This window comes from Bos grunniens, chromosome 1, assembly GCF_055505025.1.
Source record: "Bos grunniens cultivar Pamir isolate PY7600 chromosome 1, Bosgru_T2T1.0, whole genome shotgun sequence".
NCBI lineage: Eukaryota > Metazoa > Chordata > Mammalia > Artiodactyla > Bovidae > Bos > Bos grunniens.
This window is the reverse complement of record NC_141165.1, coordinates 75,373,368-75,617,024: the sequence shown is the minus strand read 5'-3', so window position 1 is coordinate 75,617,024 and position 243,657 is coordinate 75,373,368. Positions and strand designations below refer to the sequence as shown.

At 39.9% G+C, this 243,657-nt stretch overlaps 3 protein-coding genes across 15 annotated transcripts; 2 read left to right on the top strand and 1 right to left on the bottom strand.

Annotated features, from left to right (window-relative positions):
- Window positions 1-445: 445 nt before the first annotated feature.
- Window positions 446-10,025, top strand: TMEM41A (transmembrane protein 41A). Its single transcript, XM_086397638.1, has 5 exons — window positions 446-634; window positions 3,412-3,565; window positions 5,578-5,739; window positions 6,302-6,440; window positions 8,163-10,025. Exons 1-5 carry the CDS (start codon window positions 516-518, stop codon window positions 8,381-8,383), a joined length of 795 nt encoding a protein of 264 aa, XP_086253764.1. The 5' UTR covers window positions 446-515; the 3' UTR covers window positions 8,384-10,025.
- Window positions 10,026-13,188: 3,163 nt separating this feature from the next.
- Window positions 13,189-172,668, bottom strand: MAP3K13 (mitogen-activated protein kinase kinase kinase 13). Of its 12 annotated transcripts, none has more exons than XM_086397522.1 (16): window positions 172,379-172,668; window positions 169,491-169,617; window positions 86,326-86,526; window positions 60,841-61,400; window positions 49,961-50,144; window positions 44,403-44,594; window positions 41,717-41,875; window positions 39,896-40,054; window positions 39,138-39,246; window positions 29,602-29,711; window positions 28,150-28,266; window positions 27,228-27,365; window positions 23,247-24,033; window positions 20,373-20,443; window positions 17,696-17,993; window positions 13,189-16,298 (listed from the first exon to the last, which is right to left on the bottom strand). In XM_086397522.1, exons 4-16 carry the CDS (start codon window positions 61,313-61,315, stop codon window positions 16,197-16,199), a joined length of 2,901 nt encoding a protein of 966 aa, XP_086253648.1. In that variant the 5' UTR covers window positions 61,316-61,400; window positions 86,326-86,526; window positions 169,491-169,617; window positions 172,379-172,668; the 3' UTR covers window positions 13,189-16,196. The 12 variants fall into 12 exon arrangements, with proteins under 12 accessions (XP_086253648.1, XP_086253629.1, XP_086253640.1 ...); XM_086397596.1 differs by lacking the exon at window positions 86,326-86,526 and having other exon boundaries at window positions 13,855-14,101; window positions 16,201-16,298; XM_086397503.1 differs by lacking the exon at window positions 86,326-86,526.
- A 9,479-nt stretch (window positions 172,669-182,147) lies between these two features.
- On the top strand, window positions 182,148-236,598 carry EHHADH (enoyl-CoA hydratase and 3-hydroxyacyl CoA dehydrogenase). 2 transcript variants are annotated; one of them, XM_086397495.1, is made up of 7 exons: window positions 182,148-182,244; window positions 189,940-190,043; window positions 198,150-198,322; window positions 202,718-202,829; window positions 211,937-212,041; window positions 224,032-224,373; window positions 233,656-236,598. In XM_086397495.1, exons 1-7 carry the CDS (start codon window positions 182,171-182,173, stop codon window positions 234,915-234,917), a joined length of 2,172 nt encoding a protein of 723 aa, XP_086253621.1. In that variant the 5' UTR covers window positions 182,148-182,170; the 3' UTR covers window positions 234,918-236,598. The 2 variants fall into 2 exon arrangements, with proteins under 2 accessions (XP_086253621.1, XP_086253625.1); XM_086397499.1 differs by lacking the exon at window positions 198,150-198,322.
- Window positions 236,599-243,657: the final 7,059 nt, after the last annotated feature.

Below are 243,657 nucleotides of genomic sequence, written 5' to 3'. Positions count from 1 at the left end.
TCTGTTAAATAAAGACAAAAAACCAATCTTGCAGAACTGTTGTGAGGATTAGGGATAATGGGCACATAGTAGGAGTTCAATAAAAGGAAATTTCGCTTTGATTATCCCACCGCACTGGACTGGAGCCTCTGGTTCAGCTGGTGGTCAACAAGTCTTATCTTGACCACTAGACTGCAAGCTTGCTGTGGTCAGGGTTCCTGATTCACCCCGGACGTACTAACGCCTGGCAGGGACCCAGCAAATAAGTGGAGAAAGAGACAAACTATAAAAAATATATACAGATGGAACGAGGACAAAAGCAAGAGTAGAAGGAAGGTTTCTGCCGGATTCTAGACCCAGGGGCCCGCGGAGTCCTGGCCGGGGGTGGGGCCTGGTAATGGAGGCGGGGCCTGGAGCAGACCCCGCCCTTGTCCGTCTGCTAACTCGCTCCCCTGGCGCAGCCGGCAGGCAGCGAGGTTCCTGGCGCTACTTCCAGGACGCTCCGTGGCCCCGCGAGTCCGAGTGCGGGGGCCGCGATGCACTCCCTACTCGGCCTCCTCCTGGTCTTCGCCGGCAGCACCTTCGCCCTGTACTTGCTGTCCACGCGACTGCCTCGGGCGTCGACACTGGTCTCAGCTGAGGAGTCTGGAGATAGGTGCGTGGCGGCGGTGACTGGGTCCTAGGTTCGGGTCAGAGAAAGGTAGCCAGGTCCGAGGATGAGGTCTGGGAACCGGAGATTCGGGTTCCCGGATCGGCGGCGTCGGAGGCCGGGATTTGGGGTTCAGTCCTGGGACTGGAGATCGGGCCGCGTCTACACGGTCTTGGGCAGGCCGGTTGAACTGGAACCGGGCCCTGGCCCTGGCTGGGATCTGCATGCTGCCGGCCGCGCGGGAGTGCTGTTTGGTGCCTTCTGGTTTTTTTTGTTTTTTTTTTAGTTGCGGAGGGAAACGCGGCGCCTTACTTTGGGCTGATCCTGCTGGAGCACCTCTGCTCCCCCCATTGGATCGCCATTGGGCGATGTTCCCGTCGCCTTCCCAGGCCCAGGCCTGACCCCTATTTGCATCCCACCTTCGCCCCGATGTGGACCCCGCAGCCGGTTCGTAAAGACTGCTCTCAGCCTCCCTCCTTCATCCTCCCCAGTTCACTTCTGGTCAGATCTGCCCTTGGGACTTGAAGGCCTATCGGGCTTGAGGAAAAACGTTGATGGACAACTTTAAATTATTCACTAGTTATCGACGATCTCTTCTTGGTTGTCTCAGCTTTTCCTTTTACTTACCCACAGTGTTAGGCAGGAGGTGGTACAAATACCTGGAGAAGGCAATGGCACCCCACTCCAGTACTCTTGCCTGCAGAATCCCATGGGCGGAGGAGCCTGGTGGGCTGCAGTCCATGGGGTCCATAGGAGTCAGACACGACTGAGCGACTTCACTTTCACTTTTCACTTTCATGCATTGGAGAAGGAAATGGCAACCCACTCCAGTGTTCTTACGTCTATGGGGTCGCACAGAGTCGGACACGACTGAAGTGACTTAGCAGCAGCAGCAGCAGGTACAAATACCTACCGGGCCGGTTTGTCGGGAAACTATTTGTAAAGATAATGAAGATGTATGTTACTTATGTTTGAATATTAGGACGGCTGTTTTCAGTGACTGTTGTTTTGCTCTAGCTGGGAAGGCTGTGCTGTGGGTGTCAGAGTAAGAGAAACATTCTAATGAGAACCAGGAGGGTTTGCATGTAATTGATCATTGATGGATTCCGGAGTTGTTCAGATGGCAGAGGCAAGGTAGCCTTTGTACAGGGTAACCCTTGTACAGGAATCAGAGTACACTGAGGACCATATAGACAGCAGGGTGAAAAGCAGGCTGGTTGAAAGGGTTGGTTTCAAGCCTGACATATTATCAAGAAGATTATGTTTATGCTGTGGGACAAATACACTTTCCTAGGGAACCTTTAATTGGCTTCTTTGTGATTGATAAAGCAGTTGTTTTACCTAGTAACTTAGAAGTGTGAAGTTTGAATTGTCCTTGGCCTAAAGCTTAGGGGGGAGGATTTACCCCTGGAAAGGAAGGCAATTCAGGGCGTTCAGTACTTGACTAGAAATTAATCCATTTGCCTCTTAGGAATAGTTCATAAGGACCACAACTTCTTTATCTATTTATCTGTCAATGGACTTCTAGGCTGCTTCCATATCCTAGCAAATGTAGATAGTGCTGCAATGAACATTGAGGGTACATGTGTCTTTTTCAGTTATGGTTTCCTCAGGGTATATGCGTAGTAGTGAGATCGCTGGGTCATATGGTAGTTTTATTTCTAGCTTTTTAAGGAATCTCCGTACTGTTCTTTATAGTGGCTGTATCAATTTACATTCCGACCAACAGTGTCAGAGGGTTTCTTTTTCTCCACATTCTCTCCAGCATTTATTGTTTGTAGATAAAGAAGCTGTGGATTCTGTAATAATACAGAATATTCTGTAATAATTACAGCTGTGGAAGCTGTAATAATACAATGGAATATTACTCAGCCATAAAAAGGAACACAATTGAGTCAGTTCTAGTGAGGTGGGTGAACCGGGAGCCTGTTATACTGAATGAAGGAAGTCAGAAAGAGTAAAACAACTATCATGTATTAATGCATATATATGGAATCTAGGAAAATGGTACAGATGAACCTATTTGCAGAGCAGGAATAGAGACGCAGACATAGAGAACAGATTTGTGGACACAGCGAGGGAAGGAGAGGGTAGACAAATTGAGAGAGTAGCATTGAAACATATACATTACTAGAAGGCCTGGCGTGCTGCGATTCATGGGGTCGCAAAGAGTCGGACACGACTGAGCGACTGATCTAATCTGATCTGATATGTAAAATAGATTGCTAATGGGAAGTTGTTGTATAACACAGGGAGTTCAACCCCGTACTCTGTGACAGCCTAGACAGGTGGGATAGGGTGGGGAGTGGGAGGGAAGTTCAAGGGGGGTGCATATGTATACTTATGGCTGATTCAAGTTGTTGTATGGCAGAAACCAACAGAATATTGTAAAGCAATTAGCCTCCAATTAAAAATTTTAAAAAAGACTAGTCCATAAAATCTGAGAGCTAAGAGGGAACTTAGTGATTATCCACCATTAACCTCTCATTTTTCCAATAAGGAAACTAAGGCTCAAGGACTAGCCTGAGATCATACCATTGGATAGTAGCAGAGTTCAGATGCTACGCCAGGTCCTTTGCTTCCCAACCGAGGCTCTTGCTTCTGCTGTGTTATAAATATTAGGTCATCCATCATCCTAGCCTCCCACATCTCTGCTGGTTCCCAGCAGACCAGATGATGGGCACATTTAAAGATCTGTTTTGGAAAGAAGACACAGCAAGTGACTTTATTAGGTATGAGGCTGTTTTCAACTCTTGTTTCCATCTGCTTTTCTAAATCTCCAGGTCACTATGGTTTCCCTCGGACCTGGCTGAGCTGCGGGAACTCTCCGAGGTCCTTCGAGAATACCGAAAGGAACACCAGGTCTATGTGTTCCTGCTCTTCTGCAGTGCCTACCTGTATAAACAGAGCTTTGCCATCCCTGGGTCCAGCTTCCTGGTCAGTATCCTGCCCCCCTCCTGTGCCTGCCTCCCAGGAAGCCACGTGCTTCTTTGCAGAGGGGCCATTAGGCTGCAGAGCCTACAGTCCAGAGGACAGGCCAAAGTGGCTATTGTTTGTTGACAGCTTTCCCTGTGTCAGGCACTGTCCTAGTGGCTCTACCCGCTCGACCTTATTTAATTCTCCCAAGAGCCAGTAACAGGCATTTTACAGACAAGGAAGTGAATGGTGAGAAGTTAAGTAACTGTCCCTGATGATGAGGGCTGGGGTCTGAACCCTCGCCCCACCCCCACCCCCAGCTCCAGAGCCTGCCTTTCCTCTCAAGTTTGCTGCTTTTGTTTCTAAGGATTTGACAGCTGTGGAGCACCGTCCTTGAGACCTCTCCCCTTCCACATGTTGGTTTTCTTTTAAAATCTGTTTTTTCCACTAGTTTGTGAGTTCCTTGAGGGCTGGGCCTGTTCCTTGTTCACAGCCTGTGTGTTTGCCTGGCACAGGGAAGTGCCTTTGTAAGTGTCTGATGAACAGATGCAGGTTGTTCCTGCTGCTGTTAGGCTGGAGAGGGTCGGGGAACCTCCCTGGTGTGGTGGGGATGAGTCACTCTGGTTTTCCAGGCGGCCCCCTGTCTCTCGGGAGCTGCAGTGTTAGATCCAGGCTTGCGCATGGGCTCTTGGATGCTTCTAACCAGCTTCCACCTCAGGTGATACAGGAGAATTTGTGCTGTCCTCCCAGCAGCATTGTAAGCTGGTTGGTATAAATGTATATGTATATTACGGCTTTGGGTAGGTTAGATCCCAACTGTGTAACAGTGAGCCAACCATTTAACCTTTCCAACCCTGCCTCCTCATCTGTAGAACAGAGACTCTCCTACATAACCCCCTGGGATTGTTACGTGGGAGGATTAAATGACCTAGTGGGTGCAGAAGGGCTGACACAGTGATGGTGGGCCTGGCACACAGCGGCTTCGGCAATGAGCAGGCAGCCTTGAAAGCTTCCTTCTATCCTGCTTCTCCCTCCTGCCCCAACATTCAGCTCAGGCCGGATCTGCCTCAGCAGTGTCTTTGTTAGCAACTGGAAGAAAAGCAAACATAGCCACGCCAAGAGAGATGGGAACATGTGTGGTGCCGGAGGTCAGAGGCCATCTGTCTCCTGGGGTTGCCCCCATATCTCTTTCTCTCTTGAGCTGATCCCTCTGCAGTGCAAAGAGCCAGCTGCTCCCTGGGGGTGCATCTTATCTCTTCTTCATGTGGCCTTGGGCACCATACTTAACCTCGCACTGGTAGAATAGGGTGAGGCTGGCATACCGCACAGGGTCATGTTGGGGATTAAATTGGATGTGTTGTCAAGTCCTTAACACACTGGAGGTGCTGAGGAGATCCCTGCCTTCTTGCTTCCAGGTCCTCCTTTTATTTTCTCTCTTGGATTCCATGTTTGGCAGGATGATGTCTACCAGCCAGACTGCATTTAGGAAGTATTGGTTCACCTCTCCCTTTTGGTTCATCGTAGGCTTTGTCGAGTGTCAGCTAGAAATCTGGTCAACACAAAACTGCCAGGGTTAGCATACCACAGAGATGTAATTCCTGCAGAAAGGAAAGAAACAAGACATCTGTAAAGCTCATGTGGTCTAACTAAGGGGAAATCCATGGTTTGTGTCCATTTAGAATAGCAAAAAATAACTTGTGAGCTTTCTTTCTGCCTCCCCAGAGCCTCAGGGTCTGCAGGACCTATCACAGCACATGTGGAAGGCTGGGTGTTAGACATAGATTTTCCCATTCAATTCTGTCTTGTCCTCTGAGGTTTTAATCCTCTTCCCAGTTTTAAGGGTGAGAAGACTGAAGCCAGGGTTGTAGTTCCCAGCTCTTTCATCACCTTTCATTCATCTCTTTACAATGGGAATAGGGTTTTTGTCCAGGAAAATCACTGAAGGAAGAGGGAACCTAGGCCTCCCAGGCTCCAAGACGAGATGGCTGGCAGTTGGCGGATGTCCTCATGCAGAGCGTTTGTTTCCTTTGCAGAACGTTTTAGCCGGCGCTTTGTTTGGGCCCTGGCTGGGGCTTCTGCTGTGCTGCGTGCTGACCTCAGTGGGTGCCACAGGCTGCTACCTGCTCTCCAGTGTTTTTGGCAAACAGCTGGTGGTCTTCTACTTTCCTGACAAAGTGGCCCTGCTGCAGAAGAAGGTAAGGCTAGAGGGTACCTCTGAGTGCTGGGTCCCTAGAAAGTCATGGCATGGCCCTGAGGGGAGTGTGGTGCAGGGGTTTCCCACGGTGCTCCCCTGCCCTGCTGCAGGAGGCTCCAGAGGGTCTATTGATGTCTCCTAGAGATGAAGACCTGAGCTCAGCCTCCAGCTCCATCACTGCCAGCTCTGCGTCTTAAGGCAGGTTCCTGACTTCTGAGCCTCAGGCACCTCCATTCTGGGGGAGGTGGGGGCTCCACTAGGTCTTCGTTGTGGTCCCTGGGCTCTCTAGTTGTGCAACTCTGGCTTAGTTGTTCCTCAGCACGTGAGATCTTAGTTCACCAGCCAGGGATCAAACCTGCATCCCCTGCATTGGAAAGGAGATTCTTAACCATTGGACCACCAGGGAAGTCCCAGGCACTTCCATTTTAAAAATGAGGAAAACAGTCTCTGCCCTGGAATTTACAGAATATGAGAAGTATCTAGAACAGTGCCTGGCACCAACAGATTTTTCACCAGCTGGAGACTCTTCTGCTTCTTAATGGCCTTGTCTTCTCTGGCTTCAGGTGGAGGAGAACAGAAACGGCCTGTTTTTCTTCTTACTGTTTCTGAGACTTTTCCCTATGACGCCAAACTGGTTCTTGAACCTCTCGGCCCCGATTCTGAACATCCCCATCGTGCAGTTCTTCTTCTCTGTTCTTATCGGTAAGACGCGGCGTGTAAGTCTGAGTCTCATAGTCGTCACCGGCACGTGCCTGCCTCTGTGAGCCAGGCTTACGGAGAGCATCATCCAGCCTTGTCTAATGTAATTGTTCCTGATAGCAGGTCTACTTGGGCTTGAACATGAGAACCCATAAAAATACTTCAGGAAAAAATAGGGATTGTTCATTCTATACCTGTATTTAATGCCTATTGTGTGTTTGCACTGTAGCTAGGCCCTGGGATTGGAAGAGTAATCTGTGTAACACACGACTTGGCCCATAGTAAGGGCTCAGTGAAAGCAGAGTTCAGGTTTGAGGGTGGAAGAGAAGGTGGAGGCAGGGGAAGGTCAGAGCAAGGGCTTCCTGTTTGATTTTGGCCCCTATTTCCATTAAAATCTGCCTTAGGAAGAGCTAGTTCCTTCTTGCTGTTTGACAATTGTATGACCTTCAGCAAGCTCCCTACCCTCAAAGAGCCACTTGGCCAAATGTGAGGCTAGGATGACAGCAGTGTTTCTCGAAGTATGAGCTTTGGACCACTTTCATCTGAATGGGAAAATGGCTAACATCCTGTGAAATCAGTGACTATTGTTTTCTCCACACTGGAAGTAAACCACCCCACCCTCTCCAAGCCTAAGGCAAGGATTGTCTCTCTTAAACCTTCTTTAGAAATGGAGGGAAAGACTACTCAGGGCTCTGGGTCAAACATGACAGATCTGTGGTTGAGCAGTTGCTATTAATAGGGAATTCCTGAGAGAAGCTGAGATCTTAAATCGAAGCAGAATCAACCACAGCTAATTCTGTCAGACCGGCTTTTAGATGAGAGTGCCTCCGTATCTCTATTAGCAGCCTGTAATTAACCAGGTGCACGGGGCTTGGAAGGACTCCAGAAACCAGGGTTCTAGTTCCGTCTCTGACAGGTTGTATGACCTTGATGAGTCTCATCTTGAGGCATCATCCACTAGAGAAGAGGAGTGGATCATCAGGGGGCCCCAAACCAATCAGTCTTGGGAGTGGGAGTCGGGAGAGGCTGTTAGAATGCAGGTTCCTGGGCTCTACCCCCAGACCCAGGGGACCAGAGTCCCTGGGGCACAGCCCGAGGGTGTGTTTTTAACAGCTTCACGGGGGATTGTGATACAGTCAGCCTCTTGGGCCACCAGTCACTTTTGGGATCCAGTGGATTCGATGACCTCTTACAGACGGTACAGAGTATGAAATAGTACTACTACTTCTAAGAAACTTGTTTTTATCTTGGGCATACTGCACAACTCATAATGCTGATGCTTCTCTTTGCTTGGGCTGTTGGGTACTCGGAACCAAATCTGGGGACACTCCTAGCAAATGAGTGAACTTTATGCATTTTTGCCTTAATTTTGTTTATTCTTCATTTTGTTTTATTGTTTTGTTTCCCCCTATTTAAAAAAAAATGTTTAAATCTTATGTGTGCTTGTGTGTGTGTGTGTGTATGTGTGTGTGTGAGTGTATATATATAGCAAACCATCTCAAGTCCTTTTGTTTAATGAGGCAAATGTATGTGGGAAACGAGGAAAGGAGAGGAAGGAATGGAAGAGAAGAAGGGAAAGAAGAAATATGTTTAGGGGTCAGAACTGCGCAAAAGTCACGCATGAAACTGGAGTCACTGTTGTGAATTACTGGTGACCTTTCTGAAGCACTACTGGTCTTCGTTGTCCTGTCCCAGAGTAACAGGATTTCCCTTTTCTTCCTCCAGGTTTGATCCCATATAATTTCATCTGTGTGCAGACGGGCTCCATCCTGTCCACCCTCACCTCTCTGGATGCTCTTTTCTCCTGGGAAACTGCCTTTAAGCTGCTGGCCATTGCCCTGGTGGCCTTAGTTCCTGGAACCCTCATTAAAAAATTTAGTCAGAAAGACCTACGTTTGAAAGAAACAAGCAACACTCACTCTCTGAATAGTAGGAAGGTCACGTGATCTGGGTCTCTTGGGTGCTATTTCCCTGGACTCTCTTGCTTAAGTATGTAATGGATGTGGTCCTCTGAAGCCCCTCATTGTTTTTAAATTATTCTCAATAGGTGATCTGGACACTGTTCTTCTGTGTGCTCTGTCCTGTCACGAAGGACACTGCTCTGGAAGGTGAATCCTATCAGATTCTCAAACCAACCGAGATTTAGCAAGACACTGCAAAATGGATGGCCTCTCAGGAAATCCTGTTTGTGTTTTATTGAATAACAAGGAACTCAGGGTAGTGTGTCAGACTTGCCTCTTGCCAAGCCCATCCCTCAGGAGAGGATGCTAACAGCCCTTGTTGGGCGTGCCTCTTCCATGCAGGGATCAGCTGTCGTGACAGGTTTTATCCTTTTAGGTCCCTTGTGGACATGCTAAGTGTAGATTAATGACGTGAACCTACATCACTGACACAGTTTCTGTTAGTCTCCTGAAGAGTGTTTCTTCAGTACATGTTTTGTTTTGTTTTGTTTTGCTGATGACCTACCTCTTGCATTAATCAAGGGAAACAAGCTGACAAACTCCATACAATTTCCATGTATAGCTCAAAAGCACAGTGATTGCTGCGAAGCTCTTTGTGTTCAGACGCACTGATGTTACCACATATGTCACATCTCCTCTTGGTTGCATGTCCAGACAATTCAGCTGATTGCAATCAGGCTATTAAATATCAGCAGAGCTCACTCTATGTTATGAATATGTTCTGGAGAAGTGCTTACCTATCTGTGCAGAGCCCTCGACTCACCTGAACCAAATGACCATCAGTATCTTTTTTCTAGCCTGTCCTTTCTGTGTGAGAATGCCTCCTCTGTCTTGCTGGGAGAATGGACTCAGCACACGGTACCAGCTGGTATGCAGGTACCAGCCTGTATACCCTCCAAATGCTTTTTTTCATTTCCTGAGAATAACTGAGGGATAATTCTGTTTTATCTTTCAATTCAGGGGAATTCAAGGAGAAAACTTGGCTTTGGATTACTTTGTTGTGTTTTAACAAATCTGTAGCTGTCTGCTTTCTATAGCTGTAGTGTTGTAACTGGCACAGATCAATTCAGTTCCAAGGACAAAAGGACCTTGGCACCTAAAATGACCAGCTGTGGGATCCTGTGCCCCACAGGAGTAACTCATCATTTCTTATCAGAACTCTTGCCCTTGGGCACCATCTGCTGGCTTTTGATTTGACTTGGCCAAGAATCTTGCCAAGGCTTAATGCAGATCAGTTGTTCTACACGAATTCTTGGGAATACTTGTTCCCTATAAAGAATGAATTCCCAAGCAGTGTTTTTTGGACACAGTATAATCCAAAAAAATATAACAAGGACTTCATTTTTTAAGCATGTGTTGCTTTAAAAGAAGCTTGAGAACAAGAATGGGCATGAGGAGGACACCAGCTGGACTTGGAAATCCATGGCTCTTTGTGAAGCTCTGTGGTAGAAGGGAGGGGAGACACTGGAAGCTCTCCGCACTGCTGGAAGCCTGTACCCTTTGCCCTTTACCTGGATCCTTGGGTTTGTCTCTCTCCTTCCTCCCCCTTGACTTCGCAACAATGTGCCTTAGCAGTTGTGACTTTACAGGCAAAGCAGTTTCCCAAATAAATGATGTATGTATTCTGTGTGCTGTGTGTGCGTCTTGCTAACTTTGCCAGTGGGATTCGGGATTGGCTGAAATCAGAGAGTCCAATGTGTTGTCTTAGCTTTCTACTCTTAGATTTCTCACTAGTCGTATGCATTGGAAGATTTTCATTTTTGCCTTTTCCCTCTTAATCACATTTGAGAGTTGGGTTCTCATACCAGAGAAGTAGCTGCAAGGTGGGCAGCAGGAAAGCTGAGGGGAAGGAGCAGAGCGCCTGTCTCAGATGTGACAGAATAATCATGAAGAGACAATCACACAATGATGGTCGTCTCTTCTTTCTGTGGATGTGTCTGATGAAAATGCCACAGAAACCAGCTTTTCTCACCACCTATTTTTCTGGACTGCAGGAAACCCAGTCATGTAAAGTTTTCCTTTCCCAGACAAATTCTAAAACTTGTGAAGGTATCTCTCAGGACACAAGCAGTCCCTAAGGAAAAGACAGGACAGAAAACAGTGAAGTACACTTTTTGTTTAATTCCATGCATTTGTTTGCTTTGATAGTCGCTCTTGTTCCCATCACTGTACAGTTGGTCGATAGAAAGGGAGAGCCGGCATGAGAACCTGCACAAGGAGCAGGAGAACTAAGACCACAGAGGACGCAGATAAGGGAGTTCATTTTGAGACTTGACTACAAAAAAGGAAGTTAATCTGCTTCAAATTGAACTCACATTTTATTGCAATCAAGAATCCAAGTGGGTTGTCACACTCCAGAGTCTGAGAATTGGGCACTGGAGGGAGCGAGCTCCTCAGGTGACATGGTCAATAAAGGGCACCTTCCTATTAGCCTGCACCTTTTGGTGGGGGTTCCCTCTGACCTGCAACCCCTGGAGGACCCCATCCGCCTGGTCCCAGGCAACAGCCTAGGGCCAGGAGCCAGCATTCCCCTGAGTGCTGTGAAGTGGCTCTGGAGAGCAGGCCTGGGACTTGGCTGGAAGTCTTACAGGACCTTTTCTGGTGGCTCAGACGGTAAAGAATTTGCCTGCAATGCAGGAGACTTGGGTTCAATCCCTGGGTCGGGAAGATCCCCTGGAGAAGGAGATGACAACCCCCTCCAGTACTCTTGCCTGGAGAATTTCACGGACAGTCCATGAGGTCACACAGAGTTGGGCATGACTGAACAACCAGTACTAGCACTTCCCTTGCAGTGGCCTTGCTGTCTGCCAGGGGACCTGGCTCTGTGTGAAATTCCACCAGTGTGCTCTAGTCACGTGACAGGGAAGCCACCACCCAACTCCTTTTGGGTAACCCGATTTCTCAGAACAGTGAGCTCCCCTCTTCTGCCACCTGTCCCTAAGAAGTGTTCCAGTTTCTACAAAGGTCCTCCACTTGGCAGTCTAGTCCGTTCCAGTTTGAACAGGTGCTGCAGTACTGGCTGTAACGTGCAAACAGGCAGACCAATGTGATTTCTTCTGTGCTAGTCTGTGTATGTTGGTAACACTGGTGGTGCGAGTATATTAGGGCATTTTTTCTATGAAATCAGCAATGAAGAAGATTCTTGCTGCCTAGAAAGGTACTAAATTCATACTGACAGTACAAGTCAAAAGTCTTAAAAAGGATGTCACATCATTTTGGTACCTCAGTCTCACAGAATCTAAGGAAGAAGCAAGTAACTGGGACTTCTTAATTAACCCTCTGTTTATAGAAGGTGGTGAGGAACAGGTTCATTTAACACAATGAAATGATGTAATGAAGAGACATGTTGGAATTCAATTGCAATCATACACCAAAGGGGCAGTGGGTGGAGGCACGGAGCCTTTTTCCTGCCTTTCATGCTGCCCCTTGGCCACAGGGTGGGACCTGGGAGCAGCATACTGGTACATCCCATCATTCTCCCATGTGGGCTAACTCAAGATCTCAGACCACCTTAGGAAATTATGAGGTTAAGGTTGGGACAGCAGATAGATCTCCCCTTGCACACCAATTCCAATCAAGTGGTAATTATTGCTCCAAGTGCTGTATTGTGAGAGGTTCGGAGGGTGTGTCCAGGCTCAGCAGGAAAGGATATGGTGATTAATAAATAACACAGTTTGGGATAGCGTGAAGACGGTAGATGGTGGTATGTGGTGGTATTCTGGTTTCTGGCTTGGTAGAAAAATGAAACACAATAGAGCAAACTCTACTAGGAGCAGAGCAGGGCAGGAATTCCTTGGAATTTATAGAATTCAGCTGCAAGAAGTTCAAGTAGAAACATTTTAAGAAAAGGGGTGGAGAGAGAGACATAAGGGCATGGAAGAAAAAGGTAAATCTTTTGATCAATAAGGATACATTCACATTGAAAAAAACATCAGTGCTCCACAGTGGGAGAGGGCTTTTAAAATTAGGTTGTACTAAGAAAACCCCAAACCATCAAGTCTATTATTACTTGGATAAGAGGCAAATTCAGTACAATGAGGCCCTGAAATGGAACTCCAGTGTACTAATTAAATACAACTAAAAATACCTTCAATTCTAGAAGGATAGATTTGTTGACACCAAAGTTTTTAAATATCTGAACTTCAAGTAGGTCACACCAAACCATCTTACAGCACAGCTAGCTCTTCAGCTCCCTGGGAAGGTGCTCCCCACAATCCAGCCAACAGGTCTAAACTTTAGCAGTGGTAAAGTCTATTTTAACTTCAAAGGAGATGCAGGCTTTAGCAGTAGTAAGGTCTATTATAACTTCAAAGGGGATGCAGGCTTCTGAGTCCCTCTGCTAAGCAATTTTAAGAGGAATTGTTGTTCAGAGGACAGGATCTAGAAATAGATGCGAATCAGAATCAAATGCTCATCTGCAACACAAATTAAAACTCATTATCTTCCAGTCAGTTAAAACCAGATGCTAAAGGAATGTGGAATTCATCCCAAGGGGATTAAACTTTTGATCGACAATGAAGCTTGAAATCATAGTCCCGGGAGTTTCCTTAAAGTGCTGTCGCCCAGTTGTCAGACTGAAGAATTAGCTCTTAAATTCCCTGAGCTCTTCATTCCACACTCTTCAGATGACTGTGGAGTTGTTCTCAAAGAAACACACACCAATTCAAAATTGTCCTGGTTACTTCAAAGCAGGCAGTGAAGGGTAGCCTGGGATAGAGAAGGCATTTCTCTAAAGACACTGTTCTTCTCTGAAGCCTCTAGTCACTTCTACTAAAGAAAATAAGCAAATGTTCAATGTAGAACTTTATTCAGCTCTTGACCATACAGTGAATGACTTGAAGATTCAACACTGTCTGCAGCCCTAACATGCTCTTAACAGTCAATCCAGTTAGATATATGGCATTATCATGACAGTCCAGATGGGAATTCAAAAGGTATCAAAATGATGAGGTATTGGAGTGGATTTTCCAGAAAGATCATCACTGAAAGGGATAAGACACGTTCACCTTCATGTTTCTCTTTGGCCACTATAGGTGGGCAAGGCCTGGATAAGCTAAAGGGTCAGTGTTTTATGTTGGACAGAAAGAGGATACAGAATTATAGCCTCTCTGTTCTCAGAAGTAATGAGCCAGAGAGATTCATAGTACAGTGTGGTCTGAAGTCAGAGGATAAAACATGGGCTTTAAAAGGTGCTTTTCCAGCTCTGTGACTGACAGATTAGGCCTCAGGCTAGAACTTTCCTAATCATCACCACAGCTAGGCATTTTTTTTTTTTTGTCATGCCATCTATTTCCTCTTTTTAGTCTCCTAACTAGGAGGAAAGAAGGTTGGTTTTAAGGGATTTAGCAGGAAGGAGCTTACAAACCATGTTGCCAGTTCTTGAAACTATCCCACAGGCCCCAGGTAGGTTCCCTGTAGGCCTGTTTCTCTCTGGGCATTAAATAATTCTCTTGTGCTTCTAACGGATCGCATGATTTTATTTCTTAAGAAACTTGAGAAAGTGTACAGCTTTGGAACTTTGTCCATCACTCAGTCATCTGCCCACCTAGGAGCTTTTGTGATCAAGTCAAAATCACAGCGTTAACCACTGGGCCTCAGGGCAGTACCCGCATCCTCAGATGATTGTTGTTGTACACAGAAAATGAGGGAATACAGCTAAGACGAATACCAGGGAGCTCCCACATGGCAGTTCCATTTTCATTCCTTCATAAAAATCCATAATAACTCATGGTTAGCAATCAACACAATCACTGTGCTACACCATAAACCACACATTCTGATCGACAGAAAATGAGAAGGATAATAATTATTATAAAATAAAATAACAATGATAATAATGCCATAACTTAAGATCTTTCATGTAGTCCAGCTACAGAATTCATACAAAATGGAATAATTTAATGAAACAATACTGCTCTCTGTATAAGTTAAACATTTTCCTTCATCCTACCTAAGAGCTATAAATTATAGACACTAAATTTTAAATCAATGTCTCAACATAAAGTGTAAACAAATGGAGGGATCAAGCAAGCAAAAGGAACTGCTCTAAATTCCCTCCTGCTTTTGCTTTTTGGCTGATGCAGTCAGTGACACTTGGAGGAGGGCGATGCTTTCACCTCTACTGGAAATGGTTTAATACCTGGTGTATAAGTCTTGCCTGATGTCCAATCTGATGCAGCGTCAAAGAGTTCAAACCATCCTCTCTAGGTCTTGAGCCGAGAAAGGGTGTTTGGCAGTGACTAATCCTGGAGACAGAAACTAGGCCAACATCTGTTTTTATATCAAATTCTAGATTAAAATTTCCTTAAAGCTGAGGCACCATGAGATACCTTGGTTTGTTTCTCAGAGCCCATGATCCTGGAGACAGAAAGGACTCAGGTCTTGGACAATATAAAATCTTTCCAATCTCTGCTTGGCATCAGTTGTTCTTTCTATGAATTTCCAAATCCAATTATTCAAATTTGCATGGAGCCAAATACATTTTACAAGTAGCATTTAACAGAAAAGCTATTATGGTGGGGGAGGGGCTGCCTTTTGCAAATTGCCTGTTTTGCCTTTTTTCTGACCGTGGCAGCCACTCACGAAAGCTTCTGGGGTTAGAATGAGTTAATACAAACATAGGGTATGGTCTGACATAGGGTATGGTCTGGGACTGGACATTGGGCAGACTCATACACCTCCTAGCTGCCTTCAAAGACTTCCATTTAAGTCAATAAAACTCTAGAAGACAAACAACCTGGTCCCAGGGAGCGGTGCTTCCCATCTTCTCCACGTAGTTAAACTGAGACATTCTGTGAATGTCCTTTCACAAATTGCACATTTGCTTTTCCAACACTGTTGTCTTATCCTCCTCTCTTCCTCAGGCTCTCCCTCCCCTGCCCCGTTTTTCCCTAAAAGACATAGTCAACAGGTGGGAAGGAAGTAGGATACAGGGAAATGACACTCAAGTCTGAAAAATCAACACACTGGTCAAGGTAACACACTTGCCAAGGTCATGACACTGACAGCATTAAAAAGTGGAATATTTGTCAAGGACAAGGTTGGACACTACCTGTAAGTCTCACTACCAAATGCTGTTTAAAACTTTAAAAATGACATCAGCTTCCACAAACACAGTTTTGAATACATGCCCTCAAAGACCTTGGATACAAGTAGCTGGTCACCAAACTTTTCTAGGTCTTTGCATCACCCATCTGGACAAGCTGGCTGAATTTAGTGTGGTCTGTTTACAAGTTACCTGGAATTGCTTTTCTTCTGCTGCTCTTTGTTTTCTAAAATGCTCAGTATGTCTTGCTTTGGCTCTTCTTCAGTCACTTACAGCCAAAAGAACTGGTCCCCTGTTCAAGTAGCAATAATACCTCCTGGTCCCACAAACTCCCAAGGATGTTGCTCCCAAATTTCACTTTTTTCCTTTCCTCCTTTTGCTGTCTTTTTTTTTTTTTTTGCAAGAAATTATTGTCTTTTTCTCTATCATATATAGTTCACTCTTTACAGTACAAAGTGTTAAAATGTCAAACAAAAATAAATATCAATGTTACAGTAGCTAGAATATTCAATAAAATAGATCCCTGCCATTCTTGATTGAAATGTTCAGTGAGACTTAATTTCATTTGGATATTTTTCTCCAGAGATTTGCGAAGTCTCATGTTCCTGTTATTGCAGCTCATTTCTAGGGGTAAGAAAGATGGGGCAGCTCTCCTCCCAGACACAAAAGCAGGAGGAGAGTGGGAAGAGTCTGGGGGTGGTGAATTTGAAATGCCAGTATAGTCATGAGATCTTCAGGGTGGGTGTTCTTTCATTACCAGGTAGCAGAGCTGTAGTGTTTATTGGTCCTGACTGTGGCATCAGAACACTCCCCATCTGAAGAGTCACAGTCCGATTCTTCAAACTGCATAGGATTCTGCAAAGTCAAGACAACATAAGACCTTAATTCCTTTCTCCAATTACTCAGTAAATGTATTTTGAACACCTCAGTAAATGTATTTTGAACAGGTCCTGTGCTGGGTTACTGGCTAACATAGATGAGACCAGACCCTGTCCTTGTGGGACGTATGGAGAAAGAAGACTTAGAAAGATGATGATGACAATGAAGAAGACGACAGTGAAAATAGTGTCCCACAGTCCCACATATATTGTTCACTATGTTCCAGACACTGCTGTGACTGCTTTAACATCTATTAATCCATTTCATCCTCTGTGAAATAGAGGCTGTTATCATGCCTGTATATGGGATACGGGAGCTGACCTACAGAGAGGTTAAGTGGCTCGCCCCCCATCACACAGTGAGTGAGTGGAAAGGCTAAGGTCGACATCTGGGCAGTCAGACTCCAGGGTCTACGCTTCCAACCATGATGTGACCCATCCTCTGAGAAGGCAGTACTGTATGTTAACTGAAGTGGTACATGTGCTCTGACAGCACGTAGGGGCTGGTGTGGACCTTGGGGAGGGAGGCAGATACCCTCAACTAGGTTGGGAGACAGGGTCAGAAGTGATGCTTGAGTTGAATCTCGGGGTGAAGGGTTCCTGAGCAGTTTTATGTTTGTGCTTCATTTGGGAGAACTACCCCATTTCGGGAAGCTCTATTATCTCTGTAGTAAGTCTCCTACATACGAATGAGTTCTGTTCTCAGAGCACATTTGTAAGTCCAATTTGTTCATTAAGCCCAACTAAAACAATCAGCTATACAGTACTGTACTGTAATAGGTTTATAATACTTTTCACACAGATAATATATAAAAAACACACAAGTAAACCTTTTTAATCTTATAGTACCGTACCCTGCAAAATACAGTAATACCAGCTACATCACTGCTGTTTTTATGCTTGCTTCCAGATATCCTGGGCTTGACATATCGATACTGTCCTACTGTACACTATATAGTGCTGTATAGTAAAATTACACAAAAGCACAACCACGAGGAGAAGGATGCACACACGTGACAATGTACGCCAGACACACGAGGTAACTTGAGTGATGGACATGCAAACGTGAAAGCTGGCAACTTAAAGGTCCGTATATAGGAGACTTATTATACTTCTACTTCCTTCATAGAGGAAGTTATTCTATCCTATATGTGTGTGTGTTAGTCACTCAGTTGTGTCTGACTCTTTGCGACCCCATGGACTGTAGCCTGCCAGGCTCCTCTGTCCATGGGATTCTCCAGGCAAGAATACTGGAGTGGGTTGCCATGCCCTTCTCCATAATTGTAAAGGCCCTAGGGACTTGAGCATGTTCTAACACAAAGACCTCCAGGAAAGGGGACAGTGATGAGAGGAGAAGAGAGGAGAAGACCCCACCTCATAGCCACGTTCCTCCGCACATAGCTTGCCCAGAGACATCTGTGTTTTCACGCGACGCACAGCACACTCCTTGTCAGAGAGCCCGTCTGAATGTGAGGATATCTCAATGGGGATCTCCGGCGTCTGGGACAGCAGGTCATCAAGCTTCTCTGCCAGGCGATCTTCGAGTTTATCTGCTAACTCATCAGGGCTGTTTGAGTGGTCACTGGTATTTCCTTCCTCGCCATCAGACACAGAGAAATTCTCAGAGCTAAAGGTGGAATATGACTGGCAGCTGCTGATACAGCGATGGGGCCTAGAACCACAAAGAACCAGAGGAACTTAGTCCTGGGAACGGCTGTTTTTCTTGTCTGTTGGTCGCAGTCTTGGTGGGAGGTGATCTAGTTTTCTGCTTGCCCCGGAGGGAGAGCCAAATCCAGAAAGGAAGAAACTATTTAAAGCAACAGAGAGGGAAATCTGCGTTCCCCCTTTCGTTTGGTTTTCTATGCTTATGTGGCTCTACACAACGCTGCAAAGCTGATGGCTACCGCTGGTCTTTGGCAGGGACTGCACTTCTCACTGGGTACAGGGGCCTCGGAAGGCTGAGTGCTGTTAGGATCGACCCCTAACAGAAAGGAGCTTGGCAGGAACATTGACTCTGTAGCTGTGGGTACTGTCCAGCAGTAGGTGCTCACTCCAGGTAAAGTTGGGGTTTAGCTCTCATGAGACAAAGCAGGGAGGGGATTTATAAACCTTCCTCATTTCTCTCCCATTGTTTACAAAGGAGCCTAGTAAATAAGAATGCTGTTAGCTTACACTGTCTTCAAATAACAAAACAAATAATAAAAATGAAGACTGCCTCTCCCTCTGTCATTGCCTGACCTTCCTGTATTTCTTAGTACAAAGCGATTCCGATGGCCTGTGATCTGAGGTTGGCTAATGACCAGGCCAGGTGATGGGCCGAAGTGATGGCATCAAGAGTCCAGATGCAGGAAGCCCAGGTTGGAAAGGGAAGTTAAGGTAGGACTCACACAACTTCTCAAGGCTGGTAACCCAGAAGGGAGACAAGGGGAAGAATGTTATAATGGAAAAAGTAAAATCATGAGGTTTAAAACAAAATTTGTATCATAATAAGAAAGAAAGGTGGGGAGGCATCAGGTGGGCTGAGTTAATGGTGACCATAGGAACAAATGCTGGAAGTAATTGTGATGCCCATAAAATGGGGTCAGAGGATGAAAAGACAGTTATCCAGGGTCAATCTCACTGCAGAGGAGAAAACATAGTGCCCAAGGAAACAAGGTAGCAACGGCAGTGTGGTAGAATAACTCAGGGGTGAGAACAGACTTCAATTTTGTGCATGGCATATGGGCCCAGAATACAATCTGCCAAAGTATGGGGAGTCCCTTGGTCTCAGGAAATTCCTGGTTCTGGGCAGGTACATAAACCTTCTTGGGGTATTCTTACAGTCTTCCTCTTCAGGAACAGAATGCCTATCAGCAGAAAAGGCCTCCTGGGAGGAAAACTCCTTTCAATACTTCTACATGAGAGCAGCTGTTAATTCTAGGGGTAGGGTTGTATGGTCCTTCTTTGGTCCTACAAGCAAAGTTCTTATTGCTGGCTAGGCAGGAAGCTGTTTCTAAGGATGGGCTGAAGGAGGACCAACTTATTTAACTATACTTAACCTGCTGCTGCTAAGTCACTTCAGTCATGTGCGACTCTGTGCAACCCCATAGACGGCAGCCCACCAGGCTCTGCCATCCCTGGGATTCTCCAGGCAAGAGTACTGGAGTGGGGTGCCATTGCCTTCTCCAATGCATGAAAGTGAAAAGTGAAAGTGAAGTTGCTCAGTTGTGCCTGACTCTTGGCGACCCCATGGACTGCAGCCCCCCAGGCTCCTCCGTCCATGGGATTTTACAGGCAAGAGTACTGGAGTGGGGTGCCATTGCCTTCTCCATACTTAACCTGGTAAGGTATAAAATCCAACGCATGGGAAGTGCTATGGATTGAATTCTATCCTCTCCAAATTTATATGTTGAAGCCTTATCTACAGTGTGACGAAATTTGGAGATGGGGTCTTTAGGAGGTGTGTGTATGTGCTCAGTCACTTCATTAAGGTTAAATGAGGTCATATAGGTGGGGCCCTAATCTGATAGGACTGTGGCCTTATAAGAAGATGAAGATCTCTTATGCTCTTTCTCTCTCCCCTACCATGTGAGGACATAGCAGGAAGGCTGCTGTCTGCAAGCCAGGAAGAGAGTTTTCACCAGGAATCTTGGACTTCCCGGCTCCAGAACTGGGAGAAATAAATTTCTTCTGTTTAAGCCACCTAGTCTGTGGTATTTTGTTACAGCAGCCTGAGCAGACTAATACAAGGAGGTACACTAGAAACCAATAAAACTACCCATAAAACAGCACAGCCATCTCTCATAAACTGCCCACTATATTCTCCATTATAACCTTGAGTCATATTTATTTTCCCCATCTTTCAGTTATTGTTTAGTGAATTTGGATAAACTAGGATCTGCAGTGCATAGCCAGCTACCAAAATGGCCAACAGGAAAGCATGAACACAGTGGGTCCAAACTTCCCTATAAGGGGCTGTTAGAAAGTGGCCTGCGATGGAACTGAAGGTGTGGCAAACTCGGGGTTCTCCCTGCTTACACTGAAAGCAATCACATAGGTTTATTGGTTTTACCTCTGTCTTCGTGGAAATTCAACTTCACTATCTACTTCCCCTTCTTCCTCTTCAGAGGAGTCATCTCCACTCTGAGAAGAACAAGGAGAAAAGAGTCTCATTTCTCTTTCTTACATTCACACACACACACATGCACACACACATATGTACACAGAGACCCTGTAAAAGATTTAATTATCATCAGAGGCACTGAGAGGTAGCTTGCTGAGTGTAATTTTGAAAAGCATACCTCTTCACTCATTCATATAGCAACTTTCCCTGGGTGTCCATCCAGGCCTGCACGATGCTGGAGGACGCATAGAACTGGGTAAGGCTGGGTTATCTTTGCCCTCAGGGAGGTGAAGCTTCCATGAGAATGTCCACAGGTGAGTACTCAGGAGGGGAAACCAGAGACGAGGCCTTAGATTTGGGGGTGGTCTCTTGTAACCACTGTCACCAGTGGTTCTAGGCTCTGACACACAGACTTCAACAAGAGGTGGTCTTTCGGTTCTTCAAAGCCCAACAACTACTTCCCCTCTTTATGTACCAGTCACTTTTTCTCTAGTATTACAGCTGTTATGCTTACATCATCTCTACTGCTAAGACATACATCATTTAAGGTCAGATCCCATCTTGTTCTGTTTTATTCCTCCTCCACCATTAACACAACACTGCATACAATGTAGATGCTTAACATACGACTGAGTCAGCACGTAGGCATGGGTAAGAGAGTTCTGGCTGGGATATCTGAGGCCCCGTCACTGCTTGGGCTCTGTGGTTGATCTGGAAGGGTGTGTAAGTGTCTCATCTGAGAACACAATCTTCCCTTGAGGGAAGATTCCATTTCCCTTCAAGGGCACAGGAACAGCCCCACTTATGATTAACCATCATTAACCAGAGCACCATGATGCACAGGATTACAACAATCCCTTGGGAGGTGAGTAAAGTGGGTCCAAATAACTGTACCAAAAATTGAGCATAATTTGCTACACAATTGCTTCTGTTGTTTATGTTTCGGTTTTTTGGCCACGAGGCATGTGGGATCATAACTCCCTGACCAGAGATAAAACCTGCACCGCCTGTGCTGGAAGGCTGAGTTTTAACCACTGGAATGTCAGGGAAGTTGGAAGGATAATTTATTTTTAAAGTCAGTTCTAATAATCTATCGCTTTTACCCATTTGTCTTCTGATACGCGTTTTGAATAGGAAAGACAGGGATGGAGCTATTCTGCCTGTGGAGACAAGCACGTCCCCCTAAAGCACTCCTGGGAGTGGATGTCAGTAGAGAGATGTTGAGCCGCCCTGTGGGAGCGTAGTTCTAGGGAGGCCAAGTGTGTGAGGAGTGTGTTGCGTGGCCTGCAGACCCACAGATGCCTCAAAATGGCACCAGGATAGTTCAAAGATACATGTTACTTGGGAGTGGACTGGGGAGTGGGCTGATGGGTTTCTTCTGGGGGTGATGAAAAGATTCTAAAATCAGTTGTGCTGATAGCTGCACAACTCTGAATAGAAAAAACTGAGTTGTACACTTTAAACGAGAGAACTGTATGGTAAGTGAATTATATCTCAATAAAGATGCGACCAAAATATCTGACCCCATGGGGGTCAGAGCCGCAGAGAATGAACTAGCCCAAATCCACTGCACTACCAGAAACACGATGTATCCCCGGGAATGCTCAGTAAGTAGCAGCACTGTATGTGGAGGAGCAAGCACAGCTCTGAGACAGCGGCCCTCAGCTTCAGCTTCTTTCCTAGGAAATGTCTAGTTGACCAAAACATGCTCGTTTGCATTTCAGACACTTTCCTTTCTTCAGTGGAACTCCCGATGAACGAAGATGACGTGAAACAATGGTTAGAACTGAGTGGGTGTTTTCTGTGTGCTAAACACTTTTCATATATAGTGTTATTTTTCATTAGCAAGATGAGCTCATATTTTTGGAATGCTGCTGTATGCCAGGTTCTATTCTAAATTCTTTACATATTAACTCATTTAATCTTCACATCAATCAGTGAGGCAGGGTCCACTATTAGCCCCATTTTATAGATTAGAAACCGATACTCACAAAGGTACTAAGTGGAAGAGCCTGGTTTTGAACTCAGGTCTGTCTGACTACCAAGCTTGTGCTCTGACATAAGGTAGGAGACTTAGCCGGACTTCCAGCTAATAAACCACAGGCAGCCAGTGGGTGAGGAGGAGAGGAATAGGTTTTGGTGACTGAGAACTGGCTGGGTCTTGATGGTTAATGGTGGTGTTTTTCTAAAATATACTGGGAAGAAAGTGAGTTCCATGGGGGATTAATAAGTGTTATTTTTAAAAGGCAGTATGTCAAATAGGTGAGGCAAAAGATGGCTTAAAGGAGGTTACTGCATGCTTTCTCAAAGCCTGCTACTGCTGCTGCTAAGTCACTTCAGTCGTGTCCAACTCTGTGCGACCCATAGACGACAGCCCACCAGGCTTCCCCATCCCTGGGATTCTCCAGGCAAGAACACTGCAAAGCCTAGGATTTGTTAAACGTGTACTTAGGAATCTCCGAGAGGGAATGTTTCCAAAATCTGTTTTATAATGGGATTCTTCCTTCTTGTAACATCCTTAGGACCAGGCTAGGATAGTGGATTCCAACCTATTTTGATAACATAGCCCTAAGATACAGCTGTTTTTCTACTTATAAATTATATATACTTGAATCAGTGCCCTGATTCAGGAGTTGTATTCTTTAGTCTATCACCTAAGCAGTGTGGAAAGTATTAAAAGCAAAAATACTGCTATTTGTGCTTTTGTTATCTCATCCTTCTACAAAATGCATATTTCTATATATATTCTACAATGCATAGCATATGATAGGCTTCGACATTCCTCAAAGGCAGTGACGCACTGCTGTTGTCGTTACACCTTACCTTCTGAAGTGGCCTTGTTTTGCGAGGTAGCACTGGGGGAGTGATGTGATGAGAGACGCCAAGGGATGATGCAGACCGATAACCGCTGAATTCATTTTCTTCCATTTTCTCAGAACCCTGGGCATTTTCCAAGAGGGGATTGTGTGCTGGTGGCTTGAAAAGGCTGGGGCTCCTCCCTACCGGCTTGGCCGAGGGGACGTCTAGGGACCCATGCTGTTCTGGCCTGCACTGGAGGCAGGGGTCATAGGGGTCAGCCTGACAACAGCCCCAGGGGCCAGCCTGGCCCTTGTCAGGCTCAGAACTTCTCCAACAATCTGCCGCCATGGCCGTGGAGATGAGGTCAGGGCTAGAGCCAGGCATCTGTCTTTGAGAGTGGTTGCTGAGTGGGCTCCGCAGGGCTGCTGCAGGACCAAAGTACCTCAGGTTGTTGGCGCAGGTGGCAATGTCCTGTCCGTGCATATTGAGTCTGGGATGGTGACTCTGCGACATGGCAGGTGGGGGTTGCTGGTATTGCTGCTGCAGAAGATTATGGTGCTGGGGAGATGGGTACTGGGGCTCAGCTTGGTGGAGGGAAGTGGGATGGGGCGAATCCTCCTGGGCTGGCTGGTTTTTCAAGATGGCCGCAAAGTCACCGTGGCTGCCTCGGCTGTTCCCGCGTCGGTGGCGTGGTTTGCTCCGATATCGGCTCTTGCTGCTGGAGGAGGACAGTTTGGGACTTCCGGATAAAGGGGATGCTGTGGGAGCCACTTCCACACTGGGGATACCTTCAGATCTCAACAGATCTGGCCTGCAAGGAAAGAACAGGTTTGGTTTTAAACATATGAAAACTCTTTCAAGTTTGAGGAAAACTTGGTCTGGTGGTTGCCAGAGGTGGGGTGATGGGACTAGGGGTGGGTGATATGGGTGAAGGGGATCAAAAAGTACCAACTTCCAATTATGATACAAGTAAGTCATGGGATTAACGGCGTTGTAACTGGGGTTGACAATACTCTATTATGTATTTGAAAGTTGCTAGGAGAGTAAATGGGGCTTCCCAGGTGGTGCTGGTGGTAAAGAACCTGCCTGCCATGCAGGAGATGTGGGTTTGATTCCTGGGTAGGGAAAATGCCCTGGAGGAAGGCATGGCAACCCACTGCAGTATTCTTGCCTGAAGAATCCCATGGACAGAGGATCTACTGGTGGGCTACAGTCCACAGGGTCACAAAGAGTTGGATACAACTGAAGCAATTTAGCATGCACGCATGCATGCACAGGAGAGTAAATCTTAAAAGTTCTCATCACAAGAAAAAAAAGTGTAACTATGTATGGTGATGGATGTTAACTTATTGTGGGGATCATTTTGCAGTATACACATATGTTGAATCATTATACCATACACCTGAAATTAATAAAATGGTATATGTCAATTTTCATTATTTAACCCAAATTTCAAATTTGGGTTAAAAAACCCAAACCCAGAACAGCTGAAGAGAGGTAGGAAAGCAGAAGCTCCTGCCACCCCCAACAAGGCTCTGGCTCCTCATCCTCTCTCCCCTCATAGTGGTCTCAAAGACACCTCTATTCAGGCCCCAGGGGGTTCCAGACCTTGCAGGGAAACTGCAGGTGCAGTCCTGCCTTCATCCTATGTGATAAGGAACCCAAAACCCCAACCATATTGGCTTCTGGTCTCACAGCTCATTACTGGTAGAATCTAGATGAACAGTCTCTCCTAATTGCCAGTCTGGCTTGTTGGACAGTCAGAGTACAGCCTGAAGGTATGTACAGATCACCTGGGAGCTTGTTAAAATGACTGCATAGGTGTGGGATGGGACCTCAGAGCCTGCCTTTCTAACATGCTTTCAGATGATCTCAACTGAGGACCACATTCTGAAAAGCCAGGCCTCACAGCAAATCAGTAGGCATCAGGCAGCAGGAGATGGTTTTTTTCTTCTCTTCCAGGAGAATTTCAGTTAAAGACTTGTCTTAGTACAGAAGTTCCAGCTATCACCAGTATATGATGAGGTGGATAGGGTACTGTGGGATTATCAGCATCTTCCTGTCTCAGATTCACAGCACTGTGGTCAGTTGGCCAACCTGTGCCACAGACAGCATCTGGGGAGGTCCTGGGGCTCTCTACTGAGGAAAGAGAGCCCTCCAAGGCCCAGTGAGGGCATCTATCAATATTTACGCAGTAACTGGCTATGGCAGGATCTAAAAGAGAACTTAGGTGAAAGTGTCCTAAGATAGGTGAAGGCTGCTCAACCTGGCAGTGCCAAATCACAGAATAACACTGATACAGCACACCCAAGTTTACACAGCACTTCACAATACACAAAATACCACCTTCCTACTATTACAATACCCATTTTACAGATGAGAGCACTGAGGGATCAGAGAGGTTAGTTGGCTTGTGTCCATCACAAAGCTAGGAAATGGCAGAACTCACAGCTTGAAGCCAAGTCTTTGGACACCAAGGAATAGTTCTCCCCATTCCAAGCTTCTCCATGTTATAAGGCATTTAAACTATCTTATTAGACTATACTCAATTTGTGATGGGCTTGGTGGATCCATCATGGTTCATCTTTTTCTGTCCCTAACTAAACACAAACTGAGGCTAAAAGATAGTGGATGGTTTCTCCTCTCTGATCACCTGAGGCCACTGGCCTGCTGACTTGATAATCACTGGACTGTCCAAATAATCTGAAACATAAATCCTTCAAAAGGCGATCAACAGAACTCTCTGCAGCTCTAGTACCCACTCTGAGTTGCCTTTCTAGACAAGTTCAGCTCATCGACTAAGCATCTACTGGTGCTATCAAACTTTCAAACACGTTTCTCACAGCTGAAATAAAAGTAAACACGAGCTCATACTGTGAACAATGAAACAGTACTATTTTCTCCCAAAGTGCTTGGTGTTTTAGCTGTTGGCAGACTGCAGAGAGGAGCCAGCAGGTGAAAGCTGTGCCCAGTTCACATACCAAAAGAAGGGAGTGGTGGGATTCCTGGAAGGGTTTGCCAGGTGCCAACTAAAAACAATTTCTCTAGAGCTTGACCAGAAGATGGTGAGGTGTGGTAAGTAAAAGCAAACCTGGGATTAATCCATGTAGTTATCCCTCAGTGGTTTAGATTTACATTAGTCAGGCTGTGCTGGGATGGTCACTGTTCTGAAAGTCTTAAAATACATGCTTGGTTTGCATTTTCTCACTACCTTTATTCTTACTGCATTTAAGGCACAGTCTTTCTTTTGCATTAATTTAGGATTGGGTCAACACTCCATTGATTGGGAGGAATTCCTCTAGCAGAGAGTTTGATTTAAAAAAACTGACTGGAAGAGCATTCTAACATTAAACTAGCAAGGGAAATGTGTTGTAATTAGGGGAAAGGGCATCTTTAAAAATTTTTTTTAACTTTTTTTTTTTTGAGCAACTGTGATTTCCTAGGTGATTTCACATGCCGTCTTATTTAAACCTCACAAAAGTTCCACACAGGAGTGGGATGAGGGGAACCAGATGATTAGATATAGGTAATTATCAAAGTGCCTGCTTTTGTTTTGGTGGTGGATTTACAGGCACTTATTACATTATTAAAAAGAACTAAATGAATAAATAAAAGTGAGACATACATAGACCCATGATGCATATTATACAGAACTCAATTCTGTTCACTAGGGGGTCAAGAAAAGAAAAAGAAAGTACACCATTTTACCGATGGCATTGAGAGAGATCAACCGACATATTCCAAATCACACAGCTTCTAATAGGATTTGAATCCAGGCCTGTCCGGCCCCCACTTCATTTCTCTTCACTGTTCCATGCTAAGATAATAAATATTGATGCCTTAGACAGTGATAACTGTATTCCCAGAGTCTAGGACACACTCTCTCCCACTTCCCTACTCTGTATCCAGAAGCAGTACCATGTGGCCACACTCACCATCATCTGATAATGTATTTTAGGGGCATATTTCCCCACTTATCTGAATAGTGTCAGTATAGATGCTCACCGCTTGGCCTGCATCCCAGGTCTGTGTGGCATGCCTTTCCTCTTCATGAGCTTCTCCATGGCATTGGGGTGGATTATTGGACGGACAGGATGTCGTTTGTAGGTCCCAGGATACTTCTTCTCCACAGCCTGCTCACGCCTGAAGAATGAAAGAAAAGGCCATGTGTCAGTCTTGCCTGGAGAATCCTATGGACAGAGAAGCCTGGCAGGCTACAGTCCATGGGGTCACAAGAGTTGGACACGACTTGGTGACTAAACCACCAGTTACCCCAGAGAGAAAAGGTGGGCAGAATGTTTTCACAGGTTTACTCCACCCACAGAGTCTGGCCACACTTAACAGATATAGGCTATCTGAATAACAAGGCTACTCTTCAGGTTAAAAAGGAAGAAAAAACAAAACTAAATTCAAACTAACCTGACTTCATTTTTTTTTTTTCTTCAGCTTGCAGATGGGACTCAGAGGCCAACCTTCCCTTCCCCTGACACGACTCATGAGATACCAAGCAAAGGTTGAAGTCCTACTTATTTTCAGGAGCTGCTATTAGTCAGGACCCCAGAGTTTCTTGCCATTCTCAGGAGAACACTGAACCACTTGCAGCAGTTGCTTTTCTTCCCTAGGGGGCGGCAAGCTCCCACTCATCCACACCAAGCTCCTCCTGAAATGAAGACCCCCCCTTCCCTGAGCCACTAGGCAGGTTGAAACTGCAAAGTGCACGGTCCCCTAGAACCAGCTCTGTGGCGAGTCCACTCAAATGTGAGCCCCACCGGGGCAGGGACCTGTGCCTGGAACAACCCCCAAGCAGTGTTGGGTGGATGAGTAAAACAGCCACCAGTTTTGAGTAGCAGTAACCTGGACGAGTGTTACATCTTGGCCAACTGACAGACCCAAATCAATCAGGACAAACAGTGGTCCGGGCACGTACTTGATGAGCTCCTTCTCCCGCATCTCTAGCTGCAGCATGATGGCACTCAGTTCCATGTACAAATTATTAGCCCGCTCAAGTTTCCGCTCATAGTGCTCACGAATATCCAAAGCATGCCTATCAAAGAAAACACAGGAGCAGCGAAGCTGATGAATGTGGGGGAGAGCCAGGGGTCAGCTCTAATGAAGTAAGAACAGGATGGTTTATCTCAAAAGCACTTGCCCAAGGGCCCTCTAAATTTAAGGCTCGCTTGTCTGATGTAGTGACTCAGACAAGGTGGAGTGGGAGATGAGAAGTCCAAGTTTTCCACTTATTTGATTGTTAAGGGCCATATCCACTCATACAGAATAGGTAAAATCTGAGTGCAATTTATGTATAATTTGTAGCCTTTGTCCGTACACTATTTGGCAATATCTTAATAAGAATATGCTACCTGTTAAGGGAAATATGCAGTTAAAGCTAACACGATAATCCCTCATTTATACTTATCCATAGTATAGAGCTTGTTTGGGCTCCAAAATCACTGCAGATGATGATTGCAGCCATGAAATTAAAAGACGCTTACTCCTTGGAAGGAAAGTTATGACCAACCTAGATAGCATATTCAAAAGCAGAGACATTACTTGGCCAACAAAGGTCCGTCTAGTCAAGGCTATGGTTTTTCCAGTGGTCATGTATGGATGTGAAAGTTGGACTGTGAAGAAAGCTGAGTGCCAAAGAATTGATGCTTTTGAACTGTGGTGTTGGAGAAGACTCTTGAGAGTCCCTTGGACTGCAAGGAGATCCAACCAGTCCATCCTAAAGGAGATCAGTCCTGGGTGTTCATTGGAAAGAATGATGCTGAAGCTGAAACTCCAGTACTTTGGCCACCTCATATGAAGAGTTGACTCATTGGAAAAGACCCTGATGCTGGGAGGGATTGGGGGCAGGAGGAGAAGGAGACGACAGAGGATGAGATGGCTGGATGGCATCACCGACTCGATGGACATGAGTTTGAGTGAACTCCAGGAGTTGGTAATGGACAGGGAGGCCTGGCGTGCTGCGATTCATGGGGTTGCAAAGAGTCAGACACGACTGAGCAACTGAACTGAACTGAGTCTAGTGGTTATCTGTGTTCTACCCCTTAATAGATTATAAGCATCTTGGGGTCATGGGCTACCTCTTATAAATTTCTGATCTTTCATGTTACCTACGGCAGCAACTGAATAAACAAATAGCATTGCTCCAGGGATCTTTGTTGCAGAGATACGATAAAGGAAGATAACAAAGGTGCAGGGAGACAGTAAGAAAGTGATACAAAGGAGGACCGACTTTCAGGGCAACTTTTAAAGAAAATAACAATAACCAGCAGAGGTGACAGGTGTGTAGAAGATGAAATGATTCACAGAAAGGGTTCCTATTAAATATCTGAAGACTTGGGAATAAGAAGGGAAGTAGGAGAGGTCGGCTGACCTGAGCTCTTCTCTGCGCCTTCGAATAAGTTCTTCATCTAATCGGTGGATACAGGTTCCTTCACTCTTGATCTTCTCAAAGTGCTTTTTCACTTCTTCTCTCCATTCAGCCTAGGTGAGGACAAATTAAGTTTTGTTAACTCCAGGAGTTTTAATCCTTGATATAACCATAGGACCCTGTACGAGACTTCCCCCCACCCACCCCATATGATTATACTGAAGAGCCTTATAGAATAGATGTTCAATAGTAAAATATCTCACATTAACGTATCTGCACGCCCTACCCAACTCTTCACCCCATTTTCTGTGTTTAGTCTAATACTCGATGCTGTCTTGGCCCCAAGAAACATTACAGCTGGCATGCTAGCCATCATCTCTGGAATAAAGCAGTTCAGTTTTAAGTCAAGATTGTGGTGGAGAGAGCCTGGCTAGAAAGAACAGCTCTGATAACCATATGGTACAAGCATGTGTCAGTCAGAATATGACCATTTTTACATTCGACTCTCTCCTGGGCTTTGTTTACAAAAATATCTCGAGAAAATATTTAGTATAGAAGATCCAAGAGGCATGAACAACAGGAGAAGAGGATAAAAATACGGGAACTTATACAGGAATCTGTGGGCTTCTCAGGTGGCGCTAGTGGTAAAGAACCCGCCTGCTAATGTAGGAGGTGTTAAGAGATGTGGGTTTGATCCCTGGGTTGGGAAAATCTCCTGGAGGAGGGCATTGCAACTCACTCCAGTATTCTTGCCTGGAGAATCCCACAGACAGAACAGTCTGGAGGGCTACAGTCCATGGGGCTGCAAAGAATTGGACATGACTTAAGTGACTGAGCATGCATGCATGCATGCATATAGAAATTTGGGAGTGAGAAAGAAAAGAGGGAAGGAGAAGGAGAAAGAGCATGGTCAAAGAATTTAGTTGTCTGGAAAAAAATTTAGGAGAGGGATGGGTATCTAATATGTGATTTAAGTTTTTCAAAACGTAAGCCTCTTCCAATTTCCTAAATCTTTAGTAAAGCCCCTGACATTCACCTTGACTTTGGATGAGTGTATTTATTTAGTTTTGCTTTTTAAAAAAAAAAATAAAATAAAGACAGGTACTGAACTGCATCTTTGGGTCAATGACAGGACAAAGATAAAGGAACAACCAAAAGACGGCAGGGATGGGGGTCTAAAAAGCAGAGCCAAAGTGTCCATGTAATTCTAAATCTCCCGGAAGTTCACAAAAGTATTAAAAAGGACACTGGACTTTTCCATAAGGCGTGGTGTTTCAGACTAATTTCATCTAAATTTCAGGAGGCAGGAAAATCTCTGCAGGAATATAGTCTATAGACCATTTCTAGAAAAACAGCTAAAGGAGAACCTTCCTCAAATTATGTATGCACTAGTATCCCAAGAAGCTAATGAGATAATCTAAAATAATTTCCAGTGAAGGCTAAATATGTAACTAAATGTTTCTAACTGTATTGTCTTCCACAGCTCTTCTATCCTTTTAAGATTCATAAAAATGATCTCTCTAGACCCTGGAAGAAGTTATAGTTAAGTAATTGTGAAATTAGAGAAGCTTTCTCCCCAGATTTGCTGTTTCTCATTTATTTTTATAGAAGAAATTATATTACAATTATTTAGAAAGTGTTCATTCTGCCTATCTGTTTATAATATGTTAGATCTTCATATATATATATATATATATATATATATATATATATATATATATATATACATGTTGACTGACCATTGGGAAGAGATTTCTGTCAGTTGATTTTCTGGCATCAAATCTGCCAAGCAATGTCATCAAAAAGCCAAGATCTAGAATGTGAAGCCCATTGTTTGGCAACAGTCTTTGACAATGGTGATGGCGGTGGTTTGGTTGCTAAGTCGTGGTGGCATCTAAGCAGTGAACACAGGTTTGGTTGAGCCCAGGTAATTCTGTTCTCTTAGCCACCAGATTAAAGTCACAGTAAGAGTATTTGAGTTTTAAGACTGACAATCAGGGTGGTTGGACCTAAAACGGATAAGGGAGGGGGCCAAGGGTGGGTCTTAAAGCATCCTCTATTCTGAAAATCATGTCAGTGGATCCTGACACTTTAACAGGGAACAAGAATATCTCCCTCTAGTGGTGAGGGATCAGATATTGCAGATCCGATTTTTTAAATTCTAGAGGAAATAAACCTCCTGACACCTGGCTCATGGAATGTGAAACTTAAAAGACAACCCTCTCAAGATTGAAACTTATTAAAGTAGATTTCCTCAAAAGAAATTCCCTTTGTGTGAAAACACCAAGTACTAATTAATAATAATGTGTTTTCCTCAAAGGTACTACTGTGTTACAGGTAGATGTTAATTTTGGAGTTCCATCACATATACTTAGAATCTTTATGTAATAGGAGTTCCAATTTGCACTTAATCTGCAATTTAGAGATGTCTGGGCATATCTAAGAAATGGAGGTGGGCAGGCTGAAGTCAGTTTGTACAGAGATTAAGGACTCTCTGAGAGAAAACACAAGGGAGGGAGGAGTCCTGGTGATTCTGACCTATAACAGTCATTAACATAGGAGTGGAGAGGCACTTCCTACTGTTCCACTAAAATACCAAGAAAACCTTGGGCCATAACTAGCACTATTATGTGATCTGTAACAAAATGTAACTTAACAGGGAAAGGACCATTTCATTGCATAAGCACAAGAATGTGCAAATTTGGAATCTGGAGAAGCCCACAGCTTTAGTTACTGCAAAAAAATAGCAGATCTTGGAGGGCGATGGCAGTTCCTTAAGGATAAGGCGGCATCCCATAGATGCCAGCTGGGGACTACAGTCTCTCAGCAGAAAACAGTACTAACCAATAAAGTAACACTCAGCAGATGCTAGGTGGAAGATTGCTGTTCTAGCCAGAGTCAGAGGAAAGGACGTGTGTGTTAGTTGCTCAGTCGTGTCTGACTCTTTGTGATCCCATGGACTGTAGCCCACCAGGCTCCTTTGTCGATGGGATTCTCCAGGTAAGAACACTGGAGTGGGTTTCCATTTCCTCCTCCAGAGAATCTTCCCGACCCAGGGGTTGAACCCAGGTCTCCTGCATAGCAGGCGGATTCTTTACAGTCTGAGCCTCCAGGAAAGCCACAAGGAAAGGAGGGCAGACATTAATACGAGGTTATCTGAGATCACTACTCTTTACTGGGGATTTCCCCAAATCACATGTAGAGTGGAGGAAAGGAGTAGGGAGTGTTTCACAAGGTACCTAAGTCCAGTAAGCAGGTAAGGGAAAAATACAGTGAAATCTGGGTTATTATTGTGAATGGAATCCTCTTCATAGCACAGGTAAGGCCTGGGAAAGGCTGTAACATTTAGCACGTTTTTGTCTTCTGAGATATGTAACTAGTTTACTGAAGCTCTTGCACCCATACCTTGCTCCTCCTATCTCTCATAACAGAGGTGTCAAAATGAAGCTGAATTAATATATGAATGGATGAATAAGACAGATAATATTCATACAATAGAATACTATTCAGTCATAAAAGGAATGATTTGTGACATGCTACATCATTAAAGCTCAACATTCAGAAAACGAAGATCATGGCATCTGGTCCCATCATTTCATGGGAAATAGATGGGGAAACAGTGTCAGACTTTATTTTCTGGGCTCCAAAATCACTGCAGATGGTGATTCCAGCCATGAAATTAAAAGATGCTTACTCCTTGGAAGGAAAGTTATGACCAACCTAGATAGCATATTCAAAAGTAGAGACATTACTTGGCCAACAAAGGTCTGTCTAGTTAAGGCTATGGTTTTCCCAGTGGTCATGTATGGATGTGAGAGTTGGACTGTGAAGAAGGCTGAGCGCCGAAGAATTGATGCTTTTGAACTCTGGTGTTGGAGAAGACTCTTGAGAGTCCCTTGGACTGCAAGGAGATCCAACCAGTCCATCCTAAAGGAGACCATTCCTGGGTGTTCATTGGAAGGACTGATGCTGAGGCTGAAACTCCAATACTTTGGCCGCCTCATGTGAAGAGTTGACTCATTGGAAAAGACTCTGATGCTGGGAGGGATTGGGGGCAGGAGGAGAAGGGGACGACAGAGGATGAGATGGCTGGATGGCATCACTGACTCAATGGACGTGAGTCTGGCTGAACTCTGGGAGTTGGTGATGGACAGGGAGGCCTGGCATGTTGCAATTCACGGGGTCGCAAAGAGTCGGACACTGACTGAGCGACTGAACTGAACTGAACAACATAGATGAGCCTTGAAGACACGCTAAATGAAACAAACCAGACAAAGAAAGACAACTATTGTATGATTCTACTTCAGTGAAATATCTAGAGTAGGCAAATTCATAGAGATAGAAAGCAGAACAGAGTTTTCTGTGGGGAATAGAGAATGAGAAGTTAGTGCTTAATGAAGTAATGAGAAATTTTGAAAATTGATAATGGTGATAGTTTTATAACACTGGAATGTGATTTCTGCCACTGAATTGTACATTTAAAAATTTTTAAATAGCAAATTTTATAATATCTTTTACCATGATTTTTATAAAGTAAAGAAAAAAAGAAGCTTAGCTATGAGAAATGAAGAAGCAGGATGTTGAGGGGCTATGCTGCTGCTGCTACTAAGTTGCTTCAGTCGTGTCCGACTCTGTGCGACCCCATAGACGGCAGTCCACCAGGCTCCCCCATCCCTGGGATTCTCCAGGCAAGAACACTGGAGTGGATTGCCATTTCCTTCTCCAATGCATGAAAGTGAAAAGTGAAAGTGAAGTTGCTCAGTCGTGTCCGACTCTTGGCGACCCCATGGACTGCAGCCCACCAGGCTCCTCTGTCCATGGGATCTTCCAGGCAAGAGTACTGGAGTGGGGTGCCATTGCCTTCTCCGTTGAGGGGCTATAAGTAGTAGGAAATCTTAGATTCTGAGTCAGAAAGGTCTTAACTCTTGATTAGTGCATGAGTCCTCCTTACTGCCTCCCCCAGTGAGCACCAGCCTGTTTGTAGGACCTACTTGCTCATGATTAAATTACTCTTAAGGCAAAACAGTCTATCCCTCTAATGAGCTATCTGTCTCTGCAACTCCCAGCCCCGGAGTTTCTGGGTGGTCACAGTGGCACTGGGTAGTCAAGAAATTACACTTGCTCCTTGGAAGAAAAACTATGACAAACCTAGGCAGCGTATTAAAAAGCAGAGACATCACTTTGGCAACAAAGGTCCATATAGTCAAAGCTATGGTTTTTTCAGTAGTCATGTATGGATGTGAGAGTTAGATCATAAAGGAGGCTGAGCGCTGAAGAACTGATGCCTTCGAATTGTGGAGCTGGGAAGACTCTTGAGAGTCCCTTGGGTAGCAAGGAGATCAAACCACTCAAGCCTAAAGAAAATCAACCCTGAATATTCATTGGAAGGACTGATGTTGAAGCTCCAATACTCTGGCCACCTGATGTGAAAAGTCAACCTATTAGAAAAGACCCTGCTGGGAAAGAAGGCAAAGAAGGTGGCAGAGGATGAAATGGTTAGATAGCATCACTGGACATAAATTTGAGCAAACTCTGGGAGACAGTGAAGGACAGAGAAGCCTGGTGCGCTGCAGTCCATAGGGTCACAAAGAGTCGGACACGACTTAGTGACTGAACAACGACAACGGTGGCACTCAAAATGGTGCGAAGACGAGGGTTGTAGAAGAGCTCAGAAGCAGGGCACAAGAGGCACCTAGCAGCTGGGACCTGGGGCCAGGCTAAAATGTTTCTAAAGACTTCTATCAAATGTAATTGAACACCAGGAGCAATAATTGTCTACTTGGAGAGATGGTTTATTGTCCAGGAATGAAGCAATAGCTTTGGCAGAATCTAATATTGTCCTGAAATTGGTTGCTTTGTTCATCTGTTCTATATATGCTGCTTCTTTATACAAGTGCTGTTGATGAGAAACAGATGAAGCATGTTCTCTCAGGAAGACATCAGCTGGGTTCTTGGCAGCACCCTTGACTGACATTTTGGGGGGAAGGTGGTGACCGGCAGCTAAACAACTACTGGTTGATGACTGATGCGGGGAGAATTCTGGCAGCAGGCAGGAGGGAAGGCCTCAGGTACAAGAGGGCTATCAGTAAGCAAAACTATGCGCTAAAAAACTAGTTCTTGCCCATCATGGGAGGATAATTTGTCAAAACACAATTAATAAGAGCTCCCTAGCTGCCATTCTTATCCATCTCAGGAGTTCATCAGAAAAAGCACCCAGAACATACAACCTCAAAGAAGGCTTAATCTTTATAGCTTTGTGGGAGATGAATAATAACATCTTGCAATCAAACAGCTCTCTACAGTTTCCAGGGCACTTGCATGTTTATTATCTTATCTGATCCTCATCAAAACTCCACAAGGAAGGGAAAACATGGTTATCTTCAGTGTTTAGATGAGTTAGCTGAGGTTTATGGAAGTGTAATGATAATCCAAGGTCACAGGACAGGGATTTATGCTCAAAATCTGTTACTTTTCTCAGTACCTCCCTCATTAGTTCACAAATACTTCATTATCATTAGCCAGAGATGGTCTGAATTTCAGACCCAAACAAATCAGCTTGTAAATAACTGAAGAATTCTAGGAACTAGCAAGGGTATTTTGGACTATTTAAGGAGAGGTAAAATTTTACACTGGGAGAAAAAGGTGGTAGAATTTATGAATATTAACACATGTCCTATGCACTGTTTTTCCTTTCCATTCCATCTCCCCTTCCTCTCTTTTCAAATTCTTGCTCTAACAGAACCTTCTCTAAGTTCAATTTTATGCTGCATAGATTAATAAAAGTGAGTTTATACAAGTAAGGATACTGACTGTAGGTACTAAGTGTTATACATACGTTGGGCACTCAGAGTGTGGCCCTGGCTTCAGAAGTGATATTCTGGGAGCACACAAGTAAAGTTTGTTTAGAATTTGATGTTTTCCCAGTATGTACAGTCATACTGTCAATGACTTGTGAGTTAGTACTCTCATGAAAATTGCTTTTCAAAATTATGGTGCATAGAGTTTTTTTGTAAAGGAAGCAAAGCTATGATTGATACTGTATCCTAAAGTCTGAAAAATTTTCTAGAGACTACTCATTATTATGGGCTTCCCTGGTGGCTCAGATGGTAAAGAATCATTCTGCCATGTGGGAGACCTGGGTTCAATCCCTGGGTTGGGAAGATACCCTGGAGAAGGGAATGGCTACCCACTCCAGTATTCTTGCTTGGAGAATTCGATGGACAGAGGAGCCTGTTGGGCTACAGTCCACGGGGTCACAAAGAGTCAGACACAACTGAGCGACTAACATAACTCACACTCATTATTACTCTCTTTCATTTCACAAAGGGCTTAAATCTTTTTCTTAATATAAGGAAATATTTGAACGATATCTAATCCAGTAACCAATACATACATGTATTTATATAGGTAGGTAATGGTTTTAATAGTTCTAAGGGAATTTACCTGAATGAGCATCAAAGAACATAGGAAATGTCATGAAGTTATCCTCTCATTTTCTGTAAAATCAAATACTTTACTTACATAATAATTCCTCAGAAACACTAAAAAACTATAGGGACAAGCCAGACTATTCAAAGACATGGTGTGGGGAGAGCTAAGTTTGTGGTCACAGAGAATATGTTAGAACTTTGGGAAACAGAGGAAAAGTCTCTGATTTATTATTCCTTAGAAAACCTTGAGCCTTAAGTAAGATATTCCCAATATCTGATGGGTGGACTATCTCTCTGCTTCTCAGACACCAGAGAAGCACATGCCCCAAGCCTCTGGTTAAGCCAGTTAATAAAGCATATTTGGGGCCTTTTTTAACCTCCAGTGATGATGCCCCTCCCAATCCAGTTTGCTTTCAAAGCACACTTTCCTGGTAGGTAAATGCATCACCCAGTGGAGTTGGGGGCTATCAGGAGTAGACAGAGACACTAATTGGTAACAAAATGTCTTCCCTGAGAATGAATCTTTTGAAATGATACTGGAAGTCAATGTAGAGATGGAATTCATTTAGCAAAAATTCATTTTAGAAAGTGAGACAAAGCTATTTGAGAAAAAATTGGACAATACTATAGTTAAATTCTATAAGCATAAAGCTATAATTTAAGATCATCACATTTATTTCAGAAGCCATAGTTTCCTCCTGTTTTCATCCTATTTTATTCCTATTGCCATAGCCTGGGTCTGGGAGGGGTAAGTAAGGACCTCACATTTAAAGATGCCCCCACAACTCCCTATCCAAATGGATAGTGGTAGACCACTGGCCCTTATGCCATTTATAGTATTTTTATTTAATGGTCACACACTTATCACTAATACAACTATCAGGAGGCGAAGTCTATTTCTCAATCTGGGTTAGCCTGTGATTTGCATTGGCCAATGAGACACTGGCAACTACAATGCACCCAGGCTAGAAAATCACCTGTGCACTGGGGCTTGCTCTCCTGCTGCATTTTTTACCTTGAGAAGACCATGTGAACAAGCCCAAGTTTGCCTGTTGAAGGATGAAGGGCCACGTGGAGGAAAACTGAGGTGCTTGAGCTAACAGCCAGCCAAGGTGGGACTAGTGAATGAGGCCATTTGGAACCAGCCAGCCTCCCAGCAGACCTGGCAACTGACGGTAGACACGTGAGTGAGCCTAGGCAAGGCCACGTGAGGGACCACCCAGCACAAATAACCAACCCATGGAACCATGAGCTCAACAACAGTGTACTGTGTTAAGCCATATGTTTTGTAGTAAAGGCTAACAGATACATTAAATTACATTTTATTTGGTGCTGCTGCTGCTACTGCTAAGTTGCTTCAGTCATGTCCGACTCTGTGCGACCCCAGAGACAGCAGCCCACCAGGCTCCCCTGTCCCTGGGACTCTCCAGGCAAGAACACTGGAGTGGGTTGCCATTTCCTTCTCCAATGCATGAAAGTGAAAAGTGAAAGTGAAGTCGCTCAGTTGTGTCCGACTCTTAGCGACCCCATGGACTGCAGCCCACCAGGCTCCTCAGTCCATGGGATTCTCCACGCAAGAGTACTGGAGTGGGGTGCCATTACCTTCTCTGTATTTGGTGCTACTAGGTGAAAAGGTTAGAGAAAAGGTTCTCCTGGGCCTAATTCTGTCACAGGCTCTCTCTGGCCTTTAACTTTCCTCCACTTTACTTCAGCTTTTCTAAGTTTAAGGAAAGCAATACTATCATGAAGGTTAGCAATAATTTTAATTCAAATGTATGTACACTACAGTTTTCATATCTTCTTTTCCTCTTTTTTCTCCAACAATTTTACCAGAACCCACTATGAAGATGATATTTTACTACAAGGTATTTTCAAATAAGATTTCATATATGTTAAGTGCTTAAAAAACCCTCCAAAACTCCAAAGTGTTAAAAAAAAAAGCCAAAGTTGTACGTGTGGCGTTTATAATAATCATCATTATTGTTTCACAATGAGTCGAGTTATGTAATTGTTCTAAGAATCAGAATGCCCTCTTCTAGGAGCTGCTACTCCTCCTCATTGAGAGTTCCCTGTCTGTTTAGCAGGACCTGGAAGAGTTTCCAGACTTACCTGAGACTTGAAATAGGTTTCTTGTGGGGTGGCAAGTACATCTGCAGATGCGATGTCCAAATGCATGAGCGTCTGCCGAAAAGAAGGTCGGTTGCGAGGTTTACTCTGCCTAAAAGTTAAAAAAAAAAAAAAAATAGCTTGTGCATTTCAGAAGTTGTATCTAGGAGGATAAAGATTTTATTCTACTTAACCAAAAAAAAAAAAAAAAATCAAAAAACAACATTTCTGACTCCATGTGTGGCTATATCTCAGGTAGTTTTGATGTATTGAAGAACAAAAGGAAAATGCAACTATGAGATGCCTCTAATGATGAACTAGAAATCTCTAGAATCTGCTTGATAATATTGATCCCTGAGAACTGGCAAAGTGGTGATAGCTATCATTTACTAAGGCCTACTGCTTCAAGATATCAGACCAAATTCTTTATTTATAATTTTTAATTTATCATACTATCCCCATTTCACAAATGAGAAAACTGCTACTTAGATGACATGCCCCAAATTACACAGATAGAAAAGGGTAGAACTAGTATGTGAATCCAAAGTTCTCAAATTCCGAGGCTCCTAGACTTTACACAAAGTAAGGTTATTCATTCCAAATACACGTTAGAGACGTCCCTCCTGTTTTAAATATGGTTTAGAGAAGTTTTAAATATGGGGTTTTTTTTTTTTTTGGCTTTATTTATTTATTTATTTTTACTTAAATATGGTTTTGAGGAAGAAGGTAGAAGAGAATATTGGGAGAAACAAATTTCTTACCATGTCTGCTTCATAAGGATTTTGAATCCATCAGGGCAAGTGGAAGGAACTGGAAGGTGTAGGCTATTGCTTCCAACCCCCCAAATAATGGCTGAAGAGTCCACATCTTTGTACGGAATCTCCCCTGTGAGCAGCTCCCAAAGCACCACTCCAAAAGACCTATAGTAGCCCCGGGAACAAGCACAGAAGATATTTCAGAAAGACTGATTTGTATTTTAGTCATTTAGTAATTTTCAGTCAAACACATGCAACTCTAATATTTCTATAGAAAAAATAGAAACAGCCAGGAAAACTCTGAAAAAGAAAATTAATGAGGGGTAACAAATATTATCAGATATTAAAATATACTACAAAGCTTCAGAAATTAACAGTGGTGATGAATAATCAGCTAGGCTAATGGAAAGGAACAGAAATCTAGAAATAGACCAAATACATATAGGAATTGAGTATATGATGGAAGTTACATCTTAAACCAGTACGGAAAAATTGGTTATTCAATAAATACTGTTGGGACAACTGGGGAAAAAATTAAATCTATACTTTATCTTACACTAAGATAAATTCCAAATGCATCAAAGATTTAAATGTGAGAAATGAAATCCTAAAGATTCTCAAAGAACATATGGAAAAAAAAAAATCTTAAGAGTAGTGAAAGCTTTTCTAATTAAGAAATCCAGAAGTCATAACAGGAGAGACTGACCAACTGCTTAAAAGAAAATCTTGACATGGAAAAACCCTCTAACATAAGCAAAACAACAAAAGTGAAAAGTATCTGTAATTCATATACACAGAAGGATAATTTCCTTAATATATAAAATACTCTTATAAGTTGATAAGAATAAAATATCAGAAAACTTAGTAAAGGATTAGCGTGTAAATAAGAAATTACAAATGGGTGTGTAAATATATGAAAAAAGTACAACCTTATTTATGAGAAGAGATATGCAAATTAAAACTGCACCTAAGACACCATTTTTTTTAACCTATATGGTTGGCAGAAGATCCCAAAGTGGAACACATTTTGTTGGTGAGCCTGAAAAAACTATTATACATTTATGTTGGGAACATAAATTGATGTAATCCCTAATGAGGACACTTTGGTAATAATTACCCAAATTACAAATGAGCTCAAATTTCTACTTTATCTTATTTACTTTAAAATTATAGCCAGTTTTAATATAGGCTATTATTTTGGTTTAAGTCTAAAAGTTACTAGTTGCCAATTTTAAGAATGGAAGAAAAGCAACTACAGGAAAATATACTGTTAATAGCAGAGATTTGGAACCTCAGAAGAAAAGAAAAGAAAGATGAACACCTCTCCCTGCCCCCGCCAAAAAGCATAGTCTATCAGGACTGTTTAACAAAAGGGCAAATAGCCCTGTATACCTCAAAGCATATAACTGTATCACAGCAAAGTACATCACTAATACACCTGATGATGGTCTGAGAATAAGTAAACTTCGTTTACCATGTTTTATTCAAGAAGGAAAGAATTATGTAATATATTCCAGAAAGACTTTTATACTAAATGGCTATTGGAAGTAAACTTTTAGTTTTCCAGAAAGTTCAGCATATTCTTTTGATGGACCCCCAAAACTGATGATTTACTGAGTGGATACTCACCCCAATTCCTCCTCTCCCAATCCTTCTTACCAAGTGTCATCACACTGGGTAGTACCTCGGGTTACATGAGACTGAAATCAACTAAAACTGAGTTATACTAAAGAGTATTTTGGGTGAGTAGAAGTGTTGAAATAGGAAGCGCTAATAGGGTGAAAGTGGGATCAGGCTTTTTTGGTCGGGACAGATGGCACCACTCACCATATATCAACTTTTTCAGAGACAGGTTCATTCCGTATCACTTCTGGTGCCATCCAGGCGACGGTGCCAGCGAAGGACATCTTGGTACTCTTATCACTGAGTTCCTTAGATGTACCAAAATCTGAAATTTTTACTGCATCTGTGTGAGTCACTAAAACACTTTAAAAAGAAATAAAGAAAGCATTCAGATTGTTAGTACTAATGAAAATCATGACTAACTGGCAACTGAAGATTTTGTTTGCTGACTCCTACGTTGCAGAACTCAGCTCTCTAGTTCCAGTACTACTGGGGCCTTAGCTACCCACCAGGAGCAGCCTTATTTATACTCGTGAGCAGCACAGCATACTGGGCTTGCTACACCTGGTTTTATCCTGCCTCCACCACTTGCTAACTGTGTGACCTTTGCCAATTACTTAATTCTTCTAAGCCAGTTTTCTCATCTGTAAGATGGAGACAATTCAGGTTACAGTATCTTATTCACAATTCAAACATCTCTGAAAATGGTTTATAAATATTTTCTCATATGTATAAAACAAACTCAATTTACTTATCCCACTTTGTGCGACTATCAAAGGCTTTGCCATGGATTAATGAATGTGTATGATTATAGGGTGTTGCCCTAGACTTTGCTGGGGGTGTAATGTAATGCCCTATGCTACCTTCTGAAATCATCTGACTTCAGGAGTTTTAGATAAGGCATTATGAGTCTGTAATTAATGGTCTCATAAAATTTTCACTTGAATTAAATGAGAGAAGCTATGTAAAGCACCCATCTCCATAAACACTGATTCTCATCCTTGCCAGTCTCAGACAATCCAATGGGAAAATCACTTCTTTTAAAGCACTGTTTAAATAATGGCCAATTAAAATCATGCATGGAACCATGACACACAGGATTCATTAATATAAAAGGCAAGTAAGTATGCTGGGACTCTGTTAATGTTGCTAAGGAAAAGCAGGAATAAATTTAAGAATTTAAGCTCAGATTCTACATAAGTCATGTGTAAAATATTTTACTTGTTATAATTTGTTATTTATATAATTTGTTACATATTTTACTTGTTATAATAGTGATCTGGGATGTGACCTGGGGCAAGCTGCTTTTGCTAGCCTCAGAGTATAACCTAGTACCAGGCAAATCCAGAGTCCTAGCACCCTCACACACTGCCTGAATTCACTTGAAATAACCTGTTTAGAACATTAGAATGTTAAGGAGTTAGGGGTTCAGAGGCTTAATGATATACAGAAATAATTTGAACAGTAAGTCTTTTTTTGGGAGGTGGGCAGCAATCCACACAGCTTGAACCTGGGCCACAGCAGTGAAAGTGCTGAGTCCTAACCACTGAAGAGCCAGAGAATTCCCTAAAATAATTCTTAAGGAGAACAAGCTGATTATGAAAGAGGTCTTCGGCAAGGTATCTTGTGTGCTTTATATGTATGCAGTGGATGACAGAAACAACAGATTGTGTTAAAAATGTGAACAGAAGGAATGAACACTATAATAAAATTTTTGTGTAAGGAAAGCAAAGAGAAGGTTTTTAGTGAGCTAAGGACGGTAATAAACATTGTTGAGAATAACAGTGATAAATTAGAGCTGCTTTGCAGTTGATAATCAAGGACAGATTTGTATCTCTCACGGAAGAGGGGCAGGACTCACTGTGGATCCCTCATCTTATCAGGACGAGGAAGGATCTCAGTTCTGGGTTCAAGCACTACCTCCATGACTTTGGGCTCTGAGCTCTAGATTATCTTACATAAAATAAGAATAATGATACTTATTACATCTCTTCCACACATTTTTTTTTTTGCCAAAATTAAAGCAGATATGATTAAGTATTTTTAAATGTTGTAAATCATGAAAGCACTATGCAAAAATGTTTGGGGAAAAGATTCTTTTCTGCTTATCTAAACAAAAATGTGATGGACAATAATGAAAATAATGTATAAAAATAGGAGCCACATTGAAATGTACTTAATCAATTTCTTTCTTCATGCACTTTGGGAAACTTGAATAAGCATTCCTCTTAAAGTGGGTTATTGGGAACCAAAGAATCATTCTGAAAACAAAGATTACTAGAAACAGCTCTGCTTCTCTTAAATAACAAATTTATGTTGTTTAATGGACACTGTGGAACTTTACCTGTTTACTTCTTTGCTTAGATTCTAGGAAGCTCAAAGCCAAATTCGTAGTCCACTTGTAGTGACGGTACAGAAACTTACGGCATACATTTTGTGGACAAGCTTTAGTTAATGTTTTCACTTTCTCTTTGCCTCTGGTTTATTTTTTAATCCATTTTTATTCTCTTGTATATATTTCTGAAACTCAGTTTTGGAAAATTGGTTTTCTAGGGGAAGCACACTAGGAAAACAAGTCTTCCAGTGGGAAAGTCTGGCATTCATTATCTGAGATGATGGAAAGTGAATTCTTTGGTTAATAATGTATTTTGTTTCATAGTTGTACAATTACAAAGCAACAAAAAGGGAAAACCATGCAGGTGCCTGGACATATCTGCCATATAGGTAAGTAAGGAGGTTAATAACTATCTCCAAAATATGCAAATAGAGATATCCACTCTGCTTATTTAAACTGAACTGCAAATAGTCTAAAAGCTTCATTATGATTGACAAAATTCCATATTTCAAAACAATAAAATAAAATGACTGAAAAGTTAGCTCTAGAACTCACTTAGGTGATTTGAGATCACGATGAATAATTTTATGAAGGTGCAAATAATTCATTCCACTTGCAATTCCCGTGGACCAGTCTACTAGCAATCGAGGTGTGATTTTCCTGCCAGCTCGCAAAACCTCATAGAGTTGTCCATGGGCACAGTATTCCATGATGATACAGTAACATGGGGCCTGAGTACAAACACCCCTTTCAAGAAAACACAGACATATACATGAACACACAGATCACATAAACGTACATGTATACATATTCATACTTTAAAAATATTTAATAGATTTAATAAAGACAGGTTTTCTATCCAAATTATTTATAAAATGCATATATATCCCGATTCTTAAATTACCATTTAAGTCCCCGTTGTCTACATGTTTCTTTGTTAGCACATAGATAATTTTAGTTTGTTTTGTTCACTTCAGATATCTATTGTTGTTTAGTTGCTAAGTTGTGTCCAACTCTTTTGCAACCCCATGGGCTGAAGCCTGCCAGGCTCCTCTGTCCATGGGATTTCCCAGGCAAGGACACTGGAGTGGGTTGCCATTTCCTTCTCCAGGGGATATTCCCGATTCAGGGACTGAACCTGTGTCTCCTGCTTTGCAGGTGGATTCTTTACTGCCGTGCCACCTGGGAAGCCCTCAGGTATCTATATGCTATGCTGTATTGGTGCTTTTTCTGTGGGACCTTGTCATTCTAAAACAAAGAGCATCTTTCTCTGAGACTTGTGTAGCCTGGACGCTGTTCTTTTAGATTAAGAATAATTTAAGTATCTTCTCTTAAATGGAAGTTTTATATATAATGTACAGAGAGAATTCAAGTAAAATATTTCTATTTTTACCACTAAATTTGTTGAATTTTAAATTACTCAAATTTAAGATAATTAGACTGAATATCAAAAGAATCAATTTTCTGTATTATAAATATCTGAAAAACATTTCTGTTTAGAATAAAAATAATGTCACACATTCTATTATACACCTATGCAGCCTCTATTTTCATTAATTCCTACATCTTCTATGAAGACTTCCCTGATTATTCCAGTCTAAAAAAATCTTTCTCTTCTCTAATTTCCTATGCTGCAATTATTTTTTTATATACTATTTTTCTCTCCCTCTACAGATTATCAGCTCCTCGAAGGAAAAAGTCTTCATGTTCTTTTCTTCCTATCGCATGGCTTAGAAGTTCACAGCAAGTTCTTGACAAAAATTTCTTAACTTCACCTGAACGTTCTTTGCTGATAAAGCCTTTGCACAAACAGATGCAGAAGCAAGGGGTAGGAGGAGGCATAACAACACAAAAGAACACCTTCTATGAGTCAGGTATGCCTACGTGTTAGTTAACTGCCTTATTTAATCTGCCCCAAATCACTGTACGATAGATACTATCTTTTCCACTTCTACAGGCTAAGGCTTAGAGAGGAAAACCGACTAGATCATACAGCTAAACACGACAGAGCTCGGGTTTGAATCCAGGCTGTCTAACTTCAAAGGCCATGTGCTTTCCACGCACTACACTACACGGCCTCCTTTCTTAAAGTTTGTTAAAATCTGTATAGACAAGCATACTGGGGATTCTTGTATTAATACTGTTATCTTATAAAAGTGGGAAAATCATATTAACTTTACTTCACAGTTTTGCTCTGAAAATAAGAAAATATAAAAAAAATTACCATGAGCAATTCTCTGTTGTCTTATCTCTTAATGATACGTATGCCCTCCTCCAAAAGAATATCATTATTCTACCTACAAGACTCCCAGCTAAAGTCCTCAACCAGCTACCAATTCATGTCCTATCTCTTAGGCTGCCATAAGTGGTAAAAGAATTTAGAAGCAGTGGCTTGTGAAAGTCTTAAAACAATGGCAGGTTATGAAGAAGTATAATTAGTTTTCATTTTCCCTGCCTTGATGTGCCTGTCAAATGCCACAAAGCTATTTCTATTACTTTCCTATCATTTTCTAAGCCCCCCCCGAATTCTTATCTTGATTAAAAAAATTATTATTTTTGGCTGCACTGGATCTTCGTTGCTGCATTTGGGCTTTCTCTAGCTGCTGTGAGCGGGTGCGTCCTTGCAGTGCGGCTTCTCATTGCAGAGAGCGCAGGCGCAGTAGTTGTGGTACACAGGCTTAGCTGCCCCATGACATGTGGGATCTTCCCTGACCAGAGACTGAACCCGTGTTCCCTGCATTGGCAGTCGGATTCTTAACCACTGGCCCACCAAAGAAGACGCTCATCTTGATTTTTGAAGAAAAAATTTTTTTCAAGTTTCTGTTACTTGACTTTCAGGAAACCTCAGTGGAGCACAAGTATACAGCAACTACCAATAGACAATTGAGTTTTTACTACAGAGAAATGATGAGTAAGGGCAGACGTAATGTAATGCACTTAAGAACAACAAAGCAAATATTTGTTTGAAACTACTCAGCGTCCTATTCAACTATGTTTAGCTTGTCAGACAAACATTGTCTAACAGTGGTATTCTATATACTTTTCATCTCTCTTGACTGACAAATGAGAAGTAATCATTCCATCAGCCCTGTACTATGACAAGGCTTCTTAGTAGCTATAAATAACAGCTTTATAATCACTTCTAATTGCTACCTTTTCTTCCCTTTGGCACCCAATTCCATTAGGAACAGGCAGGTTGGGTTTTCTTAAAAGATTCCTTAAAAAATTAGAAGAAAAAGAGAATATCGTATTCTTTTCTTGCACTTCCCTTCTGTGCATGGTTTCTACTAACTTCAAAAGAAGCTGAAAGTACAGAAATCAGTATCCAGAGAGATGTACTAACATCTAATCATGCTTTAACATCTTCCAGACGCTCCTGAGTGATTCGCTGGCCAGGCAACACAAGGGCACAGATGGCTGCAAACATAACACTGCACCATGCCTCAGGAGCCTGGTGTAATGGGCCAGGGACACAGTCTCACTATTGTTTCCCATGTAGAGGTAAAGACCTTTCAAGCATCTTCAGCCTAAAGAGTTGGACACCAATAAAGCAATCCTTATCCACAATGCTGAAAACTGTACATGCAGGTAGGAGGGTCAGAGGGTAAGGTGGGGAAAAGACTCTGAGTAAAAAGGAAGAAACAAAAGAAAAGAGGAAAAAATCTGGCTTCTCACACTCACCTTCTGAGGACACATTTCTACCTTCAGTTATCCACGACATCGTGCTAGAAAGCCCTCAGGCCTGAGACTCACAGCCTAGTTTACTTCGGGAGGCCAAAAAGCCATGCTCATCCATAGAATATTCTATGTCTCAAACCCAGTGATTTAAGCTTAAAATTTAGTTAAGTAAAAGGCTCTTCCTTCCACTTATGAGGGTATATCATGATATAATGACGATCCTCTCAGTGAAGTAAAATGAAGGAAAGGAGGGAGTTTCTCCACCCATTGTCTTGTCAAACTTATCATCTCGGGAAGGATTATGATTGGTCTCTATAGTATTTTGTTTTAGTCTCACATCCTCCTGGCCCTCCTAGGGCAACCAATAATAGAATCACTACAGCAACTGAAGTCTCTCCATGTCCTCTGCAGGGATGTTCCTTCTATAAGGAAATGAATCCAAAGACTCCATTTAGTATCCCAGTAGATAAAGCTTCTTTTCTTTTCACACTTCTTTCCCTTTCCATAAGGGGTGTTGTTTGGGAATCAAAATTCAACCTTCAGTTCAGTTCAGTTCAGTCGCTCAGTCATGTCCGACTCCTTGCGACCCCATGAATCGCAGCACGCCAGGCCTCCCTGTCCATCACCAACTCCTGGAGTTCACCCAGACTCACGTCCGTCAAGTCAGTGATGCCATCCAGCCATCTCATCCTCTGTCGTCCCCTTCTCCTCCTGCCCCCAATCCCTCCCAGCATCAGAGTCTTTTCCAATGAGTCAACTCTTTGCATGAGGTGGCCAAAGTACTGGAGTTTCAGCTTTAGCATCATTCCTTCCAAAGAAATCCCAGGGCTGATCTCCTTCAGAATGGACTGGTTGGATCTCCTTGCAGTCCAAGGGACTCTCAAGAGTCTTCTCCAACACCACAGTTCAAAAGCATCAATTCTTCGGCACTCAGCCTTCTTCACAGTCCAACTCTCACATCCATACATGACCACAGGAAAAACCATAGCCTTGACTAGACGAACCTTTGTTGGCAAAGTAATATCTCTGCTTTTGAATATGCTATCTAGGTTGGTCATAACAACCTGTACCCAAGATTTTTATTCCTTGCTTTGGGGATACGATTCCAATTAGAAATTGTTGCATGACATGTTTAACTTTATAAGGAGAGTTTTCTTAAGGAAAGGATCCTTCTAGGGGGCTGGAAGAAGTCCCTCCTAGGTTAGGGAAGGGGAATTTGTAAATTAGCCCGCTTTTTAGCTATAGCCTCATTGGTCATATTATTTTCCTATATATGAACTCAATATATATTATATAAAAATATACCAAGAGGCTCCAATTTCTAATCTTTCATCCTTCCTAAAGATTTTCTTTCCCGTTCTTCACCTTTCTTCCTCTTAAGCCACACATCATTCATTTGTTCAAGCCTAGGACAAAATTTTCAACGCTGGTAAGAGAAGGAGCTCAAAGGAAAGGTACAGGCAGAAGAGAGTACACATATCCTCTTGAAAGGGAAGGGAAGTGAAGTGAAAGTCGCTCAAGCGTGTCCGACTCTTTGCGACCCCATGGATTATACAGTCCATGGAATTCTTCAGGCCAGAATATGGAGTGGGTAGCCTTTCCCTTCTCCAGGGGATCTTCCCAACCCAGGGATCGAACCCAGGTCTCCTGCATTGCAGGCGAATTCTTTATCAGCTGAGCCACAGGGGAAGCCGATAAAGCACATATTCTCTTGGCACTACCAAATCTGGTGCCTTCCACAAATTTACCTCTGAGGATCCCTGTCAACATTACGAAAATGAGGGTCTAAACTAGAAAGATATGTTCACACTCTCTTTGAAAACAACCACTTTGTGAAATAAATGTTATCATTTGACTTACTATAATCACGAATTCTATTATTAGATTTAGAAAGCCAGTTTTGGACTTCCTTGAAAAGGATCTGGCAAAACCTGAGGCAGGGAGAAATATTCTGAAGGTGCCTGTTACTACAAGCTAATATTTCAGAAGAGACACTTATAGAAACTAATAAGAAAATACACCTCTATTTACAAGGAACTAATTGTTCTCTGATCACTTCAGATGCTAGCTTTGTTTTCTTAATTGAACTTGAAGGTGTTCAGGTTATCTTGAAGAGGCCTCTGTTATGCTATTGATAAATTACATTGATTCAGCAGATCTGACTGCATGGAAGGAGTTCACCTTCTCCCTCTCTGTCCCATGTATCTCCCTCCCTTCCAAGCACTGTGTGCTCTGGCAAAAAGAGCTATTAGATTATCAAATTCTCAAAAACGTGATTCTAATATAATAGTTCCTTGGTATCCTCCCAAAGCACCTACCACATTGCTAAGTCTGTAGAGTATTCTTAACATGTCTTATAAGTCAGGAACTTACATGTATGTACTGAGGGAAAGAAAATCTATTTCTTAAAAAAAAAAAAAAAAGCCTTGACCTACTTGAAAGCGATGATGTTAGGGTGCTTCAACTTCCTCAAATGCTTGATATCCGTCTCATTCTGTTCTCTCACTTTCTTGATGGCCACCTCCTCCGCTCGGAACTTGCCCAAGAAGACAGCTCCCTGGGCTCCACTACCCAGCCACTGCAGCTCTGAGATCTCCTCAAATGGCACTTCCCAAGTATCTAGGCACACAAGTGAGAAACAAGCATAAAGAGAGCCTGGAATCTGCTCAGGGGCCATTCTACAAGGCCACTCTGCAGGGACCAATTTCACCATCACCCAGAATGACCTCAACTTTTGTCTCTCACCTGGTAACTTGCTAAAAGATGGAACTTTTCTATGGGTCTTGATATCATAGAGATATTCACATGTATTAGTTTGTATAGATTTTAACCAGTGAAATCCTGCAGATGGGAAATCTCCAATATAATTGCCTCCAAACAAAACATATCCTGACACTCCCACAGCCCCACCTCCTCACTTGAAGCTTGCATGTTCAGTCAGTTCACCTATCTGTCTCTACATCATTATTCCTACCTTATCACCCATTACAAGTGTTGCTTTATTCCTTTCTGAATTTCTAGTGCAGGTGCTCAATTAATCCTTGTTGAATGCATTTTCAGTGATACTCTCCTGAGGACCTAATGATGTATAACAATTAAATTAGTATTTACCTTTTGTTTAGTACTTACTATATGCCAGATACTAGCAGAGTGTTTTAGGTCTGTCGTATGTTTAATTCTTAGAACAATCATACAAGTCTGGCCATATTATGGTTACTTAAATATGAGAAAACTAAGGCAAAGGGTAACCAGGCCTTAAACAACTGAAAGTCAAAATTGGTAAGTGGAAGAACAGGGCCAAGGACCTTGCAACTGGCTTGAGTCCAGGGACAGTGTTTTTTTTGCTATACCACGTTCCTTCCCATGAAGTAATTGAAAGAGAGGGTCATTTATTAGTCTTGATAAATTTACACATATAGATGCACTATTTGCCAGTTTCTCTTAAAGTTTAATTTCTGTTTGCACCAAAAATGTAACAGGGGTCATTTCTAAGTGGTGGCACTATTGATTCATGTTATGTCATTTACCCTTTTCTGTATTAAAAAATTTAAACTATAAGCCTATATTACTTTTATTTTATCGAAGTATAGTGGATTTACAATACTGTAACTTTCAGCATATATTACTTTTATAGTGAATAAAATACTATTTAAAATAGATCAAAAATTCAATCAATATGTGCTTTAATTTCATGAAACTTGAAAAGAAGACTATAATCCATTGATTATCCTTTCTGCCAGTGCATTATCGCTGCACTGGACAGAAATGAACATCAAAGAGCTAGGAGCCCCGTGAAGTGAGGAGAAGATGATGACAATGCTAAAGGTTATGAGAGATTCTTGTCAGATCACCAATCACTTAAAGGCTACAGTTTGCAGAACACTGAATTTAGTAGTGTTGAATCAGCTTTAAAGATATTCTGGTCTTGAAAGCAAATCAACTCACTACCTATGTTGATGAAGCAAAAGGAGAAAGAGTGGAAGGGAACTACATTTCTCTCTTTTCTAGTTTTCTCTACTTCGAGAGAAAAGAGATTCCATAGATTCTTAATAAAATGTGTTTTCTTGTTACAATGGTTAAAACATGACCTTCCAAATATAATAATACATAGTGCATAAAAAACTACAGTGAGGGAGATTAATAGCATGGGCATTTGTCCCATTCTTCTGGTATGACCAGCATTAAAGGTTTCTGCTCTACTGAAACTGAATAGATGCTCTACAAAAACAAACCTCTCTAAAACACAAATAGCTCACAAATATGAAATCACCAAAGGAACAAACAATACCAAGTAAAATTTGGGTGGGAACAGTAAGTTACAGTCTTGACTGCTTTGAGTTACCTCTATGGCATCTAAGAGTTTTCATCCTCATAGGCTTACTTGTGTGGCACACATGGGACCCAGGTATACTGAAAAGAGCTACTCATTAGTGGTCCAGCGAAGAACTGAACACAGAGCCATTCTGACCATCCTGGGGGCTCAGTACTAGCACTGGATTTTGAGCAAGAGCATAACTGGGCAATATTTTTCCAAATAACTCCATACAAATTCAGGTTACTCTAATTTTTAATACATAATTACTAAAATTAGACAATCTTTAGCTGTTTTTCTCTATTTACTCAATCTTTATTTACTGTTGAGTACTAGAAAACATTAGAAAATTCTAGAAAGAAACAGAAAAGCATATATTTTATCTGAAATTCCAACCCATATTCTGTTTTCATCTTATTTTAGTCTTTGTTTATATGCATATTAGAGAAGGAAATGGCAACCCACTCCAGTACTCTTGCCTGGAAAATCCAATGGACAGAGGAGCCCTGTAGGCTACAGTCCATGGGGTCGCAGAGAGTCAGACACGTCTGAGTGACTTCCATTCCGTTCTGTATATGCATATAGCTATGAAAGAGTGTATGTGATGTACAGTTTTTTCTGTTTTTTCATGTATTATGTATTCCCCATATATTTACAGTTTTTATTTATAAGATTAACAGCTGTTTACTGTATCCTCTTATCTTTGATAGTACTTAAGTATCTCTATTTTTTTGTTTGCTAATTTAAATTTGATACTTCTCTTTCTTTATTATTATTCCTCAAATTCAGTCCTTAAAGAGTATAATTTCCTGGTTCTTGGTGTACATTCCAAATTGCTATCCAAAAGGTTTTTGCTGACATTAGTAAAGCATGAGTCTCTTTTACTACAACTTTGCCAGCAATGACTGTTGCCAATTATTTTTTGGTGCTAATTTAATTAGGTATAAAATAGTGTTTTATAAGTGTGCATTATTTTAATTGCCAGTGAGAATGTTTTTTCCACATTTAATACATCTTCTTTGTATGAATTATCAAATTTACCCCTTGCCCATTTATTTACTTGGGTTTGCAGTTCTCATAAACTTGAAGGAGCTTTCTATTTGATACATATGAAGAGACTTCTTACAAAAGCATTTTTCTTTTAATTTCATGTTTTAAACAAAATACTTTTATAGTTGTCTGTAATTTGCTTTGTGATTTCTTCCACTGTCTAATCTATCTTCTAAGAGTGATCTATAGTTGATTTTTTAAGCTTAACCTTTGCATCTGAAGCTTAATTTGTTGCAGGATGTGAGAACTAATGCAAACTAATTTTTTAATATTGTTATTTAGTGATTTAAAAAATTTGTTAAATAATCCTTTCTTTTCACATCATTTTATAATGTTTATATTGTAACTTACTATATATTTTTATAAATAATTCCTATTTGATATTTTTATAAAATAAGAAATAAATGAATTATTAAAATACAAATGATAAGAGGGAGGAGCAGGATATGGGTAGGGGATTAAGTGGCACAAACTACTATGTATAAAGTAAATAAGCTACAAGGATATATTGTACAGCACAAGGAATATAGCCAATATTTTATAACAACTTTAAATAGAATAAATATATAAAATATTGAATCACTATGTTGTACACCTGAAACTAATATAATATTGTAAACTAACTATACTTCAATTATAAAATAAAAGAAATATAAATGATAAAAATATCTGGCACTCAAATATCAAAGGTTGAATTTATAATAAATACTAAAAATTTTCTTGACCAACAGTAGCTCATACCTGTGTTAATTCATCTATGCTCAACCAAATCTTAATTATCCATGGAAAAATAAAGGGGACAGCACTGGTAATTCAGGAACACAGAGTGTAAAGTAATACTTCAACCACCTTTCTGTCAATTGTTTCTACTAGAGCTGACTCCCAGAAGGAAAACTGATTCATGGCATTTTGTTCTCTCTGTCCAATTCCAATGTCCTGATCAATACCTAGTAGGGAGCCAAGGAATAGGAAAATGGCGGCAAAAAGAATGTCAGCAACAAGATTGTACAAACTGGGGGTCTGCATCACCAAGAAGCAAGATAGCTAACCTCATTATGCTGGAAACTGGCTGGGCTCCCTCCAGGGCCAGTCCCAGACTTTCCACTGCTTTTATATCTGTCCCATTGGTACTCTTCCCCAGCTTTTATCTTCTCTCTGATTCATCACTATGACTACAATCTTAATTCCAATACCCATCATGATCCCCAGGGCTGAGAAAAAGCCACGAGCCCACTCACTTTAACATATAAGTTCTCCTTTGTTTATCTAGACAAGTCTATAACAATACTTGTTCTGAGACTGGGAACTATTTGGCATTAAAAGATTTCAATTCTACATACTACCTTACTTGCACTTAACCACCAATCTACTAAATGGGAGACGAAGATATCATTAAAACTTTTTTAATCGAGTGAAATTTCCTCATAATACCAAATGCAGGGACACATCTGTTATATGTACTACTAGCCTTTGGTTGACTGTAATCCAGGATTAAAGATTAGCTCCCTGATCCTGGAGCTGATAAGAAAAAAAATACACTTAGGCTGGTGAATCTTTGTACAACCCACAGCAACACCTGCTCACAGTAGGATATCCTGTCATCTGCTGAAGAACTGGGCAGCTGCTGCAACCTTATAAGTTTAAACTGACCAAGCATGTTTCTTATTTGTTCCTGAAATAAGCCTTTCTGAAGGTCACACAATCAATTAGAAGAAAAATTAAATACTAGGTTATATGCTGCTGCTGCTGCTAAGTCGCTTCAGTCATGTCCGAGTCTGTGCAACCCCATAGACGGCAGCCGACCAGGCTCCTCCGTCCCTGGGATTCTCCAGGCAAGAACACTGGAGTGGGTTGCCATTTCCTTCTCCAATGCATGACGTGTTGGAACTCTTTGTGACCCCATGGACTGTAGCTTACCAGGCTCCTCCATCTATGGGATTTTCCAGGAAAGAACACTGGAGTGGGTTGCCATTTCCTTCTCCCTACAAGGTTATATAACAATAAAAAAATTTTAAAGGCTTCTTTAAAAGACATAGGATGTGTCTGTTAGCCTTCTTTATGAGTCTGAACTTCAATGTTGCGTTTGGATCCTGAGATCTCCACATTTCCACCAAAATAATTATTAGACTGGACAAATTATGACCTTAAAAATCAAATGAGTTTATCATATAAACAGATATCAGTAGGTTTTGTGTCTAAGCAGAGAAGAAGGAACTTCTGAAAAATAATAAATTAAGGGTGGTTATGTCTGGGCTGTGGGATGATAAGTGACTTTTATTTTCCTCTTTGGGTTTGTCTTTATTCCCAATTTTGGCAACACACTCCAGTATTCTTGCCTGGAGAATTCCATGGATAGAAGAGCCTGGTGGGCTACTGTCCATAGGGTCACAGAGAGTCGGATACAACTGAGCAACTAATACTTGTATGTATTTGTATTATTCCCAATTTTTAAAACAATAATACTGTTTTACATAGGAATCCCCAATCTCCATGTGACAAGGAACAGCTTTCTAATTTCCTTGAAACCTTAAGATCATAGAGGTAACAAGAGGGTAGAATGCATAAGGCAAGGAGCATGTATGAAAGACAGAGAAAGACAGACACCATCTATGGACTGAGAAAGAATGCTATGGTTGACAAATCCTGGAATGCATATCAGGAATTGACAGATTTACAGGTAAACCCCAATCTACCTATGGAGAAGGGGTATAGATGAGGAGGCTGGTATCAATTTAAGAGAAAGCATTTCAGAGTCAATTTTTTAAAAATGTAGAGTTGATTTATAATGTTAATTCCTGCTGTATAGCAAAATGATTCAGTTTTATATGTGTGTGTGTGTATATATATATGGGACCCTAACCCTATATATATATACACACAATCTTTTTCATATTCTTTCCCATTATAGTTTATCCCAGGAAATTGAATACAGTTCCCTGTGCTATACAGTAGAACCTTGTTGCCATCCATTCTATTGATATATGTCATAGTTTACATCTACTAACCCCACATTTCCAGTTCATCCCTTCCTACAACCCCCTCCTTGGCAACCACAGTCTGTTCTCTGTGTCTGTGAGTCTGTTTCTGTTTTGCAGATACGTTCATTTATGCCATATTTTAGATTCCACATAAAGGTGATATCGTATGGTATTTGTCTTTCTCTTTCTGACTTACTTCACTTAGCATGATAATCTCTACTTGCATCCATGCTGCTGCAAATGGCGTTTTGTTCTTTTTTATGACTGAGGAATACTGCATTGGCATTATTTCATTTTTGTAATGAGTGAGTAGTATTCCACGGTATATATGTGCCACAGCTTTACCCATTATTCTGTTGATGGACACTTAGGTTGTTTCCGTGTCTTGGCTATTGTGAAAAGTGCTGCTATGAACACAGGGGTGCCTGTATGTTTTTGAATTATAGTTTTGCCCAGGAGTAGAACTGCTGGGTTATACGGTAATTCTGTTTTTAGTTTCTTGAGGAATCTCCATACTGTTTTCCATAGTGGCTGTACCAATTTATATTCCCACCAACTGTGTAGGAGAGTTCCCTTTTCTCCACACCCTCTCTAGCATTTGTTATTTGTAGACTTAATTTTTTTTTCATTTTTAATTGGAGGATAATTGCTTTATAATACTGTGTTGGTTTCTGCCATATATCAGCATGAATCAGCCACAAGTATACATATGTCCCCTCCCTCTTGGATCTCCCTCCCATCTCCCACCTCCCACCTCATCTCACCCATTTACGTTGTCACAGAGCACCAGATTTGAACTCCCTGTATCATACGGTAAATTTCAACTGGTTATCTAATTTTACATATGGTGATGTTTATGTTTCAATGCTATATTCATTGCAGCCTGGCTTATAACCACTGAAAATAGTAAACAAACTGTCAAATGAGAAGATTGCAGTGGAATTTACCAATGAATTTGGAAAAGTTTCAGGATACAAAATTAATATACAGAAATATGTTACATTTCTATACACTAACAATCAACAATCAGAGAAGGAAATAAAGAAAACAATTTGATGCAATTACAACTGCATCAAAACAAATAAAATATTAAGAATACATCTGAGGAGGTAAAAGACGTGTACTCTGAAAACAATAAGACATTGATGAAAGAAATTGAAGACAACACACACAGAGGGAAAGATATACCATGCTCACGAATTGGAAGAATTAATAATGTTAAAATGACCATACTACCCAAGGAAGTCTAGAGATTCAGTGCAATTCCTGTCAAAATATCCATGGATTCTTCATAGAACTAGAACAAATAATCCTAAAATTTGTAAGGAAACACAAAATATACCCAATATCCAAAACAATTTTGAGAAAGAAGAGCAAAGCTGGAGGTATCATGCTCCCTGATTTCTAACTGTAAGACAAAGCTATAGTAATCAAAGCAGTATAGTACTGGCACAGATATCAATGGGACAGCACAGAGAGCCCAGAAATGAAACGATACTTGTATGAGCAATTAGTCTACAAGAAAGGAGGCAAGAATATACAATGGAGGAAGAGACAGCCTCTTCAATAAACGGTGTTGGGAAAATTGGACAGCTACATGGATGAAAGACCTAAATGTAAGATCTATGAAACCATAAAAGTTCTGGAAGAAAACATTGGCAGTACATTCTTTCACATCAATCTTAGCAATATTTTTTTGAATATGTCTTCTCAGGCAAGAGCAACAAAAGCAAAAATAAGCAAATGGGACTGTATCAGACTAAAAAGCTTTTACACAGTGAAGGAAACAATAAAATGAAATGGCAGCCTGCTGAATGGGAGATCATATTTGTAAACACTATTCTGATAAGGGGTTAATATCCAAAATGTATAAAGAACTCAAAACAACATAAAAAAGAAAACCTGATTAAAAAATGGACAGAGGATAAATAGATAGCTGAATAGATATTTATCCAAAGAAGACATATAAATGGCCAACAGGCACATGAAAAGATGCTCAACATCACTAATCATCAAGGGTTGGCCAGGAGTAGAGAAAAGGGAGCCTTTGTGTACTGTCGATGGGAATGCAAATTGGTGCAGCCATTATGGAAAACAGTATGGAGATACCTCAAAAAACTAAAAATAGAACTATATATAGAATTACCATATGACCCAACAACTCTACTCCTGGATATTTATCTAAAGAAAACAAAAACACTCTTTAGAGACCTAAATGTAAGGCCAGAGACTATAAAATTCCTAGAGGAATGCAATCCCATGCAGAACACTCTTTGGCATAAACTGCAGCAATATTTTTTTTTTTGGACCCTAAAGGAAATAAAAGCAAAAATAAACAAGTGGGACCTAATTAAACCTAAAAGCTTTCACAGAGCAAAGCCAAACCATTGACAAAACAAAAAGACAACCTACTGAATGGGAGAAAATATTTGCAAATATGCCTGTTAAAGGATTAACATCCATCATATACAAATAGTCCATACAACTTGACATATATATACATACGCACACACACATACATATACGACACAATGGAATACTACTCAGCCATAAAAAGAACAGAATTATGCCATATGCAGCAACATGGATGGACATGGAGGATGTTATGCTAAAGTGAAATATGTCAGATAGAGTAAGACAAATACTATATGATACACATATATTTTGGATTTTAAAAAATACAAAAAACAAATGAATATAACTAAAAAGAGGCAGACTCACAGATATAGTGAACAAACCAGGGGCTACCGATGGAGAGAGAGGGAGGGGCGCTATAGGGGTGCAAGAGTAGGAGGTACGAACTTCTGGGTGTAAGACAGGCTCAAGGATGTAATGTACAATATGGTGAATATGACCAACATTCTGTAATAACTGTAAATGGAAAGCATCCTTTAAAAATTGTATAAAAAATTAAAAAACAAACCCCTCAAATACCCCACTCTTTAGAAAAGATACATGCACCCTTACATTAACTGCAACATTATTTACAATATCCAAGATTTGGAAGCAATCAAAGTGTCCATGAGTAGATGAACCGATAAAAAAAGATGTGGTGTATATATATAAACACACACACACACACACACAACAGCATATTACTCAGCCATAAAAAAGAATGAAATCTTGCCATCTGTGACAACATGGATAGACCTAGAAGGCCCCATGCCAAGTGAAATAAGTCAGATGGAGAAAGACAAATACTCTATGATTTCACTTAAATGTGTGATCTAAAAAGCCAAACAAATGAACAAACAGCAAAATAGAAACAGAGCCATGGATACACAGAACAAACAGGTGGTTGTCACAGGGAAGGAAGAAGGGGGAGGGGAGTAATAGGTGAGGGAGATTAAGAGCTACAAACTTTTAGGGCAAAATAAATGAGTCATAGGCGTGAAATGTACAGTGTGGGGAATACAGTCAACAATCATGCAATCTCTCTGTGTGGTGACAGACAGTAGCTGGACCTGTCACGGTGATCATTCTGAAGCACACGGTGCACGTGTGCTCAGCTATGTCTGACTCTTCGAGCCTGACTCTTCGACTCTGGACTGTAGCCAGCCAGATGCCTCTGTACATGGAATTTTCCAGGCAAGAACACTGAAGTGGGTTGCCATGTGTCAAATCACTATGATGTGTAGCAGGAACTAATATAGTGCTCTAGGTCAGTTATACTTCAAAAAGAAACAAACTCACAGAAAGAGAGATCAGTTCTGTGGTTACCAGAGGTGGAGAGTGGGAGAGGGGGAATTGGATGAAGGCAGTCAAAAGGTTCAAACTTCCAGTTATAAGATCAAGGGGATGTAATGTACAACTTGATAAATATAATTAACAATGCTTATGTTACATTTGAACGTTGTTAAAAGAGTAAACCCTGAGTTCTCATCCAAAGGGAAAAACACAGAGGATAACTTAATTACAAGTACTAAATTGTACATGTTCACACAATTTAATATTAGGCAGACATTAAAAATGATGCTGAAAAGTATATTTCATGGTATGGGAAGGATTCACAATATGAAATGAAAAGGAGTTACAGAACAGTATGACTTTTTAAAAGCATACTTACACACAGATATATAGGCTAACATAATATATGTGCCAAAACACTTAGATTGGTTACTTCAGATTGGGGAATCATCGATTATTTTAACTTTTTTGGGTGAACTTACTTGCAGGTTCAAAATTTTCTATATATATCTTACTTTTATTCTCAGGAAAAACTGTTTCAAGAATATAAATAAAGTTACAAGAATATAAATAAAGAACACTAGGGCCATGTGTTCTCTTTACTTCAAAAAGAGTAAGGCTTGAATTGGAATATATGAATATACATGTTATACAATGATGGGAGTTAAAATTTTACTTTTTAAAAAGCTGTGGGACCTAGAAATAATAATGTTTCTCAAGGATGGTTAGATATTTTGTTCTTTTCTCAAAACGTGAGTTTTCTGAGCTTGACTATAAAATTTAAAATATTCATTTTTGCTATTAATTAAGGCAGTCCTGCAATCTTTGGAGGCAATACCATGCCATTTCTGTCTGGTTTTGAATTAGTCCAGTGACCATCAAATTTTTGACTGTAAAAAACTGTTAATAAAAAATTTGGAATATGTGCCTACTATGTGATTTATTTACAAATTATATATCTGTGCAACTTTATTAAAATACTAAATATACATGTGAAAACATACATGAGAATAGAAATTTAAAATGCTGAGTTAAAAGGAACAGGAGCTCTAACATTTTCTTCCTCACAATGTCATGGATTGTCTTATATGTACTCTACTCCGGACATCACTGGATAACCACAAAAGATGGGCTTCAACCAAAAAAGACCAACTGTATGTCACTCTGCTCCATTCAGAAGGTCTACAGGAGACTGACCTAGTGTATTCTTCTGGCTCTAGGTCTTTAGTTTATCAAAGTTACTCAGTTAATGGTGGTGGGGTGTTTACACAGGAAGTATCTTTCTTACCTTGCTGCTGCAATTTGTAATCAGTGGAATATGCCTTTCCAATGATATTCCATACAGGCCTTAAGCATCCAAATAGTCCTTCAAGAAACCCACCACTGCCGCTGCCCGACCTGCTGAACTGAATCTTGATGTCTTCAGTTCCACTTGTGCCCTCTCCATCCACAGTGTTGCTGTTCCCATGAGACATGGCCATCTCTGATTCATCTTGTTCCCTTAGCTGAAGAACGCTGTTCTCAAACTGGTCCCTGGAATCCTCACTTATGCTTGTCAACACTGTTGTGGTGATGGGGCTGTTCGTGCCTTCAGCTAGCTCAGTTTGCACCATGCCCTTTTCCTGCTGGTCCTTAAGAAGCTTGGGGGAAGCGTGGCTCCCCATAGGTGCGAGGTCATCTTGTAGTCCACTGAAGGTTTTGTTTTCACTCAAAGGCAAACGTGGAGAAGAGGAGCAGCTCAGGTGCTCCTGAGGGTTGGCCATCGTGCCATGAGTGTGCCCGAGGTCCTGAGATGACACTCAGAGGATCATTACAGTAGAGTTCTGATGTAAGAGGGGGCTTCAGAACCTGGGGAGAACAGGAGGAGGACGTGAGATCACCCTGTCTTTAGTCAGTCACACTACTACACTTCTGATTATAACAGTAAAAACGCTGAAGCAAAGGGGATTGGTTAAACAGTGGTGTTGATCCACGTAATGGAATACTGTGCAGCAGTTAAAAATCATGTTGTAGAAGAGTACTTACTAACATGAGAAAATGTTCATGACATAGTAATATAAAAAATAGGTTAGAACAATATATACAACATAAGCCATTTAAAATTTTTATTATTTAAAAAGATACACAAACACATGTATAAGAAAAAAAGACTGGAAGGATACATCCAAAGAATTAATAGCTGTTAATTCTAGGTGGTTAGATTTGGGAGGGATTTATGTTGTGTTTTTCAAGATATTCTAAGCATTCTGTATCAATACACTTCTATAGGGTGAATGTCTTCCCCTCACTCCACTTACACGGTAAAACTCATTTGTGATGCTGCTTGGCTGGGGGGCCTTTGGGAGGTGATTAGGTCCTGACAGTGGAGCCTTTGTGAATGGGGTTACTGCCCTGTGAAAAAGACCCTAGAGAACTCCCTTGCTTCTGCTGCCACGAGAGAACATAGTGAGAAGACGGCTGTTTATGAAGCAGGAAGTGGGCCCTCACCAGACTATGGAACATGCAAGTGCCTCAGTCTTGGTTGTCTCAGCCCCCAAAACTGTCAGAAGTAAATGTCTGTTGTCTGAGCCATCTACTCTCCAGAATAAAAAACCAGTAATCCGATAAGTAGTATTTGCTAATTTCCCTGGTATAAATACTCCCACCAAGTCAGGTTTCAGGCTCGTAACAATAGCTTAACAACCTGCCTGCAGTTACTAAATATTTGACAACTGGCTCTTACAAACTGGTATACAAGCCAGCACCAGCAACATTATCTTTGTGATGGTGTCATTTTCATTTTAGAGAAGTAAGAAACTTCTAAGGCTACATACTAAGTAAGTGGTAGAGCAAGAATTACAATCTAAGAATTCAGATTCTCAGATTTCCTTCAATTCTTTATAACAAGGCACCTGTTATGATAACCCTTCATTCTGTTAGAGTACTTTACAGGTTAAAAAATGCTATTTCCTGTGACCTTGACCTAAACATCTGATTGCCTGTGTAAGGAAGCCAGAGCATGGAATCGTTACTCCTGTCTTTCCCAGAAGAACACTGAGGCTTAGAGAGAGGTATATGCTAAAGGTCATAGAGCCAGGACCTAATCCCAAACTCTCTACTGTACCATGTGGTCTCTGTAAGACATAGTTTCTTTCTTTCAAAGCTTATACACTACTTAAATTCAAAAGTTCAAAGTGTTAGTCACTCAGTCATGTCTGACTCTTTGTGACCCCATGGACTGTAGCCCGCCAGGCTCTTCTGTCCAGGCAAGAATACTGAAGTGGGTTGCCATTCCCTTTTCCAGGGGATCTTCCCAACCCAAGGATTGAATCTGGGTGTCCTGCATTGCAGGCAAATATTTTACCATCTGAACCACCAGGGAAGCCCCAACACAGTTAACTTAAATCCTACTGAGTCATGCATGTGTGCTAAGTTGCTTCAGTTGTATCTGACTCTTTGCAAACCCATGGACTGTAGACTCCAAGGTTCCTCAGTCCATGGGAGTCTCCAGGCAAGAACACTGGAGTGGGTTGCCATGCTCTCCTCCAAGGGATCTTCTGACCCAGGGATCAAACCCACATCTCTTAAGCCCCCTGCATTGGCAGGCAGGTTCTTTACCACTAGCACCACCTGGTAAGATGGCTTTCCTGGTGGCTCAGATGGTAAAGAATCTGCTTGCAATGCAGGAGACCTGGGTTTGATCCCTGTGTTGGGAAGATCCCCTGGAGAAGGGAATGGCTACCGACTCTAGTATTCTTGCCTGGAGAATTCCACGGATAGAGGAGCCTGGTGGGCTGTATATAGCTCATGGAATAACAAAGAGTTGGACTCAGCTAAGCGACTAATGCTACTTAAGGAGTTAATAATTACACCGAGGGAATTACCTCCTGCCCACTCTCACCCCCACGACATTCATGCCACATTCTGGTCTACAGGGAGTAAGAATGGGGACATGAGAAGGTAAGGAAGATGTGTTTGACACTGACAGAGGAAAGGAAGTTAAGAAAGAATAAGAGTGTGAGCAAAGGCAGAGAAAAAGCGACCAGGGCATGTGTGGGAGAGCTGGTCAGCCAGAAATAATGAAAAAGTCAGCTGATGTTGGACAGCGGTGTGCAATAAAAGCAACTCCTTCACATACGGCTCTGAAAGCTCATGAAATAATACAGACAATTCTTCCCTTTAAAGAAATCAGAGAGAGAACTTTAACAGGACAAAGTTAGGTTAAGTGAGACAACTTCCAGGGCGTGGAGAAATTTAAGGGCTGGGAAGCTACCTGGGAATATAAGGTTGGGGAAAAGAAAGAAAGAAAAAGAAAAGCTGGAGCCCTTCATTATAGAAACAGCTGTTTGCTGAGTTGACCCCCAGCCCCATGCTCCCCATTTCCTTCCTTTTGTGTTCCTCTCTAGGCTCTGACATTACTGATCCCTTCATTTTGCATTCTTGCTGATCTTCTGCCATGACCTTCAGCTGTCTTTTGCCTTTGGCCTCTCTGACCTTGCTCTGCTTGATATCTTTCAGGATCTCTGACTTCATGCTATCTGACCTGGCCACTGTCTGAGCAGTTGCTTCCAATCTGTCTTTGCCATTGGGATTCATGGTTATCCTTTACAGCATAGGGCATACATTATGCTGTTGGCTCACATCAGTTGATAACGCAAATACCCAAATGTATATGTGAATTTCAGCCAAACACCTATTTGTGCAAAGTGTTCTTTGAACTCAACTGCAGAATTTTATATTAACTCCTGGTAAATTTCCATTTTGTCCACTTCTATTCTGAGTTTCTTCTCCTTGATGACATCACACTGAAATTAGCTCATACACAAAAAGTTAGAAAGACATGAGTTTGTTTTGAATTGTAACCTCTTCTCAGTTCTTCTTTTTTTTTTTTTGGCCACAACTTGCACCTTGTGGGATCTCAATTCTCCAACCAGGACTGAACCTGGGCCACAGCACTGGAAGTGCCAAATCCCAACCACTAGACCACCAGAGAACTCCCATCTCTTCTGATTTCTAAGAGGTTAGTAGTGCACGTGAAGTGGACCTGCTCACACAGGCACTAGGAATGAGTCTAAAGAAGAGAACTTTAGCATGGTCATCACATACAGTATGATATTTAGGAGGTCAAGAATAACAGGACCCTTAAGGAATATAGTCCAATCTACCTGTCTCACATACAAAATAAAATCCCAGAGAGACTGTTGACTTGCTCAATACAACTAATTAGTGGCAGAGCTGGAATGAATCCTCTTTCCTTATCCTATGGTCTTCCCCTAGTCTGGTTATTTATTCAGACAAATAGAAACAAATAGTCATGATAGCATGATCACTGATGACAAAAGATGATAATGCAATGCTATTCTAGATGCACTAAAGCTACATCCGAAAAAGTACAAACATCCATTTAGAGGGGTGACCCTGCATGTGTCAACAGAGCAGTGAAGGGCACCCAGCTTTTGGTGATCCAGCTGCTCTGGGAGCAGGCAGAGACGATGGAAACCTCAAAATGTGTATAAAGACGTGCAGTCAGACAGGCTTTCCTCTGTTCACCAAGAAATCACATCCAATCGCAAGCAACAAAGGCAGAGAAACTGAGGAGCACAGAACAAAAGGAAAGAAATCATCACCATGACTATATTCAAATACGATCAGAGTTGACTCTACATGTAAGAGTGTAGGAGGATGAAAATATCTAAATTTTACCTGTGTTTGTATGTACACCCACACACTGCCACTGCACAGTGAAGGAGCTGGTGAGTGGAACCTAAGGGAGCAGAAGCAGCTCCACCATCTCTGCCTCTCTCTTTGTCCTCTCAGTTCCTCTCTCTCTGTCCAGACTGGGCTCGTGTACTCTCTTGGGAACTGACTGGATCTTTCAGTTCATGAGAAGTCAAAGCTAGAATTTATTAGAAGGGGATAGACACGAAACGAGGCAAGAATTTTAAACACTGAGAGTCAAGTGGAAAAAGATAAGGAAGAGCAGAGGTGCAAGACGGCAAGGTCAGCCTGTGCCCTTATCAGGACAAAGATCTACGGGCAAGGCTGCAGGGGGAGGTGGTGCTGCCTCTGCCCTTATACAAGGGCTCCTGAATCTGCAGGAGTACAAGGCAGCGCCTCCCTCTCTGCCCTTCAGGCACACTTCCTTGCCCTGTGAGCTTCTCAGCCTCAAAAGGAGGAAGTGGTTTGTGTAAAAATTAGTAGGCAAGGGTTGGCGACAGGGGCAGCTGTGCATTTGCCAGGGCACTGCCAGTTTCTGGAAATTACCTTGACTTCATGCCAAGATGAATTTGGCACCGAGAAAAAGAGGAAAGGAAGAGGTCAGGTGGCCAAATGGTCCTTGAGTTCTTGTGTTTTTATTATATGATACAATTGTCTCCATGTTGCTAAAGAGGATAATTTTATAATAGATCCGATTTTGAGCTTTATAGCATAAATATGAGCAAATCAAAGATTTTGGAAAATTTTGCCCCACAAATGAATAAAATTCAACTGAATTCAACGAACTGACTAAAATTGAATAAAATTTGAAAGTAGGCATGATTGCTAAGATTTTTTGATTGAGCTTTTCCCAAGCTGTCTTCTCTTCAGTTGGCATTGTTTTGCCTTAAAATGAACACAATACTGCTATCCCAACTTTCTGGTTACTTTTCAAAAATGATTACTTCACACAGCAGTATTTAGAGCATAAGTGAAGTTTATGCTATTAAGGCAATCATTCCCATTTAAAAACTGGGATTAAGTTACTTGCTCATCAGATCAGATCAGTCATTCAGTTGTGTCCGACTCTTTGCGACCTCATGAATCGCAGCACGCCAGGCCTCCCTGTCCATTACCAACTCCCGGAGTTCACTCAGACTCACGTCCATCGAGTCAGTGACGCCATCCAGCCATCTCATCCTCTGTCGTCCCCTTCTCCTCTTGCCCCCAATCCCTCCCAGCATCAGAGTCTTTTCCAATGAGTCAATTCTTCGCATGAGGTGGCCAAAGTACTGGAGTTTCAGCTTTAGCATCATTCCCTCCAAAGAAATCCCAGGGCTGATCTCCTTCAGAATGGACTGGCTGGATCTCCTTGAAGTCCAAGGGACTCTCAAAAGTCTTCTCCAACACCACAGTTCAAAAGCATCAATTCTTCGGCGCTCAGCCTTCTTCACAGTCCAACTCTCACATCCATACATGACCACAGGAAAAACCATAGCCTTGACTAGACGAACCTTTGTTGGCAAAGTAATGTCTCTGCTTTTGAATATGCTATCTAGGTTGGTCACAACTTTCCTTCCAAGGAGTAAGCGTCTTTTAATTTCATGGCTGCAGTCACCATCTGTAGTGATTTTGGAGCCCAGAAAAATAAAGGCTGACACTGTTTCCACTGTTTCCCCATCTATTTCTCATGAAGTGATGGGACCGGATGCCATGATCCTAGTTTTCTGAATGTTGAGCTTTAAGCCAACTTTTTCACTCTCCACTTTCACTTTCATCCAGAGGCTTTTTAGTTCCTCTTCACTTTCTGCCATAAGGGTGATGTCATCTGCATATCTGAGGTTATTGATATTTCTCCCGGCAATCTTGATTCCAGCTTGTGTTCTTCCAGTCCATCGTTTCTCGTGATGTACTCTGCATATAAGTTAAATAAACAGGGTACAATATACAGCCTTGACAAACTCCTTTTCCTATTTGGAACCAGTCTATTGTTCCATGTCCAGTTCTAACTGTTGCTTCCTGATCTGCATACAAATTTCTCAAGAGGCAGATCAGGTGATCTGGTATTCCCATGATGGAGAAGCTCTATACAGTCAGCAAAAACAAGACCAGGAGCTGACTGTGGCTCATACCATGAACTCCTTATTGCCAAATTCAGACTTAAATTGAAGAAAGTAGGGAAAACCACTAGACCATTCAGGTATGACCTAAATCAAATCCCTTATGATTATACAGTGGAAGTGAGAAATAGATTTAAGGGCCTAGATCTGATAGATAGAGTGCCTGATGAACTATGGAATGAGGCTTGTGACATTGTACAGGAGACAGGGATCAAGACCATCCCCATGGAAAAGAAATGCACAAAAGCAAAATGGCTGTCTGGGGAGGCCTTACAAATAGCTGTGAAAAGAAAAGCGAAAAGCAAAGGAGAAAAGGAAAGATATAAACATCTGAATGCAGAGTTCCAAAGAATAGCAAGAAGAGATAAGCAAGAAGATCGCTACATTTTTCAGCGATCAATGCAAAGAAATAGAGGAAAACAACAGAATGGGAAAGACTAGGGATCTCTTCAAGAAAATCGGAGATACCAAAGGAACATTTCATGCAAAGATGGGCTCGATAAAGGACAGAAATGGTATGGGCCTAACAGAAGCAGAAGATATTAAGAAGAGATGGCAGGAATACACAGAAGAACTGTACAAAAAAGATCTTCACGACACAGATAATCACGATGGTGTGATCACTGACCTAGAGCCAGACATCCTGGAATGTGAAGTCAAGTGGGCCTTAGAAAGCATCACTACGAACAAAGCTAGTGGAGGTGATGGAATTCCAGTTGAGCTATTCCAAATCCTGAAAGATGATGCTGTGAAAGTGCTGCACTCAATATGCCAGCAAATTTGGAAAACTCAGCAGTGGCCACAGGACTGGAAAAGGTCAGTTTTCATTCCAATCCCAAAGAAAGGCAATGCCAAAGAATGCTCAAACTACCACACAATTGCACTCATCTCACACGCTAGTAAAGTAATGCTCAAAATTCTCCAAGCCAGGCTTCAGTAATATGTGAACCGTGAACTTCCAGATGTTCAAGCTGGTTTTAGAAAAGGCAGAGGAACCAGAGATCAAATTGCCAACATCTGCTGGATCATGGAAAAAGCAAGAGAGTTCCAGAAAAGCATCTACTTGCTCATAGCAATAACTAAAAAAAATCTTTCTGGGATAGATGTTTATCATGGTGATCTTGATTTGAACTTAAAAAAAATTATCTGCGTTTTCTAACGGAACTGTAAAATTTTAAGTATAAGATTATTTAAAAATCAGATCAGAAGAGTGACCTACAATTGTGTCTTCACCCCTAACTTGCTCTCTTAACTGTGAGCCGTCTACTGAAATTCCTATCTGAAAGGACAATAATAGCCTCACATTGACCAAATGCACTGACCTACCTTGTCCCATCTTCTTTATAACATTTCATCCAATAATCATGCATTAAAAAATATTGATTCAGTGTGTACCATACGCCTTATATTTTTGGTTAAGATTATGAATGTTTAATAATATTAAACAATGCTAGAGTCAGCAAAAAATAAAAATTACAAAAAGGTAACCTCCATATTACTTAATGAATATGGCCTTCCCCTGACAGCTCAGTTGGTAAAGAATCTATCTGCCTGGAATGTAGGAGACTCTGGTTCAATTTCTGGGTTGAAAGATCCGCTGGAGAAGGGATAGGCTACTCACTCCAGTATTCTTGGGCTTCCCTTGTGGCTAAGCTGGTAAAGAATCCACCTGCAACGCAGGAGACCTGGGTTCGATTCCCTGGGTTAGGAAGATCCCCTGGAGAAGGGAAAGGCTACCCACTCCAGTATTCTGGCCTGGAGAATTCCATGGACTGCATAGTCCATGGGGTTGCAAAGAGTCAGACACAACTGAGCGACTTTCACTTTCACCTTCACCTATAAACACAACCATGATTAAAGTTAAAATAAGCTTATAATGTAAGTTTTTAAATGAATAAACATGCTTCATTACAGAGCTTCCCAGATGGTTCAATGATAAAGAATCCGCCTGCCAGTGCAGGTGACAGAGGTTCGATCCCTGATCCAGGAAGATCCCACATGCCACAGAGCAACTAAGCCCATGCGCCACAACTCTTGAGCCTGGGAGCTGCAACTACTGAAGCCCTCCAACTCGTGCTCTGCAACCAGAGAAGGCAATGGCACCCCACTCCAGTACTCTTGCCTGGAAAATTACATGGACAGAGGAGCCTGGTGGGCTGCAGTCCATGGGGTCGCAAAGAGTTGGACACGACTGAGCGACTTCACTTTCACTTTTCACTTTCATGCACTGGAGAAGGAAATGGCAACCCACTCCAGTGTTCTTGCCTGGAGAATCCCAGGGATGGGGGAGCCTGGTGGGCTGCCATCTATGGGGTTGCACAGAGTCGGACATGACTGAAGTGACTTAGCAGCAGCAGCAGCAACAGGAGAAGCTACCACAGCGAAAAGTCTGCGCACCACAGCTAGACAGTAGCCCTGGCTCGTTACAACCAGAGAAAAGCCCAAGCAGCAATGAAGACTCAGTAGAGGCAAAAATGAATAAATAAATAAGTGAATTATAAATTTTTTAAAAACATGCTTTATTACATAGTTACAAACTATAATCTTAATTTAAAAGCCAGCAACTTGTGAGGCTTCAAATACACCTAAAATCAAACACTAAACAAACTTCTTGACCAAAGGAAAGACTTCTCTACAACCTCCATAAATCTATGATAAACAATATACTAAGTGTTACTATTCCAGAATAGAATCAACATTTTCTGACTGAAATCTGACTTGCCATATGAAGAAGAAAATTAACAACAAAATAAATCCACTTAAAATATCTTAAAAATAAGATACAGATACATATGCCCTTAAATATTTAATACTAATGAATATAAAAATAATTATATAAGCATTTCAAGAAAGTAGGAAAGCAGGTTTAAAAGATTAACAGTGGTTTTCAGTGCTGTTTTTAAATTTTTTCTATGTTTTCCTAAATTTCTAGTCTTAGCAAGAATCAATTGTTTATTCAGAAATTTTCAATCCAAATCTTTGCTTTTTAAAAATGTTTTCTGCTTATTTATTGGCTGAGCCACGCACACAACTTCTGGGTTCCTAGTTCCCTGACGAGGGCTCGAACCCATGCCCTCTGCAGTGGAAGGGTAGAGTTTTAATCATTGGACAGCCAGAGAAGTCCCTCTATATTCTACTTGCCCTTGAATATCTTGCTCACAATTTCTAATGATAATTCCGTATGGAAGGTTGTCTTTGTGACCCTAAATGCAAGTTTTTTTTTTTTCCCTAAATGCAAGAGTTTTAGTGCATTAGTGTGTAAGCCATCTGACCTTAGAACTTGGAAATCATCAAGATTTAATTAGATATGCCTTTGTCTCTTTATCTGTCTTAAGTTTCAGTTCTCTTATCTAGATTATTCTGCTTTTTCCAGCTTGATATGATTCTTCCTAGTAGAAATGGTAAAAACAAAATAGGAGTCATCAACTTTTGTTTCCTCATTGCATTAATATTCTTATAGTATTAATATTCTCCCAATCAACCAATTCAGAACATTTAATGTACTTTATCATATAGAGAATAATACTGTGAAGGGTTAAGAGGGAAAGCACTGGAGGAAGATAGACCTAGATTCAAATATTAACCATTAACTTGACCTTACTCTCCCTTTAAGCCCCAAATTTCGTTTTAAGTGGCGATAACAACAGAATTCATCTCATAGAATGTATTAGATGTTGTATGAGATAATGCATATATAATACATTTAACCAGCACACAGTGAATCCTCAAGACTTCTTAGTGATTCAAATCTTTAACTAGAAAAACTAGAAAGAAAAGATATATGTCAATATGCTCAATACATATGTGAGATCAAGGCACGTGAAAAGAAGGACAAAAGAAAGACAAGAAAGCTTTCTTAAGTGAAAAAAATGACAAAAGGGGGATAAGGAAGGGATAGCTCAATTTACATAGAAATTGAGGCACATTTATTTGAAATTATAAATGAAAGCACAAAGAACCCAAAACAAACGCGGGTTAAAAGGGCAAAAGTAAGCTGGAAAACAGAAGAGGAAAATCTCAAACATGCAATTTTTTTTTCATATTTAGTTTCCTTTGTCTTTGATTTAACTGCAGCAGCTACTTTTTACACTCCAGGTTTTAATTAGGTTGAAAGAAATTGAGAAGGTTCTACGTAGCTATAATAATTGGGAGAATATTAATACTATGTAGTTCTAATATTTGGGAAAAAAAGTACATAACTCCCATTATTTTAACATTACTATATTAAATTCAGAGATAATTTTATTGATTCAAGAAAATATCTCTAGAAAAAGACTGCTTATGTTTTAAACAGCAATTACAACATAGGAGAACTACGACAGAACTGTGTTCCCAAGGGAGATTATAGAATTTTCTTCCCTAGCGATCGACATGTTTCTATGTCATATTGTGTACATATGAAGACATGCTCTCTTTTAGGGAATGCCTAGTTCTACTCTTGTTTCACCCATCTTCCTGGAAATGTTACTGTCTTTAGGCAGCTTGCCTTTACTTTCTTCATGAAGGCCCCATCCCTAGGGCAAAATCTAAAAAAGTTTTTTATGGTTCTAGGCTTACAGAACTTTGTACAATAGTAGCTTCCCACAAATGTAGAAAAATCATAAAAAATAATCCTTAAGTGATAAACAATACTGTAGTAAAATGTATGCTCAAGATTCAATCTGCCTGGTTTGAATACTGACTCTGTCCATGGGGAGGTTCCTCATCCTTGTGTGTCTCAGTTTCTGCAGTCAAAAACTTGAGTACCAACCTCACAGGGTGGTAATGAGGGCTAAATGAAATAATACTTGCTTTATGTTAAATTAATAAACATTAAAGTAAGAGAATATATTCATTATTAATAATAATATTGTTGTTTTCAGTCACTAAGTTGTGTCTGACTCTTTGCAACCCCAGGAACTGCAGCACACTAGGCTTCCCCGTCCTTCACTATCTCTGGGAGCTTGCTCAAACTCATATCCATTGAATCAGTGATGCCATCCAGCCATCTTATCCTCTGTCATCCTCTTCTCCTTTTGCCTTCAATCTTTCCCAGCGTCAGGGTCTTTTCAAATGAGTCTTTGCATCAGGTGGCCAAGGTATTTAAGCTTCAGCTTTAGCATCAGTTCTTCCAGCGAATATTCAGGGTTTATTTTCTTTAGGATTGACTGGTATGATGTCCTTGCTATCTAAGGGACTCTCAAGAGTCTTCTCTAGCACCACAGTTCAAAAGCATCAATTCTTTGGCATTCAGCCTTCTTTATGGTCCAACTCTCACATCAGTATATGACTACTGGAAAAACCATAGCTTTGACTATATGGACCACATGGTTAAAGATCAAATGAGCACATATCTTTACAACAGTTTTGTCCTTGGTCATTCCAGGGATAATCATAGAAAATGAGAAACTTAAAGTTATCCCAAAGGATGGCTATTTTTTTATAAAAAGAATCATTCATTTCCAAAGATATAAATAGAGCAGCTTAGCCCAGAAATTAGCACTGGCCCAGCCTGTATGATTTGACATCACTATTTATAGACTCCGGGTTCGAAGACTACTTTGACCCACTCTCAAAATTCTCCATGCTTTGTCTAGTTTGCAAAAAGAAAATCTTTTGGATGTAATTTTAACAGTTATAGATATTGAAAGATTAATAATCACCTAACTAGGAGAAAGTACAAGTAGCACAAGTTATTAATTTGATGCTGAGAATAAAAACATATTTAATAGGGATTTCTCTGGTGGTCCCTATGCTTATACTATATAACATGAAAATGAAATTATTCATTGCCAGCTTAGTATAATAGGGTTATTGAAGAGCTTCCGTAAGACTTCCAGTGATGTACATGGAATTTCCAGTAAGGCTGTAGATCCTACAAATGGTTTCTGGGCAAGTCTTGATTGTAACTGGCAGGCAAGAAGTTGTCAAAGGTCCTTTTGCCATCTTTGCATTGCTTTTTTAAGTCTTGCTTAGGGATGGTAGAATTATAGATTGTTAGAATTGGAGGGAGCAGTCAGTGGGTGATGACTTCTATTTTTAAAGAGAAATAATTCTTCCTAATTAGTTTGTAAATTTGGTGGGGTAGAATCCAAGTATTATTTATCTCTGTACCTTGTCCCTCTTCATTTGCTCCCTATCTATAGTTTTACACCTAGTATAGGACCTGATATAAGATGATGCAGTTTACTTTTTGGAGGAGAGAACTTCACATGCACACATACACACACACAAACACACACACACACACTGAGTAACTTGATAAACAATGCATTAATAACAATAGCTAATATTTACTGAGTGTGGTGACCCAAGGACCACAGAGCAGATAAAACCAAGGAGGGTCTTGGAATGCAGGAACAGAAAAACCAGACCCTTATCATCCTTCCCTCTCCCATGTTGTAACTATTAGCGGATTTCAGGTCCTCCTGAGCAGTATAACCTGTCTCTCCTCCTATCCCACACAGGAGAAGGTATTTGCCTTACTCTTCCCCCACCCAGCATACGTGCTCACACAATCAGCAAATACCTGCAAGACCCCTATCTCACTCCTTGTACCCTGGGTATAAAAGTGGACTAAGAACCCTGTTCAACATCAGTTCTCCCTTGAGCTGGCCCACTGTTCTAACAGCACCTTCCACTCTAATAAACTTTATTTCCCTCTCATTCTGTCTCATGTCCGGAAATTCTTTTCCAACTCGCACCCGGACCACGACACTGAGATTACTGTCAAACACTGCTCAAAACACTTTTCCTATATTAACTTCTCTAATCCTCACATCAACCCTTGTGAAAGGTACTATTATCACTCCTAAAGCTGACAAAGCAATTGGGGCACAGAGGGCCTAAAAAACTCACCAACAGCTGCTAAGTGGCAAAGACAGTAGTTGAACCCAGTTCTATTCCAATTCCAGAGCCTGAGCCTAAGTCTGAGCCGAGTCCAAACCCATGCTTGTTTAGTCTCAACACTCTACTGTCAATATTATAATGGGCTTATATTTAATTAAGAAAGGCCTAAAAAAATATGGATTAGACTCACATCTTACCTCGAGGTTAACTTCTACATTTATGATAAAAGGTAAAAATTTCTAGCAACAAGTAAAGACAAGTGGAAAATTCTAAAATATGTCCACTCTCTATAGAATTTCCTCCATTCTGTTTTAATATTAAACTTCTATACTTGCACCATCCAAACAGTAGCTTCTAGGCATATGAGGCTATTTAATGTACAATTAATTAAAATTAAATGAAATAAAAAATTCCACTCCTCAGGTACATTAATCCATTTCAAGTGGTTGGTAGCCACATGTGACTAATTACAACCATACTGGATAGCACAAAATAGAACATATTCATCACCACAGAATGTTCAGTTGGACAGCAGTTCTCCGTATGATTCATTCATATTAACAGATTTGTTTGTTGTGAGAATTAATAAAGATTACATTTTCCTTTTGTACATAGGAATTCGCTAAATGCAGAGAATTCCATTATCTCCTTTAAAATAACATGTGTGCTACCAAATTTTAGTAATGCCCGTGAATGAAATGATTTAACTACAGCTCATTCTAATCATGGTTCGTCAGGATGAAATTAAAGAGATTATTTAAAAACAATTTTTCAAAGGACCATAGTCATTTGTCTAAAATCTTCAGAAGAGCCAAATGATTCATTTTCAAATACTTAAAATAGTTTCAACAGTCATTTGTGAAGAATTTTAAAATTGAAATTGCGATTACTGCTATTATTCTCATAATCACCATTCCTTAAAGTTCCTAATCACAGGACAACTGTAGGTGAAGGCGGAAAACTACAGGGAGGGCTAACCGAGGGCAGGCTGAACAGGACCAGAAGTTTCTACTGAATCACCAACAACTCTCACCACTTCTCAGAGAAGACTGTACAGATAACCAGGATAAAGATTCCAGAGAGCACAAGAACTCCAGACTCTGGAGCCAATGTTCAATTTTAATAGCAAAGTAATTAAACCTGTACTAGTGAAAGATCCTAATCTTTAGACATTTGAAAGTGAAAATCACTCAGTTGTGCCCAACTCTTTGTGACCCCATGGGCTATACAGACCATGGAATTCTCCAGGCCAGAATATTGGAGTGGGTAGCCTTTCCCTTCCATAGGGGATCTTCCCAACCCAGGGATCGAACCCAGGTCTCCCACATTGCAGGTGGATTCTTTACCAGCTGAACCACAAGGGAAGCCCAAGAATACTGGAGTGGGTAGCCTGTCCCTTCTCCAGGGGATCTTCCCGACTCAGGAATTGAACCAGGGTCTCCTGCATTGCAGGCAGATGGATTCTTTACCAACTGAGACATGAAATTTAATTTCTCCTTATTATTGTTTTTGCTCACAGAAACAGTCCTGAGCTTTATTTTTTTTTTTTAAGTCTAACAGGAATTTATTAGAATTCTTTGAAGACTTTTAGGTGAAATTTTAAAGTACTGAAATTTTGAGAGCTCTTACAACAATGCAAAGAAGATATCCACAAGATTTGAAATGGAATGAAATTCAGATTTCACATTGACAAAGAAGAACATTATTTTCATATGAAGTTTTATATAAAGTACCTAATGAGAAAGATAATTTTAAAGTTTTATGGTAGTCGAAGATACTGATAAAACATATAGACAGACATATTGAATTATACATAAATCATGAAGCCACTTAAAAAGTTTCCTGTGTGATCGATATGTTACAGAGTCAGAGGAAACATGAAAATGACATTGCATCAATTTACATTTTAATTAATCTCAGACTGATACAAAAGCAATTTGTATGAAAAGCTAAATCTTAGAAAAAGTACCACAGAATCATCAGCTTTTAGATATAATAAATAATTTTTCAGAAGTATATCTCAGTGTTGTTGCAGCCCACCATATTCTTAATAGTCCTAGTAAGAATTGAATTTTTCTAATGATTTTCAAAATTAAAATTATTTGTGATATTGCATTTACCAGGAGTGATTGACACTGATTTCAGTTATATCAATTGAAAATAAAATTTCTAAAAGCAAATTTCTGATGACCAAGTAAATGAACTGGTAAAAAAAGTGTCAAGTTTTAATTCTTTAAAGTAATGATTCAATCAAGATGATGCTCTAGAAAATATGTAATAGGACATTTTGAGCTTTACCAGGAATATAAATTTGAAATTGGCAGAGATCAATCATTTTTCACCTGTCTCACATCACTGTTTCGGAATGTGAATTTAATGTGCTAGAGAATAATCCAAATCCATCATTTAATTATTCATTGGTGTAGTTTCCATTTCTACCCCCAATATATAGCTAAAGTTTACAAACTACTAAAGGATCTTATGGTTTTTCCAGTGGCCATGTATGGATGCGAGAGTTGGACTGTGAAGAAAGCTGAGCACTGAAGAACTGATGCTTTGGAACTGTGGTGTTGGAGAAGACTCTTGAGAGTCCCTTGGACTGCAAGGAGATCCAACCAGTCCATTCTAAAGGAGATCAGTCCTGGGTGTTCTTTGGAAGGACTAATGCTAAAGCTGAAACTCCAGTACTTTGGCCACCTCATGCGAAGAGTTGACTCATTGGAAAAGACTCTGATGCTGGGAGGGATTGGAGGCAGGAGGAAAAGGGGACGACAGAGGATGAGATGGCTGGATGGCATCACCGACTCAATGGGCATGAGTTTTAGTAAACTCCGGGAGATGGTGATGGACAGGGAGGCCTGGCGTGCTGCAATTCATGGGGTTGCAAAGAGTCAGACACGACTGAGCGACTGAACTGAACTGAACTGAAAGGATCCTTGGTAAGTCCCATCTGTCCAAGATGAGGATGACAAGGAAGGATATCAATAAATATTAAATATTTACTCTAAGTGTTAAAATAATAAATGTACAAGACAGTTTTAATGGAAAGAAAAATAAATGCAGAATGATAAAATACTTGTGATAGTAAACAGTACGTAGTACTTCAATACAAAGATTAATATTACTGGATGGAATTTAAAGACATATTTAGTTGCTTCCCTTCAGAAATGATAATTCAATAACTCATTACAAGTGTGCATTTTCAATCATGTGTTCCTAAAAGTTGTATATGAGTTCATTTATATGAAATCCATTTATAGAAAAGACATAACCATAAAGAAAACAGAAAAAATGGCTAACAGGGAAGGGATGGGGGAGAGGGGACATAGTTGGCCTTTTCTTCTCCTTAATTCCAGTACTGAGATCCACAAAAAGCATTCCTAAAGGCAAAGATCCAAGCTGTCCTGAATAATGGCAGAATCACCAGAACACATCAATAACCTTTCAACAGGCTCCTTGGCGACTATCAGTGTTCTAAGGACACTGATACTTTTCCTGACACTTTTGCTAGAAGGCCTCGGATAAAGACACAGTCCAGCTAGTTGTGCAAGACATGGCAAGCTTTGTTAAAATGCAATCACACCGCTTTAGAGTTACAACTTTCCATTTATGCATATATTAGGATTAATTTTACATTAGAATCCTTTAACAACCTTTAAGATAGAGATACCTCTGGGTGTTCCCAAATGAAAGTTAATAAGCATCAGTCCATAGAATTAAATAAGTTAAGAGTTTAACACAGTCAAAGTTACATGTCTTTAGAATCTAAAAGCCATTCCTAGAGTTTTCCAAAGCCCCAGAATCAGTGCTGATTGAAGGCAGAGGTAAAGATCTAGGGTCAGGTGACAGAAAACGGTTGAGGAAGGAGATATCCTAAGGGTTCACAAACACATAATAAACTCCTGTATCCTTTTCCTCACTTACTGAGGCAAATCAAAGGGCCCTTCCCATTAAATCTTTAGGGTTTCTATTGTCCTTTTTTAATTTTCTTTCCTTTCTAGGCATGTAATCAATATTAATTTTTAAACATTATTTTACTGGATAAAAATTTTGTGGGAATATACCCCACATCTCCTCAGGGAAGATCCCACTCCACTCTATAGTTTGACTTTCATTTGAAGAATTTTTCCACAGAGTCCAAAAAAAACAAGCAGTTTCTTTAGCAAGAATGGATTTTGCAATGGGGCATCAATTCAACCTCACTAGACTGAAATAAATTGAGCACCAAAATTTAAAATATGAAAATAAATACCTATGAGGAACCAGTCCTTTTGCCTAGTGAACAAAACAGCCTTCTTCTCATAACCACTGAAGTGACAGCAGGGTGAGGATGGTCCACCAATTGTATCAGTACCTTGGAAATTCACCCGGTTACAACGCCTCGGACAATCCAGGTTTTTGGAGTAATGATACATTCTGTTAGCCTACACGTTTCATCCCACGGTACAAAACTAAAGGCATGACTGGCTGTGGTCACAGGGAAACTCAAAGAAAAGTCTGATTATTTTTTAACCCCAGTAGATTCAGGCTCTGATTCTGATTTATTCTCTCTTTCTCGCTCTCCTTACTTAGAACCTAGGCAGAATCAAGAGAAAAGACTAAAATCTCACAATTGCTAGGATTTGGTCTGAGAGTCAAAGGGTAAAATAAAAATGTATTTGGGGAGAGGAAGGATAAATTAGGAGTACAGGATTAACAGATACATACCAATATATATAAAACAGATAAATAACAAGGATTTACTATATAGCACAGGAAACTATACTCAGTACCTTATAATACTCTATAATGGGAAAGTTTCTGGAAAAAAAAAAACAAATCACTTTGATGTACACCTGAAACTAACAAATGCTGTAAATCAACTGTAAGCAATACAAAATAATTAAAAAAGAATATATCCTGAAAAATCACCCTACAGCAGCTCAAACACATTGTCTTTATTCTTTTGTACATGTTTCAATTAAAATAAATATGATCACTGCTTTATTTGGGCTTCAAAAAATGTATTTAGCATACTCCTAAATAGGCCTGCCATTTTACTGGCTTTATTTAAAGTCTTTTCTCGACACGGCAGTATAATTTAATTAAGGGAAGGCGCTACAAAAAGAAAAGTTGAAAACTAAATTGCAGGCTAGGGATGGCTAAATTGAGAATCAAGTGGTACCCTAGGCTTCCTGTTTTTCTGACTTCAAAATGTTTTAGGTAATTTTTCCTGACTACTGTGGGGCCCTCTAGTCTCTTTTAACTTTTCCACCATTGGACTCTCACTACTTTCCACCTAGGGTAGCTACATCACACAGTTGTAAGGGGCTAAATTCCCAATGACAGCCCTGTTTTTATTCTTTCTTCTCACAAATGATTCTCAAAGTAGAAACTATTTTTAACAAGGTCAATGGATTCTTTCACTTTAGGGAATTACAACCAAGTGCTTTAAACATACGAGATAATATTGTAAAGGAACTAGAGTTATCCTTCCAATTAACTCACTGCTATGGTCCAAATATGTCCCCCCTAAAATTCATATGCTGAAATCCTAACCCCCAAATGTGATGCTATTAGTAAGTGGAGCCTCTGGGAGGTGCTCAGGTCATGAAGTTGGAGTCCTCATGAATGAGATCAGTGCCCTTAAAACATAGGCTCCAGAGAGCTCCTTAGCCCCTTCCACCATGTGAGAATAAAATGAGAAGTCTGCCACCCAGAAGAGGGCCCTCATCCAACCATGCTGGCACCTGACCTCAGATTTCCAGACTCCCGAATTGTGAGAAATAAATTTCTGTTGTTAAAAGGCACCCAGTCTGTAGCATTTTGTTACAGCAGCTGGTAAAGATTAAGACACTCACTCAGGAAACATACACTGAGCATGTGCCAGACACTGTGTTACCATGCCATGGATGATGGAATAGAGACAATTTAGAAAGTCCTGCCTTCAAGGAATATACAACCTAATGTGTCAGATAGGCAAGTGAACAAGTAACTAGAAAGTGAGGCAGAATTCAGAAAGGGTTTAAGAGCAGTATGAGCCATGACACAACAGTGGGTGTGATAGCTAACTCTGATGGAGAATATCAGAGGAAAGCGTCACAGAGGAAGAGACACCATCCAACAAAGTGCAGTCTTGAAAGAAAAGCAAGAGTCATACCAGTGGGAAAAGGGTGGGGGATGAGGGAGGCAGAAGTGCTACTTAGAAGAAGGCATACAGCCTTATCAAAGAGAATTTCATAAAGAAAATAATGGAAGGTAAGAATATAAATGACATTTTCCAGTTTAGAGTAATTGGAGCAAAAGGTACATGGAGGGCAGTAATCAGCACAGCTATAACAATGTTCTTGATTCTTCACGACCCCACGGACTGTAACACGCCAGGCTCCTCTGTCCTCCACTATCTCCTGGAGTTGGCTCCAATTCATGTCCACTGAGTTGGTGATACTATCTAACCATCTTATGCTCTGCCATCTCCTTCTCCTTTTCCCTTTAATCTTTTCCAGCATCAGGGTCTTTTCCAACGAGTCAGCTCTTCACATCAAGTGGCCAAAGTATTGGAGCTTTAGCAACAGTCCTTCCAATGAAAATTCAGGGTTGATTTCCTTTAGGATTGACAGGTTTGATCTTCTTGTAGTCCAAGGGATTCTCAAGAGTCTTCTCTAGCAACACAGTTCCAAAGCATCAATTCTTCCACACTCAGCCTTCTGTATGGTCCAACTCTCACATGGGTACATGACTACTGGAAAAACCATAGCTTTGATTATAAGGAACTTTGTCAGCAAAGCCATGTCTTTGCTTTTATTTTAATATAGCTATAACTATAGGGTAGTGTAAAACGATGAAAGGTTTTGAATGCTGGACTAACAAGTATCTTTTCTCTCATCAGAATAATTTAGCTTCTTAAAAAATTACTAATTACTTGTCAATGATAAGAAAACTTCCTATGCAAAAACCATGAGAATTAAAATGAGAAAAATATATAGCTTTTGAAGTCATGCTATCACATTAAATAGTGGAGGTGATGGAATTCCAGTTGAGCTATTTCAAATCCTGGAAGATGATGCTGTGAAAGTGCTGCACTCAATATGCCAGCAAATTTGGAAAACTCAGCAGTGGCCACAGGACTGGAAAAAGTCAGTTTTCATTCCAATCCCAAAGAAAGGCTATGCCAAAGAATGCTCAAACTACCACACAATTGCACTCTTCTCACACGCTAGTAAAGTAATGCTCAAAATTCTCCAAGCCAGGCTTCAGCAACACGTGAACCGTGAACTTCCAGATGTTCAAGCTGGTTTTAGAAAAGGCAGAGGAACCAGAGACCAAATTGCCAACATCCGCTGGATCATCGAAAAAGCAAGAGTGTTCCAGAAAAACATCTATTTCTGCTTTATTGACTATGCCAAAGCCTTTGACTGTGTGGATCACAATAAACTGTGGAAAATTCTTCAAGTGATGGGAATACCAGACCACCTGACCTGCCTCTTGAGAAACTTATATGCAGGTCAGGAAGCAACAGTTAGAACTGGACATGGAACAACAGACTGGTTCCAAATAGGAAAAGGAGTATGTCAAGGCTGTATATTGTCACCCTGCTTCTTTAACTTCTATGCAGAGTACATCATGAGAAAAGCTGGGCTGGAAGAAGCACAAGCTGGAATCAAGATTGCCGGGAGAAATATCAATAACCTCAGATATGCAGATGACACCACCCTTATGGCAGAAAGTGAAGAGGAACTAAAAAGCCTCTTGATGAAAGTGAAAGAGGAGAGCGAAAAAGTTGGCTTAAAGCTCAACATTCAGAAAACGAAGATCATGGCATCTGGTCCCATCACTTCATGGGAAATAGATGGGGAAACAGTGGAAACAGTGTCAGCCTTTATTTTTTTGGGCTCCAAAATCACTGCAAATGGTGATTGCAGCCATGAAATTAAAAGACGCTTACTCCTTGGAAGGAAAGTTATAACCAATCTAGACAGCATATTCAAAAACAGAGACATTACTTTGCCAACAAGGGTCCATCTAGTCAAGGCTATGGTTTTTCCAGTAGTCATGTATGGATGTGAGAGTTGGACTGTGAAGAAAGCTGAGAGCCAAAGAATTGATGCTTTTGAACTGTGGTGTTGGAGAAGACTCTTGAGAGTCCCTTGGACTGCAAGGAGATCCAACCAGTCCATTCTGAAGGAGATCAGTCCTGGGTGTTCTTTGGGAGGACTGATCCTAAAGTTGAAACTCCAATACTTGGGCCACCTCATGCAAAGAGATGACACATTTGAAAAGACTCATGCTGGGAGGGATTGGGGGGCAGGAGGAGAAGGGGACGACAGAGGATGAGATGGCTGGATGGTGTCACTGACTCGATGGACATGAGTTTGGGTGAACTCCGGGAGTTGGTGATGGACAGGGAGGCCTGGCGTGCTGCAATTCATGGGGTTGCAAAGAGTCGGACATGACTGAGAGACTGAACTGATATATCTTATTAGCAAAAGAACATTCTCTGGGGGCATAAAATTGAGGCAGAGTTTTCCTTAAGTCATTCATTGCAACAAACACATTTTTCAGAGCCACTTCTAGAAATCTGACAGTAGATAGAAATAAACATGCTGGCCTTTTAGCAAAAAGGGGCATACCACAGGAAATCAACATACTGAAATGTACTGAGAACATCATCTAATGGCTTATGATAATTTCATACATTGCTATTTATAATAAAACCAACTACAAAATTTTCAGAGCTAGTGCAAAATGAAAACGTAAGACCTCTGTCCAAGAACTAGTAAGAATTTCAAGATAGAGACAGTAGAGCATAAAACCAAAAGCAGGGACCCAGGCCAAGTGCCCCATGAAGCTGGCCTGACTGCCAATTCTAACTTTTAATGATAATCCAATATGATAATCCAATTAGTTTCCACAGCCTGATATGTGTATAACAGCTCTCATATTCAAGTGTGAACTTTCAGCACCAATTTACCCCCCAGAATTTATCCCATCCCCACCAATCTGCTTTCCTCTCCACCTTCCCTAGCAATGGTGACTACAAGAGAGCTCTTCTCATAGACGTGCTAACTTCTTCACCTGGTTTTATAATGCTCTTCTGCTCACTGAAAACTCAGGCTTTCTCTTCATAACCTTTTATGATGAAAATTTACCTTCTTCATAAAGTCTTCTACCATAAAGGAGGTGAGGTAGTAACTTCTCAACCACATCTAGCACTGAATTGATGTATTGTTTAGGCTACTATTTACGCAGAATATTAAGTATAGCTGCCACTGCTGCTGCTAATACTGATGATGTGGTTGACTGCATGTGTAGGCTGCTGGGCACTTTAAGTCCCGAAAATTAATCAGTGGATGATCTTGTTGCTATCTGATTTTCTTGTTTTTTTAAATTTTACTCCTATTCCTGAGCCTATTAACACCTCCTCCAAGGAAAAAACAAAGGGAGAAAGGGGCAAAAATCACCCAGGTCAGACAATTTTGCTATTTGTCAATAGGGCTGGAAAGAAAACATTGTTAATGACTTAAAAAAAAAAGATTTAAAACAATCACTTAATTACAGCTCCCATATTATCTGTGCATTTTGCTTATTCTCCCTGACATTCAATGGATAAATTGACCATTAGGTTTATCTATAATCAATAAATCAGTTATCTCAGGCAGTAAAATCAGAGAAGACAGCATTTTTTTAAAAATTGCATTCGTACAATACACATAGACTTAGCTGTCAATAGGAAAAACTGAAACATCATTTACTGTAGCTGTGAATTCTACTCAACAGGCTGACGTGTATATTATGCTGAGCCTTGTGCTTCGTGCATGTTTTCATAGAGCTTCAGACAAGACCCTCCTGTGGCTCTGAACCTGAATTTGGCTCAGTACCGTCTGAGTGGGGTTAATTTGTTTAGACTTCACTAATTTTAGAACTGCAGCAGACCTAAAGTCAGATACTCTGAACTGATTTGAAATAAACTCTTTGGATTAGATTATTCCTATTTGCTTTAGCTAAAATGGAATTATTTCAGTTTACTAACAGTTTCCAAAGCTCTGTATATGGAGCTGAAGTTTGGGACATGGTTTATCTTTTTCTCCCTTTTTGCCTTTTTATCTTTGATTTGTGGAGACCATATACCTTCATTCGGTACATATGAGAAGGAAGAAGGTCTTTTTACACGCAGAACATCTATTTAGTACCTCAGGACATTCTGCCTCCTGAGCCACAGCTTAACAGCATTAGCAAAAGCAGTTCAGCCAGAGGGGAATTGAACAGCAGCTGAGTCAGTCTAATAATTTACACTGGGGAAAGCCCTTGGAATTCAGAGGCACATTGCCCAGCTGGAGAGACAAATCTAATCTCTGCTAATGATGTTCCTCCCTCTCTTTCCTATCAGGGCTGGGCTTTTTACACATGCGCACGTAATTACATATGCACATTCGGAGTCTAGTGAAGCCAAACAACACAGCACCCGGGATTAAATTACACAGTAAGACTTCCAGGCATCATCTGGCCTCTACAACCTGTCTAATAAATGCTGTCCATGGTTCACACACTGTGGAGCTGTTAAAGGGTGTAAGAGTTCAAAAACATATACAGCTACATCTTAAGATTCAAAAGTGATAATATTATGGTGATATTATAAAAAGTGATAATATATTACAATATCATTTGAGATAACATAGTAAGCTTGACTTCTTAAATAGACTTAAACAAATACATATTAGGAAACAGGCACATGGATTTTGTTCTAAAAAGGACTATTTGACAAAATAGGCTATTGTCAAAATATTTTGTCAATATTTTGTTAAAACAGGCTATTGACAAAAATGCACGCAGTACAATAGCTAAACAGGTGAAGGAAAAACAGTATACAATGTCAAAAAGAAAACCCCACCAAGGTGAAAAATAGGCAAAAATAATTTGTATAGTAACAACCTAAGATGGTTCACAAATTTGGACCAGAGCTTTCTGTGGATCAAAGTAAGGAGAGAGACACAATTATTTATAAAAGAAAAACACGCCAATTGTTTAGGATAAGCAGTTATTACACTACTAAGACCTGTGGAAGTTTTTCTTCCACAGATTTGTACAAAACAATAAAACAGTCTCAACATCTTGAAAGTAACGACAGCAGCATTTCTTAGACAATTTTTAGAGCACCTCTCCATTCAAGGTAAGATTGTTAAGAATTCAAAAAAGCAATACTTACAGTAAGAGATTCCAAGGAAACAGCTGAAATTTTGATTTAATGGAGAAGGGGATGGACTACAACTCCTTCAGGAAATCTTCCCCTGATCACTACTGATCATAGACTTTTCAAAACACTGAACAGCTAAGAATTACGGGTTCTATTTTTTGGCAAAAACCTGGAATGAGAACATTCTGAGTTTTCACATGAGGTGTAAACCCATAAGCTTTAAGAATCAACCAAGAAGGAGAAAATTCAGGAATCTGGTCAGAATTGTGCCTCAAAACCTCATTTCCACATGGAGGTGGGCCAAGAAAAATAAACTTGACCATGTGGTGATTTATTTTTTATTATAATGCACAATGTTCTTCCCATTCTGATGAAATTGTACTTTTTGCAATATTTTTAATAACTCTTTTTTATATAGAACCCTTTGCAAATAGCATCAGTTATTTTAAATAAAGAGGGAAGCAATTTAATAGTTAATACCTCTCCTGCTTTACTGAAGTAAGTGGGGAGCAGTGGGGTTGTGAATCACCATCTGGGGCTATAAATTATAAGCCTGCTGCATGGTAATGGTCAGAGGGCTGATCTGTGAAGCTCCCCTAGGAGAAGCTATCTATCAGCATGGCCATCCAGACGAGGGGCTGAGGATGGGGCTGAGGGACAGGGCGGCTTCCAGCCCAGACAAGGGCTACAGCGGAAGGGTACAGCATGGTCAGATTTTCAAAGGCAACCCTCAGACACCCCCACCCCCAAACCAAATTTCTGAAATAAGAAAATTATAGAGAAATTTCTCACACTGTAAACACTGGCCATTAGAGGGGGAATTTAGGATTCAAAAAGCTCAGGGGGAAAATGTCCTCAAGTGAGAGAGAACAAACGAGATGTTCAGAGCTGCTTCATCTATTTTTAATGAACTTACAAATATGTCTCCAAAAGAAAGAGGTGACACTATTTACCACAGAATGAAAACTGAGATACTAACCCAGCAAGCAGCAGCTACGGGACTGTGCAAGCATGTGCCTGTACAGACTCGCTCAGCCCCCAAGCCTGGCGCCCTGGTGGCTGAGGAGCCTCTTCTGCCTCGTACTGCAAACTAAGGGCTTAGCTGCTTTGGACGATTTCCTCCCAATCATTTCAAAGATGATATAAGCAGGTGAAAAGAAGACGGAAGACAGGAATGATCCTAATAAGAAGGAAAACAGTGTAGAAAGTCAAGTTTATAAAAATAATCAGAAAATTACAAGTCGAAAGAAAAATGTACAGTTAGGATACTTTCTGAGGCCTTACATTAAGCCTTAAAGGGCTCCTGAGCTCATTCTTACTGAATTCAAGTTACAAGTGCTAAAGCCACTGGGTTTTTTGGTAAGGTGCTTTAACACCTAAAGCTTAGACCTGTTACATCTTCTAAGATATTCAAGGACTTTTATAGATATTCTCACATCAGTACTCACCACAGGGATCTGAGAAAGGCACTCATTAGATTTGCCACCGAAATCACAAAACTAACCCCCAAAACTCCCATATCTGTAAGGAAGGGGTCACTTAGATATTTTCTACTCAGCCCTTCACTGAGTCAACAAATGCTTTAATCACTCTGGGAGCTGGGTCTGTGTTAAGCAGTAAGGACAATGCAAAGATGAACTGGGGGCTTCCCTGGTGGTTCACTGGTAAAGAATCTGCCTGCCAGTGTAGGAGACAAGGGTTCTATCCCTGGTCTGGGAAGATCCCACCTGCAACTGAGATCGGGCGCCACAACTGCTAAGCCAACGTGCCTAGAGCCCCATGCTCCACAACGAGAAGCCACTGCAATGAGAAGCCCATGCCTGGCAACTAGAGAGTAGGTCCCCCACCCCGAACCCTTCAACTAGAGAAAAAGCCTAAGCAGCAGCAAAGACCCAATACAGCCAAAAATAAAAATAAATAAATAAATGGAAGAAAAAAAATTTTTTAATAAAATGATGAACTACAACACTAGATTCTTGCTCTGGAGGAACTTAACAGTTTAACAGAGGAGAAACATAGGAATAACTGACTAATATGTAATATGAGAAGTTCTCTGAAGGAGATGGATACAAATTTTTGAAATACAAAGAAGGGAAAACTGCTGTCCAGGAAGAATGAAGAAGAGGTGTGTGAGTCAGAGGAACAAGCATGCATACAGGTATGGAGGCATGAAAGAAATCAGGCTATTATTTGGGGAGAGGGGGAAATGTCAGCCACGTTGGTGGGAAGTGATGAGAGATGTAGAAGATAGGGCTGGAAAAAACAGATTAGAGAATTTGTTTCCTTCCTATGAGCAAAGAAGTAGGAGAAGTGAAGGGAAGTGACATGATCAGATTTGAAAGATGATTCTGTTTAAGGGTGGAAGATGGAAGGACAGAGGATGGGATAAAGCTGCTGTAGAGAGGATGGAAAGCATCTGAGAGATATTTAGAAGACAGAATTGATAGGATATAGTGACTGCTGGATGTGATGGGGAAAGGGTTTTCCAGTGGGGCAGACTAGACTCTGTCACTGATCAGGTAGAAAAGTGCCAGTCAGGGACCTGCAGTGAGGAGGGAACAAGCTAGGGTTTATATTTTACAGACTCTACTGGGCAAGGCAGTTGGAAAAGAAATAAGGAAGTGGCTAAACTGAAACTGGGACAAAGGGCTACAAATATTGTTGGAGAGACAAATATGATAGAAAAGTTTCATAGAATTATTACAGTCAGCTCAGGAGTTATAAAGTTCATGGACTCAACTTTATCCTTAGCCCTTTGACGAGTATTAGCTCTTTCTCCAGGGTTATTTTATCATTGTTGTTTGTCTCTTTCATGTGCCTCTTGAATCTACCGCCTAGCTCCTTACCTTCCCCCACACCACACACCCATACACACATGAATAATCTCCTCTTGTCTATCCCTCAACCTAAGCATGTTCCTTTCTTCAAAACCCTCTGTCTTCCACAAGCCACTTTTGAGACCTCCTCAAAAGATCAGTGGTGGCTAAAGGATGTAACAGTGAACACAGATAACAAGCTACTTGTTTCATTTACGGCTAAATCCATTTCCTCATTAGCTATTTATACCTTTATTGTTTCATTCATTTATTTAAACTCTAAGTCATCTGAATAGGACACGACTTTTGAATTTTAATCATCATCAAAAATTAGGGCTGCCTAATGTGGGCAACACTGTTTCAAGGCTTTTTAGAGAAGCTACTATTTCATGAATATCACAGTATATTTTGCATTGACCCGGAAAACGTAGGTGCCCAGAGAAAATTATTCTGATTCCGCATAATCTGGAAGAATCAGAAATGATGACCGCACAATATAAGGACATTACTACTGCAATTCTACAAAACTTTCCTGAGTGCCAGGTGCATGCCGGGCGCTGTACTGTGCTTCTTAGGAGCTACATGTGGATATAAAGGTATAAAGAGGGCATCCTCTTTATCTTTTGGCTTGCCTTACATATTTCATGGTAAGATGGTCTCTTCTCTTCAGAACTCAAGTCCGATAGGGGAGACAGCCATAAACACATATGAAAGCAGGCCATGATACACGCCTATAATAGAGGTATAAAGTACCGCAAGATAATAAATTAATCTGCTTTTGAGGAACAAGAGTCTGGTCATCTATCTTTAAAAGGATATGAGACCAAAAGTTTGAAAACTGGAAAGATGTCTTCTCACTGATGTATCTGAAAAGCCTTAAAGAAATATTTTTGAATCCATACCTGGAAAGAGATTAAGAATAGCCCATGGGATCACAGGCCCAAGGCTGCTGCCAGGCCCTCTTTCTAAGGCTGCTGGTTATTTTTCAGAATAGATAGCATTGCTGGTCAAGGCATTACATCACACCACTTCCAATGCTCCTTGTCTTCCAGTCTGTCCACCTTGTACTTCAAAACCCTCTCGGAATCTATCAGCTTCTCATCATAGCCTATTGGCGTTCAGTCCTCCTCTTCATCACCACCCCCTTCTCCCACATAAGGCATACATTTTCACAGAACAAAAGGTTGTAGATTCCCTTTAAGTGCAGTCCTTCCAGAAGGCAGGGAGAGGCCATGCAATCTTTCAAAGTCCCCTGGCATATGGGCAGGCTCTACTCCCATCTCATCCACATCGCCACTGACAGGCCTGGGACCAAAGCCTGACAGGAATATAAAAAAGCCCCTGGCTCCAGTCCACTCCACAGCCCTCATGTCAGGCAGAAAAATGTGTTTTTGTGTCTTTTTGGTCACATGACTTCTTAGATATAAGAACCAGATTGATGACTTCGTTTTCCTTCCTCTAAAAACGAAAGCAAAAAAACACAAAACTCCTATTTAAAGCAGGGAATTTCTCATGAAGCTTTAAGAAAAGATTTAGATTTTCTCCACCAAAATCAAAATAAGTTTATCTATAGTAGAATATAAACATTTGCTATGCTAAAATATGCTGTGTCTAAAGCATTTATACACTGCATAATAGCATTTAATGCTATTCAGCACTTATGACTTAAGTAATTTTGCAGTTTAATGATTTGGAAAGAAGTTACCAGGAGTCAGGAGTCCCAGCTGTGTCTTAAATTAATTGTCTGGCCGTGGGCAAGTCACCTAGCCTCTCTAGGTCTCAATTTCCTTATCTGCAAACTGAAGAAATTGGACTAGAATGGTCTATAAGGTCCCTCTGAGCAACTGAAAAAGTATTCTGTGAATACAAGGACTCAGAACAATCCAACAATGGAAAAGCCTTATCTCAAAACTGATTCGCTCTTCCCATCACTGGAAATGCTGAATGCATCAGAGAAATTGTAATATTCCTGCTTTGGTACAGGATTGAACCAAATGACCTCTCTTATGTCTTTCAATTAGAAGAGTCTGTCATTTTACAAATTAGTTCTAGAGACCATAAGACAACCAGAGAATGAAATTAATTCCACAGGAAAGAAGGGGGAGGGGAACACCATCTTCTGGGTACAGTAAATGTTTGCTGTTATATTAACAGAGCAATGACAGGGATAGCAAGTCACTGTGCAGCTTCTGGGTACTGTTTGTCTTGGTTGCTAGGTGGTGTAAATAACTCTGCAAACACAACATCTAGCAATGAAAAGGTCTAAATGCCTTCAGTCACTCCAAAGTGAGCATACAGGGTTTTGTCATACAAAATCTTCTCACTGCCACTCAGAAAAACTAAGGGAGGAAGGGAGGAGGATCAGAAAGGGCTCTCCTTTGTTTGGGGGCAGACAGACACTTCGTACACTGGTGTGCTCCACTGGTCCACCTTCTGTTTTTTTTTTTTTTTAAACGTTTAAAAAAAGTTTATTAATTGATTAATTTGACTGCTTGGGTCTTAGTTGCAGCGGATGGAATCTTTGTTGGGTCATGCAGGGTTTCTAGTTATGGCACGTGGGCTTAGTTGCTCCTCAGCATGTGGGATCTTAGTTCTCTGACCAGGGATTGAATCCATGTCCCTTGCATCACAAGGCGGATTCTTAACCACTGGATCGCCAGGAAAATCCGTGACCCACATTCTTAGGGATGAATAATAAGAGAGCGGCAAATAATAACAACCACCACTAAGTTATCTTACACTTATATGTTGAGGTGAGTTTCCAAGTAATTCCATCTATTTAAATCTCCTTTGAGCCTCATAATGGCCCTGTGAAGTGGGCAGAACAGGTATTATTAACCCCTCTAAGGAAAAGTGAAGCTTACAGGAGCTTAGTAACAGTCCTTTTCCTCAAAAATGAGAAACTGATCAAATCCTTATTATATCATTTTCAACACCCTTTAATGCTTTTGTCATAAGAGGTCTGCCAGGACCTGTCGATCTATTTGTGATTTCAATATATTTGCATATATTCAGGAAATGGCAGAAGAAAATAGTATTGTTATAGAATTTCAGGAAATATCTTTTAAAAAGGAAACCAACAATAATAATCCTGAATTATAATGATATTTTAAAAAGCTGAATCAGAAATATATGTTGAGTTAGAAATGCTTGCTATATCTGAGAAATAATAAAGGGACCCCCCCCCCAAAAAAAAACCTGTAACAAATCAGATCCAATTTAAGTTGGAATCTAGCAACATGATTCTGGAAACACGTAGTGGTCAAGTTTAGTAAACTGGGAAGAAAGAGAAAGATCAGTATACTGAGATGAAAGAGAGAAAAGCAAAGAATCCAAAACAGGTGACAAGCATCATGAAGACATTTAGATCTTTCTAAGATTGTGCTGAGGAACCTATTTGCTGGGCAGCAATGGAGATGTAGACACAGGGAACAGACAGCAGGGGAAGGAGAGGGTGGGATGAATTGACAGACTAGCATTGAAACACACACATTACCCTACGTAAAATTAGACAGCCAGTGCAAATTTGCTGTATGATACAGGGAGCTCAAATCAGGTGCTCTGTGACAACCTAGATCGGGGAGATGGGGTGGAAGGTGGGAGGGAGGTTCATACGCCTACCTATGACTGATTTATGTCAATGTACGGCAAAAACCAACACAACGTTGTTAAGCAATGATCCTCCAATTAAAAATAAATACATTTAAATAAACAACGACACAAACATCTTTGTAAAGAAATTATACTGAAAAAACTAAATTTAATTTGATCAAGAATTAGCCCTTTGTTCAAATAAAGGCAGATTTGAATATAGACTAAGCCTGCAAAAGCTTTAGAAGAAAAAAATGCCAGAACCTGTCAAGGGTACCTATACATTTTTTATTCACTTTATCTCATTTAATCTTCAGGTCTTCTTAGAGTCAATATTATCTTCATTTTATAGATGAGAAAAATGAGGGTCAGAAAGGTTTAGTAACCTGCCCAAGGTTACACAGTTAGTAGATGGCCTGTTAGGTCCATCTGATTTCAAATTCAGTCTTTCCAGAAAGTTACTTCTCCTCAGAAAAAGTATATCTAAAATTTATAGTTATGCTTTATTTCTGGAAACATGAGAAATTAAAAAATAAAAAAATATCTTTCATCTTCCCTAATAATTGGTAGGCTGAAAATTCCATGAGAAGTTATAATTTAAATCATTCATCCTAGTGGCATGAATTTTAGAGTCAGAAGAATTGGGCTTGAATCCTAGAATCCTTACCTAAGCAGTTACATGAACTGGGGTAAACCCTTGAGCTCTTTAAGCCACAATCTATATATTTCATTCTATATATTCATGAAAAATATTTGTGAGAAATAAGATTTAAGGGACTAGATCTGATAGATAGAGTGCCTGATGAACTATGGACTGAGGTTCGTGACATTGTACAGGAGACAGGGATCAAGACCATCCCTATGGAAAAGAAATGCAAAAAAGCAAAATGGCTGTCTGGGGAGGCCTTACAAATAGCTGTGAAAAGAAGAGAAGCGAAAAGCAAAGGAGAAAAGGAAAGATATAAGCATCTGAATGCAGAGTTCCAAAGAATAGCAAGGAGAGATAAGAAAGCCTTCCTCAGCCATCAGTGTAAAGAAATAGAAGAAAACAACAGAATGGGAAAGACTAGAGATCTCTTCAAGAAAATTAGAGATATCAAGGGAACATTTCATGCAAAGATGGGCTCGATAAAGGACAGAAATGGTATGGACCTAACAGAAGCAGAAGATATTAAGAAGAGGTGGCAAGAATACACAGAAGAACTGTACAAAAAAGATCTTCACAACCCAGATAATCACAATGGTGTGATCACTCACCTAGAGCCAGACATCCTGAAATGTGAAGTCAAATGGGCCTTAGAAAGCATCACTACAAACAAAACTAGTGGAGGTGATGGAATTCCAGTTCAGCTATTTCAAATCCTGGAAGATGATGCTGTGAAAGTGCTGCACTCAATATGCCAGCAAATTTGGAAAACTCAGCAGTGGCCACAGGACTGGAAAAGGTCAGTTTTTATTCCAATCCCAAAGAAAGGCAATGCCAAAGAATGCTCAAACTACCACACAATTGCACTCTTCTCACACGCTAGTAAAGTAATGCTCAAAATTCTCCAAGCCAGGCTTCAGTAATATGTGAACCGTGAACTTCCAGATGTTCAAGCTGGTTTTAGAAAAGGCAGAGGAACCAGAGGCCAAATTGCCAACATCCGCTGGATCATCAAAAAAGCAAGAGAGTTCCAGAAAAACATCTATTTCTGCTTTATTGACTATGCCAAAGCCTTTGACTGTGTGGATCACAATAAACTGTGGAAAATCCTGAAAGAGATGGGAATACCAGACCACCTGACCTGCCTCTTGAGAAATTTGTATGCAGGTCAGGAAGCAACAGTTAGAACTGGACATGGAACAACAGACTGGTTCCAAATAGGAAAAGGAGTGTGTCAAGCCTGTATATTGTCACCCTGCTTATTTAACTTTTATGCAGAGTACATCATGAGAAATGCTGGGCTGGAAGAAGCACAAGCTGGAATCAAGATTGCCGGGAGAAATATCAATAACCTCAGATATGCAGATGACACCACCCTTATGGCAGAAAGTGAAAAGGAACTAAAAAGCCTCTTGATGAAGGTGAAAGAGAAGAGTGAAAAGGCTGGCTTAAAACTCAACATTCAGAAAACGAAGATCATGGCATCCGGTCCCATCACTTCATGGGAAACAGATTGGGAAACAGTGGAAACAGTGTCAGCCTTTATTTTTCTGGGCTCCAAAATCACTGCAAATGGTGACTGCAGCCATGAAATTAAAAGACGCTTACTCCTTGGAAGGAAAGTTATGACCAACCTAGATGGCATATTCGAAAGCAGAGACATTACTTTGCCAACAAAGGTCCATCTAGTCAAGGCCATGGTTTTTCCTGTGGTCATGTATGGATGTAAGAGTTGGACTGTGAAGAAAGCTGAGCGCTGAAGAATTGATGCTTTTGAACTGTGGTGTTGGAGAAGACTCTTGAGAGTCCCTTGGACTGAAAGGAGATCCAACCAGTCCATTCTGAAGATCAGCCCTGGGATTTCTTTGGAAGGAATGATGCTAAAGCTGAAACTCCAGTACTTTGGCCACCTCATGAGAAGAGTTGACTCATTGGAAAAGACTCTGATGCTGGGAGGGATTGGGGGCAGGAGGAGAGGGGGATGACAGAGGATGAGATGGCTGGATGGCATCACCGACTCTATGGACGTGAGTCTGAGTGAACTCCGGGAGTTGGTGATGGACAGGGAGGCCTGGTGTGCTGCGATTCATGGGGTCACAAAGAGTCGGACATGACTGAGCGACTGAACTGAACTGAATTGATGCTAGATGGACTTCCCTGGTGGCTCAGACAGTAAAGAATCCTGCAATGTGGGAGACCTGGATTCGAAGATTCCCTGGAGGAGGGCATGGTAACCCACTCCAGTATTCTTGGCTGGAGAATACCCCATGGACAGAGGAGCCTGGCGGGCTACAGTCCATGGGGTTTTAAAGAGTCAGGCATCACTGGGTGACTAAGCACAGGCTAGGCAGCCCAGAGATAGGAAGATACACAAGACATGGTTCTCTGTCTTCAGCGTTTACTTTTACTAAATCAAAATCACCATTAACATTTTTAATTTTCGTCGTTCTTTTAGGTTTCTACTAAAGGTAAGCAGGTACACGGGGACAAGTGCCCAGAGGGATGAGGGATAAATGAAGGGTTCCAACACTGACACTGCTAGATCACAGGATAACTTGGAATAATTCTTCAAACTTTGTAGTCAGCCAGCCCCGCCTCTCATCACATTCCTGTTCTCCTCTGTTACTGCCCAGGATAAAACTATCTCTGGCTTATAGTCTCAATCCTGTATTTTTCTTTGCATCCTCTTCCCTGACCCCATCTCCCACCATCCTCTCTTTCTGAAACGTTCGCACTGCAGCTTCCTGTTCCATCTTCAGCATTCAATGAATGATTACAGTTGACTCATCCCTCTGTTTTCCTCCCTGCTTATCCTCAGTATGTTCAACTAATCACCAAAATCCTGGGGATATTTTCTTGTCAGGAGGAGTTGTCCAAGACTTGGAAATGGGCAAAAAGACACCTGGATATCCTTGCCTAGGCCCCCATCCCCAGTTTACGTGAGATTTTCCTTGTTTTTTAGATATTCACAACACTAAAAATTGTAGCACACACCTAGGAATGTAGCTGACTGTTCTCCATAGAAATGCAAGTGAATTGTATCTGGTGGAATGCAATTAATTATTAATGTCCTGTGCACATTGACTAGTTTTGCCCCTAACTGCACAGCCATTTCAGCACTTCACCACTCCTAATTGCCTACAGTAAGTGTGGTCTTTGAATGTTCTTCATAATGTCCTACTAGTTCCCTCATTAACTAATGAGTTAAATAACATCTTTGACATATATTCATTTCATAGTGTATGAAATTAAATTAAAACCTTTAAAAAAGGATTTTAATATTCTGAATATCTCTGATTTTGTGCACTTCTCTCCATTGCAATAACCCTTTCCAGTACAGGTCATTATCATTTTTGCCTAGATTATTATAACAATCTTCTATAATTTACCCTTGTCTCTAGTCTCTCCATCCTATTCCATTTTCTCCATACTCATAGTGCTTTTTTTAGCATGTAATTGTGAACTTATTTCTCAACTTTGTAAAGTCTCTGGCTCCTAGGATAAACTTCAATCCTCCTGAAATGATTTGCTTTTCTACCCTCATGTTTGGTCAAGCCCTACAACTGACCAGCCAGACTCAATTCAGTTCTCAGAATTCACTGCCTTCTCTCTCTCTTCTGGAATCTAGCACTTGCAGTCTGCTTTGCATGCAACACATTCTGTACACCTGCCTCCACTCTGCTGCTGCTGCTGTTAAGTCGTTTCAGTCATGTCCGACTCTGTGTGACCCCATAGATGGCAGCCCACCAGGCTCCTCTGTTCCTGGGATTCTCCAGGCAAGAACACTGGAGTGGGTTGCCATTTCCTTCTCCAATGCATGAAAGTGAAAAGTGAAAGTGAAGTCGGTCAGTCGCGTCTGACCCTTAGAGACCCCATGGACTGTAGCCTACCAGGCTCCTCCGTCCATGGGATTCTCCAGGCAAGAATACTGGAGTGGGGTGCCATTGCCTTCTCCATGCCTCCACTCAACTCTTGCTTGTTCTTTAGGGTTCATGTTATTACTTCCTCCCTGGATCCCTCAAGTCTGTGTCGATTCTCCACTTATGTCCTCCACAAGCAGCTGGTATCCCTTCACCTCTCTACCCTTCCCCTAATAGCACATGCCACTGTATTATAATTGCTTTTTATCTATCTCCTCTACTAGTGTGTAAATTCTGAGACGGCAGGTGCCATGACTTTGTTGTTCACCACTACATTCCAAGGGCATGGCACAGCAACCAGCATACAGTATTCATTCAAGAACATATTCTGAAAGCTGAGTTCTCTATATGGTCCCAGGATAATAACAAACTTTTCTGTAAAAGCCTTCTCAAGGACCATGACTCCCTGCCAGCCCTGAACCCCCAATAAAAAAAGAATTTGTTATGCTTAAACAGAATGTACTTTGGCTTATTAATATTAGGCTTTTATTTTATGAAGTCTGAGTAAAATGTTTAACCCATCTGCTTTTAAAATTGTGAACAATTCCATAAAATGGCCATTCCTAGAGGAGGTGAAAGAGGGTTTTACTTCCTCTATTACAGAAAAAAGGGAATGGGGATAGAAAAAAAGCACGAGAAAGAAAAAAGACCAGAATCATGAGAAATGGCTGCAGTATACATGAGGGGTCCTAGCTATTGTCCAGCCATTTTTTTTTTAATCTCCTACTGAATTCTATAGAATAAATGTTGAAAACAGTAACTTTGTAATAAGGCATAGAAGCAGTATAATATAACTTTATGGACTTCCCTTAAGTCCTGTAGTATTTTGCATTCTGTTTTTTCCTTAGCTGATATTTCTTTAGGTCCTGCATTTGATTTATTCTTAAAATCCTAAGTTTATTATTCCACCTTAAAAAGAAAGAAATTTGAACATATGCTACAATATGGATAAACTTTGCAGACATTATGTTAAGTGAAATAAGCCAGTCACAAAAAGACAAATATCGTATGATTTCACTTATATGAGGTAACTAGAGCAGTCAAACTCATAGAAGACAGAGAGTAGAATGGTGGTTGCCAGAGACTGGGGAGAAAGGAGTGTGGGGAGTTATTCTTTAATGGGCACAGCAGTTCAGTTTGGGAACATGAAAAATTTCTGGAGGCAGAGGGCAATGATGGTGGCATAACAATATGAATATACTTAATGTTGCTGAATTGCACATTTTAAAATGGTTAAAACTGTAAATTTATCTCAACAAAAAATAAAGAATGGGGGAAAAATCCTGTCTTTAGTAACTGGCAGCTACTCAGAACCCTGAATAGACTAGGGCGGGCAGGAGAGCACTGGTGATGCAGTTGTGAGAGAGGAAAAAGGTCTAAGTGTAAAGTGATTTAGAAGAAACTTATTAGTTAAAGCTGAAGGCTAAAAACCCTCTCAAAAATAAAATCCTACTCTGTATTTATTAATACTGTACCATTCTCTTAAGATTGTCTATAAGAACCCCCAGTCCTCTATATCCTTTAAGAAAAATGTTGTCTTCTCTACGAAATCTTACTAGGGAAGCAGTACGGTGGCACAGAAAAGACTTTGGACACTGAAGCCACTATCTAAAACTGAATACTGGCTCCACTTTGAGGACTTTAACATCTTTGTGCTTCAGTTTCATCTGCAAATTACGGACTGTAATAAGAGCTGTTGTGAGGTTTAACGATGGAAAGCGCAGTGTCTGGAACCAGGGGAGCACAATAGTGATGTTCGCTATGGCTCTCGCTCCACTGTCACACTCACATCCTGTGTGCACTGGCGCTCAGTGTGCCCTGGGGCCTCTGAGGATCCCTGAGACCTGAGAGGGTCTATGGAGTCAGAACTATTTTCATAATAATGAGACATTATACTTTCCTTTTTGACTCACACTCTCTCACAAGTCCACTAATCCTTACAGTGGAATCTCCCAGTGGCTACTATATGCTACTTGATATTGTGACAGACTGAAAGCAGAAGCCAATTGAGAGTCCAACTACCATCTACTAAGTCAGACATTAAAAGACTTACAGAAGTCTCTTCTCGTAATGCCATTTTCCTCACAAAAAATGTTGGAGGTATGGAAACTAGTTACTTTTCACAAAAAGTTACATGAATGTGTACTTGTTTTTAAAAATAAATTAGTATTAAATTTTTTCCTGTTTTAATTTCTATTTCTGCTTTATTGACTATGCCAAAGCCTTTGACTGTGTGGATCACAATAAACTGTGGAAAATTCTTAAAGAGATGGGAATACCAGACCACCTGACCTGCCTCTTGAGAAATTTGTATGCAGGTCAGGAAGCAACAGTTAGAACTGGACATGGAACAACAGACTGGTTCCAAATAGGAAAAGGAGTGTGTCAAGGCTGTATATTGTCACCCTGTTTATTTACCTTATATGCAGAGTACATCATGAGAAATGCTGGGCTGGAAGAAGCACAAGCTGGAATCAAGATTGCCGGGAGAAATATCAATAACCTCAGATATGCAGATGACACCACCCTTATGGCAGAAAGTGAAGAGGAACTAAAAAGCCTCTTGATGAAAGCGAAAGAGGAGAGTGAAAAAGTTGGCTTAAAGCTCAACATTCAGAAAACGAAGATCATGGCATCTGGTCCCATCTCTTCATGGGAAATAGATGGGGAAACAGTGGAAACAGTGTCAGACTTTATTTTTATGGGCTCCAAAATCACTGCAGATGGTGATTGCAGCCATGGAATTAAAAGACGCTTACTCCTTGGAAGGAAAGTTGTGACCAACCTAGATAGCATATTCAAAAGCAGGGACATTACTTTGCCAACAAAGGTCCTTCTAGTCAAGGCTATGGTTTTTCCAGTGGCCATGTATGGATGTGAGAGTTGGACTGTGAAGAAAGCTGAGAGCCGAAGAATTGATGCTTTTGAACTGTGGTGTTGGAGAAGACTCTTGAGAGTCCCTTGGACTGCAAGGAGATCCAACCGGTCCATTCTAGAGGAGATCAGTCCTGGGTGTTCTTTGGAAGGAATGATGCTAAAACTGAAACTCCAGTACTTTGGCCACCTCATGAGAAGAGTTGACTCACTGGAAAAGACTCTGATGGTGGGAGGGATTGGGGGCAGGAGGAGAAGGGAACGACAGAGGATGAGATGGCTGGATGGTATCACCGACTCGATGGATGTGAGTTTGAGTGAACTCTGGGAGTTGGTGATGGACAGGGAGGCCTGGTGTGCTGCAATTCATGGGCTTGCAGAGTTGGACACAATTGAGTGACTGAACTGAACTGAATTTCTATTATGGTAAAATTAGAAGACACGACTCATATAAACAAAAACCCTTTGGGAATTTCAAAAATTTTTTTGGTCCTGAGACCAAAAGTTTGAGAACCACTGCTCTATTATAGGGTACATGTCAGTTTCTTTAAGTGGACTGTGAGTGGATAGGAATATAATTGTTCATATTTTTCTTTTTCTCTTCTTTCTTTTTCTTTTAAAAAAACTTTCCCCAGGTATTGACAGTCTTTTTTTTTCCTAATATGGCAGACCATCAGTGAAGGGAATAAAACTAACATATAGCAAATACCATTTATTCAGGGCTTAGTGTATCTTATGTGCTATGCTCAGCTTTTCATTTAACACTCATTAGGTTCTAGAATTACCCTTACTGCATATATGGGGGAAACTTAGAGACATTAAATAACTTACAGGCATAGGTAGCTAATAAATGGAACTGCCAGGACTCAACTCTTTGACTTTAGAAGCCAAGGTCTTTACTTATGTCAAAAGAGTAGAAAAATGCAGAGAAATTAGAAAAGCTGTGGTTAGGCAAGACAAATTATTTACAAAGCATGGTTCCAGTAGTATCTATCAGATAGCTAGTTAACCTTTGCAAGGGGTTTGTAATTTCGGATTTCTCTTGGATATTCTCATTATGATTTAGAGCAGTTTTATTTGGCTTAACAAAGATAGCATACTCTCTTATACCAAACTTTATAAGATCTTTCCTAAGAAGGTCAACCCCACAGCCAGAATGTATTTGACTCTGGCTCTCAAGGAGGTGTATAGGTGGTGCCTCTCAATATTAATATCTTATGTCTCTGAAAAAACAAGTAAGACACAGATTTTAAAGTGTAACATTATAAACCTAAGATAACAATATTACAAAAATTTGAGAAATAATGAAAAATCACTCTTTCACCCTAACTCAAAAAATTTTGGTTGTACTTCCTTCAATTTTTCACTTGAAAAATTTTAAACATAACTCAAACTGTGCTGTACCTGAAACTGTCTCCTGTTTTTCTCTTACTACTACATCATATATATTTTTCATATTGATTGAAGAGATTTCATCACCACCATTTTAAAAAGACATCATAAATTCTATCAATTGATTACGAAGTAGTTATTCTTATTATTTGAGATAGTTATGTTTTTATAAAGTCATCATGAACAATGAATTAGTGAATACTGAACCAATACTTCTAGGAGAAATACAGGGTTAGGTTTCTGTGTGCCCCTGGACACAACATTTTCCTCAATTGATTGATACACAAACTTGTTTTATGTGTATCTCTGTTTAAAGACACTCTACTTAATATATGCTGTTGATTCATTAACACTGAAGTCACAGCCAACAGCACAATAATTCTTGCCTAAACATAGCTGACTTTCTTAGCATATCATAGCCTTCATAGGAACTCCAGGCAGCACTTCAATGCTATGCTTTGGGCCCTTTTAAATAGTGAAATCACCAACAAAAAGTGTGTGGGGGTGCTCAGTTGTGTCCAACTCTTTACAACCCCATGGACTGTAGCCTGCCAGGCTCCTCTGTCCAGCGTATTCTTCAGGCAAGAATACTGGAGTGGGTTGCCATGCCCTCCTCCAGGGGATCTTCCTGACCCAGGGATCAAACCCGTGTCACCTGCATCTCCTGCATTGCAGGTGGATTGTTTATCTACTGAGCCATCTGGGAAGTCCAGTTCTTGGAGTAGCCCCCTGGCAATTCTTCAACACAAAGTATTGTCCCAGGGCCAGCACCATCAGCATTGGTGGTAGTTTAGTTGCTAAGTTGTGTCCGACTCTTGTGACCCCATGTACTATAGCCCGCCAGGCTCCTCTGTCTGCGGCACCTCCCAGGCAAGATTACTGGAGGGGGTTGCCATTTCCTTCTCCAGGGGATCTTCCAAACTCAGGGATAGAACCCAGGTCTCTTTCACTGCAGGCGGATGGGAGCTAATTAGACATGCTGAAAAAAAGATCACGCAACTAAGTGAATCAGAATCTGGTTTTTAACAAAGTCCTCAAGTGATTCCTATCCATATTAAAATTCTGAGACGGTATCCTATAAATCAAGGATTCTCAAACTTTACTATGCAGTGGCATCACCTAGCCAGCTTGTTAAAACAGAGATGCCTGACCCCACCCCCTGCATTTCAGATTCAGAACATCTGGGGAGTGGCCTGAAACTGTGCATTTCTGATATGTTTCCAGGTGATGTTGATGCTCCTGGTTCTAGGACCATACTCTGAGAACCACTGTATTAGCAGCTCATGTGTAGATCTTTTGCAAGATTAATGTTTTTAAATTGCTAACACATCTTAATTTTGTAGAAGAGAGGGAAAATATAATCAATGTATAGCTTATAAATACTTCTCACTGTATAGAACCAGGTTTTGTGGAGGCAGGTAAGCCAGCTGGGATGGTTAGACCTAGTCATGGTTAGTGGGCAGAGGCTGATGTGGATGGGTCAACTGAGAAACAGAAATAGAAGTTTTTTATCTTATTATTTAGGTACCCCCTATAAAAGAAACTACAATTTAAGTACCTGGGAAAAAATTCTTATTGAATAATTTTTCTAAACTATATTTTATTAATTACATTTCAAATAAGAGAATTTGCTTGGTAAAAAGTATCAAAGAAAAATAATTTTTTTAACTTCCAGTTTCCTCTGGTGAAAAATAAATATGTACAGCAATGAAAGGATAGGTCCCAAAACCAAGCCCCAAAGCTTTAGTGTTTTAGTCTTAGGCAACTCTTTGGTTATAATGACTCAGGAATAAACTGGAGATTTCTTTTAGAAGAATACTTGAGACTACAGTTGCCTCACCCTGAATCTTCAAGTTCAGCCCACTCAATTCAAACACAAAACTATTTTCGAGTATAAAGACATTTTTGGGTACAAGCCATATGCATTTCAGTTAAATCACAATACAATTACTGCTTCATATTGCTCATGAGCTTGGCAAGGCTGTAAGACAGTACAGCCTCCTGGACAGGTACTTCCTAGGACAGCCTTCCTTCTCCTTAACCTGGCGGCCTCTGCCCTGCCTTAATAGTGAGGTTCTCTTGGTCATTCCTTTTTACTTTCCAGCCTTGGTCCAGGGTATTAGAACATGAGTGGCTAGCTGCTCTTTGTTTTTAAAGCCATTCCAAGGCCTTTTAAATAGTTAGCAGGAAAAAGACAATCTGTAGCAAATACTTTGGCCACCTCATGCGAAGAGTTGACTCATTGGAAAAGACTCTGATGCTGGGAGGGATTGTGGGCAGGAGGAGAAGGGGACGACAGAGGATGAGATGGCTGGATGGCATCGCCGACTCGATGGACATGAGTCTGAGTGAACTCCGGGAGTTGGTGATAGACAGGGAGGCCTGGCGTGCTGCAATTCATGGGGTCGCAAAGAGTGGGACACGACTGAGCGACTGAACTGAACTGGACTGAACAAAAGCCAATATCAAAGATGTAAGATTCAGTTTAAAGAAATCCTTATCAGTGAAGATAAACTTTTGATCAAAGCGGAGCAGGTGATGGGGAGTCGGTGCTGTTTCAATGTATTACGGCAGAAGCCCTGATTGGAGAAAAGATTATATAAAGGATTAAGAAAATATAAAGGATTATGTGATTGATTTTCTTTCTTCAAGAAATCTACTCTGGTCTCCAGGTCTTGGAGAACACATTAGGATTAGATTAGGGCCTAGCTTTGATCATTAACACAAGCAGTATAAAGCAAATGTTCAGTTATTTTTGATTTGACAAACAGATGGAAGGGGTTCTATTCAAAAATGGCCAGAAATAGGAGGGGGAGGATGATGAGGGAGGAGGGAGAACCAGGCAAAGTAGTAAAATTTCTTTTCAGCCTGGCTCTTGAGCCCTAGCAGCTGCAATATCAGGTGGATATTTCCCAGGAGCTTTTGTGCTCAGCAAAAATTTAAAATGAGTCCATAATTTAGGTCTAGTATTTCCTGGAAATATCCAAAGGTATGTTGCATCTGCTTCTTTGCATGCATCTGTATTTGAATTTGTTATGTGAGAGGAAATAGTTGGTAACTAATTAGTAAAATGCTTAATCTCACTTTAATCAAAAGATTATTTTCTCTGGAAAAAGCAATCATGGTTTTGTGTTTTGGTGGGCTTGATCTCACTAATCTCAATTTATCCACAGTTATCTACGCCTGCAGATAGCCTAATGTGTCCCATTAAAGGCAGGAGGGACAGCTACTAGAAACTCAGGCACAGTGCCTCAGGGGTAATAAGAAGCCTCAGAGGGCTTATTTGGCAAATTGAGTCCTCTTTAGTAATAGCAACTGTGACAGCCCTCTTTAGGACTCTAAGAGTCTGTTCAGTCTGGTTCTCAGATGCATTTCTTTTGGTTTATGGTGGAAACTGCTGGCCCAGCCGCCACCTGCCTAGGCAGGTGGGCCACAGCTCAGCCAGTCTCCCTGGGCTCTCCACCACCTTTCTCCAATCCTTTGTCTTTGGCTATTTCCTAAGCCATTTCATTGCAGCACTTGGGCTCTTAGATATTCACTGTGGCATGTGAAATCTTTAGTTGTGGCATGTGGGATCTAGTTCCCCGACCAGGAGTCAAACCCAGGATGCCCGCACTGAGAGCGTGGAGTCTTAGCCACTGGACCACCAGGGAAGTCCCAGCGATTCACTTGAAAATTTATTTATTTATTTTTGGCCACGCTGGGCTGCTGCGTGGGCTTTTCTCTAGATATGATAAGCGGGGGCGACTCTGTTGTGATGTGTGGGCTTGTCACTGCAGTGGCTTCTCTTGTTGCGGACCATGGTTTCTAGGGCCCCTAGGCCTTCAGTAGTTGCAGCACGTGGGCTTAATAGTTGCTGTTCCCGGGCTATAGAGCACAGGCTCAGTAGTTGTGGCCCACAGGCTTGGTTGTTTCACAGCATAAGGGATCTTTCTGGAGCATAGACTGAACCTGTGTCTCCTGCATTGGCAGGTAGATTTTTTAATCACTGAGCCACCAGGGAAGCCTCCAGCCATTCACTTTTAATCAACTCATTTTTTTTACTTCTTTGACCTTTTTCTTTTTTGTAATCCAGAATTTCACAAAACCGTCCTTCTAGTACTGCTGAATTCAGCTATTACCCCTGCCCAGGAATTCACAATATAAATTAGCACACAGAAGACAATTACTATCTGTCAGTGGAAGGTCCTATATTGTCTTTCCTTAAATTTTTAAATAATTAAAATTGCAGTTACTACACATTCTCTTAGGGTTTATGTGCAATACTAATTGCTTTTTGTAAGATGTTTTTAGCCACACTGCTACACATATGTGTTGTTACCAAATGGAACCTCTACATGAAATTATTAAAGATGTTAAGACTAGACATTAGACCTCTCTGCTTGACTATTTCACAGATAAAAAGGATATAAGAAAAATTTTAGACTGGAGGAAATGAGCACAAAAATTAAAAGGGGGTTTTCTGTTTTAGAATTTTAAAAATTTATTTTTTCTTCAATAAAATCTGCAAACTCAGAACACTAACCCAGCAACAAAAGTGTTATCTGGAGAATGTGAAAATAATTTTCAAAGGCTAGCAACTCTCATACAAAATAACAAAATCTTATTTCTTCAAAGCCTGGTTATACCATTTATGGATTTAGTGGGTCTTCATTTTCTTATTTACCGAGTCTCATCATCAACACTTTGGCCTGAATTAGAGAATCATAGGCAGTAGAGAGAGATGGATAGAAAGAACCTAACTGAGTTTGCGTCTTCAGAGCACTAATAAAAGTCAGATTAAGGAAAAGGCTACAAAACACAGCCAAACTGAGGTTATTAGATTATCTGTTGCCATATGCCCTATTAGCCCAGACCATCAAATCACTAGTCAAATGGAAACTCTCTCTTAACTATGAAGAACAATAGCAAAGACAAATAACACATAAAATGAGCCTATCTTAAGATGGCATAGTCAGAGCTCACTAGCACTCATTTTCTCTGTATGAGGAAATCTCCAGGCAAACCTGAAAGTGATTCCACCCAGCTATCTTTACCTCAAACACTTCTGACACTTTGTTCTCCTCCACTGTAGCAGCAGCCCATGGGAGTTAAACTTCTACAAAAGTATTATGAAAAATTGGAATAAGGTAGATTTTAACAAGATTGTCTTACAAATTGTCACTTGCCTACTTGATGTAGGTAATAAACAAATTTTAAGAATCCTAACAATGTTAGAGTTAGAAAGGACATTTGAGATCACTAAGAACAATTTCTCCATCTCATATATTAAGACCAAAGTTGAGGGAAAATTTTAAAAAGCTGAGATAATTGGAATCTTGCCAAGGATGATCTTAGACTGCTACACAGGCTCTTAATAGTCTCAAGTCCAATTCTTCAACCCACTCCAGTATTCTTGCCTGGAAAATCCCATGAACAGAGGGTCCTGGTGGGCTACAGTTTATGTGGTTGCAAAGAGTTGGACACAACTGAGCGACTAAACAACAAACAAGTGCATCACTGTGTCTTACAGCAGGTAAACAGAAGACATGCTGATTTTATCCATTTTAATATAAGTAATCTTTTAGATAAAGAAGGCAGGTAAATGACTGCATAATAGAACCTCATTATTGAAAACTATTATCTTAAAAAAGCTTCACTATACACCAAGGGTTCAATTTGCCCTGTGTTCAAGGCGGTACGTGTGAATCTTCTGCTAAAGTGTAAAAAGCATAAGAAATGTAAGAGTCTCCAGTATTCCTTACGCTGATGATCTTGGCGCAATTCATCTGAACACTAAAATACATCCTCCTTGTTAACCATCCCTCAGTATGCAATGATTCTGAGTTGGGACATTTATGGAAGGATACCCCTACCCTCATCCATATGTATACATGCATACTTAGAAGGATCTATCCTAAAAGGGCAGCAAGTAAAGTTTGAAAAAATTCCCAAGCATCATCTCTGCCCTGCCCTCCAACCAGTGGAAAAATTACTAATCCAAAAAAATTGTACTCATCCAATAAACAAATGTTTCTGAAGTGTTTGCTCTGTACCAGGTACAGGATATATATAAGGTGCTGAACAAAATGTTAATGCTAACTACTCACTCTGAGTTTTAGTACTTAGAAGTTGCTTTCTTTATAAACCCAAAGTACCTGGCATGGTCCGCCACTGCACCCTCAGCGTGATGGTTCCTTCGTCTCCCTGAGGAATATACATCTGCCCGCAAACCAAGTGATGACATGGTTCCTTTTGATTTCACCTCATCCCTACCCTCTATGCCCCTCCGACCTTTATTTTCCTCCTTAACATTTATTACAGTCTAAACATAACTTACTTATTCACTTTTTGTCCTCCCCAATAAAATAAGCTCCCCAAGAGAGCAAAAATTTTTGTCTCATTTTTTTCTCTTTCTGGGTCCCCAGTACCTTGAATATACAGTAAATGCTCAATAAATATTTGTTGATGAAATGAATGCCAACATTTCTATACCTGCCAAGTATATTTGATACATTCTCGTTTCTACCCTGGTCTCCTCATCAATCCCTTCAATCGTTCTCCTGTGGCTCTCTGTCCTCTTAGGATTCTTCCTGTCACCTACACCCGAGAAGAGTACAGTCAGCCTGGGCTCCATGATTAGCTAACACATGATAATTTTCATTCACCTCACCCTCTTATCTTCCACTGCACCTACGGCACCAACACTTTACCCCCACTGTCCAGCTTATCTTACTGTTTGTCCAGTCCAGACCATTGCTAGAAAAGATTTAGATTCATGCTGGACTAGACCAATATTGATTGATGGTAGAATTCAATGCTCAAAATTCATGGTATACAGAGACAGAGAATGGGATTAAGAATTAATGTGTGCTAAGTTGCTTCAGTCGTGTCTGACTCTTTGCGACCCTATGGACTATAGCCCACCAGGCTTCTCTCTCCATGGGATTCTCCAGGCAAGAATACTGGAGTGGGTTGCCATGCCTTTCTCCAGGAGATCTTTTCAACCCAGGGATTGAACCCGGGTCACCCACATTGCAGGCAGGTTCTTTACCATCTGAGCTACCAGTTCTGTTCGGTTGCTCAGTCGTGTCAGACTCTTTGTGACCCCATGAACTACAGCATGCCAGGCTTCCCTGTCCATCACCAACTCCTAGAGCTTGCTCACACTTATGTTCATCAAGTTGGTGATGCCATCCAACCATCTCATCCTCTGTCATCCCTGTCTCCTTCTGCCTTCAATCTTTCCCAGCATCAGGGTCTTTTCCAATGAGTCAATTCTCTGCATCAGGTGGCCAAAGTATTGGAACTTCAACATCAGTCCTTCCAATGAATATTCAGGACTGATTTTCTTTAGGATTGACAGGTTTGATCTCCTTGCAGTCCAAGGGACACTCAAGAGTCTTCTCCAACACCACAGCCAGGGAAGCCCCAAGAATTAGAGTTGGGTTTAAAAATTGGGCCCAATGTGCACTACATGGTGTCTTTGGCTAGGTCGACAATCTTTCTGAGCCTGTTTTCTCATCTATGAAATGGGAGTAGTAATAATACTCACTTCCTAGTATGAGGATTATACTTGAAGTGAAATACTGTATGCGAAAGCTCCCAACAGACTTACAGGCATGTAGAGGTTGCTTAATAAGCTCCTTCTCTTCCTTTAATTTAACATATTTCACTAACCTCTAATGATGTCCTCATTCTTTGAAAATGACTAACACGTACTTAGCAAGAAATCCCATGCTTCCGGTATGAATCTTAATTTTTCTCTCTTCTCTTCATTCCATACCAGAATTCTATGTCTTCACTCATCCTGTCTCCTGTTTCAGAAATGGTGTCCCTCTTCTGTGAGCCTAACCCTCTATCTATACAAATAGTTTCCTTCCCTGGCTGCACATTAGAATCATCTCTGGAGCTTTTTAAAAATGCAGATGTTTGGCCCCCACCAGAGATCAGCTAAATATGAATTTCTGGAGGCAGGAACATGGCATCAGTATTTTTTTAAGTCCCCTGGTAGTGTGCCAAGACAATTCAGTGGGGGAAAAGAATAGTCTTTTCAACAAATGTTGGAAGTGGATAACCTCATTCAAAAGAATCAAGTCAAACCATTCCTTATACCATTGACAAATATTAACTCAAAATGGATCACAGACCCAAATGTAATAACTAAAATTTTAAAACTTTTAGAAGAAAACATAGAGTAAATCTTCATAACCTTGAGTTAGGCAAAGCCTTCTTAGGTATGACACCAAAAACACAAGCAATAATGACAAAAATAGAAATTAAAACATTTGGTACTATAAATAATATCATGAAGAAAATGAAAGGACAACCCACAGAACAAAAAAGAAGTCACAAACCACATACCTGATAAAGAACTTATAACAAAGGTACATAAAGGACTCTTAAACTCAATAATAAAAAGATAAATAACCTAGTTTTTTAAATGAACAAGGGATCTGAATAGACATTTCTCCAAAAAAGAAATACAGAGGACCAATAAGCAAAAGAAAAGATGCTGAACATCATTACCCATCACGGAAATGTAAACCAAAATCACAATGAGCTACCACTTCAAACTTCCTAAGATTGCTCTTATCAGAAAGATGGATAATAATAATTTGCTGATGAATGTTGCAATCCTTATACATTGCTAGTGGAAATGCAAAATGGTGTCGCTGTTTTGGAAAACTGTTTGTGGAAAAAGTGTGGAAATAGTAAACATACAGTTATCATATGACCTAGCAGTTCTACTCCTTGGTATATACCCAAAAGAAATGAAAACATGTTTACACAAAAATTGCACACAAATGTACACAGCATTTGTACATTTGGCAGCCATAGCAGCCAAAAAGTGTAAAGAACACAAGTGTCCATCAACTGATAAATGGGTAAGTAACGTGGTATAGCTATTCAATGAAATATTATTCAGTGATAAAAAGGAATGAACCACTGATATATGCTACAAACATGGATAAACTTTGAAAATCTTATACTAAGAGAACAAAGCTACAGATGACCCCTAAACCACATGGGTCTAAACTGCACAGCTCCACTTATACTTGTAGTTTTTTAGCTGTGAATACCAACCACACTACTATACAGTCCATGGTTGGTTGAAACCAAGGATGCAGAATTGTGGATACAGAGGGATGAGTACAAATTATACTCAGATTAACTCCCTTCACACATTGTTCAAAGGTCAACTGATGTCACATTAGACCATATACTGTGTAATTTCATTTATAAGAAATGATCAGAATAGGCAAGTATATGTATAGAGAACGTAGATTAGTGGTTGCCTAAGGCTGAGAGTCGAAGGGAAATGAGGAGTGACTGATAATGGGTAAAGAGTTTCTTTTTGCATGATGAAAATGTTCTAAAATTGACTGTGGTGATGGTTGAACAACTCTGTGAACATACTAAAAACCATTGGATTGGAAAGATAGAAAGTTCCCCCAGGTAATTCTAATCTTAATGTCTGTTTACAGAAACCAATTTTTGAAACACAACACTCAAAATATATGGCATCTTACCTTCTAGACTCCTTAGGGGTAAAGATGGCATCTTCTAATTCTTTCTTTCCCCCACATCCTTAAGAAATAATAACTGACACAGAGCAGGAGTGTGATATCATGTAAATGCCTTTTTTTTTTTTTTAAAGTAAAAGAGTGTTCTTGGTGAATGTTTTTTATTTTAATCGAAATTGTAAGAGTCAGGCTGCCACCTGGCAGAATTGGTCATCTTGACTATCATGATTCATTTAAACTCACCAAGCAATTAATTCAGTTGTAGCATATAGAGAGGAGATAGGTAGCCAGTGCAAACCAAACTGACCGGTTCTGCCATTCAAAGTATGGTTGTTCCACCACGTAACAGTGAATGTGGCTGCTGGCCCTTAGGAACCTTTCTTCTGACAGCTCCCCAGGACATGGCTCTGGTTTGACTGACTTTGTTTACTAAATAAATTAATTCCTACTTCTGGAGTAGCTTCAATTTTTAAACAGAAAGCCGTCTATTGACAGTCACTGATACACAGGATTTTATTGTTTGATATTAAACAATTAAGAATTATTGTTTTTTCCCCTACAAGTACACTATACATGAAAATAAATATCATTTAGAATACAGCCACTAGGAGTGGAGAGAGAGGGAGACTCTATATCCACTCTGTGCCTTAAAGGGATAGCTTTACTTTAATAAAACCAAAGGGCAGACTGGATTTCTTTCATGGAAATAAAGCTCTCTGGCAAAATGTATATGGAAATCTGATGAACATTTCCTAAGATGAGTCTGATTAACACACTTTTTTTCTTTTTTCTTTTTATTATTGCTTTTAGCCATACCACACAGCATGTAGGATCTTAGTTCCCCAACCAGGGATTAAACCCGTGGCCCCTGTAATGGAAGCCTGGAGTCTTAACCAATGGACCAGCAGTGAACGTGTCCCTGTAAACACATCTTTTTAAAAAATCCTAAGGAGTCTTTTGATCTAGTAGTGACTTAAAAATCTTTAATAATTTAACATAACTTTGAAATTGCTACTTTCAACAACGTATCTGAAGGTACATACTCAAAAAATGCTGAAATAAGTCAAGGTGTTTACAAATGTTGGGAATTTTGTTATTTATTCAACCTGCAGATAAAAAATAGCAAAGCATGACACCATAGTTTTCTTAGCATAGGACAAAAATCTTGTTTAAAAGCAGGCAGAAGTTTTCCCTTCTATAATTCTAGTGAGTTCAAATGTACTCAGGAAAAACAAATTGAGTGAGGACAATACCAAAGATGAGAAATAAAAGAAAATTCTAAATCCTCGGGTAATTTTGAAATAAGTTCACAGTTGGAAGATTCATTAATAAGAATAATTCAAAAGATATTGTTAGAGCCATAATTTAGAAGCCTTGTTTCCTGAGCAGATTATAATATGAAAACTTCAAATGTAAGTATTGATTATACAAGGTAAACAAGACAAGGCTGAATGATTAAAAAAAAAAAAAAAAAAAAAGACATCTTGTGTCCTCTCTCATTGGAAAGAACAACCAGGTACATGCTGCTGACTAGACTATAAACTGCTCTAAGTGAGGCAGTTGGAAAATGCTATTAGATTATGCGTATTGAGGAGCTGCCCCAGGGGCAGAACATGTCACAATGGCACATCCCTCTTCTTTACTAACACAACTTTCACCAGAATCAACCAAAGCCTTGGAAAACAAATTCAGACACTTTTTGTTAAAACTCCAAGCAAACTATCGAACCAACTTAACACCTGGAATGTATTAGAAGTTTTCCACGTTTCCCAGACTCAGTGGAATAAACAAATTTCAGTTGGAAGTTTATCTAAGAAAAATGCTCATGTGCATTTCCATGCATATAATTACAGGTTATATTAAGAAACCGCTTCTTAGTTTTCACTAGGGAATATTAAACAAGTCAGTATTTAAAGATAATTGCCTTTCTGCCTCTGGTGAAGGTTTTAGGTTTTTAAAAACGTAAATAAAACGTGCAGAGTGACATAAAGAGCTGCAAACAAGTATAAATATACCACTATAGCTCCCATAATAAAAGCTTGTGTGTGGGGGGGAGGTTGAACTGGTATTCATCTTCCTCAAACTACAATCCCAAGATGTTGACTGTTACACAATTGTGAAACAAAGGCAAGGTGAAGGGTGAGAAACAACAGAAAGGACAGCGGAAAGGAAGACGAGGGCTCAGCAGCAGGAACCTGCTCGGTCTAGCTGGCCCGGCTTTCCCCAGCACCTTTCTGGTCCCAGTTCTGTGCTTCTCTAATACAATTCACATCATTTCTCAGAGAGATGGAGCTCTCTTTAAGGAAAGCCAAGCCCACATCGAGAGGTAACGTGCAGAACCGTAAATGAAAAATGTCCACGTCTAGCAGCATGCAGACGAGCAAAAGAAAACCAGCTGTCAGTTTCAGAGACTCCTAGCTGTAACGGGGTTTCAGGTTTCTCTTTGCCTCAGTCTCTGTCTGTCTCTCTCACTGTGTCTCCCTCAATAATATCAGTTTTCTAATCACCTCAAATCAAAAACACATTCTCCATCTGTCCTTGTGAAATAAATGCTGATGAAACAGAAAGATAGAGTGCGATACTCACAACAATGAAGAATTCCTACACATGCCGGTCCAGTTTCTTGCTTTAAAAAAGATGGAAGGTTCATTTAAAAAGCCTTGCAGAATTAGAAAAATAAGGAGGAGGGGGATTCCACCCACACAATCTTCCAGCCCACCGCAGAGAAGCCTGAAGGCTTGCTGACGTCACAGATTCATGAATGGATGTAAATTGGGCTGGTTTAGGATTCCGCACAGACTTCGCTATGGTGTGTGCTGAGAAAAAGAAAGGGAGGGTCCAGAGCAGTCCTGGCCAATAGGCTTCAGGCAGTCATGGCCTGCCTTCTTTCAGAAGGAATCTGCTCACAGAATAAACAGAGCCCACCAATCAGGCGTCTGCCACTGCCTTAGGACAGACTGGCAGCGTGAGGAGGTGGGTAGGGGGTGGTAGTGGTGTGTGTGTGTCTGTGTGTGCCTGCGTGCGTGTTTCAAGCTGTGATAGTCATGAAAACATTATTATTGCTATTGAATGAGGGAATCAAAATAGAATTTTGGTGGCATCGGTGCTACCAAAAATGCATATAGAAGATACCACAATCTTTTATTCCTGTTATTTTCTTTAACCTTTTTCTTGCTGTTCAATACTGTGCCTCACCTGATGTGATAAAAAACAAATCAGAGAGTTTCTAAAACTGATGCCCAGTACATGTACACCAAGACTTGTAAAAGCAAAATAGTAGAGAAATAATAATGGGAATAATAACCTAGTAATTAAGGAAATAGGTAAGAAAATACAACAAATGTAATTGTTTCACAGAACAGTATCACCTTACGGACATTTGTGATGAATCAAAAGTGAGTGTGAAAGCATAATTTACTGCTACATTTTAAATAAGGTAGGACATTTCCTCGTTGGTTTATTAAACTTCTGACATTCAATTAAGACACAGATCCAAAGAGCTTATAATGTTCTTTGAGCAGATTTTGGTTTTAGTAAAATGTCTTATTACTAATAACAAAAATAGCTGTAATTAAATTCACCCAAAGAGCTCATGACATTTTTTATTTAAAAAATTTTAACAGCTTTATTGAGGTGCAACTGCTATACAAAGAACTACATATAATTAATGTGTATAACTGATAAGTTTGGAACTATGCAAATACCCATGATACCATAATCACAGTCAAGGTAGTAGACATATCTGACATTTCCAAGTTTCATGTGTTCCTTTGGGTTTTTTGTTATAGCTGCTGTAGGTTTTTGTGGCAAAAACACTTAACATGAGAGCTACTCTCAACAAATTTTGAACTGCAAAATAAAATACCATATTGTTAACTACAGGCATGTTGTACTACAGATCTTTAAAACCTATTCATCTAGTATAACTAAAATTCTATATCCGTTGAATAACAACTACCCATTTCCCTCTCCTCTCAGGCTCTGGAAACCACTATTGTATTCTCTGCTTTCATGAGTTTGACTATTTTGGATAACTCATATAAATATAATCAAGCAACATTTGTCTTTTTCTGTGACTTGCTTATTTCATTCAGTGTTATGTCCTCCAGGTTCATCAATGTTGTTGCAAATGGTGGAATTTCCCTTTTAAAAGCTGAATAATATTCCATTGTAGGCACATACATTTTCTTTATCCATTCATCTGTTGATGGACATGTGGGTTGTTTTCATATGTTGGCTATTACAAAGAGTGCTGTAATAAATATGGGAGTGTAGATATCTCTTTGAGATCCTGATTTCATTTCTTTTGAATATATACCCAGAAGTGAGATTGCTGGATCCTATGGTAGTTTCATTTTTAATTTTATGAGAAATCTCCATACTGTTTTTCATAACTGCTGCACTGTTTTACGTTGCCATCAAGAATGTGTAAGGGTTACAATTTTGCTACAACACTTGTTATCTTTTTTAAAAATAATAAGCCATCCTAAGTGGTGTGAGGTAATATCTCATTGTGGTTTGATTTGCATTTCCCTGATAATTAGTGATGATAGACAACTTTTCACATATTAATACCTATTGGCCCCTTGTATGTCTTCTTTGGAGAGCTGTCTGTTCAAGTCCTTTATCCATTCTTGACATCAGTCTTGGCAATAATTTCTTGAAATGACACCAAAAGCACAGGCAACAAAATAAAAAATAGACAAGTGGGACTGTATCAAACTAAAAAGCTTCAATCAACAGAATGACAGGGCACTCTACAGAGTGGGAAAAAATATCTGTAAACCAGATATATTATCTGATAAAGGGTTAATTTCTAAAAAGTACAAGAAACTCATACAACTTAGTACAAGAAAAAACAAACAAAAAAAAAACCTGTGATTTTTTTTTACTCTTTTTGGGGGGCTTAATATCATCAATGAAATTTTTAAAATTTTTATTGGAGTATAGTTGATTTACAATGTTATGTTATATTCTGCTACATAGCAAAGTGAATCAGTTATAATATACATATATCCACTCTTTTTTAGATTCTTTTCCCATATAGGTCATTACAGAGTATTGAGAAGAGTTCATTTTTCACTCCTTATTTTAAAATTTTTCAGAGTTACACAGAAGTGGAGATTAATATAATTTATTGCCCTTGAATAGCATCATTTCACTTCACAATTACCAATACTTTACTAATACTGATCATAGCTTTTTTGAACTTGGGAAATGATCTCAAATCCTTGAAACTAGAACAACAGTGGTTAATATAAGGCCTTGGTTATAGGTGTCCAGTGACCAAGAACATTCTGAACAGATATCTGCTCTCTCAATCAGATTATTTGTACAGCTGACAGGAGAGTGGTTGCTTGTTTCTATGTGATTATAAAGGGTTCAAACCTGACACTAATAAGTACTGCTCACTGCTTACTTCATTTGGGGAGAAAAGAAACCCAACTTCCCAGGACTATTTTATACACAAGAAAGACATACTGTTCTTTATACTCAAGCAACAGCATCTCATTAGCAAACAATATATTCAACAAATTTCTTCAAAGAAGCTTCTTGTGGAATATCACAATGGAAAAGACAGACCAAAGAAATTTATCCATGTGACATGGGTGTGCTCAAGACCAATGTAGTACTGGTACCTTCCTAGTAGGCCTGAGTGCCCCATACTGATCTATATCAATCAATTATGTCCATATACTAAGATTATTTTAGAATCCACAAATGAAAAGAAGATAAAGAATATGCATCTCTGTTTCCTTCAATAGCAATCAAAGTCAACCAGGCTATACCAGAAGAATTGGATTTATATATTAAAAAAAAAAAACTTCCAAATAATACAGACTAATAGAAAGAGGTAACCCCTTTATGAAAAAATATGCCAATGAAATGTTAAATCTGTTAGAGAAGCTAACACATTGGCTGTTAAGTTTCATAGAAACATCATTACTCAATCAAAGACCAGGGTACGTCTCTGAAGCAATCCAACAAAACAGAATGCATAATGGTTCTAATAACAGTCATCTAACATGTTGGTTTAATATGTAATCTGGCAAATAAAAATTAGCTAGCTCTACCGACTTGCCGTTTTAGTAAGATGAACCTAGTCTGGATTAGCATGCCTCCCTAGAGCACAGAAATAACTTTGTCAACAAAAATTTCTCTATGTCAAACATGACAGGAAATCTGTTGGGAAGATAAGTTGTATCCCCAAATCTCAGAAACTGCACTAGTTATTCTTCAAGGAGAACAATGTTGTTTTGGACACAGAAGAAAAAGGGCCATGAAAAATGTATATCTGAAAGCAACGCTTGTTGAGAACTTTCTGTGATGACAGAAGTGTTCTATAATTTGCACTGTCTCATATATTAGCATGTGGAATGTGGCCACTATGATTGAGGAACTGAATTTTAAGTTTTATTCAATTTTAATTAATATAAATTGAAAAATAGTCACATGTGGCTAGTGGCTACTGAATGGGACATCGCAACTCTAGGAATATTAAGCCAAGTCCCATAGTCACAAGTAATTCTTTATTTCAGCATGTAGGCACATTGAGTATGGAGCACTACAAAGCCAGTTATCAAGGTGAGTAAACTCTTTTAAGAACCAAATAGACCTTTTCAAATTTCATTAATGACTATAAGATAATCTGGTCTCCTTTCCCAAGAAGCTATTCAAAACTCACTATTAGGAAAAAATGTAAGAACACAAGTTAAGGCACAATTATTCTGGCATAAAACATGATCTAGTCTATGGGAAATCCCTGGTGGCCCAATGGTTAGGACTCCGTGCTTTCACTGCCGAGGACCTTGGTTCCATCCCTGGTCTGGAACTAAGATTCCACAAGCTTTGAGGTGTGGCCAAGGAAAAAAAAAAGAGCTATTCTAAAGCTGGTTTTTTTCTTGAGACTAAAAAATGTGTTTTCAAAGGCAAATGACTAAATCAGAGTCTAAGAGAAGTTTAAAGTACTATGACCTAGGGGCAATTTTTGTCATAAATACCAAGAAAAAGGAAGAGTATGATGACCTCAGTGCTAATAATGCATGATGATTCAGATTTCTTTTACAGGCACCAGTGTAGCTAGAAGTTAGTAAAGAGATCTGGGTTCAAATTCTGACTCTGTTGGTTATTATCATTAGTTATGTAAGTTTAGGTAAACCAAGCTATTGGTTTTTCATTTTTAGAGTAAGATGTACAGTGTGGGGAAAATAGTCATTAATAAATAACATCTTTGGTGACAAAGGTAGTCAAAAGGTACAAACCTCCAGTTATATGATAAATAGGTACTAAGGATATAATTAATGTACAATGTGATGAATATAATCAACACTGCTGTATGTTATACATGAAAGTTGTTAAGAGACAAAATCCTAAGAGATCTCATCACAAGGAAAAATTATTTTTTTATTTTGTATGTATATAAGATGATAGATTTTTTTTTTAAGATGATAGATTTTAACTAAACTTACTGTGGCAATCATTTCATGATATAAGTCAAATCACTACGCTGAATGTCTTAAATTCATACAGTATTGTATGTCAATTACATCTCAATAAAACTGGAAGAGGAAAAATAAAGTGGGGATAATAATAGGCTATATGCCTATTATGTAAAAGTTAAATAAAATAAAACATGTGAAGACTTCAGCACAATACCTGCATATAGAAGATACTCAGAAAATGATTCTGGTAACTGTTTTTGTTTTACTGCTGTTAATATAAACAAAATAAAGATTTTTTATTTGCTCAATGGATGTGAACTTGGGCAAGCTTTGGGAGATGATGAAGGACAGGGAGGCCTGGTGCACTGCAGTCCATAGGGTTGGACACGACCGGGCGACTGAACAACAACAAACCTAGAACAGATCTTTTCAGGAAATTTAGAAATACACATTAGTGACACATCTTCCAAAGAAGAGCTCATCCTAATTATTTCCCTTTGGGAAGTTGAGGAATACTCTCTGAGGTTCTGAAGGTGAGTAGGGAAAAACCCTGAGGAAGTTAAGAGAGGTGACCAAAAATTCTCTTTATCAAAAAAAAAAAAAAAGTTAAAATTTTTCTACATAAAGATGTAGTTTATATGAACTGATGTAAAAAACAATCTTTCTAAAAGGTGAGAATGCTAATTAGAATCCTCCACTTCCATATCAGAACATTAACCCTAACTTACCCTGTTTTCAAAGTACATGATTCCTCAAATAATTTTTTTTTTTTTTTTCACTTAAACTACAGTAGATTGAGATTAGGGCTCTGAGCAAGTCCTTCTAATCCAGAGAGTTCCAGATCACATCTTCTACCTTCTCATTCTTTTTATTAAAAAAATTTTTTTTAATTTATTTTTTATTCAGACAGTTTCAACATTCAAAGACCTCAGCAGACTATTACTCGAACTTTGTTGTTGCTGCTGTCTAGCTCTCAGGAAATCTTTATCTGAGAAAGTGATTTTTAAGAACCATCTAAGGAAAAACATTCTTATGAATATTACTAAAATCTGTCCTTGCAGCAAAGGAGATAGAGAGTTCATCAGAAAGCTACATGCTACCCAAATATCATCAGCACAGAACTACCTAGCAGAGTCACTATCATCAAGTCACATTCTATGTTATAGTTTTCCTTTTATTATAGGGAACAGCCATATTGCTTTTACACGGTCCACTGTCTTGCATGATGTCTCACACCTAATAAATTCACAAGAGGAGTTTGTTGTTAGAACTCAGTATCAGGGAAACCCTTTTCTGTTCTTGAAGAATTATTAGCATTCCCTTTTAGATGGTTACAATGTAATCCACTGAATTGCCCTTTTTTTTTTGTCCCTGCAGGGAAGCCCAGAGCCAACTTTATGCTCAAATCAATCAATCTATATCTCTATATAATTTATTTTAGTTTTTTGTGGTTATCATTTTTGCTTTATCTTGTTTTAGGTTTGATTTTCCCTTTGTTAACCTTGTTATGTAGATATATGTCATAAGCACATCCTTTTAGAAAAAGTAGACTACAAATAGAAACTTGTAGTAATACACCTATTAACTTTTAAAAAGATGAAAGTCTCATGATGGTAAATTCCACAATCATTTTTATGATAGAAAAAAATCCTAAAGGTTCATATTACAGCAAATTTTGAAGAATATTGTGAGTTAAGTGGATTTGAAGTCTAGCATTTTTATCAAAGGATAATAAAACATCTAGACAACTGGAAAAAAGCAATTGTTTAGAGATTTTTATGCTATTTAGAATAAAGTTGAACAGCTTAATGAAGTTTTAATGTATTATCTGTGTCAAAAGTATGATCATGAACAAGGGATATAATTCTCTGATCAATAATGAAAATGCATTAAAGCAAATCAAAAGAAAATGGATTTCTCAATAAATAAAACATTTAACCTGAAATACACCACTCCATAAAACACAAAATCTGGCAAGTTACCATAAACCAAACCTTTGTGGGACTAAAAATAATATTTTGGATTTATAAAGGCACTTTACATATTGAAAGGGTAAAAAGCCAAACAAACAAAAAATAACTTTATATTTTACCCATCTATATAGAGTTTGTACTCTTTCTGAGAGGTCATGTAAAAAAACAACCATTTAACTTTTATACTTCTAATCCTGTTTTCATTTCCCTGCTTCTTTAGTGGAAGTTGGCATTTCCACTTTAGCTTTACAAAGCATGTAGCATAACTGAAGATCAAAACGTCGAAATAGTGAACAACTGCCCCCTTTTAAAGTCTGCCCTACATCCTCTCCGTTTGAGGAAACTGTCTCTCCCCCACTCTCAGTTCAAGAGGTTCAGGCAAAGCCAACCCCACCTGAAGTTAGGACTCCAAGAGTGAACATGTGACACAAGGCAGGGCAATTCACCTACTTGGTTATAATATTAGTGAAAAGACAGGCACACGACCCAAGTCCACTGGGACTCATGACCCAGTGAGAATCAACCATGTCATCCCCAGGATGTTGGCTACAACTATTGTTTAATTGGGATATGAACTCCTAAGTATAATGTGAGTAGAGAGGTTTGGATATCTAATTTCTAAAAATAATAATTGGGTACAAATCTGGCCCTAGACATTCTTTGTAAACAATCTTCTCCTTCACTTTAAAATTTACAAAATATCTTAAAGTAGATTTTCATCTCACTTTATATGTGAGAAAATTAAGTTTCAAGAAGATTGGCTCATCAATCCAGCTTTGTCTAAACTCTGTAACCTAGTGACTTATACTTTTTAAATTCTATCCATTACTTCTTTCCCCTCTCCTATTAAAGACCTGTCTGTGGTCACTCAATGACTAAAATTTAAAGTGAATTTAAAAAGTGACAATGCAAAGATGAAAAGGCCAGTTTGTAGTATTAGGTTGCTTTGGTAAGATGAATAACAACACAAATGGTGAATGCTGAGGTAGGCAGGAATGCTTTACTTGAGGCTGGAGAACAATACCAGAAGGAAGTTAACTGACTTTTGTGGGTGGGAATATTCTTCCATGCGTGGGACTTTCCTACATAAGGCAAAATGTTTAGCAACCCCTCCTCGCTCCACCCCCCATGCCTGTAACAGACCCAGTCTTTGCCATAGCTAAAAAAAGTCCCTGGGGTTGACTGTCTCTGTAGGCTCTATGAGACTGGGCCTCACCCAATTTGAGAACTACTAGTTAGGCTATTGGAGAAGGAAATGGCAACCCATTCCAGTATTCTTGCCTGGAAAATCCTGTGGACAGAGGAGCCTGGTGGGCTGCTGTCCATGGGGTCACACGGAGTCAGACACAACTGAAGTGACTTAGCATGCATGCATGCGTTGGAGAAGGAAACGGCAACCCACTAGAGTATTCTTGCCTGGAGAATCCCAGGGACAGAGGAGCCTGGTGGGCTGCCATCTACGGGGTCGCATAGAGTTGGACAAGACTGAAGCAACTTAGCAGCAGCTGCAGCAGTTAGGCTACACAATGGTGCTCTCTGTTGCCCTCTGTTGACATAGAAAGGTAAGATCAAGCCCTTAGCTGAAAAAACAAAACAAAAAAACATGTCCTGTCCCTTAGAGAAAAACGTTCAAAGAACAGCCTGGTGTTGAGGCTCACTGAAAGCTCTGAAATGTGGGTGAGGCCGAATAAAAGCTCAGAGACACACTTCCTGGTGCAGACTATAGCCAGTATTTGCCACGTGCTTGTCTTTGGCAAGTTGGCGTGTTTGTAAAGGGAATACAGGCTTGTCTTATGCAAACAAACCCTGTCCTTATGCTGCAGTTTGCCCAGGGTTTGAACCAAACCTTCCTCACTTACTGATAGAATGATCATTTTGGGTTGGGTGGTTACAGTCAGTTATAAAAGGAGGTAAACCTGAAGGGGGAAGATTTGGGAAAACTGGATATAAGAGACCAGGTCAATTCTTCCAAGGCAGTTCTTACCAAATGTAAAATTGGTAAGGCACATACCAGCACTTTCCCTTCCCATACTGGATTACAGTATACAACTGCAGCAGAAAAAAAAAAAAAGGAAGTCAGAGTGGAAAAGATGTTAACACAGAGTCAGTAAAAGTGTGGCTTGCTTTTAAAATCAGTTTTATACATCTATCCATATACAAGCTCGCTCTGTGTAAACCCACACTCAGCACTGCAGTGAGCTCTTCATTATTAACATCAAATGAACGGGCTTCCCTGGTGGCTCAGATGGTAAAGAATCTGCCTGCAAGGTGGGAGACCTGGGTTCAATCCCTGGGTTTGGAAAATCCCCTGGAGGAGGGCAACCCACTCCAGTATTCTTGCCTGGAGAATCCCCACGGACAGAGGAGCCTGGCGGGCTACAGTCCATGGGGTCGCAAAGAGTTGGACATCACTGAGCAACTAAGAACACCAATGAAGAGAACAGAGATGACAGAACCTCAAAATATTTGAGAGAAAGATCTGTTTTAAAGTATTTCATAAATATAATCATATGTGATGTCCAAGGAATACACTTAAAATCAAATGTTGAAGCCACTCTGTAAAGCTCTTGGTTTTCCATTTCACATAATCACACTACCTGAAAAAGACAGTAATTGCTACTAGCAGCAACCTGCCCCCAATCAATTTATCTATAACATATATTTAAAAATTTTACTACTTTTTAAGTCCTGATATAGTCTCCTGAACTAGGTTGAGAATTGAAGTTTTACATGTAACATTCACTACACAAGCAATAAGTAGATGGAGCAGCGTAATGGAAGGGAAGATTATTGGACTTAGTGTTTACTTAAAAGCTCTGAAAAATCAATATACAAATAAAATATACATATTTTTATTGAATGTCATCTATGTTCAAAAGACCTTACACGTGCTGTGAGGTACACATATAGGGATAAATCATAGATCCTGATCTCAGTCTATTTCATTAGAAAAGACAGGAAAACAATAAACAGTAAAATAAGATTATCAGAATGATTTAAAACTGTAACAGAAGGCACAGTGCTAGAGACTGTCCCCTAAAATATCATCTCCTCTCTTTCTTGTTAGTTATAGAACCCTTATGCCCAACCCCACTCCTAAAATTGTAGATGAATACAAGCCACGCTGCTAAAGACTTCTCTGTTCTCCTGGTTGTAGATGTGAGCACATGACTGAGTTCTAGCCAGTGGGGTTTGAGTGGAAGTATGTTTTTAACTTGCAGGTCTTACCTGCTTGTGCTGGACTTTCTTAAGTCCCATGCTGAGTCAGCTTCTACTATGCAGATGATGGTCCAGGCAATGGCAGAGCAAGGAAGCAGAAGGAGCCCTGGGGTTTGATTTTTTGATGAATCAGAACCATCCATCTGTTCTGGGGTACCTGCCTACTTTAGGACTGTTAATGAAGACAGAAATAACATTCCATCTTTTGGAACCACCAAAAATTTTGAGACTCTCTGTTACTGCTACTTAGTCTGTATTCCTACTAATACTGTTAGCAGGTGGTGTGAGGTTATTTCCTGAATGAGATAAATAAGCAATTACTGCTCTAGACATTTTAAGAAGAATACTGACTCAGAGAATCAAGGATCTGAGAGAAACCTTACAACTCAAATCTACTCTGTCCTCTTCTTTGTTACATATGACAAGACTGAGGTTCAAAGATTTGTCCATAGTCTTGGAATTTATGGCATTGAGTCAGGAGTTGATCTTAGATTTCCTGAATGTTCTCTGTATTTTTTTGGTGGGATAAGAGTGACCACTAACGCTACCTCTTTTTCTTGGACAGTCAGTTACAGTTCACTCGGTATTCCTGGAACAGGATACTGTTCTTAGTTCTAAAAAAAAGCCAACAAAAATGTAAAAAAATCACATTTATTTATTTATTGTCTCAAAGGTATCTGCAATCTAACAGAAAAAAAAATACTAGCTTACCTCTACGATACTACTAAAACCAGACAAACAAGAATCAGTTTCTCTCCTGATAACTAGAGCTTTGGAAATACAGAAAATATGATTCAAGAATTTCTGAATCAATTTTTAAGAACTCTGTTGGACCCTAATTAAACATGCAAGGGGCTTGAAATATATTTTTAATTCTCATGAAATTCTTCTTTTTCCTTAGCCTGCAAAATTTTAATGCTGTAATCTTTTTAAAAACCACCTCTAAAGCCTAGAGATCTCTTCTGTGTTGGCTAGCTAACAACAGCTGTACTTCACCAGAAACCTTTTCTAAGCTGTACTCTTGCTAAGGAGGAAGCGTTAATGACCAGAGCAGCAAGTGGACCTTTTCCTCCCTCAACTCACAGCCACTAGGTCTATCTTACAGCCACCCCTCTTGTCCTAGGGGACAGAATATCCACCTGTCATTGTAGTTTGGAAACTAAAGCCGGTGTGTCCCCAGATCCTCTGTAGTGGTGTTGCTTGCCCCTCTCGTGAATGGGCTATGCATGTGTGCTAAGTCACTTAAGTCATGTTCAACTCTGTGCAACCCCTGACTCTGTAGCCTCGCCAGGCTCCTCTGTCCATGAGATTCTCCAGGGCGTTGCCATGCCCTCCTCAGGGGATCTTCCTGACCCAGGGATTGAACCCACATCTCTATGTCTCCTGCATTGGCAGCAGGGTTCTTTACCACTACTGCCACCTGGGAAACCCGAATGGACTACAGATGATGCTAAACCAACTTGGGGGGAACTGTTATGATCTAAAGAAAATTATTACAAATACTCTTGAGACATGTATGGACCCTGAATTTTAAAATTAGCACAATGAAGCTCTAAGACCACTCAAAATGGAAGCAGTGGCCTAAAAAGGCCACATATTCTTAGCATGGATTTTTAGTCTGTTAAATTACTCAAGGCTCTGTATTAAAGGGTCATCGTTGAAAAGGCCACTCCTCTAGAAAAGAGACTGGTTGTCTTGAGTGGCTTTCACTGTAAATATAAAAAGAGGAGATGGTGGGGAATAAGATTCCCCAAAATAATAAAACATGCTAAGTAAACCCTGCAACACTGAAAAATAAAATGCAATTTCCCCAAAACAGTATTTGTTGGAGCTTACTTCCAAAATGGGCTATGAAATACTCACCAATTTCACACTAAATTTACATTTCTGGAGTAGCCTCTATCATAAAGCTCTTCATATTTAGGGTGAGTTCATTTATATTGTCCCCTATGAATGCCTGATTACATTTTGAACCAAAAGAAAGAATGCTTTCTGTTGCTGCCACCTACTGCAAACTTGAAGAATGTTTGAAAAACTTAAAAGAGAAAATCCAATACAATAATATTACTGAGGAAAAATTTACAAGTCAGACAAGTAGACTGAGACCAATGTCATTATGCTTTACTTTATTAAACGACTAATTATTCCAAAACCTTGAATGATGATCCTAATACTGCATAAAGAAAGTCAATAATTACACAGAACCGTATTAAGTGGCTTTGTTAAGCTATGCTTGAAAGACATACACACAAACACATATCTGTATATATACCTATGTATACATGTATGCCATACATATGTATGTCATTTTTCTCTAGTCTATCTTACATGGGAAAATCAGGGATTTCCCTGGTGGTCCAGTGGCTAAGAATTCACCTTGCAAAGCAAGGATGTGGGGTCAATTCCTGGTCAGGGAAATAAGAACCCACAAGCCACAGAACAACTGAGCCGTGCACCACAACTAGAGAGTCCGCCGGACGCAATGAAGATCCCATGTGTAGCAACTAAGGCACAAGGCCACTAAATAAATTAATTAATTAAAAAAGAAAAACCAGTTTGTCCTTTGTGTTAAAGGAAAGCTACCATTCATAGCTACCAGAAAACACAAAATATACTATTACTAATTTGAACAACTGTGAGTTTGAAAAATAATAAAGTAGATAAACATACAAATAAGATGAAGGGAAGAAGAAAAAGTCCATGAACAGACAAGTTACAAAAAAACATATACAATGGATAATAAGGGAAAAGTGTGACTTCACTATCAAAAAATGAAAATTAAATCAAAATGAAATACCGGTTTCTCCTTGCAAAGTGCCTTGGAAAAGATATGGGAAAACAGATACTCTTACACACTGCTGATGGTTAAATACTTCTTACAACCTTTTTGAAGTACAGTTACTTGATAGCAGGTATCAGTGGGCTTAAATGTAAATATTCTTTGATCTAAAATTAAACTTCAAGGAATTATTCTAAACAAATAATCAAGAATTTGCAAAAAGGGCCTAGCTATACAGATTTCATCATGTAATTATTTAAAATATAAATCATTGGGAAAATAAAATACCCATAAAGGGAAGTTTTATTAAATGAGTAAAATTTAAAATATTTAAAAGCTTTACAAGTTATATATTACAGTATTGATATATAAAAATAGATTAAAGTATTCATAACAAAATATGGATAAGGAAGGTAACATGATAATTGGTACCATGGAATCTAACACATATATATGACTAGAAGAATAAATATAATGTTAACCATAGTTATTTGGATGCAGGGATAGCAATAATTTTATTTTCTTCTCTTTTAATCTAAATTTCTAAATTTTCTATGAAGTACAACTGTATTACTTTGGGAACAAAATTAAGTTTTAAGACTTGCTGATTTAATAAATACACTCTATTATTTTAACATTCAAGTTACTTGAACTTTAAAAAACTTTTTTCCCCCTCTAATTTTAAGGGAGATGTCAAACATCAAGGCACAGATGGCTTGGCAATGATTCTGTAATATATTCTGCTATACAGGGTGGTATGTCTTTTTATTACCGTGAGGGATGCTCGTGGCTGGGAATACGCTTTGAGGAGGTAGGAGGGTTTACGACTGAAACTTTGACCACAAGGTAGGTAGGGATAACTGTGGTATCTACATATTTTGTTGTGCAAAAAAAAAAAAGGCAAGTGAAGGTGGCAATAAAAGATTATGGGATGAGTAGAAAGGAAGTTGGGAGACCCTATCACAGGAAGCACTGTCAACTGAGAAGGATAATAGAGACAGGATAGTAAGTTACAGAAGAGGTTTGGGAAACTCAAACAGATATGGATTCAAGGCCACCCATCAGCAGTGTGGACCCAACTGAGGAGGCAAAACTATCAACACAGCAGCAGAAAACACAATTTGGGGAGTACTCTGGCTTGGCACAGTCAAAGGAAGAAGGGCCAAAGTTGACAAGGGGTGGAGGAGGTAAGCCTGGAAGGAAGTGATTATTGACATGGCTAATGCTGCTTCTAAGCTGGAAGGCACAAAGGCAAAGGGGTCAGGGATACATTTAGTTTGGTTAGTACGGTATCTACTGTCCTGTATGCCTGTATGTCCTGTATACTGTATACACACAGTAGAGTAGTATAATACATATTTAAAGAAACGTCATGAGACGCTGTGTAAGGAGAGGTATGAGACAACTAACGTAACTGAGCGCCTACTACCTAACAGACTCTTGGCACAGATTAATGTATCACCTCAGTCTCTTCTTATTGGCTGCGCTTTCTCCTTTGCCTATAAACATGTTCATGTTGCTCCTTTTCAGAATTTCCCTCTGACTTATCTACTCACTTTCCTGTCCTCTACCACCAAACTTCTTGAAAGAACACTATATGCCAAGAGCTGGCAGAAACTAGGCACCTGTGATCCCTACCTGCTAATGCTTTTCCTTGGCTCAGAGACTTGCTTCTAACCAAGAGAACACCGTAAAGGTGCTGGAATGTACTGATCACACGCACATAATGATGTGATGATATTATAGAAAACCATACTGCATGTCTTGCCGGAGTTTCTCCCTTTGTTAACTGAGAAGAAGCAAATGGATGGCAAGGAAGTGTGGGTGCTCTCTGTTAGCTGAGGGATACCTCTAGACAACAGGCAATAATAACTCAAAAAAAAAAAAAAAACAACCCAAAAACCCAAAACAAAAAGCTGAGGCTTTCATTTCTACAACCCCAAGATATTGAATGCTGTCAACAGCCACACGAGTCCCGCAGGCAAGTTTCATATGAAAATTCAACCCTGGCCAACACCTTGATTAAAGCCTTGTAAGACCCTAAGTGGAAGGCCTAACTAGGCTACATTCAGAGTCCTGACCCACTGAAATTGAGATAATAAATGGGTGTTGTTTTAAGCCACTAAAATAATATTGTGATGCATCAGTAGAAAACTAATATACCCACAGAACTCAGCACCGTCCTGACTAGAGACAACCTGGTTAATATTTAAGAAAAGCAACTATGCAACCAATAAATATTATGATGGCATACTCAAATACCCCTTTTCATATAAATAATAGTAACACGATAGAGCAAACATTCTGCCTAATAACTCAAATAAACATGCTTTACAAGCCTAACACTTTGTTAGTCACAGTCAAGTTCAGCAGCAGTAATCAATCACACATGGAGTGACAGACTGGTTCCAAATTGGGAAAGGAGTACGTCAAGGCTGTATATTGTCACCCTGCTTATTTAATTTATATGCATAGTACATCATGCGAAATGCCGGGCTGGATGAAGCACAAGCCGGAATCAAGACTGCCGTGAGAAGTATCAATAACCTCAGATACTCAGATGACACTACCCTTATGGCAGAAAGTGAAGAGGAACTAAAAAGCCTCTTGAAGAAAGTGAAAGAGTAGAGTAAAAAAGCTGGCTTAAAACTCAACATTCAGAAAACTAAGATCATGGCATCTTGTCCCATCACTTCATGGGAAATAGACAGGGACACAATGTAAACAGTGAGAGACTGTATTTTGGGGGCTTCAAAATCACTGCAGATGGTGACTGCAGCTATGAAATTAAAAGATGTTTGCTCATGGGAAGAAAAGTTATGACCAACCTAGACAGTATATTAAAAAGCAGAGACATTACTTGGCCGACAAAGGTCTATCTAGTTAAAGCTATGGTTTTTCCAGTGGTCATGTATGGATGTGAGAGTTGGACTATAAAGAAAGCTGAGCACTTAAGAATTGATGCTTTTGAACTGTGGTGTTGGAAAAGACTCTTGAGAGTCCCTTGGACTGCAAGGAGATCAAACCTGTCAATCCTAAAGGAAATCAGTCCTGAGTATTTATTGGAAGGACTGATGCTGAAGCTCAAACTCCAATACTTTGGTCACCTGATACAAAGAACTGACTCACTGGAAAAACCCTTATGCTGGGAAAGATTGAAGGCAGGAGGAGAAGGGAACGACACAGGGTGGGATGGTTGGATGACATCACCAACTCGATGGACATGAGTTTAAGCAAGCTCTGGGAGTTGGTGATGGACAGGGAAGCCTGGCATGCTGCAGTCCATGGGGTCACAAAGAGTCAGACATGACTGAGCGACTGAACTGAACTGAATCACTCATAGTGCTGTATTAGTTAGTAAGGAGAATTATTAAAAATATAAAATAGAGTCCTTGTCTTCCAATATCTTTTGTTTCCTAAATCTCATCCATGTCATCTGGGGGTTTCTTTATATAAAGGTCTTATTTCCTAGTGTTTCTAAAACAGCAAAGCCAGAGGCATAAATAAGACATGCAGAGCAGCTCACAGGCAGCATGGAAAACTGCAGAAGGGGAGCATGAGTGAATTGGTTACGTATTGCAGCATAACACATGGCCCCAAACAGAGCGGCTTAAAACAACAAACCTTTATTATCTCACTTAGTTTCGGAAGGTCAGGAATCTGGGAGCAGCTTAGGTGGGTGGTTCCGGCTCAGGGTTTCTCAGGAAGTTTCGGTTAAATTGTTGACCGGGATGCAGTCATCTGAAAGCTTGCCTGGGGCTTGAGGAACTTAAGTTGACCCTTGAACAGTATGGGTTTGAACTGTGTGGGTCCACTTACGTGTGGCTTTTTAAAAACTACGCGTGGCTTTAAAAAATATTACAGTAATACGCAATCTGGGGTTGGTTGGATCTCTAGGCGTGAAATTGTAGCTATAACTACAGAGGGCTGCCTGTAAGTTACAGGTGAATTTTTGAACCACCCTCTCTCCCACATTGTTCGAGGGTCAACTGTGTTTCCGAGAGTGTTTATAGATGTTTGTAAGAGGCCTCAGTTCCTTAACAACAGGAATTTGAGAGTTTTCGTGACAAGGCAGATGGCTTCCCCCAAAGCGAGTTATCAAGAGCAAGCAAAAAGCTGCAGTGCTTTTTATGACCTAGCTCAGGGATTAACAAACTTTCTGAAAGGGCTAAATAATAACTATTTTAGGCTTACATGCCATAGGGTTTGTGACTGCTTACCTCAGTTGTTTCAGTGCAAAGACAGGTACATACAATGTAAACAAATGGGGATACTTGTTCCAATACAACTTGATTCATAAAAATAGGTGGCCGGCCCACCTCTATAGTTTGCTAACCTCTGACCTGGTCTCCAAATCTGCATGCCCTCATTTTCCCTTTATTCATTCATTAGAAGCAAGTCATCAGGATCCAACCTACACTCAGGGGGAGAGGAATTGGGCTCTTAAAAGGAAGGATAAAAGAATTTCTGAACATATCTTAAAACCAAAACAATGGGCTTAATGCACAGTAAGCAGAATATGGGTTAAATATTGCATTTGTTTCTTAGGTCTGCTGTAACAAATTATACAAACTGGGAGGCACAAAGCAACAGAAATTTACTCCCTCACAGTTCCTGAGACTAGATGTTCAAAATCAAGGTGTCAGCAGGGCCGCGGTCCCTCTGAAGGCTCTAAGGAAGAACGCTGCCTCTTGCTAACTTTCGGTGGCTCCTAGCAATCCCCGGTGTCCGTCGGCTGGTAGTTGTTTTAGTCCAGTCTCTACTTCTGTCATCACACGGCCTCCTCTCTGTGTGTACCTCGTGTGTCCTCTCCTCTTCTTATAAGGATACTGCTCATTGCGTTTAGACCAATGACCTCTTATCCAGGATGACCTCGTATTAATGCCAATATTATAACTACAGTCTATTTCCAAATAAGGTCATATTCTGAGGTTCCAGGTGAATATGAATTCCAGGGGAACACTATTCAACCCACCACAACACACAAGCGTGTCCCCTACTGAGTTCTCTGCCCTCAGTTCCTGCCACTCTGAGCTCTAGGTTCTAGTCAGAGTGAATGGCTTGTTCTCTTACTAGGCTACATGATCTTGCTATCGCTCTCCCTAGAGTACCCTTTCACCTCTTCCTCATTTCTACTTGTCCTTTAAGATTTCTAGAATATCCCTTCAGAAGTCCTTGTTTTGTATCCACAGATTTTACATTTTATAAGAAATGATACAACATTAATATGTAGAATGTGATCATTTAAAATATTAAAATAGCTAAAGGGAGTGCTAAAAAATATTAAAAAGATACAGCTAAACAGTCATAAGATGAAATAGAATACTAGAAAACATTTGATTAAACTAAAATCAGTCAATGGAAGAATATGAGGAAACAAAAAATAAATTTATTAATTAAAATTAAATAAATTTACATTAAAAATAAAAAATAAAATAAAATCAATTAATCAGTCAATGGAAGAATATGAGGAAACAAAAAGCCTAGATGGGATAAACAGAAAACTAAACACAGAGTACACCTAAGTGCAACCATGTCAGAAACCACACTAAATGCAGATGAACTAGAAGGTAGAGACCAAGGCTGGATTTACAAAAAGGAAGATTCAATTGTATGTTATTTCTAAGAAATACAGTTCAAACATTAAAAGACAGACAATTTGAAAGTAAAAGGAGGGAATGATATACCATTCAAATACTAAGCATAAAAAAGCTGATGCAACTATTATCAGATAAAGTAGACTTCAAGACAAGGAGCATTAGCAGAGATAAAGAGGGAGAGTTAATAATATTAAGAGGGCCACTTCATCAAGAAGACATAATAATCCTAAATGTGGACACACTCAACATCAGAGCTTCAAAGCATGGAATGACAGAACTAACGAAATAGGTAAATCCACAATCAGAGATTTTAACACTCCTTTCTCAGTAATGGATATTTATAGAAGTAGACAAAAGAAACCTATCAGCAGATAGATTTAAATAGTACTATCAACCATCTTGCCCTAACCATCTTGCCTAACCTCATGGAATACTGCACTTAGCAACTGCAGAAAACGTGAAGTGAAAAGATAGCTACACTAACAAAGACCTTATTCTGAAACTTAAAGTGTTTCTTAATATTATTTCCAGACTGAAATCTTAAAAGAGTATGTTCACTGCCCATATACAAATTAAATCAGAGACATCAATAAAAGAAGTACTTTTATATATCAATAAAATACTTTTTAAAAATTCCTGTTCACTTCATACCTGTCAGAATCATCAAAACAACCACAAATAACAAATGTTGGTGAGGATACACAGAAAAGAGAATCTCTGTACACTGTTGGTAGCCACTCTGGAAAACAGTATGGAGGCTCCTCAAAAAACTAAAAATAGGACTGTCAAAAAGATCCAGCATTTCCACTAGGTAGGTATATGAAAAAAACAAAAACACTAATTTGAAAAGATACATATACCCCAACGTTGATAGCAGCATTATTAACCAAGATATGGATGTAATCTGCCTTCTTCAACAGATGAATGGATAAAGATGTGGTATATACATATACACACACACACAATGGAATATTAGTCATAAGAAAGAAGGAAATTCTGCCATTTGCAACAATACAAGTGGACCTAGAGAGCATTATGCTTTGTGAAATTGGAGAAAGACAATTATTGTATGTTATCATTTATATATGGAATCTTAAAAAAAGAAATTTTATCACAGAGATGGAAAGTATAAAAGAACAGTAAGAAGGAAATTCTAGAAATAAAACATAATTCATTAGATGGGCGTAAAGGTCTTTCTATTGAGGGAAGGTAACTTCTCTACCAGTATGTAAGGTTTTCTGTATGTATGTAATGTTTTATGTTCTTTATTCCATGAACCAGAACTATTAATATCCACTTATGGGTTGGTCATTTCCCATTTGCACTTATTGCTGTTAACATGTATCTCATGTGATTTCTTTAGAGTATTATGTGAAAACTTTATCCTTGAAACTTTCAACTGGAAAAAGTTCTGGCAAAATTATTTTTTCCTTCACAGTTGCCCAAAGCAGCCTATAAACCACTTCGCTTTTCATGTTTGTTCCTATGGACCTTATTGTCTAATCATTTTCCAGATAAGTGATTATAAGGCAGCCTTTTTCAGTTTTTCAATTAGTAACTTTTTATGGTCTTTCTTTGATGGGTTCGTTTCCTGGTTTATGATCCCCTAGACATTTTAGGGTTAGAGTCAGACACGACTGAGCGACTTCACTTTCACTTTCCACTTTCATGCCTTGGCGAAGGAAATGACAACCCACTCCAGCGTTCTTGCCTGGAGAATCCCATGGACGGAGAAGCCTGGTAGGCTGCAGTCCATGGGGTCGCACAGAGTTGGGCACGACTGAAGCGACTTAGCAGCAGCAGCAGACATTTTAGGGAACTTTAAAGAGGAAAACTTACAGTTTCCTAGATGCTTGGCAGGCTCTGTGGCCCCTACCTCCATTATCTTATTAAATTATGAAAGTTTTTCAGGTCAATCGAAAGACAGTCTAGAGGTAGGGTTCAGTAGCTTTCAAAATAAAATAAAATTAGAAAAAAAAAAAAAAACTTCCATTCTGATTATAATAAAGGATCAGGCTGCTAGAAAGAGATCAAGTTTCTTTCAGCTCCCAGGTCCAGGTTAATAAGCAGTAGAGTTATATAAACATCGTTCCATTTAACTCCCCATGATCCCTAGGTGCCTTCTGAGGTAAGGCTTACCTTTTTGTTTATACTGTTATTACACAGACTAAAAACTGGTTTTCAATTTCTAATGTAAAATTCTTCTGTCATCTATGATGTTATCCTATGTCCAAGCATTTGCCCAAGTATATACCTCCCTTGCCAGTTTTTTGATGAGGTGTGTCATAAAGTACTGCAAAGGGTGTGTTTACTTTGTGTTGTATTTATTGAGAAGCATAAAAAAGGTTGCTCTATACTTTGCAGGTGTTCCATCATTTCTTTGATGTCTGTGGAACAAGCTGTGCAAATTGTTGCTGCCAAGTGTGTATTGCAAATGTATTTTGAAATGAATTTTACCAGGATCCATCACACCATTTTACTATGGAAACACTGGTAAACATCTCACAACATGGCATTCAAGATTTAGTCCTTAAATTCTTGAGTAATGCTTAAAGTAGTATATTTTATTATCTCGTTATGATTATATTTGGTATTCTGTGAAGAAGGCAGAGTGAGATATTATCACCTCACTTCCAGATGAGGAAGTTGAGACATGAACAGAGCTGATTAAATGAGATAGCACACAAGAAAAGTATCTGTGACAGTCAGGTATGTGTGTATACATGTGTGTGTACATATACGTGAATGTATACACACAAATATATATTTTATGTGTATATTTTTTTTTCCTGCAAAATGAGGGTCAGGGCAATAATTTCTTTCTTTACAAGAATATATTTATTTACTACCAAAAAACAATTTAATGTCATATCTAAAATTAAAGCTTCTTAATATCTAGTCACAGCTTCCATGGTGGCTCAGATGGTAAAGAATCCACCTGCAAAGCAGGAGGCCCATGTTTGATCCCTGCATTGGGAAGATTCCCTGGAAAAGGAAATGGCAACTCACTTCAGTATTCTTGCCTGGGAAATCCCATGGACAGAGGAGCCTGGTGGGCTACATGCAGTCCATGGGGGTCTCAAAGAGTCGGAAATGACTGAACAACTAACACTTCAATGTCCAGTCATATACAGTCCTTCCACAGATAGAGCTCTGTTCTGATGTCATAGGTAACATTTCCATATCTGGCTATGAGTTTTCTGCATTTAGGATAAATTTTAGATAATATATACTATAGTAGTCAATTTTTAAAATATAATTTTAAAATATAATTCAAAGACATTATAGGGCTACTTCTTTAAACTTTCATATATATATTTCTACTGACATCACATTATTTGACTTCTTCCTGAGATCTCTTTCCCTGAATAGCCTTTAGGTAAATTATGGTTTAATGAAAACTTGAGGTTGATTTCCTTCTACTTTCTTTTTTGATTCTTCTCCTACTTCTTAGGTGATAATCCACATTCCATAAAAATCAGTTCATGGGCAGAAACAACAGGAAGAGGAATGTGATTAGGACAGTGAACTATGAGTCAGAGACTAGGAATTCCATAGACAGGAGGGAAAAAACCTTCAAGCTGGGAACTGGGATTACTATAGGAGTTTACCAACTCCTAAGCCTCTGAGAGAAGCAAGGGCTTAACAACTTGGAGTTTGCCAGGCAATGAGTTAGCAGGGCAAAGCAGGCCAAACAATCATATGGGATCAGTAGCAGGCAGAATGCAAAATGCTTAGTACTCTTAGTCACTCTTTATTCGTCTTACTATAGTGAATTTCAGTCTAATGTGATACTAGCCCAAAATCCTACCAGTTGTAACAACTGTAAAAGTTGGCTGGCTGAACAGTCGTTATGGGATGAGAAGTGATCACAGCTCTTTTGGCAGAAGGGTTTTCTTTACTATGTTGAAATGGATGAAATTACAGTGATTCACATCAAAGAGGGAGAAAGTGATCATTAACTTATTACAACTCTCAAAAATAGTATGTTTTGAGGAGAGGACCAAAGCAATCCTTCTTCAAGTCTATCCTATGCCATACTCACTACTGTATTTTAATGTTCTAGATGAAAAAGGCTTCTGTGGTCAAACATGCTGAGAAATGCTGCATGACCTTCTTACTAGAAATGTTAATAAAATCCTGAGAAGTCTTGCAGTAAGAACATAAGCTCTTTTAATTTTATTCAATGTACTTTTATGATTAATGCTTTTAGTGTCCCACTAAAGAAACCTTTGCATACTCCAAGGCTGCAAATACACTTTTCTTTGTTTTTCCTAGTTTTTGGTTCTGAGTTTTGTATTTAGATTTATGGTCCATATCTATCTAATTTTTATGTATAAAGTGAGAAAGATGTGGAGGATGTGAAGATGTGAATCAAATCCACTTCAACCAGCAACATGTTTAGAAAGACTATCTTTTTCCCATTTAATTTACTTGCCACCTTGATAAAAAATCGTGTACATGTGACCTATTTCTGGATTGCCTGTTCTGTTCCACTGATATTATTCATCTATTCTTAGAGTAATACTTGATTAACTGTAACTTTTAAGTCTTGAATCACATATTATAAATCTCTCACCTTGTTGTTTTTTTTCCCAAGATTGTTTTAGCTCTTCTATATCCATTGCATTTCCAAATATATTTTAGAATCGGCTTGACAATGCCTGCTAGAATTCTGACAGAGATTTCATTGACTCTATAGATCAATTTCAGGAGGATTGGCATTTCAACAGTTCTGAGTTCTATAATCCATGATCATGGTATGGTTTACCCTTGAACAACACAGGTTTGAACTGAGTGGATCCATTTATACTTGAGTTTTTTTTTTCAGTAGTAAATGCAATAGTACTACATGATCTGAGGTTGGTTGAATCTGCAGATTTGGAACTCAGAGGGATGAACTGTGTATGTGGAGGATTGACTATACATTACATGTAGATGTTCAACTGCACAAGGGTCATCAGCACTACTAATGCCTACATTGTTCAAGGGTTAACTGTATATATATATATATATATATACAGACCTATATATATATAGGACTTTTAATTTTGATCTTCAGTTTTTCTCAGAAATGTTTTGTAGTTTTCAGTATAGATGTCTTGTGTTCTTTTAAATATTTATTTCTATGTGTTTGGTAATTTAATGGTGATATTTACTTTTATTTTTTCATTGTTTTAGCTGTTCTAATTATTTCAAATACAATTTTTATATTGATTATAACCTGTGGCCTAATTAAATTCTTTAATTAGTTGAAATCATTTTTTATAGCTTCTATAAGACTTTCTATGTATACAATCTTTCTGTGTGTGAATCATGATAGTTTTGCCTCCTTTCTGAAATTTGGCCTTTTATTTCTTTTCCTTGCCTTATCACAGTGGCCTTATACTAAGCATGTAATATACATCATCTCATTTAATCTTCATAACAACTCAATTTTACTCCTATTTTACAGATAAGAAAACCAAGGCCCAGAAATGTTCAGTAATTTGCCCAATCAATATTGCACACCTATCAACTGATCTTCAAGAAGGTAATGGCAACCCACTCCAGTATGCTTACCTGGAGAATTCCATGGACAGAGGAACCTGGCAGGCTATGGTCCATGGGTTGCAAAGAGTCAGACACGACAGAGAATAACACACACACAAACACACATCAACAGATCTAGAGTTCAAACCTAGGCACTCTTACTCCAAACCTGTATTTATGACTACTTCTACCTACTTATGAGTAGCTTCTAAATTCGGAAAACTCAGAGGCACAAAAGCAAAAAATATTTTCAAATTAATAATAGAAAAACTCCTACTAAGGACAAATATATAAACAGTTCACACACACACAAAAGGCAGTTTCTTTTGAACATGAAGATACTCAACCCTACTCAAAATGAGAGAAATGAAAATTAAAACAATGCTAAAATGGTATAGCCACTATGAAAACAGTATGGTGGTTTCTCAGAAAATAGAATTGCCATATGATCCAGTAATCCCACTTTTGGGTTTATCTATAGATGGATAAACAAAATGTGATATCTACAACACAATGGAACGTTTGAACGTTATTCAGCCTTAAAAAGGAAGGAAATCTTGTCATTTGCTACAACATGGATGAACTTTGAACACTTTATGTTAAGTGAAACAAGCCTCACAAAAAACCAAAAAGTGTTACTATCTGTAAAACAGACAGTCAGAATTTGCTGTATGAGGCCGGGAACCCAAAGCTGATGCTCTGTGACAACCTAGAGGGGTGAGATGGGGAGGGAGGTGGGAGCAAGGTTCAGGAGAGAGGGGACATATGTATACCTTTGGCTGATTCATGTTGATCTATGGCAGAAACCATCACAACATTGCAATTACCCTCCAACTAAAAATTAAATTGAGAAAGACAGAAAACTGTATGATTCCACTTATATGAAGTATCTATGCTAGTCAGATTCACAGAAAGTAGAATGGTGGTTGTTAGGAAATGGGGGAGAGGAAAATGGAGAGTTGCCATTTAATAGGTAAAGAGTTTTGGTTTTACAAGATGAAAAAGTTCTAGAGATTTGTTTCATAACAATGTTAAAGTACTTAAAACTAATGATTTGTACACTTAAAAATGGTTACGATGATAAATGTTACATTTTTTAAAATCACAATTTAAAATTTTTAAATTGTTTTGAAAACTTTAACACAAATTTTATTATGAATTCTTAAAAAAAACTATGCTGAAACCAGTTTTTAAGTTATCAGATTGGCAAAAATCTGAAAGTCTGATAACTCTCTTATATGTTTGTTGCTGGGGGAAGCTGGATGCTTGGGGCTGGTGCACTGGGACGACCCGAGGGATGGTATGGGGAGGGAGGAGGGAGGAGGGTTCAGGATGGGGAACACATGTATACTAATTAAATAAAAATTTAAAAAAAAAGAAAAAAAAATATATAACATTCTACTAACTTCTTTCTCAATGCTAAAAAAAAAAAAAAGAAACAATCCCTATGGAGTGCAATTAGGCAATAGCCACAACATCTTTTGATCTAGCGTTTCTACTCTGGTGAATTTAATCATTCAGATAAACTGTAAGAATATATGGGATGATACAGTCACAAGATTGTGAATTTCAGCATTGTTTACAAAAGAAAAATATTGGAAATAACCAAAATGCCCGTTACTGGATGATTGGTTTTTCGTTGTTGTTTAGTCGTTAAGTCGTGTCTGACTCTTTGTGACTCTGTGGACTGTAGCCTGCCAGGCTCCTCTGTCCATGGGATTTTCTGGGCAAGAATATTGGTGTGCGCTGCCATTTCCTTTTCCAGGGGATCTTCCCGACCCAGGGATGGAACCCACATCTTCTGCATTGGCAGGCAGGTTTTTTACCACTGAGCCAGCAGACATCTATACAATGGAATACTATGCAGCTATTTTAAAATGAGAATGCTTGTCATGTACTGATATGGAAAGAGGTTCAACATATAAGTGATAAAATTAACTGTATATATAATAGTATATGTAAAAAGGAGGAAAGTAGGAATCTATTTATAATTTTATAATTCCTTGATATATAAAGAAACTCTAGATATAGGAAAAGGATAATAATAAAATATAGTAATAGTAATAAAAATTATAATAGTGATTTGGGGGTCCTGAATGGGAACTGAATGGATAGGGGACTGGGGTGGGAAGATTTCAAAATAACTTTTTAATATGTTTTGGTCTTGGAACCATGTGAATATATCACCTATTCAAAAAACTCAATGAAAATTCCTGTGTGTGTGTGTGTGTGTGTGTTTAGTTCCTCAGTCATGTCTGACTTGGCCACTCCATGGACTGTAGCCCTCCAGGCTCCTCTGTCCATGGGATTCTCCAGCAAGAATACTGGAGTGGAGTTCTATGCTTAAAAATAAATTTTAGTGGTACCAATTGATATTAAATTATTCATAAAACAAATGTTTACCAAGTATATACTGTATGTCCAGTGGGCACTATTTGGGGCACTGGCAATATAGCACTGAACAAGATGTAGTTCTTGCCCCTCATAGAACTTCTATTCTAGTGGGAAAGACTATATATTTTACTGATAAATTATTTAAGAAAAGTAAATCAGGATGAAGGAAAAAGCAGCAATGTAGCAGAAGTGAGGTGGTGGTGCCTCTGAGGAGGAGGTATCTGAGTAGAGACCTGAATGGAAAGAAGGCAGAAATTCTGCAGGGGAAAGTTTTCCTGGCAGGGCAGCACACGCCCTGGGGCAGGAACATGCTTGATGTGTTCTAGAAATAGCAGGACATTTATGTAGCTGGAGCAAACTTTGTGAAGTGAATGAAGTAGGCCATGATGTTCAACAGGTGGTCAGAAAGCAGATCATACAGGCTTCATGGGGTATGTGCAATGGTCTGGGTGTGAAAGACAGCTACCGGAGGTTTTTAAAAAAAACCTGACAGTATCTTGGTTAAGATTAAGCCCGGGCACACCTGTGTGTTCTTCCAGGTGGTTAAAGGACCGAAATACTTCAAATACGGTTAGTAAACAGCTGCTTCCCTGGTAATAGTGTCACCTGCCATACTGGCTTCTCTTCCAGGACACCCAACCCCCGCCCCTCCTCCATGAACTGATTACTAAATAAGTAAACCGGCCCAGCAATAGCTACTGAGTTGGCAAAGTTTTAATCAGCTCAGGAACCTAGAATCATTGCAGTTCAGCCGTCTACAGGATGAACCAACGTCTCAGTTTATTACAGTCCTAGAACCTGCCTAGGACAGGGTCTTGGGCTTCTATCCCACCAAGGGCCAGCTGGGGCCCAGTACTGCCACGTGGGCTGTCACTCAAGTCCAGCAGGAATAAGAGGCAGACTAGAAAAATAAACTGAACGTCCCTGAGGTCTGAGGCAAAGCCAGAGCAAAGGGGAAACCCAGAGTACTTCCGTATAAACAATCAGTACTTCCTGAATGATCTGAAAGGCTACTGGCCCACAGCCAGCCTTTATAACTTTTATATAATATATTAACCGCATCAAAATTTGTTTCTCTGTTCAAAGTTATACCATTTTCCAGTACCAAGATTTTTTTTTCCAGATATATCGTGGCAAAAGGGAAATAGAAAATAACAACCTCTCTAGCACCAAATGCAACCTTAACACTCTCGTAGCTGCACTCAATAGAGTCAATGTTTGTATAACAATGCGTACTTCCTGGAATCCCAGTACCAAAGCAGAACTACAACAGCTGAACTGCAACAATTTTAACTTCAAATATGAAATTTATTTTACATAGGACAGTATGGGGAATTTAGTCTGGAAAATTAGTACATATGTCAAAGTCTTAAAAAACATATTTCTCCAAAGTTGCAAGAAATTTCTAAGGCTGCTTGCCATTTCCATCCATTTCACAAAGTTCCTCCTCTTTGAAAATACACTCTGTTGCTCTTAAATTTAGGATCCCAATATCTGATTAAATCATGTTAGTTCTACTTAGTTCTCATTCATTTGATTTCTTTGAACATCAAAAGCTCCAGTTTAATTACCTGAGAGACTACTAAATATTTGCTAACATAATCTTGTAACAAGAGCCTAAACTAAAGAGACAGCAACCATTAAGAACATCAGGGAGAAATTTCAGCACTACTTGGAAATAATCAATCTTTGGGCACCAGATATATATTCCATCACTTTTACTTTCTGACCGTAAGCACCTTTACTCAATCAAAGACAAGACATTAAAAGTCATCTCATGCAAGCAGGAGGACCTGTGTTAGCAGAATACTTGCTGAAAGACTTTAGGACTTCCCTTTTCTTAAAAAAAAAATAAAACTATTGTGAAATGCTGAAACTTTCTTGCAAGTAGGTCTAGTATACAAGATTTAGTACCTTAATTTAATCTTAGAAATTGTTTCCACCATGCTTTCATATTCAAATATCAAAATATTAAAAAAAAAAGTACTTACACTGCAGCAACCTGAAGTCGGATCAGACAGCATGAAACTACCAGCAGCTGCCTGCTTCCTCACAGACTAAACTTTGTTCCCTTCCTGGCTGGTTCTGGATCAGGTTCACTGATACACATTTACCATGGCCTTGGAAGCTACCACCCAACAAGGTGGGAGGGTTTGTTCATTAAACTTCTGCTTGATAACCACCTATCAGCAACTTCTCAGAGGTTTACCTGGACATGTTTAAAGAGGCAAATTTATGGAAGATTACAGAGAAAGCCTGAAGAGTCTCCTAATCTCTGATGGCTGGGTTTTGGTTTCAGAGGGAATTTCCCTATGTTCCTAGAAAAACCAAACCAACCAACCAACACAATAATCCTCTGGGATTCAAAAATCTTGCTTCATAAAAGTTCTCCCACCTCCTCAGAGTGCATACATGGTATAATCATGGCAGAAAGAGGCCAGAAAGTTGCTTTTCTATTATAGTTCCCCGTCACCTCCATTCGCCCCAGCTCTTTCACTAGTTGGGAAACAATGCAGAGTTCTTATTAAACGTAGTGCTTTCTGACATTGAAACCACTTGCTGATCTAATGTAAAGTGAGAACTTAAGACCCCCCCCGTCCCTGCCAAATTCTGCTCTTCACAAGATAAAATATTATGCTGCATCATCCCTTTCCACATCCCTAAGCTTCTTTCCCTCTGAGCTACTATATTTCTATAATTTGTAGCATTAGCCTTTGGAGCAAAAACCATTTACTATGTATTTAACTACACTAATCACTTTATAAACATTATCTTATTCTCTCCTAAGCAATATATTTGGAATCATCTTCAATTCTTCTTAGTCTGATTCTTGTTCCTAATTTGGCCCCTTCACTATCTTGGTGATCCTCTGCAATAAGCACTGTGGCAGGCAGAATAATGACCTCCTCCACAGATGTTCATTCCCTAATCACTGGAATCTGTTACCTTACACAGCCAAGGGACTCTGTAGATGCAGTTAAGGTTAAGAGACAGGGAGATTATCTGGATATGTCCAATTTTTCCCAGCTTTGGTAAGAGAGAGGCAATGTGAGGGCTTGACTTGCTCTTGCTGGCTTAAGGAGGAGGAAGGGGGCTGATAGAAGCTGGAAATGGCCAGAGGAAACACATTCCTCCCTAGAGCCTCTGGAAAGGGACATGGCCTGAAAAAACTTTGGTTTTAGCCTCACGAGACCCACATTGGATTTTTGACTTACAGAACTGTTAGATAATAAATTTGTGTTGTTTTAAACCACTAAGCTTGTGACCACTTTTTATGGCAGCAATAGAAATATAGGTAATTTAATTTCAAAATGTCTTTTTGAAAACATAAACCCCAAACTGATAGAATATGCCAAATGAAGTCTGATGAAGAAAAAAAAAATACTTAAAACTTTGTTTTTAAAAATCTGACAAACTTGGTAGCTTGCTTTTTTTTTCTTTATAACTTTTTATTTTGTATTGAGGTATAGCCAATTAACAATGTTGTGATAGCTTCAGGTGAACAGTGAAGGGACTCAGCCATACATATACATGTGTCCATTCTCCCCCAAACTCCCCTTCCATCCAGGCTGCCATATAACACTGAGCAGAGTTCCATGTGCTATACAATAAGTCTTTGTTGGTTATCCATTTTAAATATAGCAGTGTGTACAGGTCCATCCCAAACTCCATAAGTATCCGTTCACCCCATCCTCCCCGCCTTAGCCCATCCTTCTAATATTAAGGTAATTTTGAATCATGCCTCTGTACTCTGTCATCAGAAATATCTTTTTAACCCTAACTGCACTGGCTTCATCTCCATGTATTTACCAAGTTATCAATAAATAAACACTGAGTAATCAAGATCAAGAACAGAATTCTGAAACAGAGAACAGAGTCCTGTTATTAGAGATCTTCAATTTGACCTTGGTCCATAAATCAATACTCTCTGGGTACACAAGTCTGATCAGCTATAAAAACACTTACTTTCATGTAGCCTATACTGTTTTTAACTTCTCAAGCATATCAGAAGGATAAAATCAATGCCTTAATAAATAAAGGTGTGTCTACAGCATACCAATCCACTAGAACGCTTCTGGAAATGGAGATGCGGTTAGTTTGATGTCAGCAGTTGTTCTGTTTTTCAGTGCTGTCTCAGTGATTGTCATTTTCTTTTATAAGAGTTTACAAACTATCAATTAATTATTCTTTCCAGAAGTCTACTTGAAATTAAAAGGAAGTTTTCCCAGTTGTAGGAAGTGAAAACAATCTCTGTCTCGAAGACATAGTGGAGGGAGGAGATGGGGGCCACTATGAAAGAAGGCTGGGGTGAGGACTGTGTGCCCTTGTAAGAGTATAAAACCCAGACTCGTCAGAGCAGTAGTGATTGTTGGAAGGTAGTGTGAAACTAGGGTTGAGACATATGATGTAAAGTCTTGAAAAGGGAACTAGGATTTACACTTAATATATTAGAAAATAGGTAAAACTGAAATATTTTAAAGAAGGAAAATAAAATTATGAGTACATTAATAATCAAATTGAAAAATGAGCAAAGTTATATGAACAGTTCACAAAAGAAGAAATATAAATGGCTCTTAAATATATAGAAAGACTCTCTACCTCATTCATTAAAAGAGAAACACAGTTCAAAATACAATGACATCTTAACCTATCAAACTGGCAAAATTCAAAGTCACATAAGGCACAGTGTTGGTGAAGTTATGGGTAAATAATGGAGGATAAATTGGTAAAACCACTGAAAAGCAAATTGGCAATCAAATTATGAATACATATCCCCTCTGACAGAACAATAACTAAAAAAATACATATATAAAATGATAACGTGTCCATAAATATTCACTGCAGCACTGTTTGCAAAAGTTAAAGATGCTAATGAGAAGGGAACTGGTAAATTATAGTGCAGATACCCAGTAGAATAAGAAAACAAGGCATATTTATGTTGCTGATAAAGAATGATCAAGCTGTATTAAGTTTAAAAAGGTACAGTACAGAGCACTATATGTAGGATGCAACTATTTGCGTGTGTATGTTTGACAGAGAGAGACAAACAGAATACACTGAAAATCTCTGTGGAAGAACATCCAAGAATCCAGAAACAGTGGGTTCTCTCTAGGGAAGGGGCTGGTAGCTATGGTTCAAAGGTGGGAAGGAGACTTATGCATCCTTTTGTCCTTTCTGAATTTTTACCCAAGCCGATGTTACCTACTTAAAAATATAGATATGCTAAGTGGCAATATGGCATCCTGGAAAAGAAAAAGTAGAGTGGTAAAAAATCTGGCAAAAAACAAATAAAGTCTGGATTCTAGTTATAGTCACGTACCCCTGTTAATTTCTTAATTTTGACAAATGAGCCATGGTTACATAAGATGTTACCATCTGAGAAACTAGGTGAAGGTACTATTTTTCCAACTTTTCTGTAAATCTAAAACTACTCCCTAAATAAAAAGTTTATTAAAACAAGAAACATTTAACAAGTTAATAGGGCAGCTATGGTAGAAATGGCTTGGAGAGAGGACAGATTAGAAGCAAAGAGGCCAGATGCGAAACTGTGGGAGTAATCCTGGCATGAGGTGATGAAGGCCTGCCTGAGGGTAAAAGTCATGAAAACACAATGAAAAGAACTAACATAGATATATTTCAGAAGAAAAAAAATCAAATATTTGCAGTAGTGGAGAGAGATAAGAATAATGAAACTAGGGACAAAAGATGAAAATTGGAAAAGGAAGCTGGTTTGAAGGGGAATGAGATGCATGTAATTAATTTATTCAGCAAATATTTGTTGGTACTTACTACGCCAGGCACTATGCAAGGCACTGGGGATGTGAGAGTGACCCTAAATGTTTTAGTTCGATTGTCCAAAAGGCCTCTGAATATCAGAGGATGAGAGTTCAGGGGAGAGGACAGACTGGGATAGCTGAGAGAGGTGATAGAGTGAGGAAGGAGAGGCCAAAGGTGAGCCGCAGAACAGAAACACAATTGGGGAAAGAGCATAGAAGCAAAGAAGACAGGGAAGGAATGGACAGAGGCTTTTGAGAACAAGCATGGTGAGGTAACTTCTGGGAAACGAAGATAAAAGATCAAAGAAGTATTCCATCAAATGTACTGTACAAGAAATGAGGATATACAAAAGACCACAACACGACGGGTTAAAGAGAGAGAACTGATGGCAAAGGAGGTCACTCAGGAGACCTTTTCACTTTCAGAGAAGCCTAAATGGAACCCAGATCACAGAAATCGAAGTTTTCTTAGAAGAGAGCAATTCTGAGTCAAAGGCCTTCAAGAAATGGGATTGCATTTATTATCATGCTTCTCAAACTGGGTATACGAAGCTACGGCATAGATTGTTTTGTAGAATCAGCTTCATTGGAGGAAAATATACAAACAGGAGAGAAGAATGCAAAATTTGCTTATGTTTCTAAAATTCAAACAGTTCCTAAAATTTCAAGCATGGGAGTCACCTTCTTCTTTTAGGGCTACAAATACACTCACCCCTTCCATAAAGGGGTACTTGGGCAGAAATTTGAGAAGCACCTATATAATGGTCAGCTATCCTGAAATGTGGTCTTGCTACTAAAACTCAAGATAACCATAATTTTAAAAATAACTCAGTGAACTATGGCCCCACATGGCAAATTACAATAAACATTTCACATTCAAAGAAGAAAAATAATGAACAAAATATTGGATTTATTATATTTGCCATTATTTGGTATTTCTATTCATGTAACATATATTATTTATCTTTTATGTTTATAGGTAAGCTTGGCTACATTCTGAGAAGGAAGTCACATTGTCAACTATACTTAGATGCTTTATCAATGCTATTTGAGAATGATGAATATATACTAAGTACCAACAAATACCATATACATATATATGTGTGTAAATATATACAGACATATATACATAGGGTAAATATGTATGTATGTGTGGTCTGTGTGCATATACACATGCATAAATGTATATATATAAGCATACACATACAAACATATACTGTAAACATGATGTTAATGCAAGAATTGGTGACTATGCTTCAAATTCTAATTTATAACAAAACAGCTGAAATCTTGGCTGATGTGTAGTGCATGGTCTATTGGTAAAATGCAAGTGTAGTTTTCGTATGTAATTTGCTGCCAAGTAAATTAACATACTACTTTGGCATTGAAGTGAAGTGAAATCGCTAAGTCGTGTCCGACTCTTTGCGACCCATGGACTGTAGCCTACCGGACTCCTCCATCCATGGGATTTTCCAGGCAAGAGTACTGGAGTGGGTTGCCATTTCCTTCTCCAGAGGATCTTCCCGACCCAGGGATTGAACCCGGGTCACTTGCATTGTAGGCAGACGCTTTAAATATATATTTGAAAGCTTTGCTCTGATATTTTCCATCTAATTTTAAACAGTCTTGGTCCACAAACCACAAGGCAATGCTTCCACCAAGTAAAGATTTCTTTTAAATCTTTTGTGTGAGAAAACCATTAGAGCAGTAACAGTGTAGGTGATATACAGGCGCTTCTTGAAAATGTCATGGCAAACTATGTACGATTAGTAATTAAAAAAAAAAAAATCAACTATCTAGTCTAATGTCATCTGAAGGAAGAAATTAATATCAACATTTACTACCCTACTGTAATTCTGATACTTAGGGATTTTTTACGATTTGAAAGAAAATCAATTTTAAGAATAGTTAAACCAGCTTCTTTTCTAAATGGTTGAATCTCTAAACTATAGGGTTAGCCAAAAAGTTCGTTTGGGTTTTTGTAAGATGGTATTGAAAAGCCTGAACAAACTTTTTGGCCAACCCAATACCAGTTACCAACAGAGCAAATAGCTTTCACTACTCCACCTTGTATACCTTGTCTGAAAGTACCTCTTGAGGCTAAGAAACAAAAAGTTAATGTAGCACTGAATCTGAAAGACAAAATTATAGCTTTCACACGTATTTCATTCAGCCTGGACTGTTAGAGGCATGTTGTCACTTCTTAACATCATCTACTTCCTATAACTCTCTGCTGTCACTTCTTAAAAAAAATGCTGACATTCTCATGTTCTGAGAAAGGAAATCTGAAATGATATCCTACAGAATAATACATTATTTTGTTTTCCTACTTGACCTTAATTATCATGAAAATGGTAGAATTCTCAGCGATTCCCTTTCTGTCCTAAATATATATTCAAGGAATGAGAATTGATACAAGCACTTTGGATACCAGTTAAATGGAATTACTAGTGTCACCAAGCAATTTGTTATGATCTAGAAAAGATGAAGAAGCATGTTCCTACAACCAGCAATTTAACTCCCAGGTACACACCTTAACCCAGCTTCCTAACTGCTGTTCCATGGCACCCTGGTGGGCAACAAATGGAGGGTGCCCAGGGGTGGATCTCACAGGGGTGCCCAGATATGGATCTCCTCAACCCTTCAGCCAAGAAGAAGCCCCCAGGCCAGAGACACAGCTTCATTCCTGTAATGGAAAGCTTTGTACAAATATTATCTATAATTTTCCATGTGTGCTATGGCATGAAAAGGGTTGGGAAACACTGAGAACTTCTTACCTGTATGTGGCAGATGTATAGTCAGGAATATGTACACATATAGGAGCAATGTTCATAATAACTAAAAATGGGACTATCTCACATGTTCATCAATCAACTCCTCTGCCAATAAATTCTGGAACACTCATATGATGCAAAGTTATACAGCAGTGAAAACTAATGAGCAACAACTATACGCATTGACATGGATAGATCTAAGACTGTAACACTGAACAGAAAAAAAGTTAAGTCCCAGAAAAATACATACAATATAATTCTATTTTTATAAAACTCAAGAACAAGTAAAACTAATAAACAGTTTAATGATACACAGATATGTGATAAAACCATTGAAAAAGGACAAGAAAATTATTAACACAAAATTCTCTGGAAGGACACTGTGTTTCTATTGCAGGGGCACAGTTTCCACCTCTGGTTGGGGAACTGAGATTCCACAAGTTGCAGATTACAGCCAAAAAAAAAATCAGAACGTTGGTTACCTCAGAGGGAGGATGAAAAGCTTGGGATCACAGAGGACTGCACAGGAGATATTAGAGAATAATGGTCATATTGCTTTTATAAAACCGGGAGGTAGGGACACATATGTTCCGTATATAGTTATTCAATAAGCGTTACAGATATAAGAATATAAAAGCCCTACTGTGTCCAGCAGTAGATAGCAGATCATCTGTGATCTCTGCAACAGTATGAGGTGCATGGAACAGGAGGGACAGAAAGCATCAAACTAGACAGAACACCACAGGTCAGACACTGAACCTTTCCCTACAAACGCACACACAGTTTGCAACAGGAAAAATTTGTAAGCTATACAATAACAAAAAGTTAAGACTAAATTCAATATGCTATCATTATGCAAATGTTAACATTAAATAAAACACAGATTTAAAGAATCAGGACTGAATAAACTGCCAGCCTATGGATGAATAACTCTTCTTGCTATTTTCTAAACAGTCCACATTTCATTGTGTATTTAGGCCACACAAAAGACATTTATGGACTGACAATACTTTAATTCATCATGTACATCCAGCCATGTTTGCTTAGTCAAATGCCTGTTTCTCAGTGTCACTTAAGGGCAGGTTATTAAGCCTCAAGAGCAAGAACTAGATCTGTTTCATCTGATAATAACTATCAAAGAAAACGTAATGAAAACAGTTTAAGAATTCCTGCCTCTACTCTGTCTTTTTGTGTTTTAAGAGCTAGACACTGGGAAGCTATTTTCCTAAGCACTGGATATTTTGCCAATGCAGAAGAGCTATCATAGACCACAGAGATATAAACTTAACTTCCAAGTTAACTAAATTTATTATTTTTGATTTGGAATATAAAGGAAACCCAGTTTGAGCTCTCCTTTCAATATTTAAAAAAGAAAAGAGAGAGCTACTTAAAAGCAAATAGGTTAATGTTTACACGAAGGCTTTTTTTTTTCTCCTTCGCTGTTTTTCTTTCTTTAAAATCTGAGTAGGTGACTGACCTTGCTGGAATTCCCCTGTCAGTTCTGGAGTATCTATCGGGAAATTGCAAACAGAAACTACTTTCACATGACACATTATCATGGCATGCCAAGGGGTGTCTGTCTCTGTACCTTGAACTCAGATGTTTATTGCTGATGAATCAATAAACTTTACACAAAATGAAATGCTTTTTTCCCTTGGACCTTTTAAGAAAAGATAAAATTTAACTGTATTTGACAGTATATATTTATACGGTCAATTAGACACAGAAAAACTGCACATATTCACCCAGTGCAAGAAATTCACCCTGTATAGCTCCAAGCTATCAAAGCCCAATTTCTAAGTATGTCAATATATAATGCTGAAGTGAGAATCTTAGTCCACACATTTAATTCCTGTTACATTAGCATAACTACCTGCATAATAATAAAGCACGTATTCTTTCTGCTTTATTGCAGATTTTCTAAAATACCTATTTTCACCGAGAGGAAGTTATTTCAGATTTACTGTTTAAAGGCTTATGGCAAAACCTGTCCTTTCAAGTGTGAGGCAGTCCGGAAACCAACCCTGAGCCACAGAAAATCAATACAGAGTATAAGCAATAGTGGGAATTATGTGGAATGGAAACGAAGTATCTCCCCAGTCTAGGCCACACCCCTAGTTTCACCCTGGGCACTTCTCTCCCTAATTTTCAGAGGGTGAAAGCACGATAAATATGCTCTGGAATTTGAGCCCAGTCATCTACCTTGCTCTCAAGTGCTGTTTACAGCACAGGAAAAAAAAAATCAAACATTTCATAATCTCAGTTTCGACAGAATATATTTGTATTTCAGACGTTGAGTTGAATTGGTACACAAGAGTGAATGGGGAAAGAGTATCAGGGCAAGTTCAGCAAAGGGAGGGCTGCTCCTTGATATTTTTCCTAGAATATCTCAGCACTATTTTATAATAGTGGCTGGAATGGCTTCAGTACTATCTAAAGAATATAAAATATTTTTTAAAGAAAAATTTTAAACCATTAGCATGACATCACAATAATTACAGCTCACTATGTTCCCAGTCCCTACAGCCTCCAATTTAGGAAGGCACAGTAAATGGGATAATAATTTCATGTACAACTGCAACCTGATTTTTGAAATGAAGCTGGAATAAAAGTGTACAGGCTGGTGGCAGGGAGGAAGGAAAAACTAGATAATCAAATTGCTTTCTTCCAAGCACTTCTCTCTTCTGTTTCTACCTCATAATCCTCATCTAGTTAGTAAAAAGGAAAAAAAAAAAAAACTTTTGACGATATTATTTGTATATATCTACTCTTAAGATTCTTCTCCCACATAGGCCATTACTGCATAATGAATAGAGTTCCCAAACAGTAAACTCTCAAATGCAAAGTCAAGAGGTCTTTTAGCTTCTAAGGTACAATTTCATTTTCATGTGTAAAGGAAAAATATCTTGTGCCTTTTTTGTTCAGGGTTTTCTCTTAGTAGGGCTTCCCTAGGGGCTCAGATGGTAAAGAATCTGCCTGTAATGTGGGAGACCCAGGTTCAATCCCTGAGTCAGGAAGACCCCCTGAAGAAGGGAATGGCAACCCGCTCCAGTATTCTTCCTCTTTCCATGAACAGAGGAACCTGGTGGGCTACAGTCCATGGGGTTGTAAAGAGTTGGACACAACTGAATGACTAACATTTTCTCTTACTGACTTCTTATATCCTATTGACTCGTATACTGATATCTTCTGCTCAGACCTCTCTCTTTCTCTTTTCTTCTCTATGGTTAATTTTGCAACTTATTAACCAAAAATATAAGAATAGCTAATATGTATTAAGTCAGACGTTGTTCTGAAAACTTAATCTTCACAATAACCCTGTGAGATATTTCCAATTTAAAAATATACTGTTATCCCCACTTTATAAAGTAGGACCTGGAAGCAATGGTGGTTAATAGTCCACTTGCAATACAGCACGGTAGCAAAATTTGTTTGTTATAATAATTTGCTTTTGCTCTTTTTTTTTTCAATTTCTTTAGGAGGCATTTCCAAAAGGAGTGATACTTAGAGGAAAGAGATATGTGATTTTGCTGTTTTCATTGTGCATCTCCATATTCTTTTCCCAGGATTTTTCTAATGCCATGATTCTCAACTTACGGTCTCTGGACCAGCAGCATCAGTACCACCTGAGTACTTGTTAGAAATGTAAATTCTCAGGCCCCACCCAGACCTACTGAATTAGACACTCGAGGTTAGGGCCTAGCAGTCTGTGTTTTTGTTAAAATGCGTGCATGCATATACACACACAATCTGTTTTTTGTTAAATTACTCCTCCAGGATGATTCTAATGTTTAAGAATCGTTCTAATGTGTAACATATACATCAGTTATGAAAAAAGATCCCATTTGGCTACATATTTCATACACCTGGGCTTCCCTAATAGCTCAGTTGGTAAAGAATCTGCCTGCAATGCAGGAGAACCCAGTTTGATTCCTGGGTCAGGAAGATCCCCTGGAGAAGGGATAGGCTACCCACTCCAATGTTCTTGGGCTTCCCTTTGGCTCAGCTGGTAAAAAATCCACCTGCAATGCGGGAGACCTGGGTTCGACCCCTGGGTTGGGAAGATCCCCTGGAGAAGGGAAAGGCTACCCACTCCAGTATTCTGGCCTGGAGAATTCCATGGACTGTAAAGTCCCATGGGGTCACAAAGAGTCGGACACAACTGAGTAACTTTCACTTTTCACTTTCACATACCAAGGTATACCTACATGTTTTTACTAATTGTATTATATCTCTTGGAAGAGTATGCTCATTTGCATTCATTCCACAAACATTCATTAGGCACCTACCGTGTACTTAAGAATGAGTGCTTGAAGAACTAACAATCTAGTAAGACAGGCAGATATGTATCAATTACTGTGCCATGTGACAGTACAGTGACAGAGATGCACAGGAAGCTGAGAAAGGGCAAACTGCAGTAGGTGGAGGACTGTGTCTTCATCTCTTAGAATTGCTGCACTCCACTGCCCCTTTCTGAGAAACAGTATTTTGTGTGAACATATCCTGCTGTCCTAACCCAGGGACCCATGCTTGAAACAGGGGTATTACCGTGGCAGGATTCCCTATCACACCGTGACTAACAGACTCAGTAAGATCATTCCTCGGTTAGAATCCAGAGGCCATGGGAGACAAGTAGAGAAAGTAGCCAACCAGCCTCCAGAGCTGCCTAAGAGTCCAAAGAGCTTTCCAATTTTAATCCACAAGTTAACTTTAAAACTCACCCCTTTCCCACCACTATCTCATCTTTCCAGAATTCTGTCAGATAATTTCCAAAATAGACAAATTTTCAACACTCTTGGTACTCTTGCAAATTCACATACTTCTCTCTAACACTTAAATCACTATTCTGAATATAGTGTTCATCATCCCCCCAAAAGTACAGTGGGCCCTTGAACAACACAGGTTTGAACTCTGTGGGTCCACTCACACATGGATTTTTTCAATAAATATACTGGAAAAATAATTGGAAATTTGTGACAATTTGAAAAAACTCAGATGAACCAGATAGCCTAGAAATATTGAAAAACTTAAGAAAAAGTTATGTCATGAATGCATAAAAGTACACATAGATACTAGTCTATCCTAACATGGGCATAAGGTAAGTGATATTTAATATAAAAATAATGTGTTCATTTTCTGTTTTATAACTGCTTTCAGAGAATTACATTACCATACACTATGCCTTTCTAAATGGAGAAATAGCTTATTATCATAGATAAGGCTTTTTTTTAAGTGTTTCTAATATTGCATTATGAATAATATAGTAATATCTATGCCATGAAAATTTTATAATGATTCACTCATTAGTGTATAGGCTGAGCTAACATGAAGCAATCATACTGATACATTCGGCTTCCATAAAGCAGTCATACTGCTACTTCTTCATTATCAATGTTATATCTGTATAAATCTGTATCAATTGTTATATCTGTATAAATATGAATTTCTTTTTCACATTATCTCATTATTTTTTCATTTTTGATGTCCAGTGTTAGTAACATGGATAACATCTACCATGTTTTGTATCACATAACACAATATTGATGTAGGTACTGACAGATGGCTCATCTTGTAAACAGATGTAAACATATGGTATTGATAAATATGGTATAGTACTGTACCTATTGGGCTTCCCTGGTGGCTCAGATGGAAAAGAATCTGCCTGCAATGCAGGAGACCTGGGTATGAGACCTGGGTTGGGAGGATCCCCTTGAGGAGGGCATGGCAATCCACTCCAGTATTCTTGCCTGGAGAATCCCCACAGATAAGAGGAGCCTGGTGGGCTACAGTCCACGGGGTCGCAAAGAGTCAGACGTGCCTGAGCCACTAAGCACACAGCACTGTACCTGCTAGAGAAAGAAATGACAACCCACTCTAGTATTCTTGTCTGGGAAATCCCATGTACAGAAAGAGCCTGGTGGGCTACAGTTCGTGGGATTGCAAAGAGTTGCATATGACTTAGCGACTAAACAACTGTACCTATAGTTTCTCTTCCTTATGATTTCCTTAATACTATTTTCTTTTCTCTAGCTTATTTTACTATAAGAATAACCCGTGGCTGATTTGTATTGATGTATGGTGAAAGCCACTATAATATTGTAAAGTAATTAACCTCCAATTAAAAAGAATACAACATATAATACATATAACATACAAAATACATATAAATTGACTGTTTATGTTATAGGTGAGGCTTCCTGTCAACAATAAGCTATTAGTAGTTAAATTTCAGAGGTGTCAAAAGTTATATGTGGATTTTTGACTGTGTAAGGGTCAGTGTCCTTAGTCCTCATGTTATTTAAGAGGTCGACTGTACTATTTTTCATCTTTATGAAAATTCGTAAGATCCTTCCAAAACTTATTTTACACAGCTTTTTTTGAGATTGATCCATGTTGATAAAAGCTCTATAATGCACTGATGAAATTTATTACAATGAATGAACTGAGGTTCATTCATCCATTTTCTTAATAGAACTTCAGACTGTTCTTTTTCTTTTAAAACAGTGATGCAATTAATATTTTAATAATTTCAGCAAATACATAGAACCACCATATTTTTAAAAAATGTGTCTGACTCTCTCCCCCCCATCCTTTCTTCTTTCTCTTAATTTCAACCAAAAAAGCACAGAAACTCTTTGAAAACAGCTGAATGAGAAGGAAAGGAGAGTCAAACAATAACTAAAGAGAATGTGAAGTCTTGAAGACCTTCCTGGGCTGGCAAGAAAATGAGCAAAGATGTCTCAGGGAATGACAGCAGGTGCATGGGACTGCAAGACTGACATTCTCAAAGAATGGAAGCAACAACGAGTACTACTAGGAATATTCCCCAGAAAAGTCATTCTAAAGTAGGAGAAAGTCCTAAGGTACTACTCAGATCAAAATTCCACTCTTTTGAGTTCTTTAGAGACATAGTTTTGAGACACAAAATTGGTTAACTCGAAACACCTCTGACTCAACTCCTAGGAAGTCAAGTCCCGCTGACAACAGAAGAGAGCTCGCAGACTGGTTCTAGAACCAGAAAACCAGCAATACTATAGATCAACACCAGAGGGAGCAAAAGATTACAAACGCCTGAAAAATAAACTAATTGGGAAGGAGATCAGCCCTCGGATTTCTTTGGAAGGAATGATGCTAAAGCTGAAACTCCAGTACTTTGGCCACCTCATGGAAAGAGTTGACTCATTGGAAAAGACTCTGATGCTGGGAGGGATTGGGGGCAGGAGGAGAAGGGGACAACAGAGGATGAGATGGCTGGATGGCATTACCGACTCAACGGATGTGAGTCTGAGTGAACTGCAGGAGTTGGTGATGGACAGGGAGGCCTGGCGTGCTGCGATTCATGGGGTCGCAAAGAGTCGTACACGACTGAGCAACTGAACTGAACTGATACTTGTTTGGTCAAAGTTCATTTGGGTTTTTCCGTAAGATCTTACAATACAATTCATACAAGCTCAGAGAAGATGCATTTTCACACAAGGCTTGAGAGGCTCCCAGAATTTTCAGTAGAGCTGACTGGTGACGGTCTTCCCCTTATGAAGCCAGTCCCTAGAACTGGGAGAGGTAGCAGTTTTTTTTTAATGTGCGAATTCCAGCAGAAAACAAGAAGGCATAGTAAGAAAGGAGGAAACATGGCTCAACCAAAGGAACAAAATAAATCTCCAGAAACTGACCCTGAAGAAATGGAGGTTCATGAATTACCTGACAAAGAATGAAAACAATCATCTTGAAGATGCTCAATGTGCTACAAAGAACACAGACAACTAAAGAAAATCAGGGAAATGATGCATGAACAAAACAAGACCATCAGCAAAGATAAAGTATAAAAAAAAGAACAACTTCAGGAGCCGAAGAACACAAATGGGAAAATGCATAAATATGTGGAAATTAAACACATTATGAACTGCCAACGCACCAAGGAAGAAAACACATGGGAAATTAGGAAATATCTTGAGACAAATTAAATGAGAACACAACGTGGCAAAACTTATATGCTGTACAGTGTGCATAAAGGTAACACTACTGTACACTTAAATGGTTAAGACGTTGGGAAGGCGCAACAGAGACACAGACACACACACATGAAGAAGGCAATCACGTGAAGATGAAGGCAGAGATTAGAGCTATGCTGTCACAAAGCAAGCAATACTGAGAACTGTCAGCAAATGCCAGAAGTTAGGAGAAATGCAGGGAGGTTTATAAACTATACTCCAACATAAAACAAAAATGAAAAATAATAAAAACTATCCAATATCAATTTTTAAAAGGAGAGAGAGAGAAAGGCATGGAGTAGATTCTTTCCTACAATCTTCCGAGAGACAGACAGCACAGCCAACTCCTCGATTTTGGACTTCTTGCATCCAGAACTATGATAGAATTGCTGGTGTTTTAGCTTATTCTGGTTTGTGGCACTTGTGTTTTGGCAGCCCTAGGAAATTAACACAGGGATCTGTAGAGAAGAGCTTGAGTGAGTGCAGACTGCCTTGTGTCTGGGGCTCCCAGTTATTCTAGACTGTTATTCTAGCCCCATATTCAGACATCAAGAATTCGTTAAAATTTTAACTTTTTCTTTAGCAACCACCCTTTTATGCTGGTCACTGCTTCCTCCCATGCTCTGCCAAAGGTAAAAACAGTTCCGTGCCCCATCTCTTCTCAGAAGGGCTTGTCTTTGAAATTTCAGTTTACCTGACTGCCTTGTGAACCCAACTCTCTCATGGACTCAAGAAAAGTCATGTCTTTGTGGATTATCAGGTTTTTCTAATGTTAGGAGTGAGAGAAATGTTCTCTTTGCAACTTTCTACATCTTAAACAGAAGCAAAATTCTCCTCCCATAGTTTAATATGAACTTTAGATTTAAAAGATTTTTATTTAATTTCCACATGTAATTGCAAATGATTTTTTAAAATATCTAAAACCATGTCCAGAAAGCACTTTGTTTTATTTGCTCTGTTTATTAATACTTTTAATTTTGGCATACGTTAGGTATACTAAGAAAATGTTATCACTTTAATAGTCCATGCTTATTAAACAATCTCTAAACAACTTGATTTCACAAATCTTTATCTTGGTATTTGTTTCCATCTTTGTCTTCATTCTATATATGCACGTGCAGTACATATACTAGTGCTTTTTCTTCTGAATTGGATCCATGCTAATTTCTGATTCACAGGTTAGGTTTTTGTGTTTCAAAATAATCCTCTTAATGCTGATGTGCCTAATTTTGGTTTTCAGTCTTGCTCCTTATATTCTGACCTATCTGTACTAATACCACATGGTTTCAAGGGCAACTACATTGTAGCACATAAAATTTTGGAAGTCAATCTTTTCTTCTTGAGCTTTCTTCGGTGATTTTTTATTTATATGTTCACTCTTATTTTCTCCCAGTAAATTAGCTACCATTTTATATACATCTATTTTTACATGCTATGGCAGGTTTAGGAAAAAAATACTACTACTTATTGACTATATTTACGTTACCCATTCAAGAGTAACTTACTTAGTTCTAACCTATTGATGGCAAATAGATGGGGAAACAATGAAAACAGTGACAGACTTTATTTTCTTGGGCTCCAAAATCACTGCAGATGGTGACTGCATCCATGAAATTAAAAGATGCTTGCTCCTTGGAAGAAAAGCTATGACCAAACTAAACAGCATATTAAAAAGCAGAGACATTACCGTGCCGACAAAGGTCCGTATAGTCAAAGCTATGGTTTTTCCAGTAGCCATGAATGGATGTGAGAGTTGGACCACAAAGAAGGCTGAGTGCTGAAGAACTGATGCTTCTGAACTGTGGTGTTGAAGAAGACTCTTGAGAGTCCTTTGAATTGCAAAGAGATCAAACCAGTCAATTCTAAAGGAAATCAATCCTGAATATTCATTGGAAGGACTGATGCTGAAGCTGAGGCTCCAATGCTTTGACCACCAGATGCGAAGAGCTGACTCACTGGAAAAGACCCTGATGCTGGGAAAGATTGAAGGTGGGAGGAGAAGGGGACGACAGAGAATGAGATGGTTGGATGGCATCACCGACTCAATGGACATGAGTTTGAGCAAGCTCCAGGAGATGGTGAAGGACAAGGAAGACTGACACGCTGCAGTCCATGGGGTCTCAGAGTTGGACATGATGACTGAGCGACTGAACAACAACAAACCTATTGAAAGCACTACTTAATTGCATCCTGACAGCATACCTGAAAATATCCAGGGTTTGATAAGTAGTAACCGAATGAGTATAAACATACACTGACATTTTGAGAAAGTCTCAGCTTAAATGGGATTTTTCCCATTATGTCAAAAATACTTTGATTTCAGTAAACAAAAAGCCTTTAATTATTTTATATTCAGCCACATTAAGGCAATTAAGCAATATATTCAACCACTTGAGCAATTTAATACGTGATTCATTCATTCACTCAACAAATATTTATTTAGTTCTCACTATGAGTTAAACCCTGTTCTAGGCACTAGGGTTACAGCAGAGAATAAAAAAGACAAAGCAAATCACTCTCCTCACATGCAGCTTATATTTGGAGCTGGGATAAAGAAGTAGACAAGACAAGACATGGAATATTATATAGTGAGAAGGAGAAAAAGAAAGCAAGAAAAGGGATTAAGAAGTATAAGCATGTGTGTGGTGGCTGGGAGGAAGAGTCAGGAGTGTAGCTAATGTGACCTCCGAGTCAGATCCTGAAGGAGGTGAGGGAAAGTGCCACACGGTTTCTAGATCATTCCAAGCACAGGGCACAGCACCAGCAAAATCCTTAAAACAGAGAGAAGGCTGAAACAGGTGACCTGGTGAAGAGTAGGAGCAGATCACGTCAAAGGGTTTTTATTAGTCAGACAGGAAGCTACTGGAGTTTTGAGCAGAGTGACTTGATGTTACTTCTGTTTAACAGGATCACTTTGGCTGCTGTGTTGATAGAAAGGGGCAAGGGTAGAAGAAAGAAGGTTAAGGTAGGAGGCAGAAGTGACCGGACTCTGCCTGTACGTTTAGGGCAGAGCCAACAGGACTTTCTCAAGGATCAGATGGTTGGCATGAGAGAAAGAGGGGCATCAAGGATACCTCCAAGGCTGAGAAACAATAATGACAGAATTGTCTGTTACCGAGATTAGGAAAATTAAAAAGAAGTTTGATGAGAAGGATGATCAGCTGTTCAGTTTTGAACATGCTAAATTTGAGATGAATGGTAGACATATACATGGAGATGTTAAGCTGGTAGATGTTTATACATCTGGAGCTCAGAGGAGAGGTCTAAGCTGGAGATTAAAAATGTTCTGGTATTTAAGGTATTAAAACTTTGAGAGTAGATGAGAGAAATGAGTCTAGGTAGAAAAGAGATAAGGTCCTAGGATTGATCTCTAGGGCACTCCAGTGTTTAGAAGTCAAAAAACTGAAGAGAAACAGAGTAGACTACAAGGAATAGTCAGAGAAGGAGGAGGAAAGTCTGAAGGGTGCGATGAACTGGAAGACAAGTAAAGAGAATGTGTCCAGGAAAAGATAAGTGATTATCTATGTCAGTGCTATACTATTATTTAATGACGATTCAATTTAGTACGTGTGTGCAAATTTTGAAATAATCTTAATATTCTAACCTCTATATTCATTAAAGATAATGAATAAAAATTTCATTGACAATCAGGATTTATTAACTTCAGAAGATATAAAATATTATGCTATAACAGAATATATTAACATACATGTGTATATGTATGAATATATATTTCAAATTTATTTTTCAATCTAGAACAGCATTTCTATGAATTTCAATTTTAGCATTTCAATCTTGAATAGCATTTCATTCTATGCATGAAACCTTGTTCCAAGGGTTATTAAAGAGAGTTCTAGCCACACATACATGAAAGTTGCTCAGTGGTGTCGGACTCTTTGCTAGCCACATATAGGTTTGGAAAATGCTAATTTGCATTATAAATTTCTAAAAAAGAATGTGACATTTTCCAAACTTAAGTCATTATAGAACCCTTTTGGTTTACGAAGTATCTTTTAGCTGTATCAGCCTTTCTGAGTAACACAGTTCAGGAAATATTGAGTTAAAACCTGGGACAATTTTTTTTGTCCTCACTGTAGCAAAATTTGTGTCAGCAAAGTTGTTGGGGATATTTTCTTTCTGCCATTTCAACACTTTTACTGAAAACAAGATCCTTCTGCTCCTATACCACTTATGCCAGAAAATATGATGACCTTTGCTTTATTTTTACACTGATAGTTCTGTCTGTTCTCAAGTTTTTACTGTTACTCATCAAATGCCAAAATGAAGAGACGTTTGATTTCCTTAAAAAATGAACATAAAGTTCCATCAAATAAAATATGTAAAGCAAAATGAGTACATTTTAAACTAGCATAAAGTATACTTATATACTGTTAGAATAATGTATACTTAAGAGATTAAATATAACCCAATATGATCATTTAATTAGCAACATGTTATAAAGCTTTTGTTGAAATTACCTTCCCTTTATGCAAATTGTTCACCTTAATGTTTCTGTGGTGTTGGAGAAGACTCTTGAGAGTCCCTTGGACTGCAAGGAGATCCAACCAGTCCATTCTAAAGGAAATCAGTCCTGAATATTCACTGGAAGGACTGATGCTGAAGCTGAAACTCCAATACTTTGGCCACCTGATGCGAAGAACTGACTCTTTGGAAAAGACCCTGATGCTGGGAAAGATTGAGGGCAGGAGGAGAAGGGGACGACAAAGGATGAGATGGTTGGATGGCATCACCGACTTAATGGACGTGGGTTTGAGTGAACTTTGGGAGTTGGTGATGGACAGGGAGGCCTAGCGTGCTGCGGTTCATGGGGTCACAAAGAGTCAGACATGACTGAGCGACTGAACTGAACTGAATGTTTCTGTAGTGTCTTGCTACTACTGCTAAGTCGCTTCAGTTGTGTCCAACTCTGTGCGACCCCATAGACGGCAGGCCACCAGGCTCCCCCGTCCCTGGGATTCTCCAGGCAAGAACACTGGAGTGGGTTGCCATGTCTTTCTCCGATGCATGAAAGTGAAAAGTCAAAGAGAAGCCGCTCAGTCGTGTCCGACTCTTCGCGACCCCATGGACTGCAGCCCACCAGGCTCCCCCGTCCCTGGGATTCTCCAGGCAAGAACACTGGAGTGGGATGTCTCCCCATATTCTGACTTTGAAATATGTGGAACATAAATTCTTTTTTTAAAGTCATGTTTTCATTATTTCCCTAAAAGTCTGATGTTCATTTACTTCCCTTCTATCTGAAAAATAGGACAGGATAGACGTTGCCTTCCAAAAGTACTGCTTATCTCCAGGTCAAAGATAGAAAGGAGAAAGGTAAAAAAATAAGAAAAAGTCAAATAAAAGGATATTTTGCCACTGGAACACCACTTAGCTAAATATTGTCCTCTTTTGTCTCAAAATGCCATCTCTGTTTAATGAAACACTGCAGAGTTTACTGTCTACCCCTCTTGCAGCCCTCACTTTATCTCTGGCCTACAGGCATTTCCAGGATTCTCAGTTTTGTTTAGTGTTCATTTATTTATTTTAAATGACAAGAAAAAGACAACACAGAATTTGGAACGTATACATCTCATGAACAGAAAGACATATATTACTGCACAACGTCCCATTTAATTTCACATGTACACAGAATAGCTGATTTTGGTTACTCTATCAGTGAAAGGGTTCTTGAAGTCTAATTCACCTATTTAACTCCCAATTCTCCACCCCAATTCAGTGGTTGATTGTATAAAAACCTTTCCCCCTAGTTTTATGGAGATATAATTGACATACAACCTTACATTAGTCTAAGGTATGCAATACAATAATTTGATATATGAGTAACTTGATATATGTGTATATCGCACAATGAAAAACCTATTTCTAAGCTCCGATTATGTATCTTAAAAGGGAGTCACAACCACTGGAATCTCACACTACCCTACAAGTAGGAGAAGTCAGAGTAATTGAGGTCCTGGTTGGTATCTTTGACAGCAAACCTTTGAATCAACCTTGGAAATGTCCTAACACAACAGAAGCAGAGACTGACAGCTATGACGGTCAGCATCAAATTTATACCAATAGGAAATTTCCTAATATAGAAAGCAAGTATTTTTATAAGAGTAATCTCACAAGTTCTTATAGTTAAACCAAATAGGTTTTCTGGGTTCCTAGGTAAGATTCAAATGTCTGTGACCTGTGCCACAGAACAGAGTTCATGACTCGAGTCCAATTATCATTTCTGAGCAATTCTTTAACGAGTCAAATTTACAATCTGCCCTTAGTCACTATGGAGAACCTTCTTACATTAACTTTACCCCAGTTTAATGTTACTATTATCAATTCACACACTTTGTTTTGTTCTTTTTATATGTCTTCATCCCACTGTACTATATGCCTTTTTAGAAGCTGCTTCAAATATTAAGAACAAAGTAAGCTATAAAAAAATTTAATTAATTCATCCTTTTAAAAGTCATTAAAAAATACTAGGTCCCCATAATTCGGTTTATTGTCCCAAACACATACCTCTGTGAATACCAGTTAAATTCATTCACTTAATAAATATCTTCTAAACACCTACTGTGCATCTGGCACTGTTCTGGTGCTGGGGAGAGCACTGGTGAACAGGACATCAGGCAGAGATAAGTATCAGGGAGAAAAGTAAAGCAGAGAGGGGAATAGGGGTGCCTTGGGGGTGGTGGTGAGGTTACTATTTTAAATAAGTTGTTATAGCCTTAATGAGAAGGTAACATATGACTTGAAGGATCTGAAGATGAGGGATTAAACCACATAGATATCTGCTGTTGTATAACTGCTAAATTGTGTCCAGCTCTTTCTGCAAGCCCATGAACTATAGCCCACCAGGCTCCTCTGTCCATGGGATTTCCCAGGCAAGAATACTGGAGTGGGTTGTCATTTCCTTCTTCATGGAATCTTCCTAACCCAGAGACTGAACCCACGTCTCTTGTGTCTCCTGCACTGGGAGTCAAATTATTTACTACCTCACCAGGAAGCCCAGTTGAGAGACTAAGAATCATTAAATTTTAGGTTGAGGGTTCTTTTCTCTAAAACACATAGGTTCTGAGAGCATAATCTGACCTCACATATTTTTACCACTTCGTCCTCATCTTCTTAGTGTTGACTCAGGTTTTTATAGGATACAACAAAAGACCTGATTCTAAGCTTATCATGCTAAATTTACACTTCTCTATCAGTGAAAACTTATGGCCCTGGACACACATTCTTTTGGAAAGCACAGATTCCTTGGCTGTAGTCTAAAGGAACATAAGCAACATGAAAGACACTAAAGGCCAAGGAAATTGAAGAGAAATCAGAGAAAAGGATATAAAAGGCAAGGTACTAATGGACTTGAGTCATTTAAGCTTTTATTTTTGTGAGAGGGTTCAAAGGAGAGCTTTAATACAGGTGAGACTTGAGGCTTTTGAAGAGGATCTAAGTCTTGATGAAGTAATTCAAACTCAAATCTTGAACACATAATTATGGTAGGCCCCAGGGTCTTCAAAAATTTGTACTTGATACTTTAAAACAAAACACATAAAGATACTACTAGCAAGTCTAATAAAAGTTCTTGAGGGATTCGAAAAACTGTAATTCTTTGAACAGTAATTAATCAGATTGCTAGATACAATGCTGAAAGAGCAAAAGAAGAAAACAAAAAGGAATTAAGAAGAAAAGGAAAGAGATTTTAAAGAGCTATAGTGTACTGAAAGAATAAATACGTTCATGGGTTTATCACTTTGATTAACATTCTTCACATCAAATTGCAACTGAATTTAAAGTTCTTACAGAACCACCATGGGCTGTAGTCAGATAAACTGATTTAATGATAATTTCCTGGGCTTTTGATTTTTGAAAGCATGGCCAAAATATTTGTTGGATGAGACAACATAAAATGAAATTGATTTTGTGGGGTAAATAAAGAAGCTAAATTGGGAATATCATGATTTGAGAAGATTTAAACGGGTAGAAAAATTAACAAAGCCTTCGAATGGAAAATTTCAGACCACTTTGCAAGTTCAAAAGATAAACATGTAGTATATCTCACTGACTACTCTTGTGCTCATTCTAACTTATTTCTTTAATCTGCTCCAGTAAACATGCTTTTTTTTTCCCCCAAGAAAGAATTAAGCTTTTAAAAATTAATAAGAACAATTTGTGTTTACTGAGTCTATACTTTGTGCCAGGACTACTCTAAGCACTTTGAGTAATTCCTCAAAATGATCTCATAAATTAAGTATTACTATTATCCCCAATTTACATGTGAAGAAACAGGTCCAGAGAAGTTAAGAAATTTCAGGTAGCTTCCGGAGCTAGTAAAGGGTGGAGTCAGAATTCAAACTCAGGCCAACCAGCCCCACAGCACCAACGTACATCCACTCCTCTAACAAAACTGTTTTCATTACACAAAGCTTTCTAGAACTAGGGCTTTCTTTAAATCAACATTGTGTCATGTCACAATCTTTCACTGCATATTCAGAATAGCAAGCTGCTGCTGCTGCTAAGTCGCTTCAGTCGTGTCCGACTCTGTGCGACCTCATAGACGGCAGCCCACCAGGCTCGCCCGTCCCTGGGATTCTCCAGGCAAGAACACTGGAGTGGGTTGCCATTTCCTTCTCCAATGCATGAAAGTGAAAAGTGAAAGTGAAGTCGCTCAGTCGTGTCGGACTCTAAGCGACCCCATAGACTGTAGCCTACCAGCCTCCTCTGTCCATGGGATTTTCCAGGCAAGAGTACTGGCGTAGGTTGCCATTTCCTTCTCCACAGAATAGCAAGTGTAGTGACTAATTTACGTTTTCCAATAGTAGTAAGGTAGAATCAGTTTCAGACGTCAATACTCAGAAGTGACATCCTATAGGGACGTCAAAGCACTTTAAAGCACGCGGCTTCCCTGGTGGCTTTGTGTGTGTGTGTCTGTGTGTGTGTTAGTCACTCACTCATGTCTGACTTTGTGACTCCATGGACTGTAGCCTGCCAGGCTCCTCTGTCCATGGAAATCTCCAGGCAAGAATACTGGAGTGGCTAGCCATTCCCTTCTCCAGAGGATCTTCCTGACCCAGGAACTGAACCTGCGTCTTCTGCATTGGCAGGCAGATTCTTCTAGATGGTAAAGAATCTGCTTGCCAATGTAGGAGATGTGGGTTTGACCCCTGGAGCCTCTGCACCACAACTACCAGGACTGTGATCTAGAGTCCCGAGAGCTGCAACTACTGAGCCCGTGCTCTGCAATAAGAGAAGTCACCACAGTGAGAAGCCCACACGCCGCAACTTCGAAGTAGCCCCGGCCTACCAACAACTAGAGAAAAAGCCCGTGCAGCAACGAAGACCCAGCACAGCCCAAAGTAATAATAATAACGCACATCACTTAAATATTAACAGTGGTAGAGGATTATAGATGACTTTACTCCTTTTGGGAGGGATATACATATCCTTTTTTTCTACATCCTATTTTTTATAAAGTGGACATGGGTTATTTACATGATTTTTAAGAAAGGTTTTTTAAGCATGTCATCATCTTTATTAGCATTAATATATATAAACTTACAATAAAATTATCAGGTTAAGTTTGTTCCTACTCTATTTGAAGAGAAAGAAATTCAAGGTACAGTAGGCTTTACAGTAATAATGAAATAATAATAGCTATTATTTACTTAACACCTAATATAAGCAAAGCTTTTACATACACTTACTTTTCAGTAACTTCTTATTTTCTAGAAGAGATTGAGGCTTAGACCGAATAATAAACTTAATTAATAGAACAGCAAGTAGATACTAGAGCCCAGATCCAAATCTATGTTTACTGCTCTAGAGGCCTAACTCTTTATACCGTACAATGCACGTACCCTCTCCAGATGCCAAATATCTGTCTTACAAAACAAACTAAAGAAATCTTTCTAAAATTTAGGTATTCTTAAATAGAAAATGCTGAACACAAATTATTTAAGTTCAGTCAGGGTTATCATTTTGAATATCCATGAACACAGAAGAGTTTTCATCTCACCAAAAAGCCTGGGTTGCTACCAATTTCAAATTAATTGGTCAATTTTCTGACTTTGTTGCTGTCCACACTTGTCAATGTGCCTGCCTCTATTTGATGGGCTTCCCTTGTGGCTCAGTTGGTAAAGAATCCTCCTGCAATGCAGGGAGACCTGGGTTCGATCCCTGGGTTGGGAAGATCCCCTGGAGAAGGGAAAGGCTACCCACCCCAGTATTCTGGCCTAGAGAATTCCTTGGACTGTATAGTCCATGGGGTTGCAAAGGGCTGGACACAACCGAGTAACTTCCTTTTTGGCCCACTCAGAATCTGTTGCTTCTAATACACTGGAGTTAGATCCAGTTAATTAAGCATGTTAAACTGTGTCTAAATGTAAATGAACTGAGTAAAGACCTGAGAAAAGCATATAGATTTTGTGTCTTATAATTTGGAAGCTCAGGTAATTTTATTTCCTGGTTATATGTTAACTGAAGTTAGTAGCTGAATGAGCAGCAGGTAAGTTAGCTCTCAGAATTTAAATACAGGGATAACAGAACATATACACATACCATAATAAAACACTTTACTGCAGTATAATTTTTTTTCAGATTTAAAAGATACCTTATTAATAATTTGGTACAATCTTCCAAACAATGAGAAGTACCCTCTACAACACTGCCAACATTCAAAATTTGCTTAAGAGACCCTAACGACTCGGCGTTCACTGCCTCTGGACACAATCTGCTCCACTGTTGACTAGTTCTATCTATACCTTCTCTCATTTAGAACTAATTTTGGCTTCAAATAACAGAGAACAAGTGCACTTCCTATGGCATTTCTCCAACTGTTCCCAAGTCTTCTTTTTTCTAAACAAAGTAGTCTCAGTGCTCTCAACTTGGATCATCACAGTCGTCCTTTTATATAATCATAAGATTGATTAAAAACAATTCTCTCCTTCTTCCAGGTTTATCTAATAATTAATATACAAAAACCAATTGCTTTGTAGGTAATGGGTCCAATTAACCCATTTTGGTCATATACAATTGGCACACTAGGAAAAGCTTATGAATCTAGCTGAATTCAAATTGAACAGCAATATATTTTTCAGTTCTTCTTTTCCCCCCTACTCAAAACAATGGCACAAAACAGAATCTTAAAAGATACCCTTAACCATAATGTTACGTGTTACTAAATTTTAACTTTCTCATCCTCAGGCTTTTGTCTATCTTTACATCACTTGGGCCCTGTGAATGATCTTTTAACACTGCCAAAATTCTTCAAGCTGTTCTCACAATTATGAATTAACCGCTAACAGTCCAGCTCTGAGGCCTTAAAATTCTGATTTTTTTTTTTTCTCTTGTATTAACTGGATACCTTCCTATGCAGAATTTGTAGTTTTCACACACAAAAATATATAAAATATATTTATGTGTGAAATAATAATATATACACATTTTAAATATATAATGTATTATATATGTACCTGCACACACACACACACATGTATCTGCCCAATTCTATGTTCTCTACATAGAATTTACTTTCATTTCTTGTCTTTCTATAAGTCACCTTTACTTCATTCATCTTGACTCAGGAAAACACAGTCTACCCTTGGATTCAATTCATTGCTATCCATTCTCTTAGCAAGAATAAGGACTCCTACTTTAGGCATTCTGCCCAGTGATTCCCCCTCCTCCCAACCTTCTGTGGCCAGTACTGATTAGTCTCACAGATCTCAAGAAGCAAAGCATTATTTAATAGAAATGATTTATATGCAAAACAGTCAGCCCGTGTGGTATTGATCTGAAACACCTGGCATACCATAATCTGTTCTATTCTGTTAATCATGACTCAGCCCCTAGATTAGTGGCCTTCATTTTGCTTCTAACAAGACACACAATGATATATTTTATATGACAGTAGTGTTACATAGGTATGTATCTTACATAGCCTATTCTCCAGCAAGTTTCAAATAAAATCCCTCCACTAACAAAATGGTACTATTACATCTTCAAATTTCTTGTATAACTCACTGTACTGATACACTACTCTTAATCCAAATTTCACCCAATGAAAGTGTAGAGAGACAAAGATGGCTAGAGAAGTAAGTCATCAGAAATTTTTGCTGAGTCCAAGGCAGAGAAACAGGCAATTCAAAGGAATATTCTCAATGCAGAATGAAATTATCCAAATATATCTAAGTGATCTTTCTGGCTTTCTGGTTTTATAACAGAGAGAACAAGCCATTCTTTGAAATGCCTTAAGCCAGTTCCAGACTTCAAAAACAAAGTAAAATAATAACAGTAAGGTCTGTTTAAAGAGTAGAGTTGCTAAATAGTAATTCAATGCAAACAAGTCCATCCATTCAGCAGTTAAGAGAGGTTCAGAAGAACCGTGGCAATTCAACACAAGCATAGCTTGCAAACCAAGGTAACAACACCCGCATCGCATAGGGAGGTCAGGCACAAGCTATGAAGTGTGTATGGGCGTTGAACTCGGCAACACTAAGCACCTAATTTATTAACAAATTCTTATTACGAATAATAATCTAATGCCAAGATTACAAACATATTAAAACATCACCAAAACTTTCATGCAGCTCTGAAATAAACAACTCACTTGTGCAACCTCATTCCTCCTGAAAAGTGCAAATAATCATAAGGACAATAGACATAAGGAATAGTAATGAGTTCACATAATTAACCTAAAGCCTTGCTGTTTGTTTCTTAGCATTAAAAATAAATGTTCAGAGTAAAAAACAACAACAATCCACCAGAAAGAGAATACAGAAAAAACATGAGACTCCTTCCTTCTCTAGACTTCTAGTCTCATTCCCTGGGAGTACCTGTTCCTTAAGTGCCCTAAGTTCCTTACGTGGATCTGAAGAAATTTTACAGGTATGTATAGAAATATATGCTTTCAAAAACACAAATGAAAATATACTATACATACAGTTCTATATTGTTTATGTCTAGTTAACAACGTATCTTAGAGATTTTTCCTTATCCCCACTTATGGATCTAACTCATTCTAAGAGCAGCAAATACTACATTCTATAAAAGCGTTCATTTAACCAGACTCTGCTGAGGATGTTCAGGTTATTTCTAGTTGTTGTTGTTTTCTTAATTTCAAATAATATGGTGATGAATATGTTTATAAACAAATTTTTATGTGCAAGTGCAAATATATCTGAAAGATGGAATCCTAGAAGTAAAACCTATTTTTAGAAATGAAAGCATTCCAAACAAGAAGCCAGTTTGTCTACAGAGACCAGGGAAAACTACAAGTTTAATAATTAGTGATTAAAAGGTGCCTAATATTATTGCAAAGTTAGAAGTTAAAAGTTTTTAAAATTAAAAACTCTTCAACCAGGAAAAATAGAAATTTTAAAAAGAGAACCTTGCCCCTAGGACAGAAAGATTAAAGGCCTGGAGAATGAATCATCTAAGATATTTTTTAAAACGGAGAAAAAGGAAAATAGCATACGTAAGACAGGATTTTTTTTTTTAAAGACACCTAGGGGCTTCTTTTCTTGCTTTAACCTAAAGCATAAAATAAAATTGGCTAGATTTGGGACACATACTATTACAGAGCCAAATTTGGATGTGCGATGATTTAATGACTGTTTGCAACCCCATACTTACAGGTTCTAAAATGTTGAAGGAAGATTCAACAGAAAGAAAACAGAGCAATAATGTTCCAAGAATACATATCTTGTCAATCTCTCTAATTTCTGATCAGTTTTACAGAGAAATAGTAACATTCCCTCATATATAATTAACAAAACTCAAACTTCTTTGGAAGATCCGGATTAAAATATAATTCAAAGAGATTCAGCCTATATTTTTCAATCAAAATCCTATAATTTTCTAGACCAATCCAGAGCTATTCTATCAATATTTTTCACCTAAAATAAAACAGTTAACAACTTACCTTTCCCAAAGTGCTAGGATTTGAATGCCAAAATACAAACTGATTCATGTTTTTGTCCTTTACTGGTCCGTGGATTTCTTTAAATGAAGTCCATATTAGCGTCCACAGATATCAGAGTTCTGCAAAACTGAAAACCTCAAGAACGTCAATGCACATATGTAAGTCACCACTTGGATACCAATTTATTATGAATAATAATTACCGTACATATTACAAATATAGTCATTTAGATGTGCAGAATTAATGGACATGACATTGAACAGCACACTGAGGTAGCAAAATTAGACTTTATGACATTAATATTAACATCAATCTAGAGGATCTCAAAACATTACTTTGTACCAAATTTACATGTATCCTAAAGGACATACCATAGTAAGAGCACAGAAAGGTGAAAATCATTTGGTTGCCAGCAATTTCCAGAAATTGGGAAAACAAGGTTTAAAGGCAGGCAAACTTTAAAAACTGTATGACTTCAATAAGGTATTCGAATCTCTACTTTTAGTTTTTTCCAACCTATTTTCAATAACATCTTAAGATCGTTAAACCTAAAAATGGTTACTCGTTTCTTCCTTGTAAAACAAACAAAAAGCCAGAAATTCAGGTTTCCCTACTCCATTACATCCAAACCAACAACAACATTCTAGAACCATTTAGGAGCTACTATCTCATTTGATGGAGAAGGCAATGGCAACACACTCCAGTACTCTTGCCTGGAAAATCCCATGGACGGAGGAGCCTGGTGGGCTGCAGTCCATGGGGTCGCTAAGAGTTGGACACGACTCAGTGACTTCACTTTCACTTTTCACTTTCATGCATCGGAGGAGGAAATGGCAACCCACTCCAGTGTTCTTGCCCGGAGAATCCCAGGGACGGCGGGGCCTGGTGGGCTGCCGTCTACGGGGTCACACAGAGTCGGACACAACTGAAGCGACTTTGCAGCAGCAGCATCTCATTTGATAGTATGAAACCCCTACACACAATCACCTCCCTAGATCTAAATCAATCAATGCATCTAGATAGGGATTCATGCCCAGATCTTACTACAAGCCTGATGTGTCATCTGCACTTTTTTCCCATTTGACAACCAAAAAGAATCAGGTTATTTAGGTCTATGCCCACTCTTTGAGCTTCCCAGGTGGCGCTAGCAGTAAGCCTGCCAGTGCAGGAGACAGAAAAGATGCAGGTTTGATCCCTGGGTCAGGAAGGTACCCTGGAGGAAGAAATGGCAACCCACTCCAGTATTCTTGCCTGGAGAATCCCATGGACAGAGGAGCCTGGTGGGCTGTATAGTACATAGGGTTGCAAAGGGTGGGACACCACTGAAGGGACTTAGCACATGCCCACTCTCTATTTCATTCAAGACACCTAAACAAGTACTTCACTATGGAAACAATTTAACCTACAGAGATTCATTCTTTTGGAAGCCTCCTACAACTATTTAGAAGGACTTAACCCTTTATGTGGACTTCCCAGGTGGCTCAGTGGTAAAGAATCCATTTGCCAATGCAGGGGACACAGGAGACACGGGGTAACAGTTCTATCCCTGGGACAGGAAGATCTCCTGGAGTAGAAAATGGCAACCCACTCCAGTAATCTTGTCCAGAAAATTCCAGGGACAGAGGAGCCTAGTGGGCTGCAGTCCACGGGGTTTCCGAGGCACAATGCACAAAACTTCTGTGTACCCACCAGATGAAATCTCTGACTGGACTTTTGTATATAACTATTTTAATCTTTGTTATGAAATACTTCTCATTTACATTTCAAATGTAAAAAGCACCCCAGTTTAAGAAAGAAAACATTATGAAAAAGAAAAATAAGTTCATATTACAGAAAAGAAGCACTTAAAACACTAATTGGGCTTCCCCGGTGGCTAAGTGGTAAAGAATCCGTCTGCAGTGCAGGATCCGCAGGAGTTATGAAGATTCCCTGGAGCAGGACCTGGCCACCCATTCCAGTGTTCTTGCCTGGAGAATCCCAGGACAGAGGAGCCTGGCCGGCTACAGTCCCTAGGGTCGCAGAGTCGGGCAAGACTGAAGCGACTGAGCACGCAGGAACACCAACACTAATTAGAAGCTCATTGCTACAACTGCAATTTATTTGATGGCCAACTCCTGGCCGGTATCATTCACCTTGAAGTTATTCCCAGAAAAGTGAAGAAACCTGAAAAAAGTCAAACTGATCGCCTTTCCTCTCCACCTACCCCAGGGAAAAATATTAAGACACATTTCTAAGTTTCAATAACCACAAAACAATAACAACGTCCCGAACCTCTACTGCACTGACATTCTCAAAGCCACTAGTTGGCAAACTAAGCTGGCATCACTTCTACATTTAGAAGTAGGAACATTTAAGTTTAGAAGCTCCCCCAGGTGAGCCAGAATTGGGTTCGTGCGTTAATTCATTTATTTGACAGCATCTAATGATGCCTAATAGTGACAAGGCACTGTCCTAGATTAAGAAATGAAAAGACGATGTCGCTGTTCCCTACTAGCAGAATAGGATGGGGGACCGGGTAGGAGGGAAATGAACTCTACATCAGCTCATCTCAGTGTCCAGGTTCTGTGTCTTCCCCTCCGAGCGCCAACAGTCATGAGCCTGTGACCATCACCTCCCCCACCCCAACCCCCCCACCCAAGCCAAGACCGATTCCTAGAAGACTCAGCCTCTCTGTTATTTCCTCCATGACCTCGGCCCTCACGACCCCGTTCCTATAAAGTTCTCCGTATCCCTATCTCTCCAGGGAGCCGTATGCCAAGGAGCCTTTCCTCCAGCCCCGATAGCAAGCGAGAGCCACGTTTCCCTGCCCGAGTTTGGAGTTTTGAGCAAACTGAGCCCCCAAGCCCAACTTCCACCCGTGTCCGGTCCGGGTTCGGCACGCAAGTTACCTGCCTGGAATCCACGGTTCCAGGACGACCACGGACGCTCCGCCCCGCCCATCGCGACGCCCTCCACAGCCGAGTACCGCCTCCAGGGCGTAACTTCCGGGTGTCGCGTCCGGCCCGAATGCCTCCCGGGCCCGCAGTCCCGCTAAGTCCCCAACGCAGTTAGTTGACGCTACTTCCGGCCTGTTCCCCGGTTATCTCGAGATTCAGGCGTTCTCCAGATCTTGTTTATCAGGTTTTTTTTCCGCCTGTTTGCCTAAACTCCGGCTATATAGTCCAGCCTGGAGAAGTGCGGATTTTTTTTTGTTTGTTTGTTTTCAAACTTTTTTGCCGGCTTCTGTAGCCTTCTATGATGGCTTGCGCCTGCCACTTCTCTACCTTGAACTCATCACTGTTCTCCAGACTCGTCAAGTCCCTCGGACAGTCACAATGCTTTCTCAATTTTGCTCAAGTGATGCTACCTCTCACTTGTAACCATATTACCTAGGCAGACTACTTAACTTCTCTGTGCCATTTTCCCCAAGATTGAAACAGATGATACTAGTACCTAGAATATAAGGTTGGCGTGAGTGTATTGTTTGAGGAAATACATGGAAAGCGCTGACACAGTGAAAGCATTCAAAGAGTGCTAATTATAACCAGTTACATAACTCTGGTTGGAACATATAAGTGGTAAAGGAGGTTGGAGCCGGTTTTCCTGTTATCCTCAGCTTTTAGTTAAGTGATTGATTAATGATGCTTGGTACTTTCCCATCTGAACTGTGAGCTTCTCCAGACAAAGAGGGAATTTTGTATAAGAATCAATTTCAACGCTACTTGAAATCACCCGCTTGGGTACTGTGCTACCCAACTTGGGGGAGATGAATAAAACCCAAGCCTTGCCTTCAAAAAGGTGGAGATGCTTAAAGGTTATTATGGGAGAAAGAAAGTCAACCCAGGAAAAAAAGATGGGACCAGCTGAGTCGAGGGTTTATCATTAGAACAAAAAATGTACAGAATGTTATATGCAGGTCAGGAAGCAACAGTTAGAACTGGACATGGAACAACAGACTGGTTCCAAATAGGAAAAGGAGTAGGTCAAGGCTGTATATTGTCACCCTGCTTATTTAACTTATATGCAGAGTACATCATGAGAAACGCTGGGCTGGAAGAAGCACAAGCTGGAATCAAGATTGCTGGGAGAAATATCAATAAGCTCAGATATGCAGATAACACCACCCTTGTGGCAGAAAGTGAAGAGGAACTAAAAAGCCTCTTGATGAAAGTTAAACAGGAGAGTGAAAAAGTTGGCTAAAAGCTCAACATTCAGAAAACGAAGATCATGGCATCTGGTCCCATCACTTCATGGGAAATAGATGGGGAAATAGTGGAAACAGTGGCTGACTTTATTTTTTTGGACTCCAAAATCACTGCAGATGGTGATTGCAGCCATGAAATTAAAAGACACTTACTCCTTGGAAGGAAAGTTATGATCAACCTAGATAGCATATTCAAAAGCAGAGACACTACTTTGCCAACAAAGGTCCATGTAGTCAAGGCTATGGTTTTTCCAGTGGTCATGTATGGATGTGAGAGTTGGACTGTGAAGAAAGCTGAGTGCCGAAGAATTGATGCTTTTGAACTGTGGTGTTGGAGAAGACTCTTGAGAGTCCCTTGGACTGCAAGGAGATCCAACCAGTCCATCCTAAAGGAAATCAGTCCTGGGTGTTCATTGGAAGGACTGATGCTGAAGCTGAAACTCCAATACTTTGGCCACCTCATGTGAAGAGTTGACTCATTGGAAAAGACCCTGATGCTGGGAGGTTTGGGGGCAGGAGAAGAAGGGGACGACAGAGGATGAGATGGCTGGATGGCATCACCGACTTGATGGATATGAGTTTGACTAAACTCCGGGAGTTGGTGATGGACAGGGAGGCCTGGCGTGCTATGATTCATGGGGTCGCAAAGAGTCGGACATGACTGAGCGACTGAACTGAACTGAGAACTGAAAAGAATTTTGGAGATAATTATTTAGTCAACCTCTTGATGTTACAAATAAGGAAAATTGGATCCAGAGAAGTAACTGACCATAAGTCACACAATTAGTGGTAGGGCTAGGATCAGAAGTGGAGTCTAAAAACACTAGCTACCTTCCTCCATTTCCAAAATATGCCTCAGGTGTTAATAAGGTAAAAGCAGATTCACTTGCAAGACCTTAACTCTCAGTGGAAAAAATTAGGAAAATTCCCCCAGTCCAAGATAGAGGAGCAGTTGAACCCAGCAGTTCCCACAGAATTCTGATGATCATTTGAATATTCTGATCTGGCCACTGCTGGGTTCATTTCACACTCCATAGCCCCCTTTCTCTGGCAAACTTCTTAATCTTACCCAGAAACCAGGAGTTAATTATCAACTCCTCTGAAACTCCAGTACTTTGGCCACCTCGTGCGAAGAGTTGACTCATTGGAAAAGACTCTGATGCTGGGAGGGATTGGGGACAGGAGGAGAAGGGGACGACAGAGGATGAGATGGCTGGATGGCATCACTGACTCGATAGACATGAGTCTCAGTGAACTCCGGGAGTTGGTGATGGACAGGGAGGCCTGGCGTGCTGTGATTCACGGGGTCGCAAAGAGTCGGACACGACTGAGCGACTGAACTGAACTGAATTGACTGATGAGCTCTACCTTCAGTTTTAACTGGCCAAACAGGAATAAATAATGGATTCAAGCAGTTCCCGAGAGTAAACATAAATACACTTGGTACACTGCTAATAACATGGCACAACTTTATTTAGACTTCTCTATTGGAAGAAATTTGTCTTAAATATTCAAATTCCATTTTAGGACTATGACAAAGCTACCATAGTTATTATTGTTGAAATGTTGGTTATAAATCTGTGTTACAAATAAACAGGTAATCCCATAGACCCATAGAATAATATAATTGGGATAGATGAAATTTAAGGTTTCTTCCAACTCTAGCAGTAAAAAAGATCAATGATACTTTTAATGAATCTATGAACTATTGAAATTAATTTACTGAAAATCAGAAAATTAGACAATGGTAGTCAGTTCTAAAGTTTAAGCCTCCTAATTCTATTTATTCATTCAGGAGAGACACCAGCTCAGGAATTAGGGACACAAAGATGAATAAAATAACCCCTTGCTTTTGAAGAACTTTCTATGTCATAAGAGAGGCAGACCTTTTAATGAAAAAATAATTCCATATTAATGTTACCATAGATCCATCTAATGCCTTCATTCCAACAATGTGCTTTTTCCTTTTGACTACCAACATACTATAACTTGAAACAAGTATAAAATATATTTCAATCAAATTTTAAATCAATCATTTGAACCATATATATATATATATATATGTATATATACATGCATGTTGTTTAATTGCTAAGTCGTGTCTGACTCTTTTGTGACCCCATGCACTATAGCCCACCAGGCTCCTCTGTCCATGGGATTTCCCAGGCAAGAATACTAGAGTGGGTTGCCACTTCCTTCTTCAGTGGATCTTCCCAACCCAGGGATCGAACTTATATTTCCTGCTTTGGCAGGTGGATTCTTTACCACTGAACCACCAGGGAAATCCTCAACAAATACATGATTGGTCAAATATTTGTTCATAAAACATAGTTTCAAGTAACCCACATCATATCCACAAGGACTTCATTGTCTAACCATGTTAAATTACTGTAGGAGTCTCAATACAACATTTTTCTTATCTTCCAATGTATTAATCCACTCAAAGACTGAAATGGAATTAATTTGGTGTATCTTGTTCTTAATGAACACAATATATCTTTGATGATCACAAATTCCCTTTTCCAAACCATCTCCTTAATGAATTATTCTGAAATTTCGTTAGGTGTTGATTTTTAAACTCACCAGTCAACAACATCTTTTACCATCTTTTTGCCTATTCAAAAATCAAAACATTTGCACATCCCTAGTCTACTGGCCTCTTTTCTTTTCATTGGAATTTCTCTGTGCTATAACCACATCAGTACAATTTCCAGGCTTAAAATCAAGGCACTTTGATCGAAAAACCTGGAAATAAATACTAGTTGCTGGAAATTTTGATGTTTATATTAATGGAGGTATGAGTTGTGCCAACCTACTTCATTTTCATCTTAATAGTACATGATGTATTAATTTGAATCCTGTTTGCTATTCAAAGCAGATGGAAATATAATCCTAGAATAAAAACACAATTCAATTTGACTAATCTCAGAGAACATAATACTAATGATGTCTAATAACATGACTATTTTTACTGAGTGCTTTTCATCAGCCAGTCAGATTCTAAATTTGTATTCACTCAAAAAGGGAGAAAACTACACTTAGTGACAAAGAAAGATACAAGTCACATTTATGAACAACTTTTTTGGGCTCCAAAATCACTGCAGATGGTGATTGCAACCATGAAATTAAAAGACACTTACTCCTTGGAAGGAAAGTTATGACCAACCTAGATAGCATTCAAAAGCAGAGACACTACTTTGCCAACAAAGGTCTGTCTAGTCAAGGCTATGGTTTTTCCAGTGGTCATGTATGGATGTGAGAGTTGGACTGTGTGAAAGAAAGCTGAGTGCCGAAGAATTGATGCTTTTGAATTGTGGTGTTGGAGAAGACTCTTGAGAGTCCCTTGGACTGCAAGGAGATCCAACCAGTCCATCCTAAAGGAGATCAGTCCTGGGTGTTCATTGGAAGGGCTTCTGATTTCATGGCCGCAGTCACCGTCTGCAGTGATTTTGGAGCCCAAGAAGAGGAAATCTGTCACTGCTTCCACCTTTTCCCCTTCTACTTGCCATGCAATAATGGGGCTGGATGCCATGATCTTAGTTTTTTAATATTTAGTTTTAGGGTGGCTCTTTCACTCTCCTCTTTCACCGTCATCAAGAGGCTCTTTAGTTCCTCTTTGCTTTCTGCCATTAGAGTGATATCATCCACTTATCTGAGGTTGTTGATGCTTCTCCTGCCTATCTTGATTCTGGCTTGTAACTCATTCAGCCTGGTATTTCTCATGATGTGCTCAGCATATAGTTAAACAAACAGGGTGACAGCAGAGAGCCCAGTCATACTCCTTTCTCGATCTTGAACCAATAAGTTGTTCCATACATTGTTCTAACTGTTTCTTCTTGACCTGCATACAGGTTTCTCAGGAGACAGGTAAGAAGGTCTGGTATTCCCATCTAAGAGTTTTTTACAGTTTGTCATGATCCACAGTCAAAGGCTTTAGTGTAGTCGATGGAACAGAGATAGATGTTTTCCTGAAATTCTCTTGCTTTTTTTTTTTTATAATCCAGCAAATGTTGGCAATTTGATCTCTAGTTCCTGTTCCTTTTCTAAACCCAGCTTGAATATCAGGAATTTCTTGTTTCACATAATGATGAAGTCTAGCATGCAAGATTTCAGTCTCCTGCATTGCAGGCGAATTCTTTGCCACTGAGCCACTAGGAAAGCCCCCGCTTATAGGTTATTACAAGATATTCAATATACTTCTTTTTAAAAATTCTTTCTATTATGGTTTATTACTGGGTATTAAATATAGTTCCCTGTGCTATATAGTAGGAATGTCTGTTTATCCATTCTATATATAATAATTATATATAGTTAGCCCCAAACTCCCAATCCAGCCCCCCACCCCCACAACCACAAGTCTGTTCTCTCTGTTTCTGTTTCATAGATAAATTCATTTATGTCATATTTTAGATTCCACATAAAAGTGATATCATATGGTATTTGTCTTTATCTTGCCGACTGACTTCATTTAGTATAATAATCTCTAGGTCCATCCATGTAGCTGCAAATGGTATTATTTCATTTTTTTAATGGCTAAGTAATAGTCCATTGTATATGTGTAACACGTCTTCTGTATCCATTCATCTGTGAGTGGACATTTAGGTTGTTTCCATGTCTTAACTATTGTAAATAGTGCTTCTATGAACATAGGAGTGTATCTACCTTTTTTAATCATAGTTTTCTCCAGGTATATGCCCAGGAGTGGGATTGATGGATCATATGGCAATTCTCTTTTTAGTTTTTTTAGGAACCTCCATACTGTTCTCCACAGTGGCTGCACCAGCTTACATTCCCTCCAAAAGTATAGGAGGGTTCCCTTTCTCCACATTTTCTCCAGTATTTGTTATTTGTAGATTTTTTAATGATGACTATTAAATATATTTCTGATCAACTGATCTATTTGTGAATTGCAACACCATGACAATAATGAAAATGACATATTTAACAAGCAAAATTAGTAACATGCAAATGATCTGGAAATACATTAGTCAAGAGGAATGGCGTCTTGTTAAGTGGCACTTGTTGAGACAAACAAGACAACTTGAGAATGTAACAGTTCATCCAGTGATCAAGAGATGGTCAAGGAGGTCAAGTGGACTGTAAACAGTATCATGGTGGCACATTGCTAAATTGGCTTGCCACACTGCCATAGATTGGGCCCATAAGGAATACAAATAGATTGAGACACTTTATCATCTACATAGAGAGCAAAAGGAAGATCAGCCTGGTGTCAGCTCCCTGGGGCCCTAGCCCCACAGTATGACACTAAACAGGAGGGGCTGGATGACAGATTACAGAAAGTGTGGGGATCGCTCTGTTGTTCAGGAGCAGGACAGGGGCAGCAATTACATGAACCAGAGGGTGAGTGCCCTCTTCATTTTTGCCCACTGGGGCCCTTTTTTGCTTGCCCTAGCACTGCCCTGCTGAGGAGCCAACTCTAAACTACTGCCAGGCAATTTTATGGATTTACACAGATGTTTGCAGCTGTATGTATCTAAGGGAAAGAAAGTACAAGGCAGAAAGTTCTGTGTTTAACTAAAACTGGGGCAATAGGTAGAGCTTCCCAAGTGGTGCTAGTGGTAAAGAACCCACCTGCCAATGCAGGAGGCATAAGAGATGCAAGTTCAACCCCTGGATTGGGAAGATCCCCTGGAGAAGGTCACAGCAACCCACTCCAGTATTCTTGCCTGGAGAATCCCTTGGACAGAGAAGCCTGGTGGGTCCATAGGGTTGCAAAGAGTCAGACACCACTGAAGTGACTTAGCATGCACACAGGGATATACATGAGAAATGACCTGTGACTGACTCCGAGATATAGAAGAGAAAATGCCTCAGAATGGCTGCACACTGTGCTTATCTCCACTTGCTCCAGGAGCAGTTTCAGAACTGTTAAGCCTTGCCTACATGGCCTTTGTGGAGACGTTGAAAGTTGTTAGGATGGACGGCAAAATTGTCCCCCTGGAAAACAATACTGAATCTCTTGCTTCCTACAGTCAGGGAATGCTGTGCTCGTTATACAAGGTCTCTCCAAGCAGAGCAAACTGTTAATCTTACATTGAGATTTTGGGCAAGGTGGAGTTGAGAGACTGGCGAATTTTAGAGGCAGTAGAGATTGATACCACTAATAAGAAGCTGGTTGATATTGAATGTTAGCACTCAGAGGCTTGCCCAGGGCTATTCATGATTGGCTGGCTATCAAAAGTGAGGGGCTGTCCTTGATGGATTAGATGGTTCTGATTGCTACTTGTACCCAGTTTCTTAGGAGTAGGAACCTGGTTTTATTTTCAATGTGCTGTGCTTGGTCACTCAGTTGTGTCCAACTCTGTGACCCCGTGGACTGTAGCCCACCAGGCTCCTCTGTCTGTGGGGATTTTCCAGGCAAGAATACTGGAGTGGGTTTCCATGCCCTCCTCCAGGGGATCTTCCCAACCCAGGGATTGAACCCATGTCTCCCCCATTGCAGGGGGATTCTTTACTGTCAGAGCCACCATGTAAGCCCTTATTTTCAATAGGTAAAAGAATATCATATCTACTTCTGCTTTATTGATTATGCCAAAGCCTTTGTGTGGATCACAACAAACTGTGGAAAATTCTTCAAGAGATGGGAATGCCAGACCACCTGACCTGCCTCCTGAGAAATCTGTATACAGTTCAAGAAGCAACAGTTAGAACTGGACATGGAACAACAGACTGGTTCCCAACTGGGAAAGGAGTATGTCAAGGCTGTATATTGTCACCCTGCTTATTTAACTTAAATGCAGAATACATCATGCGAAATGCCAGGCTGGATGAAGCACAAGCTGGAATCAAGATTGCCAGGAGAAATATCAATAACCTCAGATACGGAGATGACACCACCCTTATGGCAGACAGTGAAGAGGAACTGAAGAGCCTCTTGATGAAAGTGAAAGAGGAGAGTGAAAAAGCTGGCTTAAAACTTAACATTCAAAAAACAAAGATCATGGCATCTGGTCCCATTACTTCATAGCAAATAGATGGGAAGTAATGGAAATAGTGACAGACTTTATTTTCTCGGGCTCCAAAATCACTGCAGATGGTGACTGCAGCCATGAAATTAAAAGATGGTTGCTCCTTGAAAGAAAAGCTATGACCAACCTAGACAGCAAAGGTCTGTCTGGTCAAAGCTATGGTTTTTTCGGTAGTCACGTATGGATGTGAGAGTTGGACTATAAAGAAAGCTGAGTGCCGAAGAATTGATGCTTTTGAACTGTGGTGTTGGAGAAGACTCTTGAGAGTCCCTTAGACTGCAAGGAAATCACACCAGTCAATCCTAAACGAAATCAGTCCTGAATAGTCATTGGAAAGACTGATGCTGAAGCTGAAACTCCAATACTTTAACCGCCTGATGTGAAGAACTGACTCCTTGGAAAAGACCCTGATGCTGGGAAAGATTGAAGGCAGGAGGAGAAGGGGACAACAGAGAATGAGATGGTTGGATGGCATCACTGACTCAATGGACATGAATTTGAGCAAGCTCAAAAAGTTGGTGATGAACAGGGAGTCCTGGCGTGCTCCAGTCCATGGGGCCGCAAGGAGTCGGACATGACTGTGCAACTGAACTGAACTGAAAAGTATATCTGTGAAAATAATCCTTAATCATCACTAAAATTTGTGAAACATCAGTGAATAAAACCACTCCATTGTTTTGTTTTTCCTCTGAAACTTCCAGACTGCCTTCTGGCCAGGTGATGGGCTGTGGAGACCACCTGAGGCCAACTGCATCTTCAAAAACTGTCCCAGTCTGAACCCAGCCTCATTTATCTTTAGTCTTTGGCCTGCTGCCTAGGACGTAATAGGTGTTTGATTCATAGTTGAAGTATTAATATTAGAAATAATCCTTAGGAATGGCAGAAGAAGGAAAAAAAGAAAAATGGAAGGATTGGACAGACAAGAAAGTGGTAGGTTCCACAAGGTTGCTGCATGACAGTTCTGTACATGTTTGGTTGATATTAGTACCTTACTCATTTAGATGAAATGCATGAAGTGTTTTATGTGTTCCAGGTATGTATCATATCACATAATTGTCAGGATCCTACATATCTGTCTTTGTTAAGGATAATGAAGATGAAGACTGTGATGAAACTCCACCAACATAGTGAATCTAGAACTTGTCCAGGGAAGGCAGCCCCTCTGGGCCAGGGGTTTGCAAATCTGGACTTGCTGGCAGTTTCACGCATCTTTCATCGTCCTGCCTGACCTACTTTTTGATGGAAGCAGGACAGGCGCCAGCAAAGAGGAAGAGATGGCAAGGGTGTGCTGAGCACGGGGCTGCGGTCAGGGAAGGAGGAGGACTGAGGTGAAGGATGGGCATCAGAGCCCGGGAGCTGCCCTGGGCGGAAAGCGGTGCCGTGGCGGGAGGCGGTGCCGGGTTCACATTGGCCCAGCAGACGCCCCTCCCCTCCCCAGGACGCGCCCAGCGAAAGTGATCTTGCCTCGCAGCTGAGGGATGAGGCGACTTCGGGGCAACTGAGCAAACATGGCTGAGTTCACGCGGCTGCAGAACTGCCTGGCACTGATCCGTCTACGAAACCCGCCAGTCAATGCGATCAGGTAACGGGCTCTCGGCGATCAGTCCGGGGACGGCGAGCAGGATCGTACCTGCCTGCCTGCAGTGGAGGCTTTGACTTGCCTCTGCTGGTTTAAATAGAGAAAGACACGGACACGGATAGAATCAGGGCATATGCCAGGACTTTTTACATTGGTAGCCTCGGTACCTGTTTGCAGAGAACTCTCATCTCCGTTTCGTTGATAAAGAAATCGAGGCTGAGAGGTAGACAGACGGCTAGAAGTTGGGGAGCTGCCCCTGAACCGGTCTGTCCGTACCAACTTCGTGCTGAACTCTTACTTGCAACTTTGACTTCTCACATGTACTTTCTAGTCCAGAGGTCTTAGTGCCTCTGTTCGTGCCAACTTCGTGCTGAACTCTTCTGCTTACTTGCAACTTTGACTTCTCAGATGCACTTTCTAGTCCAGAGGTCTTAGTGCTGTGCTGCCTGGACCCTGATCCCTCCCTTCCCAACCTGGAGTCCAGGCCACCCTTACAATGTGTGACTAAAAGCTTTGGGAGTCCAAAAATAAGGTGGTTTCACACTGTTAAAAATAAAGATCCCCATTAATGCCAATATAGTGAGTAAAAGAGAATTATGTCCTGGCCCAGAAACACAAAGATATATCTCTTGGTTTGTTCTAAACCTCAAGGTCTTAGTGCTTCGGTGAAGATCCATGTTAGAATAAGCTCATGTCAGAATTAGCCTATTAAATAGCATTTCCTGAAAAACTGCCATGCTGTTTATGTTCTTTTATCGTGGAGTACTTTTCTTGTTAAACTAGTAAAAGCATTACTTTAAAAAGTGAGATTAATGCTGCTGTTTTAAAAATTAATGATATATAGGTTTGTGCTAAGTCACTTTAGCCGTGTCTGAATCTGTGTGCCCCTATGGACTGTGTGCTCCTAGGCTCCTCTGTCCATGGGATTCTCCAGGCAAGAATACTGGAGTGAGTTGCCATGCCCTCCTCCAGGGGATCTTTACCACCCAGGGATTGAACTCTTATGCCTCTTGCATTGGCAGGGAGGTTTTCACCACTAGCACCACCTAGTTCTTTTATATCTCTGAAAAAAGTATAGTGATCAACCTGGGGAAAAAACCACTCATCCACAGGGAGTAGGGTTAGGAGAAATGATCATTTACAGAGAACATATAAAGCATAAAGAGAACGACTTTTGGTCAGAATCCTTACTGCATGCTGCTGGAGCAAAAAGAGACTGAAATGAGAAGACATGCTAATTTTAACTGAATTTTTGTTCTACTGTTATCAGATTTGGTTTTATCATTAGCATTAATATTATAACTTTTAATATAAAATTTTGCATTTAATAATATTAAAATTTTCAGAAATAAAATCACACAAAGAATAAGTCCACTTACTTGCCACTCGGAATCAAGCAAAATATTGTTATTCGGTTTTGATGAAGAAAAACATGAATACTACAATTACATATCAATTTTGAACTTTGTATTTCAATTAAAATTACTAAGTATTAGGACTCTGCCTTAATTTCTTCTCATAATGGTAACTGTGCCCATCTCTAACTTTGGGGGAAATAGTTCCATAGTTTAGTACCTATAACTAGGAATATTTTCCCATAACTACTTAAAATGTGTCTGGTATTTAACCTGTCCCCTTTCCCCCTTGCAGGAGAAATTTTAGTACTTACCTCATTAAGTTGTGAGGTTTAAATGTGTTGCAGATTAGAAACTGACACTCAGAAGTTGTGTGTGTGTGTGTGTGTGTGTGCGCTTAGTTGTATCTGACTTTTCAACCCCATGCACTGCAGACTACCAGGCTCTTCTGTCCATGGGATTTTCCAGGCAAGAATACTGGAGTGGGCTGCCGTTTCCTACTCCAGGGGATCTTTCCAACTCAGCCGCATCTTTTGCATCTCTTTCATTGGCAGGCGAATTCTTTACCACTGCACCACCAGCTATCATTATTTTTATTACGCAAAAGGCCTGTTACAAGCCCCTACCAACAGGCCCTGCTGCTCAAGATTCATTGCAGCTGCATCAGGATTTTCTCCACTTGGCAATAAACACCTTTTTGCTCTTTCCTCTTGAACTTGTACTTAAGTGAAGGTATGTGTGCTAGCATGCTCATCCAGTTTAACAGGTTCCCTTTTTTGCTTTACACTTTTCATCTCCCCTTCCTATTTCTAATTTTATTTGGGAAATTATTTCTTCCTAGATAAGTGAGAGAGTCTTATTTGAATATTTTTTGGCCCAAACAGTTCAAATCTTTCTTTGTTCCTTTAGCTAAGCCAGATTTCTTTCTATTTGGATAAATGCCAACCCTCTTTATAAAGGTAGGAGATGCCTAATTACTAGATTTGTCTCCCAGAACAATGGCTTTTGTATTTTTTTAAATTATATTCCACACAGTAATCCATGTTTTACATAGCAACCTAGGACACACACACACAAACACACATACAAATATGTACCTAAAACAAAGTTTAGTGAAACAAAATTTTCTTTTCATTTGATGTATTCTATTTTTACTCTGTTTCTTTGAAAAATGCTGGTCACAAGCCATGACTTTATTTGATGACTCCTGGTTTTAAAAAATGGTCACAAAAAAGACTTCTAAAGTGGCAGAAGGTAAAGTTCTTTGGTCATCACTCATGAAATGTTACCTTTAGACTCCATTTCTCCATACCTGACAGTATTAAGGGGAGAAAATAATTTCTTAACCCCTGTGACTTTGATATTGCTATGAAGGTGTGGTCCCTTTTCATTCAGCTAGAATCTAGTAAAGCTGTATATATAACAGCCATTTTCATTCTTCTTTTTTTTTTCTTGTTTGATTTTTGCAAAATTGTGTGTCTGTGTGTGTGTGTGTCCTCAGTCACTCAGTTGTGTCGGACTATTTGCGACCCCATGGACTGTAGCCCCTGCACTGGCAGGTGGAAGCTTCCCAGGCGGCTCCCGAGTATTAGGATTCTGCCTGTCTCTGCTCATAATGGAAAACTGTGCCCATCTCAAACTTGTGGGGTAAATAGTTCCACAGTTTGCTACCCACAACTAGGAATATTTTCCCATAACTACTTAAAATGTGTCTTATATTTAAACTGTCCCCTTTCCCCCTTTCAGGAGAACTTTTAATACCTATCTCATTAAGTCGTTGTGAGGTTTAAATGTGTTAGAGAGCTGACACTTAGCAAATGTTGTTTGTGTGCGTGTATGTGTGTGTGTCTGTGTGCTTAGTTGTGTCCGATTCTGTGACCCCATGCACTGTAGCCTACCGGGCTCTTCTGTCCAAGGAATTTTCCAGGCAAGAATGTTGGAGTGGGTTGCCGTTGCCTATTCCAGGGGATCTAGAGTGGCTCAGTGGCAGAATCTGCCTGCCAATGCAGGAGACGTGGGTTCAGTCCCTGGGTTGGGAAGATCCCCTGGAGAAGGAAATGGCAACCTACTCTGGTAGTCTTGCCTGGAAAATTCCATGGACAGAGGAACCTGGAGGGCTACAGTCCATGGGGTCGCAGAAGAGTCAGACACAACTTAGCAACTAAACAACAACAACAAATGATGCAAAATTAACAAGAAGATAAGATATAAAAGAGTAGGGGTTGATTGAAATGGGAAAAGCCAGACTTGTCTCCTCAGTGGCACAGATTGAACTCATTTTGGATAATTTTGCAGCCATTGTTTATCCAGAAAGCAGTATGTGACTTTTGGACTTCTCAGTATGCTGGATGGTTCAAATTCCATTTTTCTTTAGCAGACTTGGTTTCTAATTAAATCAACTGAAGGCAAGAGGTTTTGTTTGATTTCATCTGGGTTAAATGGTGAAAAGTAACTAGGTGAAAGGGAATTACTATATACAAGAGCCAGTATCTCCTTTATTCCCTGAGGTTTTTAATTAATTAATTAATTTTTTAATACCAAAAACATTTTGTATTGGGATATAATCAATTAGCAATGTTAGTTGCTGGTTTGAACAATCTGGCTTTAGTTGTTTTTTGCTTTAAGTTTTTTTCTCCCTGTATAAAAATTCCCCCATATTACTTAGAATTCTAAGGCAAAATCACTGGACTCTGGTTTTATAATTTTTTCTTTAAGCAATTCTTCACTACTCTTCCTAGAGCTCCTCCTTCGCCATCCCTTGGTGCTTATTGATCCTCTCAGTTCAGTTCAGTTGCTCAGTCGTGTCCGACTCTTTGCGACCCCATGAATCACAGCACGCCAGGCCTCCCTGTCCATCACCAACTCCCGGAGTTCACTCAGACTCACATCCATCGAGTCGGTGATGCCATCCAGCCATCTCATCCTCTGTCGTCCCCTTCTCCTCCTGCCCCCAATCCCTCCCAGCATCAGAGTCTTTTCCAATGAGTCAACTCTTCGCATGAGGTGGCCAAAGTGCTGGAGTTTCAGCTTTAGCATCATTCCTTCCAAAGAAATCCCAGGGCTGATCTTCAGAATGGACTGGTTGGATCTCCTTGCAGTCCAAGGGGCTCTCAAGAGTCTTCTCCAACACCACAGTTCAAAAGCATCAATTCTTCAGTGCTCAGCTTTCTTTACAGTCCAACTCTCACATCCATACATGACCACAGGAAAAACCATAGCCTTGACTAGACAGACCTTTGTTGGCAAAGTAATGTCTCTGGTTTTCAATATGCTATCTAGGTTGGTCATAACTTTTCTTCCAAGGAGTAAGTGTCTTTTAATTTCATGGCTGCAGTCACCATCTGCAGTGATTTTGGAGCCCCCCCAAAAAAGTCTGACACTGTTTCCACTGTTTCCCCATCTATTTCCCATGAAGTGATGGGACCAGATGCCATAATCTTCATTTTCTGAATGTTGAGCTTTAAGCCAACTTTTTCACTCTCCACTTTCACTTTTATCAAGAGGCTTTTTAGTTCCTCTTCACCTTCTGCCAGAAGGGTGGTGTCATCTGCATATCTGAGGTTATTGATATTTCTCCCAGCAATCTTGATTCCAGCTTGTGCTTCTTCCAGCCCAGCATTTCTCATGATGTACTCTGCATAGAAGTTAAATAAGCAGGGTGATAATATACAGCCTTGACATACTCCTTTTCCTATTTGGAACCAGTCTGTTGGTCCATGTCCAGTTCTAACTGTTGCTTCCTGACCTACATACAGGTTTCTCAAGAGGCAGGTCAGGTGGTCTGGTATTCCCACCTCTTGAGGAATTTTCCACAGTTTATTGTGATCCGCACAGTCAAAGGCTTTGGCATAGTCAATACAGCAGAAATAGATGTTTTTCTGGAATTCTCTTGCTTTTTCGATGATCCAGCGGATGTTGGCAATTTGATCTCTGGTTCCTCTGCCTTGTCTAAAACCAGCTTGAACATCTGGAAGTTCATGGTTCACATATTGCTGAAGCCTGCTTGAAGAATTTTGAGCATTGCTTTACTAGCGTGTGAGATGAGTGCAATTGTGTGGAAGGTTGAGCATTCTTTGGCATTGCCTTTCTTTGGGATTGGAATGAAAACTGACCTTTTCCAGTCCTGTGGCCACTGCTGAGTTTTCCAAATTTGCTGGCATATTGAGTGCAGCACTTTCACAGCATCATCTTTCAGGATTTGAAATAGCTCAACTGGAATTCCATCACCTCCACTAGCTTTGTTTGTAGTGATGCTTTCTAAGGCCCACCTGACTTCACATTCCAGGATGTCTGGCTCTAGGTGAGTGATCACACCATCGTGATTATCTTGGTCTTGAAGATCTTTTTTGAACAGTTCTTCTGTGTATTCTTGCCGTCTCTTCTTAATATCTTCTGCCTCTGTTAGGTCCATACCATTTCTGTCCTTTATGGAGCCCATCTTTGCATGAAATGTTCCCTTGGTATCTCTAATTTTCTTGAAAAGATCTCTAGTCTTTCCCTTTCTGTTGTTTTCCTCTATTTCTTTGCACTGATCGCTGAGGAAGGCTTTCTTATCTCTCCTTGCTATTCTTTGGAACTCTGCATTCAGATGCTTCTATCTTTCCTTTTCTCCTTTGCTTTTCGCTTCTCTTCTTTTCACAGCTATTTGTAAGGCCTCCCCAGACAGCTATTTTGCTTTTTTCCATTTCTTTTCCATGGGGATGGTATTGATCCCTGTCTCCTGTACAATGTCACGACCCTCCATCCATAGTTCATCAGGCACTCTGTCTATCAGATCTAGTCCCTTAAATCTATTTCTCACTTTCACTGTATAATCATAAGGAATTTGATTTAGGTCATACCTGAATGGTCTAGTGGTTTTCCCTACTTTCTTCAATTTAAGTCTGAATTTGGCCATAAGGAGTTCATGATCTGAGCCACAGTTAGCTCCTGGTCTTGTTTTTGTTGACTGTATAGAGCTTCTGCATCTTTGGCTGCAAAGAATATAATCAATCTGATTTCGGTGTTGACCATCTGGTGATGTCCATGTGTAGAGTCTTCTCTTGTGTTGTTGGAAGAGGGTGTTTGCTATGACCAGTGCATTTTCTTGGCAAAACTCTATTAGATCCTCTGCTTCTTGGCAAATTCTCCTGTCTTGGTCTCGTTGGACTCCTTGGTACTGAATAACTCAGCTGAGCCTCTCCTGCCTCTTAAATATCTAGAGGATCTACTCTCAACTCTTTTTTTTTTTTTTTTTCCCTTTGGCAAACTCATTCAGTTTTGGTTTTAACTATCTCCTCTGGGGATGACTCCCTCATCTACTGAAACTTGACAAAAATTTACCAAATGCCCTTCCTTTCCCAGACCTTGTCATTACCTTTCAAATGAGTTAGGCTTGGCTACTAGTTACAGAAAACTCAATGTAATAGTGGATTAAACAAGAAAAAGTTGATGTCTGTCACAGCAGTGTCCTGGAATGACTGGTATGGCTACTCCACGATCATCGGGATCTCAGTTCTACCTGTCTTTTGCTCTGCCATCCTTAATTAGTAGCTTCCACCTCTTGATTCATAATGGCTGCTCCCAATCTAGACATCATATCTGGATTCCTGCCAGGAGTAGTGAGTTGTAAGAGAGAAAAGCATACCCAGTCCTTTAAGGACTGTTCCCTAAGGTTGCAGATACTAAGTCCATTTCCATTCCATTGGCCAGAACTTAATGCCTTGAGCTGAACTTGCTGCTGTGAAATATAGTCTTTATTTTAGGCAGCCATGTATCCAGCTAAAAACCGATTAATACTTTGAAGAAGGTCAAAGTATTAGTATTAGTTTAAAGTATTAAGTATTAGTTTGTGGGTAACTTGCATCCCCTGCCACATGACTTAGACTGTTATTTTTAGACAATTTCAGTTTTCTTTTATTAGGCCAATATGACAAATCAAAAGCACTTTCTTTCAGAATTTCCACATCATTTTCTCTGTACCTTTATTATAGCAGTCATCTCAGTATGATATTGCGTTGTGTACACTGTTGTCTCTAGGATGTTTTAAACTCCTTTCACTATACATAGAAGATGTGTGTAATATTTTTAAATTGATAGTGTTGATTCTAAGTGGTCAAAGTTACAGCAAAATGCAGGAAAACACTTTGATTTTCTGAAGTTTATGTGTTTAATCACCTCAGGGCTTACTTTACAGTAGACATATATTATATCTTAAATTAGTGAAAATTTAACAATAAGTATCTAGGATTTTTCTACATCATGTATATGTTTAATTTTTAATTGTTAGGAAAGAAAAAAATAAACTGAGATGGTAGAAATTTGATTGTGACTAATGCTTCATGTAATTTTTTCCCCCTTTTAGTACAACTGTTGCCCGTGGAATAAAAGAGAGTCTGCAGAAAGCTATAACAGATGATACAGTTAAAGCCATTGTGATTTGTGGAGCAGATGGCATCTTCTGTGCAGGTAATGTGTCCAACCCTTTCCCACTCTCTCTGACATCTCACACAGACTGAGCTCAGTGCTGCATTACCTGTACTCATGGGCAGTCCTATAGTATAGGTAATGAATATGGGAGGAAGAAGAAACATTATGGAGAAGGAGACAAAGAGTCACAGGAGAGACCCAGAGAAGATGCTGACCTTACTCTCTTTTATATTGGATTGGTCCTTTGGAGGACATTTAGTTCCAGACTTGATAGCTATTATACCTGCTAGTATACACCAACCAGTCCATCCTAAAGGAGATCAGTCCTGGGTGTTCATTGGAGGGACTGATGTTGAAACTGAAACTCCAATACTTTGGCCACCTGATGTGAAGAGCTGACTCATTGGAAAAGACCCTGATGCTGGGAAAGATTGAGGGCAGGAGGAGAAGGGGACAACAGAGGATGAGATGGTTGGATGGCATCACTGACTCAGTGGACAGGGGATTGGGTGGACTCCGGGAGTTGGTGATGGACAGGGGGGCCTGGCGTGCTGCAATTCATGGGGTCGCAAAGAGTCGGACACAACTGGAGCAACTGAACTGATACACCTAGGGCTACCCTCATAGCTCAGTTGTTAAGAATCTGCCTGCAATGCAGGAAACCCCGATTCGATTCCTCAGTCAGAACCATCCACTGGAGAAAGGATAGGCTACTCACTCCAGTATTCTTGGGCTTCCTTTGTGGCTCAGCTGGTAAAGAATCTGCCTGCAATGCGGGAGACCTGAGTTCAATCCCTAGATTGGGAAGATCCCCTGGAGAAGGGAAAGGCTACCTACTCCAGTATTCTGGCCTGGAGAATTCCATGCAGTCCGTGGGGTCACAAAAAGTTGAAAACAGCTGAGCGACTTTCACTTTCACTTTTCACTTCAATATACACCTACTGGTACATACCTGCTCTGCATATGTCTCTACCCTATGTGAGGTTGGGCAAGTTCCTTAAATCTCCTGAAATCCAATTTCTTTGTTTATAAAATGGATACCATAATATGTATACCTTAACAGAGTTTTGTGAGGTTAAAAGAGATAACACATCTGAAAGCCCCTAGAGCAGTACCTGGATGAAGAAGATGTTCAATAAATGTTATTTTTTATATCACACAGTCTTGAAATGGAGTTTATTTTTTTTCTGTCACCCATTTCAGTGACCATGCACTCTTAATTATCCTGTGAAGGGGTGGGATGGAGGACAGAGAAATGACGATGAAGTTTCTAGGACAGGCCATCGGCCTCCTGTAATTTAATTTTGTGTGCTTCGCAGTGTCTTGGTGAATACAAGGATCAAACCAAAAAGTTTGCCCTAAATGATGATGTTTAAAATTTGACTATCAGCATTCAACTGAAATACAGTTCACTTATCCTACAATTTACGTAGAAATTACCACTGATTTTCAACAGAGATCAAGCCCTGAGCCTTTGGAGTGGGAGTACTGACTCCAAGACCCTAGACTACCAGAGAACTAACCCTCAGTTCAGTTCAGTTCAGTTCAGTCTCTCAGTCGTGTCTGACTCTTTGAGACCCCATGAATTGCAGCACGCCAGGCCCCCCTGTCCATCACCAACTCCCAGAGTTCACTCGAACTCACGTCCATTGAGTCAGTGATGCCATCCAGCCATCTCATCCTCTGTCATCCCCTTCTCCTCCTGCCCCCAATCCCTCCCACCATCAGAGTCTTTTCCACTGAGTCAACTCTTTGCATCAGGTAGCCAAAGTACTGGAGTTTCAGCTTTAGCATCATTCCTTCCAAAGAACACCCAGGACTGATCTCCTTTAGAATGGACTGGCTGGATCTCCTTGCAGTCCAAGGGATTCTTAAGAGTCTTCTCCAACACCACATTTCAAAAGCATCAATTCTTCGGCACTCAGCTTTCTTCACAGTCCAACTCTCACATCCATACATGACTACTGGAAAAACCATATAGCCTTGACTAGACAGACCTTTGTTGGCAAAGTAATGTCCCTGCTTTTGAATATGCTATCTATGTTGGTCATAACTTTCCTTCCAAGAAGTAAGTGTCTTTTAATTTCATGGCTGCAATCACCATCTGCAGTGATTAGGGAGTATCAAATAGTGAGAACTCACACAAAGGAAACCACTTGAAACCACCAGTAGCACCCTGTGCAGGATGCCACATCTAAACAACAAACAAAACAAAAGTACAAGCCAAATCATCAGCAGACAGGATTACCACCTCACTCAGCCTTGCTCATCAAAGGAAAAACAAAGAAACAAAAACTCAGCACAAATCTCACCCTATATGAAGCTTACACAAGCCACTGGACAACCTTAGGAGGGTAGAAACCAAAAGAGGAAAGAATTCAAACTTGAAGCCTTGGAAAAGGAGACCTAAAACACAATAAGTTAAAATAAAAACAATGAAAAGGCAGAGAAATACTACACAAATGAAGGAACCAACTGGAAACACAGAAGTCCAAATAAATGAAGAGGAAATAGGCAAACTACCTGAAAAGAATTCTGAAAAGAATTCAGAATAATGATAGTAAAGATGATAAAAAAATCTTGAAAACAAAATGGAGAAATGAAAAAGAATCAATTAATAAAGACCTAAAAGAATGAAGAATAAACATGCAGAGACAAAAAACACAATTGCTGAAATTAAAAATACTCTGCTAAGTCGCTTCAGTCGTGTCCGACTCTGTGAGACCCCATAGACAGCAGCCCAACAGGCTCCCCCGTCCCTGGGATTCTCCAGGCAAGAACACTGGAGTGGGTTGCCATTTCCTTCTCCAATGCATGAAAGTGAAAGTGAAGTTGTTCAGTTGTGTCTGAATCTTAGCGACCCCATGCATTGCAGCCTACCAAGCTCCTCTGTCCATGGGATTTTCCAGGCAAGAGTACTGGAGTGGGTTGCCATTGCCTTCTCCATTATTAGAGAAATGCAAGTCAACACCACAATGAAATATCACCTCACACCAGTCAGAATGGCCATCATCAAAAAAATCTACAAACAATAAATGCTGGAGAGGGTGTGGAGAAAAGGGAATGCTCTTGCACTGTTGGTGGGAATGTAAATTGGTACAACCACTATGGAAGATGATATGGTGATTCCTTAAAAAACTAGGAATAAAACCACCATATGACCCAGCAATCCCACTCCTAGGCATATACCCTGAGGAAACCAAAATTGAGAAAGACACATGTATCCCATTGTTCATTGCAGCACTATTTACAATAGCTTAGAAGATGGAAGCAACCTAGATGTCTGTTGACAGATGAATGGATAAAGAAGTTGTGGTATATATACACAATGGAATATTACTCAGCCACAAAAAGGAACACATTTGAATCAGTTCTGTTGAGGTGGATAAACCTAGAGCCTATTACACAGAGTGAAATGAGTCAGAGAGAGAAAGATAAATATCATATTCTAATGCACATTCTAATGCACTGGAGAAGGGAATGACAAACCACTTCAGTATTTTTGCCTTGAGAACCCCATGAACAATATGTAACGGCAAAATGATGGGATTTTTTGCCAGGTCGGTAGGTGCCCAATATGCTACTGGAGATCAGTGGAGAAATAACTCCAGAAACAATGAAAGGATGAAGCCAAAGCAAAAACAATACCCTGTTGTGGATGTGACTGGTGATAGAAGCAAGGTCCAATGCTGTAAAGAGCAATATTACATAGGAACCTGGAATGTCAGGTCCATGAATCAAGGCAAATTGGAAGTGGTCAAACAGGAGATGGCAAGAGTGAACGTCAACATACTAGGAATCAGCGAACTCAAATGGACCAGAATGGGTGAATTTAACTCAGATGACCATTATATCTACTAGTGTGGGCAGGAATCCCTTAGAAGAAATGGAGTAGCCATCATGGTCAACAAAAGAGTCCAAGATGCAGTACTTGGATGCAATCTCAAAAATGACAGAATGATCTCTGTTTGTTTCCAGGGCAAACCATTCATATCACAGTAATCCAAGCCTATACCCCAACCAGTAATGCTGAAGAAGCTGAAGTTGAACAGTTCTATGAAGACCTACAAGACCTTTTAGAACTAACACCCAAAAAAGATGTCCTTTTCATTATAGGGGACTGGAATGCAAGAGTAGGAAGTCAAGAAATACCTGGAGTAACAGGCAGATTTGGCCTTGGAATATGGAATGAAGCAGGGCAAAGGCTAATAGAATTTTGCCAAAAGAACGCACTGGTCATAGCAAAGACCTTCTTCCAACAACACAAGAGAAGACTCTACACGTGGACATCACCAGATGGTCAACACTGAAATCAGACTGATTATGTTCTTTGCAGCCAAAGATGGAGAAACTCTATACAGTCAGCAAAAACAAGTCACAGTCTGAGCTGACTGTGGCTCAGATCATGAACTCCTTACTGCCAAATTCAGACTTAAATTGAAGAGAGTAGGGAAAACCACTAGACCATTCAGGTATGACCTAAATCAAATTCCTTATGATTATACAGTAGATCTGATAGAGTGCCTGATGAACTATGGATGGAGGTTTGTGACATTGTACAGGAGACAGGGATCAATACCATCCCCATGGAAAAGAAATGCAAAAAAGCAAAATAGCTGTCTGGGGAGGCCTTACAAATAGCTGTGAAAAGAAGAGAAGCGAAAAGCAAAGGAGAAAAGGAAAGATACAAGCATCTGAATGCAGAGTTCCAAAGAATAGCAAGGAGAGATAAGAAAGCCTCCTCAGTAAGCAATGCAAAGAAATAGAGGAAAACAACAGAAAGGGAAAGACTAGAGATCTCTTCAAGAAAATTAGAGATACCAAGGGAACATTTCATGCAAAGATGGGCTCGATAAAGGACAGAAATGGCATGGACCTAACAGAAGCAGAAGATATTAAGAAGAGGTGGCAGGAATACACAGAAGAACTGTACAAAAAAGATCTTCAAGACCAAGATAATCATGATAGTGTGAAAACTGACCTAAAGCCAGAAATCCTGGAATGTGAAGTCAAGTGGGCCTTAGAAAGATTCACTGTGAACAAAGCTAGTGGAGGTGATGGAATTCCAGTTGAGCTATTTCAAATCTTGAAAGATGATGCTGTGAAAGTACTGCACTCAATATGCTAGCAAATTTGAAAAACTCAGCAGTGGCCACAGGACTGGAAAAGGTAAGTTTTCATTCCAATCCCAAAGAAAGGCAATGCCAAAGAATGCTCAACCTTCCGCACAACTGCACTCATCTCACACGCTAGTAAAATAATGCTTAAAATTCTCCAAGCCAGGCTTCAGCAATACGTGAACCATGAACTTCCAGATGTTCAAGCTGGTTTTAGACAAGGCAGAGGAACCAGAGATCAAATTGCCAACATCCGCTGGATCATCGAAAAAGCAAGAGAATTCCAGAAAAACATCTATTTCTGCTTTATTGACTATGCCAAAGCCTTTGACTGTGTGGATCACAATAAACTGTGGAAAATTCTTCAAGAGGTGGGAATACCAGACTACCTGACCTGCCTCTTGAGAAACCTATATGCAGGTCAGGAAGCAACAGTTAGAACTGGACATGGACCAACAGACTGGTTCCAAATAGGAAAAGGAGTATGTCAAGACCGTATATTGTCACCCTGCTTATTTAACTTCTGTGCAGTGTACATCATGAGAAATGCTGGGCTGGAAGAAACACAAGCTGGAATCAAGATTGCTGGGAGAAATATCAATAACCTCAGATACGCAGATGACACCACCCTTCTGGCAGAAAGTGAAGAGGAACTAGAAAGCTTCTTGATGAAGGTGAAAGAGGAGAGTGAAAAAGTTGGCTTAAAGATCAACATTCAGAAAATAAAGATCATGGCATCTGGTCCCATCACTTCATGGGAAATAGATGGGAAAATAGTGGAAACAGCGTCAGACTTTATTTTTGGGGAGGGCTCCAAAATCACTGCAGATGGTGACTGCAGCCATGAAATTAAAAGACACTTACTCCTTGGAAGGAAAGTTATGATCAACCTAGATAGCATATTCAAAAGCAGAGACATTACTTTGCCAACAAAGGTCCATCTAGTCAAGGCTATGGTTTTTCCAGTGGTCATGTATGGATGTGAGAGTTGGACTGTGAAGAAAGCTGAGTGCCGAAGAATTGATGCTTTTGAACTGTGGTGTTGAGAAGACTCTTGAGAGTCCCTTGGACTGCAAGGAGATCCAACCAGTCCATTCTGAAAGAGATCAGCCCTGGGATTTCTTTGGAAGGAATGATGCTAAAGCTGAAACTCCAGTACTTTGGCCACCTCATGCGAAGAGTTGACTCATTGGAAAAGACTCTGATGCTGAGAGGGATTGGGGGCAGGAGGAGAAGGGGACGACAGAGGATGAGATGGCTGGATGGCATCACTGACTCGATGGATGTGAGTCTGAGTGAACTCTGGGAGTTGGTGATGAACAGGGAGGCCTGGCGTGCTGTGATTCATGGGGTCGCAAAGAGTCGGACACGACTGAGCGACTGAACTGAACTGAACTGTTTGAAGGCAAGCTTCTATTCATTGGTGTGAAACCAGAACTCCCTGAACTTTAAACAAATGGTGAAGTAAAGTAGAGAAATGATGGGGCTTTCCAGCCATTTGACCCATGTCTTAGTACTTACGAACCTCAATAGGCCCTGACCTCAATAAGCCTGGAGTGACAACATCCGAAATGCCACGTATACCAGAGTCCCTGTTCTGGACGCCACTTGTTGGGGTCCTTTAATGGACTGGTGTTCCGGAGTTGGCGATAAGAAAGTAAAAGAGAGAAAGAGGCTGATATTCCCTGGTTTATGCAGAGAACTAATAAAGCCCTTGACACAGGGCTTGCATCACCTATGAAGGCACCTGGCCCTCTCGAGGGGGTGAAGGCACAGAGCACCTTCTCGAGAGGGTCTTAGAAGCCCAGGCGGGAGAGTGAGCACGACGGATTTCTATGCTCCAGAGAATTAGCCGGAGAGAGAGAGACAGAGAAAGAGAGAGAGAGAGAAAGAAAGAAAGAAAGGAAGACACAGGGACCCAAGCTCTGATGGAGCAAAGGTGCTTTAATGATCTTTCTTGAGTATATATAGGCTGTTGTACAAGAAATTTCTTTCGACAGTGATAAAGATCAGAAAACCAAATGTACAGCAACCATTACCAAGGGAACAAGGGAATAATGGTCACAAGGTCAGGAGACAACCCATATCTCAAGAAAGGGGATGGAGACTAAGCAGTTTTGTCGCAAAGAGAATGTTTACTAAAGGAGATTCAAGCCTGTCTCACACAATGACCTCAGTTCCTGGGAGCAGCGTGCTGTTCCATTTTGATAAGGAACAAAGGACTTATGAGAAACAGAATGTAGGAATCCTCCTGTTAAACACTCCCTGACAGTTGCTCAGTTGTGGTCCAATTCTTTGCAACTCCATGGACTTCAGCCAGCTAGGCTCCTTCTGTCCATGGGATTTCCCAGGCAAGAATACTGGAGTGGGTTGCCATTACCTTCTCCAAGGGATCTTCCTAATCCAGGGATCCAACCTGCATCTCCTGTGTCTCCTGCATTGCAGGCAGAATTTTTACCTGTTGAGTCATGGGGGAAGTCGCTTTATAATGAGTATTATTTTTGTAACTAAGAAAACGAGTAAATGTTACTTTCATTGATTGCAAAAGAGTCTATCAGAAAAATGTAATTCTAAGCTGGTTGATCAACATATAACTCACAAATATATCTGCATTTTATGAGGTTTTTTATTGTAATAAATGATGCCCATAAAAAAGATACAAGTCTAAATGGCTGTGAAGAGAGTTGGTGAGCAATATCATGCCAAAAATGAGGAGGGGCTAACTCAATCTCAGAATCTTTGCTTCCTTTCTCTGAACTTTCAAATTTTTCTGAAGGTAGAGTTATTACTATCATATGGAAAAACAGATTTTAGATTACAGGACTTCTAATAAATATTTGATGACTTTCATATCATTCTACATTTTTCAGGCTACTTGTTGCTTTACTGCGTCTGCAGCCAAAGAATAAAGTGTTTCAGGGATCCAAAGAGCTCTGAGATTCCTTAAGTGCTATCTGATAGTTTATTGTTAAATAGCAAAGCCTCAGCCTTCCTCAGCTCTCTTTTTTCCTTTTCTCTGTGTTCTTAGGTGCCGATATTAGAGAATTCAAAGTTCATAAGACCTTTGACATACAACTGGGAGATATAGTAGATGAAATACAGAGAAACAAGAAGCCTGTGGTGGCAGCTATCCAAAAGTTGGCTTTAGGAGGGGGACTGGAGCTGGCCCTGGGCTGTCACTATAGAATTGCCCATGCAGAGGTAAGAGAGGGGATCCATACAGGAATTTATGTAGGGAGCTTTTCTTTAAAGCAAGCATTAATGTTGCCATAAGCGTAAGAGGTGATCACTGTAAATGGCTAGCTTACTGGTTGATAACGCTCAGGTATTTCTGGCACTGGGGTTCAGCTGTTATATACCAGTATAGGGGCACTGGTTGTTGAAATGTTGAATTATGTCCATTCTAGCTGATAAATAGCTGCTACCCTGAGCCTGTAACTGACCCTTCACTAGCCCTCGGCCCTCCCTGTGAACCACTAGCTAAAGGGGAACTCCTGTACAGTGCTATTGCCCACATCAAATTTCACTAAGCCATGCTTATACAGATGAAGTATTAAATATTTGGACATAACTTCTGAGTATGCATGTTTATTTAAATTTTCATTTCCTATCTCAAACATTTCAGTTTTGTGGTCTCATAATTATTAGTACTTAAGAAGACAAGTTCCTATTGAAAACAGCACACAACTAGTAAATACATTTATTTCTGAAAATAGATTTAATTTAGGTTATTAGACATATAGATTGAACTTTGTGATGCCTGCCTTACAATAGTAATATTTTTATAAGTGATATATTTTCTGATAATAAAGGTAATATTCATCACTGTAATAGACTATAAAATATAATAAAGTCATCTTTATATTAAAGTCACCATAAACTCACAGTTCAGAAATAACTGCTATTAACATTTTATCTTTTTTCATTCTGATTCTTTTCCTGTGTAACATTTTTTCTTACATTTATTTTTCTTTGCAACCTTTCTTTAAAAAAAAATCTATGGAATTTTACTGTACTTGTATTCTATTTTCTAGTAATACCATATTTAAATTATTATTATGTATTTTTTATCCATTCTACCATTGTCTACTATTTATTTACATTTAACATAATTATGGATGAGGAAGGACTTTGGCCACCTTTCTATTTGTTTTCTACATCTTATATTTCTTTTAATTCTTCAATTTCTCCATTAATACTTTTCTTTGTGTTAAATGGATAAGTTCTGGTAATGGATAAATGGATAAATTCTCTTATCGTTTCTTTTACTGTATATATTTTAGTTATTTTCTTAGTGGTGGTTGCCCTAGGGATTATAATTAACATCTTAATTTGCAATAAACTAGTTCAGATTCATACCAACTTAGGTTCAATAGTATGCAAAAAATTTGCTCCCTTACAGTTCTGTTACACACTTGCTTTATATTGTTATTGTCACAAATTATATCATTATACATTGCATGCCCATAAACATAAATATATTATTATTGCTTAATGTAATGGTCTTTTAGATCAGATGAGAAAAAAGAGGAATTACAAGCAAAAAATTAATTACATTAGTACTGTCTTTTAGATTTACCCATATAATTACCCTTTAACAGTATTCTTTATTCTTTCACATGGATTTAAGTTACCATCTAGTGTCTTTTCATTTTATGCTGAAGGATTTCTTGTATGGCAGATCTGCTAGCAACAATTTCAGTTTTTATTTATCTGAAAAATGTATTAATTTGGCTTCATTTTTAAAGACTAATTTTGTTGGAAGTAGAATTATTGGTTGATAGTATTTTTCTTTCAGTACTTTGGACATGTCATCCCACTACCTTCTGGCCTCCATAGTTTCTGATGAGAAATTTACTGTTAATCTTATTGAAAATATTTCTTAAAAATATCATTTTAAATGGTTATATGATTTCCCCTCTTATACTAATAGATTCATAATTTATTTAACCTTTTCCCTTTGTTTTAATTTTTTTAATTCAACTTATAAATAAAGATGAGCTTCCCTGGTGGCTCAGAGGTAAAAGAATCTGCCTGCAATGCAGGAGCCTCAGGAGACTCTGGTTCAATCCCTGGGTCAGGAAGATCCCTTGGAGGAGGGGATGGCAACCCACTCTAGTATTCTTGCCTAGAGAATCTCATGGACAGAGGAGCCTGGCAGGCTATAGTCCATGGGGTCAAAAAGAGTCAGCTACGACTGAAGTAACTTAGTGTGCACACATGCATAAATAAAGACACATATCTTGTGTTCCTTTTTCTGTGTTCCTTATATCATGACCTTCTGAACACTGAATGCAGATCTAAGTTACATGCAATAATAAGTCAGGGAATGGGGATGACTAGTGGTGGGGAAAATGGTGATTAACAGCTAGGAAAGCCTCATGTGAGAGAGACTCAAACATTCCAGGTATATTGGAGCTGTTGGCATCACAGCTTGGATAAATGGCGGTCTGTATTTCAGTACCCTCCTCCTCCCATCCTTATACCTGGGAAATGACTAACAGAGCTTTGGCCACTTTTAAGACTAGGCAAGTCATGTGATTAAGGTCTCAAGCTCACCCTCTCATCTGAATTGAGTTGCTGCCTGACTTTCTTTCTTCCTACCTTTCTTCTTTCCTTCCTTCCTTCCTACCTTCCTTTCTATACTTCACTTACATATAATTCATATACCATATAATTCATATACCATACAATAGCTTCACTTACATATAATTCATATACCATATAATTCACTCATTTAAAATGTACAGTACAATAGTATATTAGTATATTCACAGAGTTATGCAGTGTATACCACAATTGACTTTAGAATATTTCATTGCTCCCCAAAGAAACTTCACACTGTTTAGGAGTAACCCACCGTTTCCCTCTCCCCCAGTCCCAGCAACCACTAATCTATTTTCTGTCTATATGGATTTGCCTATTCTAGACATTTCATGAAAATGGAACCATAAAATATATTGTGTCTGTTTTTTTCCACTCAGCATTATTTTTTTCATTGTAGCATGTCATTAGTATTTCATTCCTTCCCATGACTGAATATTTCTTTTTATGGATATACCATATTTTCTTTATCCATTTATTACTTGATGGGCATTTGGATGGTTTCTCCTTTCTTGGATTTATAAACAATGATGCTATGAAAATTTTCGCACAAGTGTTTTTTTGTGGGCATGTTTTCATTTCTTTGGGTTATGTATATAGGAGTGGAATAGCTGGGTTGTTGTTGTTCAGTTGCTAAGTCATATCTGACTCTTTGTGACCCCGTGGATTGCAGCACACCAGGCTTCTCTGTCTTTCACTATCTCCCAGAGTTTGCTCAAACTCATGTCCATTGAATCGGTGGTGTCATCCAGGCTTCTCATCCTCTGTCACCCACTTCTCCCCCTGCCCTCAATCTTTCCCTGTATCAGGGTCTTTTCCAATAAATTGGCTCTTCATATCAGTTGGCCAAAGTACTGAAGCCTCAACTTCAGCATCAGTCCTTCTAATGAATATTTAGGGTTGATTTCCTTTAGGATTGACTGGTTTGATCTCCTTGCTGTCCAAGAGATTCTCAAGAGTCTTCTCCAGCACCACAATTTGAAAGCATTAGTTCTTCAGAGCTCATCCTTCTTTATGGTCCAACTCTCACATCTGTACATGACTACTGAAAAAAACACATCTTTGACTAGATGAATCTTTGTAGGCAAAGTGATGTCTCTGCTTTTTAATACACAATCTAGGTTTGTCATAGCTTTTCTTCCAAGGAGCAAGTGTCTTTTAATTTCATGGCTGAAGTCATCATCTGCAGTTATTTTGGAGCCCAAGAGAATAAAATCCACCACTGTTTCTACTTTTCCCCTATCAGCCTTGAAGGGATGGGATCAGCTGGGTCATATGGAAACTCTATGGTTAATCTTTGAGAAACTGCCAAATTGTTTTCCAAAGTGACTGTGGCATTTTACATTCCCACCAGCAATGTATGAGAGTTTTGTATTCTCCACATCCTCTCTAAAACTTGTTATTGTCTGTCTTTTTTTTTTATTCCAGCCATCCTAGTGGTTATGAAGTGGTGTCTTGTAGTTTTGATTTGTATTTCCCTGATGGCTAATGATATCGCACATCTTTTCAAGTGCTTATTAGCCATTTGTATCTTTTTGGAGAAATGTCTCTTCAGATGCTTTGCCCATTTTAATTGGATCATTTATGTTTTTATTATTGAGTTTTAAAAGTTCTTTATATATTCCAGACTTATGATTAGAAAATATTCTCTCCCAATTTTTGGATTGTATTTGTAATTTCTTGGCTGCTTGGCTCTTTCAGGGCTCCATAGAGATTATTATTTGGGTTGGCTGAGACAGGTCATAATAGAGTCAGAGAAAAAAATGTATAAGGAGCTAGGGATGTGTTTCAACATGAAGACTTAGTGATGGCACAGTTCTGTTTATGCTGTTAATTAAAGGAGAGGGTATACACTGATTTCCTCTGTAGAAACTTTCACTGAATTCTGTGCAACAATGTTTTTGAGGGTGTGAGAAACCCAAGGGAATGCTTGCCTTGACTCTGAATGTGTCATCTCATTCTAATGACCTTTATGCCTTCAATCTTTGATAGGCTCAAGTTGGCTTCCCAGAAGTCACACTAGGAATCCTTCCTGGTGCAAGAGGAACCCAGCTTCTCCCCAGACTTGTTGGAGTGCCTGCTGCACTTGACTTGATTATCTCAGGTGAGTACTAACTCTGCCAATGGCAGCCTGGATCAATGTGAGGAAATAGACAAGGATTTAGAAACATTCTGGCTTGACAGTCTTCTACCCATGTAATGTTAAGAAGATACTTTAACTTCTTAGATGTCAGTTTTCTCATCTGTAAAATGGAAAGAATATCTTTCCTGAGAGCTTCTCAAAAGTTACCATTATTAGAGAAATGCAAATCAAAATCACAATGAGGTACCATTTCACGCCAGTCAGAATGGCTGCAATCCAAAAGTCTACAAGCAATAAATGCTGGAGAGGATGTGGAGAAAAGGGAACCCTCTTACACTGTTGGTGGGAATGCAAACTAGTACAGCCACTATGGAGAACAGTGTGGAGATTCCTTAAAAAATTGGAAATAGAACTGCCATACGATCTAGCAATCCCACTGCTGGGCATACACACTGAGGAAACCAGAATTGAAAGAGACACGTGTACCCCAATGTTCATTGCAGCATTGTTTATAATAGCCAGGACATGGAACCAACCTAGATGTTCATCAGCAGATGAATGAATAAGAAACCTGTGGTACATATACACAATGGAGTATTACTCAGCCATTAAAAAGAATACATTTGGATCAGTTCTAATGAAGTGGATGAAACTGGAGCCTATTATACAGGGTGAAGTAAGCCAGAAAGAAAAACACCAATACAGTATACTAATGCATATATATGGAATTTAGAAAGATGGTAATGATAACCTTGTATGCGAGATAGCAAAAGAGACACAGATGTATAGAACAGTCTTTTGGACTCTGTGGGAGAGGGAGGGGGAGATGATTTGGGAGAATGGCATTGAAACATGTATAATATCATATAAGAAACGAATCGCCAGTCCAGGTTCGATGCAGGATACAGGAAGCTTGGGGCTGGTGCACTGGGATGACCCAGAGGGATGGTATGGGGAGGGAGGTGGGAGGGGGGTTCAGGATTTACCAGCTGAGCCACTAAAGAAGCCCTTAGAGACCCTGCATTTACCAAATATTAAAAGACATAAAAGATATTTCCAGTTGAAGTAAGGTTGGAAGATAGTGCATGCATCACTGTTTACTCCAAACAAAAATAATGTGAGACCTTGAGTCAATTACTTTACCTCTCTGTGCCTTAGTTTCCTCATAAATGTATATAACAGCAGTGCTTACCATATGGTGATATGATGAAGATCAGATGCATTAATGAATACAGTGTTCTTAGAACAGTCCTAGACATGGTAATACATGTTAGCTATATATTATTATTCCTACATCTGACTTTCTAGTAAAAGAGGAGGATTGAGTAAAAATAAGATGAACATCTTGATAACAGACTGTATCCCACGGAATGGGCAATAAAAAAAGCACAAGCTTTAGAATTAAAGACCTGAGCTTGAATCCCAGCTGTGCTGCATATGAACATGTATGCTTTGTACAAGTTCAGTTTTATTTACTCATGCAATAGCTGTTTAATTTTTTTCTCATGTGTTGGGCCCTGTTGCAGGCAGTGGACCTATAGCAGCAAATCAGACCTACCAAAACTCCTGCCCTTATAGAGATTATGTATAGAAAACAACAACAATAAGAATACTTATCATTATTGTATTTCATCTGTTCAAAAATGCACAGTGGTATCCACATCTTTGAACTCAAGATGCCTCTTACATTCACTGGAGTCATGGTTTGATTGGCAGTGTTTTTTCTCCCCTTGTTTCTGTGGGTCAGTAATTTTGGAACAGCTTAGTTGAGTTCTAGCTCCAGGGTTCTCTTGAGATTGTAGCCGAGACACTGAGTGGGGCCACAGTCATCTGAAAAGTTGAATGGGGCTGGAGGATCTACTTCTGGGATGGCTCAGTCACATGGATGGCTGGTTCCTGTTGACTGTGGAAGAAGGCTTCATTTTCTTTCCACGTGGGCCTCTCCCTAGAGTTTCCTGTATCTCCTCACAACATGGAACCTGGCTTCCTCTAGAGTAACTGGTCCAAGAGGGGGCAAGGCAAAGACTGCAGTGTCTTCTATGACCTAGTGTTGGAGTTCCATGCCATCTTTTCTGAATTATCCTATTGATTATATGAGTCTTTCCTATTCAGCCTGTGAGGGGAGCTTAAATACCCAGAGGTCAAACCATGGCAGGTCACTTTGGTGACCAGCTACCATGCTGTGTACTCTTACTAAATGCCATGGCTATCTACTATGTAAGTAGTATATCTGGTCGATTAGATGGAGACAAGTGCTGAGGAGAAAACATAAAGCAGAAAAGGGAAATGTGAAATGATAGGCTGGGGGTGGGTAAAATTGTATAGGTAGGATAGCTAGGAAAGGCTTTCCTACAAAATGAATGTGAGTGAAGACCCGAGGGATGGAAGAAGCTTGTTTTGCCAATATCTAGTGGAAGATATTTCACTTGGAGAAAATAGCAAATACCAAGCCCTGAGGTAAGCCTTACTCGGGAATTTCAAAGAATAGCAAGAAGGTCAATGAAGCTAGAGTGAGGTGAGTAAGGGAAAGAGTAGTTGAGGGTGAAGTCACATCTTATTGGGCCTTGAAGATTATAGAGAGAACTTTGACTTTTCTGCCGAATGAGGTAGAAAAGCGTTGGAGTATTTTGAGCAGAAGGGTAACATGCTGTCACTTATGTGTTTTACAAGATCACTCTGGCTATTGAAAATATACTGATGGGAGGTTAGGGCAAAAATAGGAAGACTGGTTAGAAGGCTGCTTTAATAATCCAAGGGAGCCATGATGGAAATGTAGACCTGAGTGGTAACAATGTAAATGGTGAGACACGGTCAAATTCTGGATATATTTTGAGCCAACCAGGATTTTGTGACATATCAAATGTAGAGGTGAGAGAAAGGGGAGAGAAGAATGATTTAAATGGCCTGAGTGGCTGGAAGGATGGTGCCATTACCAAAACGGGGATTTCTGTTGTAGAACAGGTTGTAGGGAAGAATTGCAAGAACTTAGTTTGGACGTGTGAAGTTTGACATCCAAGTGGAGTTGTCAAGTAGACAGTTGGATAGACTGGCCTGGAATTTAGAAGCAAGATTGTCTGAACTCGTCTTGGTCTTCATTTTTTCATCAGTAAAACAACCACATAGTTGTTCTAAGTAATAATGAAATTACATGACATGCTTCTGGTAGAGTACCTGTCACCTAGGAGATATTTTATAAATGGTAACTATGGTAGGCATAACAATGCCCCTCTCCAAGATGTTCACATCCTAATCCCTAGAACTTGTGAATATATTACCTTATGTTCAAAAGGGACCTTGCGAATGTGATTAAATTAAGAGTCTTAAGATGTGAGATTATTCTGGATTTTCTAGGTGGGCCCAGCTTATCTCAAGGGTCCTCAGAAGTGGAGGGAGAGAGGTCAGAGAGGAAAGAAGATGGTACAAATTGGCTTTGAAGATGGAGGAAGAGAAGAATAAATGTGGGCAGCCTTCAGAGACTAGAAAAGCCACGGAAATGGATTCTCTCTCCTAGCCTCTGGAAGGAGCACAGTTTGCTGACCTATTTTAGATTCCTGATGTCTTGCTTCTGGAAAACATTCTTCTGAGAAAGGATGCTAAAAAAAAAAAGTTGTTACTGGAAGTTGAAGATTCCCTACTGATGTTAATGGGGAAAAACACCAGCTTTGTAGGCACTGCCCTGTAGGAAATTAATATGTAAATAAATTTAGATTAAATTAATGAGTAAATAGCTAACCTATTCTGTTCTTCTGAAAACCATGAGAGAGGTAATTCTGGAAAAGTGGATCAATTACAACAACTGCTGCTTCTCCACGATTTCCCTAAAATGCCATCTGAAAACAACTGAATCTTTAGCAGTAACCACAAAAGACGTGCTTGGGCACACTGCAGTTCATCCCTGATGTTTTCCGTCCATTCAGATGTGGAGAACTACAAGTGCCTTGCCCTTCCTTCTGCTGCTGTTTTCTAGGTCCAGTCTCCCTTGGTCACTGAAGCGCACCCAGGGTACTGGGGAAGAAACTGCAAGTGACATCTTTATCCTGCCAGCCTTTCAGATTTAATTAGGTCCAGGTGGGCTTTCTCTGTATTCAAACAAGATGTTAAGGGCAAGTTTTAGTACCCAGGGCTCCCAGTCACCAGTAATACATATGAGCAAACATTATTTCATGACTAAGACAAACTAACAGACAAAACCTTTAAAATTCAACCTAAAATCTATGAAAATATTCTATGACATTAGAAAAATGAAACATAAATGTGAGTCTGTTGAAACAGATTAAAGAAAAGAAAAAGGTTAGCAAACTCACAATATTCTGAATTAGAAAAGAAAATATATTATTTATTAAATAAAAAACCTGTTTAAAATCAATATGTTAGCCAAAATAATTTTTGAAGCATTAAAAAAAGGATGCAATAGAACAGACTACTGAATCAGCAACATGGAGGATAGAGACCCACTTATAGAATTCAGAAGAATTTTTTTAAAAGATACATGAAATGTAAATGAAGGCAGCAGACATGGAAGGTCTCTAATAGAGGTCTCTGCTACGAATAATAAATGCTTCCAGAGCACAAGCAAAAATGGGAGAAGCAATAATCAAAGGGAAAAAGGGAAGAAACTCTTCAGATACATAAAAGAATCAGAGATTGTATTTTAGCAGGCACACCATTTTCCTGGAAAATCTGATGAAATTCAATGCCTTGTGTTTTGATAAAGATTTTAAACTTTCAGTAAATAGAATCCTGCAAGCTTCCAAAGGATAAAAACAAAATACAACAAAAGGTTACTCTCAAAGTAGCTAAAATCACACCAGCCACAAATAAATTCTAAATGTATGGATTCATATACTAAGATGATACATGGTCTTTAAATATGGTCCAAATCAGGAGTTGTTAAAGTGTGACCCACAGACTCCTAGGTGTACCTAAGACCATTGTGTTGGGTACAGGGGGCTGCAGGGGAGGCAGTCCTTGAAGTCAGAACTGGTTTCATAATAATAAGAGGTTATTTTATGCCATGTGGTATCAAAACAGATTGAATGAAGAAGCAGAAATGAAAACCCAGCTATCTTCTATTAAACCAGAAATTAAAGAAATTAAAAAAAATGTAAAACAATGACACTCTTCTCACTAAATTCTTAAAGTAGGATTATGTGCATAAAATTATTTATGTTTATATGTAATAGGTCTATCATGATTATTTTAAAGTGATTTAATAAAGGCACATTTAAAAATTCTCAGTTATAACTTCTAATATAGTAAATATTGATAGAAATAACCCACATAAACAAAAGCTCTTTAGATTATTCCATAACTTTTAAGAGTACAAAGGGGTCCTAAGACTGAAAATTTTGAGAACTGCTAATCAAAACACTTGTGCTTTGACACAGAAACCACAATACAGAACTGTGCACACATGGTCCAAATTAGAAAATAATGTGAGTCTATATTATTACTAATATATCATTCAGTTCAGTTCAGTTCAGTCGCTCAGTTGTCTCCGACTCTTTGCAACCCCATGAATCGCAGCACGCCAGGCCTCCCTGTCCATTACCAACTCCCGGAGTTCACTCAAACTCAAGTCCATCGAGCTGGTGATGCCATCCAGCCATCTGATCCTCTGTCGTCCCCTTCTCCTCCTGTCCCCAATCCCTCCCAGCATCAGAGTCTTTTCCAATGAGTCAACTCTTCGCATGAGGTGGCCAAAGTACTGGAGTCTCAGCTTTAGCATCATTCCTTCCAAAGAAATCCCAGGGCTGATCTCTTTCAGAATGGACTGGTTGGATCTCCTTGCAGTCCAAGGGACTCTCAAGAGTCTTCTCAACACCACAGTTCAAAAGCATCAATTCTTCCACACTCAGTTTTCTTTACAGTTCAACTCTCACATCCATACATGACTACTGGAAAAACCATAGCCTTGACTAGATGGACCTTTGTTGGCAAAGTAATGTCTCTGCTTTTGAATATGCTATCCAGATTGGTCATAACTTTCCTTCCAAGGAGTAAGCATCTTTTAATTTCATGGCTGCAATCACCATCTGCAGTGATTTTGGAGCCCCCCAAAATAAAGTCTGATACTGTTTCCACTGTTTCCCCATCTATTTCCCATGAAGTAATGGGACCAGATGCCATGATCTTAGTTTTCTGAATGTTGAGCTTCACTCTCCTTTTTCACTTTCATCAAGAGGCTTTTTAGTTTCTCTTAACTTTCTGCCATAAGGGTGGTGTCATCTGCATATCTGAGGTTATTGATACTTCTCCTGGAAATCTAACATATAATTTATATAGTTACTAATATATAATTTAGACCAAAGTCTAAAATGGCTTTTTTTTTGCCTTTAAATAAGGAGGTGTTATAAATTCTGTAGAGCTTGAAAGGGGAGTTAGGAAAACTAAATTTCTTGTCTTCAGTAAAATAGATTAGAAATCGCTTTAATTTACAATGTAGGGTAACTGCAATTTTAAGAATGTGAACTGTTCTAAGTCCCTAATGCAGAATTCACAAGAGAATGCTTACAGTCAACCCAACATACTACAGAAATTCAAAGCACACAAGAGGGTTCATTCTGCAAAGGGCAAAATAGAAAGGAAGCAGAGAAGCATAAAATATGGTGGGAATTCATAACAGTGTGAAATGAGTCTGTGAATTCTAAGGTTTATGTTGACAGAAATTAAAGCATTTGGAGGAATACTGAGGAATTGTGTGTTCCTGCTTTCAGTATTAAGCCTGAAATGCAAGGATATCTTGAAGGAAATCAGGAAGGAACCTGGCTTCTTTGACAAAAAGCAAAAAAGTGATCTAGGATTCACTTTTTTCAAAACACTGCTGCTTATAGAAATATCACTATTTTTAACATGATGAAGAGAAGAGGTAAAAGCAGTAAGAATATGATGGATTTTGATTTGCACAGAAAAGGTCACAATGAATGAGAAGAATGCTAATATTAGAATCATCCTGTGTTTTTAAGTAGTCTGTATAATTTTAGGGGGACTTTAAAATGGCATCTGGCAAGGGTTCTGTGTGGAAATTTTTTTCTGAACGTTGGAAAAGAAGCCACAAAGGAAACTGGAAAAAAAAAATGAGATTACCTGGCTTGGAGAAGTCTCAACTTCAAGTTGCCCCAGTCTCTTTGTAGTAGATCAAGGCTTGGCTCTCATTAGATTGAACAGTGGTTATTGTCTACACTCAGAGCAGCATAAGAAAGAACAAGTTCAAATCTCAGCATGAGCATTCGGGTTGGATATACAGAGCTGTCTCTTCAGATCCTTGAAACAGAATAAAAGTACCTGAAATCTCATTGACTCCATACAAACAGTAGCAGTACTCCCAACTTTTGTGAAATCCAGGTCAGAAGAAATCATTACAGCTGAAGGAATTTTCAGTCCATCCTGTGGGTATCTCTTGTCTCTGCTGTTCAGTTGCCCCAAAGATCCTTTTAGTAGCTGCATTTTCATATTCCATTCTATGTCTCTTTGGGCCCCTTAATGTGGGGAGTCTGATTTGCTCATCCCTCACTTAAGTGGTTTTATACCTGGGAGACTTCACCCTTGAAGCCACTTACCCACTCCTCCCTGTCCTCCTCACCCCAGGAGGAGATCTGGAGGCCTGCCTTCAGAGGCATTTCCAGCAGACTGCCCAAATATTGCTGTTACAGAGTGACCCCTGCCCAAAATCATTGAATTGTCTATCTGATCAAGAAAACCCATTGGTAGCTCGCTGAAGCACTAATAAGAACCAGGAATGAAGGGTTTGCTTTGGAGATGGCATCCACCAACACTCTGAAAGAGCAGCAAAGACTGTGGAGGAGTTGTGCCTGCAAGACTGATTTGGTGCTTGCTCTTCAGAAGCCCAAGGTGGTGCTAGTGGTAAAGAACCCACCTGCCAATGCAGGAGACACAAGAGATGCAGGTTCGATTCCTGGGTTGGGAAGATCCTCTAGAGAAGAACGTGGCAACCCACTCCAGTATTCTTGCCTGGAGAATCCCATGGACAGACGAGCCTGGCCTACAACCTACAGTCCATGGGGTCGCAAAGAGTTGGATACAGCTGAAGCAAGTTAGCTCGCACAAACACTTCAGAAGCACAGATGATGCTGGCAAGCGAGCTGTGTGTCACTGTCTCTCCTTCTGCCCTTGTGTTGAGGAATGCTTATATTCCTTAACATCCTACTTCAGAGTATGCAGATCAAATTACATATTTATACCCATTGAGGAACTTGAGAGTGATGATAACCCTCATCAAATTCCTGTAAGCCCTGAGAGCTTCCAATCTATTATTAAACCAGAGGCTGCCAGTGCCACCTCTGGACAGGAGGTCCTCCTGGCACCACCATCTCCACCAGCTGTTGTTTACTTCAGCTGAAAACCATCAATTAAGCCCTCCATTTGTCCAGTTTGGGATTATGGGCCACATCCTGATGCCAGGTCTGAAGAAACAATTGTCTGATCATCTCTACTTCTTTTTTACATTCCTTTTTGGTTCCAAAGCTCACACATTAGCAATTTCACAAACTAAGGAAGGAGTTGAGATGCTGGGTAGCCAAAATACGCAAAGGTCCATCCTATTTTCCTGTGATATTTTGATTATATCTTATACAATATCAACTTAATAATGCTTTCCCACAGTCAATCCAACTATATTTACGTTTGAGGACTCTTCATAATCAGTGGCAACACTTGGTATATGTTAGTATAAGAACAGATAGTACTACAACTGCTCTTTTCTTACTACCTTTATTATTTTTTAACTGTATTATTATAAAGACTCAATCCTCTTATATGTTGTATAGAGATTTAAAATTTATAAAGTGCTTCTATGGAGGTTTAAAGAATAAAAGGAAAATGTTTTATTTTCACTTAATATTCATAATTACTCAGGTAAGCATAATTATTGTCATTTACCAATGAAGAAATTATGGTTCTAGTATAGCTCACACAAATAGTATAGGTAGAGTTGGAAATTGAATCCAAGTTTTCCGATTACCTCTGCAGTAATTTTCCCTGTAACAATCAGTGTAGTGCTTATTTATTTTGTAATAGATGTTTATCTAGGACAAATGAACTTCCTACTAGAGAGAATGGTGCTTTTGCTTTAATCTCACATTGTTCTGTTTTATTTTGTTTTCTTTTAGGAAGACATATTTCAGCAAATGAAGCACTTAAGCTGGGTATTATAGATAAAATTGTGAACTCAGACCCAATTGAAGAATCGATCAAATTTGCCCAGAGAATTTCAGGTAAGAAGATAATACTAAAACTAGCACAAGTTTGGAAATAAGTTAAATGTCCATCTTAATATGGTACTCCTTAAATATTTTATGGCATGTCTAAACAGAATATGATACAGATTTAAAATGAAAGAGAAGGCCTCCCTGGTGGTTAAGTGGTAAAGAATCTGCCTGCCAATGCAGGAGACATGGGTTCAATCCTGGTCCAGGAAGATCCCACATGCCGTGCCGCAGGGCGACTAAGCCTATATACCAAAAAAAAAAAAAATGGCTCTCTGAGGAGATGATACAAACAGCTGTAAAAAGAAGAGAAGCCAAAAGCAAAGGAGAAAAGGAAAGATATAAGCATTTGAATGCAGAGTTCCAAAGAATATCAGGGAGAGATACGAAGGCCTTCCTCAGTGATGGGTGCAAAGAAATAGAGGAAAATAGAGTGGGAAAGACTAGAGATATCTTCAAGAAAATTAGAGATAGCAAGGGAATATTTCATGCAAAGATGGGCTCAACAAAGGACAGAAATGGTATGGACCTAACAGAAGCGGAAGATATTAAGAAGAGGTGGCAAGAATACACAGAAGAACTGTACAAAAAAGATCTTCATGACCAAGATAATCATGATGGTGTGATCACTCACCTATAGCCAGACATCCTAGAATGTGAAGTCAAGTGGACCTTAGGAAGCATGACTATGAACAAAGCTAGTGTCAGTGATGGAATTCCAGTTGAGCTATTTCAAATCCTGACAGATGATGCTGTGAAAGTGCTGCACTCAATATGCCAGTAAATTTGGAAAACTCAGCAGTGGCCACAGGACTGGAAAAGGTCAGTTTTCATTCCAATCCCAAAGAAAGGCAATGCCAAAGAATGCTCAAACTACCGCACAATTGCACTCATCTCACACGCTAGCAAAGCAATGCTCAAAATTCTCCAAGCCAGGCTTCAACAGTATGTGAACTGTGAACTTCCAGATGTTCAAGCTGGTTTTAGAAAAGGCCGAGGAACCAGAGATCAAATTGCCAACATCCGCTGGATCATCAAAAAAGCAAGAGAGTTCCAGAAAAACATCTATTTCTGCTTTATTGACTATGCCAAAGCCTTTGACTGTGTGGATCACAATAAACTGGAAAATTCTTCAAGAGATGGGAATACCAGACCACCTGACCTGCCTCTTGAGAAACCTATATGCATGTCAGGAAGCAACAGTTACAACTGTACATGGAAAAACAGACTGGTTCCAAATTGGGAAAGGAGTATGTCAAGGCTGTATATTGTCACCCTGCTTCTTTAACTTACATGCGGGTACATAATGAGAAATACTGGGCTGGATGAAGCACAAGCTGGGCTGGATGAAGCACAAGCTGGAATCAAGATTGCTGGGAGAAATATTAATAACCTCAGATATGCAGATGCTGCTGCTGCTGCTGCTAAGTCACTTCAGTCGTGTCCGACTCTGTGTGACCCCATAGACAGCAGCCCACAAGGCTCCCCTGTCCCTGGGATTCTCCAGGCAAGAGTACTGGAGTGGGTTGCCATTGACACGACCCTTATGGCAGAAAGTGAAGAGGAACTAAAGAGCCTCTTAGTTGAGGCTCCTCTTGAAAGTGAAAGAGGAGAGTGGAAAAAGTTGGTTTAAAGCTCAACATTCAGAAAACTAAAATCATGGCATCTGGTCCCATCACTTCATGGCAAATCGATGGAGAAACAGTGGAAACAGTGGCAGACTTTATTTTGGGGGGCTCCAAATCACTGCAGATGGTGACTGCAGCCATGAAATACTAAGACACTTACTCCTTGCAAGAAAAATTATGACCAACCTAGACAGGATGTTAAAAAGCAGAGACATTACTTTGCCAACAAAGATTCATCTAGTCAAGGCTATGGTTTTTCCAGTGGTCATGTATGGATGTGAGAGTTGGACTATAAAGAAAGCTGAGCGCCGAAGAATTGATGTTTTTGAACTGTGGTGTTGGAGAAGACTCTTGAGAGTCCCTTGGACTGCAAGGAGATCCAACCAGTCCATCCTAAAAGAAATCAGTCCTGAATGTTCATTGGAAGGACTGATGTTGAAGCTGAAACTCCAATACTTTGGCCACCTGATGTGAAGAACTGACTTACTGGAAAAGACCCTGATGCTGGGAAAGATTGAAGGCAGGAGGAGAAGGGGACGACAGAGGGTGAGATGGTTGGATGGCATCACCGACTCAATGAACATGAGTTTAAGTAAACTCCAGGAGTTGATGATGGACAGGGAGGCCTGATGTGCTACAGTCCATGGGGTCGCAAAGAGTCGGACTCGACTGAGCAACTGAACTGAACTGAGTTGATATGTATATACTTCCCTGGTGGCTCAGATGGTAAAGCCTCTGCCTACAATGTGGGAAACTTGGATTAGATCCTTGGGTTGGGAAGATCCTCTGGAGAAGGAAATGGCAATCCAACGAGAAGGAAATGGCAATCCACTCCAGTACTCTTGTCTGGAAAATCCTGTGGACAGAGGAGCCTGGTAGGCTATAGTCCATGGGGTCGCAAAGAGTCAGACACGACTGAGTGACTAAACTTAAACTTATGTATATAAAAATAAAAAATAAAATGAATGAGAAACTCTATGTATTGACATGGTATGATTGCCACAGTATATATTGTATTGTTAAATGAAAAAAGAATCATGTGTACTTGCACAAAGACAGAAACATAGATCAATGGAACAAAATAGAAAGCCCAGAGATAAATCAATGCACCTATGGATGTCTTATCTTTGACAAAGGAGGCAGGAATATACTATGGAGAAAAGATAATCTCTTTAATAAGTGGTGCTGGGAAAACTGGTCAACCACTTGTAAAAGACTGAAACTAGAATGCTCTCTAACGCCATACACAAAAATAAACTCAAAATGGATTAAAGATCTAAATGTAAGACCAGAAACTGTAAAACTCCTAGAGGAAAACATAGGCAAAACACTCTCTGATGTAAATCATAGCAGGATCCTTTATGACCCACCTTCCAGAGTAATGGAAATAAAAGCAAAAATAAACAAATGGGACCTAATTAAACTTAAAAGCTTTTGCATAACAAAGGAACCTATAAGCAAGGTGAAAAGACAGCCTTCAGAATGGGAGAAAATAATAGCAAATGAGGCAACTGACAAAGAATTAATCTCAAAAATATACAAGCAACTCTTGCAGCTCAATTCCAGAAAAATAAGTGACCCAATCAAAAAAATGGGTCAAAGAACTAAACAGACATTTCTCCAAAGAAGACATACAGATGGCTAACAAACACATGAAAAGATGTTCAACATTACTCATTATCAGAGAAATGCAAATCAAAACCACAATGAGGTACCATCTCACTCCAGTCAGAATGGCCTCTATCAAAAAGTCTACAAACAATAAATGCAGGAGAGGGTGTGGAGGAAAAGGAACCCTCTTAGACTGTTCTTGGGAATGCAAACTAGTACAGCCACTATGGAGAACAGTGTGGAGATTCCTTAAAAAACTGGAAATAGAACTGCCGTATGACCCAGCAATCCCACTGCTGGGCATACACACTGAGGAAACCAGAATCAAAAGAGACACATGTACCCCAATGTTCATCACAGCACTGTTTACAATAGCCAGGACGTGGAAGCAACCTAGACGTCCATCGGCAGATGAATGGATAAGAAAGCTGTGGTACATATACACAATGGAATATTACTTAGCTATTAAAACAAATGCATTTGAATCAGTTCTAATGAGGTGGATGAAACTGGAGTCTATTATACAGAGCCAAATAAGTCAGAAAGAAAAACACCAATACAGTATATTAATGCGTATACATGGAATTTAGAAAGATGATAACGATGACCCTGTATGCAAGACAGCAAAAGAGACACAGATGTAAAGAACAGACTTTTGGACTCTGTGGGAGAAGGCGAGGGTGGGATTATTTGAGAGAATAGCATTGAAACCTGTATATTATCATATGTGAAATAGATTGCCAGTCCAGGTTTAATGCATGAGACAGGGTGCTCAGGGCTGGTGCCCTGGGATGACCCAGAGGGATGGGATGGGGAGGGAGGCGGGAGGGGGTTTCAGGATGGGGAACACATGTACACCCATGGCTGATTCATGTCAATGTATGGCAAAAACTACTACAATATTGTAATTAGCCTCCAATTAGAATAAAATAAAAAAAAGAATCATGTGTACAGTTGTTCAACATTTGTGTAACAAAAAAGGGGAGATTGAATGTCTATACAGAGAGAAGGTGTGTTTGTAACTGTTTATGTATAGGATACTTCTGTAAGGATTCACAAGATTGACGGTTGCCTCTGAGAATGGGGCTAGCTAGCCAGCAGAAGCAGTCAGAGGAGATGTCTCTTTTTATTCTTCTGTACCTTTTGAATTTTTATTGAATGAGTATATGTTCTATTAATAAGTACAATTAAAATTTAAGAAGAACAAGCAGGACTTCCCTTGGTGGTCCAGTGGTTAAGACTCCGTTTGCAATGCAGGTTCTCATCGGAGAGAGTCGGGGAACCAAGATCCCCCATGCCTTGTGGTATGGCCAAAGCATTTAAAAAAGAAGAAAAAAAGAATAAGAAAAGCCATGCAAACAAACATTTCAGCAATTAGAAGGCAGGCTGCATAATTTGCCACAATAAAGCCATGGTTCTGACTCTTGGTTTTCTCTCTCACTAGTTTCTCACGTCATGGTCTTATGACATTCCTAGATGCTTTTTTTTCTTTCTTTAAAAAAATGTTCCTTTTCAATTTATGGAGGTTGCCAGCAAGGTGGAGAGGGTTAAAGAGAGTCAGAAAAAATAATTGGAAGGAATGCTGGGCCACAGGCAGAGCAGCGTGTTCATCTCCCCAGCTGGTGGCAGGTAATGGCTCAGTGTCACTCAAAGCCTTCTTTGAAAAAGTCCTTCTTTTGTCCACCCTGGCAGGGACCAAACACTTCCCTGAAATAATCTTTCTTTTTGTGACTCTAACCACTTACTGTTTCATTTCAATAGTGAAAGCTTAAACTGGAGAGGCCAGGGACTGTGAGGAGAAAATACTGGTGACTCTAAAGAGAGTTAGCGAGGCTTTGCCCAAAGGGGAATGAGTTTCCTGCCGTCTTTCTCTTCTTTCCAGATAATCTTCACCACAGTTTCATCTGGTGTTGTTGTGCCTCCTGAGAGCACTTATTGTTTTGTTAGAAGTCAATTGGCCTACAGGAAAGGCTGTTTGCATTTGTGGGGTCCCTAAATGGTTTTTGGTTTGGGGTTTATGATAGACCCATGTCTATCATTTCTCATCTGTGGTTTTCGTTTGTTAAGGACATGATTTCAACAGGAAGTTCTTTTCTTTAACTTCTGGAAATTCAGATTTGAGAGTTAAGTTACTTCAAGAGATAGATGGGGATCATGGTCTGGTACATTTATATAATAATCTTATAATTAATAAAATCATTTATTTTAAAATGAACAAAATCATAATCATTTATATCTTATAATTAATAAAAAATTTTAAATTAATTTTAAATAAAAATTTTAACATTAAAGTATTATTTTCTTAATGTATAAAATGGCCTACTCAATCTCCGTAATATTACACAGTTTGTCCACTTGGTGGCATCCAAATATTGAAGAGGAATCATTTGCTTTAAAATTTGGTAATTTACCTGTTAACAGTAGGGGAATGGTTATGAGCTTTGGACAATTGTGTATCTTAAATTACAATCATCAAAATTTGGTAGAAATGTGAAATTGTGATATAAAGTGTCTAAATACAAAATTACATATGTGCTGTGCTGTCACTCAGTCGTGTCCGACTCTTTGCGACCCCATGGACTGTAGCCGGCGCCAGGCTCCTCTGTCCATGGGGATTCTCCAGGCAAGAATACTGGAGTGGGTTGCCATCCCTCCTCCAGGGGATCTTCCCGATTCTATACTTAGAGCTACATAGTGTGTTATGAATGCTGACAAAAATGTAAAGAAAATACACAAAAATGAAAATAACTTGTTTCCCCCAAAAAATTTCAAAAATGATTTTTGCTTTTGTTTTGATTTTTCCAGCTTGAGGTGTAATCTACACACAGTAAAAGTCACCCAGTTTAAACGTAGCAATTTGATGAATTTTTGTAGTAATGTACAGTTGTGTGGCCCTGCTACAATCAAGATATGGTTCAGTCACTCTAAAAAGTATGCTCCTGCCTCTTTTAAGTAGATTCCTTCCCCTGCCCTTGGCCATAGATGACCACTGGCCTGTTTTCTGTTACTATAGTCTTGTTTTTTAGAATTTCATATAGCATGTGATCTTTTGTGTCTGGTTTCTCTCACTGAGCATGATGTTTTTGAGGTTCCTGATGTTCTTTAAGTTAAAAATTAGTAAAGCAGTCTGAAAGGCATGGTTGAAAAACATACATGTGTGGTTGCATACCTTGTGATTATACTAAAAACTCCTGAATTATAAACTTTGAAATGGTGACTTTCATTGTATGTGAACTAAATGTCAATTTTAAAAAGTACATGTAAAATTTTTGAGTTCTCTTTCTCCATTTGTAAAAATATTTCATTAATTCAACCTATTCTCACCCCCATCATTACCCTCACCCCGCACTGCTGAAATGTTGACCTACAAAAAGAACAAAAGGAAAGGATTAAGAACACTTACTTATATATGATTCATGTTGATGTATGGCAGAAACCAACACAATATTGTAAAGCAATTATCTTCCAATTAAAAAAATTTTTTTTAAGCTATAGTAATAAAGTATGAGTCTGCAAAAAAAAAAAAAAAAGAGAGAGAGAGAGAATACTTATTTAGTTTCCGCATGCAATAGGCAAGTTGAGAAGGAAGGAAATTTCCAGTGGTCAGTGTTGTAGTTGGAGCCAGTTTTGAAAAAAAATTGCAGTTTTGGAGCCAGTTTGTAGGAGGTTAACATATGTATCTAAAAATATGACTTGGGCAGTAGCTTCAGGTTTCTCTGTAAACTTAACACACATCCTGGAGAGCTGACTGTGGAAGTTAATTAGCTTCATGCATCTTAATACTCTTGTTACACGAAGCCTCCCTGATGACTGCAGTGCAATGGATTTAGCAGAGCAATTCAGTTGCTTGGCCAATCCGGATTGCTTTGGCTAAACTGGGGAGGGGAGGGTCCTGTCAAATGCAGTTTATTTGCATTTGGCCAGCAGCCTGCTAGTTCCCAAATGGAGTAAGAACCCCTTGTTCCCACGAGTGTGATTCTGGCCTGAAGCTGAAAGTGTGTGCTGTTAGCTGAAGATGAGCACAGGGGACATCCAAGTGGGAGCCTCAGCTCAGGAACCCAGTGCTCTGTTTTTGCCCCTCCAGCAAACCCTGGTCCTATTACTGTCACTGCCCTGGGCTATGGTAGGCATTTTTAGCGATTCTTATTCTGCTCAAACACCTTGATCTGTATGTTCATTTGGATTTTGTAACTTAAAAAAAATCTTAATGGTTTCATCTTTCTCTTCCATTTTATCTTTTGCTGTTTGTAATTTATTTTTACTCTCTGTGAACATTTGTATAAACATGTTTCACAGAAGCAGAGTGACACTGCCTTACCTAGGAAGCCTAAGCATATATCTAAATCGGGCTTCTTTTTTTATGTACCCCAGTTGTTTGGGGACCCCAAGGCAATGGCACGCCACTCCAGTACTCTTGCCTGGAAAATCCCATGGACGGAGGAGCCTGGAAGGCTGCAGTTCATGGGGTCGCTAAGAGTCGGACACGACTGAGCGACTTCACTCTCACTTTTCACTTTCATGTATTGGAGAGGGAAATGGCAACCCACTCCAGTGTTCTTGCCTAGAGAATCCCAGGGACTGGGGAGCCTGGTGGGCTGCCGTCTATGGGGTCACAAAGAGTCGGACACGACTGAAGCGACTTAGCAGCAGCAGCAGCAAGCCCAGAAAAAGTTCAGTTGTTCTGTCTGTTCTTTGCAGAGCTTCTATGAGAAAGAGTCTGTTTATCAGATCTAGAGAGAGTCCTGTATGTCTTAGGAAACCATTTTTGTAAACTGCACACTGTACATTGCCTCTCTTTATCCTAGAGAGAGAAAATCTCTTCTTGTCAGCTTACTAGAAAGGAAAAGGGGAAAATAATTATCTCCTTTTCCTCCTTGAGGCATATGATTCACTTATTTTTTAAATGAAAACTTCTGCCTTAGAAAACTTCAAAGAATTAAGAAAAAAATATGAATGGGTCAGGGAAAGAATTCAATTATAAGCATACTTGAATCATTAATTAGCTCCTCTCTTTCCCATTTTCTGGCGGAGCTAGTGCTGGTTCTGACGGGCTCACACTTGCCTCTCTTATTATGTAGGTACAGCTGAGTGACTTTAGAACTAGCATATATATAAGAAATACACTTTGAAAACACCATACCTGTAGACCCAAAGGGGAAATTCTGAATAATTTTGTAGGAATAAAATGAAGTTGTAAAATAATGCTGCTACTGCTACTGCTAAGTCGCTTCAGTCATGTCCGACTCTGTGCGACCCCATAGACGGCAGCCTACCAGGCTCCTCCGCCCATGGGATTTTCCAGGCAAGAGTACCAGAGTGGGGTGCCATTGCCTTCTCCGTTCATCCTTCAATTACAGCCACAGAACAAAAAGGATAGGAAATTGAGCAGGGAAAAACCTCACAACGGTTGTGCCCTCTCCAATAGATATGCTTAGTTTGGTCTGGACAAGTGCTGTGGGGTATCCCAAAATGCCTGTCTGCAGTCTCAGAGGTTCTGAGTATCCCTGGGATACTAGGAGTGTGCCAATTGGCTAAAATTACTGCACACCATTAAGCGTTTTTCTTCTTCCTTTTTTTTCATTCTCTTCTTGCTTCAATCTCTGCCAGGTCAAAGTAGCCAGGAGCTGCAGATGACTTCTGATATGGTGGCTGATAAATCCTCTGCTCTTGGACCTCCAAAAGGCTATACCTCAAAAGCAACTATTGAATTTTTTTTTTATTTGACTGTACCAGGTCTTTGTTGTGGCATGTAGGATCTTCAGTTGTGGCATGTGGGATCTAGTTCCCGGACCAGGGATCAAACCTGGGCCCCCTCTAAGCACAGAGTCTTAGCCATTGGACCACCAGGGAAGTCCCAAAATCACCTACTGAATTTTTAAAAAATACTCATGTCCAGGCCCCACCCTTAAAGAATCTTAACTGAGTTCACAGCGGAGCATGGTCATCTTTAAAAGTCCTAAAATAACTCTGATGTGCACTATGATGTTGAGAATCAGCCCCTGTGATGGTGGGCTGGTGGCAGCATCACAAGGACAGAGATCCAGCTCTAAGATACCCATCTAAGCTCTGTCCCCACAAAGACTGTACTAGCCACCTGTTGTCAGGTGCCACAAAACTAACAGCTCTGATCTCTTTCCTCATCCACTCGATACTCTCCCCCTACTTCCCTCTCCCCACTATCTGTTCTCATCTATCTTATGGGCCACTAGGAAATTAAATCAGCTGTAGGCCCTGGAAAGGACTTCTTCTTTCTCTGCTGAGCTTGAAAAAAAGTAAGAGTGTTGGTCACTCAGTCCTGTCCTATTCTTTGCAACTCCATGGACTATCACCTGCCAGCCTCCTCTGTCCATGGAATTCTCCAGGTAAGAGTACTGGAGTGGGTAGGCTTTCCCTTTGCCAGGGATCTTCCTGACCCAGGAATCATACCTGGGTCTCCCTGCATTGCAGGCAGATTTTTTACTGTCTGAACCACCAGGGGAGCCCATAAACTTAAGATTGGCTAACTCACAGGATAACTGAACAATTGTGGCTCAGATGATTAATAATTTGTCTTCAGTGCAGGGAACCCGGATTCTGTCCCTGGGTTGGGAAGATCCCTTGGAGAAGGGAGTGGCAGCCCCATTCCAGTATTCTTGCCTGGACAATCCCATGGACAGAGGAGCCTGGTGGACAATAGTCCATGGGCTGCAAAGGGTTGGACATGACTGAGTGACTAACACACACACACATATGCTCTTTGGTGAAATACACACTCAAGTTTTCACCCATTTTTAAAACTGAGTTCTTTGCCTTATTATTATTGAGTCATAAGAGATCTTTATATACTCTGGATACTTCATTAGATATTTGATATGCAAGTTGTATTCATTGTCTGTTGCTTGATATAACAAGCTCAGCAAGCTCAACAGTTTAAACAATACAAATGTATTATCTTATCTATCTACAGGTCTGAAGTCTGGTAGGGGTCTCACTGGACTGAACCCAAGTGTCAACAGTTGCACTTCTTTCTGAAAGTTCTTGGGAAGGATCTGTTTATTGCTCACTTGAGTTGTGGGCAGAATTCAGTACTTGTGTTGTAGGACCAAGGTCTCCATGTTTTTGCTGGTTGTAAACTAATGGCCATTCCTAGCCTAGAGGAGTGGCTCTTGGTCCCCTTCCTCCATCTTCAAAGCCACATTGTCATCAACAGAACTTTCTGTGTGGCATCTCTCTGACTCTTCCTCTCTCACTACAGCTGAGAGAGGCTCTCCTCTTTTAAGGGTTCATAAAATTAGATTGGGCCTACCTGGATAATACAGGGTAAACATCACATCTCAAGGTCTTTAACCTTAATTATATCTGTAGAGTCTCTTTGCCATGTAAGATAATATATTCTTAGGTTCTGGGGATTAGGAAGTAGATGTTTGGGGAGGGTGTTATTTCGCCTACCATGCAAGTATTTTCTCCTAGTTTATCATTTCATTTTCTTAATGATGTTCTTTGAAGTACAAAAGTCTTTAATTTTGATGAAGTCTAACTTAATGAATTTTTTTCTTTTGTGAATTGTGCCAAGAATACTTTGCCTAACCAAATGTTATAAAGATTTTTCTTATTTTTTTAAGAAAGTCTTAGAGTTTTAACTCTTCAGTTTAGATTTATGGCCCATATTTGAGTTAATTTGTATATATGGTGCTCGGTAAGGACCTGTGTACTTGTTTTATGTGGATATTCAGTTGTCCTCAGCTTCATTTGTTTAAAAAAACTCTCCTTTCTCTCATTAAATTGTTTTGGTACCCGTGTTGGAAATCACTTGGTGATGATTATAAGGGTTTATTTCTTAACTCAGTTTTTTCCACTGATTTGTACGTCTTTGTGCCAGTATTATACTGTCTCCTTTTCTAGGGATTTTAAAGTTTTTGTTACTGTTAAGAATGGAGTTAAAATGATTTTGAACCTAAAATATTATTAACTCAGAACTATTTTCCTTAAGCTCACTGGCAGATTAATATAACTGATCCATCGTAATGTTATCTTGGCCTTGAAATAAAAGGAAGATGTAACTTTTATGCCTCAATTAGGTAACTTGAAATTGCTTTGAATCTATTAAATTCTGTGTTATGGGCCTAAGTTGCAAAGATGTCAGAGATTTTGTTATTAGTGTTACATTAAATATCTTGACAACTGAGTCAGTTGTAGTGAGGTGGATGAACCTAGAGCCTTTATAAGGAGTGAAGTAAGTCAGAGAGAAAAACAAATACCATATGTTAATGCATATGTATGGAATCTAGAAAAATGGTACTGATGAACCTATTTTCAAGGAGGGCATAGAGACATAGACATAGTGAATGGACTTGTGGACACAACAGCGGAAGGAATGGGCGGGATGAATTGAGAAAGTAGCATTGACGTGCATACACGATCGTGTGTGAAATAGCTAGCGGGAAGCTGCTATATGACATAGGGAGCCCAGCCTGGCACTCTGTGATGGCTGAGGGGAATAGAGGCCAGGAGGGAAGTTTAGAGGGGAGGGGAGGGAGGCCTAAGAGGGATATATATATATTTATATATACGTATGTATAATTATGACGGATTCTTGATATTGTATGGTAGAAACCAACACAACATTGTAAAGCAATTTTCCTCCAATTAAAAAGATTTTTAAAAAGAAACACATTAATTAATCATTGAATGGAAAAATATCTTAAATAGTATTTATTATTATATATGCACAATCCTTTGATATAGATAACAGTTCCAAATTTTCTTTCTTATTTCTTTTAGATCAATCTCCAGAATCCCGTAGAATCTGCAACATGCCAGTCCCGAGCTTGCCCAACATGGATGCCATTTTCAGTGAAGCCCTTCTGCAGGTGCGGAAGCGGTACCCTGGGTGGCTGTCTCCAGAGGCCTGTGTCCAAGCAGTCCAGGCTGCTGTCCAATATCCATATGACATGGGCAGCAAGAAGGAAAAGGAGTTGGGCCTGTACCTTAATACCTCAGGGCAGGCCAAGGCCCTGCAATATGTTTTCTTTGCTGAGAGGATGGCAAATAAGTGGTCCACTCCCTCTGGAGCTTCCTGGAAAACAGCGTTGGGACGGCCCATCTCCTCTGTTGGCGTTCTCGGTAAGAACATGAGCAATGTCACTCCCCAAATTGGCATTTGTCAAGTGCTACCATTTGCTTTGGGCCACCATGTTCCGGGCTCTTTGCTGAACATGTCACTTTTTTAGTCAACTTAATTTTTACCCCAGCCCATGAACTATCTTTGCATGTGAGGCTTAGAAACACTAGGCCTTCTCAACAGTGAGCTACTTAAACCCAAGTCCTCTAACGCTACATCTGTGTGATTCCGGACTCTGGGCATTTTTAAACTCATTTCTGCCTCTTACATGTCTCTCATCCCTGGGTTTCCCAGCAAGATTATCATGAGTACCACATTTCAAGGTGTGGCCTGTCACTCCTATAGCTAGGGATTGGGAATGAAGGCTGTGTCTTTCTGGTCCTTGCATCCATTCACTTCTGATTCAAAGCCACTATCCCCAAATTCATCTGAACCTGAAACGTGGGCTTCCTTACTTTTTCCCCTTGAAAATTTCTCGAACAAAATGTCTTCTTTCCTCAGAAGCTAGCTCTCCGAATGGCTTCTTTGGGCCACTATCCTAAACTTCACTTAGTCTTGGCCCAAGAATGGTCTTGGGTGGATTCCAAATCCCCTGAAATAGTATAGTGGAGTGTTGTATGTATTAGCCTGTATACAGTCTTCTGGGAGAGGAGGTCCAAAGTTTACTAAAAGCACCAACGTTCTTAATCTTCACCAAGCTCTCTAGCACCAGTGCAGTGTGGAATGAAAGAGCCTTCTCTACATCTTAGTCTGTAGTTGTCTTAGTGAAATTGGGAATAAAGTAGTATGTCTTCAATACAAACATACTGTGCTCCTTGTAGCACTGACTCTGTTCACTTGTGATTTTTTAAGGAGATTGATAAATAGTATGGTAAAGAACTGAGTGTACCTTTTTATATTCCTTCAGCAACACCAATATTTGTTTCTACTTATGTACTTACCTGTTTCTTCTTTCCTGTTTTCCTTCAAGCCAAGAATAATTAATGCAGAATAATAGTAAAAACTCTTAAGTTTATCAGTATCGTGTTTGTCCACCATCATTTGAGAATTTCCCTGTTTCCTTATCATGAGCTTTTTAAAAAGACTTCCTGCTTGTGTCTGGCATGGAATGTTTATAAGTTCGAGTTTTTTTTTAAGTATACACCACATTGTTCTGAAAAATATTTGCAAAAGCTTTTAAACTACGTAGAAGACAATGTGGATAAAAATAAAGTGAGAGAGCTGGTCATTTCCCGCTTCATCATGTTTATCCGCTTTCTGCTCTGCCCACCTTGGTCTTGGTGACGCAGCCTCCCTCTGTACCCCATGTCCTCTGGAATGCGCCCACAGCCTCATCTGGTTCACCAGTGGCTCTCACTCTGTCTCCTGCCTGAAACCTGACTTACCCCGGGCACTTGCTTCTCCTGCAGCCCTCTCAAGAATGCTGTTGCTTCTTCCCACACTCCCTGGACTGTACTGTCACTTCCCACTTCCCCTCTCAGACCGTGACCCCTTTCTGGACACTCTTCCTCTGTTTTGCTGCCATCTCCCTGCCTGCTCTATCCCTCCTCATTTTAGTACCTGGCTCATGATTATCCACTTTGGCCCAAATCCTACTGCTGTCCTTGTTGTCCTCATCCCCTGTGTGGAGAATCCATCCAGCTTCTGGGTTCCTTCACCTCCTCAGATCCAGTGACATTCGCCTCACTTCACTTCTGTGACCCACACTTCAGGCTTCACCCTGAACATTTCTCCACCACTGAAATGTGAACTCGTACTTTTTCACTAACACCTTGTGTTTCTGCACATCCCTTTCTCAGTTATTCCAACTGCATCCGTTACTTGATAAGCTCTTTTAATCTTTACTTTCTTCTCTATTCAGTTTTCATTTCCAATCATCACTTCAGCTACTCTCTTGCCAACATCCTCAAAAGCTGTGACTCGCTGTCCTTTCATTGGGCCCCCTGGAAAACCCCAGCCGTGATGAGCCCAGGTTTGCACTTCAGTGAGCTGTGCCCTCAGATTGGGTTGGCACCACTGCAAGTCCACTTTCTTTCACCTCGCCTGGGCTCTCAGGGCTGTCAGAAGGGGAGAAGACTGCTGTTGACTAGACACTGAAGAACCAGCAGTCAAAGCATCCCTTATCCTTTATTTACTTCACTGAGTGGGAGGGGTTCTTGATGAGATTTAATTCCAGGGTAGTTAAAAGCGGTGACTTGGTCCAGGAACAGAACTCCTGGTCCCTGTCTGTGTGTATTTAGTGAGGAAAATTTAGGAAACTAAATTCAATATACATACAGTATTGACCTATGAAAACATAATTACCAACAGTGAAAATCTTGGTCTTTCAGCCCTACTTTCTTGAGAACTTTGAGACCACAAGGTTGTGAGAAGTTAGTGAAGAACTTTTGGAAGGAAACAGTTACTGGTTTCATGTATATTTTTAGTGATTAAATGAAAAAAATATCAGTTTATAGAACTGAAGATCTAAAATAATAGCTGATACTTCTTTTTTTCCCCCCAACAAGACATTGTTTATTAATCAGAAGAGCAGCAAGGATAATTCTGCTTCAGATTAAAAGCTGCATTTCAAGGGCCCAAGTTCAGGCTTCCCTGGTGGTTCAGTGGTAAAGAATCCACTTGCCAATGCAGGGAATGTAGGTTCGATCCCTGGTCTGGGAAGATCCCATGCGCCACGGAGCAGCTAAGCCCCTGCACCACAACTACTGAGCCTGTGCTCTAGATTCTAGGATCTGCAACTACTGAGCCCATGCTCTAGAGCCTGTGCTCCACAGCAAGGGAAACCACCACAGTGAGAAGCCTGTGCACTGCAACTAGAGAATAGCCCTCACTCACTGCAACTAGAGAAAAGCCCACACAAAGCAATGAAAACCCAGCATAGCCATAAATAAATAAGTATATATATATATAAAAAAGGTCCAAGTTCTGTTTCCAGGTTCTCTAATAGGAGTGATGAGGCTAGTACCTATAGCCATCTACTTTGTAGAAGTCGCAACTTCTACAGAGAGCTGTTACATGCTTTGTCTGATTTGATCTTCACCAAAACTCATGAGATCAGAGCTTCCAGCAATCACATTCCCAATTTGAAGAATTTGGAAACTAGGACTCTGAGTATAGTGACTCCAAGTCACATGCTGAAGGCGTGCGTAGGACTATAACTCAACCGACTGCTCTTAAAAATCCTTCCCATCCTTCTATTTCTACTTGAGAAACCATATATTCTGTATGTTAAGGATGCAGACTCTTCACATGACTTGGGTTGAGACCCCAGCACACCTACTTGCTAGGTATCAGACCTCAGGGAAGTTACTTACATCTTCAGTTTGCTCATTTGTAAAGTGGATTAAATGATAGGACTTAACTCATAGGGTTGTGGTGAGGATTAAGAGTTAATACATGCAAAATGCTTTAATGCATTTCTAATGTGTTCCTTATGAACACTCAATAAGCTTTATTTTTTTTTTAAGCTTTACTATTAATAGTATAAGGTAATTTAACATGGAAGCTTTCGTGCTTACAAGGAAGTGAGTAAAATTATAGCTAAGACACTTCTAGAAAGCATTAGTCTGGCCCACTCTGTGGTTAGGACTATGAGTTGCTTGGAGCCCCGAAGGTCCTTCAGCAGCCCTGCTCTTCGAGGTAAGTGCAAGGAGCTGTGCTCTGCACTCACAAGTGGCTTTCCTTCTCTGCTGTGTTCAGTTCCATCATCTGTATCACGTTGTACTTTACAAAGCACTTTCACATAAACTTCTCATGAGTCCTTATTGTTCCTGTGAGATTGTACTCTCTGCTGCTGCTAAGTCGCTGCAATTGTGTCCGACTCTGTGTGACCCCATAGACGACAGCCCACCAGGATTGGTAGGAATTTTATATGAAGTTTGGGACTGAAAGCCAGGGGGCCAGGGTTTTGAACCCCCACCTCTACCTCCTGTTCACTCAGGCTGAAGTTTAGGATACAAGCTGCTTCAGCAGTGAGAGCTATCCAGCCTTATTGTTACTGAGTGAAACACAGATGTTTAGTAAATTTGCAAAACTGTTTTAAATAATTCAAAATATGTATTAAATAATTTAATATGATTTAAAAATTAAATATATTCCAGAGGAACTAAATCAATAATTTCTAATGATTGATAACATAATATATTCAAAACCAATCCTCACAAGGGATTAAGAGGTATAAATTATTATACATGTAATAAATAAGTTACAAGGATATACTGTACAGCACAGAGAATATAACCAATATTTTATAATAACTTTAAATGGAATATAATCTATAAAAATCTGAAACACTATGTTATATACCTAACACTAATATAATATTGTAAATCAGCTATATTCAATTTTTTTAAAAAGACCTAAAGCTAGTCAATGTGAAGTGCAGAAGAGTAATATGTACATAGCTTTCACTGAACTGTTTCATCCACAGCAGGTTGGTCAGGTAACAGATAAGCTGCTGCTGTAACAGATAACAGTCTCAACAGCTTAACATGATAAAGATGTATTTCCTCCTCACTCTCAAGATAATTCTAAAACAAGGTTCTTTCCAACTAGTGGCTCTACCATTCTCCTGGACAAGGGTCAGCAAACTTTTTCTGTAAAATGCTAAACAGTAAATGTTTTAGGCTTTGGGGGCCTTACGTTCTCTACTGCAACTACTTAACTCTGCTGTTGAGGACGAGTATAGCCACAGACCATATAAAAACAAATCACTGTGATTGATTCCAGTAACACTTTATTTATGGACACTGAAATTTGAATTTGATATCATTTTCAGGTGTCACAAAATATTCTTACTCTTTAATTTTCGACTATTTAAAACGTAAAACCATTCTTAGCTCACAGGCAGTACAAAAGCAGGCAGTGGGCTGGATGTGACCTGCAGGCCAACACCTGCTCTAGGGTCTCCTCCGAGTCCTCAGAGTTGATCTCTGCATCTTCTGTACCCAGGTGGTGATGAAGGATCTTGTAGGAGATTTTAGGGGCCAGTTGTGCTCCCACACCACCCTTCCCCCATTTCCTAGACCAGAATTAGTTACAGGCCCTACTGGGATATAAGAGGTCTAGAAAGTACAGCCTCCTATATGCCCAAGAAGAAAATGAAATGGTGTGGGGAAGAAACGGCAACATATTTGCCATCAAATAATTTTTCTATATTTTCCATTCTTCTTGCCTTTCTTTAAAATATTTCTCACTTTCCTTTTCCCTTCCCCAGCCAGGTGGTTCATCATTTCATACTGTTTCAGTATGACCTTTCTTTAAATATTTCTTCAAATATTTCTTCTTTATCTTGAAGCTTTTCTTGACTCATCTAACCAAAAATAATATCTTTCCTTTGAAGCACCAAAGAACTTCTATCATCATTTACCTTACCTAACATGGTGAATACTTGTGAACTTTTCTTCTTCCCATCGCTAGGTTATAAGATCCTTGAGGGTTGTGTTAGTGTTAGTCGCTCAGTTGTGTCCAACTCTTTGCGACCCCATGGACTGCAGGCCACCAGGCTCCTCTGTCCATGGAATTCTCTAGGCAAGAATACTGGAATGGGTGACCATATCCTTCTCCAAGGGATCTTCCCAACCCAGGGATTGAACCCTGGTCTCCTGCATTGCAGGCAGATTCTTTAACATCTGAACCATCACGGAAGCCCTGAGGGTTGGTACTACACCGATTTTGAATTACAGTTTTCTTGAAATGAAACTCATATGTGATGAAATTGACCCATTTAAAGAGTACAATTCAACATAAAATGGTGCAGCTGCTATGAAAAACAGTATGGCAGTTCCTTCAAAAATTAAAAGTAAAATTATCATACAATCCAACAATTCCACTTCTGGGCATATCCAAAAGAACTGAAAGCAAGAACTCAAACAGATATTTGTCCACTCATGTACATAGCAGAATTATTCCCAATAGTGGCATAATGGCAACCCAAATGTCCATTGACAGATGAATGGACAAACAAAATGTGCTACATATATATATATATATATATATATATTCAAAGGGATAATATTCAGCCTTAAAAGGTGGGGAATTCTGACACATACTACATGAATAAACCTGAGGCTCCTCTGCTAAGTGAAATGAGCTAGTCACAAAAGGACAAATACTATTTGATTCCACTTATATGAGGTATCTAGAGTACTCACAATTATAGAGTATAGAATGATGATTGCCAGGGAGAGAAATGGGGAGTTCTGGTTTAATGAGCACAGTTTCAGTTACAGGATGGGAAGAGTTCTAGAGATAGATGGTGCGAGATGGTGCTGGTTACACAGCTTTGTGAATGTGCTTAATGCCACTGAACTGTACACATAAAAATGGTTATGATGTTAAGTTTTATGGTATATGTATCTTATCATAAAACGTTTTTAAGATACATAGTAACAATGTCACCAAAAAAGGAGCACACTTAAGTTGTTTTTAGATATTTGTAAAGTTGTCCAACCATTGCCACAATTTTATTTTACTTTTTTAGACTTAAAAAAAATTTTTTTTTTTAGTTTTTTGGCTGTGCCCCATGGCCTGTGGGATCTTAGTTCCCCAACCAGGGATTGAACCCATGCCCCCTGCATCAGAAGTGTGCAGTCTTAACCACTGGATTGCCACGGAAGTATGCCACAAACAATTTTAGAACCTTTTCATCACCCTAAAAAGAAAACCTGTACCCATTAGCAGTCATTCCTCATTGCCCTTCCTCCCAGCTCCTGGCAACTACTAATCAATTTTCTGTCTCTATTGATTTCCCTATTGTGAACATTTCGTACAAATGGAATCATATAACATGTAACTTTTTGTGTCCAACTTTAACTTAGCATAATGTTTTTTAAGGCCCATCCACACTATCGGATGTATCATTTACTTTTACAGCTGAGTGATTTTTCCAAAGGAGAGATATATTGTCCATGCATGCTCAGTCGTATGCAATTTTTTTGGACCCTATGGACTGTAGCCCTCCAGGCTCCTCTGTCCATGGGATTCTCCAGGCAAGAATACTGCAGTGGGTTGTCATGCCCTTCTCCATGGGCGTCTTCCTGACCTAGGGGTCCAACCTGTGTCTCCTGCCTTTGCAGGTGGATTCTTTACCACTGAAACCACCTGAGTAGCCCCAGAAAGAGATGCTGCTACTGCTAAGTCGCTTCAGTCGTGTCCGACTCTGTGCGACCCCATAGACAGCAGCCCACCAGGCTCCTCTGTCCCTGGGATTCTCCAGGCAAGAACACTGGAGTGAGTTGCCATTTCCTTCTCCAATGCATGAAAGTGAAAAGTGAAAGTGAAGTCGCTCAGTCGTGTCCGACTCTTAGCGACCCCATGGACTGCAGCCTACCAGGCTCCTCCATCCATGGGATTTTCCAGGCAAGAGTACTGGAGTGGGGTGCCATTGCCTTCCCCGGAAAGAGATGCTACCTTTTGTTTATTCGTGTTGATGGACATTTGGCTTGCTTCTTCTTTTTAATTTAATGTTACTTATTTGGCTGCGCCTGGTCTTAGTTGCAGCACGCAGGATCTTCTAACTTTGTTGAGGTATGTGAGGATGTGAACTCTTAATTGCAGCATGTGGGATCTGAGAAGGGTTCAAACCCAGGCCCCCTGCACTGGGAGCATGGAGTCTTAGTCACTGGACCACCAGGGGAGTCCCTGGCTTATTTCTTTTTTCTGGCTATTTTGAATAATGCTACTATGAACATTTGTCTATAAGTTTTGTGTGGACGTATGTCTCCATTTCTCTTGAATTATGTATATAACCACCTACTTACCTACTCATATGGTAACTCCATGTTAAACATTTTGAGGAACCTCCAACTTGTCTTCTACAGCAACAGTACCATTTTACAATTTGCCATAGTGAATCAATTTCTCCATATTCTCACCAGAACTTGTTATTATCTGTCTTTTTAATTATGGCTATCCTAGTGGGTATGAAGTGGTAGTTCACTGGAATTTTTGTCTATATTTCCAAAATGACTGGTGGTGTTAGGCATCTCTGTATATGCTTATTGGCCATTTGTATATCTTCTTTGGAGAAATGTTTATTAGATCCTTTGCCTAATTTTAAATTCAGTTGTCTTTTTACTGTTGAGTTCAAGTTCTTTATATATTCTGATACAAGTACCTTGTCTGATATATGATTTGAAGACATTTTTTTCCCATCCTGTGGGTTTTTTTTCACTTTCTTTTTTGTGTCCTTTGAAACACAGAAGTTTTTAATTTTAACGATGTTCAATTTATCCATTTTTTTCCCTTTGACTGCTTGTGTTATTGATGTCATTTCTAAGAAATCATTGCCTAATCCAAGGTCATGAAGATTTCCTCATAAGAGTTTTATAGTTTTAGCTCTTGCTTTGGTGTTTGATCATTTTAAGTTAATTTTTATGTATGGTGTGAAGTAGAAGTTCAACATCGTTCTTTTATGTGTGAATATCCAGTTGTCCCAGCACCGTTTGTTGAAAAAGTCTATTCTTTTCCCATTGGATTATATTGGCACCCTTGTTAAAAATTGATTTTCCATACGTGTGTGAATTTATTTCCAGACTCAGTTCTATCTCGTTGATCTATGTGTCTGTCCTTTATGCCACTATCACACTGTCTTGAATACTGTAGATTTGTCAAAAGTTTTGAAATTGGGAAGAATGAATCTTAAAACTTTGTTCTTTCTTTTTCTATACTGTTTTGGCTATTCTGCATTTCTTGTATTTCTATATGAGTTTTAGAATCAGCTTGTTAATTTCTGCACAATACCAGTTGGACTTTTGATAGTTATTGCACTGAATCTGCAGATTTACTTGGGTAGTATTGCCATCTTAACAATATTGTCTTCTGATCCACGAACATGGATCTTTCAATTTATTTAGGTTTTCTTTCATTTCTTTCAGTAATGTTCTTTGGTTTCTCATGTGCAAGTCTTAAAGTTCTTCCTCAAATTTATTCTGAAGTATTTTATTCTTTTTAATGCTATTAAAAGTGGAATTGTTTTCTTAATTTCATACTTAGATTGTTTATTATAGAAATACAATTGATTTTTATATATTGATCTTGCACCCTACAATCTTGCTGAACTTGTTTACTATTTCGAATAGTGTGTGTGTGTGAATCCTTTTTATTGTTTTATCCCCTGGAGCACTTAATACAGTTCCTAACATTAACTAATATTCAATCCACCTGTAGTCCTTGAGTTGCTATCCCTGAATGCACGTTTCCACAGAAACCTTCCATTCACTGAATAATTTCCCATTTTCCAATACCATTGACTCATTCTTCTTCTCTTTCACTCTTATCTGCAGGCTTAGGAACAATGGGCCGAGGCATTGTCATTTCTTTTGCAAAGGCCCAGATCCCTGTGATTGCCGTAGAATCAGACAAGAAGCAGCTAGAGACTGCAAGCAAGATAATAACCTCCATCTTGGAAAAAGAAGCATCCAAAATGCAGCAGAGTGGGCGCCCTTGGTCAGGACCAAAACCCAGGTTAACTACATCTATGAAAGAGCTCAGTGGTGTAGATTTAGTCGTTGAAGCAGTTTATGAGGACATGAACCTGAAGAAGCATGTCTTTGCTGAACTATCAGCTGTGTGCAAGCCAGAAGCACTTTTATGCACCAACACTTCAGCCCTGGACATTGATGAGATTGCTTCTTCCAGTGACCGTCCTCACTTGGTCATTGGCACCCACTTCTTCTCACCAGCTCATGTCATGAAGTTGTTAGAGGTTATTCCCAGCCGATTCTCTTCCCCCACCACCATTGCCACGGTTATGAATTTATCAAAAAAGATTAAGAAGATTGGAGTAGTTGTAGGCAATTGTTTTGGATTTGTTGGGAATCGAATGCTGAGGTCTTATTATGATCAGACATACTTCTTATTAGAAGAAGGCAGTAAACCAGAGGAGATAGATGAGGTGCTGGAAGAGTTTGGTTTCAAAATGGGACCTTTTAGAGTGTCTGATCTTGCTGGGTTGGATATAGGTTGGAAATCCCGCAAACGGCAAGGTCTTACTGGACCTACATTGCCTCCAGGAAGTTCTGCCCGGAAGCGAGGCGGCCGGAGATATTGCCCAATTCCTGATATGCTGTGTGAGTCAGGACGGTTTGGTCAGAAGACAGGTAAGGGTTGGTACCTTTATGATAAACCCCTGGGGAGGATTCACAAACCTGATCCCTGGCTTTCCCAATTTCTGACACAGTACAGGGAAACGTATCACATCAAACCACGTATCATCAGCTGGGATGAGATCCTCGAGCGCTGCCTATATTCACTCATCAATGAGGCATTTCGCATCTTGGGAGAAGGGATGGCGACTATCCCAGAGCACATTGATGTTATCTATTTACACGGGTATGGATGGCCAAGGCACAGGGGTGGGCCCATGTTCTATGCTTCCACAGTTGGGTTGCCCACAGTGCTAGAGAAGTTGCAGAAATACCACAGGCAGAATCCTGATATTCCCCAACTAGAGCCTTGTGACTATCTTAAAAAACTGGCTTCCCAGGGAAACCTTCCTCTGGAAGAGTGGCAAAGCTTGGCAGGACCCCCCAGCAGTAAACTGTGATTCAGCCTTTCAGGTTTTGCCTTACCTGCTGGCATCAGGTAACACTCACTGAAATTCATAGAAACTAATCCAAAGAGATCCAAAGTAAGAGTGCTCTGAAATACAAAATGAAAGGAATAATCAGTTGGCTAAAACCCCTCTTTGGATCTTCTGTCTGATGATTCTAATGGGTCAAATCTTCAGGAATGTGCTTCTTATGCCAGGGATCTGTCTGTATCAGATAAATGATTTCAGTTGCAGTGAATAAACTTGTGTTAACATTGTAATAGCTAAGGAGAGAGGCTTAGGAATAAGTTGAGGTTCCCAGTTCCTTGATCATGTGAGAAATATGTCATCAATTATTAATTGATAAATGCATAAATTCATGTTGAGTCTTTCATCCTCACACACGTGGCAGTGATAGGAAATCTTATGGACCCTTCATTCAACAGACCCTCATTATTCATCCCTAAGCATCTTGCACAACACTTAACAGGCCTAAAACCTGGAGGGGCAAGGAAGCCTGTGATAAAGCCTTCAGTTCAGAGTCTCAGAGGTAGAGCGGAGATGGTTGGCAGGGTAGGGTCCGCAGTAGGGGTCTCTATGTGTGAGCTTGGAAAGCTGCCCAGGGGGAGGCCAGGGGCAAAGTTTCAGTGGCAGAAGGGTGTTGAAATTCAGGCAAAACACAGTTGGGAGTTAGTGAGGAAACCACATACTTCAGACCGGAATGGGGAGTGAAAGGAGCTTAGAAAGTCACACTCAATATTAGCATTTCTGTCCAAGGCCCATATGTACAGTTGTCCTTGCTGCTTGCAAGAGGCTCAGTAATGTCTGATGATGATTTCCTCAAGACCACTAGATGTCTTTATTTACTCTTCTATTCAAGCAGCAATAATGGAAAGTAAAGTCTGGGAGACTGTGAAGGACAGGGAAGCTTGGAGTGCTGCAGTCCTTGAGGTCGCAGAATAGGACACAACTGAGTGACTGAACAACAACAACAAATTGTTAACAGTGTAAGGTGGGAATCTCAGGGATCTAACCTCCTCTAATTCTGTGATAAAGTAATAATACCAGTTTCCTGGTCATGGGAAGCCTTTGTGATGTTGAGTATGAAATGGTTGAATCCTGACAAGTCTAAAATTATTGAAAAACAAATTTTGTGTAATTTTGTTATAAGAATTCTTCTCTTTTTACTTTTTGCCTTGTTTGGTTAAAAGTTGAGGGACTAGTCAACACAATAACTTGTACACAAATGTTTAGAGCAGAACTATTCATAACAGCCCCTAATTGGAAACAATCCAAGTGTCCATCAACTGATGAATGCATAAATAAAATGTAAACTGGCCATACAGTAGGATATTATTTAGTCATAAAAAGAAGAGAAGTGCTAATACATGCTACAGCGTGATGAATCTTGAAAATATGCTAAGTGAAAAAATAGGCAAATCTATTGAGATAGAAAGCAGATTACAGTTTGCCAAAGGCTGAATGATTGGGGATAGGGAACAGGGTGTGGCTGCTGATGGGTACAGAGTTTCTTTCTGGGTTAATGAAAATGTTCTGAAATTATTGTTTTGATGGTTGCATAACTCTGTAAATCTACTTAAAACCATTGAGTTGTATACCCTAAATGTGTGAACTGTATTGCATGTGAATTATATCTTAATCAAGATAATAAACAAGTAAGCAACTTGTTTACTTACTTAGGAAGTCTTGTGGACCCTTCATTCAACAGACACTCTGTGCACCCGTGAACATCTTGCACAGCACTTGGCAGATCAAGAATCTGGAGGGGCATTAATCCAGCAATCCCTTGTCATATAAGGAAACAAATAGGCTTAGGTTATTGTCCTTCAGGGTGATGTGAATGAGTTGGTTTTTACAATATTTTCGCCAATGAACCCAAACAAAATTACCAAAAGTTCTAACAGAGAAATCTTGAATGAATATAGTACAAGTTTTCATTGTAAAAAGTAAACCAAAAACAAATAAAAAAAACTTTTAGAAGGTGCTTTGAATTGTAGTTCAATTTAGAATAATTTTTGAGATATATATTGTTGGAGTTTATATAATTAAAGAGATAAATAGAAAAAATTCCTGAAAATAGTAACTCTGCAAAGTAACTTAGTTTCAAGTTAATGTAAATTTGTTTCAAATTAATAAACACATAACTTTTTCTTCTTTAGACCTTGCATAGATTTCAATCTTGAGCTTTTTTTTTTTTTTTTTTTTTGAGTTCTTAAAACTTATTTTCCTCCTACATTCTCCTCTAGATCGGGGTTTTGACACTAGAGTGTCTATAAATAGATTTTTATGAGTCCATAATCCCTGAAACTTTGTGCTAATATTTGTGTGTATGTATCTGACTGCATTTCTTAGAAAAGGTACCATATCTTATCTTATATCATATTCTCTGAAGTGTCTGACTCAATAAATATTAAGGACCAACATTTTATATGTATCATGGGAAGAAGAAATATGAGTTCATTTATCCTTATTTTGTATCAAAAGAGGCAAAACTGATTCAAGCTTTTGGGTTCTGCAAACAGCAGTGGTTAATATGAAGAAACCTTTCCAGGATATACTATCCAGTTATTGAAAATGCACTTGCTTAAAGGCTTATTTTGTTGTTATTAAAAAAATTTTAACTATCTTTCAAAAAAAATCACCTTCTGAATGACATTTTAAAAATGTGTTCTAATAGTAATTGACTCTGACAAGAACTACATATTACAAGCACCCTTGAAGCTTTGCCATAATACTCCAGCTTTGAAGATGAGACTAATGATGTTCCTTAAATCAGAAAAGCCACTGTGCAGCTGCAATTGCTATCTGCTTATTCATTTCCCACAGAAATAGGTGTGCTTGCAAGAAAGAGTGAGAGGTCCTAACTCCCTTGATTAATGATGTTACAGAAATGTGCCTGCAAATCATACTCCACAGCACTGTTGTTCAGTCTCTTTGCAACTCTTTGCGACCCTATGGCCTGTAATACACCAGGCTTCTCTGTCCTCCACCATCCCCTGGTGAGTTTGCTCAAGTTCACGTCCATTGAGTTGGTGATGCCATCCAACCATCTCATTCTCTGCCACCCCCTTCTTCTCCTGCCCTCGATCTTTCCCAGCATCAGGGTCTTTTCCAATGAGTTGGCTCTTTGCATCAGGTGGCTGAAGTATTGGAGCTTCAGCAACAGTCCTTCCAATGAATATTCAGGGTTGATTCTTTTAGGATTGACTGGTTTGATCTCCTTGCAGTCCAAGGGACTCTCGAGAGTCTTCTCTAGTGCCACAGTTCAAAAGCATCAATTCTTTGTTCTGAGCCTTCTTTATGGTCCAGCTCTCACATCTGTACATGACTACTGGAAAAACCGTAGTTTTGACTATACAGACCTTTGCTGGCAAAGTGATGTCTCTGCTTTTTAATACGCTATCTAGGATTGTCATAGTTTTTCTTCCAAGAGCAAGTGTCTTTTAATTTCATGGCTGCAGTCACAGTCCATAGTGATTTTAGAGCCAAGGAAATAAAACCAGTCACTGTTTCCACTGTTTCCCCATCTATTTGCAATGAAGTGATAGGACCAGATGCCATGATCTTAGTATTTTGAATGTTGAATTTTAAGCCAGGCTTTTCACTCTCCTCTTTCACCCTCATCAAGAGGCTCTTTAGTTCCTCTTTGCTTTTTGCCATAAGGGTGGTATCATCTGCATGTTTGAGGTAATTGATATTTCTCCTGGCATTGTTGGTTCCAGCTTGTGCTTCATCCAGTCTGGCATTTCACATGATGCACTCGTTTCACATGATGTACTCTGCAGGGTGACAACATATAGCCTGATGTACTCCTTTCTCAATTTTGAACCAGTCAGTTGTTCCATGGCTTGTTCTAACCTCCTTCATGACCTGCATACAAGCTTCTCAGGAAGCAGGTAAGATGGTCTGGTATTCCCAGCTCTTTAAGAATTTTCCACACAGTTGTGATCCACAGAGTCAAAGGCTTTCAGTTCAGTTCAGTTCAGTCGCTCAGTCATGTCCAACTCTTTGCGACCTCATGAACCGCAGCACGCCAGGCCTCCCTGTCCATCACCAACTCCCGGAGTCCACCCAAACTCATGTGCATCAAGTCAATGATGCCATCCAACCATCTCATCCTCTGTCGTCCCCTTCTCCTCCTGCCCTCAATCTTTCCCAGCATGAGGGTCTTTTCAAATGAGTCAGCTCAGTCAGCTCGTCGCATGAGGTGGCCAAACTATTGGAGTTTTAGCTTCAACATCAGTCCTTCCAATGAACACCCAGGACTGATCTGCTTTAGGATGGACTAGTTGGATCTCCTTGCAAAGGCTTTAGCATTGTCAATGAAGCAGAAATAGATGTTTTTCTGGAATTCCCTGGCTTTCTCCATGATGCAACAACTGTTGGTAATTTGACCTCTGGTTCCTCTGCCACTTTGGAACCTGAAATTTCTAGAGTTTTACACTTGTGTTTAAAACAGACACTGAAAAAGTCAGAAATATTGCAGACTCATTAGATTAGCTGAACTCTCTTGGTAGCCATTGATGAGATTAATCCAAATCAAGTTCTCTGGACTATGTTTAAAAACAACTTTAATCACATACACTATTGACACTATGTATAAAGTAGATGTCTACTGAGAACATACTTCACAAAGCTGTACAACACCCAGTATTATTTCCGGGGCACGCTGTGTAGAGGTTTCAAGCCAAAAGCAGTTTCTTCTGTTTATTGCTTTAAGTATCTTTCTAAAAGTTAGGAGACGAAAGTAGAGGGAGGGAAAGTTTCTATTTAGATTGTCTCCACTTAGAAAGTCTCCAATGGACCAAACTAAGAAAAAGATGACCCTTGAACAACACGAATTTGAACTGTGCAGGTCCAGTTAAACTTGGATTTTTTTCCAGTGGTAAACATTTCAGTACTACACCATCTGTGGCTGATTGAATCTGCTGACACAGAGGAGCCATAGCTGAGGAATCGAGTATATGGAGGGCCCACTTGTCACTAGTGGTAAAGAACCCACCTGCCGATACTGGAGACATGAGACATGGGTTTGATCCCTGGGTCAGGAAGATCCCCTGGAGAAGAGCATGGCAACCCACTCTAGTATTCTTGCCTGGAGAATCCCATGGACAGAGGAGCCTGGCAGGCTACAGTCCATAGCGTCACAAAGAGCTGGACATGACGGAAGAGATCTAGCATGTGCGCAATATAAATTATGGCTGAAATTTTAGACTGGGTCAAGGGTCAACACCACTAACCCCAGCCTTGCTCCAGGGTTAACTGTACATGTTGTCTGCTCCTCTTGTTTTTTTTTTTGTTTGTTTGTTTTCCTTTTTTCCTGGCACCCTTAGAAAGAGGAATGTGAGAGAGATGACAGGGCTTTTAATTCTTGTCCAAAGAATTCCAGGGTATTTCAGTTGTAATATTTGTTCTCTTTCACCAAACTTAAAGTAGCCTGGGAGTGAGTGCCTGAAAGCATCTGATAAAATGACATGCACAGAGCTGATGCGATCGACCTTGTGCGTATCTTCCCCCTCCTCTAAGAGAGCACAGAAGCAGTTGCTAATCCTGGACTTAATGTAAGAGCCTTTAGGATGGGGTACTGCAAAACTCTCTCCAACCAATTCATAAGTGCACTTGGATTCCTGAAGACTGCGAAGGCCTAAAAAGTCCTTGATTTGTGAGTTTTGGCAGGGACTGTTGGCTGTCACCCAATGCTTCTTCTGTAGCAATAAACTTTACACACCCTAGTTTCTAGCTAAGCATTTGTGTGCTCGCAATAAACAATATTATTGTCAGCTTCTCTTGAATCCAGTTGTGAATATGTGACTAAGATTTAGACAATGGGGTGTAAATGGCAGTGTCAATTGTGTTGGGAACCTACCTTAAGGATCAGATGATAGGCATCCTTTTCCTCATTTTTGGGGGGGTGGGTTGTTTGTTTGTTTTTGTCCCTTCCTCTATCTTGCTGCCTAGAACACAGATGCGAAGGCTGGAGTTCAACCCATTATACTGGATCACAAGGACGAAAGTCCCTAGGGACTGCAGAAAGGAGGACTACAAAGAACTTGGTCCCCTAGGACCTCATGAGGCAGAATTGCTGCTCTGCCTTCCAGCAGTCATTTGTGAGAGAGAGAAATCAACTCACAGGTAGGTCACTGCTATTGTAGCTCTTTAGTTCCTCACAGCTGACCCTTTTGTGTTGTTTGTGCTAAGTTGCTTCGGTCGTGTCCGACTCAGTGCAACCCCATAGACTGTAGCCTGCCAGGCTCCTCTGTCCTTGGGATTTCCCAGGCATGAATACTGGAGTGGGTTGCCATTTCATTCTCCAGGGGATCTTCCCAACCCAGGGGTCGAACCCACATGTCTTATGTCACCTGCATTGGCAGGAAAGTTCTTTTACCACTGGTGCCACCTGAAAAGTCCCAGTGCAGGTGGGGTTCAAGAATGAGTGAGTTTTGTTTTGTTCTTTTTTTGTTTTCTCAGTGCTATAGGTTATTCTGACACACAGGTAGCTTTGGGAATCTAGACTCATTAAACAAGATTTCTTATTTTAAGATAAAAAATTTTTTTTGCCAGTGTGATGTGTTTTTCAACTTGATGTTGAATTGCTCATAAACTTGTATGTTATATTTCACACGTATTTGTTGTAGTTCACATAAACAAAGAACCTGAACATATTTAAGTCTAGACCATAAGGATAAAGGTCCTTAAAGATAGTAGAAAGGATTATATCAACATTTAGTAGATAACAGTCTCACAGGCCTACTTGAGCCACAAATTGCTGCTGCTGCTGCTAAGTCGCTTCAGTCGTGTCCAACTCTGTGTGACCCCATAGACGGCAGCCCACCAGGCTTCACCGTCCCTGGGATTCTCCAGGCAAGAACACTGGAGTAGGTTGCCATTTCCTTCTCCAATGCATGAAAGTAAAAAGTGAAAGTGAAGTCACACAGTCGTGTCCGACTCTTCATGACCCCATGGACTGCAGCCTACCATGCTCCTCCGTCCATGGGATTTTCCAGGCAAGAGTACTGGAGTGGGGTACCACTGCCTTCTCCGAGCCACAAATTGACTCCTACCTAAATAGAGATAAAAAACACTAACAAAGCATGTGTTATCAGAGGAAAGATGGAAAGAAGAGTAATTCAAGAAGTAATATCAGCTAGAGAAAGAACAAGCAAAACCTATTATTTCTTTTCTTTGCAGAAGAAAATAATAAAGATCAGAGCAGAAATAAATGAAATAGAAAGAAAGAAAATAATAGCAAAATATCAATGAAACTAAAAGCTGGTTCTTTGAAAAGATGAAGAAAATTGATAAATCTTTAGCTAGACTCATCAAGAAAAAAAGGAAAAGGGCTCAAATCAATAAAATTAGAAATCAAATAGGAGAAGCTCTACAGAAATACACAAAGGATCATAAGAGACTACTATGAGCCAAGAAAATGGAAAACCTGGATGAAATGGACAAATTTTTAGAAAGGTACTGATGTGATCTCCCAAGACTGAACCAGGAAGAAATAGAAAATATGAAGAAACCAATCACAAGTGCTGAAATTGAAACTGTGACTGAAAAAAAAAAAAAAAAGCAATGTTTCTTAGCACTGACCAAAAAAGAGGTCCTGGATCTGGAGTGCTCAGACCTTCTGCTCACTAGATCAGAGGTCTCCAAATTGGGGTGCCCCTACCCAAAGCAGTATGAAAGATGATTCATAGAGGTGTGGATAGAAAATACTTAGAACTACTCTTGCTCCTTATCTTTGTAAAAATAAGAGATTGATTTTCATTAATACTTCATGTACACATGGACACTGTTGTCTTCACCAGCTTGTGTCTCAGACAGCCACGTGTCAGGAGCGGAGTATCATGAGGGAAGCAGGCAAGTCCCAAAATGTAGAGAGATTGACAATGACCTCTTTCCTTGTATATTTGCTTTCAGTGTATTGAGAAATATTGCAAATTATGTGAGCTGGGATAAGAGAATATTTAAACTATTCAATCTAACTAAATTAACCCTCACAAAAGATTCCTTCAAAGAAAGCACCCTTAAAAAGATTCTTTGAAAGAAATCATAGTTCTTGATTTAGGGTGTGAACCACTTGAAAATATAATCTCCAAGCTGGAAACTCAGTAATCTCTTCCAACAGATATTCCATTATTCTATTAGGAAGGCTAGTAGCTTCTGAGTGGTGTAGTGTGTGATCAGAACAAGGACTCCACGGTTATATGCCTGCCTACTTCTGTACCACCTTTGTTTTAAAGTGTGTCCTTTGGTCTGATGCAATATTCTACGGGCGCTTATGTCACTGGTTCAGAGCCTCTCTAAGTTCTTGGAAAAGGAAGCCCTGCAGTGGGCTTCCCTGGTGGTGCTAGTGGTAAAGAACCTGCCTGCCAATGCAAGAGATGTAAGAGACCTAGGTTCAACCCCTGGGTCAGGAAGATCCCCTGGAGGAGGGCATGGCAGACCATTCCAGTATTCTACAATCCACATGTTTTCCTTTGACTCTATGCTAAATACATCTCCTATCTGGTGCTTACCCTAACAACACCCTTCCCCTTAAAGTTACATATCGGAAAGAAAGCTGCAGAGCCACCTAACTGCCAGACTCAGTTACTGGGTTACTGACACCAGTTTATGACTGCCTTTGAGGAAGACAATGCAAGAGGAAGAAATCAAGATCCTATCACTTTTGTTCCTCATCACTGACTCCTGACTGTGAGCAATTGCCTTGTATAAGCTCCTCATGGAGGTG

Excerpts from the sequence above, each read along its gene's own strand:
- MAP3K13 (XM_086397596.1), bottom strand. The coding sequence starts at position 61,315 with ATGGCCAACCCTCAGGAGCACCTGAGCTGCTCCTCTTCTCCACGTTTG. Across the intron at positions 40,055-41,716 it reads TCTGAAAAAGTTGATATATG|GTCTTTTGGAGTGGTGCTTT; the intron begins GTGAGTGGTGCC and ends GGGCTACTATAG. Across the intron at positions 27,366-28,149 it reads CGGGAGAAGGAGCTCATCAA|GCGTGAGCAGGCTGTGGAGA; the intron begins GTACGTGCCCGG and ends TTCATTCTTCAG.
- EHHADH (XM_086397495.1), top strand. The coding sequence starts at position 182,171 with ATGGCTGAGTTCACGCGGCTGCAGAACTGCCTGGCACTGATCCGTCTA. Across the intron at positions 198,323-202,717 it reads ATAGAATTGCCCATGCAGAG|GCTCAAGTTGGCTTCCCAGA; the intron begins GTAAGAGAGGGG and ends AATCTTTGATAG. Across the intron at positions 224,374-233,655 it reads CTCCTCTGTTGGCGTTCTCG|GCTTAGGAACAATGGGCCGA; the intron begins GTAAGAACATGA and ends TCTTATCTGCAG.
- TMEM41A (XM_086397638.1), top strand. The coding sequence starts at position 516 with ATGCACTCCCTACTCGGCCTCCTCCTGGTCTTCGCCGGCAGCACCTTC. Across the intron at positions 3,566-5,577 it reads TCCCTGGGTCCAGCTTCCTG|AACGTTTTAGCCGGCGCTTT; the intron begins GTCAGTATCCTG and ends TTTCCTTTGCAG. Across the intron at positions 6,441-8,162 it reads CTTCTTCTCTGTTCTTATCG|GTTTGATCCCATATAATTTC; the intron begins GTAAGACGCGGC and ends TTCTTCCTCCAG.